This window comes from Lepidochelys kempii, chromosome 6 (genome assembly GCF_965140265.1).
Source record: "Lepidochelys kempii isolate rLepKem1 chromosome 6, rLepKem1.hap2, whole genome shotgun sequence".
Taxonomy (NCBI): domain Eukaryota; kingdom Metazoa; phylum Chordata; order Testudines; family Cheloniidae; genus Lepidochelys; species Lepidochelys kempii.
Genome location: NC_133261.1, coordinates 100,156,001 through 100,439,607, shown reverse-complemented (window position 1 = coordinate 100,439,607; position 283,607 = coordinate 100,156,001). Strand labels below are relative to the sequence as shown.

At 42.6% G+C, this 283,607-nt stretch overlaps 2 protein-coding genes and 1 long non-coding RNA gene across 10 annotated transcripts; 1 reads left to right on the top strand and 2 right to left on the bottom strand.

Annotated features, from left to right (window-relative positions):
- Positions 1-3,761: 3,761 nt before the first annotated feature.
- On the bottom strand, positions 3,762-81,070 carry SPATA7 (spermatogenesis associated 7). 6 transcript variants are annotated; one of them, XM_073349369.1, is made up of 14 exons: positions 80,933-81,070; positions 80,256-80,399; positions 53,064-53,138; positions 51,416-51,508; positions 47,904-47,951; positions 37,509-37,642; positions 22,589-23,070; positions 19,917-19,983; positions 15,207-15,274; positions 12,687-12,740; positions 7,833-7,870; positions 7,235-7,337; positions 4,810-4,867; positions 3,762-4,332 (listed from the first exon to the last, which is right to left on the bottom strand). In XM_073349369.1, exons 4-14 carry the CDS (start codon positions 51,450-51,452, stop codon positions 3,850-3,852), a joined length of 1,572 nt encoding a protein of 523 aa, XP_073205470.1. In that variant the 5' UTR covers positions 51,453-51,508; positions 53,064-53,138; positions 80,256-80,399; positions 80,933-81,070; the 3' UTR covers positions 3,762-3,849. The 6 variants fall into 6 exon arrangements, with proteins under 6 accessions (XP_073205470.1, XP_073205467.1, XP_073205468.1 ...); XM_073349366.1 differs by lacking the exon at positions 80,256-80,399; XM_073349367.1 differs by lacking the exon at positions 80,256-80,399 and having other exon boundaries at positions 47,904-47,948.
- Positions 81,071-103,381: 22,311 nt separating this feature from the next.
- LOC140913279 (uncharacterized) lies at positions 103,382-106,601 on the bottom strand. Of its 2 annotated transcripts, none has more exons than XR_012159520.1 (2): positions 105,949-106,601; positions 103,382-105,598 (listed from the first exon to the last, which is right to left on the bottom strand). It is a non-coding gene; the product is annotated as an uncharacterized lncRNA (long non-coding RNA). The 2 variants fall into 2 exon arrangements; XR_012159519.1 differs by having other exon boundaries at positions 106,178-106,601.
- A 431-nt stretch (positions 106,602-107,032) lies between these two features.
- On the top strand, positions 107,033-200,916 carry KCNK10 (potassium two pore domain channel subfamily K member 10). Of its 2 annotated transcripts, none has more exons than XM_073349364.1 (7): positions 107,033-107,086; positions 143,144-143,466; positions 163,788-163,905; positions 166,878-167,038; positions 193,243-193,429; positions 196,545-196,687; positions 199,107-200,916. In XM_073349364.1, exons 1-7 carry the CDS (start codon positions 107,035-107,037, stop codon positions 199,728-199,730), a joined length of 1,608 nt encoding a protein of 535 aa, XP_073205465.1. In that variant the 5' UTR covers positions 107,033-107,034; the 3' UTR covers positions 199,731-200,916. The 2 variants fall into 2 exon arrangements, with proteins under 2 accessions (XP_073205465.1, XP_073205466.1); XM_073349365.1 differs by lacking the exon at positions 107,033-107,086 and adding an exon at positions 140,888-140,922.
- Positions 200,917-283,607: the final 82,691 nt, after the last annotated feature.

Sequence of the window (283,607 nt, the reverse complement as noted above, 5' to 3'; positions counted from 1 at the left end):
GCCTGGGGGCAGAGCAGGGGGCGGAGTGGAGCTGGGACTGGGCACGGAGCTGGCCTGGGGGCAGAGCAGGGGGCGGAGTGGAGCTGGGACTGGGCACGGAGCTGGCCTGGGGGCAGAGAAGGGGGCGGAGTGGAGCTGGGACTGGGCACGGAGCTGGCCTGGGGGCAGAGCAGGGGGCGGAGTGGAGCTGGGACTGGGCACGGAGCAGGGGGCGGAGTGGAGCTGGGGCCGGAGCTGGGCTGGGGGCAGAGCAGGGGATGGAGTGGAACTGGGGCTGGGGGCAGAGCCGGGCTTGGGGTGGAGCAGGGCTGGGTGGCACTCCTTCCCCACTCCCATGGGGGCTGGCCTGGGCCCCACTGTGTCTAGGGGTACCTGGTCCTGCTTCAGTGCAAGGGCCTGGACTTCTCAAGGTCTCTTCCAGCCCTGTATTTCTATGAAACAGAGATACAGAATGGGTGCAAATTGTCCAAAGCCACAGAGCTAACTAGCAGCAAATTTGGGAATACAAAATCTCTTGAGGCCCAGATCTGAATTCAGTTCCCTGGGCCATGCTACCATTGTGTGGGTTAGATATTTATTATAAACTACGTTTGGAGTTATTGGGCCTCGTTTTCCCTCACATTAGGACACCTCTTCAGTGCTCCGAGCAGTGCAAAAGGAATAAGTTACATTTACTCTTACTTTCATGCTCCTTTACAGTGCTGGTATCAACAAGAAACAGCACCCCTATAAAGTGCTAGATATAGAGTCTGTTTCTCCACTTGCCCTGTATGGTCATTAGCATCTAGGCAAAGTGCTATCTTTTTGGCTAGGTAGCATTTTACCCCCATTCTGGACAGGTGTAAATGGTGCAAGAACAGTAGAGAATCAGGGTTATTTATTAATGCTGGTGATCATGAACCCAAATAAGTTACTGTCTTATGCAGGACTAATAAGTAGAAACATTTTGTATCATTAGGGAAAGTGTTGACAAGGTGATAATATTTGACAGTAAGCAAAATCTCCAGTTATAACTAACAGCCACTGGTGCAGTAGTTGTAAGTGCAATTTGAAATAAAGGTGAACGCTATTAGGGTCACGTTCTTCTCTGACACAGACCCTTATTGACTGGAAGTGTACTGAGTTTAAGTCAGGACACAGCATTTACAATCTTAATGGTAGAGGTTGTGACTGTCTCATTCCCACCATAATATTTTGGTTTAATGCTACTTCTGGCAAAACTTGAATATTATGCAAGAGAAAACAGATACTGTGGTACTAAGGCAGTACAGAAGAACACAGACAGACCAAAAACCAAGCTTGCACTATTGATAAATCTTATCAATGAGGGGTCCTTTGCTACATTAATTTCTGAAAATTGCAACCACACAAGTAACTGCACCCATTGGAGCTGAAGTTAGCAGGTGTAGCTAGTTCCTTATTCTGCAAAATTGTTTGGGAAAGACAGTTAATCAGAAAATGGAGGGAAGGAAACAGGTAGAGTTGTGTAGATAAGCTCCAACCACCTAACCTTGTTTCTGGAAGAAGGAGATTAAGAGATAAAACCAAGACTTCTGCCAAGAAGGCCAATGGCATTTTGGGATGTATAAGTAGGGGCATAGCGAGCAGATCAAGGGATGTGATCGTTCCCCTCTATTCGACATTGGTGAGGCCTCATCTGGAGTACTGTGTCCAGTTTTGGGCCCCACACTTCAAGAAGGATGTGGATAAATTGGAGAGTCCAGCGAAGGGCAACAAAAATGATTAGGGGACTGGAACACATGAGTTATGAGGAGAGGCTGAGGGAGCTGGGATTGTTTAGCCTGCAGAAGAGAAGAATGAGGGGGGATTTGATAGCTGCTTTCAACTACCTGAAAGGGGGTTCCAAAGAGGATGGCTCTAGACTGTTCTCAATGGTAGCAGATGACAGAACGAGGAGTAATGGTCTCAAGTTGCAGTGGGGGAGGTTTAGATTGGATATTAGGAAAAACTTTTTCACTAAGAGGGTGGTGAAACACTGGAATGCGTTACCTAGGGAGGTGGTAGAATCTCCTTCCTTAGAGGTTTTTAAGGTCAGGCTTGACAAAGCCCTGGCTGGGATGATTTAACTGGGAATTGGTCCTGCTTTGAGCAGGGGGTTGGACTAGATGACCTTCTGGGGTCCCTTCCAACCCTGATATTCTATGATTCTAAGAAAAGAGCACGTACACTGGAACAGGTGGCCTTTTCCAGTTCCTAAAGTTTCTTATAATTAATCATAACCTTTGTTTAGCCTCTTCAGTTGTGCTGTTCCAATACAGCAAAGACAGTTACTTATTTCTCACAGATACTTCAGGATGAGCTGGATCAGGAAGATGAATGGCAGTAATTTAAGGGGAAAAGTAGCAAGATGTGACTTATCCATATGTATTCTCAGGCCCAATCTATTTAGGTAAATGTTGAACCAACTAATTATATACTTAAAAATACTGAAGTGTAAGATAGTTTAGGATACCAGGACGATGTCAAGCAACCCACAGTGCTTCCCTCTGGTATTAACCCCTCTTTTAAAGGTGGTACTGTTAGGCTAGGCTGGAGACACCTTGGTGCAGCTACAGCATGAAGCTTGCTCAGCTACTGTTCAGGCTGTAGCTGTACTATGGATAAACAAAGAACTTCAGTCTCTCAGTTTGCCAGTGCAGTACGTTTCATGTGTATAAATAAAAACCTGCCCTATCTACATGCCTGATGTTTTAGCCAAAAACTCCTGATCATGAACTAAAGCCCAACTCTCGTCAGTTTATTAAAATAAAAATATACGCAGCACTTTAAATCAAGGCTTTCCTCAGTGCAGGAAACTGAGCTGTACATTTTAGTGTTGTGCAGTTTGACAACTGTTGCAAAATCTCCACCCTCCTAAAATATCAACTGAGTCATGAACATCCAGATTAAAACAGTGTACCAACAAAGCCAGCCGACTGCAGCAGTTACCGAAAGATATCCTTTCTTAACCTCCTGCCATCTTGCTGGCTAAGTAAAGACTGCCGGTTGCTATTATGGGAGAAGTCCCACTGCTTTCTACAGCAGGTAAAGACAGGGTAGAAAAAAATCTGGCGTATTAACACAGGAAAGAAGGGAGTGAAAGGAGGAGGGAGCACCTCCTAGCAGCCAGTCACTGGCACAGAGAAATGCTCATGTTTCAGACTGTGACTGTATGTACATAGGTCATTCCTATGTAACTGGATTTGAAGAGGGGTTCATCTCCTCTTGGGTATTTAGGACAACCTTGAACAATGGACTAGGAGTGCCAAGAAATGCAGAAATCCCCTTCAACGTGGATGCAAGAGACTCCATGTTCATGCTGCACATTTCCTGCAGACACTAAACTCTGTGTCTTGTTTTTTGATGCTAATCAATCCTAAATTCTCCCTGCAAAGTGATACTGAAATGTTCAGTTACAGCTTAAGCTGTGATCTTAGCCCTTGGTGGCAAAAGCTTATTGTATCACAACTGTGCTTTAAATGTTTCAGTTATTGCACTCATTTATTATAAAAAACAAAGAATAAATAATATAAATTATTACCTCTCTAATAATCCTAAAAATGTCTCTAATTTTAGTATTTTCAACAGTTATTTCCAAATTAGACACTTAGCTGAAATATATAAAGTCCTTTTTAACCAGTGACATTTGACACACTACAGGTGTATGTTAGTACATGGATCAGTTAAAGCCTGATTAAAAATACTTGTATTCCTGCTGGAGAGGCTATAGCAGTGTCCAAAGAGAAAAGTTAAAGGTAAAATGAATGATTCACTAGCATTTATTTAACAAATGTCAGCTCTCTGCAACAGTCTACTGTCCTGTTCTGCAGCTAGTTCTTGTCTACTACTTTACATAGAGGAAATTTGAAGGGCCTCTGCAAAGTTTTCCTCAAGATCATCAAGTTCCTTATTTGATTCAAAGTCACTGTCACAAGTGGTTGAGTTCAGTGTTGGCTCAAATGTGTGTGAAATACCTGAGGCTTCTTCAGATTGCACTGAAGAGTAAGGATCTGTTCCAACACTCACCACTTCAGTTATATCTTTTGAAAAGATATCCTTGTCATGCATCTGCTTTGACATTTCACTGTGTAAGGAGTGGTTTAGTTTGTCTGTCTCCTTTGATAATAAATCCATGGCTTTTAGGAACTCTTCACTTTTTGTAGTCTTATTTTGTTTCCAGTTTTTGCTGGTAAACTGGAGCTGGTCCAAGGTCTCAAATCTTTCCAGATCAAATGGGTCAATCACTTCCATGCTGCCATTGACTCTCTCAGATTTCTCTGTGCTGCACCCCACGTCGACTTTGAGGACATCCAGGAGGTGGCGCATTTTGTTCTAGAATTTAAGGGAAGAAATAAGGTTCTTAATCACTTATGGCCCACTGCACAGCTGCCTGCAGTCTTAAGACAGGATCTGTAACAGATTTCATAGTCCAAATAGTTGAATGTATTAAGAATTTATTTTCAAATTAGTATGTTCCATATAGTTACATTTTTGAGGAAATACAGGATGCATAAAATCAAGTAACTTAATTATTCTTATAATTACTTTGTAGCAAACAATCAACTTGCTGAAATAACTGTTACCCACTGTGTGAAAGTATGCATGATGTGGGTGATCTAGAAAGGTCACAATTCCCACTTGCACCGCTGACAAAGTACCAGCACACAATCTCTCATTCAAAAGGTGGATCTGTATTGAGGGTTATGATTACATCTGCAGCATTTTTAAAAGTGCACTGTGGAAAGACCTCTCTGAAGTCACATACATGGACTGAGAACATTACACACTGTGTTTGGAAAACGAACATACCTCATCCAAACGGTGCTTATTTTGCTCTATGTGACGCTCAAACAATCTCTCCAAAGCCCTAAAAATAAATAAATAAGTAAGGCTCAGGCAGATCATTATTTTGAGGAGAGAAAGATACAATGTCCTAAACAAGCGTATATGAGTAAAGGATCCAAGCTCCAGAGTCTTCATGCATTTACTAAGGGGAAATAATCATATTGCCCTCATTATACTTTGTCACAAAGGGGCCAACATTGTGTTTACATGCTAACAGACATTTGCTCAGTGGGCCAAGCCTTGTCATAGGGCTGAATGAGAACACTAACTGATGTACCCCTTGCTCTGTCTTAGCCAGTCTCAGCTCAGGTAGAGTGAGCGGACGCCACAGGCTGAAGCATTCACAATCCCATAACTCCTCGCCATAGTCGCTGCTTGTCAAGGTTCCATCCCCACTCTGCATTCTAGGGTACAGATGTGGGGACCTGCATGAAAGACCCCCTAAGCTTATTCTTACCAGCTTAGGTTAAAAACTTCCCCACGGTACAAACTTTGCCTTGTCCTTGAACAGTATGCTGCCACCACCGAGTGTTTTAAACAAAGAACAGGGAAAGAGACCACTTGGAGACATCTTCCCCCAAAATATCCCCTCAAGCCCTACACCCCCTTTCCTGGTGAAGGCTTGATAATACTCCTCACCAAGTGGTACAGGTGAACACAGACCCAAACCCTTGGATCTTAAGAACAAAAAGGTAAAAGAATCACCTCTGTAAAATCAGAATGGTAAATACCTTACAGGGTAATCAGATTCAAAACATAGAGAATCCCTCTATGCAAAACCTTAAGTTACAAAAAGACACAAAAACAGAAATATACATTCCCTCCAGCACAGCTTATTTTACAGGCCATTAAACAAAAGAAAATCTAAAGATTTCCTAGCTAGATTACTTACTAATTTAACAGGAGTTGTAAGGCTGCATTCCTGATCTGTTCCCGGCAAAAGCATCACACAGACAGCCCAAACTCTTTGTTCCCCCACCTCCAGATTTGAAAGAATCTTGTCCCCCCATTGGCCATTTTGGGTCAGGTGCCTGCGGGGTTACATTAGCTTCTTAACCCTTTACAGGTGAAAGGATTTTGCCTCTGGCCAGGAGGTATTCTATAGCACTGTATACAGAAAGGTGTCAGAGTAACAGCCGTGTTAGTCTGTATTCGCAAAAAGAAAAGGAGTACCTTAGAGACTAACCAATTTATTTGAGCATAAGCTTTCGTGAGCTACAGCTCACTTCATCGGATGCATATTGTGGAAACTGTAGCTCACGAAAGCTTATGCTCAAATAAATTGGTTAGTCTCTAAGGTGCCACAAGTACTCCTTTTCTTTATACAGAAAGGTGGTTACCCTTCCCTTTATATTTATGACACTGCTGATGTGCAGAGGTACAAGCATAATCCTATACTCCCAGCAGACCCCCTGTCCCAGGCCTGGGGAGGGGGAAGAGACAAAACACAGCTTCTGCAGCTCGCTATGGCAAGGGAGAGAAGATCCCTGAGGCCCCCTGTCATGGCCTGTGGGGAAGGTGCAGAGAGAACCTCTGGTCCCTTCTTCAGAGACTGGGGAGAAGAAACTGTGAGGAGAGAGTCAGGAAGGAGATGCTGCTAGGGCATCCCTGTCAGGGCCAGGATTGGTATGGGCTGTGCCCCTCTGCTCCACTTGATTTGGAGTCGGGGAACGAGAAAGTGGAGTAGAAGGGTAGAGAATGTGCATGAAGGAAAGAGTGGGGGGTATGAGGAAACAGATTGAGAACAGAAAGAAAAAAGAATTAGTGAGAGTGAGGGAAAGAAAGGAGAGACTGGAAACAGGGAAAGAGAAAGAGAACGGGCTGGTTGTTGGGGATGAGAAATGAGAGACAGAGGAAGAGAATTCAGTGCACAGACAGAATTTAACAGTAAGGGAGAATAAACATTGGAACAACTTTCCAAGGGACATGGTGGATTCTCAATCATTTGAGGTCTATAAGATTGGAGATCTTTCTAGAAAATACGTTATAATTGAAACAGAAATTATGGGCTTGATGCAGAAATTACTGGGTGAGGTTCCTTGCTTTGTGTTATATAGGAGGTCAGCCTAGATTATTACAATGGTCCCCTCTGGCCTTAAAATCTATGCATCTCTGATAGGAGAAGAGTGACAAGAGATGAAAGAGGAGAGGAAGAAAGAGAGCAGACTATGAAGATGTGCCAAGATCTACAACAGAAGTAAAAGTAAAGGAGAGAGAATGAGAGCAAAGGGAAGTTATGTTTTTAGAACTGTATTTAATAGGAGGTTAAATGCCAAAATCTTATTATAAAAATGTCACCAGGGTCAGAGATACTGCACTCCACACTGCTTACAGAATCCAGTCTGTTTTGAGCCCAGTCCCTACAAACCCTAAAACAAAGATATCTAACCTGTTGGAAAATAATCCAAGCTTCAGAATTTCATCTGTTACATCTTCAATGAAACTCAAATACCGAAGCTCTTCTTCTCTGCACAGAGAACAGAAAATCCAGTCTGAATGTTTAAAAGTAGAGACATCTGTCACACAACAGAGCAAGAAGCTCTACCTGCTAAGGGAAATTACTTAGCAAATACCATGGAGAAAATGGAAACCCTTATAGCTCTTGGGACCAATTTAGCTTCTTGTCTTACAGAAGAGGCTGATGGGACACAGTTACTTAGGCCCCATGTTTAGGGTGAATAAAAATAGGCTCTGTATAAAGTACAATGATATCTGCAGAAATGTTGCCAAGGTTCCTCCCCCACCCTGAACTCTAGGGTACAGATGTGGAGACCCGCATGAAAACCTCTTAAGCTTACTTTTACCAGCTTAGGTTAAAACTTCCCCAAGGTACACATTAATTTTATCCTTTGTCCCTGGATCTCCACTGCCACCACCAAACTCTAACTGGGTTTACTGGGAAACATAGTTTGGACACATCTTTCCCCCCCAAATCCTCCCAACCCTTGCACCCCACTTTCTGGGGAAGGTTTGGTAAAAATCCTCACCAATTTGCATAGGGGACCACAGACCCAAACCCTTGGATCTGAGAACAATGAAAAAGCATTCAGTTTTCTTACAAGAAGACTTTTAATAGAAGTAAAGAAATCACCCCTGTAAAATCAGGATGGTAGAGATCTTACAGGGTAATTAGATTCAAAACATAGAGAATCCCTCTAGGCAAAACCTTAAGTTACAAAAAGGACACACAGACAGGGATAGTCATTCTATTCAGCACAGTTCTTTTCTCAGCCATTTAAAGAAATCATAATCTAACACATACCTAGCTAGATTACTTACTAAAGTTCTAAGACTCCATTCCTGGTCTATCCCCAGCAAAAGCAGCATATAGACAGACACAGACCCTTTGTTTCTCTCCCTCCTCCCAGCTTTTGAAAGTATCTTGTCTCCTCATTGGTCATTTTGGTCAGGTGCCAGCGAGGTTATCTTTAGCTTCTTAACCCTTTACAGGTGAGAGGATTTTTCCTCTGGCCAGGAGGGATTTTAAAGGGGTTTACCCTTCCCTTTATATTTATGACAATTGTCAAGCTTTATGTTAACTTCCTGCTCTTGTATAAACTAGTCCAGAGCTCCTGAGGTGGGCAGTCCTGCAGGAGGGGTGACAGATCACAACCTGCTTTGTGCTGTGAGATCTGGAAAGGGCCAACACTGCTCAAGAAATGGGTAGTGCTAGCCAGGTAGGGGGCGAAGACATGATGCAGCGCAATGCTCTGATTCAGCAGCTTTCACAGGGGTTTCTAGGGAACTTCAGTTGCTACTCTGTGGTGGGAGGGCAGTGTTTACACTGAAAACCTCCCTTACTTCAGGATAACATTTCCCTGTTCTGCAAAGGCATTGCTGGTGCAGGGAGAGGTAATGTATACACCTCGGAGCCAACTTCACTCATTCTGATCCTTTCTTTTTAAATTTCAATGGAAACAGCTCTTTAGCAAGGCAAAAACATTCCTCTGCAGTGTCTGCAACCCAAATGTTGCAGCATTCAGCTAGTGCAGGAGAATCAGAGAATGAAACTCACTAGCACCTAGCACAACAGGTCCTGCTCCATGACCAGGGCTCCTAGTCACTATGGTAATACAAGGAATAATAATAACAGTCAATTTTAATTGTAGAGTCAGAGAGATACAGAAAGAAAAACAACACCCTGAGTAGAAAGTTCATCAGATTAACATATTTTCAGTGCTAACAGGCAAAGATTTTACTAGTAACGATGCTAAGGAATTTTTTACACAAGAGTTTTAGCCTGTAATTACTCCAGGAAGAACATGGGAACGCTAAACTGTTCAAACAGCTAAGCATTAAAAGTATTCCTCAGTGGCACGTGCAAGCAGCTGTCATTAAGAAATATGTAAGAGAATTAATCAGGCATCAGCATAAAAATATATTGATGTAATGTGTTGTAAAATTTCCTTTCAAGTAAACAAATAATATAGCTAAAATGAGTTGCTTGGATTATGGGAGTTCAACATCACAACTGCTTGAAGAGTGTTGAGGTGTTGTGGACCTCTTTGGCTAAAATTCCTTAGAGCCAGTGGTGATGCCAATCACTATGGCTGGGAGAGCCTCCAAAAGTTTGGAATTCTGTTGAGACATCCTAATAATAATGACAAGAACAAGAACACAGTAATATGTTCCCCTTCTATAGCATCTTCCAAGGATTCCCAAGTGCTTTTCAGTCAAGTCCTCTTCAAGATAGGGAAGCATTATCATTCCTTTTATAGATGGGGAAACTAAGATATAGAGAAATTATGTGACTTGCAAGTCAATGTAACAGCTGGGAATATAATTCCAATCTCTGACTCCAGGGTCTCACCAGGTTTCTGGCCAGAAATACTAGGAGAATGGTTTCCCTCATGATCAGTTCTGTTCCTGCATACACACTGGAAATAACAACAATCAACCAACTTATCCATATGTTTCAGAACTTCAAAAAAGGTTGGGTTCTAAAAAGGAGTGAAGGATTGGCGCAGGAGTTCTGACTTTATCTGGACGGGGCTGTCCATCCCTACAAGTACAAGACCAGGAAGGAGATCTGGATTCTATTCCTGGCTTTAGCCCCTTCTGAACCCAGTTGCCACATCTATGAAATGGGGATAACTATCTAGTTCACCAGGGGATTGTAATGCTCAGTTCACTGATGTCTGCAAAACACTTTATGATATTCAGATGGAAGGGTCTATGAAAGTGCAAAATACTACTAATGCCTCTCTGAATATCCTATTTCTTCAAAGTGCTTTCCTCTTCATTCCTATTGCATGTAAAAGGGGATCTTTGTTTTCAGAAGTTTCTCTGTTCCTGCTACTTGTTCTCCACCTGATGCCTGTTTGCAACATTACACTTCGGTTGCTCTGGAAATGTTTGTTATATATGTATGTTGTCAATACAAAGAAAAGACCATGGTATCAAGGGGGGAACTAGTAGCAGGAGCTCTACAGAAACAAAGGTCCCGTCTTCATAGAAATATTCCGAGTAATAAACAAGAATAGCAGAATCTAGTCACTTTTTCCCAAAAAAGTTGTAGCTAGTTTTCCTGATTTTTAGAGCTGTGGGGGATACTTCACATGCTGTCAAATGGATTTCTTTATTTGTAGCCATGTCAGATCCAGATCAGACTCTGATGTGATAGTTTATTACAGTGCCTCATTTATTGTTTTAACATAGGAACATAAGAATATCAATACTGGGTCAGACCAATGATCCATCTAGCCCAGCATACTACCTTCTAACAGTTACCAGTGCCAGATGCTTCAGAGTAAATGAAACAGAATATGGCAATTATCGAGCAATCCATTCCCTGTTGTCCAGTTCCAGCTTCTTGCAGTCAGCGGGTTAGGGTCACCTAGAGCATGGGTTAGTATCCCATACCACCTTGGCTCATAGCTATTGAAAGACCTACCCTCCATGAATTTACCTAATTCTTTTTTGAACCCAGTTATGCTTTCGGCCTTCACAACATCCCCTGGCAACGAGTTTCACAGGTTGACTGCACTGTGTGAAGAAATACTTTCTTATGTCAGTTTTAAACCTGCTTCCTATTAATTTCATTGGGTGACCCCTGGTTCTTGTTTTATGTGAAGGGGGTAAATAACATTTCCTTATTCACTTTCTCTACACTACTCATGACTTTATAGCCCTCTATCATATCCCCCTGAATCGTCTCTTTTCTAAGATGAACAATCCCATTCTTTTTAATCTCTCCTCATATGGAAGCTGTTCCATACCCCTAATCATTTTTGTTGCCCTTCTTTTTACCTTTTCCAATTCTAAATTATCTTTTTTGAGATGAGACGACCAGAACTACATGCAGTGTTCAAAGTGTGGGTTTACCATGGATTTATATAGTGGAATTATGATATTTTCTGTCTTGTCTCTGTCCCTTTCCTAATGGTTCCTAACATTCTGTTAACTTTTTTGACTATAGCTGCACAGCTGAGCAGATGAATTCAGAAAACTATCCATGATTACTGCAAGGTCTCTTTTCTGACTAGAAACAGCTAATTTAGACCCCAATATTTTGTATGTACAATTAGAATTATGTTTTCCAATGTGCATTACTTTGCACTTAACATTGATTTCATTTGCCATTTTGACACCCAGTCATCCAGTTTTGTGAGATCCCTTTGTAACTCTTCACAGTCAGCTTTGGTCTTAACTACCTTGAGTAATTCTGTATCATTTGCAAATTTTGCCACTTAACTGGTTACCCCCTTTCCACATCATTTATGAACATGCTGAACAGCACTGATCCCAGTACAAATCTCTGGAGGACCCCGCTATTTATCTCCTTCCATTGTAAAATCTGACAATTTATTCCTGGCCTTTGTTTCCAATCTTTTAACCAGTTACTGATCCATGAAAGGATCTTCCATCTTATCCCATGTCTGCTTACTTTAAGAGCCTTTGACGTGGGACCTGTCAAAGGCTTTCTGAATGTCTAAGTATGCTGTATCAACTGGATCACCCTTGTCCACATGCTTGCTCAAAGAATTCTAATAGACTGTTGTGGCATGATTTCCTTTTGACTCTTCCCCAATAGATCATGTTCATCTATATTTCTCATAATTCTGTTCTTTACTATAGTTTCAACTAATTTGCTTGGTATTGAAGTTAGGCTTCCTGGCCCGTACTTGTTAGGATCATCTTTGGAGCCTTTTAAAAAAATCAGCATTACATTAGCTATCCTCCAGTCATCTGGTACAATGACTGATTCAAGCAATAGGCTATATACCACTGTCAGTAGTTCAGCAATTTCTTATTGGAGTTCCTTCAGAACTCTGGGTTAATACCATCTAGCCTTGATGACTTATTACTGTTTAATTTATCAATATGTTCCAAAACACCCTCTACTGACACCTTAGTCTAGAACAGTTCCTCAGATCTGTCACTTAAGAGAATGGCTCAGGTGTGGAAATCTCCCTCATATCCTCTGCAGTGAAGACAGATGCAAAGAATTCATTTAGCTTCTTTGCAATGGTTTTATCTTCCCTGAGTGATCCTTCAGCATCCTGATCATCTAGTGGCCCCACTGATTGTTTGGCAGGCTTGCTGCTCCTGATGTACTTAAACATTTTTTTGCTGTTAGTTTTTGTGTCTTTTACTATTTGCTCTTCAAATTCTTTTTTGGCCTGCCTAATTATACTTCCATATTTGTCTTGCTAGAGTTTATGCTCCTTTCTATTTTCCTCAGTAGGATTTGACTTCCAATTTTAAAAGGATGCCTTTCTGCCTCTAGATGCCTTTTAGTGAAACTTAAATTTATATTTGTAAAAACTTAAAAGGAACTTTAAATTTGTTTCCATTTTACTGTTTCACCCAGTAAAAGAGAGAAGAAAACATATACTTACTCAGCCTGGATTTTTCTCATTGCTGAGGATTCCATAGAATACATGGATGTCATGCTAATCAGAAAAATAGATATTAAAAAAAATAGCATTAGGCAATTTCCTAGAAACCTCCAATTCCCTGCATTTCACTCTCTTTCTGTAGCAACCCACAATCATGAGATGCCCTCACCCCAAAGCGTCTGCCAAAGAACACCGAACCCCTGTGGTAATAATTCGGTTAGCTATACCAGTGAGAGTTATGGGAATGTCACTAACATCCTTTATCCATTTCATCTCTATAGAAAACAATCCCCTGCTCCAGGGGCAAACTCCACTTCTTAACTTCAAGGCAGATGAGAGCTTCCTTCAGGAGTATTATTATTCCATCAAAACTCTAATACTGGGACAGTCAGAACACTTACTCCAAAGATGGAAGGTATCGTTGAGGTATCCCTCAGACTGAAAAGAAAGTCCCAATGTTATACGTGAGCCTGGGTCTCCATCATGGCAGTACAGCATTCTATAATCCATTTAATGCTTCTAATAGAACATTTAATATGGTGCATGTAATTCTTACTCATGCAAATAATCACACTGCACTCACATATCATCTTGGCACAGAAAGGAGACTATTATTTAATTTCTTGTCATACAAACATCTCCATGACTTCTTCTATACCACTATATATGGAGCTGAGCAACTAATTGATTTTTTGGTTTGACAGATACAGAAAAACCCGAACAAACTTTTGTTTTGGGTCAAACTAAACATTTAATTCGACCCAAAACAACATTCTTCCATTGTTTTGTTTCATTAAGTTTTCAGGTGTTTTCTACCCTTTAAAAAAAATCTCTAACAAATATAGCTAAATTTCTAAACCAATTTGCAAATAGTTTATTCACTGATAAATGCATTTTCAGTCAAACAAAACTATGTGCCCCCCCGCCCAAAATTCAGGCAGCCCTAGCCCCATATGCTTGGAACCCTGTCCCAGAGACTGCCCACCAATCCACCACTCTTGCCTCTTTTAAATCTCTTCTAGAGACACATACACTTCTACCAAGAAGTGAGATACCTATCATATTAAATTATAGTCTCGAAGTTCATCAAGAAGTGTACACAAATGAACGGAGTCTCTGCATCTTATTTATGTGACTCTACCTAACCCTACCCCATGCCCTCTTGTTTGCATATCCCTCATAACTTATCTTGTGTCTAAATTCTAGACTGCAAACATTTGGGAGCCCAGAGCTTATCTATCTGTTCTATGAGGTTCCTAATGCATCTGTATACAGGTGGTGTAAACATAATGATAATTTGAGGTGGCTCAAAAGATCAGTTCCATCTTAATGCCCTCTTTCTGAACTTGAAAACTAGATCGATTTCTGTTTTGTCTTTCAGGTAGAAACTGTTAGACAAGAACCAGAAAGGCCATTTAGCACTGTAAAATTTACAATATTTCCTAGATTTCCAGTGGAAAATATTTCAGAAGTAGAGCTTTGATTGACTCACTGATTTATAGTTTGCCTATCACTGGCTCTTACGTTACAGAAAACATCACACACTAAATCTATTTTATCCTGATGTTTTACCTATATCTATATCTGCGATATCTGCTATAGCAATATAGCGTGAACTGAATATAAAACACACTTGTGCTTTGTCTTCAGATGAGACTTAGTATTTATTTTTAGCCTCTGTGGCAGACAACAGGTGGATTACCAGGAATAGTTAGCGATGGGCTCAGCTGGCAGTGTGGATGTTTAGTGTAGACGGTGGGGTAGGCCGTGGTAACAGGACACATAAAAGCACTGCAGTCTCATAGGAGGCAGTCTGCTATCTTGGGCATAGTTAGCATTACAACGTAGCTGAAGCACAGGTGGGAGGGATTGTAAAAAGGGAGGAGAAAAGGTAGTCATGAACAAAAAAGTGAAAGCCTGGGTACCATCATCAGTCTAACTTAATATCACCAGTTACTGCTACATGGAGGTAAGAACCTATTCAGTATATGGCCTTGCTTCATGGGTAATTTAGATTATTAGATATTGGGGATCTTTTTTCCCTTGAAAGGTATTTATTCATGCATGACTATGGCAATGCATCAATTACACCATCACCACCAACCTAACAAAATAAATAGCTTGTAAATTCTGATCTTAGTTCTAGTGTGTCTAAGGAGTTATTAGCTGTGTTGACTCTGTCATACTCACTCCTGGCTAATGGAAACTCTTGCTCAAATAAGCACAGGAAATTTGGATGCAAGAACACAGTGATCTACATATTAAGAGATGCTACAGTATATAAAGTTTTCTTCACTTATTTCACATGTATCTCACTTTATTGGCTTCATGTTGGAATTTTATCAAAAGGAAAATGTGAATATTGCTTCCTGATCTATGCACAAAGTCATTAATCTCCAAAAACTTGCTATAAAACAGGGCTCACGGACAGAAATGGCAATGATGGCCAATGAGCCTAATAACTAGTGTAAGGCAAGCAATAAAGAATGTTTGAAATATTTCCTTCTGCAGATCAGGCACCTTGGCAAGGAGTACTGAAAAGCATCCATCCTTCTCTCAGACTCATCTGGAGCAGACGTGACTTCAGCCTACAAACACAGAGATAACATCTTTATTATTGGTGCAACACTACATAGCAAAACAAGGATCAGAACACGGTTAGTCAGTAGCATGGGGGGACAGGAGGTTTGTGCCAAGCACATAGTCATTAGGAAATTCCAGCTTATAAGACCAGGGGGAGAATTTTGTTAAAATTTTATCATCTGCATATGATTCAGCTAATCTATTAACATTAGTTTTAAAACTAAGTTCTTAATAATCTTTTGCTATAATATTATAAGCATACAGCATCTTTTATTCAAGGATCTCAGAGTACTTACAAATGTTAATAAAACCTCACAACACCTTTCTGAGGTCAATATTAACAGTACATTAAGGCACCTGGAGGTTAATGGCATAATTTGAACATAGGCTAAACACCTAAATCTCCAGCTGAATCCAAGGGAGCTGTGGGTACTCACCTCCTCTGAAAATCAGGCCAAAATGACTTACCTAACTACACAAGATGTGTCACTGGTAGAGGTGGGAGTAAAATCTAGCCCTGCTGAGTTCCATTGCACTAGCCATCAGACCATCCCCCCTCACTTCAGGCACTCACACAAACAGAGAGATGGTAAAGTTGTCTGCTGCCTGCATTTTAAACGACAACACTCAGAAAAGGCCATTAATGCTCCATTACTGACTGTCACTCTTTCAACAGCAAAAAAAAGAAAAAAAAAGAAAAAAGCCTGATGTGACAGATGTTGCCATATGAATACATAGTACTCAGCTGGACTGGAGGGGAGCTACCTAATTATTAAAGCTTTGTCTGAACCAATTTCTACCCAGTTCAGATGCAGCCACTCTGTCATTTTCAGGGAAGGTATAAAGCAGCAAATATCCCCCAAGCATAAACAGAACTATGTGCTTCATTCATAATCTGAGATGTTAAGGGTCCAATCCTTTGACCCTTAGTCAGAAGTCCCTACTCATGTGAGTAGTTCTATTAACGTTGACAGGATTATTGGTTTAAGGAATAAGTGTCTGTGTACAAGCTATAAAATGAGGTCCAAAATTTGGAAGCTATTTGAAGAACAGTTACCAAATAGTTCCAGGTTATACTCTTCAAGACAAAAATGAGCAGAAAGGGAAAATGTTAAGACAAAATATCTTCAGAGCTGAAGCCACTTATCATCACAAATCAATAGTGCGCATTCAAAAATTACTAAAAATGCTCCTCTGATAGACATTTCTGTGCTATTGCAATTACTGTCAGAAGCTACATATTTTATCTGAAAAATATTAGCTGAGGGACAGAATCTGCCTCCCTTGATCATGCTGAGCAGTACCTTACTCTTCAAAGTCCTACTGAAATCAATGGCACTACTTGTAGAGTAAGGTATTATTCAATATGAGTAAGGGCAGCAGAGCCTGACAAAGAGATTTGTTAGTATAAAAGACAAAACTAAGCACCAACTAATCACTATCATTGTAAAATCTCCTATGACTGTCAAGAGTATATTTAATAGTGTGGTGCAGAGGTTCTCAAACTTCATCGCACCGCAACCCCCTTCTGACAACAAAAATTACTGCAGGACCCCAGAAGGGGGACTGAGGCCTGAGCACATCCCAGCCCTGCTGCCCTGGGTGGGGGGTGGAGGGGCCAAAGCCGAAACCCAGCCCCAGGCTTCCTGCTGCCCAACAGTACCTGCTGGACATGGCCCAAGCACTCCCGCACTTCCACATTTAACCATGCAGCAGCCAAGCAGTCAGGTGCAGCGCTGCCAGGTTCAGGTGCAGAAGATTGCCATGGTTCTGGGACAGCAGATCTGGCCAGAGAGGCAGCTGCAGTGGGACCACCACCGACAGGTCCGGCAGCGTGCCGAACCAGTGCTGGTGATGCCATGCCGGGGCTATTAGGATTACCTTCACCCTGTCCTGTTTGATCATCATGAGGACTAACGGCACTGATGGGAAGGAGTACATCAGGGCCCCCGACCATGGGGGTAAAAAGTCGTCTGACAGGGAGCCTCTGTCGATCCCTCAAATCAAGCAGAACACATGGCATTTCCTGTTCTGACGAGAAGCAAACAAGTCCACTTGGGCAGTTTCCCTCCTTTGGAAGATCATGCTGACCACCTCCAGATGAAGTGACCACTCATGGTGAGACAAGAAGTGTCTGCTGAGGCGATCTGCTAATACATTCCAGGTCCCCAGGAGGTGCACAACCACAAAATGAATGGCATGCTGCACACAGAAGTCCCAGAGCCATAGGGCTTCCTGGCAAAGGGCTGTCGACCTGGCTCCACTTTGTTTGTTGATATAAAAATTTCACGGTGGTGTTGTCTGTCAGGACTTGTACCACTCTGCCTTTCAAGTGGGACTGGAAAATCTGGCAGGCCAAATGAACCGCTCTGAGCTCCCTGACATTTATGTGGAGAGAGCGATCGTCCCGCAACCAGCAGCCTTGTGTGCTGAGCTCGCTCAAGTGGGCTTCCCAGCCCAGGTCCAAGGCATTGGAAACCAAGGTCAGCAACTAGGACAGGGCCGCGAAGGAACCCCCTCCAACACCGATTCGGTGTCCAATCATTATTCCAGTGACAACCGAATGTGGTTTGGCACCCTGACTACCAGGTCTAGATCATGCCTTTTGGGAGTGTAGACTGACACCAGCCATGCTTGCAGCGCAGGAGATGGAGCCAGCATGGTAGACCATGTAAGTAAAAGCTGCCATGTGGCCTAACAACCTCAGGCAGGTGTGGGTGGTGATGAGTGGGTGGACCCTTATATGGGAGTTCAAGTCTGACATAGCTTAGAAATGGGCCTCCAGAAGAAATACTCTGGCCTGTGTGGGGTCAAGGACCACCCCTATGAATTCTATCCGTTGCAGTGGTACAAGGATCAATTTATTTTCATTTACTAATAGGCCCAGGTCATGACAGGTAGAACGCACCAGATCGAGACTCCTCTGCACTTGACCCCGTAATCTGCCCTTGATGAGACAATCGTCGATATAAGGATAGATCTGGACCCCTCAACGTCTCAGGTAAGCGGCTACTGGAGCCAGGCATTTTGTGAATACCCGTGTAGCCGACAAGGGGCCAAAGGGCAGCATCATAAAACAGAGGAACCGTCTGAGTCACTGGAAGATGGAAATATGAAAATAAGCATCTTTCAAGTTGAGTGTGGCATACCAGTCTCCCGAATCCAGGGAGGGAATGATGGAGGCCAGGGAGACCATGCAGAACTTCAACTTTCTGAGATATTTGTTCAGTTGCCGCAGGTCCAGAATGTGTCTTATGCCCCCTTTTGCTTTCAGGATTAAAAAAATAGCAGGAATAAAACCCTTTCCCCCTCATTTCCTGAGGGACCTCTTCCATTGCCCCCAACTGCAGGTGGTTGTCAACCTCCTGAGGGAGGAGTTGCTCATGAGAAGTGTTTGCCAGAGGGCTTTGGCAATCTTTAGGACCCCATCGTGCACCAGAAGCGTGACATGTGCAGGGGTTGATGCGGAGAGCACATTAAACAAGGTGTCCGATTGTGCCACCATCTCCTCCACCTCTAGGCCTAAGTTCGTGGCCATCCTTCGGAGCAGAGATTGGTGCTCCTTAAAATCATCCGGTGGGCTAGCATGAGAGGCTAAAGGGAAAAATCTCCTACAAGTGTGCACGTGAGCGCACACACACCTAGAATGGAATCAACATGAGTAAGCACTCGAAGAAGAAGATGGGGTACAGATCTATCTGATTCAAACAACTGGTATCAATAAAGTCCATACTAAGAGATGGCTCTCAAGATTCCATTTTGGACTACAGCAGGAATTATTTTTATTTCTGAAGTACCAGAAGCTTCTTTACTACATATTCAGGAAGTGAGTGGTTTCTCACAAGTTCTTTTTACTTCCCTAACCGAACAGCATATAAAGGCTCCCTCTTAATATTCAGGTTCATGTGTCTGTCCAGCTCTCAAACATACATTCAAGCACGAGTGCTAAAAATCCTTACAGAATCCATCTCCAAACAAATTCTCCTGTGCATGATTCTTAAGTCATTTTTTTCAAGAAAATAATTGATTTTTTATTCTTTCCCCCAAAAGATTCCCCATAAGCCCGAAGTCCACACTATTGTTTAATGGGCTGCTACATTCCAGCTTAGAAACAATGCCATTTTTGAGCTATAGTATTTAAAATAAAAGTCACTAAAGATCTGGCTCTGGTTTTCAAATCCCACTCCAAAAGTTCTAGGACTGTATTCCATGTGTACAAAAATTCCATACATTATGTTGTGGACCTATGAGCTATCTATCTGCCTACCTACAATACCGCACCAACTTCAAGTGTACAGTCTCATGTTTAATGATACTGGGCCAAGTGTCTGCATTCGTATCTGTATCTCAATTTCATGTGTGTATATTTACGTGTGCTTACCTGTAAATGTCACATACTACACATAGGTTTTAAAAAAACTAGTTTTTCAGAATCTATTTCAATTTTCCATATTCTTTCTTATCATTCCAGCTCATTCCTTTGGAACTAGTAGCTTGACAACCACCAAATTAATCTGTCACCCATCTAGAATATGAAATTTAATTCAGTTTTACACTGTAGTGGCAAAGATAAAATATGGGTTCTCTGCATGGTAGAGCATATAACCAAAACACCTCAGTGATTGATAGAGATATTGTTTGTATTACCTGTGTTATGATCTTCTGCAGTATGGTAGCATCTTTTCTCTCAGGTTCTCTGGCGTCAGATTGAAAACTACGAAGTTTAAAAAAAATATTAGACAGATCTCTCAGAATATACATGCCTCATAGTCGAAACAGCTGTTTTCTATATGGATGGACAGAGATTTTCAAAGCCACCTACAAGATCTAGACACCTGATTCCCATCAATTTTAAAGGGTATTGGGCATTCAAAGCCTTTAGACATCTTTGAAAATCTTTGCTATAGCTTTGACTCTCATAATGAAACTAAGAGTCAATTTTCAATGATGGCAATATTTAAGGTAATAAAGTCATATCCAGATCATCCAAATTAATCTGCTGACTGCATAGCAAAATATTCAGAATAACTGTCTGGGATTGGGAGTGGAGACTACCCAAAAAATTAATATAAAATGCAATGGGGCCATTATGTAACCTACACACAGCAAGTCAATAGTACAAATATGAAACGTGGTAAATTACTACAACTGCAGTCTTCTAAATTCCAAAATATATGGAATAAAATAAACAAAGACCAATCACCTCCAAGTATAGGGTAGAGTACAGGAGATGCTTGCACTGCTACTGCCTGTGTTTTTAATAAAACGAGGGTTTGAGCGTCCAGTTTGGCCAATATACCACCCTTTGTGAGCATGAAATTAACTTAAATATGTCACATAAACTTCAACTGCTAAGGAAAAAAGAATTAAAAGTAGAAAGTAACTGACATTCTCAAAAAGGTTTATGAAAGACTTGTGGTAAGAAGCATAAATCAAATGATATTGGGAATCCTGATCTTTGTTTAAATGATCAGACTCAATCAGCAGTGGTTCATGTATTAGAGCAAAAGATATTTGATTCCAAATGTCTTAATAGAACTATTTAAAACAGCCAAACTTTATCTTTTCCATCTGCAGCAAAAAGGCATATTGAAGAAAGGGGCACAGGTATTTATTTTAAATATACATTAAAATGCCTATTCTCCTCTAGGTATCAATGGAAATTTCATCTAAGTGATCTATCTATCTGTCTATAAAAAAGGACAATCTTTCCCGAATTTTAATGTCTAAAGGTGTTTTAGCATTTTATCTGTGGTGAGTATATTTGCCATTAGACCATATTACTTTAGTCACAAACTATATCAAAAGGAAGAGATGACATTAACAGAGGTAAAGGAAGGAGGAAAAGCTCACAGAGTTTCTTGCAAATGTTTTGTTCAATCATTTCATTACATCCACCAGGCAAGCCCTGGTTCCAGATCTGGAACCCTACTTGAATAACCTAGGAAGCTGACAGAGGCTGAGCTCTTCCTACCTCAATATTCCCAAGATTTTGGAAAACAATTCTCCTACTTTAGCAAAAAGAAAAGGAGTACTTGTGGCACCTTAGAGACTAACCAATTTATTGGTTAGTCTCTAAGGTGCCACAAGTACTCCTTTTCTTTTTGCGAATACAGACTAACACGGCTGTTCCTCTGTCTCCTACTTTAGAGTCAAGTGCTTTCAGGGGTGCTGCACTTGCCACTTGCAATCCAATAGTATGGATTTCAGTCCTGATGCTACGGGGTGCTGAGCCGCCTGAGCTCCCATTGACTTCAGTGGGAATGGAGCCCATTCAGCATCTTGCATATTGGCCCCACAGTGGTGATACTCTATCCACTGTTTCCTCAAAACATGCACATGCACAGTATCTCTCTCATTTACAGGTGCACGGAGACTATGCTGATGGACATGGTAAAAACCCTAGGCAGGATAGATAGCTCAGACAAGAGAAAGGAGCATTAGGGATGTAGGCCCTGAGGTGACTAAGGTCCCTAAGACTATAAGAAACATACTTTAGAAGGAAAAATCTAACAACAAAAATTCAGCCTATGTGAACATTTTATACAAAATAAAATTGCCTTCTCCTGCATTAACATGTCCACTGCTCCAAGCAGCAGCACGGTGCAAGAAAAAGCAAGTTTATCTTGTATAAAATGTTCACACAAACTGTATCTTAAAATGTTTCAACTAAAAATAGAATCACATATCTTAAAAAAGAAAAAAAAAGAGGCATTAAGAGATGTATTTATTCAAGGGGAAAAAGGCATTCTGGCTGAGATTTCAAAAAGGGATGGAGAGTCAATTAGGGAGGCACCACAGTACTCTCTATATAGACTGCAGGAGCTGCAGAAGGGAAGGCTCATGTGTAAAACTGTCAGAGAACACAGAAAGAAAGCCAGTGTAAAAAACAGCAAGAGCAGGGAGGAGAACAGATACATGAGGAATGAGTCTCCACTTTCTTGTACCTTGTGTTGGTATTGACATCAGTGCAAAGTGCATGTAGAATACTACCATTTGGATCTGGTAGCATTTGAAATCCAGAATGCATAGCTGTAAATAGTGACACAAATTAAAAGGGAGTAGAGAATCATGTCCACAGTCTATGATACAGACTGGAACAGGTCTTTGGAGGGTTCTTTAACACAAGCGACCAAATTCTGCTCTAATTTACACTAGCGATAGATCTGAAAGAGTTGTAGTGATTTCAATTAAATTATGCTGGATTTGCACCTGTATAGATGGGAGAAGACTTCAATGCAGTATGTAGCTTTATGAAGATCCTGACATGATTAACACTTAAATAACACTATTTTAAAATTATATTTTAGTCTCTGTACCTGCTCAAATCAGTTTGTGTTTCTGCTTCCACCTGCTGTTTGGGGGGGTCCTTCCTTTTTATTTTAGGAGGAGTGTAATATCTGTACTGTGACAGGAAGGATTTAGCATCTGATTTTAAGGTGCGTGGAGTGAATGGTTGATGGCTGTCAGTAAAGTGGTCAGAGTGCCTATCTAGGAGATCCCCGCTGTACACTTTGGATTCAGTATCCTGATGCTTGTGAGAAGGACTGATGTTCACAACGCTTTCAGCAGAAGAACTGTATGAAACTCCATAGTATTTTCTTTGTGGACTTGAAGCACTGACACTTGAATTAGAGATTGAGGCATTAGATGTTTTCCGAGTATCTTTTCTAGTACATTTTGCAGGGTTGGGAAGATCCAGGCCTTGCCTGTCCGAAGACAATAATGATCTAGACAAATACTTCTGTGCATTTTGTGCGTGAGGAGATAGCTGGTCATTGGCTTCTGCTTCAAGTGAACTCTAGAAAAACACAAATGATAATGTTCTGTGAAATGATTGCCTAACTGGTTTATTTTCAAGAGATTACATGGAGCACATCTAAAGTATGAGGCACATGAAGAGTGTCAAAGAGCAACCATTTATCTCAGAAAATCAGTGTGAACAACTGGTTTGACCCAAAATAAAGGAAATAGTTAAATATGAAATAATTATAAATTACGAAATTTAACAAAATTTAACAAATTACACTTATTATTAATACAGTAAAATGTCTGTACACTTCTACTCTGAAAAGTGTCAAGGTAAAAACTGGTTTCAGAGTAACAGCCGTGTTAGTCTGTATTCGCAAAAGGAAAAGGAGTACTTGTGGCACCTTAGAGACTAACCAATTTATTTGAGCATGAGCTTTCGTGAGCTACAGCTCACTTCATCGGATGCATACCATGGAAACTGCAGCAGACTTTATATACACACAGAGATCATGAAACAATACCTCCTCCCACCCCACTGTCCTGCTGGTAATAGCTTATCTAAAGTGATCATCAAGTTGGGCCATTTCCAGCACAAATCCAGGTTTTCTCACCCTCCACCCCCCCCCACACACAAACTCACTCTCCTGCTGGTAATAGCCCATCCAAAGTGACAACTCTCTACACAATGTGCATGATAATCAAGGTGGGCCATTTCCTGCACAAATCCAGGTTCTCTCACCCCCTCACCCCCCTCCAAAAACCACACACACAAACTCACTATCCTGCTGGTAATAGCTCATCCAAAGTGACCACTCTCCCTACAATGTGCATGATAATCTCACCCCCCTCCAAAAAACACACACACAAACTCACTATCCTGCTGGTAATAGCTCATCCAAAGTGACCACTCTCTGCTGGTAATAGCTCATCCAAAGTGACCACTCTCCCAGGGAGAGTGGTCACTTTGGATGAGCTATTACCAGCAGGATAGTGAGTTTGTGTGTGTGGTTTTTGGAGGGGGGTGAGGGGGTGAGAGAACCTGGATTTGTGCAGGAAATGGCCCACCTTGATTATCATGCACATTGTGTAGAGAGTTGTCACTTTGGATGGGCTATTACCAGCAGGAGAATGAGTTTGTGTGTGGGGGGGTGGAGGGTGAGAAAACCTGGATCTGTGCTGGAAATGGCCCAACTTGATGATCACTTTAGATAAGCTATTACCAGCAGGACAGTGGGGTGGGAGGAGGTTTTGTTTCATGATCTCTGTGTGTATATAAAGTCTGCTGCAGTTTCCACGGTATGCATCCGATGAAGTGAGCTGTAGCTCACGAAAGCTCATGCTCAAATAAATTGGTTAGTCTCTAAGGTGCCACAAGTACTCCTTTTCTTTTTGCAAGGTAAAAACTGCACATCCTTATTCAATAGTTAGGCTCCCTGTGGGCTTTAGAGACAAAAGTATAGTAATCTTTGCTACCATTAGCACTGCAGAACCAACACAGACAGGTAGGGAATAGTGAGTTGGATTCTACTCTTTCTTGTGCATAACCAACAGAACTGTCTACAGAATTTCAATCATTTACACCAGTACAAAAAGCCACTGAAGACAATGATGTTGTACAGGTGTAACTGAAGGCCTGGACTGATTTGCAGAAAGCCTTCACTGCCGAGGATGATGCATAAGAAAGAAAACCCCTAGCTCTCAGATCCCAGGTAACTCTCAGATCCCAGGTTGAAGTTTGCCAGTAAGAAAGAACATCTGTCTCTGCAGGTCAGGCTGTGGTTTTATCCAAGCTGGAGGTGTTTTCTATAAAGATTTTGCATTTCAATAAAGTTAAATGTGTTAGCAAGAAGCACCAATGGTGGCATTTTAATCGCCTCCAAACCGTGAAGGATTTTAAAGCTCAAAGGTTGTAGGCTGGATACTAAAAATTAAATGTGATGCCTACAATCAGAACATCCATCCAAATGCTGAGGTGCCATATTACATATAGCCTTTGTATAGACTAGAAACTGAACTAGAGATGTCCAACCTTTTCAGTCTGAGGGCCAACCATATTTCAAAAAGGTCTAAGGACCACAATCAATGCTTTGGCACAGCTTCTCTGACCTATTCAGCTCCCTCTGTGCTGGACAGAAAGAGAAAGATGAGTAGAAACTACCCACAATTCCCCTGCATGGTATTTCCACACCAAGGGGTATCCTCTCGCAGGTATGTTGCTGGCATAGCCTGCTTCTATATCCCTCTCCTCACTGTTCATTGCTGGATTCCTACTATCCTCAGATGGTGCAATATCCCCAAGGTGACCATTAGCAAGTGGTGCAACTTAGAGCCATTTGGGAGCTGCTCTAACTTGGGCTGGGGCACAGAATTAAGGAGCCATAATTGGTTGCTGGTTCTCAGCTTCTCCATTTTATCCCCTCTCCTGGGCTGTCTTAGGTGGCTGCCCGGGTGAGAGGAGCCATTTTTTGATAGACGCTGCTGTAGGCTCTGGCAGAACCAGTCTTGCTCCTGTCCTGCTCTCCATTGGCCTTCCTTGGCCCAGCAGGGAAAAGGGAAAGGGAGCAACCGGAGCTACTCTCTTTTGTCTCCATGTTATGCAACAGGCAGCCAGCTGGGGCAGCTCATAAGCAGCTGCAGCAGGGAAGGAACAGAAGCTGTTCAGCGCACTCCTAGATTACATTTGATTTGCTCTGGGGCTCCAAGGGAAGCAGTGGGAGGCAGTTGGGGAGATAATATCTCTGTGGCATCCCCTAAAGCAGTGGTTCTGAAAGCTGGTCCACCGCTTGTTCAGGGAAAGCCCCTGGCGGGCCGGGCCGGTTTGTTTACCTGCTGCGTCCGCACGTTCAGCCGATCATGGTTCCCACTGCCTCCAGGCCAATAGGGGCTGCAGGAAGCGGCGGCCAGCACATCCCTCGGCCCGTGCCGCTTCCCACAGCCCCCATTGGCCTGGAGCAGTGAACCGCGGCCAGTGGGAGCGGCGAACCTGCGGACGCGGCAGCTAAACAAACTGGCCCGGCCCACCAGGGGCTTTCCCTGAATAAACAGCAGACTGGCTTTGAGACCCACTGGCCTAAAGTGATGGGGTTGATTCAAACAATTCAGCTTAAAAATATATTTCAATTCACAACCAAATACAAGTTTTCTTCCTTATATAGTCGCCTTCACAGGTCACAATTTAAGGCCTTGCAGGCCACTAGCTGAACTCTGGTGTACTAGACACAAACTCAGGATGACGAATGGTGCTGGGTAAAATGAGATGTAACAGTGCAGAGATGGGTAAACTCTTTCTGTTGCACTGGGATGAGACTAAATACATTGTTTACCAACCTGCTCCACCAAAGGGCAGGCAGTAAAAATTTGAGTTTCAGGTTGGACTAGAAGGATAGAAAAACTGCTAGTGACTCTGCTAACTGGCAAGAGTTATTTCTAACACTTTATTAACTCCAAGGCCAAGCTCCAGCTAGGAAACTGACTCAGAAGCTTACAGACAACCACCACTTGCCAAAAACTTAAATATAGAACAATCTGAAATCGGTTAAGTATAAACTATGTGAGGGAGGAGGGCACAACACATAATATATGTATTAAAACTGCTCACTAGGATAGCCTTGAGAGAGAAACATCTCATTTGCATGTAGGCCCACGGGAAAAGCCACAAGGATACGGTGTTAGTCTAGCACATCTCCTTATCATACTGTATAAACAATATAATGCAGCACTCAATCTAAAAGAGCAACTTAGAAAACCTGCCAGTTCAGTTCAGTTTAAACTGATGAGGCTTCTTAAAATGAGGGATTCATTGTTTGTTACACTCAATGGGCCTGCCTGCCTAGCATTCATATAATCAAATGTAAAATGTAAATACATGTAAATACAGAAAAGGGGTTTCTGAAGAGCAGAATTTAATTCATTAGGCTAATTAGTTACCAGATTTCTTGTGAACTTGAAGTTTAGGTTCAGACAAGCGGAAGTAGAAACCTTTCATATGATATATATTCAACATATGAATTAGGAATAGGTAGATCAGAAGACACTGGTATATGACTAAAGATGAGGAAGCATGTACAGTACTTTACAAGCGATAAAAGAAGGGAGCCAAGGCAGTTGATTTTATGAATAAAATACACTCAGGAATGTGTATGAGTTTAAAATTATCTTAAACATCTAGCTCCTTATACAGATTAATTAAAAAATAATATGCAATTCAGTCCATCAGCAGGCTTTCATACAAATGATTACAGATTATCATGTGACAAAGCCTTGATTCTAAGCAATGTCCTACTCACAAATGCCACATGATTAAGGCCACATTTTAGTCACGGGCATTTTTTGTAAAAGTCATGGACAGGTCACAGGCAATAAACAAAAATTCACGGCCGTGACCTGTCTTGTACTATATACCCCTGACTAAATCTTAGGGGGGCCTCCCGAGGGTGTTCGGGAGGGGGGGCGGTCCGAGGGATGCCGCAGGTGCTCTGGGGGGAGCAGCCCAGGACCCCTGCTTGTGCTCAGCGGTGAGGGTTGCGGGGCTGGCAGTCTCCCTACTTGGCTCCGCGTGGCTCCCCAGATGCGGCAACACATCCCCCCTCAGCTTCTAGGCAGAGGTACGCCCAGGCAGCTCTGAGCACTGCCTCCGACCCATGCTCCAGCTCTGCAGCTCCCAAAGCCCTAACTATTTCTAAAAGTTCCCAACAGTACATTTTCTGCTCTCTTATGTGCACCTAAGCAATGATGGTTTTTCTGAGTTCCAGGAAATGTGCCTTTTTGCTGTATAAATGATGTTGCACTGTCTCCTAATAACTGTGCTATTAACCCCTGTGTCACCAATAGCCCATTTTTGCACTCTCAGGACACCATGGTGTTTTAAACTAAAATTTCAGGTGACAAACATGCTTTTTGTGGTAATAGCTTTAAAACAAACAAAGAAAACCTCTCTCTAGAAAGACCATCAAAAATAAATCACAGTACACATTGCTCACATATAACATGATATTTCCCTTTGCCTTCATTACACTTTTCTCCAAAATTAATACAAATGTTACTTTTCTAGTGAGAACAACCATTTGAGATATGTTTATATGATAATAACGAGAGCAAACAGCTTATATATTTACAGTTAGTAGGGACGCAATGCACCCTTCTTTGTGGTGTTTCACATGAACCAACTTAATTGTGCTGTAGTAGTAAAATTAAGCGCTGAACTGGTAACTTGCAGTAACAATGCCAAACAAATGCCTGTGTTAGCAACCAGTATAATAAGGTTTACTACATGATTGTTTGGATATAACATAATTGCAGCTATAATTTGGTGTTACGGAAAACAGATAAGACTGCAATGTTTCAGAATCCACCTATATGAATGTTTTGGAGAGCAAATTCCAAACCCTCTAGTATTTACATAAACAACAACAACTTTGTTTTTGTTGTGCAGTGTATATTTGGTGCTCTTATTTTTTAAAATAGCTTAAGCAGTTGCAGCATAAATCAAACTTTAGAAGCACTTGGTACATATGACAACTTAATCAAATCTAAGATAAAACAGAGTAATGACTTTTTGTTGTTAAGGGTGATGGGTCAATTATTGTGCTGACTCTGTCTCATGAAAATACATTGGACCCAATCCTGAGATCCTCTGAGCTGAGTGAAAGGGGTGTCAACTAGTGCAAAATTAGGCCCTGCTATTTGCATGCACTTTACTCCTATGTGTACAACAAACTGATTCTGATGTTTAACAATTCTTTTTGTATAAGCAAACTAATTTATAGATTTATATCTGTATGTGTATATATATTCATTTATATTACCATGTCATGAATCTACTTAACATTAAAGATTTATTTAACCGTGATAATATGGCTAATTTTCCACGATACTACAAATATTCAGTGTGAGACTACATGAGAGATTTTACTCTATGCATCAAACAAAACTAAAAAATTTTAAATAAATAATGGAAACCCCATTGTTTAGGACATGTAAAACTAGACTGAATATGGTACTGGAAAATATACTGTAAGGGACAATCCTGAGCTGAGTTCTCTTTCACTTCTATTTTCTATGAGCCGACTGTGTGTGAATGACAAATTTACAACTCCTATGTTCGTACAAACACAACCTTACTAAGGCTACTTCTACGATACATACCCACCTTAGTTTTAATATAGCTAGCTCACAATAGCACTGACGTGGCAGTGCGGGCTTCAGCATGGACTGCACAAAAACAATGCACCTAGATGAGGTCATGCAGGCCTGCGCATCCTCACTGCTATTTTTAGTAATCAAGCTAGATTACACCTAGTACAGGTTCATCTACATGAGCTACAAATCACACCTGTAGCTGCAGTGAAGACGTAGCCCGAGACAGGTAGTTTTCACAGAAGTTAAAAAATGCTTCCAGAAAATATGTGAATAACTACTACCAATAATAATCATCAGGTACTGAATTAGCTGAATGTCTGTAGTCACAATTTTGTGACAAGTGCATTAGTTACAGAGCAAGGCCCTGACCCTGCTGCGAGCTCCGTACCAGTAGACCCCTGAACCTACACTGAAGCCATGGAAGCAAGCGTCTGTCCATCAGAACAGAACAAATTGCAGATCAAGGCCTCAGCTTGCTAAGTGATGGGCAAAAGATGCACACAATAAACCGGGGAGAAAAGGATTTGCCTCTAAATTATTTTTATTTTCAAAAGGAAAGTGTTATTGCTTAACCAAAAACCCACCTTGATGTCACAGATGCCTCCTAAAATCGGGCTAGTTCATTGAAAAGATTTGCTTTTATACAAAGGTGTAAATTCATCCCCGAATGAAGCCAGCAGAAGTGCACCAAGGATGAATTTGTCTCAGGGAATTAATTTTTGCTGTAGTTGAGGGTCTAGAATAGGACAGCACATCTTCTAATGGGCAGAAAACAAGCTTCATGATTTATATCTTTGTAGGTAATCATCACAAAATTTAATATTTTTACAAGCTAAGTAAAGGATGAAATTATAAGATATATTCTCATGTTTGCTATAGAGAGCAGTTCACAGTTTAATATTCATTCATTCAGCTGACTAAAAAATATTTGCAATACTCGTGACAGCAACAAGAGCCTTGCAGACTTTAGAGAGTTTCCTTTAATGAGATTATTTAGGCACTTTGAAAGCTATACTATCAAAATGTAGAAGCTGCGATTTTGTATCATTTTGAACTTCTAGTTCTTTTAGCTTGAGACAACCTGAATTGTAATAGCTACTTACAGATGCCTATGACAGGCAGGGGTGCTGGAACAATTTGTATAGTAGGGGTGCTGAGAGCCATTGAACCAAACTGTAAACCCTGTATATAATGGAAATCACTTAAAGGCAGAGGGTGCGGCAGCATCCCTAGTTCCAGCACCTATGACGGCAGGTCTGACTTGTGCTTGACATATCTGAAGAGTAGCTTGCTTGAAAAGAGCAGAAAATAAAATCTCGTCTGGTAAATATTAGTATTTTACATAATCTGTGCTCCCATCACCCCTTGTACATACTATCAGTCCATCTAATTACACTCTGATATTTACTTAATGAATGAATAAAATGAGGGAGCAAATTCACACTAACCTGTTTCTGTCATTCAGGGGTGGTCAGACTAGAGCCTTAGGGATCTAATTTGTTTACAAGCCAATATTTTAACATTCATGATTTTTCTCATTTTACAAAATACCCTGCAGTGTTGGTATTCATATGTACGGTAATATTTTTGACAGTAATCTGTTATGCAATATTCAGATTGTATAGTGTGATATATTCCTGTCTTCAACAAGTAGACATAGGTTAAATTTGTTAACTAGAGATATAACTAAATGTATATGTGAAAATGTTTGAATTTGGACTTCGAGCATAAAAAAATTGTGGTTGACACCATGCAGCCATGAAGGAATTTTCCATTTGTATTTAAGTGTTCGCAATGTAAATATGGGATTTTATTTTAATACTTTAAAAGGTATTTTTGGTTTCCTTAGGAGTTCATTTATTTAATACAGAAAATACTAATTTGAGTATAATATATCTTGAGAATGTTAATAGCAATATAACAATAAATATTTAGGACAAGACATCGGACTAGGCAATTATAGCTATAAATGCATGCACAGTGCATCTGAAATTAACAATATAGATAAAAACTTAATACCATTTCCTAATACGTATTTCATATGCACAAACAGCTTTCCATCTGGTCATAGCTGTCATTTTACAACTAGATTTTCTGAAATTCAGCAAAGCACATACTACACATTAAGAGCTACCAGCCAGTTTTGTGCCATCTCTCTCTTGAAAAAAACCCTGCAACAATAATTGAAAATGGGAAATGTGTTGGACCTGATTCTTTCCTCATTTACATGGCTTTTACACACCAGTGTAATTTCACTGACTTCAATATATTTTCATCCTCTAATAACTTAAGTGGTTGAAGGGATTTATTCTCCAGAAGAAAGAACCCCAGGAATGAAGCTGGCATCCAGGTTTGGCTTTTGGCATGGCTGATATCTTGAAAATTTCCTCATCTCAGAACTTGTGAGTCAGAAGCACCCACTAGCAGGGTTGTCTGAGGATCAGCTAAGAAATACCTAGCCTTGCTTGAATCACAGATTTGTCTCATGGTAGGATCAGCCCAGCTACGCATCCTTTATAAAATGAGCTCCAGTTTGATGCCTGTGGGTTTTTTAGATGAGGGCTTACAAACCAAAGTCTGTTCTGCCTTGGCATCAAAGATGCCATGGCACTTGTCACAAGGGCAAGGATTTCTACTGGGGTAAAACCTCCCCACCCTTGCTCCCTGTGTTGTGTACTACGCTACTGTGCTATCTTCCTGGTTGCTGCTATCTACCCTGGGGATGGTTGCATTTCAGTTGTGCTCTGCGTAGATGGATCCTACAGTACTTTGGGAGCCTTTTGGAGAAAGGCACTATATAAGTTGTTATGAACGTCATCTGCAGGTGAAATTGAAAGTAGTCAGCACTCCTGATAGCTTTGGCTGACTTTTAAATGGAGAAACTGATAAGATTTATAGAAAACCACAAACTAAACCCGCATGAAAAATGCTATTCCTCTGGGATTTCTCTCTGCTGGAATGGTATTTGGATTCTAATCCACGGCTGCTTTAGAAAAGAAAAGTCACAGGCTTAGGTGTTAATATAACCTTCAGATCCTGGGAGTGGATTTGTCAAACTCAAAAACTGCTATTGAATAACCCTGATTGTACAAAACAAGCCACAAAGCTTCCTGTGTGTTTGACTCTCTGCGTAACTACCGTGCAACAACAGTGTGGCTCTAGAAACCTTAGAAATGCTGAAATATGCAGTCTAACACTACATTTTATTGAACAGAGGGAAACCTTTACACCACCTAGGTGAAGAAACGCAATGTTACTTTTAGAAACATTAAATTCCATGAAAATTAATAAACCTCTCTGTCCTCCCCTTCCTGTGTCCATATACCCTTTTCTGTTGCAGGAAAGCCAATTAAAGTATTTAAAGTAGCTACACTTAAAAAGAAGTAAATGTGCCTCACACATTGCTCAGAATGGATGGACAAGGGGGAAGAATTAAGATTGTGTGGACAACCACAAATCTTTCAAATCCTAACATTTAAGTGCTTGACTTTTCAACTTAACTTTCATTCACTTAACGAAGTTTTTTTGCATGAACACATACAATTTTAAGTTGAGTACCTCTTTCTACCTAGGTACTTATATTGTGCTCATCACCATAGTGTCTGAGTACTTTTCACTCATATGTGCCAGCAATCATTAATGTGTTGCTATGGGGACTGGAGAAGGGGAAATGTTAAGAAATGTACTTGTATAATATTTATAAATACGAGGGACTTTTAAAAGGAAACATTTAATTTATCATTGTATTAGGCTCAATCCTGAGCTGTGCTGAGTATGAGGAGAAGTAAAGGTGGCGCTACTCCATATTTATGCTTCCCCTGATCCTTGGCTAACCATGAGACAAAACAGCCCCCAGCGTAATTCAGAGCAGCAAAAAGGGTGCTCTAAGTTGTGCTGACTACAGCAGGCTCCATAGGACATCTCTGCCCCATGAAAAATCAGGCAGAACCCTATGTATTCCAGTCCACACCCTATGCCGAGTTACCACACTTATCTCCCCTTTTAAGTGTAGGGAAATGATTGTAGCATTTCAGACACCTGCGTGTGCCAGCACTTGGTAAATGGGGTCTTAGTATGTAATACTGTGATGAGGCATTTTTATCATCGTGAGCTAAATGCTTCCTTTTTAAGCGCACTCACTCTTGTAAAAAATAAGATATGAAATCTGCATGAAGTAACTTCAGAAGTAACAGTTCTGAAATATATTAGTGTAGTAGCATTCGAGAAACAAAACAGAATATAGTATTACTGTTATAACTGAAGCAATTACAACTAAAGAACTTACTGTATTAATGAATTTAAGTCCTACGCTTGGTTAATTTTTAGTTAAAGTTACACAAAAACAACCCAGCAGTGGGCCATTCTGGTGCAACAAATACTGTATGCATTCACTAACCTGGTTACTCAGTGTATATAACAGGACATGCTGAATAGATCATTTGAGGTATTGCAAGGTGCTTATCAAGTACAGTAATATTCCACTCTTGCTATGCATCTTTTTAGCACCCGGTGGTGTTCCACATTGTTTGCACCAGTATTTCTTACATTTTGATATTTAAATTGATTACCATCATGCCCCATAAGCATCTTGTGACTCAATATTCAAGATTTTGCAGTGGTACTAAAAGCAGAAAATTTAAGATCAGCAGTTTCCCCAGGAATTGGGGACAGCACCAACAGCAGTGCAATTATATTGCCTGGTGATAATTCTGTGTCCTATCATATCTTTTAATAGGCATGTGTAGAAGTTGTCTTATGGTTACTAGTTACTTATGTATTCTTATGGCTAAAGAAATACAATTTGAGAAGTTAAGTGACCCTCAGGATGCATTAGGAGCGATCCAATAGAGCAACAGGAATAAAACTCTCTAGGTACGTCAATAAACGTAGTAAAATCAATATACTTTCTGGTAAAAGAAACAATATTTAAATATTGCTTTGGTTTTGGTACTGTTGTGGAAAACGAGTCACACCATCTGTTTGGTTCAAACAGTCTGAGGTCCTTTTTATTTGAATACAAGCATGCAGGGAGAGGGAGACAGAGATGGTCACACGCAGGTGCCCCCCTGGTCTCTCTCTACCCTGCCCCTATAATACCAATCTTATATAGTTTTTTATCATTCAAGTCAAATGATACATTTCCTTAATTTTTATCACTCAAGCATTGTTAATAAAGCCTTATAAGGAGCCAAAGTAAACAGTATCATAATTAGCACTGTGCTAACGCACTTCGTTATTACCAAGATCTGCGGTTTGCTTGTGGCAGCGTTTTCCCTAGGGGCTTTTGCTTTTTGCGTTAACGCTCTTGCCTATGCTGCATATAGTGCATAGATCTTGTCACAGAGTGGGATGGGATCAGGCCCACAATACCTTCCCCCACAGTACAGAGATATGAAAGCCCAATTACTACCACTGCTTGCTTTCTAGCAGGAACCCCTCCTGCAGAAACATATTCACTTCTTACTAATGCACTAGTGCTTCGATTCACATGTTGATGAAAAATATTTTGTAAATCTTTAAGCAAGATTTTCCCTATTATGATCTAATGTCTATCATCAGGTCCACGGCTCAGCTGAAAAGCTGTTAATAGCTGTATTTTTTGTTTTGAATCATGCAGAGAAGGAATTCATGGGAATCTCCTAGTGCCAAGTTTTATCTTTTGGGACATCTGCTTCCTGTCTATGTGGAGATTAAAAGATCTGTAGAAAAGGGCCCCAAATAGGTGACATTAAGTATTATCCAATGTTACCTAAACAGGCAAGTCTGCCATGACCACTTCTAAAATATATTATGATTGCCTATTCATATCTGGAAATCTTCACTCAAACATGCAGTTGGTTGACTCACACACAAATGCTTGCAAGACTGAGATGTTCTTGTTGACAAGAACATTGATGAAGAGGTACCTACAAGTAATTAGTAGTACTAAGTGACACTTACTACTTGAGAGAGCTCTTCTTTGGGGGAGAGGTTAAAACACAGACAAGGAATTACAATGCTCTGACATTGCTATGTCAAAGCACACACTTAAGACACTTTAAAAAATATGTAAACTCAGATCCTGTATTTGATGGAGTGTATAGACCACACAAAGATGTCAAAGGTGCCAGAGAGGCATGGGAGGCAGGGCTAGCCGCGCTCTTCTGGCCTTGTCAATCACATATGATAGGCAGGAGGCCTTTAAAAGGGAGGAAACTGCAGTCAGCAAGGGTGGGAAGGAGCGGGACTGCCAAGCAGGAGACTGCTGGCATGATCCCAGGAGCCACAGGGAGAACTTCCATCCAGGAGATCTTTATCCCAACCCTATGGGGTGTGCAGTGAACTCCCAGGGAGAGATTTAAGGAGACCCACAAGGAGTAGGGGCCCCTTGTAAGAAGTTAGGAACTAGGAGCCAACCAGTGCAAGTAACTGGTGACACTCAGAGGATGGTGTTCAGCTGTCTGAGTGGTTGTGCAGGGGTGCCACTCCTGGGTGCTGAAGAACTGGTCTCAGCTCCAGTCTATGCAGGCCTGGTGCAGGCCAATTCAGGGGTGGGGTGAGATGAGACCCAAGGGTGATCCAGGGGAGGGGCTATGGATCTGCATTTATGCTGCTCCATTGACCTCAATGCTCTGTTAGGGTTGCCAGGCGTCCGGTTTTCAACCAGAATGTCTGGTCAAAAAGGGACCCTGGTGGGGCCACTAAAACTCCGGCTGGCCATAATGGCTGGCTCCGCATGACTCCCAGAAGCGGCTGCCATGTCCCGCCAGCTCCTAGGTGCAGGGGTGGCCAGGGGCGCTCCATACGCTGCCAATGGGAATCGCAGCTAATGGGAGCTGCAGGGGTGGCGCCTGCAGACGGGCGCAGTGCATAGAGCCCCCTGGCTGCCCCTGTGCCTAGGCAGAGGGACATGGCGGCCACTTCCAGGAGCAGCCTGAGGTAAGTGCCGCCTGGAGCCTGCACCCCAAACCCCCTCCCGTGCCCCAATCCCCTGCCCCAGCCCTGAGCCCCCTCCCATGCTCAAAGTCCCTCCTGGAGCCTGCACACCCTCCCACACCTCAACCTCCCTCCCACACTCTGAACCCCTTGGTCCCAGCCCAGAGCCCCCTCTTTCACCCCAAACCCCTCATATCTGGCCCCACCCCAGAGCCCACACCCCCAGATGGAACCCTCGGCCCTGCCCCCCATCCACCTGCCCCAGCCCTGAGCCCCCTCCCGCACCCAAACTGCCTCCTGGAGCCCACACCCTACACTCCCTCCACACCCTAACCCCCTTCCCCAGCCCTCAGCTCCCTCCCACACTTTGAATCCCTTAGCTTCAGCCCAGACCCCCTTTCCTGCACCCTAAACCCCTCATAACTGGTCCCATTGCAGAGCCCATACCCACAGCCAGAGCCCTCAGTCCCCCCCATCCCCCCACCCCAGCCTGGAGCCCCCTCCCACACCCTGAACCCCTCATTTTTGGCCTAACCCCAGAGCCCGCACCCCCAACCCAGAGCCCGTACCGCCTCCCAAACCTCAACCTCCTGCCCCAACCTGGCATCCCCTCCCGCACCCTGAACCCCTCATTCTGGCTCTACCCCAGAGCCTGCACCCCAGCCCAGAGCCTGAACCCCCCCCACACCTCAACGCCCTGCCCCAGCCCAGTGAAAATGAGCAAGGGAGTGAGGGTGGGGGAAAGCGAGTGACTGAGGGAGGGGGGATGGAGTGAGTGAGGGCAGAGCCTCTGAGAAGGGGCGGGGCCTCTGAGAAGGGCGGGGCAAGGATGTTTGGTTTTCTGCAATCAGAAAATTGGCAACCCTATGCTCTGTACAACCGACAAAGAGAGGCTAGAGTTGTTATTCCATCCCACAGACTGGAATGGCAGCTAGGGAGGGTGCTGTACAATAGCCCTCTGGCCTCGGCGTGTGTGTGAATTTCAACTCTTCAACCTCTGCCTTCAAGGTTTACCCTGAGAAAAAAGGCATTAGGGGTGAGGCAGAAGGCCTATTAGGAAAATGCAAGAAAATGATAGCTCAAGAGAAAGCTTGGGGCTAAGGCTTATCTTCATTTTCTTAGAAACAGAGGAAAAACCCAAGTAGTAATAAAAGGGAACAGGGGAGGTTTGGGTTGAACGTGTGTTGAGAGCAGCATGGGGACTCTGCTTATTTACACTAACGTTTAAATATAAAGGGTCAAATCCTGAGGTCTTTACTCAGTTTTTATTCAGTCTGAACTTCTTTGGACTCCTGACCAAGGGGTGAGCATGGCGTGAATAAAAACAGAATAAGGACTTGAAGTCTTGGCCCATAATATCTAACTGTTAAATCTTGGTAATTTGTATGTACAAAGGGAAATATCTACAATTTGAAACAAAGTTAAAATATCTACCTTTACAAAAGTGGATGACAGTAGCCTCCTGCTTCCTCTGGAGCTGGCCCGTGAGGCATTTTTTGCTGCGCTCATCTCCTTCTCACACCTGGCAATTTCCTTCTTGAGTTTCTCTCTCCGTTGCTGGTCTGCAACTTAGGAAAGAAAGAACCAAATAAAATTAGTGAGATTTTAAAGGAATGTTACTGAGTCCTTCTCTCTAAATGCATTACCTTGTGTGGGCTTTCATTCAGTCAGAAAAGTAAAATGTTGTCATGTGTTCCAGTTTGAACATACTGTAAGCATGAAAAATAACTCCTATTGTCAAAACAGAATATTAAAACTTATGTTGCTTTCTTTAGGGTTAGAAATTTTGAGTTCTAAAACTACAAAAAATACAGTGGAATTGGAAGACCAAGTTCAGCGACATGAAATTCTACTCAAAAATCCATAGCACTGTTCCCATCCATACAGCACTAAGAACCCTTCCAATTCTGATCCTGCTGAACAACAGTATTTCAACAGTATTGAAATTTTTGGTGAAAAACAACATCATTTGTAAATGTTAAATCTTGCTAGATTTATATGTACAAAGGGAATTGCGGGACTCAAAAAATTTGGGGTCAAACTCTGGAAAAAAGTAGAAAGGTCCCCAAAATGGGCATACAGATAATACTGCAAGAGCAGCAAATTACATGTCAGGAGCATGAATAGTCTAGGTAGGGTCTGTGTGGATGGGCCATTGCTGGATCAGGAGGGAAGAATCAGATAAGCTACTGAACCTTGGCCCAAATGCTTCTCGAGAGCAGAAGATTGGCAAAGCGTCTATGCCATCAAGATTTGGGGGAGGGAAGGGAAGGAGCCATGGCCTGCTGCAATATGGCCCTTTGCTCTTAATGTTACAAAGCTATTCATGTGTATTCTAGCTGCATAGTGGGGTGTCATAAACTCTGAAAGTTAATGTGATTTACAGAGCTGCATGCCTCAGTGGAGGCAGCCTGAACCAAAAACACCAGCACATTCATTTCCAAATGTCAATAAAGAGGCCCTACAGAAGATACAGGTACTTGTAAAATGCCAGTGCAAAGGGACTGCAAAGCCACCCACCAAGGAATACCCCCTGTGTAGAAGGAATCTAGAGGGCAGTAGGCTGCTGAATGCAAGTCGGGGTAGCCCTGAGGCAACCTCCCAATGGCCCCAGACTAAGGGAGACAAAAAGTAACATAGATCCACCTTCCGCCCAACCTCTTGGGTCCTGCACCAAGCAAAGTGAGCATCAGGTCTGGAAGCTCCATTCTTTGAAGTATGGGTTTACTCAGACAACAAGCGAATCTGTGTAAGGGGCTTGCTCCCATAAGGCACCGAGCACTCATAACTCCCATTGCAACCAACTGGAGCTGAAGACGCTCACCACCACCACACAGGATCAGACCCCAAGACATGAGCCGATGGTGCAGCTATGACTATGTTAATTACAGCAAGAGACAGATAGGCATTTGGAAGGAAGCGTAGTACTATGGGGGAGAAACTTTATCAGTTAATTGGACAAACTAAGATAAGCTTCCTCACTTCCTTCTGCCCTAGAAATAGTACAGGCCAAATTAGTCCCTGATGTAACCTCAACTAATTTCAATGGGATTATACCAGGGATGAATTTGTCTCTGTGTCCTTGTTGCTGTGCCATGGACTAAATGCCCATCACTACCAGCAGAATAATTCAAACAAAAGGAGATGCATCTTTTAACAGATTTAGTAGGAATGTCTGTTAGATGAACTATAAATAGCCTTAACTGTACAGAGAATCCCCAACTAAAGATCAAAATTGATCCAAAATGTCAACATGTCAAATGTCTAAATCTGCTTGTTTACAAGTAAAAAAAAAAAATCGTTTCATCCACTCTTTAAAAAAACAGCGAGTAATATCCAAGTATAAAATGCATCCTGCAGTTTTAAATTGCAAGATCTCCAAAGCTTAATGGAATCTAGAGATCAATGAGTCTCATCAGTGACTCTGCTCACAATCATTGTCAGGCTTAGTAATGAGATAATGCATTATATTATAAGCATATTATTATATTATATTATATTCTACGCAGTCCGTGAGCCTGTTCTGTTAATTCTGCAGGCAATAAAAAGTGGTGTATGTATGGCTGCAAGCGTTTTTAAAGGCTGTATTGTATACTATTCCGGCCCCGTCACACACACACACACACACCTTTTTAAAAGGATACTGAGCTATGAAATTCTTACTAATCCAATTTAGAAACTACACTACTGACTAGGCAAATGCCTATTACACAAAGTTCAGAGGATACCAAACAAATTTCCCCTCATTATAATTTTATTTTTCTGCAGTGGTTGCTCCCTTTACAGGCGTGACTCTATTTCCATAAACCCAGCACTTCAGCAATATTTCTAGAAACCTGCCTGGAGCTACAAAACATAGCTTGGCTGACTGAAATGAAGATGATAAAACTTTGAAGTCATTCAAAAATCTATCAGACATGTCACACGTCTAAGGAGTTTGGCAGTCCAGTGCTTATAACCACAGTACGAGTTTGCTTAATATGAGTGGTTGTCCTTCGCTCTGAATTTCAGATCTCTACAGTCACCATATATCACAACTAGATACAATTTGCAATATTAATTCCTGAATTGATTTGTTTTTTAATGTAAATAAACTATTTTAGACATTGAAACATTAGTTGAACAAATAAAAAAATATCTTATTGAGCTTAGCCAAGGGTAAGTGCATGTCCCAGAGCATAATTTAACACTGACTAATGCTGTACTTCCCCATATGAACCAACTATTTATTTGCCAACTCAATTCTGGGCATTATTTTCCCATATGAATTCCTCCAGACCAAGAGCATGCAAAGAAGTCACATCATGTTTCTTTCAAAGTGGAGCTGCCACCCTCAGTTTGGATGTGCTGGAAGTGGCCATGATTTGTAATATTCAGCACATCATAGGGTGAAGCTAGTTCTGTAAACAAGTGCTGTCTTTCGTAACACCCTTCTCCTTTGCATAGCTCAGTCTTAGTTAATGAAAGTCCCAATCACACCACAACTTAGCCATCGAGGGTGAAATCCTGGCCTCACTATCATTTTAAATGAGCCATGATTTCACACTTGGAGCATTCACTGTTTATTAAAAGGACAGACAATATGAGGTTATGGTTTTCATAATTTTAGGACACGATTCTGCCACCCTTCCTCAATGTTAAGTAGCACCTTACTCTGAGAACAGCCCATTCAATCAATGGCACTACTTGCGGAATAAGAGAGTACTCAACAAGAGTAAAGGTGACACATGATATTTGTTTAGGAACAGATTCTTCCAGCCTTACTCATGTTGAGTGGAACGTTACTCAGAATAGACTCATTTAAATCAAAGGGACTACTCAAGAAGCAAGGTACTACTTAGCATGAATGCAGATGGCAGAATCTGGCTACAAGTAAAAGTTAGAAGTTAAACACCTGCACAACTGAGGGTAAACAGACTAAGAATCACAGCTGTATTAGTTTCAGAGTACCAGCATTGTTACTCTGTATCCACAAAAAGAAAAGGAGGACTTGTGGCACCCTTAGAGACTAACAAATTTATTTGAGCATAAGCTTTCGTGAGCTACAGCTCACTTCATCGGATGCATTCAGTGGAAAATACAGTGGGGAGATTTATATACCTAGAGAACACCCATTGTTTCATGTTCTCTGTGTATATAAATCTCCCCACTGTATTTTCCACAGTATGCATCTGACAAAGTGAGCTGTAGCTCATGAAAGCTTATGCTCAAATAAATTTGTTAGTCTCTAAGGTGCCACAAGTACTCCTTTTCTTTTAGTTGTATTAGTGTAGTCCAACAAAATTTAGCCCCAATTATCCAGTGTAATGTGGCTATTTTGTGCTCCTCAGAAATCCCAGTGCTGCCCTGAAACTAGCTTCCTTACTTGCCATTGAAGGATCCTAAAATTAAACAGAATTGCCATACTGACTCCGAACACCACCCACTCTCCCAGATGTTCATGTAGGGAATATCCCCAGAGAAAAGAGGGTGTGTCATCCCCTTGTCCACCAGATCCTCAGCTGCTGGAATGTCCACACGGGGCTGTTGGCTACTGGTATAGATTAGGACAGTTTCAAATTGCTCTAATTTATGCTGAGGGACTGGACTCGCACTCTCACCTCAAAATTTGCACTAAGTGCTCCCTGGCCAGTGTATCACCAGCATTTTGTAGTACTTCATATACAATAATGCAGTGATCAATTTCACTTTAATAAATACAATCAGGAAAATGAATACCTGATTTAGTAAATGTAAAAGGAAAGGTACACTCAGTAAGAGCAATATATTTCTATGTGACCAAATCCTGGGGTTCATACTCAGCTCTTACTTGGAACTAGTTTATTGCTAGGTCTTTTTGCTAGGCATAGTCATATTTACAGTTGCTGTGCACCCCACTACATGCTCTATGGGCTACACAGCTCCAATGACCATAGCCCCACCACTTCTTAAAAACCCTCTCTGTGGCAGAAGGAGTCCACACAAAGCACAGTTCTGTGGAATGTAAGGGCACAGATCCTCCGTGCATGTTTTCCACATCTGGCTCCACCAACCCACATGGGAAGCATAACTGCAACATCTCCCCTTGGTTATTTGGCTTTTCACTCCTGCAAAGGGCAAAATGCATCCCTCCCACACCCACCCCAAAATAACCAGGTCATCGTATAAGTTTCCTGATTTGCAACTGTTTTACAGAATAATAAATAAGTTTAGCATTGTATCCTGTTTTGAAAAAAAAGGACGCAGTTTTCTTTCCATCTTTTTATAAATACTGTTTGCCAGTAAAGTAATTGACCCCTTAAGATGAAAGGCTAATATCAGCTGTTTTTGAGCATTCGTTAGATTTTCTTGTAAGAATGAAGATGTAGGCCCTGAATCATCCTGTGACTTACAGAGTGGACATTTGTTAACTACAGACTTACTGGTAACAGTCTTGTGTATACTTTACACCTCTGCATTTACCAATCCAGTTTCTTATGGATCAGAGTCAGTAATACAAACTTGCTTTGGACTTTTTGGTGCTGCATATGACAGAAAGTGCATTGATCATGCAAAGCGTGGTAGAAAACAAAGAGGTGTTGACTGAATTTATGCCTACATAACACACCCATTCACACTTTTAAAATAAGGTTTTCTCTTTAAAACCATTTCCATTTCCATGTCTTTCCATCTTAATCTCCCACCGAGTGTCCAGCAGTATAATATCCACACAATACACTGCACCCACAAGTAATTGCAAAATTGTGGGAGAAAAAATAAGAGGCCAAGACTCAGCTGAAAATCTGACCTTTATATGTAAAATGTTGTTTTCTTCAATGTAGTTTGTGACAATCTTTATTGGGCATTATGTATAAAGTTTAAAAGAGAAGAGTCACAAAAATTATTCAAGGACTGGAAAAAGTGTCTTACAGCGAGAGACTTAAAGAGCTTGATCTGTTTACCTTGTCAAAAAGAAGACAGACAAGTGACTTGTTTGTGTATATGTACCCTCACAAGGAGAAAATAATAGGTGCTAAAATGATTTTAACCTAGTTGGAGAAAGACATAACAGGAGCCAATGGCCAGAAGTTAATGACGGTCAAATTCAAACTAGAAATAAGGCATACAGTTTTAAAAGTGAGGGTGATTAACCATTTGGCCAAAAAATCAAGGTATGAGGTGGAGTCCCCATCTCCTGAGGTCTTCAAATCAAGACTGGATGCTTTTCTAGAAGATGTGCTTAGTCAAAAAGAAGTTATTGGGCTCAATACAGGGATGACTGGGTGAAATTCTTGGCTATGGTAATGTAGGTCAGACTAGATGCTCTAATGGTCCTTTCTAGCCTTAATCTATGAAAAATGTATTATGTTGCTTTAAATAAATTTCTTCCTCAGAGGTACTGCCTTTTATGGAGAACAAAAATATGTATCTACTGCAGAAGCATTTCAAATTGCTAATTCAAAATGCAGGGACACAGAGATATTTACACAATTGGTTTTCATATTTATAAGCAAGAAATTCAGATGACAAATACACGGGACTATATTTTCAAAAAGATATGTCTGATTTCTGTGCACTATTATCATGTGTGTGCAAACATGCACAGTTTATATGCATAATTCAAGTGTATCTTTTAGGAAAAGATACATATATTATAGTTGGAGCAAACAACACCAGTGATAATTAAGATTGCCTGAGTGTTTCTGTTTAAAGGCCGTATTTCAGTTACTTTTAATCTTTACCTTTCGGTCTGAAATTTTCTGAGTCTGACCTCAGTTGAAGGATTATTTTTTAGGAAAGTTTGAGAAAAATGGTTCTGCCATGTTTGAGTACAATAATAGTAAAAAATATACACAGCTCTTAATGGCTCTAATGAGCCCTCAGGGAGTGACAGAACTTGGAAACTTGGCAGTTGTAGTAAATAAGTTAACCACCCCCCCATTCTCACTGTTCTGTTGGCACTATCTGTGTATGTAAGAAAACCCCATGTCATTAAAAAATGCACGTGTGTCTGGAATGAGGTAGGGCTCCCTTATTGCATAGATTCTTAGAAAGTATGCATGAAAATGAGGCAGGACTCATGGGGATGGTGGAAGGGCCAGTGCAGGGAAGATTGTGCAAACTTCCTGCACAGCAGCAAAACATAGACAAGTTTGATTTTCCTAGTTTACACAGAGATTTTATGTTTTTCACAACACAAAGATTATCAGTGATAATGCACAAAATGTACGTGTTCACATGTGGAGGTAATGCTGGAAAAAATCAGGCCTAAAAATATAAAAATCCTGATAAGTTCCTAGGTCCAGGCAAGGAAAAGTATCAGTTAGACTGCATCATTATTAGGTTTTTTTCTCCTAAAAATGAGTATGTTTAATCACTTCTAAAAAATGTAACTGCAGGTTCATACTTGATATTCATCCACTATGTGTGCTGGATTTCTGGTGGGCAATTTCTCAGAATGCATATTTTTCCTAGCAGGAGATCTACACTCTCAATCACTAGGTTCAGGCTGCACTGTCAGTGTATTCTGTGGAAAAACCTCTAAACATATGGGTTGCAAAAGTTGTTGTTATTGGAATCCAGGCATGTGTAGCAGCACCTGTCTTATCTGGCAGGGTTTTTGTCAAGTTTTCTGGCACAAACGCTACAATAATGAGATTTCTAATAGGCACTGGTATCGACATGCTTAGGGTAATTCTGCACACAGAAGTCTCATATTTCAAGAAGTTTCACATTTAACAACTATTTTAAGTCAATAGAATTGATCTAATACACATGTGCATGCTTGCTGCTGGCTCAGTTGCATGGCAGCTTGCCTGCTTTGCTGCCAGCTAGGATAGTGGGAAAAGAACTATGGAAACTAAATACACTTTAAGGGCAGACATATGCACTTGTTTGGAGGAAGTGCCAGCTCCACTACCATGTTAGTGCTTAAGAACCAATGACTGAGCCATGGCAACAGCCCAAAGGGAACTATTCACCTGCTATTTTAGCAGAGCAAGAAGCACAATTTGCGGGGGGGAATTTTCAGCATGATGTGCAGGTGTTCCGCTTTGCAACTCTCATTAATGTTAATAGAAGCCATGCTGATAAATCTCAGCACTTCGTACTGAAAATTTGCACTCAGTTGAGAAGCAATGAGGGGAGAAGAGGACTTCAAAGCAGAACGGTGAGAAAATTCAGCATCTGAAAAAGTAATTGAGAAACTTTACAAAAGCTCAATAAAGTGTCTGTAAATCCCAGATTATGGCACCACAAGTAAAAATATTTTCACAGTTAAGAAGTAAAAAGTAGTAAGATATGGAATATAAAAGGAAAAAATAGTAAATTAATATGTTCCAACATATGACAAAAAACTAACTATTCCATGTCCTATGGCTCACATGGAAAGGACAATTGATATGAGATTATTTTAAAATGATCTTTTTCATATTTTCTTTTTCAATACCCTTCTAGCAATCTCAGTGCTTGTGCTGTTGATTGCTATGACACAGCCACCTATTTGATATGGGATGGGAAGAAAAGTTCCAGTCCAGTTTGAAAATAAGGTGAAAGAGCAATGTAGTGAGGATTTAGTGTACTGTTTTTACCAAGCAGATGGGCAAATACACTAACTGAAGCAAAGGTGTAAAGTTTCCATCACACACTGGTAGGAGATTAATTCCAATTCTGTAACCATGACAAAGTTACACAGTCTGAGAATGGTCTGAGTAAACTGAACAGAAATGGAAATATACTGTACCTAGGCAAGTTCCATTTGAAATATGGGATACACCTACTAGTGCCATTACAATTATCTGTTAAGATTAAGGCTCTGTCCCTGTTTTCAACATGAACTCATATAAACCAGAAACATTTACTATGGCATGAACCGTGTCATATAGGTTCAAAGCTCAGGAGTATTTTGTTTGTGAAAATAGAAGGCTCTGAAATAAATGGGCAGAAAGTTCAGAAAGGCCTGAGCACTGAGCAGGTGTTGGAGAATCATCTTTATCCAGGGGGGAATCCAAATAAAGGCCTAACCGAGGCAGCAAGAGAAGTCACAGAAGTGAACTTTTTTTTTTTTCAAAAACAAAACCAAACCAAACCACCCAAGCACTTTAATCCTCCCTCCTACACCAAGCCGAAGTAGCCATGCTTGGTACAGAGAAGCTATTGATACAGCTGGGGCACCAGGAACAATTCTACATCCTAAGCTGTGATCTGCAGGATAGCGGATATGAAGCTGCTCTTGCAGTCTAGAGGCTGTAATAATCCCTTGTGATACTGTTCCAGCCTGTGCTGCACCCTCTGAAGACAGCAGATGATGAATCCACAGATTGTCATGGACCTTTTGGCCCTGATTTGCTCCTTGCCTAACATCCCTAAAACCCATTCCACAGGGACATGTAACAGCCCCCAGGGAAACCGAGCATTGCTGCCCAAAGGGTGTGTGAACCATGAATCTTGTCTCCTCACAACACACTGATTTGGCTGTGTCTCGGACTAAGTACAGAGAAGGAGGGTCTAGATTCTGTACTGAGTAGAAAACACATTCCATGGCCTCCTTCCATCCAAAACGACTACTTTAATAAGTCACTTATCATCATCATCTTATCTTTTGTTACTAATTACAATACAAGCATGGAAACAGCTACACAAATTATTCGCATGTATTTTGACAAGAATACAACGGAGAAATATGTTTGTTAATTTAACAAGCAGCTGAGGTTTTAGCCTCTTTGACTGATACACTTCTCTGAGCAGTCAGTAAGCTGATGTCTTGGAAGTCACTGAATTTCAGCTTTCACTGTTGTCACAATAACTTTCTCCTTTCTCTTATCACAAACAGTATTTGATATAGAGATATAACTGACAATAGTAATAACTGCAGCTCAGTCTGGGTTGATAGTGACCTATGTTGTTACCACCTGATGGCTGTATGATTGTTTTTGTGAAACGAGTTGATTGGTCTCAGTCCAGTTCCTGGCGGGTGTTGACTTCCCCAAAACACCTCTGGAACTGGCACTAATGGGCACTCTTGTTAAAAGTCTTCATAGAGAGTCTTAGTGCATATGGAGACAAATTTTCCCTCCCACCCCACATGTGGTGCCATAAGGTCAGAGATGTAACAGATTGGAAGGGAGGTGGGAGGGAGAATATTGCACTGCTCCTGCTTCTGCTGCATCCACCATGGGGAAGAAGACGACTTTAAACTTCAAGGTTGGCAATAACTTGCTAGATGCATTTCACTAGGGCTAAATTCATTACAGACTGCCACAAAAAGGGGAATGAGGCGTGTTATAGAGTCATGAAGATATGTATACCTTATTGAGTAACTGAGACCTTTTATTGTTATCCTTCTGCTTCCTCTCTCATTCCCTCCCTTTTCTGTTTATGAGCCTCACTTATATTGTGAGGAATTTAGATTGTGTGCCCTTCTGGGTGGGGACTGGGACTTTTCTTGTATTTGTGAGGCCCCTACTTCAAATTTGAATGTTGTCTCATTAATAGCTAGGGCCCCATGTCCGTCATGGAGGTTGCAGAAGTCACGAATCCCTGGGGTGACCAGAGCAGCTGTTGCTCGGGTGGACCCTGGGGTGGCCAGCTGGAGCAACTGTGGTCAGCGGCACCTGGCAGCTGGTGCTGCTGGCCCAATGTGCCTCCCCAACCTGCGCCCTCCACCAGTGGCCCCCCTCATAAGATTTAGTCAGGGGTATTTATAGTATAAGTCATAGACAGGTCATGGGACATGAATTTTTGTTTATTGTCCACGACCTGTCCATGACTTTTACTAAAAATACCCATGATTAAATCGTTGCCTTAACAGCAAATAACACTCTAACTTTATAAAACTTTTTAAAGAATTAACATCTCATAGCAAATACTTACATTTGATGCTGGTTAACCTGCTTTTTGGCACTGAACAGTCTACGGCTGCTGAAAACAATAAAAAAAAATAAAAGTGAGTTATGCAAGATCCTATTCTTAATATTTGCTATGGTTAGAAGAATATATTACCAAAATATCACTAAAGGAAGACTTGTTTAATTAAAGGCTAACAGTTTCTATTTTTCATTGTGGTATCTGCTTATGGTGTATTCAGACCACTGGTTTGTTTTAATGGATTCAATTAAATGTCAAAGAAAAATTCTTGATGCTGAATTTTACAGGAAATATGCATTTTAATGAACATTCCCTATAAATACAGACTGTACTATTCACTTGCAGCTATGGAAAAGGAAGTGTAATTAAAGTATGTTACTTCCTGTAACTACATCTCCAAAGATATTGCTCCCCAGTGTAATATACTCAATAAAAACATGTTTATTCTGACCTTGAGTTTTAATGGATGACAAAGCCTGAATATTCCTGTCTTTAAAGCATGCCCTAAAAATATGTGCAGTGATGCTAGGGTGACCAGATAGCAAGTGTGAAAAATTGGGACGGCGGTGGGGGGTAATAGGCACCTATATAAGACAAAGCCCCAAATATTGGGAGTGTCCCTATAAAATCGGGATATCTGGTCACCCTAAGTGATGCATGGATGAGGAGCAACACAGGAATTATGACATTGGAATATGCTAATTATTTATCCAGTACCCTGTCTCTGAGAATGGCTGGAAGAAGGTAGAAAAATATAATGCATCTAGTGTTGTGATAATATATCCCGAGAGAGAGGAATTTCTTCCTGAGCTTAACTAGGTCCTGATCCTATAACCATATGTGTGTTTAACTTTAAGCATGTGAGTAATCCCATTGATTTCAATAGAACTACTCAGGTGCTTAAAGTTAAGTATGAGTAAGGCTACAATTTAGTCATGGGTATTTTTAGTAAAAGTCATGGACAGGTCACGGGCAATAAACAAAAAAGCATGGCCCCATGATCTGTCCATGACTTTTATTAAAAATACCTGGGACTAAACCTTACCTGCAGGGAGGGGGGCACTCCTGAGGACTGCTGTTCCCCCCCAGGGTGGGGCAGCATGGGGCCCCACTGCTGCTGCTGGGGGGCGTGGCCCAGGGCCCCCTGTTGCTGGAGGGGGGGACAGCTCGAGGCCCTGCTGCTGCTTGTGGGGGGGCCAGCCTGGGGCCCTGCCGACACTGCTGCTGGTCCCGGACCACTGCTCCAGGGCAGCACCGGGCACCAGGTGCCCGGGGCTGCCAGAGCAGCAGCCAATGAGGCTGGTCTCAGGGCTTCTTCAGCTATTGGGATGGCCCTGTAGTCAGCTGCACCAACGCTGCATTACTATTTGCAGGATTGGGACCAGTTTATGCCATGAAGCATGGGAGTAGGCTGTGAAATTTAAAACAAACACACACAAAAATCTACTTTTTTTTTAGTACTATGCACACAAAATATTTAATAAATTCCCAATGACCCTTGGGTCACTGCCCTAGATTCAGCACATTATATTCTATTATGTGACTTTTTAAAAAGGTAGGCAGAGCTTTGCAACCTAATTTTTTTCACTTGATTCTTTAATGAAAGGTTGACTGTAAACACTGCATAAGGACAGCATCACAAGTTTCTAAACTTCAGTAATATTCAATCTTTGGGCATAGTTTTGCCATAATTAAACAAAATGTACTCCATTTTGCACTAAATTTATACAAAAAAGGGAATTAGCTGTTCTATATAATTTAAATGGAAATGGTATTGCTTCAGAAGGTTGTAGTGGCTGGTATGAAATCTGAATTGAGGTTTGGTGCAAAAAATTTCCAAATACAATACAAGACAGAGATACTTCGGAGTTAATCTCTCCAAACTGGAATAAGAGATTAAAATGAAAAGGTTGTGCAAGTTAAGGAAATCTGTGGAACAGCTTGCATAATGTCTGAGAACGGCAACTCCTCAGATCATAACTGGAGCAGGTTGCTTGTGAAATTCAAACTTAAAAACCATTTGGTCAGAAATATGCATTTCAGTTAATACGGAAGTTAGAATGGTGCAACTACTGTTTCATCCTATTGCCATATATTATTGTGAGAGCCAGAACTCACAGTAGCAGATGAGAAGCAGATAGAAACTTTACATAATATCACATACTGTGATCATATGGATGGTGAGAATGAGTGCATATTAAAGCAATGTGACTGATGATAGTATATTTCTGTCAAATATGAATCAGGAGAGGAGTGTGTATTCGGAAGCATGCTGCAGCTGCAAAAATGAATGCCTTGGCAGAGATCCAAAGAAAAGCAAAAGCTATAGCTAAACAACATCAACTCGTAGACTGACAATATATTGGCACAGACAAGCCAAAGAGTCAGTACTCTTCCTCCCACCACATTTTTAGAAAAATAAAATTATAAATAAAGCACACACTGGAGCCTCTGATTCACCTTGCTGTGCTTCCTCTGTGCCTAATAAAGATAGTTATTGGCATTATCTTCTTCATATTCTGAGTCTGAGTTTTAGTGATTATTAATAACCGAAGATTAGCAGAATCACTAGCCTGATTTCCTTTGATCATCATCCCACAACAAGCAAAAATGGATGAGGCAAGAAAGAGGATAAAGTGTTGGATTCTTAGTTCATAAGGAGCCAATATAAAACTGCACTATTATGAAGAGGCAGTGGTTGACTAGCTTTCCATTATAAGCTCAATTTTATCACAGCTACTCACCCAACCTTATCTTCACCCAAACTAAAACAATCTCCCTGATTCTTCTCATGAGTGCTCATTCCTCTGCCAGAGAAGAATTAAGCTGTGAGTGAGTGGAACCTTTACTCTGAAGTTCCAGACTTCCTAACATTTGCTTTGTGAAAACAGTACTCTAAAGGTTGAATTTACTTCTCTGTAAAGAACAATGTACATTATTATTGCTGTATGAATAACAAAGATTAATAATAGATTATATTAATTTACCAACATTTGGGGAAAATTTTCAAAGTGCTAAAACACTCACATCTCCCTTCCACTGACTGCAATGAGAACCCTTAGTGCTTAGCACCTTTGAAAATCAGGCCTTTTGGGGGGTTTATTTTGTTCGTTTTTAAAAGATGAAATGCTCTACATTTATTCTGATGTAACTAATCTATGTTTACTGCCACAACTCTATCCTAATTAAGATTTTCTTTTTTTTGGTCTAAGCATATTACTTAGCATCAGCGACAAAACAGAGTGAAATGAAGAGAAATCAAAGTAGTAACTTTCTATCACCATCCGAATGAATAAGAAAACAACATGTTAATGTGAGAAAAACAACCACACACAAAGTTACTGGATGACTTTTCATATTTATTATTAGTCGGAAGCAACCAACTGACATCAGTAAGGAACAGAACCAGCAAAAACAAAACTTTCCACAACCCAATTCTTGTTACAGGTCTATTCTAATGCAAAGTGAAGGAAGGAGCTAAAACTGGGTGTAGAAGTTTCATGTTTGGACATTTTTACCTTTGGCTGAAAGGATTTTGTTATAATGAACAGCCATGTGATCCCTGATCAGGTACTGGTTATTTAGTCTCCGGGAGGAGTCAATGCAAAAAGCTATAAAATTAAACACATTTGAATGTTATAAAAAGTAGTGCAAAGATCAATAGTTATTAATTAATTACAGTTCAAACCCAAACACAGTTCCAAACAAGAGCTGCAAAGATGGCAGACGGTGTTACATAATGGAGGCCACAAGAACCAGCGCATGGGCCTGCCCTTGCTTTTGGCCTCCCAACGTCACAGGTGACATGCCCTAAGGGGACACTTGTCTTTCCTAACAACTTCAGAATCATGGTACTTTTGGGAAAGGATACCGAGGCTTTAACTCACTCCTTCATTCTAAGATGTCATCTCTCCCTGATACCTTTTCTCCTTTCCCTGCAGTGTTGGTTTGCACTACAGCCCCAGATCCAGTGGCTAAGCACTCTCATTCCATCTTCTACATGATCATACTGCATCTCTAAACAAACCAAACTGAAATTTGGTGGTCACCAAAGTGTGCTAATGCTCCCTTCCCTCTCTTTAAAACTGAATAGTGTATGTCTGACAGCCTCAAATCCAGGTGTTCCAACCATGAATCCCATGCACTTTGTCTCTCCCACATTAATGGGCTGGTTTGGTAGCATTTTCATAGTTAAAATGCTGAATTGATAAAGTCCTAGTTTTCCATTACTTCCACCGCATCCATCCAACCCCAAACTTTTAAAAACTTCTATTCCAAACCAGTAACAGAATATATGTTTACATTTCATCAGTATAAATAAATACATTTAAAAACAATATTCAGTTAGTTGTCCCTCCTCTCCATTTACCTTCCAGTCCCCAAGGTCTGCAGGAAAATGTTACCCACATTGTTAGAAGTTTTAGAGATATTACCAACTGTTACATGGGAAACAGAGATTCCTAAACTCAGGATATTGTGGGTGAGGGCCTGATGCTGTGAAATGTTGACTTTATTGGGAGTTCAGCACACTCAGCACCTTACATGATCAGATTTGTCCCACAGAGTCCTAAAGCATTTTCGATCATTTATTTTTATTTAAACAGAATGTTTTATTTAAACATTCATGTTTAAGATACCTTAGGACACAAAAATTTTAGATTGGACAGAGTTCAAGAAGTTCCTATAAACATAGGCACTGTTTTAGCAGGGCATTTAAGCACATGCTTAAGTGGTCTACAGAATAAAGGGCACTACTCATAATCTTAAAGTTATTATACATATGCTTAAGTGCTTTGCTCAATGGGAGCCATAGCTTCTTCATCACCTGAATGGAAACAAACTCAGTATCATATTAGAATACATATTATTCGTTCTATCTGAGCCATTAGCTCATAAGAAATAACACTTAAAGGTGGTATTTTTACCTTTTTAGCTGTAATTTTATGTATTCTAGCCAGAAAAAGCACCAGGACACATAAAACCCACTTGTGAAAAGACCAAATGTCCTTTCAGTAAAGCACATTTGTATATTACTATTATTAAAACCTCAGTAAAAGTTTAAGTCAAAGGTTTTAATGAAATAACTTTTTTTTAAAATCAGAAAATAAACAAGTCCATACAAGGCAACCATGACAACCCTTTTATCAACTCATACATATTACTTACCATTACTCTGAGTACTTAAATGTCCTTTAAATGGGCTTGCTGGACCATATCTGGGAATGGCTGGATATTCGCTCACTTAAACAAAAATGTCAAGCAATTAGAAGGAAATACATATTTTGACAAACAGGATAAAGCAAAACATGTTTCTTTACAGCTGCAATGGTCTGTTTAAATCAGTTATTATGAGAAATTTGAATCTGTGGCAGCCAAACAGATTACTGGAAGGGTGGACTTTATTTAATATTACAATGTGAACATCATTATAGTTCAATGAGCTTCCCATATTAACTAAATACCAAAGTATGATTGTAGAGAGACAGCGTGGGTGAGGTAAAATCTTTTATTGGACCAACTTCGGTTGGTGAGAGAGAGACAAGCTTTCGAGATTACACAGAGCTCTTCTTCAGGTCTGAGAAAGATACTCAGAGTGTCACAGCTAAATACAAGGTGGCAGAGATTGTTTAGCATAGGGAATGGTCCCTTCAAAGGAATGTTCCCTTGAAATATGTTAACTACTTATGCTAAACAATCTGTGCCACCTTGTATTTAGCTGTGACGCTCTGAGGCCTTGTCTACACTGCTATTTTACAGTGCTGCAACTTTCTTGCTCAGGAGTGTGAAAAAACACACCCCTGAGCGCTGCAAGTTTCAGCGCAGTAAAGTGGCAGTGTAGACAGTGCACCAGCCCTGGGAGCTACTCCCCTCATGGGGACGGTTTTTTTACAGTGCTGGGAGAGCTCTCTCCCAACGCTGGAGCTGCAACTACACAGTCACATTAAAGCTGCCGTGGCAGTGCTTTAACGTTGCTAGTGAAGACATACCCTGAGTATGTTTCCCAGACCTGGAGAAGAGTCTGTGTAAGCTCGAAAGCTTGTCTCTCTCACCAACAGAAGCTGGTCCAATAAAAGATATTACCTCACGCACCTTGTCTCTCTAGTATTGTGGGGCCGACATGGCCATAACAACACTGCATACAAAGTATGATTGTGATGTTTTCATAGATACATACAGTTTAAATCAGAAGGAATCATTAGATCACCTAGTCTGATCTCCTGTATATCACAGTCCATTAAATTTCACCCAGTTACCCCTGTATAGGGCCCAATAAAAACTTGTGTTTGGCTAAAGTATAACTTGTTTTAATGTTTTATTGTAAGGACTTTAAATCCATTACAGCAAATGACTGATGTATGTATAATCTTTTCAGATGATAGATGCTGACGTAATTTAGTTTCATGTCCATAATTTACACTGCTAAATTCTGAACACTTTAAGGAAACAATCTGTGCTTTCTCTTCCAATAAGAAATCATTTTGCCAATAAAAGGAGTTTGTTTCAAAGTATGCTGTATAAAAATAACCTGGTATTGCACTGGCTGAGGTCATTAAAGAAAAAACAATCATTCAACTTCCCAGCAGTTTGATGGACTGGCAGAGATTCCATTTGGTATATTTAGATCTAAAACAATCACAGTGCAGCTATTCTATGACAAATGTTGATGCAACTACTCGCTCTCGTACCGGTTGTTTGGAGTAATAGGAGAATAAGCATCATAGAATCAACATATTCTGCTCAGAAAATAAATGTCTTAATATTAAATGCAGCAGCTGTTGATCACTGGTCAATATTTTATCCCGTTGACAGTCAGTATGATTTTCAAAAGTGCTCTGCACACTGAGTGCACTTGAAAATCCCATCTATTGTGTCTTATGTAAATAGGATCTTTAAAATCACCACCTGTGAAACTCCACATTTTTGAAGCAATTTTTAAAAGGAGATATGTGATTGTTATGAGCAATAACATTCTCTGAGCCTTCACTCTATGTGGCTAACCCCAAGAATTTAAAATATAAAACAAAGAAAAAGAAAAAATCCACAAGACTCTTCTAAAACAAGATTTCTTTCTGGAAGTGAAGGTACCATACCTGCTCCACTTACTATTGACTATCATAATTTGCAGCCAATTTCAAGGAACATATGATCATTGTCAAGGGCTGAACTAGCCCATTCTCTCTCACCTGTAGATGTTAAGAGAGCCTGAAATGGTCATGTGAACGATTGCCTTACAACTGATACATGGCACCTCTGTGTGCAAGTAAAAACATATGACAAGGTATATGGTCATAAGCAGATGTATACACACCTCAGGTACTCTGTGAGGTAAGAGGCTGAAAGTAACCAATAAGTGTGGTTATCTCAAACACCTGTACTCTTCGGTCTCCAGTACAACTACACTCCATGAAATACGTTATGCTTTTTACTATATTAATTAAAAAAAATTAAGATATTTGAAAAATTGTGGAGAAAAGAAAGATGTCTTTATCTGGGGATATATAGTATTTTTAAAATTTTATTTTTTTTAATATTGTGGGGTTTTTTTAATTGCCTAATTCAAGGTCCTTCACATTAGGAGTAGGGATGTAACTTTTACTATTCAGGTTAACACCAAAAACTAACCATCCTTTTCTTCATCTGCATCTTTTTTCCATTCTTCATTACTGCTTCTATCCTCTCTTGTTTCCTGGTTGCTCCTCTTTAACTCCCCTCCTATTCTTTGATTGCTTACCCTTCCTTCCCAGTCCAAATCCCTCACTGCTTCCCTTCCCAGCACCTCTGCTCCATGTACAAGCAGAGAAACAAACTGAAACTGCTAAGATAGAGCAACTCTCTGTTATGGCCCCAATCCTGCAAAAACTTACATATCTGCTTAACTTTAACCAGATGAGTAATCTACTTACATGCTTAAAGTTAAGCACTTGGGTGAGTGTTTTCAGAATTGAGGGCTATATTTGTGGCTTCTGGCACATGGAATGTAACAGTACAGAAGGTGGGGGAACATGACAAAATTGGTGTGCATTTGATGATTTCTAAAAACTAGCTATAAACTATAGAATCCTTTTGGCTCTTAAAGGCTGTAGTATTTAAAAGAACTGTTAATACAAATCAAAATAGAAGGGAAAATCTTAAGACATTTTTATGACATTCTTCTTTTTGATGGGTGTAACGATTTCAATGACGGCAAATTAGTAAATTTCTTTCTGTGTAGTTTCATTAAATACCATAGATCCTAAATAGATAGTCAACATCACTGTGAGGAATCTTCTTTTCCTAATGCCCATTTTATAATATAATAGCATTTCCAAACCTGGGATGTCTTAACACTAAGCGAATGCATATTTCCATTATACAAGCTGTTTAACAGGCTTTTTAGTGTATTTCAAATTTAGGCATGTTACACTTTACAGAAACAAAGCACAAATGCTATAGAAATCTTCTGAATATTCCCTAGGAGCCCTGAATAGAGAAAGGAAGGAGCTATCAAGTCCATTAGCCTGAAGCATCTATCCATTTTGTGATGTACCGCAAAAGCTATTACTCTTGAAAGGACAGGATATATCTGTTGCTAATTTTCACATGCAACTAAATAATTTGAGATGCACGTTGTGATCTGGGTTACTACAGATTCACATCCTGAATGTCTACTATACACACAGATTATTTGTTCCCTACGATAAATAAAATGGGCCACATCCACGCTGTTGCAATATCCTATCCGTTCCTCATTTAAAACACCTTTAAAATCTGTCCTTTCTCCTGCACTTAAATCACTATTGCTTGGCCCTACCATAGTCAGTTATCTACTTGACTAATGCAGCTCCTTCTCCCTGGCTTCCCTACCTCTGACTTGCCTCTCCTCCAGTACATATCAAATGCCACTAGTAAAGTCATCTCTCTTGATCAATGATCAGATCAGCTTAACCTGGCTTAAATGAATTCCTCCATTGACTTCTTCTCACCACTCATAGTAGGTTCAAATTTCTCAGCCTCACCAGCGAGGCTCTTTACATTAACACTCCTGCTTTCATCTCTGCTCTTGTATCTTTCTAAACATTACCCCTTGGACTTCAGTGAAGCCTCCTGACCAGTGATGAGCTGCCAAAATCTTAACAACGGGTTCCCTCCTCACCCCATGAGGGGGTCGTTGCCCACTCCTGCCCCCCGGGACTCCTGCCCCATCCAACCCCCAGTGTTCCTTGATGCCCCTCCCGGACCCCTGCCCCATCCACCCCCGTCCCCTGACTGCCCCCAGAACCGGGCAGGAGGGTCTCGTGGGCCACCGTAGTGGGTGCCCACCCCACCCCTAAGAGCCAGAGGGACCTGCCAGCGGATGAGGCGGGGAGTCCCGGCAGTGCTTACCTGGGGCAGCTCCCAGGAAGCATCCGGCAAGTCCCTCTGGCTCCTAGGGGCAGGGGAGTGTAACTGGGGGGAGCAGGGGAAGCGGCTGCTCGCCCCACTGATCACATCAAAAGTGGCGCCTTAGGCACCGACTCCACGGGTGCTCCGGGGCTGGAGCACCCACGGGGAAAATTTGGTGGGTGCAGAGCACCCACCGGCAGCTCCCCACCCCATGCCCGGCCCCAGCTCACCTCACCTCCGCTCCACCTCCTCCCCTGAAAGCACCGCCCCCACCCTCGACTTCCCACAAATCAGCTGTTTTTGGGAGGGCTGAGAAGCAGGCGGCAGCTTCCCGCTCAGGCCGAGGGTGGCAGAGGTGAGCTGGGGCGGGGAGTGGTTCCCGTGCGTGCCACCCCCCCGTCACCTGCTGTGGCGTGGGTGGCCCTCCTTGAGCCCCCCTGCCCCAGCTCACCTCCGCTCTGCCTCCCTGGGCCTGAGTGCAAAGCCGCCGCCTGCTTCTCAGCCTGCCCCGGCTTCCCACGCAGACAGCTGATTCGTGGGAAGCCAGGGTGGGGGTGGGGGTGGAGAAGCAGAGCAGGGCAGTGTGTTCAGGGGAGGAGGCGGAGCGGAGGTTAGGTGAGCTGGGGCAGGGCGCTGCGCGGGGAGCTGCCACCAAATTTTCCCTAAGGCGCTACTTTTGGCCGGTTAAATTTAGAAGCCCTTTTAGAACTGGTTGTCCCTCGCGGAACAATCGGTTCTAAAAGGGCTTCTAAATTTAACAACCGGTTCTAGCGAACCGGTGCAAACCGGCTCCAGCTCACCACTGCTCCTGACTAGTTATCACCTTTGGTTGAGTCTACACTAGTATTTTCCTTCAAATTTTCCACCATTGCACAATCACTGGTGCAGATCCACTGGGGCTAGCCATCTTGGGATCACTACTGTGGACACCTGGTTACTGGCTTTTTAACTATCATGTCACCTAGATCTGCTCTAAGCAAGCATACACAATACAGTGGTTAGAATACTGGCAGATAGTCTATATTAGCACTCCCACCATTATTAGCAGTGGTAATATGATGGAAGGAAATTTAAGGAAAACGCTAGTGTAAATATATTATTTGTAGCCTTCTTTCTCTCATCTGCAACACATCTTCCATGTTGTCCTGATGGCTGGAATAGCTTCCTTTGTCTTGTGTGCCACTCCATTTAAAGGCATCCTTAACACACTCCTTTCACAATGTCCTTCAATGACAATTTATATTTATAGTTTTAGAAAAACAAATATAAATAGTAAATTTGATTATAATTTTTTTAGGAAAATAAAATCCTAAGTATCCAACAACAAATGTGAAAGTAATAAACTAGAAATCTGCTCTAGCAATCTATCCTTCTCTGTTACTTTTGTGTACTGTTCATGATCTAATTTAGACCTCTATCCTGCAAAGCATGGCTATTTGGACTCCGTTGGACTGTTCACATGTAGTTATGCAGGTATGTCGTTGAAGGATTGGGGCCATAGACTATAAACATCAAGAAACAGGGGACTTGTATTTTAGCTGCTTATGAAGTGGTAGGGCACCTGCATAATTCAGGTTTCAGAGTAACAGCCGAGTTAGTCTGTATTCGCAAAAAGAAAAGGAGTACTTGTGGCACCTTAGAGACTAACCAATTTATTAGAGCATAAGCTTTCGTGAGCTACAGCTCACTTCCTCAGATCTGAGGAAGTGAGCTGTAGCTCACGAAAGCTTATGCTCTAATAAATTGGTTAGTCTCTAAGGTGCCACAAGTACTCCTTTTCTTTTTGAATAATTCAGAAATCTGGGCCAGAGAGGAGATCACAGACTCAATAGATTCTCATCCAGAGCTGATCAAATGGAACCTAAGTTCTCCAGCATTTTGTAAGTGATGTATAGCTGAGTCTGATAATAGCAGAAAAAACACACATTTTATAGTCAGATGTCTCGTTATAAGATCATCTCTAATGAGTATTTCAGGTGAGGGAACCCTGGAGAGAACAGTCCAGGCACCATAAGAGTACCCCTTTGTGAATTCTTGTAACTATAATTTTGATCCAATTCAGTAAATTGTACAGCTTGGGTATGATTTTAAAGGTGTTCACAGACGTGATGTTCACACCATCTTCAGCTGGAACTGTGGCTCCTCAGTAGCCCTGAAAATCAGGCACTTTATTTTTCATCATTCATTTACATTACAGCCGTCTGTAAAAGCAGACAATTTTTTCACCAGCAGATGGCACACTGTTTAACTGTAACGTGAAATATTTGGTGTTACTGTATCAGCCTTTTACTATTAATACATGTACATTTGTAAAAAAACAAAACAATGATCTAAATCACCCGTCTACCAGAGGAAAACCCAAAAGACAGAGTGAAGAAGGAGATATCTTGCAGAGTTTCCTCTGAATCTTTCTCCTGAGGAGGAGCAAGGTCTGCCCCCAAGCTGCAGGGATCTCAGAAAATTAGCTGAAGACACAAAACCATCTAATAACAGGCCCTATAGTTCCCTATTCAGGAAGACAACATTATGTCAGTTTACACTCCGTACATATTTCAAGGTTATCTTCACAACCAAAAAGACTAGAAATTAAAATGTAAGGCTTATATTTGGGAGCACAAGGGGCAGATTCTTCAGGAAATTCCCTGGCGACAGAATATACATAAGCTTGACAATAGGGCATGTTTTCTGGGGGACTTGGATAGTCAGGGGGTGAGTAAAGATGACTAGTTCTGGGAAGATGGGAAGGGGAATAAAGGTAATAAGACTTGTACCTATCACTTTGAACAATCTAAATCAGGGATGGGCAAACTTTTTGGCCCAAGGGCCACATCGGGGTTGTGAAACAGTGTGGAGGGCCGGGTAGGGAGGGCTGTGCTTCCCCAAACAGCCTGTGCTTTTCTTTCCGTGTACATATAAATGATTCCATTGTAAACACCTTTGACCACAGATTTAAACTTTTTGCTAACACATATGTAGAACTGAACTGGGAACTGTATAAACCAGTTTTACCTTTATTTAGGAAATTAGTCAGATTTAAATGTGTCATTTCAGAAAACGATTTTTTCCTCCAATAAGTACATGGATATATATATTTGATACCTAATGCAAATAACCGCAGTAGGAAGCCACACATTTATTCAAATTTTAGAGATATTGCATTGTTCACCCTGGGTAATTTACACAAGAGTTTTGTCATATATGCAGCTTCCCAAGGTACAGAATGTAAACAAAATTACATAAGAAACATCAAAAATCAATTAGGTCCTTTAGTACATTGTTAATGCTTGTAATTGCTTCCTTTTGTGAGCCTTGCTTGCTAATGAAGGATACAATGCAGTACAGAAGGGAAAACTGGATGCGAATCATTTACTTTTTTTTTCTCCAGCCAGTGGCAAGGATGGATATCAATCATGATTCTTTTTGTTTGTTTAAAAAATATTTTGTTTAAATGATTTCTCCATTAAAATGTTGGTTTTTTTGTTTACCTGTTGCCAGATCTTACTTTCTTCCCATTTTATAGTCTTAAATTGCTAAGGTGGATATTCCGTGCTTCTTTCTTAATTAGTTTCCTAATTGTTAGCAGAATTTCAGAGTTTACATAAAATTTTTAAGAAGATATATAAAACATTCATCTATACTGAAAAAGACAATTCTGTGTCTCATTAACATCCTTCCAGTGAGATCAACACAAATTCAAATACAAAACTGATAAGGAAGTAGCAGGGCTATTTTTACAACCAACACCACTTTCTGACATACTGAACTTCTGCACATCAAGACAGATGACACACTTTGACTGGGCTATAGTCTTTCTTCAAGGTTTTCAGTTTGAAACCAGTCAGACTTGTATTCCTAAGTCATTTAGTTACCTTTGAAAACCAACTTTTAAAATGCTTAGATATTGGGTTTAGGATGTTAACTTCAGGCTTCTGTTTTGAAAAAGATTTTATGTTTGAGACTGTTTTAAAAATAAAAATACAATAGTGGCCCTGATGCTGCATACACTTTTATGCACATGCTTAACTTTAATCATGAGAAGTTCTATTGAAGATAATGGGTCTATTAATATGAGTAAACCTACATATCTACTTAAATATTTGTGGGATTAAGACCTTAATTATCAATATTTTTCTCATATTAAAATAAGATATCATTCTAGTAGTGACATTTTAAAAACCAAAATAATGATAATTTAGTTCATTATAAATTGTATTAATAAATTAAGGCCAGAAGAGACAATTATGACCATCTAGTCGGACATCCTGTGTAACACAGGCCATAAAATTTCATCAAATGATTCCTGCATCAAACCCAATTTTTTTTTCACTTTGAGCATTTCTTTCAGAAACAGACATCCAAATTTGATTTAAAAACTTAGACTGACAGAGAATTCACTACATTCCAAGGGATGTTGTTTCCATGTAGGGTTGTCAGGTGTCCAGTTTATGACAGGAATGCCCCATTAAAAAAGGATCCTGGCGGCTCTGGTTAGCTCCACTGGCCACTAAAACTTCAGATGGCAGTGCAACGGGGGGGCTAAGGCAGATTCCCTGCCTGCCCTGGCTCCATGCAGCTCTTGGAAGCAGCTGGCATGTCCGACTCCTAAGTGCAGAGGTGGCCACAGGGGCTCCATGTGCTGCCCCGACCCCAAATGCCAGGTCTGCAGCTCCCACTGGTCAGGAACCACGGCCAATGGGAGCTGTGGGGGCAGCGACTGTAGGTGCAGGTAGTGCGCAGAGGCCCCTGGCCCCTCTGCCTAGTAGCCGGAGTTGGGATATGCCACCGCTTCTGGGAGCTGCGTGAAGCCAGGGCAGGCAGGGAGCCTGCCTTAGCCCCGCTGAGCTGCCAGGCTGGGAGCCATCTGAGGTAAATACCGCCCAGCCAGAGCCCACACTCCCTCCTGCACCCCAATCTCCTGCCCCAGCCCTGAGCCCCCATCCACACCCCAAACCCCTCATCCCCAGCCCCACCCTGGAGCCTGAACCCCGACCTGGAGCCCTCACCGCCTCCTGCACCCCAACCTCTTGCCCCAGCCCGGTGAAAGTGAGTGAGTATGGGGGAGAGCGAGCGACAGAGGAAGGGGGGATGGAGTGAGTGGGGAGCGGGGCCTCAGAGAAGGGGTAGGGCAAGGGTGTTCGGTTTTGTGCGATTAGAAAGTTGGCAACCCTATTTCCATGGTTAACTCTACTCTCTGTTTCAGCGGTTTTAAGGCCAGAAGGGACCATGTTAATCATCCTGTCTGATCTCCTGTATAACACAGGTCCGTTAAAAATGTACAATTTATTTCCAGTCTGAATTTATCTAGATTCAGCATCCAGTCATTGGATTTTCTTATGCCTTTGTCTGCTAAAGTAAAGAGCACTTTATTATCAGAATCTTTTCCCTGGGTACACATTTATATACATCATGATAGACTCCCTCTTAACCTTATCTTGCACAAATCAAACAGACTGGGCTTAATCTCTTACTGTAAGGCAGATTCTCCAGGCCGCAAATCATTCTCAAAGCTCTTTTCTGCATTATTTCCAAATAGTGGAACCAGAATGGGACACAGTACGAGACATGATATTCCAGTAATGGTCTCATTAATGCCATATGCACTGGTAAATAACACATCCCTACGTCTATTTGATATCCCCTGTTTACCTATCCAAAGATTTAATATGCTTCCTTAGCCACCACAGTGCACTAGTAAATCATGTACAGATGATAATCTAAAATGATCCCTACATTCTTTCTTGAATGTCTGATTTCCAAAATACAGTACGTCCCCCCCACCCCATGTCTGACCCACATTCTTTGTTCCAAGATGTATATATGACCTTTCATTTGGCTGTATTAAAACACAAATTTGTTCAAGTGAGCCCAGTTTACCATGCAATCCAGATCACTCTGTATAACTTGCCTGTCCCCACAATTATTATTTGCCATTCCACCACTTATTATGCCACCTGAAAACTTTACCAGAAATGATTTTATATTTCCTTCCACAACATGGATAAAGATACTGAATGGCACTAGGCCAAGAACAGATGCTAGTGGGATCCCTCCAGAGACACCCTCGCTGGATGATTCCCATCTACAATTACATTTTGAAATCTAAAGTTGCATTAGCACAGATTATCAAATTATTTTTACGAGCTTCATCATGATTTAAGTCATTTTCTTAAAATTTAGTGATTTAAATCCCCCTTCCTGCCATTGAACCTTCTGACACTTATTCTTTCCTATAACTGCACATTTAGGTCTTTGTTCCTTCGATATGATGGAATTTTTTGAATTGGTTTCTGCAGTGCTCCAAAGTGGTCATTATAGCACAGTGCTTCATGGAATACTTCTGACAAGGAACAGGAGCAGGCATATAGACTTGTATACACTCTCCCCATAGACTGTAGGCTAATCCTAGCCATGTGCTAACTGAATGGCTGATACGGCCCTGTACTTTATGGGAGTGGGAAGGGGAGCAGTGCATCTTTGTTAGTGTTCATCTTGGCAAGTACAGCCACCTTCATTGATTCCCTCCACAACCTTGAAAGATAAATATGGACCCCAGGTCTTCTCCATCCCCCTGATCCATCATCATCTACCAGCTGTTGAAATCCTTTCCTTCTACCTCCTATATGAAAGAGAGATTACAGAATTCTAACAGACCAATCCAACCTCTTCTCAAGTATCTTGCACAGGACCTCACAAACCTAGGGCTGAGCCTTCACATTCCCAATCCCAAGGTCTTCAATAGGACTACTTGAGTGAATAAAGTGGAAAGAATTTGTCCCGGAATCTGTTTTTGAGAAGGAATGCTGAAGGGACAGAGTAACGTGTATCTGACTACTACAATAATTAAGGGTCGGTCAGCATTTCAAACTCAGGCCCTATAATAGGATTTATAAATTGTCCACAAAAATTTGTATTGTCCTGAAACTTAGGCCATGTCTACACTTACAAGTTTACAGTGGCACTCAGTACAGCTGTGCCGCTGTAAGAGCACTCGTGTAGCTGCATATGCTGAGGGGAGAGAGTTCTCCAGTTGACAAAATAAAACCAGCTCAATGAGTTGCAGTAGCTATGTAGGCATGAGACGCTCTCCCACTGACATAGTGCAGTGCACAAGAGCGCTTATGCTAGCGAAATTTATGTCACCAAGAGGGGATGTTTTTTCACACCCCTGAGAGACAAAAGTTTTGCTAACATAAGTGGTAGTGTAGACATGGCCTTAATAAGCAAGATGTAAGCCCAGGAGTTTACCACTTCTACTTATACTAGCATGATGATTTCACTTTATCATTTAGAAAAACATGGGACACATGCATAGAAGAAGTCTGCAAGGTTTTGTGGTCTCCTGAGGGATTATTCAACTCCTACATGCCATTTTGTAATCATTCACTTTAAGAGCCAGCCAGATGCAATGACAGCTTTGAAAAAGCTCCATTTCATTTGAAAATTAGGTACTAGGCTTGTTTGTGGCTGTCCTATGGGAAGCAAAGTGAAAAGAGCCTGCACCTACTTTTGAAGCTACAAAAACTGTTTTTAAAATCAAAGGCAAAATTGAGCACATAGTGGTCTTATCTATGATTTTTTTTGTTTATGCAAACTGAATACAAGCATCCTGGACCAAATTCTGGTCTCAGTGAAGTCAGTGACAAAACGCCCATTGACTTTGATGTGACAAAGATTTGATCATTAATCTGACTTTAATGCAGTTAACTTTATAATTTAATATGAGATGAGCGGTGTTTGCCGGATGAGAGTTCTTGTAATTTCCTAGACTTTTTGAACAAAACATATTCAATACCAAAAAAATTCAATAATATGCATTTAAAATGAAATTCCAATTTTGCTGTGTTTGAATTTTGCATGTAATCAACTACAGTGGATGTAAAACTGGAATGTTATGAAAGTGATGTGCTTCCTACAACAGATATCAGTGTCTGCCATATGTACCATGGTAACGCTATGTAGTCCATTAACTAGACAGGTACTATTAATAGGCATGCTGAATTACATGCAGGAAGCTCTTCTTTACATCTACTACTAATGCCCAACAGTGTGCTAGTTCTCTCAGTGCTCCAAGACAAATAACCTACTAACACATTGCATAAACAATGTAAAATGAACAAACTGAAAGATATTTATGTTTTACAGTTAAAAAAAAATCCCAAACAAAAAGCAAAATAACACTAACTGATTGATTGATTGATTAGAAAGTAATATGATGAATGAAATAACCTTGTGTTAAACCAGAGGTGGGCAAACTATGGCCCGCGGGACCCTCCTGCCTGGCCCCTGAGCTCTGGCCCCCCTCCCACTTGTCCCCCTCCCCCGCAGCCTCAGCTCACTGTGCAGCCGGCGCAAGGCTCTGGGCGGCAGGGCTGTGAGCTCCTGGGCAGCGCAGCTGCAGAGCCCGGCCTGACCCAGTGCTCTGTGCTGCGTGGCGCAGCCGTCTGTTGTGATGCCACTGCGCCGCCAGCCACCGGTGCTCCAGGCAGCACAGCAAGGGGCAGGGAGCAGGAGGCGTTGGACAGAGGACAGGGGAGTTCGGAGGGTGGTCAGGGGCCGGGGGTGTGGATAGGGGTTGAGGCGGTCAGAGGGTGGGGAACATGGGGGTTGAATGGCGGCAGGGATCCTGGTGGAGGGGGACCGTCAGGAATGAGAGGAGAGATTGGATGGGGCGGCAGGGGGCAGTCAGGGTGGGGGTTCCGGGCACGGTCAGGGGACAGGGAGAAGGGGTGGTTGGATGGGGCGGCAGGGGGCAGTTAGGGATGGAGGTTCCAGGGGTGGTCAGGGGACAGAGAGCAGGGGATGTGTGTGGATGGAGCAGGGGTCCCAGGGGGCCATCAGGGAACGGGGGGGTTGGATGGGGCAGGACTCCTGGGGGCGCTGTTAGGGGGTGAGAAGCAGGGGGAGTCTGATAGGGGGTGGGTGCTGGGCCACGCCTGGCTGTTTGGGGAAGCACAGCCTCCCCTAACCAGCCTGCCATACAGTTTCAGAAACCTGATGCGGCCCTCAGGCCAAAAAGTTTGCCCGCCCCTGTGTTAAACTGACTCAAACAAAAGGACACCAAAAGAGTCTTTTTTATATGAAATCAGCAAATCTTGAAAAAATTCATTACAATTTTTTTCCTAATTAAAAGCTTTAGTTCGCTGACTGGGGAAGTTGTAAATTCCTGTAAATTCCTTTGGAATTTTGAAAATCCCCTTCCTGTTTGCTCAATGACGCATGCAGAGGTCTCAGCGCCTTTTTCCAGGTGACCATGCCTGCTCCATGCACCAGGTGATCCCCCGCTTGCAGCAATGCTAAGCTGCTGGACCTCATCAGCATTTGGGGAGAGGAGGCTGTCCAGTCCCAGCTGTGCTCCAGCTGTAGGAATTTTGATACCTACAGACAGATTTCACAATGTATGACAGAAAGGGGCCAAGACCAGGACACGCTGCAGTGCAGGGTCAAAGTGAAGGAGCTCCGGAACGCCTACCACAAGGCGTGGGAGGCAAACTGCCGCTCCAGTGCTGCGCCCATGAGCTGCCGGTTCTACAAAGAGCTGGATGCGATATGTGGTGGCGACCCCACCTCCACTGCAAAGGCCACTGTGGATACTTCGGTGGCTCGCATGCCAGTTGAGAGTGGACCGAGCCAGGAAGAGGAAATCTTGGAAGAGGATGTGGAGGAGGAGGGGGACCCAGAGGCAGAGGATGACTTGGAGGTCAGAGATGCATGCAGCCAGGAGCTCTTCTCTACCCCGGAGGAGGCTAGCCAGTCACAGCTGTCGGAGCTTGGCGAAGCACAAACAGGAGAGGAGGCCCCTGGTAAGTGGCTTTGACTTTGGGAATCGCTGAAGGGAGTTGTTGGGGGCAGGACGGTTGCAGAAAGCAGGCTTGAGTCTGTATGATGCATGTACAACCACATGCCTAGTCTGAGAGGTGGAAGAGGGTGCTGATTGACTCCCTCACTTCATGGGAATCTGCCTCAGAGATCTCCTCAAAACTCTCATGGAGATACTGGGCAATCTGCTGCCACAGGTTCTTTGGCAGAGCTGCCTCGTTTCTTGCCCCATGAAGGGTAACGCTCCCGCACCACTCTGCTGTCACTGAGGGGTGGGGGGCTGGACACCATTGCTGCACAGAGGCAAGCTGCATAAGGGCTAGGGCGGAAGGTGTAGTCTTGGAAAAGACCTTCCCTTGTCCCTGCTCACCCTCAGCAGCGAGATTTCTTCCATAATGAACACAGCCAGTGGAAAATGTGGGGACAGGAATGATTATAAGCCCCCCCCTACAGTGCTGGCTCTCCCCAAGAGCCACATGCCAAGTATACAGTACAGTCCTGGAACACTGATTTCCCCTACCCCTGTGGTTACTCACCATTTTTAGGATCTTGTGGCTCATGTGTGCTTGCCTGGGGTCAGCCAGTTAGTGACAAGTATGTGAATAGCGGCTGTGCTTTAAATCACTGAATCAGTGGTGTGTGTGTTGCAAACAATACTGCTTCTTTAAAATGTTACATTTTGGCTTCACAGATATGACCTTTGGAGTCCAGCCTCCCTCTTTGTTATCGCCGGCTGAACGGCTGCGCAGAATTAGAAAGCGGCCACGAAGAACTAAAGAGGACTTCCTGCGTGATGTCATGATGCACTCTGCAGCCAAAAAACAAGAACTGAAGGAATGGTGGGACAGTGAGAAGAGGGACCGAAAGGAGAATATGGCACGCCAGGACGAAGCCCCAGAGCGGCTCTTAAACATTATGGAGTGCCAAGTGGACACGCTCCAGGCACTACGAGCACTGCAAACCAAGCAGCTCTGCACCTGCCCTCCCCGGCAGCCGCTGTCACAAAACTCTTTCCCATGCACCCCCGCAGAGACCACCAATACACTCTTATCAACCTCCTGGCTCCAGCCTGTACCTGCTTCATTCCACTCCTTCCTCGTCACAGTCCAGCGCTGCAGACTCCCAGTAGCCTCTGCACTCAGCACCCATCCCTCTGCAGTTTAGCCCTGCTGAAGTACAGTACCTGCTGCACTGTACTCCAAAGGACAATGCTGCATATGATACCTGGACATACACAAATCTTTAACTGTCCCTGGACCCCCACTCCTCCTGGGACCCTTCCTTCCCCCATTCCCCACAGTGCTGATGTGTTTTTCTGTTTCTCTCTCTTCTCTGGTTGTTGTTTCTTAATAAGAGAATTGTTTGGTTTGAAAGCAATCTTTATTCCAATAATTTAAAGCAAACAGAGCCCTGCAAAGCAACAGGCAATTTTCTTAAACCTTCACAGTGCATCACATGCACCAATCTCAATCATCTCCTAGTATTACAAGCACTGCACTCCAGAGCATAGCAACAAAATATTAGTGCCGTTCATCTTCAAATTGCTGCCTCAAAGCATCCTTATGACCCCGTGCTGCACCCCTCTAATAGCCCTAGTCTCTGGCTGTTCAAATTCTGCCTCCGGGAGCTGAGCCTCAGCGTTCCAGCCGTGAGTGAAGCTTTCACCCTTCCCTTCACAAAAATATTATGGAGCATACAGCATGCAACTATAAGCATAGGAATATTGTCATCAGCCAGGTCCAGCCTCCCATATAGGCAGCGCTTGTGGGACTTTAAATGGCTACAAGCACACGCAACAGTCATTCTGCACTTGGTCAGCCTTTTGTTGAACCGCTCCTTGCTGCTGTCAAGGTTCCCTGTGTATGGCTTCATAAACCATGGCATTAAGGGGTAGGCAGGATCTCCCAGGATCACAACAGGCATTTCAACTTCCCCTTTGGTGACCTTCTGGTCTGTGAAGAAAGTCCCTGCTTGCAGCTTCCTGAACAGGCCAGTGTTCTGAAAGATGCGTGAGTCATGCACCTTTCCGGACCAGCCTGTGTTAATGTCCGTGAAACGCCCACAGTGATCCACAAGCGCCTGGAGAACCATAGACAAATACCCCTTCCGATTAGTGTACTCGGTGGCTAGGTGGTCTGGTGCCAGAATTGGAATATGTGTGCCATCTATCGCCCCCTCCGCAGTTAGGGCAGCCCATTTGTGCAAAGCCATCCACAATGTCACGCACATTGTCCAGAGTCATGGTCTTTCGGAGCAGGATGTGATTAATGGCCCTGCACTCTTCAGTCAATACACGTTCAACAGTCGACTTTCCAACTCTGAGCTGGTTAGCAACCGATCGGTAGCAGTCTGGAGTAGCCAGCTTTCACAGTGCAATTACCACGCGCTTCTCCAACGACAGGGTAGCTCCCATTCTCATGTCCTTGTGCCGCAGAGCTGGGGCGAGCTCATCACACTGTCCCATAAATGCGGCTTTCCTCATGTGAAAGTTCTGCAGCCACTGCTCATCATCCCAGATATGCATGACGATGTGATCCCACCACTCAGTGCTTGTTTCCCGAGCCCAAAAGTGGCATTCCACTGTGGTCAGCACCTCCATGAATGCCACAAGCAATCTAATGTCACAGCTACTACACATGGCGAGATCAATGTCAAACTCCTCTTGCCTTTGTAGTTTAAGGAATAACTCCACTGCCACTCATGATGTGTTAGAGTGAGCACCATATTGCTCAACAGTGTGGGATGCATTCCTGCAGACCGAAGAGGCAGCGGGCGCAGTACACAAACTGTTGAAAGATGGCGCCAAATGTAGATGGAAGCACAGGGATTGCTGGGATGCGAAGCAATGCATCACGGGGCATTGGGACAGGACCCAGGATGCCTCGGGGCCCCCTCTGCCTTCCTGCAACTCTTAGTGGCAGAAGAGGAAGAGATGCTCTGTGGGATAGCTGCCCAGACTGCACCGCTCTGAATACCGCTGCAAGTGCCGCAAGTGTGAACATGCTATTGCTCAGGCAGCTGAGAGTGTGAACACACAACAGTGGCTTCCTTTCAGTGCTCTCTGAGCGGCGCTGTACCTGCTGGTGCCGTAACTCTACCAATGTAGACATACCCTCAGGAACACAAGCATCAGTAAATCGTAATCATTCTTCTGACTGCTCTACCTCAATGTGTAGGAGCACTAAGGGCTGGTCTACAACGAAAGCTTACATTGGCACAGCTACGTCTCTCATGGATGTGAGAAAGCCATACCTCAGAAACATAGCTATGCTGACCTAACCCCCGACGCAGACAGCGCTAAGTCATCAGGAAGAACCCCTCCCATCACTGTAGCGAGAGTCTATCCTGTAGCATTTTCAGTTTAGGCATAGCCTAATACATTAGCAGCTTCTTTACACTACAGACCCTACAGTGGCACAGCTACGGCACTCAGCTTTGCCACTGTAGCATGTAGTGTAGGCCTGATCTACATTAGAAAATTAGGTCAGCATAACTACGTCACTCAGGAGTGTGAAAAATCCACACCCTTGAGCGACGTAGTTAAGATGATCTAAGTCTCTGTGTAGACAGCACTAGGTCAACGAAAGACATCTTCTGTCAATCCAGCTACTGCTTTTCAAGTCACATCCACACTAGCAAGTTTACAGTGGCACAGCTGTACCAATGCAGCTGTGCTACTGTAAGATCACTCGTGTAGCTGCTGTACGCAGACAGGAGAGAGCTCTCCCGTCGACCTAATTAAACCACCTCCAACGAGTGGCTCCCTCCGACACAGTGCTGTCCACACTGATGCTTCTGTTGGTGTAACTTATGTTGCTCAAAGGGTTTTTATTTTCACATCCCTGAAACATATAAATTATACCGACAAAAGTGCTAGTGTAGTCATAGCCTCAGAGAGATGGATTACCAACACCGACAGAAGAACTCCTCCTGTCAGTGTAGGCAATGTCTATACTGAAGTGCTGAGTGGTGCCGCTGTAGTGTTCTAAGCATAGACAAGCCTGATGATGCCTGCTACAGCAACAGAAAGGTTTTCCCAATCACTTTAATCCACCTCTACCCCCAACCCTCCCCAAGAAGTGGTAGCTAGGTAGACAGAAGATTTCTTCCATCGACCTAGTGGTGTCTGCATCAGGCCTTAGGTTGGCTTAACTATGTTTCCCAGCTGTGTAAATTTTTCACATCCCTGAGCAATGTAGCTAGGTTGACCTAAGTTTTAGGTGTAGACTAGGCCCCATAGTATACACTAGCATGCTAGTGACTGGCACATTACCTGAAGGCCTGACTCAGTGAGGTGCTAAATGTCTGCAATTCAGTAAGAGTAGAGAGTAAAAAGCACTTTACAGGATTCAGTCCTAAATGAGCACTTGCGCTGGTTCTCACTGCATTAACACACCTCCCCTGACTTGAATGTACTCTTAATCCACAGCAGAGTTGAAGCAGCCCAGGCTCACTGCAGTTTAGGAAATGCACATTGTGATAGACCCAGGCCAGTTGGGTTCAGCACAGTCGAGATATACTGGGCACTGGATTAACAGTTTTCTGTTCCCTGACTGACCAGAGCAGGGGCTGGTCCAGGCTAACGAGAACACCTGACTCCAATTAACCTGCAAAGAGTCAGGTGAGGCCATTAAGCTAATGTGACCACCTGACTCTAATTAAGCCCCTCTGATAATATAAAAGGGATCATTCAAGTCAGGCAGAGAGAGAGAGCTAGAGGAGAGGAAGTGTGGTTGAAGGGCTGGTTAATGAAGATACCCTCAAGTCATTGGTAAGGGAAAAGCAGGAGAGCTGTGGGGAAGAATGTAGGGAAATGTAGCAATTCTGGCAGTAAAAGGTTGGCTGCCATCATTAGGGTCCCTGGGTTGGAACCCAGAGAAGAGGGTGGGCCTAGGTTCCCCCCAACCCACCACCACAGAAACACCTCCTGGGAGGGGAAAACAGGCCCCTGTCAGGACAGGAGGCTAAACTGTTTTGGCATGAGGCTGTAGGAGCAACAGAGACTGGGAATTCTCACCAACCTCCATTGCTGGCTTATGATGAAAAGGGCTCAGTAGACTGTATCCCTGGCCCTAGAGAGAGAAGGGCTATGTGGAGGGTTGCAGAGAGCCTCTAAAGCTAGCATAAACCACCTGGAAGCATGGGACCCCCTGGGGACAAGGTTGGAGCTCTGCCACAACAGCTGAATGGGAAATGGGGGGCAATGGTGGATATGGTTTGATAATTTAGGTCCCCAATTCAAAAAGCACTTAAGCGCATGTTTAACTTGGACCGGTCAGTAGTTTATTTTGTTTCCACTAAAAGATATTACCTCACCCACCTTGTCTCCCTAGTAGTGTCTTTGAAATTCAATGAAACTACTCATACTCTAATTTTAGCACAAATTTAGGTGCTTTGCTGCATTGGGATTGGATTACTCACATGATTAAATACACTTGTAAGTGTTTTGCTGAACAGAAGCCTAAGGTAGAGTTGCCCCCAAAATGGAAAACTCTCCTGACTATGTCTAAAGTATGGCTTTATCTTTAAAACATTACTTCTAAGCCTCTGACTGCTTTTTCCCCTTAAACATCACTAATTCATTATTCCACTGCCCTGACTGGCCAATGAACATTTTCAGAAATCAAAATTGCTCCAAAAACTCACAGTCCTAGGATATGATTGTCCTGCTCCAGTTTAAAACCTATTTGTTAGCAAAGTGTTATACAGAGAGATACACAAGCAGCACAAGTGGTCATATTTGAATGTAAATACTCTGAATGCCCTTCCAGCTCATAGTTAGATCAGAGCAGTGTCAGTATCTACACTGATGGAAGGAACTGAAAGGGCTGGTGTTACTTATGAATAAATGAAGTATTTTTGTTTGGTACACTTTGAAGCCCATTCAAATTACAGAAATATAGCAACATCCTTGTGGTAATTAAATGATTTCTGTGTTGCCGTAACAGAGTAATGGCACACTTGTGTGTCATTGATAAGCAATAAGCCTACCATTTTATTTCTGCTCAGAAATGTGCCCAGCAAAGGCCGTGGAAGATAAAGAACCTAATGTAGACTACTAGCTTTAAATTATTTTTATTTGGATGATTATATTCCTTATACGGCCATAAATAACACGAATCTGTGACTAACCTAACCGGCTTCTGGGATCAGTACAGTAAATGTTGGGTTTAATTCTGTACCTGGAATTTTAAAAAGTGAACCATGTTCTTTTCAAATTAATCCTGGGGGGAAAAAGAACCAACTACCCTATATTTCAACCCTATTTTACATTTTTATAGGGCAAGAAGCCATACCCTTGTTTGAACTGTGCCAAGACATTCCATCATATTGTCCTGAAGAATTCCACACCACTAAATAATATAACATAACCTAAGGCAATATCCTAAAGCTTGATCTCTACCCAAAATTCCCATTGACGTGAACAGAAGTCCCATTTGATATATGGAATAAGTGTAAAATTGTATAGAAAATAGAAGGGTCTAATTGTTCCATGCTTGTAACATATCTTAAACTCACACTAGCGGGAGTAACTCATGCAAATACCACTGCACAGATGGAAGACTAAATCTTACAGACTACTAGTCTCAGCTGAAGCTCTGGACAACTAGAACCCCACAGAATCCTTATGGGCCCACAGAAAACTATTTGAGAATCAATCGTAAGAGATGGAGGAGGATTTGGGAAGGAAGTGAGCCTGTAAGTGGATCTTCTTTATACTGAGTGAGTAATCTGCAGGTAAAACATTTTGAGAGTACCTTATAGAGAACGTAATACTAAAAATCTTGGGCACAGATAGTATTTTTCTGCACCAAATTTCATTTTTCTAAGTATTCTTAAAACTCACATTAAAACTGTGGTTTTGATAGCAAAACAATGTCTGCAGAAAAATCATCTTGTCAGTGTCACCATAGATTTGAACTGACACCACTGATATACTGCATGATAATGTAATGTCATCCCTGTTGACTTGAACTTACTTGTATATCACTATGGCACTTCAGCATGGTGCTGAATAGTGTAGTAGCCATGGTTTAGTACTACCCTCATTTTACAATTGTCACAAAAGATGGCTAGGAAATAGCACATGTTGTTGTTTTAGATCTAAAAACATCTTGAGCATTTTAAAAACAGCTAGGGCCTGATCCTGTAAACATAGATGTGTTTAACTTTACTCCTTTTGTTTTGTCCCATATATGCCAATGGGACTATTCTCAGAAGTAAAGTTAACATGTGCGTAAGTGTTTGCAGGATCAGGTCACAAAGGATTAAATCCATGTAAAGAATAATTTTTAAATTTCTAAAGCCTCTTATTTGTAAATTAGAACTTGTCCAAAAACCTCAAAGCCAAGAAAATTGAATCAGAATCCAAGTTATATTTTTATTTCCATCATAAACAATTAATAATACCCTGAGAGTCTGAACACTGAAAACTGTGGTTATTAGTGAGAAACTCAAATCTTTACCATATTAGCACTTTTTAACATTAAAAACACATGTACATTTATTATTATAAAGCAGATCTGCTAAGGCCCTGATCCTGCAAAGACTTATGTGCATACTGAACTTTATGTGCTGATGTAGTCCCTTTGCAGTCAACTTAACTAATCACAGTGCATAAAGTTAAGCGCACACAATGCTTCATTTCATTAGCTGCTTATATGCATTGCAGTCACTAGGGTATCTGTTTTGCAATCTGATCTATGTGGACCTTTGTGCCATTTAAAAAAAATTGGAAAATGTGATTGAAAAGCTAAAAAAATTGACAAAGGGACTCGGGGCAAGTATAGTATTATCTGAAACTACTTTTAACTTCAGTTTTGATACTGAATGGAATTCAAGCTGGCAGACTCCCTTCAACATGCTTCAGCTCCATGAAATCACGTTAGGGTATGGTATGCTGGAGCTCTCTGCCTACGGGGCTGTGCCATGGGATCAGGGTGGAGCAAGGTATACTCGTAGCCTTCTCCCCAGGGGGCTGCCCTCTGGGATTAAGGTGGAGTGGTACATTCTGTGAGCTCTCCTCCAAGGGAGTTGCCCCATGGGATCAGGGCTGAGTGATGCATGCTGACAGCTCTCCCCGTATGGGGCTGCCCCTAGGATTGGATGGACTGATGCATGATGGGAGTTAAGGGAGACAGAGGTACATAGACAAGACTTTCCAAGACACAGAGCAGTCCCACCCACTGTCTGACAGTCTCTGTGCTATTAAAGAGGATGCTAGTCTTGGGAAAGAGAACATCAAACTGAACTGGAGGGCAATAGTCCGTCAGTTGGGACCCTTCTGCAACTGAGGATATCATCTAGCACTGAGTATACCCTTCCAGGGGAGGGGACCCTAGTTATTAGGAAGAGACAAATAATAGTAATGGGGGATTCAATTATTAGAAATATACATAGTTGGGTTTGTGATGACTGGGAGAACCACATGGTGAATTCCCTGCTGGATGTGAAGGTGGCAGATCTCTCAAGACAGCTAGAGAGACTTATGTGCATTGCTGGGGAAAAGCTGGTGACTGTGGTAAATGTAGGTACCAATGACAAAAGGAAAGGAAGGAGACAGATCCTGGAGGCCAAATTTAGGCTGTGAGGTAAGAGATTAAAGTCCAGGACCTCCATATCATTCTCTGAAATGCTTCCAGTTCCACATGCAAGGCCATTCTGACAGGCAGAACTGCAGGTCTCAGCATGTGGATGAGATAATGGTAAAGGGAGGAGCATTTTAGTAACTGGGCAACCTTTTGGTAGGGTGACCAAACATCCCATTTTGGCCAGGAGAGTCCCTTTTTTAAGCCCTATCTCAGCTGTCCCAACTCCTCTCCCCTCCCCCCAAAGGAGGCATTTTGTCCTATTTGCTCTTGCTCACTTGGCAAGAGCAAATAGGACAAATGACCACTTTGGTCAAAAAAGTTGGGTGTGGTGTAGAGGGGGCAAGCGGAGATGGGGTTGGGTAGGGGAAAGCAGAATTCCAGCATGTGGACCCCCTACAGGGTTCCAGCGACTGGGCAACAGCCTGGCACAGGGTGGGGGCAGGGTTCCAGCAACTGGCAACAGCAAGGGTGGGGTCTTGTTTCTTCTTTGAAAGATATGGTCACCCTATCTTTTGGGAAAAGAGGAACCTATACAGGAGGATGGGCTCCACCTAAACCAAAACAGAATCAGACTGCTGGCATGTAAATTTAAAAAGATTGTAAAGAAATTTTTAAACTTAAGGCTGGGGGAAAGCCGACAAGTGTGGAGGACCACATGGTTTGGACAGAGACATCCCTTAGGGAAGGATTTATTTCTGGGGATTCTCTATATCCTAATAAAAAGGAGAGGATAGAAGGTGACAAAGTACAGGTAGGAAAACAGAAAAGAGCATAAACTCTGGCAAGTTAAGTGTAAAAGTATAATTGGGCATGTCATAAATATAAAGGGAAGGGTAAACCCCTTTGAAATCCCTCCTGGCCAGGGGAAAGCTCCTCTCACCTGTAAAGGGTTAAGAAGCTAAAGGTAACCTCGCTGGCACCTGACCAAAATGACCAATGAGGAGACAAGATACTTTCAAAAGCTGGGAGGAGGGAGAGAAACAAAGGGTCCGTGTCTGTCTGTATGCTGCTCTTGCCAGGGACAGAACAGGAATGGAGTCTTAGAACTTTTAGTAAGTAATCTAGCTAGGTATGTGTTAGATTATGATTTCTTTAAATGGCTGAGAAAAGAATTGTGCTGAATAGAATAACTATTTCTGTCTGTGTATCTGTTTTGTAACTTAAGATTTTGCCTAGAGGGGTTCTCTATGTTTTTGAATCTAATTACCCTGTAAGATATCTACCATCCTGATTTTACAGGGGGAATTTCTTTATTTCTATTTACTTCTATTTTTTTATTAAAAGTCTTCTTGTAAAAAACTGAATGCTTTTTCATTGTTCTCAGATCCAAGGGTTTGGGTCTGTGGTCACCTATGCAAATTGGTGAGGCTTTTTATCCAACATTTCCCAGGAAAGGGGGGGTGCAAGTGTTGGGAGGATTGTTCATTGTTCTTAAGATCCAAGGGTCTGGGTCTGTAGTCACGTAGGCAAATTGGTGAGGCTTTTTACCAAACCTTGTCCAGGAAGTGGGGTGCAGGGTTTTGGGAAGTATTTTGGGGGGAAAGACGCATCCAAACAACTCTTCCCCAGTAACCAGTATTAGTTTGGTGGTGGTAGCGGCCAGTCCAAGGACAACGGGGGGGAATATTTTGTACCTTGGGGAAGTTTTGACCTAAGCTGGTAAAGATAAGCTTAGGAGGTTTTTCATGCAGGTCCCCACATCTGTACCCTAGAGTTCAGAGTGGGGGAGGAACCTTGACAGGGCAGGCCAAAAAAAGAGCAACTAGCAAAAGACACAAACTAACAGCAATTTGTTTAAGTACTTCAGATGCAGGAGGCCTGCCAAAAAAAGTCAGTAGCGCCACTGGATGATTGAGGTGCTAAAGGAGCACTCAAGGAAGACAAGGTTGTTGCAGAAAAGCTAAATGAAATCTCTGCATCAGCTTTTATTGCAGAGGACATGAGGGAGATTCCCACACCTGAGTTATTCTTTTTAGGTGACAAATCTGAGGAGCTGTCCCAGACTGATGAATCCATAGAGGAGGTTTTGCAACAAATTGATAAATTAAACAGTAATAAGTCTCCAAGACCAGATGGCATTCACCCAAGAGTTCTGAAGGAACTCAAATATGAAACTGCAGAACTACTAACTGTGATACATAACCTATCATTTAAATCAGATTCTGTACTAAATGACTCGAGGATAGCTAATGTAATGCCAACTTTTTAAAAAAGGTCCAGAGGCGATCTTGGCAATTACAGACTGGGTAAGTCTAACTTCTGAACCAGATAGTGTTTGAAACTGTAGTAAAGAACAGAATTAACAGACACCTAGATGAACATGATTTGTTGGAGAAGAGTCCACACAGCTTTTGTAAAAGGAAGTCATGCTTCACCAACCTAGTAGAATTATTGGGGGTGGGGGGAACAAACATGTGGACAATGGTGATTGAGTAGATATAGTGTACTTGAACTTTGAGAGAGCTTTTGACAAGATCCCTCACCTAAGATTCTTAAGCAAAGTAAGTTGTCATAGGATAAGAGGCAAGGTCCTCTCATGGATCAGTAGCTGGTTAAAAGACAGGAAGTGAAGGGCAGGAATAAACAGTCAGTTTTCAAAATGCACAGACATAAATAGCAGGGAGATCTGTACTGGGACCAGTGCTGTTCAACATTTGTAAATGATCTGGAAAAAGGGGTAGCAGTGAGGTGGCAAAGTTTGCAGGGAATACAAAACTACTCAAGATAGTGAAGTCCAAAGCAGACTGCGAATAGGTACAAAGGAATGACAAAGGGTGCCTGGGCACCAAAACGGCAGATGAAATTCACTGTTGATAAATGCAAAGCAATGCACATTGGAAAACATAATCCCAGCTATACATACAAAAGGATAGGCTAAATTAGCTGCTACCACGCAAGAAAGAGATCTTGGCATCTTATGGATAGTACTCGAAAACATCTGCTGAATGGGCAGTGGCAACCGCCACTTATGAACATTTTCCCTACCACTTGGTAACAGCAACATAGCTGCTACATAAGAGTAACAGTTGTGACATCACATCCAAGGATGGAGATGGGGGGGGGGGCATTTAGAGGCATTGGCGCCAGCGCGCCCCCCCCCAAATAAACAAAACTTCATCTTTCCACTACCCTTCCGATCCTGGACCTTCAGCACAGCTCCAGGGCACACAGTCCCATCCACTTGCCCTGCCTGACAAAGCCTGCATAGAGAAAGCAGATGGGGCTGAGCTCAGGGGCTGGAGTCAACAGGGGGGGTCTGTTCAACAGGGAGCCAGTACTCACAGGGTGCATCTTTCCACTTCCCTCCTGACCCTGGCTCTTCAGTGCAGCTTCAGGGGCACAGCCCTGTCCACTTACCCTGCCTGACAGAGCCTGCGTAGACAGCATGTGTAGGGGACATTTGTCGGGGGGGGGGGGAAGGTGAGTTGGGGTCAGGGGAGCAGAAGAAGCGCAGCTGGAAGGTCTCCTCCTTCCTCAGCATCTGGCTTGCAAGAGGTTGGGGGAGCATCAGGGACCCCCGTGCACTGAGCTATCCCCTCTATCTTGGATGCTGGTGGCAGGGTGTGGGTGTGCTGTTTCGCAGTGGCGGATTGGGGGATCCCCCTCTCCAGGGCACTGATCTATCCCCTTCCCCTCCCATGTCCGGTGTCAGTGTAAGGAGCCAGCCCCTCCCACACCCACAGACTGTGCATGGTGCCCTCCCCAGCCATACATCCCTCATCAGGGTAGAACATGAAGTCCGCGGCAGCCGAGCTCACTCATCCATTTTGTTACTGGGGGCTCCCCTGCCAAACCCAGGGTTCCTCTGCCAGACATGGTGTTCCCCACTCCACCCTCCCCGTGCCCCAAAAAAAGTGGCTGCCCCTCCCCTTCCAAAACATCCTTTACTTTTCATAGGCCTTTGGTCAGATGACACTCCCCATAACAGCAACACATGCTTAGGAGCAACATAAAAAAAGGGCACCAATATGTTGCTACTAATGAGTGTTTAATGTAAACTGAAAATATCATAATGTCACTACATAAATCTGTGGTATGCCAACACCTTGAATACTGCATGCAGTGCTGGTCACCCCCACACAAAAAGATAGATTAGAATAGGAAAAGGTAGAGAGAATGGCAACAAAAATGATTAGGGGTATGGAACAGCTTCATCTGAGGAGAGATTATAAAGACTGGGACTGTTCAGCTTGGACAAGAGGCAACTAAAGAGGAGGATATGATAGAGGTATCATAACAATAAAATTATGAATGGTGTGGAGAAACTGAATAAGGAAATGCTATTATTCCCTTCACAAAACACAAGAACCAGGGGTCACCCAATGAAATTAATAGGCAGCAGTTTTTTTTTTTTTAAAAAAAAGGAAGTAAAGCTTCACACAATGCACAATCAACCTGTGGAACTCATTGCCAGGGGATGGTGTGGAGGCCAAAAGTATAACTGGGTTCAAAAAAGAATAAGGCTATGTCTACACTACTGTGGTAAGTCGACATAAATAACGTAGCTGGAGTTGATGTACCTTAGGTCAAGTTACCGCAGGGTCTACACCGTGGGGGGTCAACAGGAGAAACTCTCCCATCGACTCACCTTACTCTTCTCATCGGGGCAGAGTACAGGGGTCGACTGGACAGTGATCTGCTGTCGATTTGGCAGGTCTTCACGAGACCCCCTAAATCGACCGCTGGTGGGTTGATCTCAGAGAGTGGAGCCGGGCTGTAGTGTAGATGTAGCCTTAGAGACATTCATGGAGCCTGTTAGCCCAGATGATCAAGGACAGAACCCCATGCTCTGGGTGTCCCTAAGCCTGTGGCTGCCAGAGGCTGGGACTGAGCGGCAGGGGAGGGATCACTTGGTGATTGCCCTGTTCTCTTCATTCCCTCTGGGGCACCTGGCCCTGGCCTCTGTCAGAAGCCAGGATGCTGGACTCGATGGATCATTGGTGGATCACAGAGCGGCCGTTCTTATGGGCCACCCCCTGGGATCAGGCTGGAGCCAGGGGTGCTGAGAGCGCGCCCCCCCCCCCCACTGGCCTGCCCCCTGAGATCAGGTGGAGCGATGCATGCTGGGAGCTTCCCCCCCGCCACCCTGTCGGAGCGGGCAGAGCAATGGATGCTGGGAGCGATCGGTCTCCCTCCCCTTCCCCAGCCCGTGACGAAGGTGTTGCTGCAGCCGAGGTCGCCCCCGCGCCCAGCTGGCTTCGCCCTTGGCGAGTCCCTGCAGGCCCGCCCCGTCCCTCCGCCGCGGGGCGCCAGGCCCCGCGCTACCTGGGCTCCTCCTGCTGCCGCTCTCCATCCTCACTCCCATGCTCCTGGCCCGGCCCCAGGCTCCTCTCCCTGAGCCCCGGCCCGGCCCCCGCGCGGCCGGCCCGGCCCGGCCCGGCCCCCTTCTCTCGGCTCGCGAGTAGCGGCGGCCCCTCCCCCCAGCCGGGGCGGGGCCGCTCTGGCCGCATGCGGGGTTGCTATGACCACGGACCCGGTCGCGTCGCCGGGAGTATTACGTCCCGAGGCCCGGCAGCCCCGGGGCGGGGGCGGGGGGTGGCGAAGGGAGAGGAGAGGGGGATGGAGAAGGCAGGGGAGGGGAGATGGAGCAGGGAGAGGAGAGGGCAGGGGAAAGGGGGATGGAGAAGGGAGGGGAGGGGAGAAGAGAGGGCAGGGGGAGGGGGGATGGAGAAGGTGCAGCCGGCCCAGACATGACCATGGAGGGGAGATGGCAGGAAGAGGGAGATGGAGAAGGCAAGGGAGAGGAGATGGAGCAGGGAGAGGAGAGGGCAGGGGGAGGGGGGATGGAGAAGGGAGGGGAGAGGAGAGGGCAGGGGGAGGGGGGATGGAGAAGGGAGGGGAGAGGAGAGGGCAGGGGGAGGGGGGATGGAGAAGGTGCAGGCCGGCCCAGACATGACCATGGAGGGGGCTAGTAGCTGGTACAACACCCTGTTGTCTTCCCCACCAAAGTCCCATCTGGCCCTGTTTGGGGCTGCCTGACCCATCTCTGGGCTGTAGCTAGGAGCCACAATAGGCTGTGGCAGTGGGTAATTTAGTAGCCAGTGGCCCTATCCAAAGGGTGTATAGCTCTGTGTGCACTTGGGGGGAGGGGGAGGGGGAGAGGGCTCTTGGCCCTGGGCTGTGTTGCTTCTTTTCAGAGTCATTCCTAGAGCAATAACATTAACACATGAAGGACCACCTCCCACCATGGTAGTAGAAGTATTATTTAGCATGTTTATTATAGTAGTGACTGAGAACAAACCAAGATGGGGCCCCACTGGGCTAAAACACTGCTGGTAGAAGGTGCCACTTTGATGGTCCTGGGTACTGACATCCAGTAGACACAGCTCAGGTGCAGTGCAGGCAGTGGCAGTGCAGGCTGCACCCACGCTGCTATTCCAGGGAGCCTCAGCCCTTATCAGGAGCATCATCCTCTAGGGCGGGGGTTCTCAAACTGGGGGTCGGGACCCCTCAGGGGGTCACGAGGTTATTACATGAGGGATCACAAGCTGTCAGCCTCCACCCCAAACCCTGCTTTGCCTCCAGCATTCATAATGGTGTTTTAATATATAAACTAGTATTTTTAATTTATAAGGGGGATCACACTCAGAGATTTGCTATGTGAAAGGGGTCACAGTACAATAGTTTGAGAAACACTGCTCCAGGGAACGAATAGGTAACTGAATCTTCAGACTCTGAAGGCCCTGTTCTTGCAGTGTCCAACTACCAGCAAAGCCTGACTTCAATGAGGGATGAGGATGCACAACACTATGCTCTAGTTCAGAGGTCCCCAAACTGTGGGGTGTGTGGAGAAATGTCCAGGGGGCCCTCCACAGGGAAAGGGGGAGGGAGCATCTCCCCAGCTCTGCTCCCGTTCCACCGCCAGCTGTGTCCCCTGCTCCCAGCCCTGTGCCTGACCCTGTCCCCAGCCTCGGCACAGAGCTGCACCTGGCCCGGCTGCTGACCCCCACCCCAGTCCAGCTGTGGCTCCACTCCCGCCAAGGCTGATATCTGCATATGCTATTTAACTTTCAACCCACCCAGAGGAGCGACCAGTTGAGCTAGTTATGAATTTACAGATATGAGCTGTAAACCACTGGTTTACTAGCTAATAATACTGGCAGATGTTTACACATGTGCCAAGGACGTAAGGATCGATTGAAATTCTAGTCCCATAAGTAAGATGTAACCCACAGGGCATTATTCACTAACTGATCCCCCATTTGTAGAGGGTCATGAAGTTACTCTGAAAAAATCAGGACTATTTAGAGTGATTAATGCTATAATAACTGTGAGTTTTGCTTCTTCCCTACCTTCATGTGTTTCATTAAAATCATTCACTTCTGAGCATAAGATGTCAAAGAGACATGGAAGATAAAGGAATATTCATTACAATGTGATCATTTTGTCTGCAAGTAATTCCTTCCCATCATCCAAAAAGATAAATTTGATTATGGGTAAAATATATGGTTTGCTGCCTTTCCTGGCATCCATGGAGAAGTGTTTGAATAAACCTGGAACTTCAAACTTATTACAAAGGAGTAAGTTCAAACTTATTACAAAAACAATGAAATAGTATTTACATGGGCTCTGTTCTTACTCCTAACTCAGACAAAACTCCCATTAACGTATAGGGACATGGAAATTGCCATGCTGGATTGGACCAATGGTCTTATCTAGTCCAATATTCTATCTGACAGTTGCCAGCATTAAATACTAGAGAGGAAGGAAGAGAACTGCAAAATAATTTGCCTTTAGGCAAAGTTTCTTCCTAACCTCCATTGGTTAGTGGTTAGCTTATGCCTTGAAATATTAATATTTATATCCCATTCAACATTTTTAGCTCCTCTATTTTAACACTGGATATTCTTATTAGCTATATAAACAGCCGATCCTTTTTGGAAACTTGATATCTTGTAGCAATGCATTCTCCAGTCTAATTGTGTATTGTGTAAAAAAATTATTTCCTTTGGAAATTATTTTAAATTTGCTGGGAGAAAGTAGAAGAGAAGGGGTACACCTTGGGACCCTTTTGGTCCTGGGATTGTCAGTCAGTCAGTCTGTCTGTCTATCTAGGTTTTCCTAAAGTGCCTCTCATCATGGTATCTAAGCACATGTATGAATCATGATGTTACAAGTACCCTGTTTTTTGCCATGGCCAGATCCTCCCTTGAGGTTTGGGGAAGTTCCTTTATGTGCACAGAGCATCAGTTTTGTTTTACATGTTACGTTTCTTCTGGCTGTGAGAGCAGCAATCCTCTTGGTTCCTCATTACCCACCCTGAACCTACAGGAGCTCTTACACAGTGGAAAAAGTGAAATGAATGCTCAATTACATGTTAAATGGTAAGTGGGATTTTCAAAGGAGCCAAATAGAGTTAAGTGCCCAAATCCCATTGAATTTTAATGGAATTTGGGTGCCTAACTGTGTTAGGCTACTTTGAAAATCCTAGTCTAAACCCTCAAATGATGGAAACAAAGATTGTATTAATATGATTTTATTTCCTGTTATCTAAAATAAAATACTACAGTTATCTTAAGTAAGATATTTACTGCTACAGAACATCAAAATAAATTGTCATAAAACACAACCTTACTTATATGCTTAAGCTAGAACTTGATGCAGATAATACAGAAGATACTTCCTTCTCTTGTGCTTTCTCTCTCTTAACTAGTTTGATATTTTCTGAATGATTCCTTCATCCAGAAAAAACCCCCTAAGTTCCCAGCAGTGTAACTGTCAGACAGTAACCAGGCTAATCAGCCTAGCACAAATGATCCTTCCCTTACACCGTCTCTCTTTCTGAACCTCTCAATTCTCTCCACCACCTAGTGGGTAAAGTCTGAGAATTAAAAAAGCCAACTCTAATTGTGAGCGCCAAAAATTTCAGGAGTATCACAGCTGTTCCCTGATACTAGGCAACCTGTCCCTATCACTTAAAGAATGTAGCTATTTCTATTGTTTTTCTGCTCATCAGCTGCCACGTTACATTAAAGATGCCCTGGGTCTGAAATTCTTGCCCTCCTATGCCAACACACTTCAGAGCTTCCTGCATTTCTCACCAGTTTCACTTGTGCTGAGATGGCCTCATTGCTGCTGTTAAAGTACCTCACACTCCCTTTGCCTCTTGTAAATCTTTTTCCTGTTGGCTTTAAGGGTGGCACATTCTTACCTGCTGGAATATCTCCAGAAGTATAAACAATGGGCTTAAACATATAACAGTGCACAAATGCACCAGGATGTGCCTACATTTATTGACCAAAAACAAGGCTGAAAGAGGGCTGGATCAGTCAGAGTGGCTCATCTAAACAAGAGAAATAGCTCTCTCACTACAAAGGGAGCTGTGATGCAAATGAGTCTGCAATATTTTCCCCTAATTGACAAACAGGAAGCACAGCATTGAATACCCAGGCACCTTTCCCCAGTAGTGGTTTTTTCCACTCTTTTCAGGACACAGTGCAACAGGTCATGGTGCCATATTGCACTGGGAACATGTTGCAAGTTTCATGGTTGCTGGGCTAGCTGCATCTCTGTCCCCTTTATGGTCTTTGTCTGAGCGCACCCCCTCAGGTGGCAGACCTTGTGCCTTTACCTTTCCTGGGGTGGAATTTTGCAATTATTTTATTCATAGACTGGACCCAGGGCTACAACACCCTGTGTATCATGTGGACTTACCCAGCAAGTCTGACTGAGATTGGACACCTGTGGTTCTTCTCTTCAGTAGTCCGTGATCAGTGGTAAATCTGCGATCAAGCAGCCTTCTTAAAACCCAGACATTATTTATTTCCACAGTTGAAACAAAGCCTTTAGAGAAAAATTATTTTAAAACCACAGTCTATGCATGTCTATCTTACCTAAGGGTTATGTCTACACTGCCCACATTACAGCGTGGCTGCGGCAGTCCTGTGACGTGGGTAGTGTAGTCACGCTTTATCGCCAGGGGATAGCTCTCCTCGTGATAAAAAAAAAAACAACCCCGAACGATCAGTGGTAGCTTTATTGCTGGGAGTGTGGCTCTCGGTGATAAAGCGCTGTCTATACTGGCACCTTTCAGTGCTATAACTTTTGTTGCTTGGGGGGGGGTATGTTTTTTCACACCCCTGAATGACTAAAGTTTTGGTCCTGAAAGTGGCAGTGTAGACACAGCCTAAGGCTTACAATCCCCTGATGGTAACGTAGGCAGGCCTAACTTCTCCGGGCGACCCAAGTGGGATGTCATGTATCTCAGTCTGCCTTCCCCCAAAAACTCCTCTCCCTCTTGACAGAGAGACCCTTTTAAAATTGCCAAAAATGTTTTGTTCTTCTGCATTCTGAGTGTTGGCTGTTCTGGAAATAAATCTCATGGGTTTATTTGGGTTTTTATTCTGATTGCTAATCTCTAGGTTTGGCAACAGTGTCCTTTGCCAATCAGGGATCACTCCCACATCAGACTTCCCTGTGTTACCACACTGGATCCATCACTAGTTCCTCAGCAGGCTGATGCGGTCATGGAGCAATCCCTAACTGGTAAACTCAGACCATTAACCTTGCAGTTGACTCTGATACTACTGTCTAGTAAGAAAAACATTCCTCTGATCCGGCAGAGGAAGCAATAGTTTTATAAGTGCATTTAAGCAGTCTGTCCAAATCCTAGGAGTTTGCTGATACCTACTAATGACATTCCATTGTTAGGCAATGGATATCTCTCATGTCGCTGCTCTGAGGGGAAGAGAAGGGACTGGGACTAAAATACTTTATTAGTGTCTTTATTCTTTCTGTAAGGTGATATGACCATCTATTGTGCCGTAGGCAAATGCTTAGTACTAATAATTAATAATCAGGAATATTAATATACATTAAGACTACTATTTTATATGTTAAGTGTGATGCAGTATGATTGAAGATGACCATTTATATCATTGTTGCCCCTACTATTGCACAGTTGCATTCAATTTGATACAAACTGTATCATGTAAGGTGTCAATGGAAAAGTTACAATCCATCAAGTATGATTATCCTGGTTAAAAGTTCACCTACCACAGCTGGATGCACCCATGCAACAGAAGTCAGGGATGCTTTGTGGCCCTACGTTATGGACTTTCATGATCCAATGGAAGAGGGGGAATAGTACTCTTATGAATGTGCTTGTGGGGGATAAGGAAGGGGTTCATTGATTGTGGGGATTTCAGTGCTCAGGAAGGGCTTGATTGCCGGGCAATGTACTTATGAATGATGTGACAACTTTTGAAATGGTGGTGGTGATGGCAGTTGATTCACAGTATGGACTGAGGTAAGGTAGTGATTGAAGTAGATAACTGTAGTGAGAAATATTGTTTACATACTAATTCCTAATTGTCCCTGATCATGTGTTCACCTTTATTTTAAATACACATTGTGATGCGATACAGTGATAGCAATAAATTTTCTTGATGAAATAAGTGTTCTAATGCATGTTTATCAATACAAGTATAATATTCAGTTGTTGCCTGGCAGGCCAGCTGCCATTACCACACCACAACATTAGTAACAGAATCTTAAAGATACAAATAAACAAAATAACCTAACCCCACTCTGCCAGAAAAAAAACCCAAGTGAACAAGTGAAAACAGGTAACCTATGTACAAGATAGAACCCCCTACTGTTCCATGGCCCCTGGCCCCCTGTTCTTTCTCTTCTTTTCCCGTTTGCCACATTTGGTGCCCAGGGAGGTGGGGTGGAGCAATCCACAGGGGCAGGGGTCAATATGGTGGGCTGCATGGGGCAAGGTTGCTCTGCCCAGCTGCTCATTGGGCCCCATTGCATGGATCACGCACCCCTGGAGTTTTCCAAGCTGTTTCTGGACTGCATCATAGGGTACCGTGGAGGGGCACTGGCCGTGACTGATGCAGCAGAAGCTGTTACTCTTGCTGCCATTAGTGATATTAGCCATTCAAACAGTTCTTTCTGCTGAGCTCCCTTAGCTGCCATTCCTGTTCCAGGAACTGCAAAGTACATGCCTGCTCCTGCATTGAAACCCTGCCCTCAAGCTGTGCAGCCAGCCTCAGCCTTTCCTTATGCCTGTGTCTAGCCATAAGTCCCTCTGTCTGGACCTGCTTGTTTGCCCTGTCCAGAAGTTCAGGGAAACGCTTCCTCTTGGAATGGTCCAGGATGGTACATTGGCCCAGGCGTGGAGGTACTGCAGCCAATAGAGGTTAAGGGGCCTGGAGCAGGACAAGACATAGAGGGTTATTGTGTCACATTGCTCAGTGCAGAAGCACAGAAACAATCCTTGTGGAATTTCAAGGATATAAAATGTTACTTTTCCAAACTGAACTTCAATATATTGTGAGAGGGCTGCTTCAGACCACAGAAGCTCACTGGACACAGTCTGGTTAATTGCAGTGAAAGAAGTGCAGAGGCAATGGTAAATTTTAAAAAAATTCAAAGCTGGTTTTTGCTTTCTAAAAATTCCAGAACTACTTGTGTTTGCAGGGAAGGGGGTGGGAAGGAGGAGGAGTTGCTATCAGGGCTGTGCTACAAGAAGCTTTTTCTATCATTTCAGGCCTTTCACATGTTGCAGGACATAACTGTTCCTGTGGTGCCCAATTGGCAAAGGGAGATTTTATTCCAAGCTGCTGGTGGGAAACCTGCAATGTATGCAGCTGAAGTATTCAAATATATCAAGAGACTGAATAGCACATCTGTGAGTGGAGTGGGCTGGTCAGCTACTGAAGTGGCCCTGGAAAATACTTCCTTCCCCGAAATGGGACTATGTATCTGAAGTTCCTGCTCCAGGAAAAGTTTGCAGCTATCAACACTCAGGATTGGGTCAGAATTTGAGGGAATCAACAAGCTGCTACATAAGCATCTATATGGCTTTGCCTGTTTTGGCTGCATGCAAACACACAGAACTCCACAGCCATCCTCCTTATCCCCCAACCTCTCTCCCCACCACATTTCTGGACAAAATTTCAAAGCCCAGTTGAATTTTGCACAAATTATTTTGTCACCTATGGACTACCTTTAACAGAAATGGACTAGATTTGTAATTTGAAAATATTTCCACCTCCCCCCATTGTTCACTGTTTCCAGGCACCTAGATACATTGTTGAGTGGTTACAGAGCGGCATACTTACAGGCATGGCAACATAAGGTTATTATTTTAAAGAAACTGGAATGCCCTATCAAAAAGAATCTGTGCCTTCTCCAATAAAAAGTCACTTTCAAGGCCTGTTTGCAGTTTGCATTTCCCACTCACCATTGTGTTCTCCCTTCTGTCTGTCTGTGTGTGTCTGTGTGTGGGGGGGAAGTGGATCCAAGGCACTGGAGGCATACAGTCTGCCATTAGTGGCTATATGCTGCTAGCTGGGGCTTCTAATAACTTTTGCATTGGTTCATATAACAGCAATCCCACCCATTCCTATATTAATGAAAATTAAAATGGAGCCAGAAATTTACACAGCTCAGGGACAGCTTCTGTCCCTTCCATGTCTGCTGCAGGCTCCGCAGTGGGCTCATCAATCTGCTCCTCTAAATACAACCCCACGATATGCTGCTGCTTCTGCTCCAAACCCTCCTTAGGGACTGGATTCAGCAACAGAGTCACCCAGTCAAACTCACCATAAAATGGGGTTATGGACTGTGGGTATCACAGGCAAGGGGAGGCTGTGCCTCCCCAAACAGCCTAGGGTGACCTTGCCCCCAGGCCAGCATGTCTCCTGCTGGGACTTGAGGCCACTGGGGTGGCTGGTGCTGGGCTATGCTGCCTGTCTGGTACTCCAGGGCTAGCTGCCCCAGTACCAGGACTGGGGGCTGCCCAGAGTCCCAGGGCTGGGGCCGCAGCAACCACGCAGCGCAGCCGTCCAAGCACTGGGGCTGGGGCCATGGCGACCATACTGCCTGGCCGCCCAAGCTCCAGAGCTGGGGATGCAGTGACCGCACCACCTGGCTGCCTGAGCAGGGGGACGGGGGGGGAGGGAAATGTGTGTGGCTATGCTCTCCAGGGGCTAAGGGTGTTGAGGATGCGGTGCACTGGGGCTTGGGCCTCGCCCCTGCCCCTGGCTGTCCAGTGCTGGGGCTGAGAGGCTGAGGTGGGGGTGCTTTGGGCTCCTGTGTGGGGGGGTGCCAGCAGGGGAGAGGCAGGGCCAGGGATTAGCCTCCCCAGGCGGCCAGGTCACCAGCTGCCCATGAATAGGACATTATGTCGGGAACTTGCCCAAGGTGCGGTTCTGGTCCATGGTTTTCCAATACTCTGTCTTGAGCCACTTAATCTGCTCCCTGCACTCACTGGTCTGGTACATTGCAACATTGCCAGGTCCTTTGCTATATGTTGGTATGCAAGGTCATTCTTTTTCCACATCATCTGTCACTAGTTGCCTTTTATTAAATTCCATTGTTTTCTGGCCCCACACCAGAGATTCACCAAAATATGGCTGCGCTCTGTGACCCCGAAGCAGTGCACTTTGCAAAAGGCTGCTTCTGTTGAGTCTCTGTTGCAAACACAGAAGGCTCTCGGACGGTGTGTTTGCTGCTCAGTGTTCAGAAAACGATGGAAGTATTAAACACTGACTCACCAAAGGCTGGCTGCTTCCCTGGAATCAACTGGAGATTCTTGGGATAGAGAGGACAAAGGAAGTGGTCTACTTTTGGGGGACACTCAGGACCCGAGTTGCAGCGGCTGCATGTATGCAGCAAAGCAATAGGGCTCAGGCCCTGGCTCCCAGCTTGACTTGAGCTCAAACTCTCCAAAGACACAGGATATTAGGACCCTAGGTCCAAGCCTGAGTCTGATAGATGTATGTAGACAGAAGCAGGATTTGGACTCAAGCCTGAGTCTGAGACAAGGCTTACACTGCAGTACAGATATACCCTTAAGGTTCTGTTCTCAGTTCCGCCACTGACTTTTGTGAACTTGAGCAAGACATGTGCAGGCAAGTTTTCAAAAATGTTCACTGATCTAACCTATGTCACTTTCAGGTGCCGAAAACTCAGACACCCAAAGTCAGTGCACAATTTGGATATTTTGGCCTTAAGCTCTCTGTGCTTAATTCCTCATCAGAAAAAATGGGAATAATACTTAGCACTTATCTGTAGGCCTTACAATCTACAGATCTCAAAGTATTTTAACAAAGGTGGCTAAGCATTGGGTCAAATCTGTCCCCCATGTAACACCACTGAAGTCAATGGGATAAAAGAAGCTGATTATTAATATTATTATTAACTAATAGTTGTGGATTGTAAAAGGACATAAAGCAGCCTCCCCCACCCCCAGTTTGAAAGTATCTTCTTTCCCCATTGGTCAGGTGCCAACCAGGTTATTTGAGCTTCTTAACCACTTCAAGTAAGGAGGAATTCTAAGCTGTATGGTTATGACAGAAAGCGTGAGAGAGACAGAGAGGCACGCATGCATTTTCTAGGGCTAATAATTTTTATTTAGCTGTTTAACAAGTGTGTCAATCTCTTGGAACAGGAGATTAGCCATGCCTCAGTGTTCCGCTTCATAGTGCGACAGGAAAGTAATTAAGCAAATTAAAAATACAAGTTTAAAAATATCAGTATCTTTATTGACAAATATGATGTACATGTGTAACTCATGATAATTTACATAGTGCCTTTCAGCCAGAGCACTTACATACTTTACATACAGGAATCACTGCAGCCACTTCAGGACCCCATCCTCCACTGGCAGAAAAGAGACACAAGCAATGTTTAAATTCAAACTGAAAGGTGACTCAGACTTGTATGTAAACAGTGGGCTAAATTGAGCCTTATGTGGATTGGGGAAGTTAGATGCACTGCATTTCTCCATCAGAAAAGTATAATCTGGATATAATTGTACCCAGTTCATACATGCTCTTCAGTACATATAGTTCAGAAATTTACTACACCCAACGATACACATTGCAGCATTTCTTCTAGCAGGTTGCAGAATTCTGTGAAAGGCATGTCACCGGCTGGTTCGCGGGCAGTGGCATACCACCTAGTTGTGACAAGCCATAGCTTAACAGCCAGTGTACAGTGTGGTTTTCACTTCACTGACAGTCATGCCATATGTGACAGTTCTGCAATCCCTTTTGCACATTACAGTTCCTAGTCCATTATGTTCTTGCCCACAGAGTGCTTTGAAACAATAAAATAGAGAACATGATCAAAATTGTACTTGTCAACATTACATTTTGGAGCCAGTGTAATCCATGTGATTTATTCATTGCTTTGCTTTGTTTTCTCCAAGTCCAGAGAGTATGTAAAATCCACATGAATTTGCAGTTAGAGCTCTGTACAGAAACTCTGGTGGCAATGCATCTTCTCAAGTACAAGAAAGCAAGTTATTCCTCACTTATAAGACCTTGCAAGGGGGCTGTGAACTTGTAAGGGATACCATTCCTCTGGTATCAGAAGCCTACAGCTGGCTGCTTAGCCATCCACTACACCTGAGCAGAGAGCTGGAACTTAATTAGCTGATCCTTATAGAAGAGAGCAGCAGCAGATGGAGAATTAAGACTGCAACACCCTTCAGAAAGCTGAAGGGCTGTGCTCCCAATGGACTGCTACTGGAGCCACCGCAGAAAGGAAGTGTTCCAGAAACCAAATGGATAGAAGGGAAACTGTGAAATCCTTGATGACCAAGTCTGAGGTAAGAGCCAGGAATTTTGGGTTGCTGAAGGTATCAGTGTGAGGGACAAACTTGGGGAAGGGACTACCCAGCATGCTTTGAGAGAGGAATCTGTGACATTTGATTTGTTAAGAAGAGTTAAAACAGCTAACTCAGCTAGCAACTGCTTCCCTGGATTCTTTGGAGAGAGCACAGACAGAATTATCCAGGGAGTGAAGCAGCTCCTGAAGAGCAAAACCTGGCCCAGTAGGAGGGGGATGCTGTGCAATAGCTCCCAATGCATCACAGAAGCATACTCACCCTTGGAGTCCCCCCTTACGTCTGTGTGTAATGTTGCCAGTATCCTCAGCACCAGTGACTACTGCAGGGCATCTGCTTTTTGCTGGGTCTTCCATGGCTTGGCCCTCCAGCCAAATCAAAGTTCAAACACCTTCCAGGGTATCATGAACAAGTCCAAATGAATCTGAATAATTCTTCTGCCCCCTTGGGTTACTGAAATATTCTGTTTCTAATTAGAGATGCTATCTCAGGGCTCCCTCCAACAGAAGCCTACTCTGTTCCCTTTGGGGTTCTCTTTCTGCCTCTGCAGTCCACCCCTAGATCTTGCTCCCTTCCCAGGGCCTGCAAAAGGATCAGTTCTGTCCACATAGCCTTCTTCAGTCTGCCTTCCCAGAGGGAGGTAACTCCCTGGGTTTTCTTATAAGGGCTAGCTCTGCCTCTTCTGGCCAGGAGGCAACTAGTTAATTAGGTGCACAGCATGACTAATGAGGGTTCTTTTTCTTTGCCCTGCAGGTGACAGGGTGTAGCAGGGCAATGACTTACCAGTGCAGCACCTCCTGCTGGTCACCTGCAAGTTAGCTCTTTTTCAGCTTACAGAGCATCCTCTGTAGGCCAGTGTCTCACCTCCCACTGGCCCCATGTCCCTCCCAGACCCCAGTGCCCTTTACCTTGGGATTCTGCCCCAGTAGTACCCCCACACTCTGGGTCTCCCCTCCCAGGGGAACCCCCACCCCTCTATCCCCACCTTGACTCAGTGGCTACTGCCAGTCACCATCTAGCCCCTGCTCACTGGGGTAGACTGCAGTCTGTAAACCACTCATCAGCAAGGAGGGTTTGGACCTGCTGCCTTTGTCTAACCCTGGGCTGCCCCTCTGCAACCCCAATACCTGCTTTGGGCCTTCAACAAGGCCTGCAGTCTGGGGGTTCTCCAGTCTGGGGCTCCTCTGGCCTTTCCCCAGCCCTGCTCCACTCTAGGTACCCTGCTCAGCTGCCAGGCAACCAGATCCTTCTCTCATCACAGCAAAAGAGAGACTCTGCCTGAGTGCCTGGCTCACAGCCTTTTATAGGACCAGCTGTGGCCTGATTAAGGCATGGCCTCAGCTGTGGTGGCTTCCCCAATCAGCCTAGCCTATTGGCTCCCCAGGGCAGCCCTATCCTAGGGCTGTTTTAACCCCTCCAGGGCCGGAGCAGGTGACCACCCCACTACACAGGGGTTAAACCACATCACAGACCTTTTGGGAAAAGATTATTTTCCTGCTTGCTTTTACAGTCCCAGGCACACAGTGGGCTACATAATTCATGAGTATTATTTTATTATTTCTTAAAAAGTAACTTGTAATTTACACTCATCAGATTGCTTCCAGATTTATCTATTTCAAACAGTAGAATAGGAATAATACAACTTATTTAATTTTGCTTCAAATATACATATCTCAAAGCCATGTCACCATTTGGAGACCTGGCACTGGATGTGTAGAAGATGTGCAGATCTGGAGATCCATGTGATTTAGAATGCAAACCTTTCAAATACTGGAACCATGAATTGTCCTCAGTCTGCATATGGTCCATAGAGCATATATTTTCCACAACAGAGAATGTAGTAAAGTTCTTCAGGGCAAGGACCTCGTGTTTTATATGTTCTGTAAAATCCTTACTATTACTTTTGAATGCTGTAAAAGGAATTATGATGATTAATGCAGAAGCTGCAGTCATCTCCTTAAATGTTCACTGTGATGCTGATGCTTTTCCCTACTATTCAGGAACAAAGTGCTAATGAAAGCCATAATATGCCTGGGTCAAGGGGAGTGATGGTTATACAGGCTTCTCCCCACATTCTATACTGTAATTGCATTAACTGCCATCTGCAAAAATTTGCATAGTCTATTTTCCTGTGGGAAAATGGAGAGGGTGATGGGGCTGGAGGGAGGAGTTCCACTAAGTGGCATGCTCTATCTCAACATCTGAGCAAAGCTTGCAGTAAAATGTTTCGCAAAGTAATGCTGCGTGAACCAACATTAACCTCGGTTGTGAACACTGCCCCTTACCAAGTCACAGAATGCAGCTGGAGCCCAGCAGCGAGTGGTAGCACTGTTTTCTGCTAGAGTTAGTGGGAGCATGGAAGGAGAGAATCATGTGCTGAGTTCCTGCATGTAGTTGGCTGAGACCTGTGGCTATGTGGGTTTGGGTACCTGGGGTTCCCTGGCCCTATGTTGCAGTTCTTGGCCCTGTCTCCTGCCAGTGCCACACCTCTGCTAGTTCTGTGGATCAGGAGGAAAATCCACAAACTCCATGATTCTTACAGAGCCCCAGAGTCTTAATAATAGTTTGTTCCCAGCTGTGAATTTTTTTGTGCAGGAGAAGACCATATAGGCCTATAACTCAGATGTAGGCTGTTCAGTTCTTTTGCTGGAATTAGGGTCTAATAGTTCAATTCAACTATGCGACTCTCACTGGGTCATCTGAAAAGTGTGTAATTTTATGCACGGCAGGGGCTTTTTGCACCTTAACCACCAAACATGTGATAGGCATGTGTTAAAAAATGTCTAGATCTACATGCTTGCTGTATTTGGGAGGAAAGAGGGACTTGTGCCAGAAAGGGCATTTCAACCTAAATTGCATAAACAGCCTTGAGTACTATCATCTAAAATCACAAATCTAGAGATATTTTCACAAGATACCACTGACACTGAAAGCCGTAACCTAGTCCCTGATCCCCTTCAGTGCCATGACTTGGAAACTATGATGCCCTCACATCACCCACATTGGAAGAGACTGGACATAAATTATTAATGTAAAGAAATGTCAGAATGGATTATGGCATCCGACTCTTAACGATGCAGCATTAGCAAGATTTGATGGCTTTTATCTATATCCAGGTCATGATGAAGCTCACGTTCCCCCATAGTTTGACCATTTGGAGCTTGATTCTACTTTCACTAACACAGATGTAATTCCAGTGACTTCAGTGAAATTACTCTGGATCCTCACCAGTGTGAGGTCAGAATCCAAACTATAATATTTATACATTAGAAGTATTTGTTATGAACCTGTCCAATGTGTTTAGATGGGATTGTGATGCTGACAGACCAGCTCAGATGAGAGCAATAGGCCAGTTCATTTTTGTGTGAAGATAAAAAAAATGTTGTGTACTAATTCACTTGAGCGTTAATTTAGTTCAAAGGAAATGTGAATGATATTGTCTTCACTTATCTGTAACTTGTTGATTGCTATGGGATTACATTATGTATACCCTGTAATTAGATAACCCTAGACCAAAGTGTGTGTTAGTGCTAAAATGAGAAGATGTTTGATGAGACTGCATGAAAACTAATGAAATGTTACTTGTATTGTTTTCACTTATCTATCCCTATTATAATGTAATGGCAGGCAACTGCATTATGTATATCACTGAACTAAATTACTTGTGAATGCAAAGGAAGCAGAATGCTAACTTCAAGACAAGGATCATTGTGTTCAACAATGGAAATTCAAAGATTCAATCTGCATTCCTCACTCACAGCCAACAAAGGAAGGCCCATGTGGGTACAGAAACTGTCAGCTTGCTCTCTGTGTAAAAGAGCTATAAATATGTATTCAAAAAAAGATCCAGTATTTCTGTACTATTTGGACACTCACAGGGAAGTGGGTATCTCTGTCTTGCATCTGGCCCAAAGTTATTTTGGGTAACCCTGAGAGATTTACGGAAAACCAGTAGATTACTACATCTCTGCTATCATTTTGGACTTACAAACTTAGACTCACCTGTTAATGTATTTTACCTGCTTTAACCTCTCAATAACTCTACCTTCTTTTTATGAGCTAACAAATCTTTAGTTAGTTTACTAGAGAAGTTGGCTGCCAGCATTTTCTTTGGTATGAGATTGATCTTATCCATTGACCTAGGGTAAGCAACTGATCCTTTGGGGTTTGGGGTAATCTAATGTGATGTGATATTTGGTATAGAGACCAGTATCACAAAGTCCAGTTTGTCTGGGTTGCAAGGTAGGCTGGAGAGTCTAAGGGGACTGTTTGTGACTCCATGGTAAGACTAATATCATGTTCCAGGAGTGCACATTTGTTACTGGCTTGGTGAAATCTAATGATAGAATATACCACGAGTTTGGGGTGTCTGCCCTGTTTTCTGACAGTCTCACCTGAGCTTGGCACTCACAGTTGTGAGCCACTTCAGGCAGCATGACAGGTATATTTAATGTTGTTAACCTGCACTGGTATTGCCAATCTGAACCATGTTGATGAACGTGAAAATGATCTGAAGTCTAGCCCAGGATCAGTGCATAGTTCCAAATACCCTTAAATACTATGCAACGTTTTGTATTACGAGAACAGAAATATACTTGGGGCCACATTCTCTAGCCTCCTATGCTCCCTTTGCCCTGGTCATCTGGGGGAGGTGGAGCTATCTGCCACTCCTTACACAGGGCTATGCCTAAAGGTACAATCTATGTATTTCTCTAGAACACTAACTTTACAGAGTTTAATCTTTGAAGGACATTTTCACTTTGTTGATCTTAAATATTTTTGACATATGTCTAGCACTTATTTTGTAGACATGATGATACGCCTGACAGATATTTTTGTTTTATGATCCACAGGGTATCAGGGCTTATTCTTAATTATATGCATGGTCCTGAGAACTGAAAAATAAAGACAAAGAAAGCAGTACTGTAAGAGAATGTGGTGTGATTGCTCCTAATCCTGGCTAGAAATTGTTTCCTTCTGCTAAATAGATTGATATTCACTCAGAATACACGGTGTATGGTTATTTTGTGAAAGATTTAATGAAGAATGCAATAGGCAAAAGATTAAAAATTAATCTTATGTCTGTTTGTTGCACAATGAAAATACATGCAAACCTCTGAGCGTTACACTGGGAAATGAAGAATTGTTTCTTTAAACAGTAATTTAAATAGAGAGGAAGAAAGTTTACATGTTTGCTGTTGCTGAGCAATTGTTTCATAGGGAAACAATCATGGAAGCAGCTCTGACTTCTTAGTTCCTCCCATCAACATCCTCATTTCAAAATTGCAAGAATACTTGATGAGAACTGTGAACCCCCCACTGATGTCAATATTTCTGTGCATAGAGAGATGGCAGGATAAGTCTTTAGAAATACACCAAAAACGTCTGTGGCATCCAAAGTTTCTTTGTTTTTAACTGATGATCAATGTGTGGAATTTCACAGATGTATTTCTGGAGATCTGAATTATCTTCCATAACTGATTATCGGCACATGTTGGCATCCTTATCACTAACTGGAGTGGCCTGTATTGCTGATAAGGTTACTTCAGCATGCAGCATAATGGTGCGTTAGTTCCCTATACCTGACTGTCTTGTGGCAGAGTAGATTAGCTAAATTAGGGAATATCACCCGCAGCAAACTTCTTTTCTTCACTAATTGACAACTCACCTGCAGCAGAAAACACTGTACCTATACGACAAAAAGTTGGTATTAGGTTATAAGCAACTTTATTTTTAATATCTAACCTTTGTTTTACTATAAATTGAGTGTATTTATTAAAGAGAGACTTTTTCACTTTCCTCAAGAAATAAGGAAAAAAATAAATCAAACAAACAATATGCAGAGATATACTGTGACCTTTTAAATGCAATCTGTCAATTTTTTCTCTTTGCTTCTCTCATTGAGAAGCACCAGACTAGAGGAATTTTTTTTTCTCCAAGATCTGGATACGCTAAAGGCTTACACACTTCAATAGTTTGTGTGGGCTGGGCTCACAGCACACATCAGGGGCTCCTTGCGCTTTCCATTCCTACATAGACTTCCTGTGTGCACCTTTGCCAACCCCATCTCTTTCAGGGATTCCCTGCAACCCCCTTCCTTCCCCTCATGCCAAGGGATATGTTTGTCCTGTGGTAACAACTGGGGCCTAGAAGGCCTACCTCACTTTTGAGCTGTTGTATTGATATCTAGGGCCAAAAGAGTTAAAGGTGTTTAAATTTTCACAGTACAATATTAAATCAGTGATACAAAGGTTCAGTGTTTTTTACAGAGACCTGGGTTCCTTGGCGAACAGCCAGCAGCATTCATTCTTAAATTGGAAGTTTATTGATCAAATACAAGAAATCAAAACAACCACTTACACTGAAACTGAGTAATTATGCAAAGCAATCTTAATTAAAATCTATTAAAGTCTCTTGCCTTTAGGAGGCAAAATATCAGTCTTTTATTTTCATGAACAACCTTTCTTTGATGAAAAGGAAAGGGTTAATTTTACTCTCAGTCCTGTTATGTGAGGTATAATCACTTCTGTTTTTAACAGGCACAAGGTGGAGGAGAGACAGGACAGTACAGGTGGGAAGAAATATGGCTTTGGTGGTAACCTTGGAACACTGGATGGCAGGTCAGTCACAACCTGTTGCTTGGACCCAGGCTCACATTCCAGTCAGGGATATTGTTTGGTTGGGCCCTTACTCCTCAGACAGGGTCGAGCTGAATGGGCTGTTTCATCTCGCTGTGGTAATGCATGCAGTGCAGTTGATTTTTGGACCCATTGAAAAGCTGAGGGAGTGAGAGATAGGATAGGGGAAAAAATAGTGGGGCAGAAAACAAAAAGATCCAAATCTTATTGCAGTGCTGCCAGTTAGCTATCCCCACTGATGGACTGAGGCCTGGATGTCATGATGATATGATGACTTTCAGACTCACAGGTGAAAATAAAGTTCCTTGATCAAGAACAAGGCCTCCTGGCCTTTCTCTTGGGAAGAAAATTCTTCAGATACACAAATGGAGACACCATCACTTCAGTGGAGACTTTAGCAGTGGACATGTGTGATCCTGCTTTGTTTCTTCTTTCCATCTGATCTGCTCCTAAGTACAACTGTACTACCACGCGGTACCAGGATGGGTATGTTCTCAGCACAGTCCTTGAGTTATAAGAGCAAAGCCCTTTTGTTTAGATGAATGCGTTCTTCACATGTAACAGTCTGAGTTGGATTTTCTTATCTTTTTTCCCATCAACATTTGATACAGATGACTAAATCAGTTTACAAACTTCCATACACTTTCCCACAGTTAGGCTCACAGCTGAATTAGGCCTTCTAGGCCCCAATTATCACAATGTTACCCCCTTCTTCTCCATGCTAGGGGCACTATGTGTCCCCCATTACCTCCTCTGCCATATGCCAGGTGTTTTGTCCCCTCTGCCTCCCTCTTCCCACAACTTGATTGTCAATTATCCCCCCTTGCCCATGCCAGTGGTTCTCTGTGTCCTCCATTCCTCCTTTCCTCTTACTATGGTCTTCCATTCTTGCCCCCATTTTCCTTTTCCTCCCATGCTAGGGATTTTGTCCCCCATTTCCCTTGTGACTAATCCCGTCTTAGCCTACCCATGTCTAGAGGGTCACACGCTTCACTGTGTCTCTAAGTTGAGCTCACTGAACACAGTGGTTCCTTGCATCCCTCCATTTCTGCACCACATCCCTCCCATTCCCTTCCATCCCCCTTTATTTCAGGTATATGTGTAAATACACAAATAGTTAAGTTTGTAGAATTTGTAATTTGTTAAATGATTTCTATCTCTCTGGGAGGTAAATCATTCTAGGTGTCAACATTTTAAACTCCATTGGGATGACGGGCAGAGTTGAGATGAGGGTGTTATGGCAGAAGAGTTAATAGCTGTCACCAACTGGTTCTTTAATCTATAGACAATTGCAATCCTTGTTAAAAGCTGGATCTGCTAACCAGATGCAAGGAGCTCTGTGTGTACCTGCTTTGCTTAAGGATTGGCCAGTCATGAGGCATGAATATGCTTTTAACTGTCCAGGGTCCTGAAATACATCAAACAGGTTTTCTTTATTTGACACATACTCTTCCATGACTCTGTTTGGCTTTTCTTTTCACATCACAGAAATCCTTAAGTATCACTAGAATTTGAACCCCAAAATTCTGGAATTTTAGCCATCTATTACCATGGCACTACACATTGAACTGGCAAGAAATCTTTTGGAGGAAAATGACACAAAGAAACGGAATAGTGCTATGTTATAAACAGAAAGGGAAGGGTAACCACCTTTCTGTATACAGTGCTATAAAATCCCTCCTGGCCTGTGAATCAGATGTAATTCCACTGAAATCAAGTTACACTAAGGTAAAACAGGTGTAAGTGGAATCAGAATCAGGGCAATATCTTAGCTGCATAGTTTGTAGCAGGGAGACCCTTGTACAGTACAGAAACTTTCCTGAAAGAGCTTAATTGTTTACAGCAATCTAATTAGTCGAATTAATAATAATACTATTGCGTATTCAGTGCCTGATATATGCCGAGTGCATTACAGACAGATTAAAAGACATGCAATGAGATTCTCACCCCTGCCTGAGCCCCATGTCTGCCAGGTAAAGGGGCTGGAGTGGTGTAAAGGGGCTCTAAAAGCCCTGGATCTGGCCAAGGGAGACCCTTTCTAGCGCTGAAGCTGAGGGTGAAGAAGACAACTACAGGCTGACTTTCAGGGACACCCTTATAAGTCCTGGCATAGTGGGTGTGTGTCTGGGGTGAGGCATTTTAGGGGTCGGAAGGGGATGGAGTTGTAGTGCGTGGCGTTGTAGAGATTATCTGTGGTACTGCTGCCCCTATGCAGCGGGGCAAGGCTGCCACAGGCAGTGTTCTAGGGTTTGTTATGCCATGAGCTTCTCCAGCTCCTAGAGCACCCTGCAGCTGGGAAGGTGCTATAGTGGAGCCACTTTAGCTCCCACTTCCCCTGGCCTGAGTCCTGTGCTGGGAATTTCAGCCAGGGTCTCTACCCTAAGCAATTTACATCTAGGGGCTCCATCCTGTAAACACATGCTACCAAGTAGCATCAATAATTTCAGTGGGATTACTCACAGGAATAAGCATTAACTTCTGAACGTAATGCTTGCTGGATCAATCCCTAAATGAATTAATTACGCAACATAACACATAGCCGGTAAAAAGATGGGTACTGCAGGGAGATGAATAAGAATAAAGATGTGAGATTACTCTTTACTGCACTATACATAGTGGGTTTGATTCTCAGTTACTCTGATGTCCCTTTACACCATTGTAGCAGCATGAAAGGGCCTTTGAGTGAGTATAAATGGACCTCCTAGACTACCCTGAACGGAGAGGGCTACTCAGCCAATTTAGAACTGGTGTAAGGGCTTTACACCAGACCTGCTCCAAATCCTCAGCATAGTGGGGTGGATCAGTGGCATATCACAAGTGTGGACAGAGTGCACTTCAGTGTGCTTATTCTCTGGCCAGAGTGTAAATTAGAAGTCCTGCAGCAGCTCTAATTCACACAAGGCCCCTGCATGGCCCCAGAATATGGAGAGAGCAAAAGTGTCTTAAAGCTGCCCTTGCCCCCAACTGCATCCTTGTAACTGAGAATCTGGTCTCTGATGTTGACTCCCATATTCATTTTGTTTTGGTTAAGTTGGGGTGTGTGTGTGTGTGAGAGATCTGAGGTGGAATTTGAAGAATGGGTAATGTGAGGTCATGCCAGTTATGTGGGGAGTACAGAGTAAATTCTTTTTTTAAATATTTTTTTCCTCTGTAGCAATGTCGCTTGTCTCCTTTCCCTTTTTTCTATTTCAGGTTTTTAGTTTTTAATCATTTCATTTTTGGATTTTCACAACATTAAACAGCTCAGAAGGACATCAGCAGGAGGTCTAGATGGATTACAGCTTTTCTATGACCAGAGAGAGCAACTACAGCAAATGTGAGACGTGGAACAATCTTCTCAATCAGAGATGAAAGATTTCAGAAGACAATTTTATATTTAGTATACATATTTGAAAAATAGGCAGATCATCTAATAGCAGTAGCATGATGTCTCAGAGACTGATATGTATTTTAAATCTAATCATATCTGGTTTTCTCAATGCATCAAAGAAATGGCAGCATTTTATATAGAAATCACCTGTTATTTCCTGCATCAATACACCTTTCATTATTATTCTTCCCAAATTCACCTTTTAGGATCTAAGTATGAATAAACAATATTTATTCACCTGCACCACTGAAAATTCCATATGTTACATCACAGCAGTGTCTAAATCACTCATGCCATATTGCTAATGAATAATAAAAGGGCACTTAACATTTTTTCCTCCTGTTAATAACATTCTAAAAGCAAACCTTGTTGCCTTTTGTCTTGGGATGGTAATGCCAACCCTGTAAGGCATTGAGTGTCAACTCCCACTGACTCTAATGGAAGTTAAGGGCCCTCAGCACCTCTTCCTATTGAGCCTTAAATGAAAATACAGTTTTAAACCCAACCAACTTGTGAGCTACTGCTATGGGGCCCAATCCTGCATACTCTTATGCAAGTAGAAAGATGGATCCTGCACTACTTGGAATTTTTTAAAGACAATGTAGGCAGTAAGCCGTACTAAGACTGCTGCATTTATCAGAGGTGCAACAGCTTGAGGCACTATGCTTCAAGACACAAGCTTGCTCTTTCCTTAGAAATCCATATCACTAAAAGGTGAAAGGTCTCATATTTGCAAATGATGACTGTTAAGTTCCTATGCAACAGCTGCATAGGCTGTGAGAGGAGATTTCATTGTGCTAAATTCATCCATGGTGTAACCCCCATTAATTTTAGTGAAGTTAAATCCAGGTATTTATTTGGTCCATGAAGTAGAAATCACAGTTCTGAGGCACTGAAATAATTGAGCAAGATTTGTCTGCTCACAACATAATAACTAATTGCAAAGAAGTTATATGACATCATGTGGTTCAGTATCTGATTGTCTTTTTAAACAAACCTTATTGATTTGCCACAAGCCTCTTAAACCATATGGCTGATAGCAAGACAAATGTTTATATAGAGTTTGCAGATGCTGTTTGGGAAGTGCATTTACAACAGTGAAAGGCAGGAGACAGGAATGTGGTAATATAAAATTAGAATTTTTAAGATACTGTAAGTCAAACAAATATATAGGCACTTCCCTGAGGTCAGTTTTACTAAAACATGACTATGAACATATGAAAATCCCTCTTCATAAGATAACACTGACAATCAGGGTCCAGATGTCTCAGGAGTTTGGTAATGGAGTACATGAAATGTTTACCCCAGGCTACAGATTTAAATCCAGCCCTGGCTGGCAGCAATTGAAAGCTGTTGGCTTTCCAGTAGCCTCTGTAAAATGAGTTTGGTGATCTCAGTCCAGTTCTCAGAAGACAGATGTCCACAGCACAGAATCCACCACAGCAACTGCTGGCAGTCATAGCAGAAAGGTGAAGTAGTAAAGGGGCTATGGAGACTGAGATAACTAAAGGTGGTACTTCTAGTTCACAGGTGTGGGGGTGAAGCTTGCTGGGTTGCTATCCATGCTGTAACTGTTCTGTGGGAGAAATAAAGGCTTTAATCTCCAGGGGTGTCAAGATGGCATCTTTCATGAGTGCTAGGGAGTAAAAGGTAACAGCACACAAGTTCATTTAAAACTCTTGCATGGCATCAATAGTCCTTTAGTGATGTGTGGACACTGGGTTTGGAATTCTTCTCAACAGCTTGCCTAAGCAAAGACATACCTGAATCATCAAAGGTTTCTTATTCATGATCAAAGTCATTGTAAAGCAATTGTACAGCACAGATGTAAAACCTAATCTGAGTTTTGTTTCCATTCAGTTTGCTGAAGTAATGTCAACATGAATCCCAAAGCCTCTTCAGAATGCAGCGGGATTCGCTTTCCCATGAAATACTTCCTGCTTCTGGTGTCATCACTACACTCATGTTAAATTCAAATCTGGCTCATTATCATTCCCTCCATGTCTTCCCTCACAGCAACCTCCTCTTCTCCTGTTCAACACACCACAAACTGCAGGGGAGTTGAGATTAGGGAAAAGGAAGGAAGTCAACGGCCTAACTCCTTGAAAACTTGCTGCGCTACTTTAAACTAGTTTCTTAAAACTAAGTCTCATGTTAGGGACTCCCCCCCAAACAAACAAAATGCACTTAAAGAGGTGCCACACTATTGGTTTTCCTTTCTTCTTGTTCAGCGCTGGACAAAGATTGGGGTATTTACAAATGTTTCTGAAATTAATTTAAAAAAACAAAATTCAGGTTCTGTTACTAGCCAGAACCACAGTTTGTAGGAGGAGAAAGTTGGGCCGCCACACTGGTTTTCTACAACAGGGATTTCATGTTACCACTTACCCAGGTTTAATCCCGGGGCACAGTAGCCAGGGCAGCTTCAGCAGGGCAGCCGCAGAGGGGATCGTTCAACAACAGAGATGGGGCAAAATGAACAATTTCCAGCTTGGCTCAGGTTTGAATTGGGAACCTCTCTCCTGACAATGGAGGGCATAGGTGCAGGAAAGAAGGATGCAGGAACTAGGGGTGCTGCCCGATCCCCTGGCTTGAAGTGGTTTCCATCATCAGGGTTTAGAGTTTACAGTTTGGTTCAATAGCTCTCAGTACCCCCACTATACAAATTGTTCCTGCAGCCCTGATGGAGGGAGTGGGGGTTCTGATCCAGGCCCTGACAGAGTCAGGCTCCTAATGATTGAAATCTACCATGCAGATCTAGATTGCTGACACCCAGGCCCTGGACGTTTGAAGGCTTCAGGAAGCCAGCTGGTCCCCTCCCTATTCACCCCCATTTCTTTTCAGAGCCTGACTGTTCCCTGCCAACAAAGGGTTGGTCTCCACTGTCAAAGAAAGGGGACAGCGCAGGGTTAACCTCGCGCATTTGGGGACTCCGGTCGTTTTCAACCCCTCTGTGGGAGAGTCAGCACCAGCAGGAGAGTGAATTTGTGTCGGGGGGTGGAGGGTGAGAAAACCTGGATTTGTGCTGGAAATGGCCCACCTGTTGATCACTTTAGATAAGCTATTACCAGCAGGACAGTGGGGTGGGAGGAGGTATTGTTTCATGATTTCTGTGTGTATATAAAGTCTGCTGCAGTTTCCACGGTAAACATCTGATGAAGTGAGCTGTAGCTCACGAAAGCTCATGCTCAAATAAATTGGTTAGTCTCTAAGGTGCCACAAGTCCTCCTTTTCTTTTAACACGAATATTGTGACTTTAGCTCAAGATCCAGCCGCTCCTTCCTGGAGTGGAGTGGGGCCCATCTATCTTTGGCTGGATGTCAAAGGCTTGTTACCTGGAGCAGGGAGAGAGGAGGAAGGATGCAGAATTAGCACGCGAACAGCAGGTGTCTAGTAACTGCGAAGGAAAATGCAGCCCAAGAGTCCCCGGGGCCCCTCAGGGCGCCGAAGGGCAAAGGAACATCGAGTTCTGCTCCCCTCCCCCTCCCGCAGGGCTCCCCAAGAGCCAGCTGAACCCCACCGCCTGGCTCGGATGTGCCCGGTGCCAGCGCTTTGTAGGTATCTTAAAAGGGGGGCGGACGGAGAGGGGAAGGCTCCTGGATGGAGTGCGCCCTGTCTTGTTGCCCCGGCTGTGCGGCTCCCACCGAGCACACAGGGCTGGAGGATGCACGATCAAGCATCCCACCCGTCTGCGGCAAGGACTCCCAGCGCTGCCCTGCGAGTAGCTCGTCAAGCGTGTCTCCGGCTGCAAACTCCAGCGAACAACCCACGGCAGCCGCCGCCTCCTCCAGGGAAAGACTCCAGTAAGTATCCGCCGAGAGCCCTCCCGCAGCCCCCGGCGACCGGCGCTCCTGGGCTCTCCTCACAAAGGGAGTCGGTCTCTCTTTGCCTTGCTGGCTCCCGTTCGCACTCACCGAGCCGCTGCCCGGCGCCGGGGCAGAGACGGGGCTCCCCGGGCTTCCCACCAAAGCCGTAGAGCTCGCCTCCTCCTCCTCCTCCTCCTCCTCCTGGCTGCCTCGCCTTGGCCACACGGCGAGCCGCGGCTGGCGGCATTGACAGGGGATGGTCTCCCCCACCCTCCCGCGGGCCACGCGGCTGCGGCGTCCAACCTCAGCCGGATGCCTGCTGTGTTTGCTGCTGGTGCCTGGCGCAGAGCTGGGCTGGTTCTTGGCGGTGCTGAGGTTGGAGGGAGTGGGGGCGGGGTGTGTGTGTGTGTGTGTGTGTGTGTGTGCGCGCGCGCTTCCTTCTCGCCAGCCGCAGTAGCTAGGAGGGAACACGGCTGGCTGTTTTCCCTTGGCACCCTCAGGTCTGCGTCTCGCTAGCCTGTGATACACTCACGTGTGCACCAGTCAAATGTGTACTGCTGCAGTGGGCAGCCCACCGCCACTGCCGGAACAGCTGCAAATGGACTGGGCGAGCCCGCTGCTGACGGACCCCGCGCGGGAGCGAACAGCACCTCGCCTCTGACGCCCCATCTCAGTGCAGCCCCTGTGTTTCCTCTTTCAATCAGACCCTCTCTCACTTTACTTCCCCCCTCCCCGGGCGGGGTGCTCCCCTCCCCCGCTTTACTCTCCAATCCTCAAGCCTCCATTCCCTCTTTCCACCTTCCCTCTTGTATTTGTATGTTTCTTTGCTTGGCAACCACCGGCTTCCCTCAGTCAAACGGCGCAGACTGCCCATCATTTGAAATTAATTTGTTTGACTGCAGCACCGAGGCAGGAAGGTTGGGAAATTTATTTAATTCCTTTCCCTCCCTGTGCAAAAGGAAGCGATGAAATTTCCAATCGAGACTCCAAGGAAACAGGTGAACTGGGATCCTCAAGGTTGGTGCTCCTGACTTTATTATTCGTGCTGGTATTATGATTCCTCCTGCGTGGCGATGGGAGGAAAGTGTTTGGCTCGGAATTGGAGTAGATGCTTCTTTACAGCCTGCTCCCCATGTGCACGGCTCAGTCTGTCTCATTTAGTCTTACCGGTGGCTTGAAGCTCGGAAATGTTACTAGGATCTGCGGGAAGGAGAGGCGAGACAAACCGTTTTTCCCCGATTTGACCTCTCCCCCCTCTGTCGCTCCCCTCAGTATTTTAGTATTTCAATTGCAAACTTGTCTGGGATGGCTGGGTTCACCGCACTGGTGCATTGTTTGTTTTATTTTATGCCTGGTTCCTTTGTTGTTTCTGGTGGTCATTGCACATGGGTGGTGTAGGGGTGGACACAGAGGTGACTGTCTGGCTCGGGTGTCCTCGGCGGTAAATGTCTCTTGGCAGGCAGCTGGGGGTAAAAGGCTACTGCAATATGTCCTACAGAGTGGGCAGCAGGAAAGGCATGTTAAATAATGGAGCCCAAAGGGACCTTTCTACGCCTGACTCCATCCTATTAACAATCGATCAGCAGGAGCTGGTAGATTGATTAACTCTACACTTAGTTTTTCAACGTGTTGGTGTGGTGGGTGGAGGGGAATATGTCTACGCCAGTGCGGTGGTTTGCTGTAAAACGATCCAAGTTGTGTGTGTGTGTGTTTCTTTTAAATACTTGCAGCGCCCGAGGCGGTTAGTTACGATCTATTGGCTAAGTAACTGAAAGGGTCCTGATGATTAACATACTGACGTGCAATCTCTCTATAAACGATCAGTAGAGGATCTGAACAAGTTGAAGTCATATGTCCAGGTTTGCAGTCAGCAGCTGTTTAATAGCGCCCAGAGGAACTATGAAAGAAAGGATGGCATAGACTTGGATTATTGGTCTTTCTTCTGCGGGTCTGGTTTTGATTCTCTGCTACCCCACCCTGTTTAGCTACAAAATGGGACATTTAAAACATTTCTCCTAGTTCAGACTGACCAAAATGAGATCAATATCCTCAGGTTGAAAAGTGAGGTAGTGTCTGAATAACAGAACATTAAGCTTTAGTTTAAGCACTGCTACCTGCTTAATATGGTGAAAGCTGAAATAGACACATAAAAACCCACCCTGTGGTTCACAACAGGAATGTGAGCATCAGTATCTCTTAAAATATTTTATCTCAATAATAGTCGGTGTTTATAAGGCATCAGGTGTTCTGAAAAGCAGAATTCAGCAGTGTAAGCACTTGTAGAATGAGTGTAACAGCATCTTTGCTTATTGTTTATTTGCTGCTGTCTCTTTTTTTGAATTTTATCTTACTGGAAATTGCACCGAAAATTTGAAAAAAAAAACAACAAAAAAATCACACATGGAATTGTGGAATGGTGCTATTATGACGGCACCCTGTATACAGCTCCATTATCTGGCAGTCAGCAATGGGGGTGTGGGTCCCTCCAACAAGTGGTTGGTCACAACTCACCACGTGCATTCAAACCCCAGTGAAAACCAGCCAGCACAGATGGTGTGTTTCTTCCCTCCTGAGTTGAACCCTAGTAAGGACTGCAGGACTGGGCCTATTATTTCCCACAACTGTACAGACATCAGTCAGGCATCAAGGATGCTGATGTATAACAAGGAAGTAAGCAAAAAGAGGCATGTTAATTTACAGTTTTATGACAACCACAGGAAACAGATAAATGTTAGCCCTGTGAGGGATAAAATTAGTAGGGAAAAACATCTCGGGTCCAATCCTGTAACCTTTACATGAGTACTCCCATAACATGCACTCTGTTGAATAGTCCCATCGAAGAACTAATCATGTGAATAAGGGACGCAGGTCTGAGTCCATAGGGTTCAATTTTGTAAAGAAGATAAAATAAAAACTGCCTGCACAAAAGCTCTATGTGCCCTAACAATTAATTAGACTTACAGTCACAGATGCTGTATGCAGTGTTGTTGTAGCTGTGTCGGTCCCAGGATATTCGAGAGACAAGGTGGGGGAGGTGATATCTTTCATTGGACCAGCTTCTGTTGGTCAGAGAGAGACACGCTTTCGAGCCACACAGAGTTCTTCGGGTCTGGGAAAGGTACTCAGAGTGTCACCGCTAAATACAAGATCAAACAGATGTGCTAAACTACGAGACTAGACTATCTGCTTGAACTTGTATTTAGCTGGGATACTGAGTACCTTTCCCAGACCTGAAGAAGAGCTTTGTGTAAACTCAAAAGCTTGTCTCTCTCACCAACAGAAGTTGGCCCAATAAAAGATATCACCACACCCACCCAGTCACAGATAGATGCTGTCCATTTGGTCATCTGCATCCATATATATGCCAAAGGATGGCAAGTTTTTGAATACCATAATGTTTGTGGAGTTAAAGATAGCACTTTTTAGGGTATGTGCTTCCCAGCTTGGGTAGACAGACATGACTTCGCTTGAGCTAAGACACTAAAAATAGCAGTATGGCTGTGGCAGCATGGGCAGTAATTCTGGCTAACTACGGGTACATACTCAGGTGGCTAGCTTGAGATGTCCCCGCAGCCACAATGCTATTTTTATCACTCTAGCTCCATCAGAGCTAGCACGTCTGTCTACTCACACTGGGAAGCACATTCCCAGATGTAGTGTAGACATACTTTAAAGATCCACATGTCTGTCAGTAAGAAGGCTGTGAAAGGGATTAAGAGATCTTAACTATTAAAACAGGTGATTGGTGTTCAGTCAGTACATAGCTTCATATATCTATCTGCATTTAAATGCATGTCAGTTCAATATATCTTGTTCTGGTTGTCAGGCACATAACCCATAGGGACCGCAGTTTGTCTAGCATGAATTTAGCCAGAATATTGTACTCACTTGGGGCTAGATCCACAAAGCGATGTAGGCATCACAACACCTAACTTGTAGGTGCCCGCTGCTCAGTGAAATCCTCAGCCTTGAGCTGGGTGCCCAGGCTCCCGTACGATGCATGAAGCAGGTTAGATGTTGAGAATGGGATTTCCCAAAGCCAGGAGCCTAAGTTAGCCCATGGAGATGGCAAGGAGAGTAGTTCAGGCACCTATCTCCACTCAGCATTCACAGCTTTGAACCCTGTCCTGGAGTTAAGTGCCAAAGCCAGGTCTATCCTTTCTCATTAGAAATCAGAGAGTGAGCACCCATTACAGCCAACAGCCCAGTGGCCAGGTAGTTCACCTGGGATATGACAGCTTTGCTTTCAAATCCCCGCTCAGCTTCATTTGGAGCAGGGGTTTGAACTTGAGTCTCCCACATTCCAGGTGAGTGCCCAATCTCTTGCTAGCTCAATGAATATTTAATTAGTAATCTGAAGTGGAACCATTTCAATAGGAGAGACTGAGAGACCCACCTCAGAATACTTAATAGTGAGGGGGCTGGGCAATCACATTAGAGATGGGGACACCGGTTTCAAGACTCTGCTCCAATCAGGCGGGGGGGACAGACGGACGTGAAATAGATCTCCAACATCCCAGGTGAATACATGACCTCTAGGCTATTATTCCTGATTTGTTTTCCCACTGTCATCTTTTGTGTGAGGCCTGATGCAGTTGGCATGCTCAGAGAACACCTACCGGATTGGGTCCCACAGATGTGGTCAGCGGGTGGAGTGTGTGTGTGGGGTAATGTCTAGACTGAGATTCCCACCAGGGTTTAGTTGTGAGACCAGGCGCCAAGCAACTTGGCAGCATCAGGATTTAAGCAGTTTCACACATGCCTACCTACAGAAACTGACGCACCGTGGGAATTTAGGCACCCACAGCATTAGGTGGCAGCTAAGAAGGGATTCTGAGGATCTCAGTGGTACCTAAATGTTGAATTTAGGTGCCAAAAGTGGCAGTTAGGCACATAAGTACCTTTATAGATTTATAATATCTGAAGTACACCCATTTATATTTCTTTGCTAGCAAGCCAGCAATTGGAAGATGTAACATGCTGTAATGCAAGTGATGAGCATTATATTTAGAAACATACAGTTATTCCCAAGATAATTTTGTAACAAATGATCCCAGATGATGTTTTCCAGAAATGACATATATCTTCCAAAGGCCAAAGATCTTGTAATGGAGGACTGCATGAATCAGGGGATTGGTGAGGATGCTAGTTTGAATCCACGTCAAGATATTAATCACTTAAATAAATTAGTGCTCAGATACCACAGCACTGGTTGCACTGTAAATATTTAGATAGGTAAATAAATTACCATCTAATGGCTTTTTTGGGGGCTTATATGAAATTGGTGTTCTCAATCCACACAACAAACACCCCCGGCCACAAACCAATGTACCATGAAAAGACTTTCTGAAAGGGTATACAGTGTATACAGGTGGAAAGTGATAGAAGAGAAAGCAGGTGTTTAGCAGACAGCAAATGGGCGGCTGTTCAGTTTCCAGTCGTAACGCCAAGGAAGGAATGGATCATGGAAACTAAATCAGACATTTGCTCCTCCAGGTGATACCTCCAGGGGAGGGTTGCCACATAATAGTAGTACGGTGAGGGATATTTGTGCTGTCCCTGCCCAGGCTGCACCTGTTCCGTGGATAAACAGAGTATAAGCTGTTGTTCTGGTGCTCCTCTCCCCCTCTGGATCCCTCATTCTGACCCTGTGACCTTCACACCTCTGCCTGGTTTTTCACACGTTGGCCTCTGTAATCACTTAAGTTCTGGGAATGGCCCTTTTATTGCTTTGAGGAACTCCGTCAACCATTCCAGGATTTAAATAGGCTGGCCCTTTTAGTGAGCCTTGAAATTCACATTAATGAACATATCAGATACCTACATGAACACTATTTGCTGGGGAAGAGTCAACATGGCTTTTGTAAAGGGAAATCTTAGAATTCTTTGAGGGGGTCAACAAACGTGGACAAGAGTGATCCAGTGAATATAGTGTACTTGGACTTTCAGAAAGCCTTTGACAGGTCCTTCACCAAATGTTCTTAAGCAAAGCAAGCAGTCATGGAATAAGAGGGAAGGTCTTCTCATGGATCAGTAACTGGTTAAAAGAAAGTAAGCAAAGGGTAGGAATAAATTATTAGAATTTACAATGGGGAGAAGTAAATAGTGGAGTCCTCCAGGGGTCTGTACTGGGACCAGTGCTGTTCAACATATTCATAAATCATCTGGAAAAAGGGGTAAACACTGAGGTGGCAAACTTGGCAGATGATACAAAACTACTCAAGGTAGTTAAGTCCCAGTCAGACTGCGAAGAGCTACAAAAGGATCTCTCAGAACTGGGTGACTAGGCAACAAAATGGCCGATGAAATTCAGTGTTGATAAATGCAAAGTAATGCACACTGGAAAACATAATCCCAACGATGCTTACAAAATGATGGGGTTTAAATTAGCTGTTACCACTCAAGAAAGATCTTGAAGTCATTGTGGATAGTTCACTGAAAACATCTGCTCAACATGCAGCAGCAGTCAAAAAAGCTAACAGACTGTTAGGAACCATTAGAAAATAGATAGATAATACAACACTAAATATAATAATACTGTTGTATTAATAGGCAGCAGGTTTAAAACAAAACACACAATGCACAATCAACCTGTGGAACTTCTTGTGAGGGGATGTTGTGGAGGCCAAAAGTATGACAGGGTTCCAAAAAGAATCAGATAAATTAATGGAGGATAGATCCGTCAATGGTGATTAACAAAGATGGTCAGGGACCCAACCCCATGCCCAGGGTTTCCTTAAATCTTGGACTACCAGATGCTGGGATTGGACAACAGGGGATGGATCACTCGATAATTGCCCTGTTCTGTTCATTTCCTCTGAAGCATCTGGCCAGTGGCAGAAGACAGGATACTGGGCTAGATGGACCATTGGTCTGACCCATTATGGGTGTTCTTACTATAAAATTAGGAAACATAAATCATGCGAAGAATGAATAAAAACAGGTAGGCACTGCAGGATCTGGCCCTTAATGTGAGTGAGAATTTGGCCACTGACTTCAGCAGAAACTTGGCTCTTCTCACTATTTGGCTTCACATATTTTTTAAAAAATCCCTTATCTTGGATTTGTAAAGCATCTGTTACCTATTACTGATAGTGGCAAGTCAGGTGATTGGTCTCACACCACACACATGTAAATGTCTTAGACCATCAAGTTGTACGTCTAGCTAGCTTTTGCAGATACTTATCCTTATAATTGTGATTCTCATCCTCCCTCCTCCATTCATCCTGTTTGTTACATGTACTTGTTGTACTTTGTTTAAATTAGATTGTAAACTCCAATTTAAACAAGGGACTGTTATTTTCATATACATTTTTATAAAGAGCAACACAACAGATCTCTGATCCCATTGGGTACTACCTTGACAAAATTATTATTAATAATTAACAGACACTGAAAGGTAATATTTGGTCTGTTTAAAACAACAGATTCTATTGGAATAACTGAAAAAATATTTCCATAGGAACATTTGTATTGATTTTAGGTCTGGTAAAAGATAGTTTTGTTAACCAAATATAAACTGGCACCAAATTTGACTTGACAGTGCCCCTTTCAGGTATTGATTTTAATGCTCCAAAGTAATTTTCCTCTGAGCACAGAGGATCCCTCCTTTTCCTCACCTTCTAAGGGGAATGTCCTTCAGACTGAAGGGGGCTGGATGTGACTCCTTCCAAAACCCACCAAACACATCCCTGAATTGCTGATGCCTGATGCAAGGTGCTCTGTCCCCTCCAGGGGAAGAATGTGTTTCCTTTGTGATGCTCCTTGTAGTCAGAAGGCCAAGCTCAATCTTCACGTTGGAACTGGTAGCACATAGTGCAGTCATAAGACTGCCCAGCTTCCTTTTCACAAATGAAATATAGTAAAACTATAATATACATTCAAATGACTGGGATTGTAAAAGCCCTTTGAAACTCAGGTTATATGTGCAGTTCCAAAGCAACTTTTTGACACTCTGGATCCACTGAAGCTATAGTGTAACTTCTTGGGTTCTCTCACAAAGGCAATTTTTGTGTAAGAGTAATTCATGTATTTGGGAGACTACAACTCAGTAATAAATCAAGAAGCTGAGAGAGTTCTGTAGAGATTAGAGCAGTGACTGGGAGCAAGGACTCCTTGATTCTGCCAGTGACTTACTGCGGGACTTCCAGTTAGTCACATAAGCCCAGATCCACAGAGGTATTCAGGCAGCTAAGTCCCAGTTTTGGCTCCACTGTGTCCATAAAACTCCTGCTGGACCTTGTAGGCACCTCAACTCACTTTGCACCTAAGTTTTCAGGGTAAAGTTTCCTTGGGTGCCTAAATTCCTGCCTCTGGGCATGCACACTGCTGCCTCACTTTAGGCGGCCAGACACCTATCTCCTACCTAAGTCTCAGAGCGATTAATAAACTGGGTGAAGATAGGCATTCCTCCACCTAAATAGTGTGCAGGGTCTAATCAGGTAGGTGTGTTCAGGGGCTGCCTGCTGGATCATTCAAAATCTGGCCGGAGGAGGAAGTGGCGCCCGTTTATAACTTTTAGCTCAGTGGTGAGAACACTCCCCTGGGATTTGGGAGACCCACATACAATTGCTCCCCTGCCAGATGGGGAGAAAGGTGGGGGACCCCTGTTCAAATCCTTTCAGATATGTTCTCTAACCACTGAGCTATGGGATATTCAGATGTGGGGATCTCTGTCTCTCCTGTTGGAGCCGTTCCACTTTGTATTACATAATGAAAGTGATTGGAACAGAGGGACTGGACCATTGGGCAAGAGAGAAAATGACTGAAGTATAGGGTTGGGGCACCCACCAGGGAGGAGGGAGCCCGTGGCTCAAGTCTCCTTACTCCAATTACTCTATCATTATTGAACCTGGGTCTACCACATCCCAGGTGAATTCTCTAGCCACTGGGCTAAAAGTTATAAGGTGGGTACCTCCTCCTCCAGGGTTTTGTGTGGAGCAAGACAGACACCTAAGCCACCTGAACTCAGGCACCAGGTTCCCATTTGTAGATGGCTAAGCAGAGATTCTAGACAGATAGTTAGATATAATAAGCGCATGGCCGCTTACGGCTTCCCTATTGTTACTGTGCTATATATCCTGGCCATTCCGAATATCATGGTGCTAGTAGGGCTAGAGCTCTTATGGGTTCAGGGTACAATCCGGACCAGTAAGGGATTGTGTCTCTTCTTGCCCTGCAACCCAGGGTGCCTTACAATACTTTGCTGCTGGAGCACCCAGGCTGGGACACTCACAACCAGCCTACAAGCATACAGGTCACACCCTGAAGTGTCTGTGTGCTAGGCCGCCCTGGTTCAGCAGCCTGTCTGCAGCCCCACAGCAGCTTCCACCAGCCTGGGTTACAACCAGCAAGGTGACCCCAACACACTCACAGTCTCAAATTTCCCCCAAATCAAGTGCTCTCCAATGTCTCTAGCCTTCTCTGGACTGGCTTGTTTGTTCTACTGAAGACATAAAAGCACATCACAATTTATTAACTTACCCTTCCATTTAAACACAGCACTGAGCTGGTTTATAGTAAAAATAAAAAGTTTATTCACAATAGGATGTAAGTTATGTGACGCTAGGTGAAAGGAATAAAGTGAAAACACAGATTTAATAGGTCTAAAAGTTAATCTAGCGAAGTGCAGGCTTTGTTCAAGATGGTTTCTCACCTATGTTCAGTTTCCAGAAACTTCAGCCCCTTTGTCTGAAGGACCCATCTTTCTCAGCCCACAAGAGCTCTGTTCTCCTGTGTCTGTCTAGTGATAGATGCCAAAGATGGCTTCTGTCTTTGCTTATATCTTCCAAAGTTCAATGACTTTGTTTCAAGAGGCACGATGACCTCAAGCTGTTTTTTCTCCTTCTTGTGGGCTTCTCATCCCATATATGTAAATGAGGCCTCCATTGTTTCGATTCCACCCTGCTTAATTTACACAGGGAACATGTAAGTAGCTGCCTTCTCTCCTCTGTCTGGGAGGGAACCTGTTTCTTCCTGTTTGGCAACAAACTTTAAAGCATAATATCATTAAGTATTCATATTTCCTCATATATTGTTAATACATACATTTTGCAGTGATATTAATTATCAATGTGTCATTAGTTTCCAGAAAAGACCTCAGTCAATACACTTTTCTGATACAGTAATATTGTATACCATTGATTCAATTGCTTATCACTTGAGGTTCAGTCCCTCTCCCTTTATAGACCAGTAAACCTTTGCAATGGATTCTTTTGAGGGTTACCCCTCAAAGCAAAGTTTATCCAAGCTGTGAGGAAGGCAACATGGAGTCTGGTGGAGAAGGAAGCACCGTGCTTTTTCTTCCTCCACTTGTTAGCTTAATAGCTTTGTTTACCTAATATGTAAAAAAAATGGACCTTCATTGACTTTGCCTGAAGACCAAGCTGGTCAGGGAATCAAATACACATTCCTTTGTTTAGGGCAGACCTGTTTACCAACTCCCCACAACATACCTGGTTTAAACACTCTTTAGTGATAATTTCAGCATATATCCATAATTCTTACCACGTAACATGTACATACATCACACAAGAATAATATTGATCAGTGAGTTATTAGTTTTTAAATTATACCTCACAAGGCATATTGCAATAGTGTGTGAACACAGGAGTGCTTAGAGTCACAGACTCAGATCCGCCTGCTCTAGAAATTCATGATCCTAGAGCCTGAGCTAAGGGAGAATTGCTGTTAGCATCACAGAACTGAACCCATGACACCAAGTTGAACAGTTTTGGATCTAACCAGAAGAGGGCAGTGGCACATATATAGTTTAGTATTTGCATTACAAATATTTGCCTTCCCTCCCCGCCCCTAATTTATTTGTGGTGATTGTAATCACAGCAGATAACCCGACACTATATTATACCTGATCAATGTGGATTGCAGAATTCCTGGAAGATGTGCATTTTATGGAGGGAGCTGAAGGAGGAGAGAGTTACACAGGGAGGAGGCTATTGCAAATACAGAGGACTTTGTGAGCAAAGGTGCAAAAGCAGTAGTGAGGAGAGAAGATGAAAGGAGCAGTAAAGTGATGGGATTAGAAGCTATTTAGGAAGCAAATGAGGGAGAATGAGGAAGGGACAGCAGTGATACATGTGGAGGCAAGATTACATAGGGTCTTACAGATGAGGAGCTTGAGTGTGATGTGGTAACAGACAGGAAGCCAAAAAAGGAGTTGAAAGAGAGGCTGATGAGATTGGATCAGCAGGAGAGGAAGATAACAGTATGAGCAACTTTTAGGATAGGGCTGGAGGAAGAAGTAATGGGCTGACCAGAGAGGAGAAGATGACAGTAATGAAGTAGAGAGGTGACCAAGGCTTGGTCAGGGTCCATTTTCACAATGGGGATAGTGAGGAAAGGATTAATGGTATTAAAAGGAAAAATAGGACTTAGTCATAGACTAGATACTAGGGAAAAGGGGGAAATAGGAATCAAAAGTGACACTGGGGCTCTGAGCCTAGGAGACATGGAGAACAGTTGGATTGTCCATAGTTATATAGTGAGTTAATCAGGGATTCCAGTTAAATGAAGAATATTATCATTATTTTTGCCACATGTAAATGAGAGTAATCCATTAATTGGCATTTGGACTGAAAGTCCCCCAGACAATGTTACAAATCCACACAGTGCCATCCCTGAGTGCTGAAGTTAGCTCCTTTGGGACTCTGCTGAAGATGAAAGATATGTGAAATCACATGCAGAGAGGCAGCTCTTGATTCACTGTGAATCTGAGGAAGTTTATGTGTGTTTATTTTAGCCAGTGTGTGGGATGTACTATACTGATGAAGTGTCCAGCTGTGCTAGCTTCAAGCAGAAATATGCAAATACATGACAATATTACTTTAGGGCTCAGTCCAGCTCCTGATCAAATCAATGGTGTGTTACCATTTTCTTCAATGGAAGCAATTTGCATACCATCAAAGTTGCACAGATTACAAACTGTGCCCTCAAATGCTTTAAATAATAAAGAGTTGCCTGAAGTAAATGACAGAAAATAGAGGTTCACAGCATTATATGTGAATAAAGTACTGAATTGTAAGACCAATAACTGAGAGAGAGAAATTAAGAGGGTTAGTGAGAAAGAGAGAGATACATTACAGAGTTCAGTTTAATAGGACCTTTAAACCTTTATTTTGTAAAAATCTCAATGAAATGGCAAAAAACAAAACAGACTATACACATTGGGTAGTATTTGAATTTTTCATGGTGGTTTGATGAAAAAAATGTATTGATACACAGTGAACAATAAGAGATTTAAAATCACAACTTTTGGCAACTGTTTCACTGGATTGTCTCATTGTTCTTTGTATCTCTTTTGCAAGAGATTTTAACATGTTTGTCTATGACCTGGCCTTTGTCTACTTTTTTACTCCTCACTGCTAGTATTTGTCTAGTGCACATGTTATAACCTATTATCCACACTGGAAAATGTGTGCCAAGGCCAAGCCGCTGAATTTGACAACAAATCTGCTGTGGTGCGAATGCCATCACTCACTCCCAGGAAGCAAAACAAACTAAGCGAGATCAGCCCTTGATAAATGCTACTGTACCTACGGGACAGTTCCATAAGTTAGGAAAGTGGTGGCGATTAATTGCACGGTTACACAATAACAGAATACCATTTATTGAAATATTTTTGGATGTTTTCCACATTTTCAAATATATTGATTTTAATTATAACACAGAATACAAAGTCTACAGTGCTCCCTTCATATTTATTTTTTATTACAAATATTTGCATTGTAAAAAAACCCAGAAGAAATAATATTTTTCAATTCACCTCTTACAAGTATTGTAGTGCAATCTCTTTATCTTGAAAGTTGAACTTATAAATATAGAATTAGGTACAAAAAATAACGGCACTCAAAAATAAAACAATGTAAAACTTTAGAGCCTACTAGTCCACTCAGTTCTATTTCTTGCTCAGCCAATCACTCAGACGAACAAGTTTGTTTAGATTTGCAGGAGATAATGCTACCCGCTTCTTGTTCACAATATCACCTGAAAGTGTGAACAGATATTCGCATAGCACACTGTTGTAGCCAGTGTCACAAGATATTTACATGCCAGGTGCACTAAAGATTCATATGTCCCTTCATGCTTCAACCACCATTCCAGAGGACATGCTTCCATGCTAATAATGGATTCTGCTTGATAATCCAAAGCAGTGTGGACACGTTCATTTTCATCATCTGAGTCAGATGCCACCAGCAGAAGGTTGATTTTCTTTTTTTGTGGTTTGGGTTCTGTAGTTTCTGCATTGGAGTGTTGCTCTTTTAAGACTTCCACTCCTCGTCCCTCTCAGATTTTTGGAAGGCACTTCAGATGCTAAAACCTTGGGTTGAGTGCTGTATCTATCTTTAGAAATCACACATTGGTATCTTTGTGTTTTGTCAAATCTGCAGTGAAAGTGTTCTTAAAAGGAATATGTCCAGAGTCATCATCCGAGACTACTATAACATGAAATATATGGCAGAATGTGGGTAAAACTGAGCCAGAGACATACAATTCTCCCCCAGGGAGTTCCTTCACAAATTAAACAAGCATCATCAGCATGGAAGCATGTCCTCTGGAATGGCGGCCGAAGCATGAAGGGGCATACAAATATTTAGCATATCTAGCACGTAAATACCTTGCAATGCTGGCTACAAAAGTCCCATGCGAACGCCTGTTATCACTTTCTGGTGACATTGTAAATAAGAAGTGGGCAGCATTATCTCCCATAAATGTAAACAAACTTGTTTGTCTTAGCAATTGGCTGAACAAGAAGTAGGACTGAGTGGGCTTATAGGCGCTAAAGTTTTACATTGTTTTGTTTTTGAGAGCAGTTATGTAACAAAAAAAAAATCTACATTTGTAAGTTGCACTTTCACAATAAAGAGATTGCTCTACAGTACTTGTATGAGGTGAATTGAAAAATACTATTTCTTTTATAATTTTTACAGTGCAAATATTTGTAATAAAAATAATAATATAAAGTTAGCACTGTTACACTTTGTGTTCTGTGTTGTAACTGAAATCAATATATTTGAAAATGTAGAAAAACAATCAAAAATATTTAATAAATTTCAATTGGTATTCTATTGTTTAACAGTGCAATTAAAACTGTGATTAATCATGATTAATTTTTTTAATCATGATTAATTTTTTTAGTTAATTGCTTGAGTTAACTGCGATTAATCAATAGCCCTAGTTCAAATCTTACTGCTTTTAACTGATGTTAAATTAATTTACTAACTTAGTTATTCATGAACATCGTGACAGCAACCTCAGCAGTGTTAAGGCAGAAAAACTTCCCAAATGCCTGGAATGCAAGCTGGTCAGATGTGCTGATCTGTTGCAATAACGGATATCAAAGAATACAAGGTCACTGTCAAAGTCTCGCATAAGAGTGCAAGTTTGATGAAGCTGGGCTACCTATTGCTTTTGGGTAGCTGTTGGAGATGGAAGTGAAAGCCTTCTAGAGAGTTGGGGTGTGTTACTGACATCCTCGTCGCCATATGATGATGGAAAGGAATGCACAAATCTTTCCCCTTACTTTATTTCCATTTCTTTGAGGTTTTGGGTGGATGGGGAGTGTCCTGCCACAAGCTTAACTGCCACTAATAAATATAATTTTTGTCTGCTAATTTTATAGAGATAGTTCTGAGCCTCAAATTTCAGATCCATATCTGATATTGGCCAGTTTGGGGCTTTTTGTATCTCTGGTTTTGGTTTAGCCCTTTCTAGAGATAATGGCCAGCCTCAAAGTTTGGATTGGGATTCAAACTTTCTTAATGTTTAGGCGTGTTTAGATGAGGAGTTTTGGTCTGGGTATATTGCTTATGTTTTAAGAGAAGATTTGAAAAGAGATGGAGACCTAAAGAGGAGAGAGACAGAGACACTGCTCCAAGTGGTAAGAGCTACAAAGGAAAGAGACTTTTGCTAACATTGTCCAAAAGGTGTGAGGGGACAGGGCCTGATGTTAGGTAGCAGAGGATGTGGAAAGAAGAATATAGATAGTGGCTGAAGTGAGTCCATGGAGACTTTGAGAAACAAGGTAGGTACAGAGACAGAACTGGTGCTAGTAACTAAAGCCTTCCCTTTTCAGTTAAGCTATGCTCCATATTCAGGATCTCAGAGCACAAACCTGTAACAAATAAGCAACTAAGCTAATGCATATTTGGAAACACTGCAGTATCTGTATGGTGGCTACTAGTTCCCCAGATTTCATATATTATTGAATTTTTGATGCCATGCATGTCAGTGCATGACTGAAAGCAGAGGCCTAAAGGATAAGGAATGGGATGTAAATGTCTCCCTGTAATCAACAGCATTTTGTCTAGGTAGGCTGTAGTTTAAAAATAATTGTAAATATTTTTATGGGACTGTTTCAAAATGTCTGAATTTAATGAAGCAAAATATCATCTTAGGCAATGTTCATATTCCTCCTGGGAGAGAAATATGTAGATATTGTCTTCTGCTTATTCCTCATACTGCCCTGAAATGTATGCGGGGTGAATGATCTTTCAATTCCTACATGGTTATGTCTGCCTGAGAGCCACTAGACTGTTGGTGACCAGCTGCAAGTTGTTTTGTGTTTGCTGAAGGCAATGGACAATGTAATCAACAAAAAAGTAACAAGAATTATCCTCCTGAAAAACATCCTACTGAGAAGCAATTTGGCTTATATTAGCAACACTATACCAGAGGCTCAGTTTAATGTTTTTAAACATCAGGTTTTGAATACCTAGACTTGCTGGTTCCGCATGTTCATATCCCAGCAGGACTGACTCAGCCCTTCTTCTTTTTGAGGAAGATAAATTGAGTACCATGCAGTTTGCTGCATGGGGTTCTTTGGAACAAGACCTTAAAACAGATATTCTGTCTGCTCTGTGAAGACTCTAAAGAGCCATGGCATCTATCGTAAAAGTAGGGGGTTTACCTGGTGTCCTTGGGCTGTATTTTCCCTCTCTCTACCACTGTTGCATGGTATGCTTATGCTGGCAGGGCTTGGAAACAGCTAGTGTAAACTCCTCTGAAGCCAATCTCTTGTTCTGCAGGATCTCAGTATTCATTTAAGAGAAAAAGTAAGGCTTCTTCACAACCATAAAGAAAACCTAAAAAATGTGAGCTGAATGTAACCAAAGGAAGGAAGAATCTGCAGAGAGCCTGGGACAATAGCTTGGAGAGGTGCAAATTGCCGTATTCATTTCAGTGATGATAATTTAAACATTGACGTTGTTAGCTATTTCATTCCTCTTGTAAGAAAGGAAATGGAGAGTTACAGATCTGCACAATTTACTGAGAGTAAATTCTGGTGTCGCAAGTGAGTGGAGTTTGGTAGATACCACCACTTGTCGCACCCACCTCCCCTGAGGTCAGCAAGTAGCCAAGCCCACGAAACCTAGTAGAGCCAATGGACATATTTGAACCCCACTAAGGGGGAACCAAGCTCAAAGAGCCCAGTAGAGCCAAGCAGCACATGATCATGTTTTGAACATCTGAAAAATCTACTGTGAGTGGAGTCTCATTATGGCTCTTCGCATGGGTGAAGCTTGTTTCCTGGGCAGAGCATGGAAGGGTGTTGTTCTCCCCCCCCTCCCGCCCCGCCAATCCTGAGCACTGGTGCCGATGGCTGCATTTTAGTGATACTGTCTAGTGACCAGACTGTGAAATGCTTTGGGATGAAAGGTGTCATACAGAGGTAAGATTTTATTATAGTTTATATTAAGATGGTATTTCCAAGCTATGGGCCAAATTAGGAGGTGAGACTAAGCAAGTTTAAGTAAATCTAGAGGTAATCTTGGTTTGCGTCACTTACACCTTTTTCCAGTGCCCTTCACAGTGTAATGGTGCTGGCAGTCCCTGACCAACCCTTGCAGCCCAGTGTGACACTCTCTAGTGGAACAGAAATAAGTTTCAGGTTAACAGCTCAGGACAAGGGGACGCCAGCACGTTGAGTAAATGCCATATCCCTTTAATAAACTTCAGGCCAGGAAGCATTAGCACCATCAAGTCATACTACAGGAACCATTTCAATTGTTTCATTAGGCCCCAGGTTCAGGGCTTCCAAACTCACATTCTGCACCCAAGTCTCTTCATCACATTAGGCTTGTCTCCAAGTGCTTTGAGGAGCAAATGTCCCTACTAGATCTATAACTTACCAGCCTTCTACTTCTCTCTCATTCTGCTTCCCGTTCCTGTTTACAGCTCAGTCCCTAGGGTGGAGTGGGGCCTTAATGACTAGCTGCAGGCTGTAAACTCTAGCCTCCCTATTATATGGGAACCTGGGGTTCAGAGAGCTAGAAGCCCACAGTTTCAAAACTGGTATCTCTTTGGGTGCTGCAATGTCTGAGTGCCCAACATTAGATACCATGGGCCTGGCTTTCAGAAATGCTGGGCATCCACAACTTCAGCTGAAGTCAATGGGAGCTATAGATTCTCAGCACCTCTCTAAAACAGATCCTAGGCATCCAAAACTGTGGAACTCTTCCCCCCCCCTCGCAAAATTTGATATACCTAAAATTAGAGGCTACTTTTGAAAATTTGGTCTTAAGTGATTTGTCTAAGGTCACAAGGCAAGTATATAGGAGAAAGAGTTGGTAAAACAACCTAGTTCTCAATATTAGAACTGACTGGAAGATAACAAGAGAGACAAGGTGGGTGAAGTAATATCTTTTATTGGACCAACTGCTATGGGTGAGAGAGACACGCTTTGGATCCTGAAAGCTTGTCTCTCGCACCAGCAGAAGTTGGTGCAATAGAAGTTATTACCTCACCTACCTGGTTTCTCTAGTCTCCTGTGACCGACGTGACTACAACTACACAATTCCATTTCACAGCAACTTTTGAGGGAGGTCTCAAAATTTGGTTTCATTCTACATTGGAACAAAGCCTTGTCAAATGTAAGTCCCTGCTCTGCCTGATTCAGAGCAGAGTTCTTCAGCTCAGATCACTCTCAGTCAGGTAAAGCAGACTCTGGAACCTGGGGCTCTCATATCCCAGCCTAATGCCCTAACTGCCAGGATACAGTGTTTGAGAGAAAAAGTCAGACTCTCACACTCTGGGGATTGTGGGAGGTTCTGAGCATAAGGTTGTTGCAATAGCTATTTCTCTCTTAGTTGTTTTACTTTGATTGTTTTACTTGTAAGTTTCCTTGTTTTAGGATGTCAGGTAGTTGGAGTCCAAACCTGGCAACACCACCTTGTGGCAGGAGTCAGCAGCCATCTTGCCCAGTGGTGAGAGTCAGTGGCTGGGGGTAGGGGAATCCAGTCCCTCCCTGCTCCACCAGGTTCTAACCTAGGGTCCTGTGAGTAGTAGTCAACTGTGCAGCCAGGGGCCTTAGGCCTGCTCCCTGGGCCACTTCCTACCTTGGCTTCAGTTCCATCTCTGGCCTGGATCTGGATTTACCCCGGAGTTCTCTCTGATCTCACTCCAGAGGGTTTTCCTCTATCAGTTGCGGCCCATCATTCCTGGTCTCTGTGGGTGAAGGGCTTATGGCTTCTCTATAGGATCTCTATATAGGATATATAGGCTTCTCTATAGGATCTTGCAGTACACAACTGATCCCTTGCCCTGTCCATCATTGTAGACTGAGCTGAGATGTTCCCTTTTGAGTTCAGCCTCCACTGTGAGCACGCCCAGCAGATGAGGCTGGGTGGGGCCTTCTGGGCCCAGAGCTGCTCATTAACCCTTAGTTCACCAGTGTGTGGCTCATGCAGCCTATCACATTATTTCCCCTCCCTCTTTTCCTGGGGAGCGAGGGGGGTTCACCATGAGATCTGCTTCAGATGGGTTCATCACTCTGACCTGTAGACATGAGGTCTGGTGTGCTCCTGCTGTCTCCTGCTCTATGGAAGACATGTTCCTGAGCATAGGTGAGGTTATTGACTGTATGAATATATAATCTGCTTCTCTAATGAAGAGATCTATCATTTTTTCCTAGTATAGGACCAGTTTGCAAATTGCTTGGTTCAGGAGGGGCTCTGGGTCAAGGAGTCTTGTTGCAGTTTCCCTTTGATTACTACTGCCACTGAAGTAATTTTTTCCAGTGTCCTCCTCCTTCATTTACAATGCCACCCTGGTGTTTGCTCTTTCCCACTATAGGAAGGTAGTTTCTGCTGCTAGGTTGATCCTGCTGGGCAATAAAAGCCCAGATGGGAGGCACATCATGCCATTCTGACTCCAGGTTTATGTGGTTTTAAATAGTCCTGAGCAGCCCTTGAACCTGGCTCTAAAGCACTGTATTGATGTGAAGGATTGCCACCAGAAACACTATGAAATGTGTGGTAAGCTGGCCCACCTCAGAGGTTCTTGCCTGCTGACTCTGGGAGCCCTAGCACAAATACAGGAAATTGGGATAGAAGAGAGGGGGCTGCGACATCACTGGCCCAGCAGGAGACAGAGCCTATGCCTGGACCACTGGGATTTGCATTCCCCCTTGCCCTAGATGATCTTCTGTTGTTCAGGGTATAGGATCCCCAGAGCAGCCCTCCACTGTGAGCTCAGTTTCTGTACTTGGACAGAAGTGGGTCCTGGACTCTGGAGAGCACTTCTTCGTCAAGCAAGCGGAGTCAGATTCTGGAGATGGGGGTGAGGAGTAGGCTGGTGAGGCAGATTCACCTGGGACTGTTATTAAAAGAGACTACGGAAGGCCCTGAGCTGCTGGCTGTGACTGACAATGGAGCTATGTAGGGCCCTAGGGAACATGACTGTGCCTGTGGCTGCCAGTGGTGCCGTCTCTCCCAGGCATGGTGAGCTCTCTGTCCTCAGAGCCTGCCAGCCTGGGGCTAGCCTGCCCCAATGTGATCAGTGTACCAGCCACGACGGCTGAGCCCGTCTCCCTTGTGCGGAATGGGGATACTGCAGCGAAAGCCCAATGTTCTTCTCAGGCTCCACTAGCTTGGGATGATGAAGGGGATGACAATGACCTTTCTGACTCCTTGCAGTTCTCTATCTCAGCCAGCCAGCTGGACAGGATGGGTGGTTAATGTGCTGGAGATCAGTGATTTTTTTTCGGATAGTACGAAAGAAAAGTAGGGAGTTACAGACAAGGCCTACATCTCTGATTTACAGTGCTTTGTCCATGCGACTGCCCTTAGTTTGAGGAATGCCTTGTTTGATTATACGAAAAGTTGCCAACTCAAGAAGCTGCTGTTCAAAGTTAGGAAACCTGTATGGACTGTTCAGAGCATGTAGACTTCCCCATGGCTTGCATATCTGTGGGTGCACCCACTTTCCCTTATTTCTCTCCGCTCTCTGGCTTTCTCCTTCTAGCTTTCACAGTGCTGCTCAATCTTGGCACATTGCATATTAATAGGTGCTGGGATGGTTATAAAAGGGCATGTGATGGGCTATGCACCCAACACAAGTAATAAAAGCATTAACTGGAGAACTCAGTTAAGGCAGCTGTGTGAGCCAGTCCCAATGAAAGATGAAGCTCAGCTGGTGTGGAGCAGGGTGGTTAATATAAAGAGAGGAAGCCCAGTGGAGGAGAGTTGTAGGAGGAAAGGAATGGAATGGAACTTTACTGTTCCTTTCTTGGTACTAGAGAGTGAAGAGACTGGTAGAGTTAAGGAGGAAGCTTGGGGAAGAGTTGGTCCAGAGATCCTCTCCTAAGCAGAAGTCTGGCAGGAGGCCAGGAGAGACATGGAACAGTCTCTCATGGTGAGCCCTGATAAAAAGGCAGGATCTGGACTTCTAGGGAGAGAGTCCCAGGATGCATTCAGCTGAGGAACTGAGCAGGGGAAATGTAAGAGGGATGAAAGGTCAAGACTCAGGGGGGCAGAAGTTGGCTTAAGTTTTGTACTTTTGTTTTGGGATTCTGTTGGGGGATTCAGGGTACAGCCCTGTGAGTCATGGCCCTGGAAGAACAGTGAATCTAAGGAGGCTGTGGGAGAGAAGGCCTGAAAAAAGGCTACAGTAGGAAGAAGTCTAAGGAAATATCAGCAAGGAGTCTGATAGAGCAGACCTTGGTTTCTGGATTGGATCTGAGGGTAGAGGGTGAACCTGGGTTTGGCTAATAACCACTGGGAAGGTGGAGTGAAGCCTCTGACATAAGGGGATAAAGACTATTTAAAGCCTTGAAAGAAGGATGTAAGGACTATGGAGCCAAGAGATGGGGCCAACAACCACATGTAAAGACACTGGATTTTCAGTTTGACTTTGTTACCCTGAAAGGGGTGGAACTAAAATGGGACCTGGCTGGAGGACTAAGTCTTGTGGACTAAAATCTGCAAACATTAGCAAGCTTTGGGGGTTTATAGTGAAATTTGAACCCATGTGAATTTTATCTAGTTTGAGCTTCAGCCACCTAAATATTATGCAGTTTTAGAATATATAAAATAGTAGTTAGGATAGGAAGCATATCAAGTAGAGCTGGTGGGAACTTTGTCAAGCAACTTAAGTTGCATCGAAATATGCTTTTTTTGTCAAAACCAAAATGTTTCACCAAGAGAGATGTGATGTGAAAAAACCATCTTTATTCACCATAAAAAAAAACTTATGTAAACAAAACCAAGTTTTGTGGAAACAAAAGATGAACAATTTTGACTGTTAAGAAATTGACTTTCAGACAACCAAATCCAGAGGTTCTGTCTCAGTTTCTATAGGCCTTAAAATGCACAATACCAGTAGCCTGAGGACCAGCTCTCTGTTACCCACTGGCTGTGCGAGCTTGGGTATGTTACTTTGCTTTGGTCTCCCCATTTGTAAAATTGAGCTATAATGTGTTTTGAGAGGTATGGCTGAAAGGCGCGCTATACATGTTAAATATTTGTATTGCAGTAATGGATTCAGGTTTGGAGCCCCCTTGTACTGGGCTCTGTGCAAACAGGAGAAGAGTGGGTCCATGTTCTGAAGCGCTTACAGTCCATGAGGTTATTAATTACCTCTCAATTAACATTGTGCTTAATTAAAAATAATCACCTAGTTATTTCTCAAGATGTCAAACTGACTTGGGATTTGGTTTGTTGACTCAAATAAGTGTTTTTGTGTGATTAATGGCAGTAGGATTTTTGGCCCCAGAAACTTTTAAAACACTGAAGCTTTTGTTTTCTTGCTTGGAAAGACCCCAGTCAGCTGGTTGCTTGAATTGCTATTCTTGTGTTCCTGAAAGAATTGTGATTTTTTTTTTTTAAATAGCAGCATCATTGGAAGGCACAGTTAACTACCAAAAATGTTGTTCAAATGTTTCTCTCTAATTATGTTTCTATGAGTAAAATTAAATCAGACTGCATCTATTCCTTTTAAATCTCTGCAGGGAAACAAGGCATAGGATTTTTAAATTGAAATAATAGAATTCCACAGAAAAGTATTTTTAATACCTTGACAAAAACCTGTCAAAAGAAACAAGGGAACTGGATGGCTCAGTGAACTAGTAATAACTTAAAGAGAGCTTTTAATCTGTCATTTGTTAAAATCATCACTACCAGGTTAACAGTTAATAGAACTGAGCAAATAACTTGTCCAACAAATTTAGCTGCTTTTTGTAATTGCATGATATCTGCAAGCAGATTATGATTTCTTTGACACTTTTTGAGTTACCACTTAGTTGTGGTTGGTTAGATAAGTCACATGGTATGGTTTTCTTTCCTTGATTGGTGACAGTATAAGCGCTACCAGTATGAGATGTAATGGAACTTTTGACATTTGCTTTCTGTGAAAATGTGTGCCATTAAGGTAAACTCCTTGAATGTGTACAGAAAGTGAACACAATAAGTGTGTGTGTGTAATGTGAGAGAAGCAAATTCCTCCGAAAAGCTGAAAGATTGCTCTTTGTGCAGTATTCACCCAACTCTCATAGTGAGTACCAGAAAGTCATTAGCATGTGAAGGCAGTCTGCAGTCTACATCCATGTTCACTACTATAGTTTGAGTGCTGACCTATGTATTGATGGGCCATTACCTAGTCAGTGGACAGGTGTCTACATCACAAAAAAGGATTATATTTGGAGAGCCTCAGAAAAGAAGCTAGGGATTGAATTATCCATACTGAACTTCACTCTTATCTGTACTGTTCCCTTCCAGTCTAGTACAGGACAGATGTCGGTTACAATGCTTAATGAGCTACGATGATGAGAGCGATGTAAGAACCGATATAGTATAGGAATAAAACCCTGAAGTCTTAAATTCTTGGTGGTAATCAGATATGTATTCAGTGTGTGACAGCATTAAAGGATGTTTCCACAGTGCACTCCACTAGTTGGGGAAATCCTCGGGTATAACTCCTAGTGAGCACACTTATTCCATGGGAAGGACTACCCTAAAATGAATAGGCAGTGCCATTTTCATAGAACACAAGATTCATCCTTAGCCTGATGACTTCCCTCACCACCAGCTTTGCAGGACTCCCTTCTGATAGTTGGGCAGCTGTCTCAAATGCTTTGTCTCAGACCATTGCGCTCAGTTGACTTCTACTGTACTCCCGTTTTTGACTTCCTTTGTTTTCTTTTAGTGTCTTAACTATAGCTTTCTAATAAAGAAGCGAGGAAACAGCACTTCAAACAGTGGTGTTTTTAATTTTCTCATTACAACTGCATTCCAAATCAATTAAGCATTGGGTTATTCCAAGAGCTATTAATTATAGCGTGTCAATTATAAACAATTAAGTGGAATCATGTAGATTGGCTGGAAATTACTGAGAATCATATTGTTAGCTGCCGATATATCCCAAAAATTGCAGAATTGTTTGTATATGACGCTTTTCCCCCAAAGCTGCTGGCAGGGATGAGAAATTAGTCTTCATTTCCATGTGGAATACACTGCTAATATTTCTCTCTCCCAAAGCACAGTCTGTAAACACCTACAAAAAACCACCGTTGGGCTGGAACCTTTGGGGGTAATCAACATACTACTTCGTTTTTAACACACTCAGTCTCTTTGTTTTAAGGTTAGATCACCATTTATACCTCTCCTACCCATCTCTCTCTTTTGGCCCTTAGTTGAATTTGTTGCCACTGAGAACTGCCTTTGCAGCAGATTGCTGAGATGTTGCTGATGTCAGCAGCACTAAGACTGCATTAGAGAATCCATGTTAGTTAAAATGATGTTAGACTTCACCAGAGTGATGCTGCTGCAGTGTAAAGCCATTTGCTCTGAGGCACTATGTGCATTCTCCCAGCAAGTGATGTCTTCAGCTTTGCTTTAATTGAAAGCAAATATAATAGTAACACTTTACTCTTCTATAGCACCTTCCAGCAAACTACTTTACAAACACTAGGGTGTGAAATTCACCCTGCTGTGGCAGTCTAGCACCAGATCCTCTGCCGTGCTTAAGCCCTGCAGTTGATGCTGCTAGAGGTGCAGCCCCAGAGAGCATAGGGTGTCCATGCATAGGCCAACATGGAGAGTGGGCAGTTATATGGATCCAGTGCCCACAGAGGGGCTGTGGTTGCTATTCTGACTCAAGCTGGAACAACAGTCATGGGGATGCTGGGCTGCATTCCCAGACATTGTCTCAGCCAGATGGGAGGATTTTGTCTCCCATGTCTTCATCGCAACCTGAATTCCACCCATTAGTTATTTAGTATTTGTGGTAGTGCCCACAAGATGCTAAGGTGTTGTACAAACACAAAGGAAGGAACAATCCCTGTCTCCCAAAATTTACCCTCAAAGAGCCAGATTTTCAGAAAAGCTCAGGATCAGATTTTTCAAGTGCTCAGCACCCACGATTAGGGTCAGATTTTCAGTAGAGCTCAGCACTCAATGTGTGAAAATCTGGTCACTTAGTTTGTTGCTAAATTGATGCTGACCACTTCTGGCCCTATAAGACACAGCAGACAGATGGAGACCAGAGGAAAGTGGAACAAGTAGGTAAGGTGGCCAGACAGTGATTAGCCGTGCAATAATAATGCAAAGTTCTCATGGCACAATAGATTTTTCTTTTTTGCTATCTATTTGTATAGACACTCCTAAATCACATTACACCTGTAACAACCTCCTGCTTCTGTAATGTGTGCTTTCTGCTTCTGTTAAATCCTCACTGCCTTTTCTACTTCACACACATGGATGAGAAACACATGTGGCTAATAGGTTAATGCACTGATTGCTTCATTGTTTCCTTCATTGCATACCCCCGTCCTAACTCTTCCCCACGTGCACAGTTGTTATTGTTCCCTAAGCAGGTAGTTTAGTTGAAATCACTTCAGACTTTGTTGTGTGTGCTTTTTTTCCCTTTGGGATGTGGAAGCAAATGGTACAAACCTGTTTCCCTCAGGAACTTCTATTGGGCGACTAGCCCAAGCTTCACAGGTGGAAGATCAAAGCATTCTCCACTGTTGGGCTGCTCACCTTTCAGTCCTTTCACACTGTTTAATATCCAAAAGATTTTCCTATTTAAATTTTTCAATGCAGTGAGTGGGCTGTTGAGAAGGAAAACCACTTCTGAAGGAACAAACCTGTCTGTTTTCTGCACTTAGAATAGTCCGATCAGTTAAAATTAAATGTGGCCCTTTCCTGGGAGCACCCCGAACCTCAATGTTGGGAGCTCTTTATTCCTCCCTCCTCAAAGGTTGGATGACCCTTAGGACCGGTGGACCCTGAGTTCTTAGTGCTGGGGCAGAGCAGGCCAACTTGGCTCAGCTGGCTCACAGTCCATGTGGGTACAGCAGAATCTTGGGGTTCAGCATCTGTTGTTCATCTGGGACTCTAGCTCAGTCTCAGGCCCAGGAGAGACAATGGTCACCTCCCCTTCTGATGCTGGCAGCACTGCTAAAGCTGCTTCTCCCCTGTCTCCCTACAGCCAGCTCAGGCTCTGTTCTCGTGTCCCAGCCATTTGTAGACTCTCAGGTTGCCTGGCAGGAATGCCGGTCCGGACCCAGGTCTGCAGTGTGTTGAGGGATGTGTTGGAATTGCAGGCTATTGAAGAAATTGTGTGTGTGTGTGTGTGTGTGTGTATGGGGGGAGGGGGTGGTGGTGGTTCCTGGTCATGCTTACAGGTTGGAAAGCTATGTAGAAAAGTGTCCAAATCAGTCAGTATGTGACAAGCAGCTGAAAGCAGAGTGGGCTGAGTTGTGCTTCTCTGCCTTAGGGAACAGCCTGTTTTCTCTCTCTGTGTGTTGGGTTCTTTTGTGTCATCATTCTGAATTCTCAGAAGGAACATAGTGTCACATTACAACCTTCCAGCAGGAGTGTTTGTTTTATGCTGTGAACATAAGTGGGTCTGCCTCTCCCCAGGCCATCTGCATCCCTCTAGCACAGGCCAGGCAGGTAGTCTCAGTTTGTGTTCCAGTCTCATCCTCAGGACTGGTTTTGCTGGTGCTGCTCCTTGGAACTTTCCTAATTGGCAAGGTGCTATGTAAACTTTGCAAAAGATTGTGTTTTTTAATTGCTTCAGGAGGGATGTACCAAGTGCATAGGGCAGTGCTGCAGAAGAGCTGTCTGAGTAGGCTTGATGGAACTAGATTTTTCCCCCCTAATTTTTATTTTTTTATCTTTATTTTTAAGATGAACTACTTATGTTTCCGTTTGCTGCAAATGAATCAGAGGCTAGGCTGGGGACTAGGGTTCGGGTGACCAGGCGTCCAGTTTTGGACCAGAACACCGGTTCAAAAAGGGATCCTGGCGGCTCCGCTCAGCACCGCATGTCCAGCTCCTAGCCTTAGGGGCTGCCGGGGGGGGTGTGTCCGTGTGCTGCCCCACCAGCAGCTCCTATGGGGGTGGGAGGATCAGGGCAGGGAGGAACTAGCCTGACTCATGAGTGCTCAGTGGGTGGCTGAGGGGTCGCGTGGCACTCACCTCTCCTGCTGCTGTCCGGCCCTTTTCTCCTCGCATGGCTGGGCTTGAGCTGCGGCGCATGCCCAGCAGCGAACCGCGATCTGTCTGTCGCCCCATTGCCAGCACCCAGGAGCTCGAGGTATATGTAGCCCCGTCTCTGAGTGCTGGAAATGGAGCTGCACCCCCACCCCCTTAACTCCATTGCTCCCTGTCACACTCCCCTGCACCCCCATCCCCCCATCATTGCATCCCTCCCCATCCCAACCCCCCCACACCCTCATTCCCCTCACTGCATCCCTCCCCCATCCCATCCCAGCCCTGTACTCCTTACAACACTCTCCCACCCATCCCCTCCACCTCCCAGACCAGCCACTTCCATGTCCTTCACCCCCCACAGCCCTGCACCCCATTCACCTCCATACACTGCTGCACTCCCAATATGTCCCTATACACCCTGTGCCCCGCACATCCTCATACACCTGTAGCCTTCTGCCTCCCTCTGCATTCCCATTCACCCCACATACACCTCCACACTCTTCTCTCCTTCACTGCCCCCTCTCAGCCCCACCCTGCTCTTGTCCTTGGCCTCTTTCTCTCCCCATCCTCTCTCCTCCACCCTCCAGCCCCCCTGCCACCATCCTTTCCCCGCCAACCCACTCTCCTTCATTCCTGGCTGGGTGATTTAGGCAACCCCTGGAAAAGTGTATGAAAAAATGTCTCTGCATAGGCAAGTGTGTGCATACATGCATTGTATGTGTGTAAGAGACTGTGTCTTTGTGTAGGGAGGTGTGTGTATTGCCGCATGTGTGTATACCTGTGTGAATAAAATTTGCAGCCTAACTCTTTGACTTTTATTCCTTTTGCTGGCTTGTGCTCAAAAAATTGATGACATAAAATATGTGTATTCATTTCATAACAAGATTTTAAAAGAGAAGGGAACTCTAAAAGAAATGTATTATTTTTTAAAAAGTGAATGTTGTTGACTAGTAATTGCAGAAGAGCTAATGTATCATACATTTCACCTCACCTTTGTCTAGTTACATTATAAACTCTTTGTTGCAGACTCTCTTATGTGTATGTCCAGCACCTACCACCGTGGAGCCCTGATCTTACTTGGGGTCTCTAGGCACTAAACAACAATTGTAATAGTAAATAATGTGGAAGTAATGTGTTAGTGCATGATAGATGTGTACACATGAATACACGTGTGTATCTGCATGTAGCTGTGGGAGTCAGTTTCTACAGATTTATTTATATAGGTATTTGGACAGGTGTGCATTTCTGTGGTTGTGCTCTATGGATTTGTATTTGGGCTTCAGAAGTGGGCCTTTAATAGACCCATTGCAGCTATGACAATGTGTGGTCCTAATTCTGCACATAAAATTAAATAATTTTAGTGAACAAAAAACATGGAGCTGGTTACGAAAAATGGGATGAGGGGAGGGAAAGAATCATGAAAATCTTTGTGAAATTTCATTTTTTTAAAAAAAAAATTAACCTTTTTGACTATTTTGCTGCCAGCTCTAGTGTCCTGTAACAAATAAAACCTGGACTTAAGATAATACATCTGTCAAAACAATAAATATGCCTGTTTGGGCCTTGCAGGGAAAATAAGCACATGAGAGAGGGTGGGGGACAGCAAGCTACCGGGGGCAGGGGGAAATGGAGTGAGTGGGGGTGGGGCCTCAGGAAGGGCAGGGAAGTGGGCAGGGCCTCAGGGAAGGGGCGGGGCAGTAGGTTGGGCAAGGGTGTTTGGTTTTCTGGAATTAGAAAGTTGGAAACCCTAACTAGGGTTTGGGTTAGGGCAGCACTGACGGCAGAGCTGCAGAGGGCTCCCTGCACAGCTGAAGGGCCCATGACCCCAGGGTGAAAGGTGCAGGGGGAAGCTGTGGTCCTGGCAGGGCAGAGCAGAGAGATCCCATCGGGACTGCATGGAGGAAGTGGAGAAGGAGACCATAGCAGTGGGGGAGGCCACCCTGCTGCTGAATGACTTCATCCCTTGTCAGGAGTCATTCAGCAGTGGGGTGGCCGACCCTGAGCCTGGGGTCTCATCCTCCTCCTTGTGGCCCTGGCCAGGGGTTCTGCTCTGCCCCCTCTGCTCCCAGGACCACAGTCTTCCTTGCAGCAGCAGGGATCTGGATAAAGCTGCAGAGGGAGCTCTGCACTGCTGCAGGGCTGGTGATGCGTAATCCCTGCAGGCACAAGGCAGGAGACTGCAAGCCCTTTGTCTGATACCGATTGATATTCTCATGCAATTACTTGCCTCCAGGAGCTGGGGATTTAAGAAAAATACCAATAGGAGACTCGTGCTAAAATTGTGCGAGTTGGCAACAATGAAGATGGAAAAACTTTTTTTTAGGTCATCTAGCTCTTCTCTAAGGGGTCAGTGCAGGATTGTTTCCTACTGTACATTCTTACAGGATATTAATCCCTGAACTGTTTTTCTAGGCCCCAATCCTGACAACTCTACAACTGACTTTAGTGGAAGCAGGGTCAGACGTCTAAGGAGCAAAGTTCTTACTTGGCACATAGAACAAACTCTCCAGATCCAAGCATTCAAGTCATTAACTACTTCTTAATCCTTAGCCACAAATAAATGATTAAAGCAATATATCCAGAATACCTAGGTAAAAAGCTCTTAAGTCAATGTCCACAACACAGTGTGCATCCTTTTAGTAACAATAATATTTTACATTTCACCCTTTTGCCCTGCCTTAACCTGCTTGCCCATCAGTGGCAGGGGTTTTGCTAGGTTAACTCTTATCGAGTGTTGTTAGAAGTCTCATGTGTAAGCCTCTCTGTTCTAATGCAAAGCATGGCTATTCTGTTCATGCAAGTGCAGAAGGATTTCCAAGGCTTGGCTCTCATTGCATGGCTCTTTCAGAGGTTAATGGCAGTGCAGAAGCAGACATTTAATGCAGCTGGTAACATTAGTGTCTTCTGATCAAACAAACAGGATCTTGCTTTCCCCACTGGCATCCTCTTGCTGGGAAAAGACCTGTGTCAAAACACACACTTTCCTTTGAGGGCTGCATATTTGCCAGTATAGTGTGTGTGTGGATTCATCATTGCTTTCAATGAGGCAGATTAATTCACCCTCAATATGATTTAACAAACATTGCCCTGGGAAAAGTCCATTCTGATAGTGGTTTATTTTGAAATACAATAGGGGATTAACAGAACTGGGATTTTGTTTTTGCATTTTCTAATACCCTGTTCTTCTGCAATACGTTTGTCTTATAATAAAATAATAGTATTGCAGAGCCACTTGTAATGCCTGTGAAATGAATTCATTTATTCCTATGTAGTCAACCAAACATATAAGTAGAGCTGGTAGCAACACCTATGTTGAGGTTCCTTGACATTCCAAGACCATATTTTCAGTTGCTTATAACTTTGTCAGCCTTAAATTGTTGAGGCTGAAATTTTCCATAGGGGGTAGCTGCCTTATGCTGAACTTTTTTGGGAAGTGTCTCCTGAAATGGGTGAGCCCTATCTGAGAATGAGGTGAGGGGAAAAATACATATTTTCTATTTTTAAAAAGAAGAAACAATCCATGGCCCCAGCATTCTTACAGTGGTTTCAGTGAGAAGCTTTGAAGCAGGGACTTGGAATTTGTCAAGATGAGTTGCCCTGGTGTCAGGGATATGCTCTGTGAACATTCACCCAAATTTGATCAAGTTATAAGTTTCTGAAAAATTGCAGTTCACACATGCTCCATCCCTCCATAAGTCCTGTTTGCTGACTGGACTGCACCACCCTTGCAGTGTCACTCCAGTCCAGGGCTGCAGGGGCTGAGTAGGACATTCTTTATAATTGCTCCTCGTGACTGCAAGGGGCCACTGTGATGTCGGGCACCAGAACTGAGATAATGGACCAACTTCTGTTGGTGAGAGAGACAAGCTTTCGAGCCACACAGAGCTCTTCTTCAGATCCTTCAAGCTCTGTGTGGCTCGAAGGCTTGTCTCTCTCACTAAATAAGCAAGGTCTCCCATCACCCTCACAGAGCTTGGGAGACAGACCAGTCCTTGCTTGCAGACAGCCCCCCAACCTGAAGCAAATACTCACCAGCAACCACACACCCACACAACAAAAACACTAATCCAGGAACCTATCCTTGCAACAAAGCCCATTGCCAACTGTGTCCACATATCTAATCAGGGGACACCATCATAGGGCCTAATCACATCAGCCACACTATCAGAGGCTCGTTCACCTGTACGTCTACCAATGTGATATATGCCATCATGTGCCAGCAATGCCCCTCTGCCATGTACATTGGCCAAACTGGACAGTCTCTATGTAAAAGAATAAATGGACACAAATCAGATGTCAAGAATTATAACATTCAAAAACCAGTCGGAGAACACTTCAATCTCTCTGGTCACACGATTACAGACCTAAAAGTGGCAATTCTTCCATAAAAAAGCTTCAAAAACAGACTCCAATGAGAGACTGCTGAATTGGAATTAATTTGCAAATGGGACACCATTAACTTAGGCTTGAATAAAGACTGGGAGTGGATGTGTCATTATACAAAGTAAAACTATTTTCCCATGTTTATTTCCCCCCCTACTGTTCCACACATATTCTTGCTGGAAATGGCCCACCTTGATTATCACTACAAAAGCTTTTTTTTCCCCTCTCCTGCTGGTAATAGCTTACCTTACCTGATCACTCTCATTACAGTGTGTATGGTAACACCCATTGTTTCATGTTCTCTGTGTATATAAATCTCCCCACTGTATTTTCCACTTGCATGCATCCGATGAAGTGAGCTGTAGCCCACGAAAGCTTATGCTCAAATAAATTGGTTAGTCTCTAAGGTGCAACAAGTACTCCTTTTCTTTTTGCGGATACAGATTAATATGGCTGCTACTCTGAAGGCTGAGATAACGTATCTCTTGTACGCTCAATGCTCCCCCTTCTGGCATCCAGAGAACTAAGGTCTATGGGACCTGTGCGATGGATATAAAAATGCTGAGTACTCTGAAAAAATCAGGCTTCTCACATGGGGAACTTGAAATTAGTTGACATTTTTGGCCTTACTTTCTGTGCCTCTGTTCCCCAAGAGTAAATGGGAATAAAGCCACAGCACCCCACAGTAGCATTGTGAAGATAAATTCTTTGATGTTTATATAGGACTAAGATACTACGATCAGAGCATCATAGAAAAAAACCCATGGGGAAATTAATAATTCTGTATCCAGAGCAGGGTTTGGATGATGTGCTGAAAGTAGTACATGGGACCAAACACTGAATGATGAAGATAAAGAGAACTATTGAATGGCTACCCATTCAATGAGCACCATTTATCCTATACACTGAACAATCCTATGGAAAAAACAGTACGTGCTTATGTAATCAAAGACTGTATCGTAATACATATGCAGAGGCAACCTTAAGTCTGGCACTTCCTAACTTTTGAGTGCTTGACTTTGCAACCTTAATGTTCTTTTAGCATAGTTGTAGTTGATGTAATGTTTAATTACAATGCACTGATTTTTATATCTGTTAAATGGATTCATGTAGATCAGAGGTCCCCAAACTGTGGGGTGTTCCCCGCTCAGGGGGCATGGAGGAACTTTCAGGGGGGCATGGCTGGGCCCGGACTAGCTCCCATGATGGACGGGGAGGGAACGCCACCCAGCCCTGCTCTGCCACCAGCTCTGCTCCAGCCGCGCCCAGCTCTGCTCCTAGCTGCGGCCCTGGCTCCTGGCCCTGTGCCCATCTCCACTCCCAGCCCGGTCCCAACCCCCAGCCTCGGGCCCCGGCCAGGGCTCCACTCCCAGCCCTGCCCCCAGACTTGAATCCCAAAAGCAGCCTTGGCCCCAGCCTTGCCCGCAGCTGTGCCCCCAGCCTTGGCTCCCTTACCCCTATCCATTGCCTCCCTCCTGGAGGGCGTGGACCAGGGTTAGGGGGGAGTGTGACTCTGAAAAGTTTGGGGACCACTGGTTTAGATCATCAATCAATGAGATATCAAATAGTTCAACTGAGATGGTTTTATTAAGTCATATTGTTCTAACTAAAGATCGCTTAACACAAATACAGAAAGTGGGAGGTCAAGATTGCTCTAACTTACTCTGCCAGGGATGCAAGTTGCAGTGGTCACTGTTCCAGATTGGTTATTTCATGTTTTATTTTTGGTTTTTATACTCTACATTTACTTCTTTCTAGAATGTGCAGTTAGCTATACACCTAGCATCATCCAATCACCATCAAATGTCATCCTTGCAGGCAACAGTCTAGACCAGTGGTTCCCAGACTTGTTCCACCACTTGTGCAGGGAAAGCCCCTGGAGGGCCGGGCCGGTTTGTTTACCTGCTGCGTCTGCAGGTTCGGCCGATCGCGGCTCCCACTGGCTGTGGTTCACTGCTCCAGGCCAATGGGAGCTGCTGGAAGCGGCGCAGGCCGAGGGACGCACTGGCCACCGCTTCCAGCAGCTCCCATTGGCCTGGAGCAGCGAACCGAGGCCACTGGGAGCCGCCATCGGCTGACCCTGCGGATGCAGCAGATAAACAAACCGGCCCAGCCCGCCAGGGGCTTTCCCTGCACAAGCAGCAGAACAAGTTTGGGAACCACTGGACTAGAGTCTAGCCAGCATTGGGTCCACTATTCCCTAATACACTCCAAGTTTCCAACCTTTAAAATGTCATAACAGCTGTGGCCTATTCAATAACCACACTATATTGTGTGGCTAGCTGCGTAACACCTTTTTATCAATTTTCATTTTGCCCTTTGCAGTTGGAACACCCTGTACATCTTCAAGATTTATTCCTTTCTTGTGGTTTTTATAGTCGAGCCAATCACAAGCACAAAAAGAACCTTAAACTGCTGTAAAAATCAGTTATGCCATAGATCCCCTTCCATTTCTTTTAGGCCGGGGTACGTGCTGCATAAGTTTAATATGCTCAAAGCCAAATATATCTCTTGTTTCCCTTGACACAACCATGAGGGATGCTGGGAGCTCTCCATCTGGCAACATTCCTTTCCAATGATCTGTGTAAACCTCATGGCCAGTTTCTGTTATTAAAGATCCCATGTCACCTTTTTGGATGAATGAGGGTGAAAATCTTAATTTCCCAGTTAAATTCCAGTTTGGGTAATTGTGTGGTAATTGTAAATGGAATTTGCTGTTTCAAGTGGGTATGGAATTCTTCACTTTCCTAAACTGTTTTGTAGTGCTGCTGTGTATTGTTAAACTACCTCTCCATTTAATTCCAGAGGTGATTGTATTTTAGTAAAACTCAGCATTTTTACAGCCCTTTATATACTGAAAGTACCATGTCGGCACTAATTCCCATAACATCCTTGTGACGTAGAAAGAGTAATCATTATTATTCCCATTTTACAGATGGGAAACTGAGACTGAAAGGTGAAATGACTTGCCTCAAAATATAGGGAGGTTGCAGTAGAGCTGGGATTAGAATTCAGGCCTTTGACTCCCCACATTATGTTCATGCCAACAAATCCTTGGGATGTGGGGGAAAGTAGAGAGAGGATTACTGACAGAAAAGCTACTTTCCTTCTGATTCCTGGGTGCAAGCTGGTTTCATGTGCTAGTTCAGTATTAAATTTACATGTGAAGAGAACTACATTCAGTAGGTTTCTGTAGTATGTTGGTCATTCTGCAGGTGGAGGATCCATCCCCAAAGTAATGCTTAAGAAAGTACCTGTTTTAGGAAAAAATTTGATTTTTAGTAGACAGCAATTTCTTTAAATTATTCTGTACCCACAAATTGTTCTTCTCCTGGGAGAGAATTGTAACCCATTGTCTAGTTAATGGTGTAATCACGCTGGTATGTTCAAATTGTATGTAGTCAGCCACTTCACAATACTGCTTCCCCATAGATGCAGTAAACATCGAAGTGTAGTTCTCAATTTGAAGACGCTAAGGTACTTGGAGGGTAAAGGCAGCCTTGGTTTAGCACCAGAGACTATATTTTTGTCATCTAGTTTCATTTCATTTGCGACTTAAACCAGTGGTTCTCAACCAGGGGTACGCAGAGGTCTTCCAGGGTGTACAATACAGCAGTTCATCTAGATATTTGTCTAGTTTTCCAGCAGGCTACATAAAAATCACTAGCAAAGTTACGAACTCAAATTTCATACAGACAATGACTTGTTTATACTGTTCTATGTACTATACACTGAAATGTAAGTACAACCTTTATATTCCATTTGATTTATTTTATAATTGTATGGTAAAAATGAGTCAGCAATTTTTCAGTAATAGTGTACTGGGACACTTTTTGTATTTTTATGCCTGATTTTATAAGCAAGTATTTTTTAAGTGAGGTGAAACTTGGGGTACGCAAGACAAATCGGACTCCTTAAAGGGTACATCAGTCTGGAAAGGTTGAGAGCCCCTGAAAAACCAATGAGGTCTCAAAGTGATTATGGAGTAATGATAGTAGCCCCATAGTTAAGGTTGCAGCAGAGGTTCTGTTTAAAATGAATCTAGTACCCTCTCCTAAACCGATATGATATGCTATGTGTATAGTCAGATCAGCTTGAAAAGTAGCATGACAGTTCAAAGGCCTAGGTAGCCCTATTCTGAGGGCTTAAGCAGGATTTAAGTGACACATAGGCCTTGTGCTGACTCTCTGCATGATGGTGAATTTCACCCTTCATGAACAGTAAATGTCTGGCACTGAACACTGGATGAAGCATGTTTCATGCTAAAATCTTTAAAGCTCCCAGGATTCACGAACACTCTCACAAAAACCCAGTGGCTTTCTGAGTACTTATGAATCATACGGTCCCACAAATCATAGTAAATCAAACTCAGCCTTTTGATTTGTCAAGATGTTTGAAAAGAAATGTTTCACTAATCTACCAGGTCTAGTTCTAACCACTTCTGGTCACTAATGACTCCATAATAATAATTATTAATAAAAAATTAATAATAATTTATAATTAATTATGTAAGAATAGGATGCTAATTCCAGTGTTCTGACAAAACTCCATTTTGTGTGATTTACATTCTGCCAACTTAAAATACCTGTTGGTGTTCTAACTGGATAAACACTTCTCCACTTCTTTCCTAAATTGTTGCATCAGCTGGTGTGTCCTTAGAAGTAGTGGGTGAAATGATCTCTGTGAATAGTTTGTATAAATATGTGAAATGCTGAGGGATCCTTTGAGGGAAGGTGTCCCTTCATTTTGAGATTATCATTACAATGTAACAAGGTTCTTCTGTGTATCTTGGACATAATATTTTACAAAATTATATGTGCAGATACATAAAGATCCCGGCCATGCTTTCAATTAGAGATTTTATTTTTTAATGAGGCTTGGAAGGATTAGATTTTTATTGGTAAATGTTGATAAAGGTCGATTGCACCATACATACAAAAACTGATGAAAATATATTTCCAATGATGAAAATCAGAATTTTACAGATAGGCAAAGTTTAAAAAAAATGCAGTTTGAGAACTTATTAACATTTGATTTTAGGATATTAACTCTGTATATTTTGACATATGATGTTGATAACTTGTGCTTTAAAGGACTTTTTGAATGTCAGAGTCTATTGTCATTAAGTAACTATTTCCTGCAACTGTGAAAATGTTTTTGGATGTTTTTCTACATTTTCAAATATACTGATTTCAATTATAACACAGAATACAAAGTGTAGAATGCTCACTTTATATTATTTTTTTATTACAAATATTTGCACTGTAAGAAAGATAAATAAAAGAAATAGTATTTTTCAATTCACCTCATACAAGTCCACTCCGTCCTACTTCTCACTCAGCCAATCGCTAACACAAACAAGTTTGTTTACATTTACGGGAGATAATGCTGCCCACTTCTTATTTACGTCGCCAGAAAATGAGAACAGGCGTTTGCATGGGACATTTGTAGCTGGCATTGCAAGGTAATTACATGCCAGATATGCTAAACATTTGTATGCCTCTTCATGCTTCGACTTGTAGGCTTTAAAGTTTTACATTGCTTTTGTTTCTGAGTGCAGTTATGTAAAGAAAAATCTACATTTGTAAGTTGCATTTTCACGATAAAGAGACTGCACTACAGTACTTGTATGAGGTGAATTCAAAAATACTATTATCTTTCTTACAGTGCAAATATTTGTAATAAAAATAATATAAAGTGAGCACTGTACATTTTGTATTCTGTGTTGTAATTGAAATCAATATATTTGAAAATGTAGAAAAACACCAAAAATATTTATAATTAATTTAAATTGGTATTCTACTGTTCAACAGTGTGATTAAAACTGTGATTAATCACAACTATTTTTTAAATCTTGCAATTAATTGTGATTATTTTTTAATTGTTTGACAGCCCTAATATATATTAAAAATCAATTTCTACCAAACCTATTTTTAACATCCTTTGTTTTGCATTTCAGTGGCTGTTCCCTCAGCCATGCCAGCTTCTGAGCCCAAGACTAACGGGCACCATCCAGCTCCACGACTCTCTGTTTCTTCCCGGACCACTGTGGTCGCCACCATGGAAACCACCTCCCAGGGCTTGCAGACAGTCATGAAGTGGAAAACGGTGGTGGCCATTTTTGTTGTGGTTGTAGCTTACCTGGTAACTGGAGGTCTTGTCTTCCGTGCCCTGGAGCAGCCTTTCGAAAGCAGCCAGAAAAATACGATAGCCTCAGAGAAGGCGGATTTCCTTCGGGAGCATATTTGTGTGACCCCACTGGAGCTGGAGACTCTGATTCAGGTGAGACATGTGAGGAAGACAGCAACTCACGGTGAAGGAGGAAACTTTTTTTTTTTTGAGCCTCTTCCTGGAAGTTCTGAGAAATGAGCTTAATATTTCATTGCTAAGTCCAGACCACAGGGTGACTGGAGGGCTCAGGGGGATTGGCAATGAGGTGGGGCGCATTCCAGCTTGTAGTCTCTGGTTTGAATCCAACCCAAATGGGTAGTGACAGAAGTTATCACCTGAGAGCTGTTTGGTGGCCTGTGTGAAATGAATTGGTCTCATTCCAGGTTCCACTCAAGAAGTGTTGGTATTGCCAACATTCACCATCCCAACTGGCAGCCTCAACAGAGGGCTCAAAGACCAAATGGGTATAAGGACTTGATAATCCTCTTTAGCTGGTGCCTCCCAGTCAAGATATTGTGAAAAGGTCTGCATTGCTGCTGGCTGTGCGGTACATGTTCCTGTTTGCAGTGCTTCTAATCTGGCAGCTTTCACCAATGCTGAATTCACATTAAAGCATCATTTATTTGTTGTTAGGCCTGTGCACACTAACGTAAGAACATTTACGGCTTGACTGATAAAGCTGGGGTTCATTAATAAGATGACTATTCATTTAATAAATGAGTCATAAATAAATCATACACCAAAAGTCCAGAATTCTTGTAGTGAAAATCTGTTTTGATGAGGAAGATTAGAATTTCACTTCAGAAGAGTGACAACACTTGCTTTATTCTACAGTAGTGTCGAGGGGGCCATGTTCTGTGCTGGTGTAGATCATCTGAAGTCAGTGAGGATACACTGGGGTTGAATTTGGCCTGATGTGTTTGGAATTTCAGTCTGAGAATGTTCTATCCCTATTTACTGGGAGCAGCTCAAATTGCAGCACTGAAGCTCAATATTGAGGTACATGAGTGAGCTTTATTGATGAGGTCTGCAGTGCATAAGTATTCACACGCCAAAGCATAGCTCCCAACATTTCAAGTGGCTAACGTGGGACACAGCGCCATTTATGTCTGGCCCCTCTCCCCCTCCATAGCTAGAGACAGAGGTGTGTATGGGCCAAATTTGGTTGGCATTGTAATCTAGCACACTTTGTTGCAGTACCACTCAAATTTGGCCTGTGAGCCCCTCCATCTGCATCTATCGAGGGGTATGTCCTGAGTGGTGCTGCAATCCTGTGTGCCAGGTCACAATGCCACTTGGTTTTGGGGCCCTCTCAAACAGGGAGCCTGGAGACTCCAACCTCCCATCCCAAGTGCCCCCGAATGCAGAAATAGTCACTTCAACTGAGGTAGAGGGTTTTGGCATTCAAAGTGGGATAGTCCTGAAAAACCTGGGACTGTTGGGAGGTCTGCTCAAGTCCTGTCCTAACCTTCATTAGGCTCAGCGCAAAACCTGTGATGGATTTTGTGGCAGACAGCCTCTTTTTAGTTTCAAAGAAATTTAGGTCAGAAGGGACTATTATGATCATCTAGTCTGACCTCCTGCACAACATAGGCCACAGAATTTCACCCACCACTCCTGCAAAAAACCTCACACCTATATCTGTGCTATTGAAGTCCTCAAATCGTAGTTGTTCAGTGTTCTGACCTGGAGTCTGGAGAGGATGGCCCTAAAACATTGTAGGTGGATGTTCAGATCTATTCTCAAATGCAGTGCAAAATGTTTGCAAGCAAACTTGAAACTATTTTATACTCACCTGGAATGGAGTTTTGTGATGGATCCAGAACTGAAGCAAGAGGCTTGCTTAGGTTCACAAAACCTTTGCATGAAGCTGAACCCAATTCCTCCTGCCTGGTCAAACTGTTGAGAATCTCACAACTCTATAGTTCACAAGAGGAAACTATATATATTTTAAAAGTGTATAAATTTTGACATCTGGCAATTGCTTATCTTATATCTTGCTCTCGCAGAATTATGTTATACCCAACTGAGAAAAATGTAGCAACGTATATATTTTATACCATGAGATTAATTTAAGGCCTATATACATGTTTCTGATGGACCTGACCATCAAATTGCAGATCTGAATTTGCATCTGCATCTCCCCAAAGCACAGTGTGTTCAGTTCTGGTGTTTTTCTTTATAAGAACATATGTACAGGCAGGAGTTCAGGATGAAGGTGGAACCTGGACTTGTATCTGAACTTTTCCAAGTTGAAAGCTTCTGATCTGGGATTTTTGCTCTGATCCATTTCTAATACACATCATGTGAGGGCTACTGAGGTCAACATTTCCTGCTATTCTTGAGGTGCAATACATAATGGAGCAGTTCTAGGAATGAATATTAAAGCAAGAAATTTGTGTGCTGTATGTGTGAAAGTCAATGATGAAAGATATGCAAAGTTCTTGTTTTTCTAACAAACACTTTTTCCTGCCTATTAGAAATTCTATCTCAACAGGATGCTAAAGACTGCTGCCTATAGAGTGCAACACCAGGATATTTCTTAATGTCATGTAGTCTGAACCAGGTTTCAGTTCTCAAGTGTACACAATATTTTGTCCTTTCTTTTACCTTAAAAGGTGGTGGCATTAATCTCATATACAGGCAGGTTGTGTCACTGCAAGTCAGATATTCTGAACAAACCTTATCTCTCATAAATTCAGTTTGTCCTCAGGCATTTCACTGGCTAACTGGGAATCATTTCTAAATAGTAAATTAAACAGGTTTAGCAGAGTGACATACTGAATAGCTTAAGGCCAGCTAGTGTAAAATATTAAAATGTATTTTCTCAATAAAGAAGCATTCTATTTGATTCTTATGAATGACTGGGAATAGGTAAGCATGGCTCACAGCTGTGGTGAAATATGATGATACATTATAAAGCTGCACTTGTAACTGAGCTGAGTGTAAGAACACAAAACAGTGTTTCAGATTATTGTCAAGGGGTTAACATTTTTGCTTTCTACCTTTTATGTTGATTTTAAAAAGTGATATCTTCCCTTGCTGGAACAATGGATTACTGCAGTGCATCAAGTGTTGGCCTGCCTGTAAGACCATGAGTTCAGAATAATGGAACTGATGGGGTAACCTCCTTGGGTCTTGGCGGTGTTACATGTCTTCATCTCAAAGCTACACTTAGGGGTGATGTTTATTATTAATTCAATTAGACTAATTTTCATTGTGTAGATGAATGCATAGATCATACTCCCTAGAGTTATAATGAGGACTCAGCTCTGAGCTACTGGAGTACATTCTCATGGAACAGATCCAAAAGGGGAATGAAAGGGAGACTTTAACCATAGGCCAGGGTCTGTGCTCTTTCAAGCTGGAGTAGCCTTTGTTAGAAGGGGGAAGTAAGGAGAGGCTGTAGAGAGGAGATGAAGCCTGTGATGAGTTTGCAAGGTCAAACCTCTGACGTGAGCCCTAGGTCCTATGTCCCCTGGAAGGGTCTTGCCTTGGGAGGCAAAGCACAGAAGGAAAACACATGGCAGCTGCGTAGATCTAGGAGAACCTCGGTGTGGCTGAAAGGTGCTCTCCACACTGATCCCCTCTTCTGCATTCCAAAAACATTTGTATTGTGGCACAAACACTACTTGTTTTATTGAGAGAGACCAGAGATGATCCCAGGCTGTGAAGTTCAGATGTGCAGGTGCTCAGATACGACTGATAAATGCAGTATAAATGTCTAGATGGGGGGAATCCAGATCCAAATAGCCTCAATAGCCTGGTCAGATATAGGGCTTTTGTTTCACCTGTTATAGAGACAGGGCCTGTCCATGAAATTCAGGGAAAGACGTGAACTTCTCAAAGTTTGTGTTTGCCAATGGCATTCAGTTCAGGCCTATCTCAAATACTGATGCCTGCTGCGGTACAGGGTACAGAACAGTTTCTCCTAGCAATAACTACATTGTCTCACTGCACAGCTGGTGTTATCCCAGTTTGCCTGAAGTGAAAGTTTGTAGTTTTGTCAGCACACAACTGCTTCTTAATATGAATATACTGCAGTGAAAATAACTCATTAATTAGTGCTTCATGCAATCTATGACCTGGCTTCAATGATATTATAAACTATTGTAAATATAGAGGAGTGAGGAATGGACAAAATCAGCTATTGCACTACTTTTTAATTGCAGCCCCTTCGGATGTGGGTACTTTCATTAGACTGATCTGAAATTGAATTTTGAGAGGAAAAAAGAAAGAAAAAGGTCTAATGTAGTAAAAAGAAAACAGACCTGACTGCCTCTGTTGAGTTTAGCTCTCTGATTCCCATTTGGATAAAGTGATATAAGATTCAACAAAAGATTAGACAATTATTTTAATAAAAATAAGATCTGCAATTACACTTGCTAGGGTAAAATCACCAGGATTACTAATCCTCATGGTTCAGGGCCTAAAATAATCAGTACCCTCTCTTTATAGTGTTGCACAATGTGAGAGCATTATGAGGAGGTTCCATCTGCTTCTGAAGTAGTAGGCATTACCCTTTGCTGGAGACAGAGTAGAAGACTAGATAGACGATAGGTGTGTTTTGGCATGGTAATTCCTTTGGGCATGGTTACCAAGGCTGGGCTCCATAAACTAATTTAGGTGTTGCAATGGCAGCATCATGGTCCCTAACTTTTAGGTGCCTAGAAAATCGCAGTAATACATCACTGTAATCCACAAGGTCTGAGTTAGGCTTCTAGGCTCCCTGTACAATGAATGGAGAGAGGCAACTAAGAGTGTGACCCACAAAAGCCACCATGCTAGGCTGGGAGCAGCCTAAGCCAGCCATTGGGAAATGCCCACTAGAGGGGTGTGTGCTAAGCCCTGCTCCTCTCTCAGAGATAGATGTCTAGCTGCAGGGAGGCACCTAGCCCTTTTAGCAATCCATGGACAGGACCCTGCCACCTGGAGCTTAGGCGGCAGATAGGCATCTAGATGCCTAGAGGGAAGCAACCATGTGCTTCCTCAAAGGCTGAATCATAGGTGCCTAGGCAACTTTTACCTTGAAAACTTAGGAGCCGAGTGAGTTTAAGCACCTACAGGGCTCAGCAGGAGTATTGTGGATTGCACTGGAGTCAAAACTGGGATTTAGGTGCCTAAACCCGAGACTTAGGCAGCTAAGACTGGGGTTTAGGTGCCTAAGTGCCTTTGTGGATCTGGGCCAAAGTCCACAGTCGGTTTTCACTCATTCGTCACCCAGTAAGATCCTCAGAATTTGATCCCATATAAGTAGGTGTGATGGTGGGTGACTACCTTAAGAGGTTGCCTGGATTTTTGATGGGTTGCTTTCTTCTCCGTGCTCCCTCAGAGTTTAATTGAGAAGCATTGGTCATCATAGCCCAAATACACAGATCTGGGAACCAGGTCTTATTATAAGGGCCATTACTGACTAGGAAGGTAACAGGAAATAGTATGAGAACAGAGAGTAGGTAAGGAGGGAGGCTAGTCAGTAGTTACTGTCTGGGGCTCAACTATTTGCACTGCTGGGGTGTGCATTGAGTTTTTTTCCCCTAAAGAGCAGAATTAGTAAAGAAACTTTAAATGCTGTGGTCCAGATCCATAAAAGTCCTTAGGTGTTGCAATGCCTAAATTTTAGGCACCTAGAAAATCACAGGAACAACACTGCGATCCAGAAAGCCTGGCTAGGCTCCCTATATAACGAATGGAGAGGGATAGGCGCCATAGAATACAATCCACAAAAGCCAGCATCACAGGCAGGGAGCCACCTAAGCTAGTCCATGGGAGATTCTGACAACAGTAGGGGTATTATACCCCCACCCCTCTCAAAGAGATAGGCACTTATCTCTGCTTGGCAATCCATGAATGGGAGCCCATCTCCTGGAGTCAGGTGGCTTAGCTTCCTAACCAGTTTCTTGCAGGAATGAATTAGACACCTGCCTCACTCAACGCAAAACAGACAGTGAAGGAGGATGTGGTGGTGACTGGAGCAGGGAACTGGGCCCTGGGTCACCCACCTCTCTGGTGGATGTCCAACTGAACACTAAACTATACACTCATTTTCTCTCTTTCATTATCTAGCCACCGTGAAATAGCTTCAACAGGAGAGATTAGAGGAGTCCTGTGTCAGAATATCCCACAGCTCAGTGGTTTGCACATGTGCCTCAGAGGAGAGAGAGCCCAATTCAAATCCTTTCTACCCTGTTAACAGAGAGGCAGAAATTGTACCTGGACCTTCCCCCATTGCAGGTGTAGTTCCTAACCCCTGGGTTATAAGTGCGGCTGTTTCCATATTTTGAATGGTCCCTGATTCAGTAGGCAGCCTTTGAACCCACCTACCAGATCAGGCCTCACACACAAGTTAGGTGGCTGAATGCTGATCTTCCCTGGTTTGTGAATTGCTCTGGGGCTTAGGCAGGAGATAGGCACTGAGACACTGAGAGGGAGGCAGTGGTGGGCGTGCCTGGAGACTGAAATCAAGGCACCAAGGGAACTTTTACTCTGAAAATTTAGGAACCGACAGGATTCGGCAGGAGTTTTGTGGATTGCAGCAGAGTCAAAACTGGGTCTTAGGTGCCTAAACCCGAGACTAAGTCTGGGATGTAGGCCCTGAAATATCTTTATAGATCTGGGCCTACCTGCCTGACAGGAGCACTGTTATTAGCCAACCTGTGCTGGCCCTTTGACAATAGACCAAAGAGAAATTGGATGACTTGAATGAGATGGAAGAAAAAAGCCCTAAACAGAGCAGAAAGAGGGACTTTTGAACAAAATACTGAAGGAGGTGTGAAAAGACTGGCCATATAGTATAGAAAAGCAATTGTAAACTTCTGAGAGTTGACTCTCTTGTGCATCCTGTATATGGAAACTATTTTCTGTACATGTCCTCATCTCCTTTCTGTTCCTATTCTTCACTTCTTAGATTATAAACTTTAGGAGAGACAAAAAGAAAGCTATTAGATTTCTCCAAATCACATGTGATCCATTTCCTATAAGAGTAAGGGGACAACATTCAGATAGATTTCTAATATTAGATTCTAAGTAGTGCTTGGGTTGTGAATTCTTGTGGGGAGGTCTGGTGCTAAAACACAGGATAAGAAGGCAAGAGATTTAAATTTAATTCCTGTTTCTATCACTGATATACTCTGTTTCCTTGGGAAAAGTCAAACATTTTGTCCTGCAGTCTCCCCATCTGTAAAATGTGTATAATAACACCCGGTTCAGTTCATAAATATTTGTCAAAAAAACCCACTTTGAAATTCCCAAATAGAAGATGCTGTAGAAGTGCAGAGTACTAGCAGCCAGAGTCAGCTCATGTTTGGAGGGCCTAACTAACCAGGAATGTCAGCTTTCATTCTAAAAGAAAATAACTTTCTAAAACTTTTTTCCTTGTGAAGAGTCTTGAAAATGTAGCAAGTGCAAACTGGTGACTGAGACAGAGAACTTGGAACTGATTGTTCCTGAAGATCAGACTCCTCACGCTTGAAGTTTGGGCTGGCCTTCAAGTGCTCTTCACTTCTGATAATCAAGCCACTTACAGTATCTGGATGTCTAAAATATGGCCTTGGGGCCCAACCTTGGCATACATTTTTGAATATCTTGGAATTTGGCTCCAACTTCTCTGTGCCTCAGTTTCCACGTATCTAAAATGGGGATAATAATTGTCTGTTTCTCGGGGGGATTATAGTAATTTAGTAGTTAATGTTGTAAAAGACTATACAAATCCTAAACTCACCCAGCTGTTCACAAAATGTTTCAATGGTTGGTGACCTTACAGGTCCCAGAACAGCAGCTTATTTGGGCAACTGTCCATTGCAAAGCTTTTCTAAATTTTGGCAACACCTGGGTTCTACTCCTGCAGCAGGAGGATAGGGGGATGGAACCTGAAGATTGTGTGCTTGCTCCCTTAATTGAAACGAGCCATCTACATTTGGGATGTATGCTGAAGGATCCTCATATTAACTCTCTGGGCTAGTTAGCTAGCACTAGAAGTGCTACAGTGGTGCAACTGCCCTGCTGCAGTGCAGCCAGTGAAGACGCTCCATGCCAATGGGAGGGAGCTTTCCCATCGGCATAATAAAACCACCTCTGTGAGAGGTGGTAGCTATGTTGGTGGGAGAAGCTCTCTTGCTGACATAACACTGTTCACTCCGGCGCTGAAGTCTGTGTAACTTACGTCGCGCATGGGGGTGGCTTATTCACACCCCTGAGTGATATCCATTATACTCACATAAGTGGTAGAGTGTACAAGCCCTAAGACTCTGCATGTGTGGGAGGGCTGGCTCTAGGGGGATGCTTACTCAGAGGCATTCTGGAGGGGGCAGGATGATAACATGACTGTATGACAGGCTACGGTGTGATTCCTGAGGTGAATATGTGCTCACCCAGTTTGCTGTCGATTTCATTAGCTCAGCTGGCTGGTGGTTCCTTCAGGATCCTTCTGAGGTCTGCAAAAAATGGAGAGGGATGGGCTCTAAAAGCAGCAACTTTTGTGCTTTCAGAGACATGGTTACACTGATCATTTATAAAATCTGAGGTTGTTATGTTCATCCACATTAGAGTCCAGTGGGTTGTGACCATGGAAGGGGTAAAAGTCAGGGTTTTTCTTTAACTCAAGGATGGGTGGGACAGGAGTCAGTATTATTTTCTTAGTGAGAGGGGAGTTTGGAGGCAAAGGGCCTGATTCAAAGTTCAAAGGGCCTGAAGCTAGTACAAAGACTCCCATTGACTTCAACAGGAATTTTGCTTGATTAAACACTGCATTATTTGGCTCTCATCTCTCACACTGACTTCAGTGGGAGGTTGGCCCAAGTCAGAACTGAATAAAAACTAAGTGAGTATCCCGTGTTTGTTCCGAAGTGGTCTCTTAATTAGTGTTATGTTTCTTTTCAATATTTAACAATTCAGTTAAGTCAATTTGGCTTTTTTCCCCACTTGTGCAATCCTCAGAGGTATAGTTAGGAATAATGAACCACATTCATCCCAAGTGGAATTCCACTACTGCCAGGGTATGTGTATGGTTCAGTCACTAAGACAGAGGGGCATGAGTAGCTCCAATGAAGACTATCCAGCAAGTGAAGAAATATATTTGAAATCAAATACCATTTTTTGAGACCTAAATCTGAATAGTCACACAGCACCCAGCACAGTAGGGTCCCGGTCCATGACTAGGGCTCCTAGGCACTATAGTAATACTAATACTCCCACTAATTTAGTTATCCTTACTGTGTCTAGGAAACATCCATGTAATTGATGAATAGCTCAACCCTGCATTCCTGGCACAGGCAAGGGCACATTTGTCTGTATTAGAACTGTGGGATCAGGCCGTTATAGTGATGATTTTCTAACAGGGCCCTTCCTTCAAAATAGGTGTGAAGAACTGGGGATCAATTAGAAATAGTGCAGGCAGGACTTTCCATAAATAAAGAGTGGGGACAAAGGGAGGGGAGTCTAAGGTTGAAGATAAAAGTGAAAGCTCATAAAATGCGCTTATTGCCACACTGATGGTGCTGATTCCATGCTGTTTTAAAATAAATTCATATAGTGAAATATGTAGCTGGAATGAAAGTCAAGTTGGAGGTCAGCAAAGGAGAGTCTGTAGTCCGTAGAGTCCCTCCGGTACTTGGGTGAAAACCTGATCAATAACCAACTTTCACTGATGTCAATTTAGCCAGGATGTCACCCCTGGGCTTTTCCTCTGCCTAAGCATTGCAGTTTCTTGGTTGGGCATGATACCCAGAGAGTGCCACCCAGCATGCCGGACTCAATAACCTTCAAGGAGAAGTCTGATTATGAATGGGGCCTTAGCCTGTCATTCTGTTTCAGCTTCACTTGGCTGCTCCCCAGGGGTTGCATGCTGGGAATTCATGAGACAGATTTATGAATCTTGATATACCCAATAGAGATGATGGAGAAGCTGATTGTGGCAGAAAAAAATGATCTGCAAAAATACAGAATTTATTTGGAAAAACTTGGGCTAATTAATTCCCACTCATATAAGACAATCAGGAAATGACAATATTAATATTTGCACTTACATGGCACCTTTCAACTAAGAATCACAAAGCACTTTACATGCACTGGACAAAATTACTGAGCTCTCTGGCTGTTCTGCGTGAGTGAAGACCCATTGATTTGGCCGATTGGTTACTATTTTTAGTACAATGGGCCTGATTCTTACATACACTATGCCCCCTTATACTCTGCCAGTGTAAAGGGCCCTTAAAGCGGCTGTACATTTAATTTATGTTCACTTTAAGTTCCCTTTACATGGCTAGAGCAGTATAAAAGGTCTATAATGTAAATAAGAATCAGGCCTTATGCATGACAGGGTTTTTTTTTTTTACTCTTTGCCCTAAATTTCTGTTTTGTACATTGTTAAACAGCTGCCACTTGCAACAAGGGTGGCAGCACTTCCCTGATGGGTCACATCATTCATAGCAGGATGACTCAGGCATCATCTTCATCTCCAGCACTGCTCCATTTCTCTTGACCTCCCTCATTGTTATGATGCAAGGTTATGCTCCTAACTTATAAAAATGACACTATGTAGCTCTTGTATTGCACTTTTCAAGAGGAAAATGACTTGCCTAAGGTCCCTGGCAGAGCCAGGTATAGAAGCCAGCTCTCTTGAGACTTAGTCCAGTGCTCTAGCCCTAAGTCACCCTACCTAGGATAAAAGAAAAGGAGTACTTGTGGCACCTTAGAGACTAACCAATTTATTTGAGCATGAGCTTTCGTGAGGAATTTTTTCTTATTTGTTTAGAAAAAACCCAAGCAACCATAAATACAGTAAATTTAAAATGTGTTTTTGTATTTCATAGAGAGAATTATGATTGTATGTAAGGCAGATAGACTTTTTTCCTAATCGATCAGCTCATCTATAGAGGCATTTTAAAGAAGTAGCTACCGTAGTTAGTATAAATCTAACACTTCATTCATTTTAAATTGTCAATCGACACGTTTAGGCTCAAAATTAGACAAAGGTTTATCACTATCAGAGGAGTGAAGTTCTGGAACAGCCTTCCAAGGGGAGCAGTGTGGGGCAAAAAACTTAACTGGCTTCAAGACTGAGCTTGATAAGTTTATGGAGGGGATGGTATGAAGGGACTGCCTACAACGGCAACTGCCAGTAGCAAAAATCCCCAATGACTGGAGACAATGCACGAGATGGGGAGGGCTCTGTGTTACCACAGAGAATTCTTTCCTGGGTATCTGCCTGGTGGGTCTTGCCCACGGTGCTCGGGGTCTAACTGGTCACCATATTTGGGGTCAGGAAGGAATTTTCTCCAGGGTCAGATTGGCATAGACCCCTTCTATGCAGCACCTTCTTCTGTGGCATGGGGCCTGGCATAGACATAGTGGCATAGACCACCTTCTTCTGCAGCATGGGGCCTGGGTCACTTGCAGATATAAACTAGTGTAAATGGTGAATTCTCTGTAATTTGAAATCTTGAAACTGTGATTTGAGGACTTCAGTAACTCAGCCACAGGTTAAGTGTCTATTTCAGGAATGGGTGGGTGAGGTTCTGCGGCCTGCATTGTTCAGGAGGTCAGACTAGATGACCATGATGGCCCTTTCTGACTTTAAAATCTATGAGTAATCTATGCTGGGATTCTTGTTCTATTTAAGTGTATTTTTGTATTGGGCTAAAGTTTCACAAGACAATTATATTGTCTATATTATCTATTATTTATTTAATGAAATAACATTGCAAAATTCCATTGCTTTGTTCGGAGACTCCGAGCATCAAATGACTTGGGATGTATGACATGGTTTACAATTTAGCAAGACTCTTCTGATGCTAATGTCTGAGGCTTAATCCCACTGTATATTTGGTCCTTGTCAGGTTGATATGATTCTCTTGCTCCCTAATAAAACAGTCAATGTCACATCCTAGCAGAAGCTATGAGGCATGAGGTTATCTCTGCTGTATAAGACAAAGCATAGAGTCATCATTAGGTCCCTAGACATCACTCTTACTATTATTTAGATGCATTTTTTATTTGACCCATGAAAAGCAATCATTGAATTGAAGTTGATATAAAATGTTTTCAGGCAAAAATTAGAGAGCATGGTAATTAACGTGGCCACAGTTTCAGAAGCTGAACTGACAATTAAGGATGTGGAATCCAAAGAAAGAATTTATATAGGAAATGTAGGAATGCAAAAGGAAAGCATTGTAGACTAAGTTGAAATGGTGTATTAATCTTCTACATATCATTTGTTTATGTAGTGTCCAAAGTGTCTTGGATGCTTTATGGGCAGAGACCAGGTCCTCATCCCTAAGAACTTAGCATTTAAATAGAAACATAATAGGACAAGAGAATACAAAAATAAAGGGAGCTGGCAGGTAAACAAAGGATAAGGGTTACAATTATAAGGTCATGAGTTAGCTTTGATGATTCTACGCACATCCTGTTTCTTGTTATTTTGTTGGGTTGGTTAAGGTAGAGCTGGCAAAGAAACAGATTGTCTAAAACAATTGTTGGGAACTTAATGAGTCCTCAGAACATTATTGTAGGACTGGGAATAAAGGTGAATCTACAGCAAGCATCTCTTAATCACTGAAGGGGAAAATAACAAGGAGAGGAAGAGTCTAAAGAAGAGTTATTATCTTCTTAATAAGAAGTCATTATAATAGAGAAACAAATGCAGCAGGAACATCCTTTTGTCTGCTTGATGATAGGAATCCATTTGGAGGAGAATGATGGTGAGGAAAGCAGTGATTATAAAGTTAAACACAATCCTTGGAAGGGATTTAATAGAACTGGAAAGGAAGAAAAAAAGTGGAAGAGGTTGGTTTTTTTACTCTCTTTTTTTTTGCCAAATTTTTGCCCTTGGATAAATTTGTTCTGCTTCCACTGAATAACCCTCCAAAAGCTCAAGAGGGTTTGTGTGTTGTATTTGTCCTCTGTTGGCAAGGAAAACATTTTTTCTTGGCTTTGGACTCTTTTGAAGACGCAAAAGGAGCTAGAATACTAGTTGAGCCAAACCCAGAATCAGTCCTCTTGACATCCCATTCTACTTATCCCTCGCCCTGCCCTCAAGTCAGCAGTTCATAGCACCACCTCCCAGCTGTCCTGCTGCTTTTTTTTGCATTAGACTTTTTTTTAAATTTTTTTGATTAGACTCAAATTGATTGCCAATTAAATGGAGGTGGTTAACATATTTATAAAGGCTAGTATGCACAAACATGTGTACATATGTTTGTAGCCTGGATCAAATATATGCAGAGTGTCCACACAAGACTTGATAAATATAAGTTCTTTGATTGAATTGGCAATTGAGGGGCAAATGGCCTAGTGTAGACATATGCTGCCAGAGGATGGTTGTCTGGGTTAAACTAACTATGGTCAAGAAGCAAATGATGTTAGTGGAAAGATGGAACACACCAAAGAACTATCCAAAGGTCAGACTAGATGATCACGGTGGCCCCTTCTGACCTTACAGTCTATGAGTAATCTATGCAGGGATTCTTGTTCTATTAAGTGTAGACAAGTGCATCATCCTTAGTTGAGGGAGTTGACCCTCTGCTTGTTGACAGTTCATAATTTCAGGGTTTGCTCAGACTCTGCTGCTGATTTCCCATATGGTAAGAGGGGCCAGAAGCACCTTTCTCCATTTCTGAATATTCAGGAGGTTACATCCATTATCTCAGGTGCTGACTTACCTTGTGACCGTCAGGCTCAACTACTGTAACTGTGCTTCAGAATGACAACAACTCCGAAAGAGCTCCTGCTGCTTTAAAATGTGGCTGTGCACCTGCTAAACAATATCAGGTGTTGTTAACATGTTACCTACACTGGTTCCCCATTGGATATCAATTCCAATTATAGTCTGACCCTGATCTTCAAATCAATGCCTCAAACTCAGGCTACCTATCATCTGCCTTGTCTTGTGTGACCATGAACTTCTGTAATAGGTCATGCTTTTCAGGGACAATGGAATTGTCAACGACAGGGTTAAAACTTGTGAGAGCAGTAGACTGGTCCATGGCTTTGGAATTCCTTTCCACTGGAGATTATAATGATGACCACAAAGCTCACAGCTGTTAGGACAAATGTCAACTCTGTCCTGGCTCTGTCACAGACTTCTCTGTGCCACGATTCCCAGCTTGCAAAATGGGGATAATAAAACATCCCTCCTTCACAATGGTATTGGGAGGGTCAATTCATTAATGTCAGTGAGGCACAGCAATACTCTAGTGATGAGTGTCATAGAAACGCCTATAAATAAATCTCCCCCCGAGAGCTTTCCTGCATAATAATAACAGGAAAAGAAAACCAAATATCAATAATGATTAGACTGCATAGTTGGTCAAGGTAATTCTGTAAGGCACTCCTGGAACAGTGATGAACAGGGTATAAATAGAGGGCATTACCTCTGACGTAGGTGAGGATATCAAATGCAGGTGGAGAGATTACTGTGCCAATCTGTATGCCTCATCAGAGCCACTTACAATACAGGATGATAGAAAAGTGAGTATGCAGCCTGCGAGGGGACGTGGTATGTGCTATTATGGAAATGAAACCAGGGAAAGAACTAGGATATTTAATGTACCAGCAGAACTGCTAAAACTGGTTGATGACTGTGGTATTGATCTCATGTGGAAAAAATTGCAATGATGTATGGATGACTAGAAATTGGCCAGACAATTGGATGAAGGGAATCTTTCTGCCCTTATCAAAGAACAGGGATATAACAGAGTACCGTATCTTCAGCCCATCTCCTTGATATCATACATGAGTAAAGTATTGCTCTACATAATTCAGGGTGGCATGAAGTGAATTATAGAAGCAGATCTACCACCATCAGCAGCTGGTTTCAGAGAGGAACAAAACACACATGATTAAATCATGACTATCTGTGTCAGGCGCTATGACTCCTGAATCCAGGCCCAGGGGGTGGCCAACCAGCCTTCCCCTCTGCTTTACCCCACAGCAAGTCCAGATGAGGGAACTGTAGCTAATACCTCACCCCCAGAGGCTACACCTGTTGACTCAGCAGGGTCAGGTGACTAGCAGCAGACTGCTGATTGGTTACCACCATGCACAAAGCTTCCTGTTCTTGTCCCACCATTTGTCTGAGAAACTACTTGTTGGGCATGCTGCTGACTAGATCCCTGAGACCAAATTCCCGTCTTCTTGCCTGGTTCCTGCTCTTTGCTCCTGTTACCACAGCTTTATCCTAGTTGCTGCCTCCTGGCCTTGTTTCTGCTTTTTGCTCCTGTACTGCTCCTTGTTCTTGGTTCCTGCTTCCTAATCCTAATTCTAGTGACTGACTCCAGTTTGACTTTTGGCGTTACTTCTGTCTCTGATTGTGGCTTAATCCTTGGCGTATCTACTGACTTTGACCCTGGCACTGACCCCTGGCTTGGCTTCTCACTCTGGCTTTGACCTTTGATGTGACTTTTGACAGTGACCCTGACTACGCTCCTGTCTCTGACCACTATGTCAGAGCAGCCTATTACTGGCAATGACAATCTGTCATATCACTGAAAAATGTAGAGAGTATAATTGCCCCATTAATTATGTTTCATTGACTACTTCAAATCATCTGATACCCTCAGACATGACCGTCTCTAGGGGATACTAGCAGATGTGGCGATTCTAAACGTTGAATAGAACGCATCACAATTCCCTACTGTCAACAAGAGAGCACAGTGTGAACAGCAGCAGGTGACAGTGAGTGGGCCAGGTGAGGGACAAGGCTGTGCTTTGTGCCTAGGTCTTTTCAACATGTATGCAGAATTTATCATGTGACAAGCCTTGGAAGGTTTTTATAAAGTGCATGGAGCTGGGGTTTCCTTTGGTGGACACCTCTTAACTGACCTCAGATTGCTGAGGATGTGATACTCTTTGCTACAACCACTGATGCAATGCAGTGAATGTTGGAGTCTGTAAAAACAGTTAGTGAGGATATGGACTATTCCTGAACGTGGCAAAACAAAATGCATGTATATTGATACAATCAATAATAACAGGATGAAAGTAGACATCACAATCAATGGTCAAACTGTAGAGGAGGTATATGAATGTATTTATCTGGGATCATACACATCCAACCAAAGAAGCTGCTCCAAAGAAATCAGAAGAAGACTAGGGATGGCTTGCCCAGTCATGGCCTCCCTTACGGAAGTATGGAAAAACTGCGGTAGTTGGAAACGTATGCAGGTTCGACTGGTGAAAAGCTTCTTCTTTTTCCATAGTGACTTAGGGATGTGAATTCTGGGAAACTAATGCTGCTGAGAAGAGGAAACATGAAGCCTTTGAGATGTGGTGCTGGGGAGCTCTTGCGTATCTCCTGGATGAACACTTAGATTAGAAATATTATTGGAGAGAAGTGGACTCTGCTCTTGGAAATCAACAGACACAAACTTATATACTTTGGTCACATGATCAGGCATAGAGATGGAAATAACTTTCTCAAAGTTGTCATGGAAGGAATAGTGATGGATCATCGTAGTAGGGGATGACCAGCGAGGAGATGGATAGGAGGTGTGCAGCATATCAGTGGGAGGTCAGCTGTTAAGTGTCAAAGTTAGTGATGGATCAAAAAGACTTTTGAAAATTATTCTATGAGGTCACCAGGATTTAGACATAAATAAATGGACTTTACTTATTCTTTTACAGGTGAGGAAACTGAAGTATAGATAGGTTAAATTGGTATCCCAAGCCAAAAACTGCACCCAGTTCTCTTAATGGCCAGCCCTGTGCTCTAAACACTTGACAGTGATTCCTATCTAATATCCATCACCACTCTTAAAATGCATAGGCCATGTGAGAAAAAGCAATTTCAGTTACCCTTCCAGCCAGTGTATTCCCCTATAATTGTAATATAAGCCAGGTTGTTAAATGAGGTCACCCCATCACCACCACATCAGTTGTGCCCTTGAACAGCTTTTTGCTGTTGTATGTGTCTGAACTTCTGTAAAGACACAGCTGTGCTAAATATCTTAGTCCTGAAATGCCTTAGTCCTTGTCTTGAAATGTCTCTTCTGATTTTGGAGAAGTGGTTTGTACTGGTGCCTTATGGGCTAGGAGTAAAAAGCATAATGCTACAGGAACATGGAGCCAAGATTAGAGCTCTGAATAAATGGTGAATGTTTTTCTGTAAAATTATGTCTGAATATTTTCAGCTTTGTTGCAGGCATTTTCCTCCCCCTCTAATTTGGCTTCTGAGCAAAGGTTTTGATCACATGGAATATTTGCAATGAAAAAAATGAACATTGAAAATTTGAACTTCTAAGCCACCTACCACTCTGAATTTTCAAATGAAAAGCAACGTACCACTTAGAAGCCACCTATTAAGGGTTTTTTTTTTATATAGCGCTTTTATCCAAAGGGCTTTACAATAGTTAGCTAACAGTACAAACATCATTTGGAAAGATCATTAAGTGGTCCACCGAGACCCTCAGCAATTTTCAAGTGGTCCGCGAAAAAAAAGAACCACTGGCTTAGATTAACCTACTATAAAGTAAGTGCACAACTGATTGGAAAACCGTACTCAGAGAGTAGTTACCAATGGTTTACAACTGAGCTGAAGGGCATATCAAGTGAGGTCCTGCAAAGATCTCTCCTGAGGCCATTTCTATTCTGTTCAATATCTTCATAAATTATTGGGTAAGGCATAGAGAAAACACTAATAAAGTTTGTAGATCAACTTCTAAGCCACCTACCACTTACCATTTTCAAATGAAAAGCCACTGAAGATTGATATATGTTTTTGCCAAGATGGAACCTTTTTTCAAGTCTATAAGAAATGCTTTGGGGGGGAGGGATAGCTCAGTGGTTTGAGCATTGGCCTGCTAAACCCAGGGTTGTGAGTTCAATCATTGAGGGGGCCATTTAGGGATCTGGGGCAAAAATTGGGGATTGGTCCTGCTTTGAGCAGGGGTTGGACTAGATGACCTCCTGAGGTCCCTTCCAACCGTGATATTCTATGATTCTATTAAGAGAAACCCTTTTACTGTGTGAGTACTTAAATGGCTTGGATTCTGGGTACTTTAGAGACCCACTCTTACTTACAGCAATTGAGATCCGTGGAGGCATTTGAGCTAGAATCCCTAGTTTAAATGGGAAGAGGTTGCTGACAGAGCCTTCTTAGTGAGGGCTTTTGACTCTGGAGCTTTCTTCCCTCTACTCCAGAGGAGCCAGAGTCTGCAGATCTTCACAGCATGTTGCAAAGCCTGTCTATGCTTTCACTGAGGGGATGGGGAGAGAGTTCTCAGTCCTGCTGGACTGGGTGGGCTGGGAGAGCTTTATCATTGAAAGTACCCCTGTTTTGAACCCTGTGTGTCCCTTATATATAGAATGTTATGTTTCATGCACCAAGAGCATGGATAATTGCTTGTTTAGAAATCAAAATAGGTCAATCAGGTTTTAAAGATGGAAACAAATGCAGTTCTGAGATATGATGGATGGAGGTATGCACTCATGTGAAGGGTTGAAGACTAAGCCTATGGGGCTGTCCTGCACCATGGCTTCCAGACGGGCATTGCAGACAAAATATCAAGTATATAGGTGTGGCTGACAGTGTTAAAAGCAGCAGATAGGTGAAGGAAGATGAAGCTAGAGTACAGCAGCAGAAAGGTCATGGGCATGGTGGACACAAACCATGGAATGACGAGCTGGTTGATGGCAGTGGGCAGTGTTGAAAGCGGGGTGGCTAGAAAGTGGCGATTCAGATGGGGACAGATGAAAGAAGGGGCAATGTTTAGTGAAGATAAAGGCCAAATGATCAGTTGGTGGGAATGTTGATCTTGAATTGAAGGAGGCTGAACAAGGAGGTGAGGTGGGAAGCCAACAAGCCAGACAGGTTGTCAACATGGAAGTTGAAGTCACCAAAAATAAAATATCAGAGATTATATTTAGAGGGAGATGCAAATCAAAGGGGAAAGAGATTGGAGGGAGTCATGGTTAGAGTAGATAACAGCAACATGGAGTGGGAAAGGAGAATAAAGTCTAATGGGGCTCCAATGAGAACAAGTGGGAAGAGATAAGAGGGAGGGGTTGAAAGTGGCAGGAGGGGGAGAGGAAAAGCTTGACCCCCTCACTGTGAATTGTTTGGGGATGATTCATGGTAGCGAGTGTTTGAGAGGCAGAGATCAAGGTTGTGAAAGTCCAGATCATGACAGAGTGGGGGGATCTAGGTTACTGAGTGTCCCAGGCAATGGAGAGCATGAGAGATGTAGGAGTTGTGGATAGTGGCGATCTCTTCAGAGATGGAACAAATGTTCCAGAAAGAGAGTAGGGGAGACTGCCAAGGGAGGTGCCAGTAGAGCAGAGGTGGGGTCAGAGACAGGTACAGAAGGGGCAGGGAGGGAAGGAAGGTTGCAGTTGTGTGGTGTCACTGGATTTGTTAAAAACAAGAAGTACTGGAGTTATAGATTAAACGTATCAGTCCAGGTATTTCCTTGCTACATGGGAAGACTTCACACCTCAGTAACCCCCAGACGCTAAATGCCTTCTAGAGTTGTGACTATCCCCTCAGGGTACATGAAGTCACATAACTGTACTGATATATAAATATGCAGAGAATACAGTAATCTGAAGGGGGTTTCTGTGTTAACCTCCGCTGCAGTTGTAATCCAAGTCCTACCGCCAGGCCACCTGCAGACTTTTTATTGGCATGGCATGGAGAACGATCCAATGACCATACATGAAAAGCTCCATACTGCTAGTGTTTATATGCAACACTGCCATCTACAGTATGGGATCAGACCTGCTCAGCTGTGTCATGGCTACTGATGAAGGCTAATTGAGTTTTATAGCAGATGGCAGGCACCTGTGCTATTAAGACAGGAGGATCAATCACCACGAGTGCTGTGAAATCCCAAGGGTTCATGGTGTGCATTATAGTGGCAATTGGGAAGTCCTAGGTGGTCACAGATTTGTTTCAATATATTTTTATTAAGGAGTCCTTTTTGTTTGTTTCAGATTAGGTATTCTGCATTTTATTTGGTATCTGATATATTAATAACTTAATGTAATTTATTTAATTGCCTGATAATTAAAACCCTTGACTGACTAGATTTAGTTGACTCAATGAGCATTGTTTCTATTTACTACCCCCACTGTCACATTTAGCATCCACCTCATCCCTGTCCACCATTAGAGAGCCTTTTCCTCTGCAGCTTCTGCCTCTGGAACAGCATTTCTGCATCTCTCTACTGTACCAATTCTCCATTTGATTTCAAGCCTCATTGTATCTTTCCTCACTTGTCTGTGCCTCTTCACTTTTCTTCCCCTTTCATATTTATTATTGAACTCTGTAGAATACTTTGGGGACACAATTTGTATGGAGGATGCTACTGTACTTAGAGCATCAATTACAGAATTCAGATCCAAGCTTCCCCACTGGTGTGTGGAGCTGGGGTTCCTGTCTTTAACTGTACCCTATCTGAGAAGGCACTTTGCGGGCTGACTTGTTATCTCTTTCCTTGCAGCATGCCATTGATGCAGATAACGCAGGAGTCAGTCCCATAGGAAACTCTTCTAACAACAGCAGTCACTGGGATCTTGGAAGTGCCTTTTTCTTTGCTGGAACAGTCATCACAACCATAGGTATATTTATATTTTAAGGGAGATGGTGACATTGAGAAGTGGAGAGCAAAATAAGATTTATTAAATCTCAGAGAGACAGGCAAAGCAGCAGAACTGCACTCTTGGGTTTCAGGGTAACAGCCGTGTTAGTCTGTATTCGCAAAAAGAAAAGGAGTACTTGTGGCACCTTAGAGACTAACCAATTTATTTGAGTTATGCTCAAATAAATTGGTTAGTCTCTAAGGTGCCACAAGTACTCCTTTTCTTTTTGCACTCTTGGGGGCACTTTCACTGTATCATTGTGTAGTGTATCTGACACTGAGCTGTGGGGTGCATATCCGGAACTACTTATATAATGAGAATCCAAGAAAGCAAGACTGAACCAGAAATCAAGTACTGCAGAAATGTTCACAGTTCTGTAACCCTGTTACTACTAGTACAGGTGGCTGCCTACTTGGCCGTGGCTACGCAAGCCAACCCTGTCTCTGAAGGTCAAGCACAAGTGCCAGATGCTTCACGTGAAGCTGCAAGAAACTCTGCAGTGGTCACTAATGGAATAACTTTCCCATAAGGGTAATTTCTTTCTAACCACACTAGTCTATGGTCGGCGTATGCCCTGAAGCATGAGGGTTTATATCCCTCATTAATTTTTCAAATCCTAGCTATTTTAACCGGGGCTATACTCAGTGTCCATATAAATATCTAATCCTTCTTAAAATCCTACTAAGCTTTTGGCCTCAATGATACCTGGTGGCAATGAGTTCCACAAGTTAATTATGTATCATGGAAAAAATAACTTTCTTTTACCAGATTTTAAATTGTTGTCTTTAAATATCACTGAATGTCTTCTTATTCCTGAATTATGTGAAAGGCTAAATAGGAATGCCAAATTTACCTTTTCTATGCCACTAATATTTGTATTAATCTGTCAGGTTCCCTCTTACTTGTATCCTCCTAAATAGCCCCGATTTTTTCAATCTCTCTATTTATGAATGAAATCTTTACCCCCTAATGACTTTTGTCACCTCTCTCTGTATTACTTCTTCTGAGGACACTCAGTTGATGATCTTTGCCTTTACCAGTAGCTTATATTTCTGTGGAAAGTCAATAACTGAGGTGTTACTCATATGGATTCATTTTTATATGAAAAAATGTTTGGGAACTTCATAAATGGCATATTACATTTCATAGCCCTGATTTAGAAAAGCATTTAAACATATATTTAGGCTCTGTTGACTTCAGTAGGATTTAAGTACATGCTTAAAGTCAAGCATGTACTTAAGTGATCTTTCTAAACAGGGATACTTTCCTGAATCAGGCCCTGTTGATTGCATCAATTAGGGCCTTGGTTACGAAAATCAGCACTAGGATTTACCAGTTAGAATGTTGAATCTAATCTGATTTTTCCTTTATATTTTTAAATAATCCATTTGTAGGTGTGTGCTAATTTTCGGAGTAGTCAAGCAACAAACCACTATAATGAAAGGGTTTTAATGGAGATCCTAAAATAATCTTAACTGTAATGGTGCAGGTGTTACAGTTATAATTCTTGTTTCCTCTCTTTAATGGTAACCATGCTTCCCAAACAGAGACACAATGGACACTGAAGTCATAGAGCACTATATAGAGGCACATGGAGAATGGGGAGAAAGGGGATGTCTGTGCAAACTGCAGTGGCTGTAGGTGTTTCACTTGTTTGCACAGAGGCATTATCGCTCTTCCTCCCCTAGGGGAAATGCACTCACTCTCAGCCTTGGCTACACTTTTAGAAATGTCACAGCGTGTTCTCCTCCTCTGCACACCCAAGGCTCCTGGCACCTTCCACCTGCTAAGGGGACAAGACCTTCCCTATGCTTTCCTGGCAGTCCTCTCTAGAAAGTCCAATACTTCTGCCAGGACTAGCCTTCCACTGCCCCCTTGCACTCTATCTGTAGTAAGATTGTGGGAACCTTTGGGCAAGGGGCTCCCTGCATTTTACAGCAGTTGATAAGAGAGTTGCTCTCTGTAGAAAACAATATCCAGAAGGACTCCTACACTGAAAATAAAAACCTTATGTCTATGCAAGGATCTCAGAAATTTGGATGGAGTTCTGAGGTTTGGAACCAGAACTGAAGTCCAAACCAAACTTGCCCAAAGGTGTTCAGACTGAACAGAGAACAGGTAATGATGTGTTAATTAGTGTTCGTGCTCTGTTGAGGCAGCTCTGTGAGTTACCTTAACAATGGCCAACATGAAGACATATAGAAGTCTTTATTACCACGTTAACAATGCTATTTAAATGTAAATAATCTCCAGAGGGAATTCTTAAAGAGCTGCTTGTGAAAGTCCATTAAAATTCAAATAAAACTTAAGGTTTTTTATTATTAAATTGAAAAGAAGAGTGAATAGAATAATAGAATATCAGGGTTGGAAGGGATCTCAGGAGGTTATCTAGTCCAACCCCCTGCTCAAAGCAGGACTCCAATAAAAGGAGTCCTTGAAGCCTCATGTTAGCACAGCAGTAAGGACTGGAAATGGCAATTCGTATAATCTGTGATAAAGAGTCTATGTAATTCAGAGCTGAAAACTGGGAATGACAATATTCAGGTGAGTCATCCTCCCATCAGGAAGCAATTGATAGAGTTCAAATGCAGCAGCAGCATGGAAGAGATAGGCTAGGGCTCTAATCTAAAGGTTTCCTGTAGCGTATTGTGCAGCTGCCATGCTGAGTAAAAGTAGCCCAGTTACTCAAACAGCTTTAATTAGGAAGATGAGCCCAGAGATAAATAGTAGTAACTGAGGGTTACATGTGAATAACTAACGATGGTTTCCAGTGGGCACCACTAAAAAGGCTGGACTGACTTCTGTTCAACGGGCATAATGTGGTGGAGAGCATGTAAGGAACCTTCCTATTCTTGCTCAGAAACCATCTGCAGTCAGGGTGTGGTGTATAGGTACCTGCACAAGAGGCCATGTCTGAATTGTGAAGTTATGATGATAATTTTTCTCTCCAGGGTATGGGAACATCGCCCCAAGCACTGAAGGAGGCAAAATTTTCTGCATTTTGTATGCCATCTTTGGGATTCCACTCTTTGGCTTCTTGCTGGCTGGAATTGGAGATCAACTAGGAACCATCTTTGGGAAAAGTATCACAAGAGTGGAGAAAGTTTTCCGAGTAAGATCATGGTTAAAAGTCTTTGCTGGTGTGGCCTACCTTGTTTAATCTCAAATACTATTAATGTTACTCAGGATCTTAGAAAGTTTTGCATGTTGGGCACAAATATCTTTAATTGCATAGCTTGTTTGTGTGATCTACGTTTCCTGCATCGAAAATGAAGAAAAAGTGAGACAGATTCTGTGGGACCAGGTATACAGAGTAACTCTCAGTTGCATCAGTACTGAAAACAGAAAGATTTGGAAAGCCTGATTTCTGGGGTGAACTATATAGAACTCAGGGAGAGAGATAGCTGAAAGGTATCTATATAGAGAATAACAGACATATGGGGCCAGATCCACAGTTGGTGTAAATTAGCATAGCTCCACTGACTGTGATGGAGCCAGCTGAGGATCTGGTCCATAGTTCTCCCCTTCTCTATGGCTTTTATCACATTTGGATACTACTTACACATTTAATACCAATTCCTAATTATACAAAATGTTCTGAAGTTGAATGGCCCTAGTGCAATGACCCCCAACTTACTGTCCCTGGTGTGATCCATTCTGTTGAATTATATCCCCCATGGAAGTACATCAGACACTTCCCCTGGGAGTGGTATCACAGCACTGGCTAATGCTGCTTTGCTAACATAGTGGTTTCACTTCAAGGATTCCCCTTTTAGATGCAGGACTTCCAGGAATGATGTGACCATATTGTAGTTCCCTGGTATGTGGCATAACTGGAGGTAAGTCCTGTCTGGGGGATGTGGTAGGTGAGGGGTTGTCCAGGCTGACTATTTTAATAAGCCTCCATCTCTAAAACATTCCCACAGATACAAGGCAAAATACTTGTAGCCGATTTTGGAACTAAAGTAATTGAGCATTAGACTGGAGTATAAGTAATTTCTCTGATTAAACTACCTGTGAAATGTCCCAGTCCACACCTTAGTAATATCTTTTGGCCTCCATTTTCAAAAATGACTAGTGATTTTGGATGACTCAATTTTTACATGCCTGACTAGAGACAGCTAGAAAAGGCCTGATTTTCAGAAACGGCTAGGCATCCACTTCCTGAAAATCTGATCCCTCGTAGATGTCTCAAGTTGGGAACCCAAAAATCAAGGGACCCAAAATTGCTAGTCACTTTAGAAAATGTAGGCCCCTTTGGTCATATTTTCTGTTGCATCCAATTTACTTCAAATCACTCCTGGGAGCATTCCAGTGTGGTTCTTCCAGGGAGAAAGCTTACCAGTGGGTAAGTTATCGATTTGGGAATCCTGAAACCTTGGCTTTATTCCCAGATCTGCCATAGACTTGCAGGGTGACCTTGGATAGACTCCTTAAACTCTCAGCTTCTCTCTCTGTAAATATGATGATAATTATATGTACCTATCTTTTAGAATTACTTCAAGATCTAAAGCTGAATGGAATTGCCACTACTGCCTTTGGAGTATTATTCTCCCACCCCACCATAGTACCTTTTCCTTTTCTTGGCTGGATGCCTTTGCTCCTTGTTTCTCTCTCTCTCCAAACCATTCCCCCTGTCTTGGTATTTGCACCTTTCCAAAATCTTGTATTGCAGAGCTGCACAGATTTAATCCTTTTACTTTTTCCTCAAATTCATCATTTCAACTGATTAAACATTTTTGTTGCTTTTGTTCTGAAGTTCTTCAGATTTGTCCCTGTGTGGCACTGAGGTGGGACAGCTGAGTACAGTATTCTAAGTGGAGTTCTAGGGTTCCCAAACATCCCAATAACATCTCAACAGACTAATCTGAGGAGTCACCTGACATCAAAACTGACATTTCATGTTTCCAGGCATTTTGAAGCTGTAGCCAAAAGGGTGGGCAGAATAGAGATGAGGGACAATTTAGCTCAACCTAGAAACGCTAAAGATATTTTTTACTTCCTTAATGGCAAAGTAAATGCTTAACTAACTTAGGGCTTGTATTCCTCCCAGTACACCCCTTGAGTAAATGGGCTGTGCACTGCAGAGCTCTGTTGGTGATGTGATCCTCTGAGCACTGTAGCTGTTACTGCAGTCTAGGGCTACAGTAGCCCTCTGCTCCTTCTGTTCACCATCCCCTGCAAAGAGAAAGGATGGTGGAGCTGTTTATTCATGGATGTATTGACTCTGCCCCTCAGTGCTCCCTCAGCATCCCCCAGGCATCAGTGTGCTAGGATCCCCCACTACAATTATGCTCCAATGCGTGTGAGTGTGCATGGTTTCCCTGAATCCTGCTTCCACGCCCTGTGCAGTGGAACTGCACTGGTTCACCTGGATGTGGGTTGTTTCGTGGCTGTGTAGAGAGCTGGGGAGGGTGACAGGATTTACCTGCACTGCAGAGTTCTTATCATCCAATTCCTTCTCTTAACAATCCTGTTGCTCATTGCAACAGCATTACCATGAACAGCTGTCCCACACCATGCGGTAGGCAGCTCACCTCTGACATCCCAGAGCATATCTGGAAAGGCAAAAGGATGCTTTCTTCCTGAGGAGTCACACTAGCACAGTTGGTTGTCTGACAAGATCTGGGCATCCTCACAAAATCTCATTTAGATCTCGGCATAGATTAGAACCTGAGAACACCACATTTCCCTTGCACACTAAACAGCCCATGTGCGTTGCACTCAGAGTCATTTCAAGAACAGTTCACACTCGGGGCGGAGGGAAGAAGAGAGCTGCTCTTATGGAATGTGCGCTACGCCTGCGTTATTGACAGTGCGTTTCGGATGCGTGCCACTGTTCAGCTGGTACTCCAAAAGCAATTCTGGCACTACGTCTGAACGTATAAATAGCCACCAAAACAGCCATTAATTTGCTTGCAACGTATACATTTGTTGATTCCTATTTAAGAGCCTTAATTATCCTTTAACAGCACATTCAGTTCGGGTTTGACAGGGAAGTCACTGAGGGTTAAATAAATACTAAGGGCTAAATTTTCCTCTACTGTGTGGGTGCACTAGTGAGCAGGGGGCCATAGGGAGCCTCTTCTCCCCTGTACAGGCAGAAGGGCAGGATTTCTCCTTAGTGCTGGAGAGCACTAGGTGGTAGAACCTGGCTGCTGGGCCATTCGCTGCAGCCTCAGGAGGTGTGGTCTGCTGGAAAAGGGCTGTGTTCACACCTACCACTCAGCTGGTGTGTATGCTGTGGTCACTAGCATTCTTACGCAGGGTCACCTGCTGCTGGTTCAAACCAGTATAAAAATGCACCCTGTGTAATCACCCCAGAGGCCTATCTGAGGGAATCATGGATAAATACGATTTCTAGTAATGAAGGTAATAATAATCACTTTGATCTGACAGTGCTTTCTAGGCACTTCAGAAACTAACTTTACGTCAAGGTGGCATAAAGCCATAAGCTTAATAACAACACTTCTACATTCGTAAAGCATTCTGTGCACAGCCCAAGGTTGCTTCTGTGATAAACATCAGTGATTTAAGAATCCTTAGCATTAAAAGCAAACCATTTTCTTTTAGTCTGTTCCTATACACACATAGAGACTGTGAGCTACTAAAAGTAGAAGGAAATGTATTTCACAGTCCCTCTGCTACCGAATGTACCCCCCACCATTATCATAAAGTTAATTTAGGGCAAACTAGACAGCTGTCTAATTCAGATCGTTAAAGACAGTTTAGAATCCAAGTTGAAAGAAGATCCAATGAGTATATTGGAGTAAACTTACTCTCAGTCTTAAAGTTCAGTAAAAGACCATTAACATCTATGAGCTGTGTTATGCCTCTAAGATAGTGGTTTCTCAATCTTTTTTAATTTGCGGACCCCTAAAATTTTTGAATAGAGATGTGGACCCCTTTGGAAATCTATTGTCTGTGTAGTTGAATTCTGTTCAGTCAGTGTTCAGTCTAAGTCTTTCATGGATCCTTTAGACACAGTCTCCAGACTCCCAGGCATCCACAGAATCGCAAACCACAGGTAGAGAACCACTGCTCTAAAGCATAGCACAGCGTTGGGAATGGTGCAGAGGTCCACTGCCCCAGTTTGAACTCTGGGATGTATTATGTGTAGGCAAGCTGTCCCTGGTTGAAATGGAGGGACTTAACAGATCTAATACATCTGTTATCTGTCCTTCAGGGTTTCAACTTTGATATGCCCTTTTGATCTTCCCTTATGAAGTCTGACATAGATACATGAGGTCTGGCCTTAAAGTTCTTTGAAAGTAGCATTCACTATTATTCTCTAAACAATAGTAGGTTTAACACAGGGTTGCTCAAACATCTTGTCTGCACTTCCATTGAACTTTGGAATAACCCCGTGAAAAGTAGCTCCTAGTAGACAAATAAGAAAAAATCATACTAAAAAGCTGATTAACTCCTTTCTTCTACTGTTTTCTAAACAGATAGCATTTATTTCACGTTCTGTGAACTTCTTTCTTCTGTGTCTTCCTGGATACATCAGATCTGTTCTCCTTGCTCCACTCTCCCTACCCCCACTGCCTCATCTGCCCTGTCAGTAGAGATCTGTGGCCACTTTGAACTCATTTCCTATAGTATATCTCTTTTGTACTCTCGAGAGTAGAAAATGAGGTAAAAGTGATTGCTGGAACAGACACTAGTACAGGAAGGCAGCTACTGCAGGGTGAAGCAGTTTAAAATCACTTATTTCCCCCCTTTTAGTACCTTCCTTCTTTCCTCCACATTTGCCGTTTTACCTGTCGACTTGCTCCTTTTCATTCTCTCATTTGTTTCCTTCTCTTCCTGTTCTCTCTGTAACTCCCACTTGAAACTTGTAATATTATTTGAGAATCATATCCCAGTGGAATTCTTAAGCAAAGATTCATTTCAAATGAGACCTGCAACTTCCTCAGCACTATTGAGTATTGTAGCCAGGCTTGGGGGAAGTGGTGGTTACCTTTGAAGTATCCTGGTTGTCTCTTCTCTAGTAGTGTAATGTCAGGATCCAGAGACCCTGCTTGTTTCCCATCTAGCAGGAATTACTCACTGCTTAGACCTCTGTCAGATCCAAACTTGCATCCATTTTTTTTCTCTTTGAGGAGCTGAACCACACACATACACAGATGGGAATATTCTCAAACACAGAAGTCAAATCCAGGTCAGAATTTAGCCCTGACAATGGTGTTACTGTGGATTTACACCGATGAGATCAGAAAGTGACCCATAGTTAATTAAATATAAAGTGGGGAAATCTCACTTTTAATCTATACTGAAACATTCACTAGGAATCACCTAAATGCATCCTGGAATGTCTGAAGCTGGATGCCCTTTCCTCCAGTTTATTTTTCAAAGTAGTAGAAGCTGTACCCTATGCTTGACACTCCCAGTCCAGGATGGACTGAATTAGTGTTTAAATAAGTGAGAAGCTTAACATGTCTACTTCCCAAGTAGATCCTGAAATATAGAATAAATCAACATTTACCTGTGTCTGTATGAAGTTCTATTACATGTATGTTTTGGGCCAGTATCAATGTATATTAAACCACATACTCAAAAATCCTCAAAGGATCAAATACTTTTGCAATCTTGTTTTGAGAACAGTGTTACTCACTGAACTTTCCTGTGAGTAAAAGTCACATCATCTATGTGAATTCAAGAACTGCAACAGCAGGGTGAATCAGAACAATGATCCATCTCTCTAATCCAGTATCCTGTCCCTGATGTTGGCTGATGGGCAGATGTGTCTAGGAAGGTATAAAGCCCAGCATAATGCACTGAATGTGCAATATTATTCCATGAGTGTATAAGATTAATCAATTGAGACTTCGGTCTCCTAAATTGTTAGTCTGGTACTTTCCACCAACATTTATTTCAGCAAAAGAAAATCATTGACAAAAGTTGGATCAGCCACTGTTGAAAAGAACCAGTTAAATCATAGCATTTAATCTCAACATTTTCATTTCTGAAAACTAGTCATATTAGCAGGATCAGAAAGAGATACCATCTATTTAATCCAGCAAAGTAGCGAGTGCTGTGATAGTTTTAATTTGAATTCCTTCCCACTGGTGAGAGTGACATTTCTTTTCCTGATTAACTTGTTAAGTCAATTGTAGAAACCTTTGAGGTAGACATGATGTAAACCATAGTCTCTGGGAAGAAAATACTTCTGGCAGACACAAGGTTACCTTGCTATTAAAAACCAAAAAGATGATGTAACCCTTGGAGAGAATCATTACATAAAGCCTTGAGGTAAACTGACATGAAACACTTTTAATTTTGATTCTATGATTCTGTCTGGATCCATAGCAGCAATTGGGGATTTGCTTCTTTGAGGTTATTTCTTTTTTTGCTTCCCATATAGCAGAGTATCTTGCTTAGAAAGAGTAAACTGTGAGGAGAGAGCTTGTATGGACAGAAGGTAGTTTGTTAGTGATCAGATTTATAAGACCACACTAGCACCAAGTGCAAGTGGTTTTGAACACAGTTTCACCAGACTGTCTGGTCATGCGTTAACTGTCTACCAGTTTAAAGATCTGGCCTAGAACATCTACAGTACAATTCCATGAGCAAGGTCAGATGCATTAAACAGAAATAGGCCTAAGAAAGTTATGTGAAATTCATTCAAACTAAAGATGGTCCTGAACCCAACCTCAAATCTGAACACCCCTGAACCCTGGGGTGATTGAAAACCAAACCTAGATACAGATCCAAGTTTTGCAAATGGTCCCTTGTCTTGAAAATTGGCTAAATCAAAACCCTGGATCCAAACATTCCCCAAAAATCTAAGAATTCAAAATCCAAATGGGATCGAAAATTCAGAGGTTCAGATCTGAGGTTCAAAGTCTGGGCCATCTCAGATTTTTATATATGATTGCCATGATGCATGACAAACTTCCTCTATTTAAACCTTTCTTATTCCTTCCCCAGGCATGGATGCAGAGGGGCTCCTCTGAATTATTAGCACTAGTTAGTCTAGTTCAGTAATAGACAAATTGTGTGAAATTTCTAAAAGTAGTATTTAGTGACTGGGCTGGATTGGTTACTGACTCTATCAGTTAATACACCCATCCCATACTCATCACCTTAGTGGCTGAGCTTCTGATAGCCAAAGCCAGGCAGTTTTCCAGATAAATCCAGCAGGACTGAAGTAAAGTTCCAGTAGTTTCTTGAAAGGTAAATTTCATTGCAGAAGCAGAATATGACACATCACCTTTTGTCCCCTGAAATGTTCTGCATTTCCATGAAGAAGGCTCTGTGACTTTTTGATTTTACAGTTCCCACTGGATGACTTCATTTCTTGAAAGTAGTTACCTTATTCTAACTCCTTGGCTGGCATGTGCACAGGGCAAAAGTTTATTCTTTGATCTACACTATAGATCTTATTTTGCCCTTGATCCCAAGACAAAACTTCCACTGACTCCAACTCAGGTTTAACAGAAAGTGTAGATCAGAGAGATCTGTATTGAAGATAGGAGATCTGCAGTGAGGTGGTAAAAGAGCTGTTCCTTCATATGGTTTGTAGTTGGACAGACACTCAAATACCAACAAAAATGGTCCATTGCTAATATGTTAACCTGCATCATTCTGCAAAGGTGAGACCTAATAATGCAGTTTGTCACATAAAATAATAATAATAATACCTAGCTTTTATCTAGTGCTTTTAGCAGTAGATCTCAAAGTGTTTTACCAGTGAAATCAGGACCATTGTCCTCATTGTACAGATAGAGAAACTGAGGCACAGAGAGGAAGTGACTTGCCCAAGGTCACCCAGCAGGCTAGTGGACAATCCAGGAACAGAGCTTGGGTGTCCTAAGTCCCAGTTTAATGCTCAGCCCATTAGGCAACATTGATTCTCAGAAAGAAACAGCTTGAGCTCTATCAACCTTTAAAACAGTTCCCAATCTATTTACTGGGACATATTCTGATCTCAGTTATGCTGTTGTAAATCTGGAATAACACTTTTGGAAATCAGCCACCAATTTAGGTGCTTCAGGATGGATTTAGGGGTAAAATTTTCAAAAAGTGCCTAAGTGAGTTAGGAGGCTAAATCCCATAACTTTTCAGTGGGACAGAGGGTAGCATTTTCAAAAGTGCCCATGGGCCAGATTTTTAAAGGTATTTAGGTGCCTAAAAATGCAGATAGAAAATCCCCAGAAATCTATCTGTATCTTTAGACACCAAAATAAGTTTTAAAAATCTGGCTGTAGGAGCCTAACTTTCGACATTCATTTTTGAAAATCAAAGCCAAAGTGACTTGCTCAAGGATACACTGTCAATCAGTGGAAAACACAAGAATAGATCCCAGAAGTCCTAACTCTAAGTCCCCTACCTTGGAGGTGGTGAGCTTGGTGGTAGTTGAAAGGTCAGTCCAATAGCTGGTAGAAAGAGAACAGTGGCACTCAGATGGGGGAGAATGTCTGTTCTGCAGAGCTCTTGTCAGCATCAAGCAGAGAGAAGCACCACAGTTATACTCTGCCTTATACTCTAGGCAACATGCTCTTCTAAATGCAACACGCAGACACTGTTTAATCATTCAAAACTCTTCTGCCTTCTCCTCAGTTTTCTAAAACAGCCCTGATTGTCAGAAATAATTAGCTGACTACCCTCAACCCTTTTCAAAAATCTCTCACCTGTTATGCACCCCCACCTTTTCCCCAAACCTGTTATCAACTCCACGTACATTCTGCTTCAGTTCATCAATAATTTATCCATTATATAGGAAATAATTAATCACCATGGACTTTATACATCCTTCACTCTTCTTTATCTCATCCCACACCTGGCTCCCTGGTGCGCCCTTACTAACAAAACTTTCACAACAATCTCATTACAGCTTTTCTAATTGCTTTTCTGGTGGCAAGCTCACTACAAAGCCATGGTCACCTGGACACATTAAAGAAGTTTCAATGTTACCCTTTGTCCAGCTATGGCAGGAGTGGGACAGCTGGCTTTTCTAATGGAGAATCCAGAGTAGATGGCAGGCAGGGACATTCGGTTGATGCTCTCTGGCTGAAATACCTTCCAGGCTGTGTCAGGTGCTATGTTCCATGTTGGTGTTTTAATGATGGTGGTGGAAGGATAGATACAGGTTTTATTCCTGCTTTTGAACATTACGTCCTTTGTTGCTCCTTGTGAAATGGTGGTTAGGGCAGGACACTGGCAACCTGGATTCCTGTGAGCCAATTAATCCGCTTGTGTAAGATGGTGCAACTTCACTGCATTCAGTGATATTGCATCCACTTACACTAGGGCTGAATGTGGCTCCTGGATTCTATTTCTGGTTCTGCCACTGACTCATGACATGCCCTTGGACAAGTCACTTAACCTTTTTGCCTCACTTTCCTCCATTTGTGAAGTGGGGATAATAAAATGCACCTTATCTACCTAGTTATCAAGAAAATTAATTAATAGTTGTAAAGTCATGTTGATATGTTTGGATCCCAAACCCAGTGACTCCTGGGTGCTGATTCTGGAATTTAATCTTCACAAATTTACTATTGAATGAGGTAGATGGGGTTTAAAGCTTATTTGTTTTTGGAGAAATTAACTTTAGCATGATGTGTCCTTCACAGCTTTGTCTTTAGCCAAGCACATCAGTTGCTTACTTGAAGCTAGTGAGTTTATTGTCTACTGCTTGATGCAGCTGTCTGTGGTCCACACTATTAGAAAGTTTTCCTCTTCCAGTTAATCTTTGGCATCATTATTTAATCCAATAGGTCAGTGAACAGTTGTAAATTGAAATGTATATCAAGGATTAATATTAATACCAATGGTTAAACACAGATCATACCAGCTCCTAAAGATTCTTTGACACTGCTGTCTTTATCAACAATATCTGGTGAGCCACTGGGGCACCAGAAAGGCAGCAGTAACCTGTGGCAACGTCAAAGACAGCCCTTGAAGAGAATCCATCTCTATCTCTACGGAGAGCCCAGGAGGTGGTGAGCTTGGTGGTAGTGGAAAGGTCAGTCCAATAGCTGGTAGAAAGAGAACACAGTGGGACTCAGAAGGGAGAGAATGTCTGTTCTGCAGAGCTCTTGTCAGCATCAAGCAGAGAGAAGCACCACAGTTATTGTTTCACTTTTGGAAGCACATCATTCCTTTCCTGTACTGGGAAAAAAGTGTAAAAAGAAAAGGAAAATTCTTGTTGCACAAGACATCATAGTTTCCCACCTGTGCTAGAGGGAATTCTGAGTCTAATCTCCCTTTGTCTTATACCTCTCTATGCCATGTGGAAGAGAGGTTGATCACCACTGCCTTCCATCTTTGCTGGTCTCCGTTGCAGTCTGAACTTCTTCCCATGTCATTTTGGTAGCTTTCAATTCTGCTTCTATTAAATGTTTCCATGTTATCCTGGGTCTACCTTGTCGCCTCTTGCCCTGGGGATTCTAGTTCAACAACTTTCTTGTTATGCTATTTGGGTCTTTCCTCCATGTATGTCCGAGCCATCTCCATTTTAATTTCCTGTCCTGTCGGTTTCTGTTTGTCTTCCTCCAGAATTCTTCATTCAGGATTTTTTTCAGGCTATATGATACTCAGGATTTGTCAAAGGTAGCTATTTATGGATACTTGGAAATTTATTAAGACCTTATTAGCTAAACTCCAAGTTTCAACACTATATAGTGACTTTACAATGGTGTTAAATATTAGAGCCAGATCAATAACCGACCCTCAGTATTCACTGAATTCTACTTGCCTACCTAATGCTCTATGGTATTCCTATACCACCTATCCCCATAAAATATAAGCATTGAACAAGGTGATTGGGAACTGCAAAGCATTATCTAGCATGGATATCAGAGTGAATTATGTTCTTTGCTTCTCCAGCCTGTAGGACGCCCTTCTCATCTTTATTTTGTTGAATTTTTTCTTCAGAACATAAAATTACTAAAGGTGCATATCTCCAATAACTCTCCTCACCAGAGTCACATTGTCATCATTTAACTTCTATGCCTCTGGTATTTTATGACTCTTAAAAATAGAATCCCCGCAAATATGAATGAGGAATCCATGATTAATACAAAAGGTTTTCGTTTATCACAGGTCCTATTCTCCCCTGGATTACAGTAAACTATAATAAATATTTTTCTCATTTGGGAAGCTGTCCGCATTGCATTGCCTCCTGCTTGTGAATATACTGTAGCAGTCCAAGCCTAAAAATCCCTTGTAATAAATATTCCCCATACTCCTGTTACCCTTAGGTCTTTCCCTAATTTATTTTAGCTTTTCATAGAATGCCTGACACTGTAATATCTAAGTACCTTTTGGATGTGTACTCAGAAATAAATAAATAATTAGCAACGAGTTTACCAAGCGCCGGTTGGTTACAAAGACGCCAGCTAAATCAAGGATCCCATAGACAGGAATTTGGATTCAAGTGTAGAATAAGTTTCTCTGCATTTAACAGGTTCTAGGAAGGAATGTTTTACAAACAGGTGTAGCTGATCTTACCCCTTCCCCTCTCCTGCCCCCCAGTGCAATGCTCTAAAATGAGGTTTGAAGGCCAGAGAAGCAATAGCGGCTAGGGAATGAAATTCTCAGGCAGTGGGTTTCTTCCGCTGACACTTTTATCGGCTCAGGCACATCAAGCTTTAGCCGTAGGTATATGACTCTGTCCTCTTCTCACCTGGTATTCCCACTACATGCCTCTTTTCATGAATGTAGATCCCTGCCTAAATGCTGAGGCCCAGTGCTGTTCACCTCCAGTTTCAACCCAGAGTGATACATGGCATGATTCAAATCCTAGAGTGTACAAGACTGGAGTGCTCAGCAACCTACGCGACACCCTGGATTTGCCATGCACAAATGAATAGGAATCAGCAGTGGTGATAAATCACAGGTCCAGACAGAGCCTGAACATGAAGCTCCCATTAAAAAAGGGAACGAAATGGTCACTGACTCCAGAGGAAGAAGGACAAGAAGAAGATGTGGACAAACTGGAGAAAGTCCAGAAAGGAGCAACAAAAATGATTAAAGATCTAGAAAACATGACCTATGAGGGAAGATTGAAAAAATTGGGTTTGTTTAGTCTGGAGAAGAGAAGACTGAGAGGGGACATGATAACTGTTTTCAAGTACATAAAAGGTTGTTACAAGGAGGAGGGAGAAAAATTGTTCTTCTTAACCTCTGAGGATAGAACAAGAAGCAATGGGCTTAAATCGCAGCACGGGCGGTTTAGGTTGGACATTAGGAAAAGCTTCCTAACTGTCAGAGTGGTTAAGCACTGGAATAAATTGCTTAGGGAGGTTGTGGAATCTCCGTCATTGGAGATTTTTAAGAGCAGGTTGGACAAACACCTGTCAGGGATGTCCTAGATAATACTTAGTCCTGCCTTGAGTACAGGGGACTCGACTAGATGACCTCTCAAAGTCCCTTCCAGTTCTATGATTCTACGATTATCAGCCTCAGGGGATCTGGGGTGAAGAGGCTGCTGCCTGGTACCATGTCTCAGGTTTGGCAAATGAATACAGAGGCCTGAAATCATTGAGACCCCTTGTTCTGGGGGTAAGTAATTGTTCAGACTAACACATGGGCCTTTACCTGCATGACTCCCTGATAAATGTAACTGTTAATCACAAAGCTTTAAATCTCAGCAGACTGCACTGAAAAGGAGCTCAAAGCAATTATCCCTGCTGTGGAAGTAGGAGACAAACAGGATTTGGAAGCATGATTAACAGTTTACAGAACTGCTGGGGTTTCTTTGCTATTCTTTGTGAAGTTTGAAAAAGGAGGTGCTGGAATGGAAACTCCAGGGTAGTGGGAAAGAACTCACATGAACTTTCCAAATGGTCATCAGAGACTGAAAGTTTAACTGTCTCCAGAGCCATACCAATGATCATTCTTCCTTTTTTATTGCCCTCCGTTTGGTCATATTACCGTGGCAACGTGTTTGAATTTCAAACAGTATGGTGCTGAAATGCCATAGCTATGTTCCACGATGTATATCCAGATCACTGTTACATTTGAAAACATCATTTATATCCTGGGGAAAATCTTGTTCTGTGTCAAGATAATTTAGGCTGTCAGGTTGGGGCACATGATCAGAAACCACCCACGAAGGAGGTAAAACAAGAGAGGATGCAAATGTAACAGAAAAAGAAAAGTGATCAGTGAAAATACAATAACCTGCTGCCCCCTAAATTAAGGCACAGAACCATCCTACTAGCGAGGTATCACACTGCAAAAACACCCACCACAACCCCTGATTGGCAGCCTTCGCAGCAGTGCCATAAACTGAAGTTGCACTCGAGAGATGATTCTCTAAAGTTAGGTAGAAGTATTTTGGCATGACTATAGATGGGAAACACGATGTGATGCTGCCTGTGGTGTGTCTGTTCTGTGGATAGGAACTTCAGTCTCCATGGTTGTCAACTCAAAATCTTTAACCAATGCTAAATAATTTCTGTATACACTCTCCACATACTCCACCCACACACCAAATAAAAACCACTTTAAGAGTGGAGCCTGTAACATGAGTAGGACCTTGGAGAGCAGTCATTTGACATCTTATCAATAACAACTAGTGTTTTGCACAAACCAAACCATAAATCTGAGAATCAAGAACTTTGAAAAGTTTGGAACTGGATTCAGATTTGAACGTTGTGGTGTGGATCCATCTCTAGTACATCCATAGTAAGAATGCAACAATGGAATTTTTTTAGTATTGAAAAGTAGGAGAAATCCACAGCAAATACAGATATAAATGCCAAAGATTTCAGCATCAAATTCCCAGAGGATACTGGAGAATGTTGGACACTGATTCCAATGTAACCAGCTAAAGAATCAAAGAGTGCAGGTCAAAGAAAAGTGAAGAGGAAAATATACAGCAGCCCCACCAGTTTCTGCACAAACACAATCTATATCAAGAAGTCTAGACTAGAGCACAACTTCTTTTTGAGGTCCAAAGATTGCTGTTTAACCTTTGGAAATCTAGTCCAACCAAGTCTCAGCTGTCCTGTCAGAGCTTAGGTCTGCTGCTGTTTTCACTGCTTTGTTGGCTGTCACTAGGGAATTGTGCAGCAAAACAAAAGCTCCTGAAAATACAATCTGAAGAAACCTGAATGACTTGTTTCAGCTGGTAGTAAAAGCCCTATTACAGCTAACAAAAAAGAGGTAGAACTTTTCCAGCCCTTACACAGGAGAAATTTCCAGAGCCATGTGCAATATTCTGTTTCTTGCTAAGATTTTGGAAATGGCCATGTTCATGCAGTGGCAAAAAAGGGATCTTTCATTGATGTGGCAGTGCTGTCCGGATCTCTCTGGGTTGGCTCAGCTTGTTGCAATGCATTTCTACATTAGAACCAGCACAACCACCCATAGCTATACAAATTGTTCTATAACCTATTCATTTTCTTTACGATATCAGAATGTACCTTCTCTAAATTTAATCTGGGATCTAGATGAAGGCTTAGAAACCACTCTAATCAAAACTGGTGATACCAAAAGTGGGAGAATAATATTATGGTCTCTGTTCTGACATCTGCATGCTGTCTCTCCTAGCATTTCAAGGCTGAAAAGGCAGAGGATCTTCCTGCTGGGGATACTCTGGTGTAAAGGGTATTCTGTGGTAGGGCAGCCCTACGCCACACCTCACAGTGCCATGTTTAGGGGACGTGCAGGGGGCTGGCTGGCAGAAGGAGGGGTATTCCAGAAGGAGAAGGCATGAGTAATGCATTCCAGCTGTTGCGTCAGCCTTGAGGTTGCTTAAGTTTGTGCCATGAACCAGCCCCTTGCCTGCCCCAGATTCTGGACAGTGCAAAGGTGAAATAAAGGCACCTTTGCCCTGACCGCTCACTGTTCCTGTGCCACACTCAGCTCAGCTAGAACAGAGATTGGGGGCCATTATTATTCCTCAGATAATGCACTAGGCCTGTATGGCAGTTTACCAGCACTGTGTCGGAGAAGGTGCTGATTGCACACGCTGTTTCGGACTGACATAATCAAACAACTGAAGGATTAAAGTGCAGGTTTACTGGAAAAAGTAGCTGTGAAGAAACGGCACCTTCTTACTCAGATCTACCCACCACAGTGTGTTCAGAATATCTGCTGACTTGAGTAACAAATATGAATTTCTATGGCTTTTTACTCCTGTTCTCCCTGCTGCACTAACACAGCTGAGAAAGCATGAGCTGGATGCTACCCCTGCTTGTGCATCATTAGGAGAATTGTTTATTAAGTTCCTATCATTCCCAATGTGCGAACTCATTGAATGCAGTGGCATTGTGTAAGTGTCATTTAAGCCCTACTGAGTGTTGCAATGCCTAAGACCCCTTTGTGGCTGTGGGCCCCTGAGGTTAAGGGTTAGATCCACAAATGTACTTAGACATCTTGCCAACTAGTGGAATCTACAGCCCCAAGTTAAGTGCTCAAGCTCCCTGTGTAATGCGCAGAGAGGGTTAGGCTCCTAAGAATGGCATTCACAAAAGCCAGCATGCTGAGCAAGGAACTGCCTAAATTAGACAATAGGAAATGCCAAACAGGAAATTCCTTGCAGGGAGCTAGGCACCTAACTCTTGGCGAAAGGATGTGCCTCCTTGCACTCGGAATTCACAGCTGTGAACCCTCTCCTGGTGTTCGATACCTAATGCAGATCAGTCTTTTCTCACAAAAAAGGAGGACACCCCAAACCCCGCACAGCCTAAAGGCCAGTGGTTAGAGTGCTCACCCAGGGTGTAGGACACCCAGCTTCAGATTCCCACTCTGCTTGATTTAGAGCAGTGACTTGAACCCAGAAGTCACCCTCACTTCCCAGGTGAATGCCCTAACTACAGGGCTACAGGGTATTCTCTGTCTCTCCTGTTGAAAATGTTCCACTTTGTCTGAAATACTTAAATTTGCATTGGAGCAGGGAGAGGGAGGCTGTCCCAAGGAAATGGGAGGCAGCCTGAAAAGGACATGAAGTGGGTAAAGTGGACAAAGGGAGCTGTCCAGAAGGATGAATATATTCACAGGGGGAATGATCCTAATTCCAAAGTACCCTGGAGACAGCAGGATAGTAAGCTGCTTGCAGTAACATGCTATTCAGGACAAATCAATGTGAAATCACACACCTAGGGAAGGAAGATAAACAGCATAGTTAAAAATTTGCAGAACATCTACCTGGAAATTGGAAAAGAAACCGCCAATCTAAGATTGGTATGTGGTAGTAGTTACATTGTATGAACTCAGATTTATGTAAAACTAGAGACTGCATTACAAAGTCTTGGAATAGTGGTATCATTCCGTATACTTTAAAGTGTCATCTTCTCTAAAAAGTGACTGTAAAAATGGTACCATTTGGTCCTCTGTTGATTGTCTCTTGGTGATTTCTGGATCATATCTGTTCAGTTTGCAAAGGAAAATGAGTTCCTTCTAAGTGCCAGCCTTGCAACCTCAGCCTGGAGACTGAAAACCCACTTGGGTCCTTTCATCATCAAAAATAATGTTGTAGTAATAGTTGCTCTCTAGGACCTAGGAGGAAAAACTAGTAAAAAGATATTTCAGTCCCTGAAGTGGGCAGACAAGACGCCGAATATATCGGCAGGCTCTGATCAGTTGAATGAGAACATGCCATTTTTTACATATTCCCTTTCCTCTCAACTTTAAGGCCATTGAAAATCAAGAGAGAAATACAGAGAAGGGCAATGCTGCAAAGGCTGGTGGAGATGGTACATAAGGAGTGAAGTCCCCTTAGTGAGAATGCCCTGTCTCCAGCCTTCTTGAGATTATACGAGGGTAGCAGTAGGTTGTTAATTTGGGTGTCTCAACTGCAGTGATATCACATGGGGAGAAAGGTGATCTCTAACATAACCAGCACTCAACCCATTTAAAGTAAAAATCAATATTTTTATTTGCTCATAGAAATTGATGCAGAAGCCAGTGCAGGTATCGATGTAATGTGATCCCAGCAAGAGAATCCTTTAAGAACTTGCATCCTAGAAATATCTCCTGTCCTCTCTCATCATTTTCTTCCTTCAATCTCTCTCAGATTAGTTTGTTTTGAATTCAAGTTGCAATCTTTCTCATTATCAGACACTAATTTATTATTTGAGTGTCTCACAAACACTTAACCTGCTTCCTCAAAGTTTGGAGGATTTATTGGGAAAGCAACAAAGAAAATATTATTCCTCTTGAAAGTGCTCTCAGTTTATTTAAAACTGAAAGTAAAGGGATCTCCTTTTGTAGTTGGACTCCTCTGATAGTTTCACTACCACACCGTGCTGGGAAATGAAATACCATGCTGGGAAATAAAACTATGTGCCTCCTGCTGTTAGGGTCTAGCTTGCAAACACTGTTTATGGGGAAAAGTTCTTCTACTTGTTAGAATCCTTTGTGCACATCATTTCAGTTAAGAAAACCATTGAAGACCTTGAGAGCAGCTTGCATAGGGGTATCAGTTCACATATTACAGGAACCTAGGATTTGTCATCAGATCATTATTGGTCTGTCAGATCTGTTACCCTGCAATACCTGATGTTTCCTGGGGAAAAATTCCTATAATGCATCTGGGCACTTGTGCAATGCTGTGCATGAGGAGGGACTGGGCGAAATGCCTTCTTGATCCTGTGGTGATTAGCAGACACCCTCAGTGTGTGATGTAATTCCCATCATTGGTCTGTAAATGAATACTCTTTTTTTGGTGCAGGCTTTCATTAAGCACTTACTGTTCTTGCTTTCACTGCGTTCAGTGACGTCATGCATGTGATGTTACTTCTTTAATTCTCGTGATTCTGCCACATTGGTGTCTCCGTCTCCCCATCCTATTCTGAGGGTTCAAGAAATGTGTGCAGTGGTTCGAATGGTCACTACAGTCTTTTGTTGGTGTTTCCACCCATGATGGGAAGCTATTCCAAGAGCCAGAACAACTGTTTACACAGTATGCAGTTGAGTTGCATTAAGCTGCATTCCATGTTTCACAAGTTGCTACACTACAGTATGTCACACGCAAAGTAACAGGCATAAAAACAACTGTGTATGTTTGAATGCTTGGTAACCCATTCTTGAACAGATACCTTTCCTAGCCTTCTGTAACAAGGCCCAAACACTGGGAATAGTAAAAAAGCCCTCACTCTCTTCTGGCTTTATTAACAACACAATATAATGTTTAACACAAGCCTTCTCCCCAAGGGAGGGTTTCTCCCCACAGGACTGCTCAGCCCCTACCCTAGATCAGTTTTTGAGAGAGCCACTCCCCTCATGTTATACCTAGCTCTTACAGCACTTTTCTTCACGACCCCCCTTTTGAAGATGGGGAGGCTGAAGCACAGAGAAATGAAGAATCATAGAATCATAGAATATCAGGGTTGGAAGGGACCCCAGAAGGTCATCTAGTCCAACCCCCTGCTCGAAGAGACATGTCCATGGTCACTCTGCAGGCCAGAGATAGAGCCAAGACTAGAAACCAGGCCTCCTGAATTGAAGTTTAAGTTCTCGCACCACTATGCCACACTAAGGTAATAAGCCAGCCGCGTTAGTGAGTCAGTAGGAGCTGCTTAACCTTTACCCAGCAGGTTCAATACCTGTTAACAGGACCAGGTGTTTCAGGAAACCATTGCTAGTCTGGTACATAGTTCTTATAAATTAAGAACCTACCTGACCTTTCACTCAAAAGTTGCAACAAACCTAAATTGAAATTAGATGTCACTGTTTTGCACCTTCTCACACCTCCTGGTGCTGGTTGGGACTGGATGCAGAAGTGTTGAAGAGCATGAAAACAATTGTTCCCAGGGAACTTCTATGCTGTGTAGAGCTGAGTGAATTTTTTTAGGACAAAACATTTATTTGCCAAAAAAATTTGAAGTTTTGGGTCCACAAACTATTCATGAATTTGCCAAATAGTTTCAGTCAATATTTTTTTTGGGGTGTCTAGATTTAAAAGAGAACTTAGGTACCACTCACAAAACTGAAGAGGGGGTGGTGCTCCCCTTACATAATAGCCCAGTGATTGGAGGACACACCCAGGTTCAGCTACCCATGCTGTCTGAGTTAGGATAGGAACTTGAATGTGTTTGTCTCCTCTGTTGTAGGTGAGGGACCTAACCACTGGGCTATATGGCATTCTTGAGTGTGTCAGTCTCTCTCTGGCCCAATGAATACTTAAACGCACAGAGTGGAATGTCAACTGGAGAGATGGAGGCTCTCCCACCGCCCCGCAATGGTCTATAGCCCTGTGGTTAGGGCACGCACCTACACTCAGGAAATGCAAGTTCAGATCCATACACCAAATCTGGCAAAGTGGGGGCTGAAATCCAGATCTCACACATGAAAGGTGAGTTCTTTTAGCTAGAGGATGGGGGCGGCACCACCCCTTCACAGTTTTTTTGCATAGCCTTTCCAAATTTTCTTGACTTTTAATAAAAAAGTGGTGAGACATGCCCAAAATTGAAACAAAATGTTTCGTTTGACCTGAAACAAATGTTTGTATCAATTCAATCTGTAACATTTTTTTTTCGGTTTAGCCAGCAAACAGAAAAAATCAGGTCTTTGCACAGCTCTCCCCCGAGTGTAAGCAGGAGTTTCTGTAGAACTTCAGTGGATCTCTCTTCTTGTGAGATTTCCCACTCAATTTTGCAGATTCTGTAAGTTAAAAAAAAAAATCTGAACTTTTGGGTATTTGTACGACCCTAACCTGAAGTCTGAACCTTATGAGGCTTTTCCATCACTAATGTGTATTTGTCTTGTTTTTTTTAGCAATAATCCAACATGATGTACAATGCTGTAGTGGTTTAGACTGTGACTCACCTAACTGTAGCTTGATGTAAAAGCTGTGGTCCATTAGCCCCAAGAATCAGAACAGCACAGACCGCAGTGGAGTTCCTTGTAGGAAAATGACAATGCCAAGAAGGTTACTCGTGAGAAGAATGCAAATTATCAGTCATTTTGAGTTACTGCACTTTTGTAGCATTCCAAATGCTCAGTGAATTTGATACCATAATTTTTCATTGACTGTTAATGCTTATTCTGTTACGAGTTTCTTTAGAGGGTCAAAACAATTGCCACACCAAGCAAGGAACAAAATAAATCACGCATATAATTATTGGTAGAGATGGGCTGAAGATGAAAAATTTCAATCTAGATCCACATTTTGCAAACTCCAGCATTTGGGAGTGTTACATCATTGGTGCATTATAAAGATGGTGGCCATTTGCAAAATACAAATCCATATTCTGATTTCTAAATACCCACAAAGTTCAAAGAAGTTTGGTTCAGCCCTATAACTAATTCCTATATAAAATATAATGCTCATAGTTCTCTTAATGGCAGTGTAATAACCGGCACTCAACACTGGAGTGCCTCTTGTTGGATTGATATGGAACTGCAGCTCTGTCTCTGCCTCAGTTTCCCCAGCTGGGCTCTCAGTAAGTTCAATGAGACTTACATACAGTAACTATGCACCTTCAGGGGTCTAATCTATTTAAACAAGCTTTCTCCTTCTGCCACAGGTCCCCAGGCTTCTCCACTGCCTGGAGCTCGGCAGTCTCTCCCCTGCTGACTCAGGGTATCTCCTAGGCCTCCCTGCCTGGAGAACTTTGTACTTTGTCTCCTCTGGAGTTTTTTCCTCTCTGTGTTCTGGGGGCTGTTCCTCACCCTGAGAGCCTTTGCTTACCAGAGAGACTCCAGCAGGAGTAGCTTCCTACCCAGCTCTCCTGAGGTGCTCACTCCCCAGGAGCTTCCTCTCTCTTTTCTGGCTCCTGCCTGAGCACTTGTAACTCTTTATTAGGCCCATATGTTCCTTAACTAATAACTACCACCCAGTTAGCCATCCACAGGTGGATCTGGGGTGGCTTATTCTCCTCAGCAGAGCCTGTCACAGGGAGGTGGGGTGCCTGACAGCTCAGAGGGCCAGCCACCATGACCTGTCTTTCTCCTCCTGAGCTGACGTGTACTCAAAGGCAGGCTCAACAAAAACTAACTCTTGATCATGTCCTGCAGCCAAGGGGGTACTTCCTGCCTTGCTGCCACAAGGAAGTCTACAAGACCCCTGGTAATCTTTGTATTCTTGTCATTGAAGTACAAAGAGCCCAAGAGTGGTGTTCCCCAGAGTCCTGTGTAGCTCAAGTGGTGAGCCAAATCCCTGATAGTCTTTGGCATGTCATAGTTCAGAACAACCTGTACTCCCTTAGAAGTCAAGCGGTCTGGCAATAATCAGAGGTCATCAATAGCACCGGGCTTTCATGGTTGGTAAGCCAGTATAAAGCTGTCTCGCGGTCTCTTCTAGAGTAGCTGCCCAGAATACACCCACACACATACCCTTCAGAGTTATGGGACTCCTTCATCCAGACTAGCGCCTTGTTAGCGTGTCAAATTACAGCTGACTGCAACAATCTTTTTTCCCCACAGTCTTCAGTAAAGGAACAATGAGAGCCCGTTTCTGATCCTCCTGTGGCCACATGTGTGTGTGATGTTATCAGTTGAAGAAGCACCTTTATGCCCCTCCCCTTGTGGGATCATCTTTTCTTTAGACTGAATTTCTGTTTAGCCTGACTCTAGTAATGGCTTTGTATTGCTGTTCCCAGGCCTCTGGGCGGGGAGATGACCCCTGTCTCTTCCCTCTTTATTTCAGATTCCTCTTGGTTGCATGGTTTTACAGCACTAATGTGGTGGCTTTTTCCTTCAGTGGGCCGAAGCCCCACCTCAAGTACCCAATCCTATGCAATGTGTACATTCACCATGAATAGTGCCCCCTCATGCCTGGAGGCAGCATTGCAGAAATCCAAGCTAAGTCACATACAAGTTCAAATGCCTTCTGGGGTAACAAAAGGTTAAACTGAAAGTCCATGACAAATGCTCAGACTAATAATCCTCCTGCCTCTCTCAGGCTCCCCTGAAGTCCTCTTCTTTCTGGACCCATGCAGAGCTTCTCCTATGTTAGTTCTCCCCAGCAGGATTCCCTTACTGCCTCCCTTCCCCTGGGATTCTGGCAGGGACTGCCTACAAGGAGCAGGAGGATCCATATCTCAGGCATCACCCATCGGAGCCTGCCCTGCTCCCTCTGGGTCTCTTCTATTTGCTGTTCCCCTTCCAGAATGCCAGCCTCAGGACTGTCTTCCTGGATGCCTGCCCCGTGTTCCAGGGGCTCACCATAGGAATTATCTCTACTCTGATGGCTCAGCTGTCTGGCCACAGCCAGCCCCAAACTGCTGGACCCTCCTCTGCAGTCTCTCCCCTCAGAGTGAATTCCCAGCTTTGTTTAAGTTGTCCTTCCTGACTTCCTGTAGGGGGCGGGAACTAATTATCAGTAAGCTGCTGTATTACCATTAGCTGGGGGCAAGGCTGAGCCCGGCCAGCCAGCCAGTGACAGTCAGACTGAAGGATCAAGTTCTGGTCTATTTTGGTGGTTTTCAAGATTTGGTCTGCTGAGCATTTTCTGGTGGCCCAGAGCGAGCTGGGTGGTCACATGGTGCTGGCTCTCCCTTGTTGCTTTCATTTGCTACACTGCATTAAAAGACAGGAAAAATATATTCAGTTCTTTCCAGTGTAAACTGTTGCTGAAGTTGTCAAAGGGGTGCTGTGCAATCATGAATGGAAAAAGAGGTTACCCATGCAGTTGCCAAAGGGACAGGACATGGGTCTACACGACTGTGAATAAGTAGGGAGGTATCCATGTGTGACTGTTGGTGCCTGGCGGGGCGCCACATTGAGATTGCTCAATCAGGGCAAACTGCAAAGAATGGGGCAGACAATCCTCCAAACTGGTGGTTATTCTAATAATTAGATTCACCATGCCAGCCACAAAACAGCTTACTGGTTACCCACAAGCCAAAAGCACAGCTCCCTTAAAGCAATCCAGCCTTGGGCAAATATGAGGATTACTGAAAATCTTGTTCATCATAACGTTCTACCAATCCCAAGGGATCAGACACATTACCTGCCAGGTCAATGAATATTTCAGATCTCACCCAAATACACGCATGCTTACAACCAATTCTATTAACTAAACTAAAAAATTATTAAAAAGAAAAGAGAGAGAGTATTGTGGTTAATAGGTCATTATACATACAAGTATGAGTAAAGTTCTTAGGTCAGTTTCATAGTAGAGATGGTGAGCTGCTGAACTGCAAAAAGTTCTTTCCAGAATCAGTTCACCAAATAGGCAGTCCATATACAGAGTTTGTTCAAATTATTTCATGAGAGTTAGCAGGGTAATCCAGACTGGAGCTGGAGACCTCAGTCTTGCGACTCAAGCTTTCCCTGACCAAGCTTAAGCAGATCTGAGATAACAGGATCAGGGCCCTGGAGTTCTTTTATAGATCTCTGGCAGGCTATAAATAGCCTTTTGACAGCAGGTATTCCTTGGGTGAAGCATTATGGCTTTGAAATAACGCCTCCTATTTCCTATGTATACACAGGTAACTAGTTGCATTTATCAGCATAAGGTAATTATCCATTAAGCAGTTCGTAGACAGTTTAGTACAAACTTCAAAGAGAAATATATACAATGGTATTACACTCAACATTCATCTAAATGTTAATATCCCCTTAATCTCTGAATCAATAGAATCTCTATTAATCTCTGAATCAATATAATATATTAACAGACAAGAAATCGTCTGGTTACATTGTTAACCTCTAACAAGATAAAGGTAAACACAGACAAATACTATCACTATCTTCTTCTAATTCTAAGGAATGGCCTTAATTACCATTTATATACTTTTCTAATATGTCTTTAAAGGTTGAATTTGCATCATTTAGCTTGCTAGTTGCATAACCCATTCTGGCTCTGTGTCACACCATGAGACATACTCTGAAAAAAAATTGAGCCTGCCGGTCTACTTGTATACTGTATTCCACATATTATTGTCCAGCAAATAATGTAACGGGGGTATGGGGGGAGGGGATTTGCTTTTGTGCTATTTTTACTAGCTCTAAAAATGATGGGCCTGATTCATCACTGTCCTTGTATAAACATTTATGCTAATGCATAGTGAGTATACAATACTACTATTCCGGTCTGGTGGCATTTTACCCTTGCTTTGCCCTGGTGTAAATGGTGGAGCAGGGTAGTAGTGAATCAGGCCGGATGGCTCTCATCCAGTTGTGTGGTGCACATCATCTTTATATGAACGAATGGTCATTTTTCATTTCTCTTAAAAACCTTTGGGTGTGTTTATTGACCATGAAATTGAGGGACTTATAATGCTGGCTTGAACAAGCAGATGTCCCAAGTGTTTCCTGGTACTGATCTATAACTCCCCGCATCTTCCAGTTTTGGTCCTATCATAAGCAGAGACTGCATTGTCACTCACTTTGAAATGCATGCTGATGTGGACATATGGAGACTAGGGAGAGAAGCACCATACTTAAGTTTACTTTACTAATATTACATAGCTGTTCTAAAGCACTTTTTAGCCAAGGATCTCCAAGTAGTTTACAAACATTGCACAAGCCTCAGAACCTTCAGTGTGAGGGAGGGAAGTGTTGTTATTCCCTTTTTATATCTGGGGAAACTAAGGCACAGATCATTTAAGTGACTTGCCCAACTTGCAGTCACCAAGCTGGAAAATAAACCTTAAAGTCTTTTGCGTGGAGCAAGTTTGAATCAAAGTCTTCCAGGTTGAAAGGCTAGTGCTCAAATCCATTGCACCAGTTAACTTTCAGATGTTCCCCTTCTAGCCCATGCTATATCAGCTATACATCATACAAAACACTACAAAGTGGAATCCTGCAATTCTGGGTTTATCTCAGTGAGAAATAATTCCTGACGAAGTTATGTCAGATTTTAATGTTTTCAGAAAGCTCCTCAAAGCAAAATAATTCCTCAAAGGAAAAAAATAGAGAGTAAGTTTGAATACTCTTGCACTGTTTATCTGCCTGGTGCTTGAGTAATGATTTTTTTTCAGGTTTTGCATTGGATTAGTCATGTTCACTGTAATCTTTTTCTGTTAGCTCTCTGAAAACAGACAAAACATAAACACAAGTGTTCAGAAAAATAACTGAGGGGAAGAATAGCATATAATATCTATTTTAAAATGGCATTTATGAGACATAATGTATTTAGGCTACTACCTGGGTGTTGTCTGCTGTGTCTTATATTCAGGCAACCTTTCACAATTCAACTTTGCAGGCTCCAACTTTGCTGACTCCTTCCGAGAAGTGCAATAGTGCTGTGCCCTGGCTGGTTAGACTGGTAACTGTCCAGTTCAGTCCATAGCCTCTAGGGATATTATAAAGACAGTTTCTGAAACCTTATTTCCTTTCTAGATGATCTAATTTGAAATGAGATCTCAGTTCTGGGTTAAGGCACATAGTTTGGAGAACTAATTTGAAAACATGTAATATACAACTTGACCTCCACATTCCCTCTCCAGGATAAACACATGAAATTTAAGTTGGAGTTTAAAATAATCTACAATAGACCAGTAGTTCCCAGATTTCTCGGGCTATTGTACCAAATTCTGAGTTCATTTATAGCATGGTAAATTTGGAACAATTGCATTGAAGTCAACAGAGTTAACTGTTGAGATAACTGAAATCAGACTCTTGACCCAGTGACCTCAACTTTATCAACCAGGGTTGAAAAAATTAATATTACATCACTGATTAGTATTTAATTCACAGCTGCTAGAGTGTTCTTTCTCTCCCTGCTTCAAGGCTCAACAGAATAGTTTTACGCCAGTGCCCATGCAGTGTTGCCAGCTCTCACAATGTATCTAGTGATTTATTTGGAGCCACATCTCTTGGAGTCAGGGGATTACATGAGAATTCCAGCCTTCATTAAAAAAAATAGTGAGCTTCTAGTCCTTGTGGTTGTTGTGAAAATCTAGAAAATGTGACCTGAGTGCACCCTAAAGGCTCAGAAATCAAATTAAAAGACCCCCCTCAGAGTATTATTATTTAAAAATTTTGTGATTGTTTTAAGCCAATTTTATGATTTTTTTACACCTGACTCATGATTTCTGATTGCTTGGGCTTGACAATACTGGTATTGTGTGTGTGTGTGTGTATGTACTCCCCATTAATTTTTCTGAACCTGCAATGGATCCTGAGCTACTCCAAGTCACAATCTGATTTGCTCTGGGATGTGGAGCCCTCCAAGCTTCATGTAGGTTAGCACACATGCCACTGACTGGGAAATAGGCAGCAGCATTGCACTGGAGCCAAGCACCGAGGGTAGATGTTGTGGAGAGGTTCAGCCTAAAATAGCTCAGAAAAGGCAGAAGTACCAGCACCTGCAGCAGCAACAGTGCTTCGGGACCAGGCACAACAAGGATTGTTTTTAGGAGCTTGCTTACACGACCACTCCTGCAATATATGTTAAAATCAAGAACAGGGGGAAAACGTCCATAATCTATCAAAAATGTGTTGTCTCTTGTTGTTTCCCTTTTCTAGAAAAAACAAGTGAGTCAGACAAAGATCCGGGTGATCTCCACTATCCTCTTCATCCTGGCAGGGTGCATTGTCTTTGTGACCATCCCTGCAGTCATTTTCAAACAGATTGAAGGATGGACAGCTTTGGAGTCCATTTACTTTGTGGTCATCACTCTGACCACAGTTGGCTTTGGGGATTTTGTAGCAGGTAAGTAATCTGAGCATTGAAATGTCACCCTCAGTCTAGTGGCACTGGGTAGAAGTGCCTCGGCTCTGACACATTTTTTCTAAGGTGCACAGCAGGCTTTTAAAAACACGTTGAATTCCACTGAAAATGATTCTGAATGTCTTCATTTGTGTCACTGTGCAACTGACAAATAACAACATAGCAGTACAAGCTAATTTAAAATCCAGGTGCCTAGCCATCTGACGAGCACAAGCTCTGAGCAGTGTAAGCAAAGTGAGTATCTTCCTCTTGGAACCTCTTACTGTCCTTTATCATGCTATGAATTATGCATGAATGAAATTAATTTCCTACTGAATTCAAGACATCTGAATTGTATTAGTGCCTTTTGCATCACACTGATAAAGGCCTTAATAGCTAAGGGGATGCACTGCTGAGACTTTCCCATTGGATGGCCATGTGGGAGCATCTGTGAGCTGTGCTGTCCAGTACAGCTGATAGCTGCTGTAACAGGAGCATAGCTTCCACTGCTTGAGCTGTAGCTTTCTAGGAGGCAGCTTGCAGGATTTTACTCTCTAATCTTGACAGAAATTTTGACACTGCAGCCATCCCATTAAGGAAAACTAATATTAGAAGTGAAATGGGGCTAAGGGAATGTGCATTTGAGTGTCATGTGGATATGGTGTACTTTCTGGGATGAGTACAGTCCTAAACAGGTACCATAAATATTCAGCCCTGTCAATTACCAGTAAAGGGGCTGTCCTGGGATTGGTGGTCACAGCAGCTTTGCTGAGGAAAGGGTGGTTAGAAACCGAGAGGCATCTGTTCTCCCATTAGTATGTGAATTCCATTCCCATTAATGTTTACTGGCTTTAAAAATGTGTTGAGATGAGGATGGATCCCTATGTTGCAAAGAGATGTACTATGCAATTGTCCTGTTATTTCCCATTACACCAATGAAATCTGAGTGAGTTAAAACAATTCAAATTCAACCAGTTGGTGACCAGTTTGCTTGCTAAAAGTTGTTCTTTTATAAACAGTCCCCTCACCCTCCCTTTCTTATTTTGGTAGGGAAGACATGAGTTATCTGTGCAGATGGGCCTGAATCAAACCCCAGATCTGAATACACCTGAACTATGGGAAAATTCAGATCCAGATCTGAATTTTTTGACTTTGGTCCATCTTTAACTATTTGAATGTGAAGAATAATGGATAGAGGAATCCACTGATGGTTGGGTTTTTGTGGTATCATAAGAAATTTGGGTGTTTCACAATATTTTTCCTGGGTCTGTGGAACTTTCCCTTCCTCACTGTTTTTTTTTAAAGAAATTTAATTCTAAAATATTAGCTCTTTAAATCTAAAAAAAAAAAATAAAAAAATTGTCTGACAGCTAAGATGGCCTGAAGAATAAAATCCATAATTTTTCAGCAGCCCACGGCTGGTGTTCTACTAGAGCCAAATGGAATGTAACCCAAAAGCCTCAAGGATGATCTCATGATAGGAGTGCTGGAGCAGGAGGCAGGAGATTTGCGGTTTATTTTGGTTCTGCCACAGATTTCCTGTGAGACTGTGAGGAAGACTCTTTAATCGCTCCCTTTCTCAGTTTCCTCATCTGTAAAATGGGGTAAAGATACACTCCTATGAGGTAAAGTAATAACAAGGGAACTGCACTGATTTATGCCATCTGAGAATTTGGTCCAGTGTCTCTGTAAACTGGAAAAAGGGTTTGCTGTTGCTGAACATAGTGGAAAATCTGATAGGCTGGGAAAAGTAGTGTGCCACTCCATTCATTGCCCAGCTATTTAGTCTGACAGACCACAGCGATCCACTTGATAGAAAGCTTCCACTGGGACATGTATGACCAGAATGGCCTCATTGAACTATAGCAATGACAGCCCCCACCTCCCTCTGGTTCACAGTTCACATGGTGGAGGACTGGAAAGGCAAAGTGATTCAGAGTGTGTATGAAGAGAGATTAGAATCAAAACAATATTTGGGTCCCTGCCAGCACCTGAATGCCTGGGCTTTCAAAGGAGTATTCAATCACTGTGAGTACACTCATGCTCAGGCTGGGTAAAACTCATTGTAAGGGCTCATTAGAATGTATCAGATTGCAAACAGCCTGTAAAAGCTCAGGGGAAAAACATTCAATTGTAGCATGGGTTGTTAGTGGGGAAAAAATCCTGTGTTCTGTCTATGGCTATAAACATATAGATGTATAACACTGGAGTGCGTCTTCCTTAAATAAATTGAAATATGCTAATTATTGGCCAAAATGTAAAACAGGAAAATTAGATTCTGTATCTGGATTCAGAGGAACAGCCGTGTTAGTCTGTATTCGCAAAAAGAAAAGGAGTACTTGTGGCACCTTAGAGACTAACCAATTTATTTGAGCATGAGCTTTCGTGAGCTACAGCTCACTTCATCAGATGTTATCTGGATTGAAACTGTTGAAGATAAAACAGAAAATATAACAAGTGAAGAGCCCAAATCCAAACTCTGGATCTAGATGGCCCTGAATAGTCAGAAGGGTCCCTCTTTCTAGACTGGATCAGGTCAAATCTGCAGATCAAAACAGGCCCCAGCTTTATGGAAGTTGAGCTCCGGATTCAAATATGATGTTTCAGGTTGGGCTCATGTGTAGAATTTAGTGAAATTTGCTTCAGATCAAAATATTTTCCATAATGTATATTCTACAGGGAGTGCTTTTACTAGTCTATCACTGTTTTAAATATAGTGTGTGGTATATCAGAAAACGATATTCTCTACCTGTATTAGGCTTAGTCTTTGAAAAGTTGTTTGTGCCCTTAAACAAGCATTAAAACTGGGGATCCAGTACCTTCCTCCACAATATTATTCAATGTAAAGAAAAAACTCACAGAATATTCTGACCAGCCACACAGCAGCAGAATATTAAACCATTTTAGGAAGGGTCTCAGTTTAGGAAGGGATTTGGAGATTCCAGCTGTTTCTCAGACCAGAGAAACCTGTAGTCATTTTGTAGGACAGAAGGAAGCTGCTAATGAGAACCAGGAAATACTTTCATGAGTTTCCATGAATTGTAGAAGGCCTGGTGTTAAATATTTTTGCCATCTCATGGTTCCTACACATGAACAGAACCATGTATGCTTATTTCAGGGGGAAATACTGATATCCATTATCGGGAGTGGTACAAGCCCTTAGTCTGGTTTTGGATCCTCGTCGGCCTTGCCTACTTTGCTGCTGTCCTGAGTATGATTGGAGACTGGCTAAGAGTTCTATCCAAGAAGACAAAAGAAGAGGTATGACTGCTAGTTGATCAATCATTTATCACTTTATAAGAGAATTTTAAATGCCCGATCACTGCTAGCCAGGGAGGGAGGGTCCCTCATTTGAACCAATGCAAAATAATCCCTTTTATTTACCCTGTTGGCTGCTTCTTTTCAAGCCTCTTCCTTTTTTGTATTCTAGCGTGTGACTTAACGACTCTGATCTCTTGATCCCTTAATGAGAGAGGGAGAAAAAAAGGAATTGACTGAATCAGACTCTATGTCGTTAGCATTATAGCCCTATAGAGATCGCATGATATTAGAATTTATAGCACTATCATTATGGGAAAAGAGAAGAGACCCTCCACCACAAAATTAGAAATTGGCCGCAAAATCAGGATCCAGAATTTAATTTCCTCTCACTGGCAAAGGACTGGGGATTCATAGATTTTTTTTTTTAGGCGTGATCATTATGATTGTCTAGTCTGGCCTCCTGTATAACACAGGCCAACATACTATTTCACCCAGTAATTCCTACATTAAGCCCAAAACTTCTGTTTGAGGTATAGCATATCTTTTATATTTGACCCCAGGATTTGGTTCAGCACATTATAAAGCAAGAGTCAAACTTTAATCTGGAGTGGATTTTGAACTGTCCTTCTCCCAAATTCAGGGATAGTGGTTCAGAGTCCGGGTTTGGGTTCAGGCCCATCTCTGCTAAAAACAAAGTAGCAATGTCAGAAAGATACTTTAAAAAAATGGAGGAAACTTTAGCCACTTTTGGCAAGAGCAGTTGGTGTCCTAGTACCACTTGCCCTTGGTTAATTTCAACCAAATCACTGTCTTCCACAGTTCATGGGGAAGGGAAAACAATATACTAGTGACTCACTAATAATCAGGGTGGAAATTGAGGGTAGCTGCCTTGGTTCCAGCATTATGCTGTTAAGCATAATGTGATTAATTTCACCCCTTCTACACCCCAACAAATTCTACTTTGGCAGATTAGTTAGAGAATGCATAACCAACAAGTTGTTTGCCAAATTAGAACTGCTGTTCATTATCAAGAGTTATTTGTGAAGTCAGCTGAGTTACCTGAGGCCAAATGTGTCTCTGGTGCATCTCCAAGGATGTATCCAAAGTGAGATGCATCATGGAAGAATTTGGTTTGTGTTGGTGGGCTGATCAGATGTGATATCAGCTGAAATCTATTCTACTCTTTTCAAGTGGGACCTTGGAAAAGGCCTGGATGGGCTGCAACATCAACTATTAATTTTTCTCTCTCTTTTTTCTGTGTCAGAAGAAATATTTGTACAACACAGTACCTATGTGAGCTCCCTATTCCTAAGTCATTATTCTGCATTCATGTACCTGTAGCTAGAAACATAACATAACAATAAATCACTTAGGGACATTTGAATGGAACTGTATGGCTCCTTGAAGCACACACAGAGAATTTCCCAAGTGTTTTCCATCCTCATGCTTTGGGAAACAAACTGATCAGCTGCTGGCATTTGGAAGAAATTCCAACACTTTGGTATATAGTATTTGGGCAGTTCAAGTGAATTATGGAGATTTTTACACTTCCCATTAAAGACTGAAGCATTTGGTAATTTCTGAGACAGGATACCAGACTAAATGGACCATAAGTCTCTTGCAGTATTTAAAATAATTGAATAAGAATATAGATTTTACCTAAATTAATTACTGCAGGGTTCAATACAGAACCTTCAGTGGGATTGCACAGGTGTAATTGTGATCACAGTTTGGGAAATAGGTCTATATATATAATTATGTTTATTACTTCTCAGTTATTAAAGACCTCAAAGCCTCATTTGGAAAAATGCTTGGTTGCTGATGGTTCTTTGAGTTGCCTGTCTACCTGATGAGTGCACAGAGATTACCAATCAGTGGCTTTATTGTTTCCCTAATGAAGAAAGGATTGGTAAGAGTGTGAGAGTATCCTTCTAACATTCAAGCTGGACATAAAATGTCAACTGGTGGTAGCCAAATGAAAGAAGATAAACAACTTATCTATGTGGGATACAAGTTGTTAGCCAGTCTAGACTAAGGGCTTGTCTACACTGGCACTTTACAGCGCTGCAACTTTCTCGCTCAGGGGTGTGAAAAAACACCCCCCTGAGCGCAGCAAGTTTCAGGGCTGTAAAGCGCCAGCGTAGACTGTGCACCAGCCCTGGGAGCTACGGCCCTCGTGGATGCGGCAGTGCTTTAGTGTTGCCAGTGTAGACTAGCCCATAGTATGATTAAAGCTGAGCCTGTTGCTACCACTGCCAACTTTTGGGGAAGTTTGGAGCAGGCTCTGGCTCCAGATGTAGACTTTTCAGCTCTGACCAATCTCTAATTCTATGACATACAGTAAGAATGTGTGTTGTTATTCTATAGTGAGAATTTCTCTCTTTCCTTAGCATGTTTTTGTTTGTTTGTTTTTCGGAAGGTTGGTGAAATAAAAGCCCACGCGGCCGAATGGAAAGCTAACGTGACTGCTGAGTTCAGGGAAACCCGGAGGCGGCTCAGCGTGGAGATCCATGACAAGCTTCAGAGGGCAGCCACCATTCGGAGCATGGAACGTAGGCGCCTAGGGCTGGACCAGAGGGCCCACTCACTGGATATGCTCTCTCCAGAGAAACGCTCTGTCTTCGCTGCCTTGGAGACGGGACGCTTCAAGGCCTCATCTCAGGAAAGCATCAACAACAGACCTAACAACCTGCGCCTTAAAGGGACAGAACAGCTCAACAAGCATGGGCAGGGGTCATCTGAGGACAACATCATCAACAAATTTGGCTCCTCGTCCAAGCTGACCAAAAGGAAAAACAAAGACCTGAAAAAGTGCATTCCCGAGGATGTGCGGAAAATTTATGAGACCTTCCGACACCTCTCCTTGGATGAAGAGAAGAAGGAAGAGGAGAATGAGAAGATGTGTAACTCAGAGAACTCTTCTAGCACAGCTATCCTGACCAATTGTATTCAGCAACACTTGGACCTGGAAAATGGAACCATCCCCACCGAAACCAAAGAAAGGGAACATGAAAACAAAACTTTACTTGAAGACAGAAATTAAATGTAAAAGATGCTTGACTTTAATTAACTTATGTTAGTGTTTTTATATACATACATATATATATTGAGACACGTGCCTTACACAGACTCCTTATTCAGTCTGAATTACATAGCATCGAAGAATATTTCACTGTGCCATAATGACTGAAGCTTGCTCTGCCAAAATGAATCAGAAACACAGCACTGGAGAATGGCAACAGAAAGCAGCACATGGAGAACTTCAGCCTGTGTACAATTACAGTGGCAAAATGCAAAGGGAGAAACTTACCATGGCAATACAACTGGAGTGCTACCACCATGGCATAATGTTTGCAAAGGACAGCTATGTTAGAAGAACCCGTGGGAGGGTGAAGAAAGAACTGTGTGTCTTTTAAATTGATCATGGCTTCACTGAGCCGCCCACTGGCGATTGAAAGAGGAGAAATGATTGGGATGAACTAGCAACTTTCAATCAGGCTGAGGTTACATTTTGGCACGTGATCCAAGCTAGATTTTTTTTTTCATTTTAAAAATCAGATGCATTATCTTTCTAAACTCCAAAAGCATGTCCCTGGACTTGGAAGCCAGTTGGACATTGGTTGTGAAATCAAGGCAAACATATTGAAGGATGTAATTGCTTTTTTCATTTTAAAAAAAATACAAAAATATGAAAAAAAAATTTCCTTTCCCTCAGAGGAAATATCTGATATAAACTCGCAAATAATGAATAAAAAGCAAGTTCAAACACTACATGGTTTAAAAGGGGGGGGGAGATATATACAATGTTTTGCTTGACGCATCAAATAGTGGGCCAATTTTTTAAAATTTTTCTTGTTCACACTTTATATCACTGAAGGAAGTTCAGTTTTAATTCTGTAATACTACAAAGACTGAAAGAAAGCTATAGTCTTTGCATGATGTCAGCAACTGGCTGTTTTCTGTAGCTGAATTGGAATTTTAAAGAATAGACTTAAGAGCATTTACAATACTAAAATGAGGACCAGAGCAACCTTAGAATCTCAGGGCTGTATGTCCCTTTTGGTGGGTTAGGGTTTAGACAGGAGCTGGTCATACCCTCCAAAAACAAACAAAAAAACAACAACAACAAAAACTCAAACAAAACAAAACGAAAAAAGAAAATAACCAACAAAAAACTAAAAAACAGAAGATGATAAAATACGATGGAAATATTTTAAGTGCTTACAGCTTTAAGTGCCATTAACACCATCTTACTTTGTAACTTTTAAAATAAGTATTTTGATTAATTTATTTTGAGTTCTTTCCCTTTCAGTTTATTTTCTTTGTTCGATATTCACTTTCTCAAGTCACTTTTCTCAATAGACTCTGAACACAACTCTGTGTGTTTTGAGACAAACAATGAAACACAACCAAACTGTGAGAGTTTTGTATCTGTTGCTGTGACTGGATGTGCGAATATGAGAAGCACAAATGGCCCCAGACTTCAAAGTGAACATTAAGAGAAAAGACTGTGAAATAATTCTTGGGAATTGCAAACAACACTAAGGCCTGGTGCATTCAGTGTGTATGTGAGGCACTGCTTGCCATTACAAATGAGAGGTTTTTGCATGCTGGAAATGAGACATACATAATTGCACAACTTATCTTTCCCAAACCCCCCCTCTTCGCAAAATCCTCAAATTGCCCTTCATGCAAAGTATTCTAATTCTAACAGCATTCCTTGTAGGCTGCCAAAGTAAATGTGGTGTTAGGCTCCAGACACATTTTGAGTCTTGCTGGCTATTCATACAACCAAGCACTTCCCAGTCATGCAGGCAAAGATTTTCAAAAGTGCGTGCCAATAACTGTCTGCACAAAAATGCAAACATAATTTTTGTTTGCATTTTCTGAGATATCACATGCAAATAGACACTCAAACATTTGACTGGTCATTTGCATACACAGTTACCATGGCTGTGAATACATACATGGTAATTGCACATGAAAATGATTAGTGTGCATATTAGCATATGCAGTTATTTGTGCACAATTTGCAACACTGAGCTAAAAGTCACTGCTGCAGGAGGCAAAAGGAACTCTGAGTATGTCCTTTCCCTACAGATTCACAGCACCTGAAAAATTGTGTTCTAACTCAATTTGGTTATGAAAACCAGCTGTCCTAGAATTAAGGATGAAACATCACTGGTTGAGAAACTGCAGTAATTTCAGACTGGTTTAGCCCAATAAGATCAAGTAAAAATTGGATTTTGCTTAGTCCCCGATGAATCTGTTAAGATACAGGCCTAGATTCTGGCTTGTGTGGAGGAGCCTTGCTCTGTAGCCTTTCTCTGAAGCCGGAGGCCTCAGGAAGCACTGTGGCTGCTTCAGCTGGAATTCCTCCTGGAGGCTCCAATGGTGCACATATCAGAGCAGCATCTTTGCCACCCTTTGAATGGGTGCAGTGTGCACTCCCTTCCCTGACAGATCAGTGCTGAGGAGATAGGGCCATGGCCATGCTCAAATCCCAGACCTCCTCGCTACAGGGAGCAGGGTCTAGCCAAGGAATGCAAATGCTTTTGCCCTCCTCCCACTCTTGTGGACACATGTGGGAGCTGAACTGAATGTGGGCCATAATCAGGATTCTGACATTCACAATGCCACTTGCAAACAAATCCCTTGTTATCTCATTCTGAAATAAGTCGTATCATATTGTGTTAGCTATGTAGGTCCCAAATAGCTGAATCACACAGGACTCTGTATCTGGACTACTAATGTTTATGTTTTTCAGATCTGGGGTTTTATGGAGTTAGGAACTAGCTGCAAAAGTCAGATCTGGGTTTGGATTCCAGCCAGACAAGGTTAAGGGACGTTCAGATCTGGATCCTTGTCTAATTGAAGTGCTGTCTGAAAAGTCTATATTGCACTTCATTTGTTCACTTTGCTGGAACTGAAGGAGGATTCCGAAAGCATAGAGTACAGATGTAGCAATTCATCTTGCTTAGCAAGTGTAAAAAGACAGTAACATCCCCAGTCTGATCTCTCCCCTAAACCACATAGTACGAGCTGTAGAAAAGCTTCCTGCATAGCTTCCCTGCAAATAAGAAATAAGAGTTAGTCCTACAAAGTGCATTTACACTGTGCAGGGTCAGGGAAAGTCAATGTCAGATCAGCCATTCTTTCGAGTACTGCCCTCCTCTTTTCCATGTGTTCAGGCAAACCGACAGTTTGGAGAAAGTCTGGAATGTACCTCAGCATAAACGCTTTAAATGAATGGAGGCAGTGTTTATTGGCCAAATTCAGACCTGGCATAAGCAGGCACAGCACTATTAAAAGAGAAGACTGGAGGGTCTAAGATGTATATTGCCTCTTTGATTCCACGAGCCTTTGTGTTTACTGTTCACGTTCTAACAGTGTCCATGTCTCCCCTCAGTTGCTGCGTAGCCAAGCTATACATAATTCCCCAACTGACATTTCATTAGGGACTGTCTTGGACATCTACTGGTTTTGAATGTTTTTGATCCAGGGACAAAGGGTGATCCAAGCTAAACTCCCAGTGAGATACTAAGCAGAACGCTGGATGACCTTTCACATGAAAGACATCGCCTCAAAAAATAGAGAACTCCATTCCCCACCCCTGTATTTGTGAAACTTGCTGAGAAAGCTGCCAGTCTTGTCTCTTAATAGGGATCCTCTCATCTGGTTGCTTTCATGGTCAGGCATTGCACATTAAATAGTTTAATGTGGATTATTTGGATGATATGGTAGAGAGGGTGGCAGTGACTACACAGAAAGCCAGACTGACATTTCTAATCAGCTAATCTGATGTCATAAAGTCCTAATTCACCTCTTCTTTTTTAAAGCACATCCCCTGTATGCAGCAGTTTGGGAAACTCTCTCAGTTGAAGCCTTGACTAGAAGCATGGCTAAAATCCCTGTTCTCTTGTTTTCATAACTATATAAAAGCTTTTAATGTCATTTCGGTGGAGTTGTTGCACTATTCTTGAATGTTTTAATGAAATATGGGCTGAACCAAACCCAAACCCATACCTTCAGGTTGCTGGTTCCCAGTAGCTTTCCCAGGTTTGGAAGAGCAAAAGAGTGATTTAAATCCACTTTGCTCCTTGCTGTTATACTGAGCACACCATGGCTAGACATGAGAATCTGGCCTTAAACTACTAAGGAAATTGATTGTTTTTAGCCACAGCCCCCAAATCCAGGAAGCCGAACCAATTGCATATTTCCCTACGTATTCTAGCCCGCTCTGCTCCAGTTTAAATTCACTCTTGTGCAGGAGGGTTCTGATGTTTCCCCCTGGAGATCCTTCTGAGACACTAATCATTGTTAGTATATTACAAGCACCTGGATTGCCAGGTGGCTCCATTCTATTCCATCCCTGGCAGTATTTGCATGAGCATCTGGCTGTTTCGAGAAAGGATTTTAACTTCATCCATGTGAGATTCTCCATGGGGTTAATTCACACTTTCACAGATTATATGGGTTATTAGAAATAATACCTATAAATAAATGGTCATGATGATTTACGTTCATTTAATCCCATCTTGGGTGTTAGGGTGACATTATAAATCACTTGATCTTGTGCTGTCTGGGTTTATGATGTCTCCAGAAACTCTTGGTGGAGTTATGTGCTTGTTAAATCAGTGCAGCCCCTCCCTTGTTTTATAGGAGTATTGCTAAGTCAGGAGGAATCTTGCTCATGTCCATTTCTTACCCAACACCATCAATAAAATGTGGGCTGGAGCTGGAGCTTTCTGGGAGCAGCAGGGTCTTCCCTAAACCAGTGGATGTAAAGGAAATGAAAAGTAGGGCTGTGTATTTGGGTTGTGACAAACCTTTCTCTGAATTTGTGTTTTTGTATACATTGTTTATGTGCTTTTTTGCTTCCAGGGCCCATTGATGGCACCAAAATAACATGAGATCTGCTTCCCAGGCTTTTTCCATCATCCAGGAAGAAAAATACCATGTAAAGACCAGAGTTTGCATTATTTAGCATATTATCCTGGAGAAACAATAGTGCCTCAGTGATGTACTTTCCAGGAACACGCATGCCAGGATGTCACTTGGAGACTGGTTAATTCTCAGGATTTTGGGAGAGTCACTAGAGGTCTGTTGTGGCTTTGGACCTGCTATTTTTAAAACTCACCTGTGAGGTGCCATGCACACTTAATGGTATGGCATATCAGTAATAAATACAGCTCTGTAAGTGGGTCCTGAGGCAATAAAATACCCAGAGCAAAAAGGAAACACACATAGAAATCAACAGAGCTACCTGAAATGCAAAGATATTCCCTTAGTCCACAGCATGCAACTAAATAAAGAGGGAAAAGATCTTAGGCCCAGATCCTCATAGGTATTTAGGCGCCTAACTTCCATTGATTTCAATAGGAGTTAGGCACCTACATACCTTTGAGGATCTGAGCCTTAGTATCTTTCTACTCTCTTGTTCTCACTGTATTTCAATGATATGATACAACCACATAATCATGCTGGCAAATATTGCATCATATTATGGAAATCAGGTATTATCAAGGTGCCAGTGCTAATGTCAAGCTGGAATAATGTTAAAGGAGTAGAGACATAGTATAGCTGAGCTGGATCACGCTGGATCAAATAAGTCACATTAATCACAGGTCCCATTCACACTGCTTGTGGGCACTCGCGAACAACGTGTCTTTTAAACGGTTGTAAATAAAACCCTGTGTGCACACACTTCGTACTAAAACATCTATGCAGCTTTTGTACGAAACTTAAATGGTGGTGGCCCTTACCGAATGTAGTTTCACTTTAAATTTCTGTACTGTCCCATGGCAGTATGCAGGTCACATATCGGCCTAGTGTTCTCAGTCTGAAATATAGATGCTTCTTATTTAGCAGAAAAAGGACATCATTCTAGCAGGTGCCTGACTAGACAACTGGGCTTTGGCTTTCCACTTGGAGCTCCTGAAGGGTAAATCACTAGTAGGTTACCATCAATTTGTGGGTATGTGAGAAAGAATATTTTTGTCTCCAGAATCTATTCTGCCCATACACATTTCCTCCTCATAAGAGCTGTGTGCTTGAAGAGAAAAGCTTAATGGTGTCTCACTTGATATGCAAACCAAATGTACCAGCCTTCAGTCTATCCCTTAGCTATTTCACAGATCCCAGAGAAACAAAGTATATTATCAGCTATTATTAGAAATGGGCAGGGTTGGCTCTCCTAGATTGGAACTGCCTCACAGTTTGAGTGGGTTCAGATCCAGTGTCCCAATTTGGACTTTGTGATTGATCTGGGCTCAAATTGCAAAATTCAGATTCAGATGTAGGTTTGGACTGAATTTTGCCAATATTCCAAAGGCGTTTCAGTCTGATGTTCTGGATTGGTGGACTGAGCCAAGAAGGTCTGATTTGGAGTTCTGAGATCTGGATTTGATAGTGACTTCCTTAGATTTTTGGGGGGTATCTGCATGTGGGATTTGGATCCACTTTGTCTCTTTCTGGCCCATTTCAGATTATAGTAATAATTAATAATTAAATACACTTGCAGAGATAGTCTACCTGTTTGCTTTTTCTCTCTCTTTCTGTAAGATTTCATGGTGCTTAGAAAGGCATTTTCAAAAAAGGGAGGAGTTCATAAATGTCATTAGCCAGGGTACCAAGCGGAATGTGCTTGTACCGTCTCAATAAGTTTTGCTGCTATTGTTTTTATTTTATGATGTAATGTTTTTCAATGATGGAAAAAAATTGCAACAAAGACCTTCTGGAGGCTACAAACACTTTTCCTGTTGTTCTTTCTTTCTCACTTGTTCAAACTAGATCCTGGAAAAGACAAAGGTGCTGCGGTTAGGGCACTGATCTTCCTTTTGCATACAGCTATGGAAATCAATGTGTAACTGAAATTATCAGCATCACCCACTTTGCATTTTCATGTATGCTCCAGTTATATTTACTCTTTGTTTGTCAGAGTAATGCATATAGCGGTAGTAATGGGAGAGTATGATATGAAGAAGGAGGAATAGCGCAAACCTCCTCACATGATGGAAACACACTAGGTCAGTGCTTTGTAGGGGAACCCCTAAAATAACAAGATTATGGATGGTTCTACATGTGACATGTATGGGAGCAATCAATAGGTAAAGGAGCCAAAGATCAGAAATTTTTAGGGATTAGTGATATGCTTTCCAGGAAAGTATGTACCAGGATATCACGTGGGGACTGGCTAAGTCCCAGAATTTGGGGAGAGCCACCTGTATTGTATTAGTTTAGATGGAATAACTGTGCCAAAGGTGTTAACATAACCCAGTCACTGTCCAACATTCAACAGTGTTAAACAAGGTCTGGGGTTAGATATACAGAGACATCAGCCTGCTTAATACCATCACAAACACATTAGAAAATTCAGGCCATAGGCTTGAATTTTATTATTTGAAACACAAAAAGAAAAGAACACTGAAATTGAAATTGATTGTTTATTCAAAATAAACAATCAAAAGCTATCAAACTCCTTTTGGAGACAGTGAATACTGGTTAAAGTCTGTTATTCAGTCAAGCAATCCTTCTTAGTCGGGGAGAAAGGGTTAGTTTTATTTGATCAATTCTGCATTGACAGTGATAGTCACTTTCCTGCCTTAGAATAAACAGATAGACACTGAAAGAAAAGAAGAGATAGGACAGTAAAGGACAGTAAAGGGAAATGCAGCTTTTGTTGATGTTCTCAGGGATATAGTGCAGCTGGTCAGTCACGGATGGATGTATTGGGCTGGCAGGTTGGCCACAACATCTGTTGCTTTAGACCCAGGTTCACCTCCCTAGTCAGAGATATCATCTGGTTGGTCTGATCAAGTCCCTTTCCTTCATCGGGCCTTCTCAGGCTGAGTAGAGCTGGATGGACTGTTTCGTCTCACCATGCTGGTGCCATGCAGTATACTTGATTTCAGGATCAGGTGAAAAGCTTAGAGAAAGAGAGACATAGGCCAGGAGGAAGATAAGGGGAAGAAAGGAGCACACAAGGGAGGGGGAAGGCAGAGCAGCATCTCACATCTCAGACTGGGATCCTGGGTGATGCAGGGATGATGGTCAAAGATCTGTCTTCAAAGTGTTGTGTCATGGCAACAATTGTTCCACTGCAGCTGTGGTGATGGTAAAAGTTCTTGTTGTGTTCTCCCCCAAAGTCTCTTTTTAAGGACCACAAATAGGCAATGGGTGGAATCGTCCATCCTCTCATTATTTTGTCCACCAAATAGGCCTAATTTCAGACAATTTTGGTTCCTTGATTTCCGCTCTTCTGCTCCTCTTGTTTACCAGGCATAATCTTAATAGGCCCTTTCTGTTTAAATTAGTTCAGTCTTTCTGTCTCCTTCTCACATCTTTTCTTAAACAGTTTTATATGACAGATCATTGTGATAATTCATAACCTTTATCCACTTTTCACTAGCTGAGCTTACAATTAGGATAAATTTGTAGGTCCAGTTATCACAACAGGTCATTATGGCCGATAAGAGGGAAAGTTGCTCCCTCCTGGGAGGCAGAGTAAAGGTTAGGACTTGCAGTGAATCCTGATTTGCTTCTTTGCCTCCTGCTGGGTGTTGCCTCATTTTCCCCAGCCTGCCTGTGATCCGTTTTCCCTTGCTGCTACATTCTGCCTCCTTTGGGCTGAGAAGCAGAAGCAGAGGCTAGTTGTTCCTGGCATGCAGTCCAGCCCCTTTCATGCAGGCAGGGTGTGTGAGGCATTTCCTGGCGCTCGCAGAGGGTTGGGATCTGGGAAGAGTTGGTGGAGTCATTTTTCCTGGAAAATGGAGAAACTAAGAACAGCGAAGCGTGGTAACATTGAGACACCTCTATACCCTTTTGGGACCTCAGTGCAGGGTGCTCACAACACAATGTTCTCTAAAGCAGGACTAGCTCGGCATGGTTTGATGTTTTATACAATGTCTGCTGTCCTTGAAACAAACAGTTACAATGTGGCAAACCAATGGAAATTCCATTGGAAAAAAATGAATAATAGAACTGGGATACCAAAATGGAGCACAACATGAAGGAGGAGCCCACACAGACTTCATTGCCTGACCAGGTAGGTGCCAACGCGTGGTCCAAAAAGAACTTAAATATTTCCTCAGATTTCATGTCATTTCCACAGAGGCTTCTGTAGCTTTTCCCCTCCCATATGGGCTCCCTGTCTTATTTTCCTGTCCTTTTGGCACCCCAGATCTGAGTCCTCATATTCTCCTGCTTCCTTGATGTTGTTCTTTCCTTTGGTGATATTCCCAAATCTCCTTTGGAAAAACATAATGTCCTTGTTGAACTGAATCTTAACTTGGCTAAGACAGACATGTGGGACTGGGCTGTTGCACTCCTCTTAATGGACCTGTATTCTCGGCTATCATTTCCTTTCAGCCACTGTGTAGCCTCCAGGAAGAATGAATAAAGGATATTGGGGTTTTGCTGAGTCCCAGAACACCTGGGGCCTAATCTTTGTCTGGTGTAAAGTTCTGTAGCTCCATTGATTTAATTGGCACTAAGGAAGATGAGGATCTGGTCTGCAATATCTATTCTGTTAAATTGAGTGGCAATTTGCAAAACACATTAATTGCTATGGATCTAAATCCTGCAATCATTTTTCCTATGGGAGTTTCACACGAATCAGAACTACAGAATTTGCCCCAGAAAAAGAACAGTGTCAAATGGGCCAATTGTTTGTTTCTACCTTTACCTATGAATTAGAATGTTTCTGTATAACTCTTGGTGGGAGGTGGGGTTGTTCAGTTCTGGCTCTATGACTAAAATATGAAAAGATGAGAATCCTAGGGCTGTTGCATCTACATGGGAATTTTTAAAGCCCACTGAAAAGTGACTATGATGGGGTGGCCCGCTGCTGGAGGCCTTGTCGCTCTGCCTCACCCTGCCTCAGAAAAAAGCAGAGGAGAAATCCTCCAGGCAGCTTAGAGTGGCTGCCGGGAGTAGCCAATCAGAGGGGCTGCTGGAGAGACCAATCAGGGGCCAGAAGGACCACATAAAAGGAAGCAGCAGAGGTAGAGTAGTCATTTGCTGCCTAGAGATTGAAGATGGAGGACCAGGTGCCTGGAAGACCAGCAGGACTGTGGATCGCTCTCTACAGGCCATGGAAAGGCTGCTGAGTATAGGGTGCTTGTGGGCTGGAAGAGCAGCAGGACCATGGACAGGTCAGAGCAGGCAGGCTGAAGGCCAGGGGACTGAGCCCAGAACCTAGCCAGGCTAGATGATGGTACTGTGATGGGTCCTGCTGGTTTGGTTGAAGACTGAGCCCAGAGAGGGCTGCTGAAAGGATCCAACTGAGGATGCCAAGATGGGCCCCTGTTGCGCTGTTAAAAAAGGCAGTGCCTCTGGGGAGGAAGCCTTGGTGCTATGGCCCCATACCATGGCAGTGAGGAAGAACTAGAGAATGTAGAGAACTGCGGGGGGAGGGTGCAGTGTTTGTGACCTGACCAGAAAGGAGGTGCCTGTGAGAGGTGGGTGCTGAGCCTGTTAACGGTGACTTTAAAAAACAATTAACAGCCCTCGCACCTCCCAATCCGGATCACCTGCCACAATTTCAGGGTTAACTGCACCTCTAACTCCTCCACAGTTTGTACAAGAAACACCCGTTTAGAACTCAGGCCTCTGTCCATCAGTCAGAGGACTCTGCCCTTAGGTATCTCCCTCCAGAATGGGGATTTAGGCTGCAATTCCTCCTGCCCTTCATTGCTCTTCACTTAGCTCAGCTCAGCTCCTGCAGGGTCGTGCAGTTCTCCCTCTCCCTCCCTAGACAGGGTTTGCCAGTGGCAGTCCAGCCTTTACAAAGCAAAGTGCATGTATTTTTAGGACAAAAAAGCATTAGAGAACATGCAACAATAAAAGGTTTTGCACACATGCTAAGGCTTATGAAGTCACCCATCTTCTAAAGGGGGAATCTGGTCCATTTCATAGTCCTTCAAAACCTTGCAGCAGCTTGTTTGGTTACAACCTCATGTCAGCTGTTGGCTCAAAATGAGGGATTATCTGCCATTACAGGTTTGGCATTCTACCACATGTTCTTTCTTCATCTCCTGGGCCTCTTGAACCTGGTCGGAACCTGAATATATGCAATTCACCCAGTTGGTGGCGCTTCTCTGGAGTTGTTTACCTGTCCCAGGATCTGCACTAATTACCCCCTATTGGTTTTAGTTCCTGGAGGAAGCTCAGTACTACTCCCCCACAGAGCCAGCATATAATACCTGGCTCAGAGATACGGATAACACTTATAAAGCTGCTACAGTAGTGTCAAAGATATCGCATCTGTTCATAATATCTGTCACATCACTCTAGTACTGACACATCTGCATACTTCACCCCCAATGTACATGTAGAGTTCTGTCTGCTCATCTGAGTCAAAAAATAAGTTTTAACTACTTACTTCTGATATCCCTGCAGAGCCAACCCAGCTAGAAAGAAGTGAGTCAGATTCCATTCTTTCTTGGGCATCCCCAAAAGATTTGATTACTAAGTTTTAATCAGCTCCACCTGTGCAAATCCACTGGCTTCACGGAAGGCATAATTTGGCCTAGTGACGATGTGGGAGAAAGAAAACATTTAGCTTGACTCAGAGTCCAAGCTGAGCTTGCAAAGACTGGTAGTTAGAAAAAAGATCTTGTAAACTGAGCACACTTCGTATACAGTCACTGAGAGACAACAAAATAGGGAGGAGCCCAGCTCTGTCATTTTTTACAGTGTCATGTTTCAGAGTGGAGATGGGTTCTGAGATATTATCGTGGGAGAGGTGCGAATTCCTGAAATCACAACACTGCCAAAATGCAGGCAGAGATCTGAAACAATCTAAGTGAACTCCCACCCTCCACCTTTTGGTGTGAATGCATCAGCACACTTTGAAGGACTTCAGTGTATGCCACTCACTCACTCAATAGCATGCACATTTCATTAAATGTGAATTCAAGTATTTTCCACAGACACGACACTTACAATGAGCAAAATCTGCAGAAGGAAGTAGTGCTATCAAACCAAAAGGGAAGTCCTGTCATTTACTCATCACGTTGACACAGTATCATTTGGGGGAGATGGATGCTGAGTTGGAGCCAATTACACTGTTTTACTTCCCTCCCCCCTTTTTTATTGTGTGTGAGGCTACATTTGATAAACTAAATGTGGTTTGTCAAGCTAAGGAAAATACTGTAGGCTGCTCTCATCAAAGTCCCTCCCCCCAAATTACTGCTGCACAGTTGTAAAGCTGCCTTTGGTTAATGGTTTGAGGGAGAGCTTTCATTCACTGCTTGATGGAGAGCACAGAGTCAAAGGAAAGGAAAAGTGATTGGCTACTTGAAATCTAGGTTTATCTTCATAATCAGCTGGCTTTAGGAGGGTTTTAGGCACCATTGACTAGATTCTTCGCAGCCTAGACTTTTTATTTTATTTTTTTTAACATGCTGCTATTTCACTTTTCACTGCTTAGCTGGGGATTTAAAGAAGGGATTGGTTTGTTTCTGCATATCAGAACTTATTTTTCTGACTTAATGGGTCTGTTTTGATTTACCAAAAAGGTTTTATTTCCCCCCTCTAAACATGACTCCCTTTCCACAAACCAGTCTCTAAAAACTTGTCCACTTCAGCCTTCAAATGCTATATGAAATACCCAGACCTCACTCTGCTTATCTCTTATTTAGGGAAACAGGCATAGTCAGTTCTCAAACAATCAGCTGTCTTGGAAACACCCTACTGTGCTTCCTATTTATGTACACCTGCTTCCAATTAGCACCCTGGCACACTGCATACCTGCAATGATTGATTGGCGATCCCTCGATTTGAGGATGAACTTAACCATGGATTTACATATGGGTCCTGAGATGACACAGGAGTCCGATCCTGGAACTGCAAATCTGCCCGCAGTCGGTACATACATTTCGTGGCAGGCCAGCTGCCTGCTGGGAGAAAGTTTTCTTTTTCCATCCTTCTCTCTCTCTCTCTTTTCAGCTTTGAGAGCAAGGCACTTCTCCTTGAAGCAGGCCACTGCCTGATGGAGGATATGGTGCCATTGGGGTCGGTTGGTTGCTTGTTCTTCCCAGCTTGTGATGTCCACATCAGTTTTCTTAAGATATGCTTTCAGTGTGTCTTTGTAGTGTTTCCTCTGACCACCATGGGTGAGTAGAGGACTTGTTTTGGGGGCGAGAGTCTGGCATCCGCGCACAATGTCCAGCCCAGGGAAATTTGTGCATGAGGATCATTGCTTCCATGCTGGTGACGTTGGCTTCAGCAAGGATGCTGGCGGTAGTGCAGTTGTCTTGCCACTTGATGCAAAGGATCTTGTGGAGGCATCATTGGTGGTACCTCTTCAGACTCTTGAAGTGCTGTCAATAGGTCACCCAGGTTTCGCATCCATAGAGGAGTGTAGGAACAACAATTGTCTTATAGAGCTGGATCTCTGTGTCCTGCCGTAGGTCATGGTCTGTGAAAACGCATCAGAACACTGGCTTGTTTGGGTGAGGAGAGCAGTAAAGGCAAAGAAAAACAGGGTGCTGTAGATAAATGGATGTTGGTCAAGTTTAAGGTGTTGAGTCCACTCTTTAAGAAATGCACAACTCAAAAGTTTGCTAGTTCTTTCCCCAGAACTAGCTATCTTTGTACTCATGGTCCCATCTCCATAGTTTCCAAGCACGGCCTTATTATTTTGAAATAGAAATAATCCCTGCTTTAGCTGTGGCACAGAAAGCCTTCCCAAAAGATTGAACAGTCCATGTAGTGTTATGAGACATTTGCACTGAGAGCCAAAAAGCTGGAACAATAAGAAGGTCAGGGGTATGCCTTCTGGTTCTTAATAGTTTCTGAAGAAACCTTGTGCTGTGTGTGCAGAGATTTTGGGCAGTGAGAATTCAGTAATGGAATCTTTTATTTTCTGCTCAGGCCAGTCTTTCATACTGACTTGCCCCAGGTCCTTACTGACCTGTTCATAGCACAGAATCTAAGGAGTTGAACTAATAACATGCTTGGTATTGTGTGGTGTCTAGAAGAGACTTTGATTGTTTTCACAGCTATTCTGGATTCTGAAACTAAGCTTGGCAGCTAGACAGATCCTGCATGGATTCTGAAAGAGATTTTGGATCCAAGCATGCTAATTAGAAGTGGGTGAAACTCAAGACTTGGAGTTCAGGTTCCCTTCCAAAAAGCATTGGAAAGTATGTAGTCAAACTATCAGATTCTTAGGACTGCAAAACTGAGCTGAAAATCTTGCATAAAGAGCCTCTCTTTGGATTTCTGGCCTTTCCTGCTTCAGCCCTGGCAATACCACAGAATCAATCTTTCCCTCATTATTTCAGCATTTCCACTATTGATCTTGCAGGAACTTGGTAGTGCAGAAGCAGCAAAAATTAAAGGTAACTGGACAATTTCCCTCTGCCCCCAATTTAATAATAGGTTCAATTTGGCTCAGTTCCAATTTGAGGCAAAGAAAAAGGTAGAATCTTATTTGGTCTGAGTCATTTGACCTATTCCAACTGACACCATCTGCACCCTGGCTTCAGTAACATTACAATCAAAATGTGACCTGAATGTAGAAGCTTCCTTTTCAAATGTAGTACTAAAATACCTCAATGTCTCTAGTCCAGGTAGAGATTTGAATGTGTTGCTAGGAAGAAGCAAAACATGAAATACTTGGGTGTTCAGAGACTACAGGGAAGGAGATTATATATGAAACTAGGTAGATGTGTTACCATCACAGTTTGGCAGATCTCATTTCTGGACATCTGAAGTCCATTTGGAATAACAGCTCACTGTGGTATTGAGGGTTCCAATGACCAAAATCTCACTAGGTCATTTAAATGAAGGAGGTAGTTCCATTATGCCTTGAGAGGTACAGAGATCAATTTAGCAGAGAAGAATGCTTAACAACAACTCAATTTCTTCCTTCAAGGAAGTAAAAATGAAAGTGGAGTGGGGCAAGGAGTAGATATAATTGGCTTGAACTTTAAGAAAGTTTTTTTGGTACAAAATTGTGTAAGGTTAGCAAGACACTATTGGTGAGGAAATACTGTCTGGATAATCAGATGGCTGAGTAAGAGGCTGTAGTGCTATCACCAAAGACTGATATAAGAAAAGGAGGACTTGTGGCACCTTAGAGACTAACAAATTTATTTGAGCATAAATTTTCGTGAGCTACAGCTTACTTCATTGGATGCATTCAGTGGAAAATACAGTGGGGAGATTTATATACACAGATAACATGCAACAATGGGTGTTACCATACACACTGTAACGAGAGTGATCAGGTAAGGTGAGCTATTACCAGCAGGAGAGCGGGGATGGAGGGGAACCTTTTGTAGTGATCAAGGTGGGCCATTTCCAGCAGTTGACAAGAACCTCTGAGGAACAGTGGGGGAGGGGGGAAATAAACATGGGGAAATAGTTTTACTTTGTGTAATGACCCATCCACTCCCAGTCTTTATTCAAGCCTAAGTTAACTGTATCCAGTTTGCAAATTAATTCCAATTCAGCAGTCTCTCGTTGGAGTCTGTTTTTGAAGTTTTTTTTGTTGAAGAATTGCCACTTTTAGGTCTGTAATCGAGTGACCAAAGAGATTGAAGTGTTCTCCGACGGGTTTTTGAATGTTATAATTCTTGATGTCTGATTTATGTCCATTTATTCTTTTACATAGAGACTGTCCAATTTGGCCAATGTACATGGCAGAGGGGCATTGCTGGCACATGATGGCATATATCACATTGGTAGATGTGCAGGTGAACGAGACTCTGATAGTGTGGCTGATGTGATTAGGCCCTATGATGGTGTCCCCTGAATAGATACGTGGACACAGATATCCTGGCAACGGGCTTTGTTGCAAGGATAGGTTCCTGGGTTAGTGGTTCTGTTGTGTGGTTGCTAGTGAGTATTTGCTTCAAGTTGGGGGGCTGTCTGTAGTAGGCAAGGACTGGCCTGTCTCCCAAGATTTGTGAGAGTGATGGGTCGTCCTTCAGGATAGGTTGTAGATCCTTGATGATGCGTTGGAGAGGTTTTAGTTGGGGGCTGAAGGTGATGGCTAGTGGCGTTCTGTTATTTGGGCCTGTCCTGTAGTAGGTAACTTCTGGGTACTCTTCTGGCTCTGTCGATCTGTTTCTTCACTTCAGCAGGTTGGTATTGTAGTTGTAAGAACGCTTGATAGAGATCTTGTAGGTGTTTGTCTCTGTCTGAGGGGTTGGAGCAAATGCGGTTGTATCGTAGAGCTTGGCTGTAGACAATGGATCATGTGGTGTGGTCTGGATGAAAGCTGGAGGCATGTAGGTAGGAATAGCTGTCAGTAGGTTTCCAGGGTGGTGTTTATGTGACCATCGCTTATTAGCACCATAGTGTCCAGGAAGTGGATCTCTTGTCTGGACTGGTCCAGGCTAAGGTTGATGGTGGGATGGAAATTGTTGAAATCATGGTGGAATTCCTCAAGGGCTTCTTTTCCATGGGTCCAGATGATGAAGCCTAGCCACTATGGATGTAGAAGCCCTCTACACCAACATTCCACACAAAGATGGACTACAAGCTGTCAGGAACAGTATTCCCCGATAATGTCACGGCAAACCTGGTGGCTGAACTTTGTGACTTTGTCCTCACCCATAACTATTTCACATTTGGGGAGAATGTATACCTTCAAATCAGCGGCACTGCTATGGGTACCTGCATGGCCCTACACTATGCCAACATTTTTATGGCTGACTTAGAACAACGCTTCCTCAGCTCTCGTTCCCTAATGCCCCTAGTCTACTTGCGCTACATTGATGACATCTTCATCATCTGGACCATGTTTGGTCTCTTTCATGTTATACATCAAGGTCATAGGGCAATTGTGAACTATGCTTTCACAAATTTGCTTGAAAAGAGAATTGTTGGGGGGAAATGCAGGCAAATAACAAAACAAGTTAACTGGACATTTGGCAGTGATTGTCTTTGTACTGTGGCTATGGTTTAGCACTTGGAAGGAATTAGCTTGATGCCAAAGCTAATGTATATATTTCAGTAATGGAATTTTTGGTAGTACAGTTCTATAGCTGTGTGGTCGTCATTTCCCGGATGCTAGACTTGAGTCCCCAGGGGGGCTGATTTGCAGAAGTACTGAGCAATTACAGTTGCAACTGAAGTCAATTGGAGCTGTGCTGTGAACATATAAAGTGCTATACAATGGTACATACTCTGAAAAATCAGGACCTGGGTGTCTCAAATTGGGTGCCCAAAATTGTTTAAAACTTTTAACCTTAATCTCTCTGGGCCTTGGTTCTATCTATTTCTATCTGTAACCACCTCCTCATCTCACAGGAGTGTTGCGGAGATACATTCATTAATGTTTGTGAAACACTCAGAGAGCACCATAGAAAAACCCAGGAGAATTAATAATTCTGTCTTCAGAGCAGAGAGAGAACAAAGTGCAGTAAATAAGGCCTGGGGCAACTCATTGAACAGTGAGGATAAAACAAAATATTGAATTGCTGTGCTGAATGAGGCAGAGAGTCTATGGAAGAAACAGTATGTGATCTTGTAATTTAAAAGCTGTGTCATAATCCATGTGCACAAGGGGACTGAATTAATGTTCCACAGGCAATCTTAATAATGAGATTTTCTAACTTTTCAGCTAGCTTTGCAACCTTAATGTTTTTTATTCCAGTTTTCTTGCTTGTAACATCCTAGGTTTTAAAAAAAGAACACGAAAAAACAAATTTTATCATGTGGCATCATATTGACACCAGCATGGATGGAACTTTAGACCCACCACACAGACCACTACCACTTGAACTAGAGAAGTAAATCATAATAATTGTCATCCCTGATCTAGGCCAGCACTAGAGGTGGATGAGGTAGTTTGCCAGGGGATTCCATAGACATTTGCTGCCAGCAGAGGAAAGGTAAGACTCAGATCTTAAGTTCAACTCCTTGCTGTGGAGTGGAGTATGCGCTAGTGAGCTATAGAGGGCACTCCCCCTGAAGTGCCCTCTGGCAGCCTGGGATGGAGCAGAAGTTATACTCCTGCTTCAGTTTCCCCTACTGGGCTTTCAATAAGTTCAGTGAGGCTTACATACAGTAAACTATGCCCCTTTAGGAGTCTAGTTTATTTAATCAACTGCCAAACGTGGTATCTTACCAAAACTTCCCCTTCTCCTGTAAGTCCCAAGGCTTCTCCACTGCCTGGAGCTCTGCAGTCTCCCCCCCGCTGACTCAGGGTATCTCCCAGGCATCCCTGCCTGATAAGCTTTGTACTTTCTCTCTTCCGGAGCTTTCTGTCTGTGTTTTGGGGCTTTTCCTCTCTGATCAACAGAGAGACACCACTGGGCTTGGCTTCCTACCCCTTCTCCTGAGGAGCTCTCTCTGTTCTTGGACCCCCTGACTGAAGCCTCATAACCCTTTGTTAGGCCCAGGTGCTCCTTCCTAATTCACAACTGCCCAGCTACTTATCCAATTAATTGTTCAGAGGTGGATCTGGGCTGGCTCATTCTCCTTAGTGGAGCCTATCACAGGGTGGGAAGTAGGGTGCCTGACCCCTCAAAGGGCCAGTTGCTGTGACATGGGTATAGGCTATTCTGCCCATTTCCCCTGTTCTTGCCTACTGGGCCCCAGACTCCACTCTTTAGGCTTCTCATCCCAGTCTCCTTTGCATATGCAGTCCCAGTATTCCTCTCTGGGCTCACTGACAGAGTCCCACACTCCCCATCTCTCCCCCTACCCCACACTAGTTCCATTCTTCATGAAGAGCCAGTTCCTTCCCTCCTACCACAACTCCTTGTCCCCAGTCTCCTTACCCAATCAGTCCCAGTTCCCCCTCCCAGATCCTTTTCTGATCCATCTCTCCCCTTCTCCCCTGTTGACTTCCAGTCCTAGTCTCCCTCCTCAGGCTCCTCATGGTTCCATCTTAATCTCCCCTCCCTCCCTTTCCATGGCTGCTTGCACCATTCTGCCACATCCCTGGCTCCTAGTCACAGCCTCCCAACCCAACCAGTCCCAGGCTTCTCTCCCTCCACTCCAGTCAATCTCACCAGACTTTCCCATTCTACTCTTTCCTCCCCTTGCTCCATGTTTTGTCCCCTCTGCATTGAATTGGGTGGCTTTCTCCTGCGTACTACCTGGGTGCCAGCAGAGGGTGGGGGAAGGGGTTGTCTCTGAGGGCACAGAAGAGAGGCTCTCCGCTCTCACTTTTGGTGCCCTGGCACAGAGCAGCCATTCCAAGGAAAGTCTGGCTTTGCCCCTGTAGCCCTGGGCTGGAGCATGCTCAGTGAAGGGTGGAATCTTCAAAGATTTTAGCTACTAAAATTTAAGAAGTCTTTCTGGAGCACTTGCAAACTCCATTTTTTTCAAGGCTCATATCTTGGCCAAAGTTGGACAGATTTTCACAGGAGTGGAAACAGGTACATCCCTGACAATGCAAGCTACCTCCCTGCCAAATTCCAAGTCCCTGCTCCAAAGCTTGCAGATTCTACAGCTATTCAAAAAAAAGGTTACCAGAATTTTCTAACCTGCACAAAACAACTTTATTTTCCCCTAGTCTTGTTCTTGGAAATGGCTGAGTCATTTTTGGCTGAAATTTTCCAGAATCATTCAGCCTGAGGCAGACATTCGGCATGTGAAATTTCAGCCCTAACATTAAAGTTTGGCAAAGTTATAAGCAACTGAAAATAGGGTGTTATAATGGGAAGTGTCAAGCAACCTTAAAGTTAGACCTCACCACCAGCCCCACCATCTGAGGATCTCTAAGTGATGTACAAACTTTAATCAAACCTCACACAACCACCAGAGAGGGTGGTATTCATACTTTGCATATGGGTAAACTGAAGCAAAGAGAAGTTACGTGAGTAGTTCTTCCCTGCAATGGACCCGCCCCCAGGCATAGCACCACATTTCCCATCCCCAACCCATAGGCCTCTGCCTTTGCAGCCTGTGCCTACAGCCATCCTTGCATCTTGTTTGTTTCCCTTTCCAATCTCCTAAACTAAATTTTAAAACATAAGCAATAAAATACAGCTTTCCCCCTTCTCTCCAACATTAGCCTCACAATCTAAGAATGGAATCCCAGGAATTCTATAAATCAAAGTTTAAGGCCAGAAGGGATCACTAGACTGCCTAATCTGAATGCCTGTATATCACAGGGCACCAGCACCCTCACACTAAATCCAGCAACTGAAGTTAGACCAAAGTATTACAGCCCTGAGAAGACTAAGCCATAGTTAGAACAGGAGGGACTGAGGTGCACCAATGCCAGAGGCCTCTGCTAATGGCAGGGAAAGGATTAAATGAGAGACACCCAGATAATCCTGGCAAGAGACCTGCACCCATATGTTGCAGAGGATGGCAGTGACCTTGCCGTTTTTTTTGTCTTTCTGACCTGGGGTGAAATTCCTTCATGACCCCATGTATGGTGATCAGTTAGATCCCTGAGTGTATAAACTGGGTTGACTGCAAGATTAGGGAGCAAGTCCCTTAGCTCAGGCTGACTGAACTGCTGCAGCCTACCCATTGTGGAAAGGAAATGTTGCAGCTGCAGTGTTTCAGTCATTCCTCCTAACTCCATTGCACAGTGCAGGACCTCAATGAGCATTGGGAGATAGGTGCTGCTGGAGTCTCAGAATGCCTTCGTCAATAGGGTAAATTGAGAGCACCACAGAACAAGACCAGCTATGTTGGACTGGAGTGTTACTCCTTAGTGTTTTGCATGGATAATAGGAGAAGTCAATAAAGAGCTCCCAATTTTTGGTAGTTTCATAGCTCTTAATCTGTAGTCATGTGTGACAGGCTGTGAGGACATATGGTCTCTCTAAGTAAGGGCAGGTTTAGTCAGTATCTGGACAGGGCATTTCTCTGGGAAACCCAGGGTGCTTCAGGGAGTTGTGTTAGCAATTCAATACGTTGATACTTTCTTCCGAGTCAGTCTGAATAAATACCCCAGCACTGTGTTAGGTGGGGAACTGTGTTTCTGGAGGTGCCACATTTCAGATGACATGTCCTTAAAGACTGCAAGACCATTCTGATTATACTAAGGGGCATGCACCAGTTTCCTTCATACGTTTCCTACCACAACAGAGACATGCATTTTCCGAAACATTGTCAGTAGGCGTAGGATGTCTTCAGTGCATCCTTAAGGAACAGAAGCTCCAGAATATCATTCACCTAGTTTTTCCTCTTAAAAGTCATAATATGTCCCTGAATTTAATTTTATCCTACTGTAATATGCAGAGTGATCACCATAAACAGTCTGTAGAAGAGATGAGCTAAGCATGGATGAGATGTACTGACTTTTCTTTGGCATGGCACTTAGCCGGTAACATCACATCTCTTTGCTTATATGTACAAGCACACCTGTGATCGGTGAATTCTTATTCTCCAGGTGTCTAAACAGTGTTTCAATTGTTGAAGATGTAATTGGCACCAAAGTCCAACTTGACTAGATTCAAGTGACAAGTAAATAAAGTATATGAAAAGCTAATTAAAAGCCAGGCAGCAGACCATCAAAATGGTTTGTGTGAGTTCTTGTTTTCTAATGGGGGACTTCAAATGATTGTTGTGGCTTTTGGTTGTTGCAGAGGAAGAAAATCTATAACATTCCTGTATTGCCATAACTTATTCACACAACTATGGGTCGAACTTTGTTGCATACATTCAGCGGTCTTTTGCTACCAGAGCTGAAAAGATCAGTCTCTTGTGCTGGCAATTCACCAAGTTCTAACTCCCACACTAGGGACACCAGGCAGAAAGCATCTGGAAAGCAAGGAATTTTAGTGCACTGCGTCACCAATCCATCTGTAAGGGCTAAGTCTGGCAAACTCAGCTCAAGAAAACTGCTACGCTCTACCACTTGAAAAGATGCAGCATAGTGAGAATGTGTCCCCTAAAGAAGACAGAGCTTTTAGGGACAGGCTGTGAATATGCAGTCTGTTAGGGTGAGGGCTAGCCTGCCCCTTCATTTTGCAGGTGGGGGTAGAAGTGAAGCATGTTCATATTAAAGACCACTGACCCCTCATGTAAAACTGAATGAAATACTGTTCTATTCATCATAAATTACATAGATTAACTTTTTATTGGTTTTAATTATACTGTATTGTAAATTACACGTGCACTACCTGGAGCTTTATAAATGCAAGGCCAGAAGCCCCATAGATCCACATTTCAGATCTAAGCCAAAGCTCACTGGAGTCAATGGGAGACTTTTTCCATTGACATCAGTGGCCTTTGGATCAGGCCCCAAAGGCGAGTCGGACATTCCATACATGGATCTCCACCCAGCCATGTAGGAAGGGTACGTCAACCCACCCACAAGACTATCCCCCCGTCCTTAGAGATTGCTTTCTCATGGGCCCTTGCATCTGAGCATGGGGCAGGGCAGAATCATTTTTCAAAGTTTTCCACAAGCTATCAGCAGCTGCATGAGGCTTTTACATTACTCAGTGAACAACTGTTGGAAAATCTGACTCTTTATTTTTGAAGTGCCAGTTGAGCTCTGCTTTGTCTGGATGGAACAATTACCCAGCAAAAATCCTCCCCCTTCTTTCTTCTGCTTCAGGGGCTCCATTGACTTAAGTTCTTAGTGACTGGCCCTTTGTCTAACAAGGGCCAACAGAATAGCTGGAGTAGCTGAGTGGTTAGCAGTAGAGCTCTTGAAATGTGATTTCCGCCCCCCACCCCCAAGCCTGAGCCTGTAACAGAAGTTCTCAGTCTCCTCTCATCAGAGAGAAAAACATATTGTTTCTATTTAATAGAGTTTTTGCAAACACCATGAAATGATGAGGGGAAAAATACACAATGCAGAGTGAAAATCCTCTCTGCTACACCCTTACGATGACACAACCTGGTGGCGGTGAAGCTTAGGGTATGTCTACACTATGAGCAAGGAGCTGCGAGTCCCTGCTCATGTAGACGCGCTCTCATTTAGCTAGCATGCTAAAATAGCAGTGTAGCATGGGCAATGGCATGTGGCAGCATGGGCTAGCAGCCCCGTGTATGTACCCATGGAGTTCAGGGGGGTTGTACTCAGCATGGGTAGCCTGTGCCACTGCTTGCTGTTGGCCATGCTATTGCAGCTATGCTACCATTTTCAGCATGCTGGCTTGAAGAGAGCTAGTATGAGTTGTGACGGGTTGGACCCCCCATTCTGGGATGCCACCTGATGTCCTGGGATTTCACTGAGCCTCCCCTGCTCAACCAGCCTGGGTTCCCTCTCCCTGCTTTGCTGAATTAGGCTCTCTGGCCTCTTGCAGCACACACACACAGGTAGGGCCACACACCACTGCAGACACAGACTGAAATCAGCTCTGTGTGAGAGGACGAAACCCAGCACTCACGTGCCCACCCCTTTTTGGGAGATAAACTCAAAATAATACTGTCTTGTGCTATATAGAAAAATCTGCACAGCGCAAGCTCATAAAAATCTACCCTCTTCCTCAATGTGAAGAGACATGTGCACAGTTCTTGCCCCCAAGTTAGGAATTGCATAAACTGGGTTTTATTATAAACAAGAAATAAGTTTAACTACCAAAGGTGGATTTTAAGTGAATATAAGAGATAACAGACAGAACAAAGCAGATTACTAAGCAAACGAAACCAAACACGCAAACTAAGCTAGTTTCACTAAAGAAATTGGTTACAAATAGTATTTCTGACCCTAGATATTGTTGCAGGCAGATTACAGAAAGCCATGAAAGGCAGCTGCACTGGTCTCCCTCTCGAGACAGCAGGTATTACTCACAAGCTAGACGCCCTTCCAGCTTGGGTTCAACCCTTCTCCCCCCAGTTCATTTCTTGCTTCCAGGTCTTTTTTCAGTGTCTCTTAGGGTGGGGAGGCAGAGGAGAACCTTGATGATGTCACTCTCCTGTCTTATATAGCTCTCGTTTAAGGCGGGAACCCTTTGTCTTCTAGTGGAAAACCACTGGCATTCCAAAAGGGGCAGGGGGGTATCCAGTACCAGGTGACTTGGACCCATGTCTCTGCATGGCGGTGGCAGTCATTGCTTCTAGGTTGTCTCCAGCATCCCCAGGAAGACTAAGTTCTTTCACAGTCCATTGTCTCTGCTAATGACCTATTAGCCCTGTCTGGCTTTTCCATTGTTGTACCTGAAGGGTTGGTTGGGGGTAACACCCAAAGTAACACATTTCAAATACAGATACATAGTTAATATTTCTAACTTCAGATACAGAAATGATACAGGCATACAGATTGGATAATCACATTCAGTAAATCATAAACTTTCCGATGATACCTTACAAGACCCATCTTGCATAAAGTATGCCTCAGTTATGTCATATTCAGATCATAAGCATATTTTCATAAAGAATATGGAGTGAAACATCACATGAGAATATCTATGTGAGCTGAGAATAGCACCCTTCGCTCATAGTGAAGATGTAGCCTTAGAAGCTGCAGGAAGTGGTATTGCTCTTCCATCTGACTTGCTAGTGGCCTACCATGGTGCAAGGAAGAGCTGTGACACTGGAAGGGATGGGTGAGTCAGTTGGTGGAGTTGTTCCCTCCAAGTCCATGCTGATTAGTTGCCGCAGCTCAGCGCTAGTGCTGTTGGGTTAGGGGATGTGGTCTGTTTTGCATAGTCTGGCATTCATTCTGTTGCTGCTACTCCCTGCCCCTACATGGATTCATAGAATATCAGGGTTGGAAGAGACCTCAGGAGGTCATCCAGTCCAACCCCCTGCTTAAAGCAGGACCAATTAAATCCCAACTAAATCATCCCAGCCAGGGCTTTGTCAAGCCGGGCCTTAAAAACCTAATTTCACAGGTATTTTTTCCTTGTGAAGTGGGTGACTTAAGAATCCTCTCCCTGTTTGTTGTACTGTGCTTTTGATAATGCTCAAAGCTCCCTAGAGTGGTTCAGTGCTAGCTGGAGGATGTCTAGACTTTAGCCTCCAAGTTATTTTTCTTTTTTACTTCTTGGGTTTCTTTTTGTCAGTAACCATGAGCCTCATTTTTGCTCCTGGATGCATATGTATTGGACAAAAAGAAATAAACTGCTCACTCTTCCTTAGGTCATTCGTTCCTGCCTGAACAGCTCTCTGCTTGTCCTTCTCCTTTTTACTGTAGATAGGTATTTAGTTCCCACTGCACTTGTATTTTATAAACATACTGGTTGCTCAGTGGGCCTTCCTGCTGGTGTTTTTATTTTGCATGGAAATAAGCCCATGTTGAGGCCCTGGAGCGGGAAGACCCTTGATACTGGAGACGAGGTTTTCCAATGCCAGTCCTGGGTCTGAATCTGTTACATTGTGGCCTCTGTCTCTGCAATGAACAGCAGAAAAATCCTGGGTACAAACACACATGAATATTGGGGTGTTTGAAACCCAGAGCTAGATCTGAAATGTATTGCTTGGACCCATTGGTTCATGCTATTTTGCATTTTCCCCTGTGCATTTCTACTCTCTCTAGATACAGCCAAAGTTTAATTTCCAATGTTTCTTCACTCATGCCTCCTTCTGTCTGCACTGATTTTTATCAACTTTAGAAATTGCAGTTCTGCTCTGAAAAGTGACTATAAAAAATCATAACAGGATTCCAAATTCAGTATCTTATTGACTAGCAAATGGCATTATGTTAAACTAAGCACTACTCTTCAAGCTCTGAAACCTCACATGGGATCTGAAGGTCAAGCTGAGCTCTCTCTTTCATCACTGTAATCATGTCTCACTTGCACCTGTGCAACTCCACTCTCTTCCAGTTATGTCCTCAGTGACATTTATGCAGCCCCCTGGCCCTGATTGGAGTTCTACAAATGATAACTGACTGCAATTTAGTAAAGAATTGCACTGTTCCCTATTGGTTAGGACTTGTCTATGCAGTCTGCTAGCATGTGGCAAGCTGGGGTGTAAATTTATAGTACGCTAGCCTACCACACACTTGCAGATCATGTAGACATGCCCTTGGCTGTGTTGGGTCAACAGCGCTAACAGGAGTAAAAAGCAGTGGAGACTTATTTTTATCACTAAAATTTCTGTGACCCTGAATACACACCACAAAGCAGCTATGTTGAATAAGAAGGTGCCACTTTTATGCAGTTTGTCAAAGGAGAACCACAATTTAAAGCTGATTGTGCTTACTGCTCCTGAGATCAAGTAATCAATTAAATCCCTTTTTTAGGTGCAAAATCTTCACTTTAAATTGCTGAGGATAGAATACTTAACCTTGTGGATCATGCCTGTGAAACTCCAAGGAAAAAACAATTCAGGTATCTCTCTGTATCTCTTCAAGGTTCAATACAAGTATAACTGCATAATGGTGTAAAGTGTGAAGAGCACTGTTAGAACACAGCTAAAACCCAGACTGGCTTTTGAAGAGATTTACTTGTGTATCAGATGCAAAATTGATCATGGCATAGAAGGCTTGACTGAAAGAGTCTGATTTATGGTTCAGTCATATGTACTGTATGGAACTCCTATTACATTTAATTTCAAATCCAGGAAATTGTTTAGGTATAATATAAATTTGAGGCTATAACAGCCATCTCTTAAAATACAAGAGGGAAAACAAAAGACAAATCGTTTTGGATTTTACTGCTTCAAAATGGCATGTGTTTAAAACAAGGTTCTTGCAAAACCATGCGAAGAGGAGAAATTAAAAGGGTATGGTGAAGTGGAGGGGAATTCACCCCTTCTGTTTCAACTGAATTATTCTGATTTAGTGTAATAGTAAATTCCAAAGAAATGGAAGCCACGCTTCCAAAACCCTCCTTATTTTCTGTATCCTCATGTAGAAGCTAATAATTGAGCATGAAAGGGTCTGGCTGCATTCATCAAAGGACTGTAATTCTGGCATAAATGTAGGTATACTTCCACAGCAAACAGGTCGTTTGGAACTTGAGGAAAGTGTTTGTACACACCCCCTTCAAAATATGAAACAGACCAACAAAAAAATCCCAAACAAAACCTATACGTTAAAAGAACATTAAGGTTGCAAAGTTAAGCACTCAAAAGTTAGCAAATGCTGGAATTAAGGTTGCCTGTGCAACCTTAATTTGCTCCCCTTGGGTGTATGTATTATGAGACAGCCTTTAATTACATACTCACATCCTATTTTTTTCCCCCCCACAGGATCCTGTCCCATTCATAGTATGGATGGTGTTCACTGAATGTGCAGCCATGTGATGTTTTTCTGTTTATTTGCATTATTCAACATGTGGTTCCAAGCCTTATTTACCATCCAAACTGTTCTCTGAAGACAGAATTATTAATTTCCTCATCAGTTTCTCTGTAGCATTCATTATTAGAGTATCTAAGCATTTCTCAAACATTAATTCATCTTTGCCACATCCCTGTGAAGTAAACTTGTATTTCCTCACTTTACACAGAGGGAATGGAGGCCAAAATTGTGAAGTGTGCACTAATTTTGGGCGCCCAATCTGAGACCCTGATTTTTCACAGTACTTAGTATTTAAATGTTTATATGATCACAGCAGAATCCCCATTGACTTCAATTGTAGCAGTGAGCACCAACATGTCTGCAAATCAGACCCCAGTGTCTCAAGCAGAGTAGCTTGAAAATCAAGAACTCACAATTAGTGACTATCTTGGAAAAGTTTGGTTTAAGTGACTGGACTAGTATCACATAAGAATTCTGTGGCAGAGGTGGGGTATAGAATCCTGTTCTCTAGGGTGATCTTAGCTATCCTAGCCACAAGATCATACTTTCTTTTTGTGCCACGCCCTACCTTATTTACCACATACCTTCCAAATTCTGCAACAAAGGAGGCTGGTCCTAGACACAACATCCTCCTTAACTACACAACCCTGATTAATTTCCAAAGCACCATTTATGCTGTGCACTGATTGATGCAGGGGTCAAAAGTAGTATATGATCATGCAATTAAAGATTGGCTCAAACAATGCATATGCACAAGGAGACCAAATTAAGGTTGCATAGGCAACCTTAAATACTGGCATTTCCTAACTTTTGAAGGCTTGAATTTTCAACCTTAACATTCTTATAAGGTAATTTTTAAGCTTATAATTTCCTAGATTTAAAAAAACAAATGCAAAAAACCCCATAAATTCTATTGCATTTACCATTAGCTTGTGTCATCACCAGGGTTCAGACTTTTATATCCACAGTTCAAGTGGTAGAGATCTGTGCTATCTGGTAGGAGTAGGTGTCATAAATATAAAGGGAAGGGTAAACCCCTTTAAAATCCCTATTGGCCAGAGGAAAAATCCTCTCACCTGTAAAGGGTTAAGAAGCTAAAGGTAACCTTGTTGGCCCCTCACCAAAATGACCAATGAGGAGACAAGATACTTTCAAAAGTTGGGAGGAGGGAGAGAAACAAAGGGCCTGGGTCTGTCTGTATGCTGCTTTTGCCAGGAACAGAACAGGAATGGAGTCTTAGAACTTTAATAAGTAATCTAGCTAGGTATGTGTTAGATTATGATTTCTTTAAATGGCTGAGAAAAGAACTGTGCTGAATAGAATAACTATTCCTGTCTGTGTGTCTTTTTTGTAACTTAAGGTTTTGCCTAGAGGGATTCTCTATGTTTTGAATCTAATTACCCTGTAAGGTATCTACCATCCTGATTTTACAGAGGTGATTTCTTTACTTCTATTAAAAGTCTTCTTGTAAGAAAACTGAATGCTTTTTCATTGTTCTAAGATCCAAGGGTTTGGGTCTGTGGTCACCTATGCAAATTGGTGAAGATTTTTACCAAACCTTCCTCAGGAAGTGGGGTGCAAGGGTTGGGAGGATTTTGGGGGGAAAGATGTGTCCAAACTGTTTCCCAGTAAACCCAGTTAAAGTTTGGTGGTGGCAGTGGAAATTCCAGGGGCAAAAGGTAAAATTAATTTGTACCTTGGGGAAGTTTAAACCTAAGCTGGTAAAAGTAAGCTTAGGAGGTTTTCATGCAGGTCCCCACATCTGTACTCTAGAGTTCAGAGTGGGGAAGGAACCTGGACAGTAGGCTATTATACTCTGTGTGAACCAGCCACTAGAGAGGGATGACATACTTTGCCAGTGGCATTCACAGCTATTTGCTGACCAGCTATTTGTTGAGACTTGAGAAATTTGGGTTCAGTTCTGGTTCTATAGGGGACTATGGTCTTGTGGTCAGCCTGTCCCTGTCTTCCTACTTCCTATCCCCACCTTCTCTTTGAACCCCTGTCTCCTCTGCTCTGCTCCTCGTCTTCCTTGCCTTCCAGTCAGGCAGTTATGCCCTTCTTGCTATCCAGGGCCGAAGCACTGGAAGCATTAAGAGTACAGGAGACCATATCCCTGCTTTCAGTTCTGGTGCCTAGTCTCAGAGTGGCTTGTGACAACTGGGAGGAGCAATTGCAGGGCAAGTCCTTCTCAGTCCCATAGCCCTAGGCTGAAGCATGCTCTGTGGGAATGGTGCAGCCCAGTCAGCCAGTGGGAGCTGTGTGCAGATGCAATTTTTGGAGAATTTAGCTGCTCAACTCAAACAAGCCTCTGCTGAGCATTTGTGAACTGTGGTTTTTCAGAGGCTTATGACTGGGCAAAACTGGGCCAAATGTCCACAAGGAAGGCACATAACAAATCCCTGACTGAAAGGGAGAGGCTAGGGGTCAGCCACAGTCTGCATGGGGCAGGCTCCCCAATTCCCTAATAATCCCCTCCACTCCTGTTCCATACTTCTCTCACCCACACCCAACAATCCTCCAGGTTCCTTCCCAGCAATTACTTCCCTGTTCCTCAGCTTCTCTGTTACCCTTGACTCCCTCAAGCTTTTGCACAGCTTCTGAAGGGTGCAGGAAATACATTTCTTCTATTGCAGTTTAAATGAATTATTACTCAAAGTTCTGTATTAATATGCCTAGTAAGGAATCTATTTGTCAAAAACACTTCCTGAATCTTCTTTTGTTGTCTGTATTGTTGGACATACTTGCTGACAGATATTTTGAAATAAATTACCAAAATAATTGAAACTTGCATGATTATATTGTGGTGTTTTGACAAAATACGCAGAATTTAAAAATAGCGTGTGCTTAATTTTTTTGTGGAGAATTCCCCCAGAAGTAACCAGGTATTCTCTCTGCAATTACCCATTTGGATAAAAACTGGGCATATTTGCAAGGCACAGGGATTGAAGCGTCTACTGCTGATACCCATGTCGTATCTGGGTTTGGACATAGGTCTCTAATCTCCTGGGCTGCCAATCCAGCATCTTTCACCAACGCTGAACTGAAACAAAAAGATGTGAGGTGGCCAATGGAACTGCAAGTTTGTTTGCACGTGGAGTTCTGTCAGGAGTCAGCGCTGTCCAGGAGAAGGAACTAAATACAGGAAATGGGTGGGGAAGAGGCAAACTCTTTATTTTATAACAGGATTTGAATTTTTAAAAAAATCATTGGAAAGAGCCCACAAGATTTTTCTTTTTTCTGGAGTTCCAAAGCCCCTGTTACTCTTTAAATTAGAGGTGAAATATCCATCTTGCTGAACTTAAAACTAGGAGAAGTAGGGGGAAAAACATAGTTAAAGATCATGGGACAAATATTTCAAAATGAAAAATTAAATATTGATTTTTTTAATCAATTAAAGTTCCCCCCCTTAAGCTAGCAGGAAAACTGTCCAGGGAAAACAAACCAATCAGACAGACCCTTTTCTGTCCTGAATGACTTTCTACTTGAAACATAATTTTTTCTGTTCATGAAGCAAAGATGGACCATGAAATAAGTCCTTAAACTAATAAAAGGCCAGATTCTACACTCAGTCATGTAAATCCAGAGTGATTCCATTAACTGTTATGCAGCCGTGTAAGTAAACTTAGTAAATTTAGAATGCAGCCTAAGGCCTGGACAGAATCCTGGAGTGAATTAGGGAGATCTTCTCCCGTTGTGGATCTTTGTTAATGATCAGAACAATGCTGCCTAGATCCAGTGTCACCAGTAAGCTATTACCATTGCATATTAGGGCAATGAAATAGTCTAGTTAAACTAGTTACATATGCAAGCAAGGAAAAGGGTAAATTAATTTGCTTCAGTGAGCTTTCAGCAGAAAGAGAAAGGGATGATAGGTGCCCTGCCTGGGGCATGCCAGAAGATCCCATGCGTGACATCTTCTGAATTATTAATTACTATTTCTCTCTCTCCCTCTCCTCTGTTTGGGCCTCACTTGTAGCAGTCACTCTAGCCCACTGTGGTTAATCACACTAGCCCTCTGAGAACAGTTATGCTAGCCCACGCCTTAGGGAAGTGGGAAGGTAGTGCAGTTTCCAGGCACATTCATTCTTTGGCCTCTCTGCTGTGATTGCCAAGGGCAGTGGAAGATGGCCTGAGATCAGTAATTCATTTTACATAGGTTAATCAAAGTCCTTTGCCATCTTTATCCCTATTGGGTAATCAATCAAAGCCAAATGTAGCCTAGTGACTTCGAGGTGAATGACTCTTTATCCCACCACCAGTCCCCTGAGCCTTCCGGTTCCCCTTCCTCTTTGAGGTTTCTTAATTTATTTTTATTGAGCATCAGTTTTAGAAAAGGCAGTTGGTGTTCATCCTAAGGGACCATCTGTCACAATAAATGTCATGGCAGTTACTGATGATCTATCAGGGGACCCTCCATCTCTAGATTGCTGTGGCTGGGGTAGTCAGTAGCAAGAGCAAATAATATGAACTCTTAGATACAAGCATAGGTTTTTTGTCATACTATACAGAAACGATTGTCTGTCTTCTCAGGAATCCTGCCTTGCTCTATTCCTGGGAGATGGTGGGGGAAACAAATCCACAATGCACCTAGTCAATTATTTAATGCTGTATGGGGAGGGGAGACTATTCCTCTCTGCCTCCTGTGGTGATCAGCTGATGCTCTGGAGCATGAGACCCCCTTACTCTTAAGAAATGCAAGCAGCTTTTTCTAGCTCAGATGTCCCAAAGGAGGGGCAAAGACATGCAATGGTTTCTGAACAAGGGTCACTAGCTCTTTAAGGTGAGGATTCTCAGGTAGATGCCTGAGTAATTTCTGCTTAATTTGCAGTTGCATTGGTAATTTGAAGGACCTTGTGAAAACAATATGGCCTCCTAATGGTTTGGGGGGGGGTTTGTTTACATATTATAAATTTCAGCCTTCACTGTGCAGTAAGCACGTAGCTAACAGATGGCAGAAAGCCACAGTGTGAGCAGAAGGTCCTTTTTGGGACTGCTCCCAAACACAGCTCCTGGGCCACTCCTTAGTTTTGCTTGTCTGCCTGGGTAAGAGTAGCTCTGGCTGCTATCCCAGCACCATGGCTACACGCAGCAGCTGTGGTGGCCCAAGCACAACCATGTCTTTCCTCTGCCGGCTGCCCCTCTCTTTCCCAAATGGAGCAGTAGCTCCTAGCCCTGTTAGTTGGCAGCTACCTCTCAGTGATTTGCTCAGGAAAATTTCTTCTTTACACTGTGGTCTCAGGCAGGATATTACCTCTTCTTCCAGTCCCCAGAAAGGAAGTGCTTTCATGCTGGGAAGAGCGCTGCCAGTGTTGGGACTGACGAAAACAAAACAAAAACATTGCAACAAAGAAACACAACCTGTGAAGTCTGTACTTGTGTTCAGAGCTTGCAATGGACTTCAGTAATCAAACAATAGCCCTATTCTTCCTCCCTGCTTTCTCTTTCTTTTAATATAGCTGTTCCATTACCCTGTTATCAGAGAGGAATCTACATTCCAATTGGTCAAGGTGGCATCAGGACATGCACTTTATTTGTAAGTTATTGATATTGTTTTATATAGCTTATTAGTAATAATTTTCTTTAAAAGATGCCATTGGAAGCTCCTTATTTCCTCAGTCTTTTCTTTATTGCCCATATTATTCACATAGTTTGCGGCCAGAAGGGACCACCAGATCATCATATTCTCAGACAGGGGAGAGATTAGATTCCTTTTCTGGCTTCTGAAGCCATGCCAGGGCTCTGCATTACTCATTTAATGACTTCTAAAGATTTAACACTCTGACCCAATTTATTCCATCTTAAGGAGAGGGAGGAAACAGCCTGTGACATCTTTGCTCCACAGAGTGAGGTAAGTATGATAGCAGCAGGACCTGATGGAGCCCTTTGGGTTCCCTGGCCAGAAGCCAGATCACCATCAGAAGATAACAGGGAGAAGAGAGTGGGCCTGACTTGCCAGAACCATCCCCACCCCATTGCCTTACCAACAAGAGGGATACTGCTCTTTGGTTTTGTCTTTAGTAGGAAAAAAAGGGGGGTTCCTGACTCAAGTTAACATAACGTAAAAGTCTAGTGTGTTGACCTGAATTTGATGGGTTAGTTGTTATGGCTTGCCACTGATCACATCCAACCGGAAGATTTATAGGTTCTTATCCAATTCAGACTACAGAGTTCAAGAACTCAGAGAGCTCTATATCAGGAGAAGATTCTCAGGGTGCTTGGCAAGAACATGTACACTGAGGACAATACCAAATTGATAAAACCATTATTGAAATTAACATAAAAATAAGAAATGCAATGAAACTTATAACTACAAAACAATAAAAGAATTCCAGAACTCCTGGTGGTATCATTTCTATTATAACCTAGCATACTCACACCCTTTCTTGAGGACGCGGTAATAGGAGGTGAAGGACTAGCCTCACTCCTGGCATGGCTGATTACACGATGGTGCTGGCTTCCCCAATGCTTAGGAATGTTGAGTAGTTATACTATACTGCACAAGCTGAGTTAATAGCATGATAGAAGATAGAATAGATAGATAGAGCTTAGAACTTAGAAGAGCTGAACTTAGCAGAACTGAACTGAACTTACAAGGTATTTTATAGGATCCTGGCCTATGTAATTCAGGCCCAACCTACTATACCCAAATCTTATTTCCGTACCCTAAGAAATTTATGGGTACCCTTCTCCTATAGGTTAGTGGATTATGACACTTACTTTCTAAATATATTAATAAGGATTATCTCATTTCAAAACTGCCAACCTAGGCTCTCTTAATGACCTCAAGTTGTGGTATACCCTGCGGTTACCAACCAGTTGTAGAAGCCGGATAAACCTGTGATGTGATGTGGATAGTTCCCCCCTTTGGTTCTCCAAAGTTCAGGTACCATTCTTATCTGTGCCAAAGGTTGCCAACTTTTATGCTGACATATTTATAACTGATTATATTTTTTGCTATATAGCAGATTTTACCAGATTTTACAGGCTGGTAGGCTTCTAGCATTTCAGCAAAACTTATTATTAGGAAACACATGCCTCAACACATCCTAAATTCCAAGGAATTAATACTAATAAAATATAAGAATAAAATGGATTAATTTCAGAAAAAGAAACATTAATTGATACTGCTGGCTGGATTAGTAAAATATAATAGCTAGCAAAATAATCCTGTGGGCTACAAGTGTCCCCTTGTCCAAGGCAGTTTGTAGTTTTCACATGAGTTAGCAGGCTGAAGTAAATCTTAGGCTTCCTCATATTCTTTATGTCAATCTGCTAACACATGAAAACTGTCTGGTCTTCATTAGGATTTTACTTCATGCTAATTAATTCTATTTAAGAATGCAGTTCTTTTCCTAGTCAAGACGCACCATTTGGAAGTGCAGTGTCCCAAGCAGAGCAGAATATAAACGCTATTTTCCTCATGGGCTTCTTGTTTGTTTTTTCTGTCTGTGGATGAAATATTGTGACGTCAGGGGTATCTGAATGAATGAAGCATGATGGCATTGTCTTAAAAAAATCTAACAATTTGTGTAGTGCCCATCTCCCCTGAAAGCAATTCTTAAGAACACTTGTCTCACTTTCCATTCTCCTGGCCTATCTTTAAGCACCCTCACCTACTGTCAAGCTATCAGGCAAGGGGAAAGCCATAGCAGTATCCTTCAGTGGCAGGTTACCATTGATAGGCTTTGAAGAAAGGGGCATTGAGGTGACATTTGAATGAAGAGAGGGTGATTGTCTGGGTACACAATAAAAATTCTTACTGCCCGAGGCAGAGTAATCCAGCCCACACAGATCTTTATTGTGCTGAAGCTATGACAGTTAAGTTTATGAAATATACAAACCTGTGATGTGATGTGGATAGTTCCCCCCTTTGGTTCTCCAAAGTTCAGGTACCATATACAAATTCTGAAGAGCAAAGCACGACTATATGTTGTACATGGCAGCACACTCATGCTGCTCCAGTGCCTGAGGCAGCTGCCATGTACAACATGTACCAGTCTGGTGGTTGACTTGCTCCCATGCTTTCATAGCACACCATATCCATCATTATAATGTGTTTTAGGATATTGATCAGGGAAGATGAGTTGTCTTTTGCCAGAAGCATGATTTAAAAAAATAATTAGGAAGACAAATTTGATCTTTTGCTAATCATTGTAAGATCCAATTTTAATAAAATGTTTGTATGTGGATAAACTAAAGTTTAGATAGAAGGCAGAGTGATTTCATCCAGAAGGGAATGTTTACCAAGGCCAGGAATTATTCGCTGGGGGGAAGGGATAGCTCAGTGGTTTGAGCATTGGCCTGCTAAACCCAGGGTTGTGAGTTCAATCCTTGAGGGGGCCATTTAGGGATTTGGGGCAAAAATTGGGGAGTGGTCCTGCTTTGAGCAGGGGGTTGGACTGATGACCCCCTGAAGTCCTTTCCAACCCTCATATTCTATGAATAAATATCAGTTGCTCTAATATGGAGATTATGTGCAGGGCACTGCATTGAACTATGGAAAGCAATGTAGTTGCTAGGGTTTGAGAATTTACAGTCTGAGGGCATATATGTGGGATCAAGTGTAATTAACCTAAAAAAAAAAAAGAAACAGCCTTTTACACAGGGAAGGTTGTGTGAAAAGAGACTAAAGACTGGGAGTGGTTGGGTCATTACAAAACTTAAACCTAATTTCCCCCTACTGTTACTCACACCTTCTTGTCAGCTGTCTGAAATGGGCCACTCTCATTACCACTTCAAAAGTTATTTTTCCTCCCTTGGTATCCTGCTGTCAATTGAATTGTCTCGTTAGACTGACCTCACACTTGGTACGGCAACTCACATCTTTTCATATATTTATACCTGCTCCTGTATTTTCCACTCCGTGGATCTGATGAAGTGGGTTCTCGCCCACAAAAGCTTATGCCCAAATAAATTTGTTAGTCTCTAAGGTGCCACAAAGGCTCCTAGTTGTTTTTGCCTTCCTTCTTTGTAACAGGAACCCCCCATCCACTATTCCCCTAGGTCCCTCAGCAAACAGATACAGATTTGTCCCCAGCATGAACTAATGTATGTGCTATGGCCTCTTTGCACGGGTCTGTCAGTGTAACAAGGCTGTGAGGTTGATCTGGGAATTCCCCTTTTGTTACAGGAGTCTGATGTGGCACAGACCTGGTGTGGTTCCTGCTCACAGCCTCCATGGTAGTGGGCATGGTGGGAGGAAAGGGGGATTGCTGGAGCAGCCCCTTGTGGCCACAGGCAGTCAGGCGCAAATTAGAGCAGCCTTCACAACCCTGTTTAATTGTGTTTTATTGACTCTCCTCAGGCTATAAGCATTGCTCCCACTAGTGTAAGTGAGTCACTTTGAGTTTCCTTGTAAAGCTTCCTGGGGAAAGCTAACACCTCCATTAGTGTGGGTGTACGGGGAGACTTTGGAAAACCAGTAAAGTGCCTGAAACCACTATGGCTTATTGCTAAAAGCAGTCAAGTCAGCAGGCTGTAAATTGGCCATTCAACACTATCAGTTTGACCAAGGCAGGAGTGGGGGGGGGGAGTTTTGGGTGCCACAGAAAGGGCAGTTTGACCCCACGTCCTTCCTGATAAGAACTGTGTTGAAGTGGCTGATACATGCATTTTCGAAGAGCAGGATGTGCCCCAGGAATGTCTATTGGGGCCTGCAAACTCTGGAAAAACCCACACCTGGCTCATCGATAATCAGAAGGAACCTCTTGCTTGACTATTGAAACTGTTTACTTAACAAGTTTTCTTCAAGGGACATGTCACTCTATTACTAATGTATAAATAAGGGGGAAAAGTTTGAGGTAGTTGGACTCTTTTTGGACTCTTCCTCTGGATACATCTTGCAGTCCCCACTTGCAGACTGAAGATTTGGCCACCGGAAGCCTGCCACTGTGCCACTCGAGAGCCACACTCAGCTTTGGTAATTATCAAGGGTTGGGGGTGTTTTACTAACTTTTTGCGGACATGTGTTAGTGCTTGAGACTAAGTAAAGTTTAGCTTTAAGTGAAGGCACTCTTGTGTTATCTTGTTTGTGCCAGCCATCTATCGATCGGATGACAGTGTCTCCCCTGATTTATTTCCTGACACCACCTCGCACAGAGTAAAAGTTACCAAGAGCGTTGGATTGAAAGAACCCTGGGTAACATGGGAAGACTATGATGCCTCACAGGGAGACATTGTGTGTTCTGTTTCAGAGTAGCAGCCGTGTTAGTCTGTATTCGCAAAAAGAAAAGGAGTACTAGTGGCACCTTAGAGACTAACCAATTTATTTGAGCATAAGCTTTCATGAGCTACAGCTCACTTCATTGGATGCATTCAGTAGAAAATACTGTGGGAAGATTTATATACACAGAGAACATGAAACAATGGGTGTTACCATACACACTGTAAGGAGAGTGATCACTTAAGATGAGCTAATACCAGCAGGAGAGCTGGCGGGGGGGGGCGTGGGAGGGGAGCAGAAGAAAACCTTTTGTAGTGATAATCAAGGTGGGCCATTTCCAGACCTTGATTATCACTACAAAAGGTTTTCTCCCCCCCGCCCTGCTCTCCTGCTGGTATTAGCTCATCTTAAGTGATCACTCTCCTTACAGTGTGTATGGTAACATCCATTGTTTCATATTCTCTGTGTATAGAAATCTCCCCACTGTGTTTTCCACTGAATGCATCTGATGAAGTGAGCTGTAGCTCACGAAAGCTTATGCTCAAATAAATTTGTTAGTCTCTAAGGTGCCACAAGTCCTCCTTTTCTTATTGTGTGTTCTAAAATCTAATACTCTCCTGGGATGTCCATGTCTTTGAGCTTGATGACTGTGCCCCAGTGAGGGATGTCTTGCCCAGAGGCAAGTGGCTGGAGTCCTTATGATAGTGACATTATGAAAGACAGCACAGAAACCCCAAAGATTTATAATCTAAATAGACAAGATGGGCAAAGGGTGAGAGGCACTGCGAGGGGAAGTGATTTGCCCAAAGTCACACAGCAGGTCAGTGGCAGAGTTGGAAATAGAACCAGCTGTCCTGCCTCCCAATCTGGTGCCCTATCTTCCTTCCCTTTCTGTAGGTCTGATGTCCTTTCTCCCCTATCAGACATGGCATAGGAGATCAGAACTGGTCACATGAGCTATATTGTAGGCTTTTCATCTGAATGGTTTTGAGAGAGCCTCACACTTGCTGGAATCAGCTCTGGGCCTGAGTAAGAATGCAGAGCTGGACCCAATAAAATCACTACTGAAGAGAAAGGGAAAACTAAGATGAAAGGAAAAAAGGGATGTAGGGTGGGAAAATGAAGAACCAGCGTTTCTCATATATTATACGCGTAGTTAAAATTAAAAGAGCAGATTTTTGCCCTCTGTTAAGTGTATGCAAGTCCCACTAATGTCACTGGGAGCTGTGTGTGTGAGTCCAGGATCAGGCCCCTGCAGCACTAGTGCATTCTGACCAAATGGTATGGTCAGCATTTTCTCCATTCTTGACTGTTCTAGCCAAATTCCTGATGTGACATGTGTCAGAGGGATAATGGAACACACTCTCCCTTTGTTTTCATCAAGGTATTTCAAAAGGGTGATTGGTTTCTATATTTAGCTCTATTTAGTGTACATTGCATCTTTTATAATGACCCTAGAGCAGGACACTTCCTGGGGATTAATTGTGTGGGGTTAATGATCCTTTACAAGTTCCTATGAGCTGGTCATTAATCCCCGGAAATGTACTGTGGTTGGATTATATTAAGTTTTATTAAATCTAATGTGTCTTTGGGAATCTTAATTCAAAGGGGATGACTATGGAACATGAACCCTGGGATCCAAGGCCAGCTGAAACTGCAATTTCCTCCTAGTTTTATATTTGAATATGTTGAGACAATAACACCTATTTCTGGTGCACTCTCCCAGGCACTAGAAATCCCTTCTCAAAACCCCCAAGCCATAGCCTGGCAGTAAGGCTGCCCCCGTACACTCTGGGGAGAAGCTGGAGAAAATATTGGAATTTTGTATCATGAACTTGTTGCAGCAAAACTGAAACACTTCAAAGAATTGTTTGTGCATTTTGTTGGACTTTGACTTTTTGCAAGTAGGTGAAATGTAAATGAGTGATATGTTAACATGCTCATTTTAAAAAGGCTTTTGTATTTGTTGCCAACTTCGGGAGAAAGATGATATATAGTTTAATGGTCCTAAATCCTGGGCTTTAGAGAATGCTACAGGGTTAAAGGGAGCAAACATGTCACAACTGGGGCATGGGGTCAGACCTAGTGGTCAGAGCAGGAGTAAATTAGGCTGAGTTGGGTACTAGAAGGCCAGATGGCTAACCAAGAGTCTGGCATCAGGACCTAGGCAGGGCAGGTTATGGGAGATCAACTTCTGAGACAGGCCGGAGGGTAAGCCAGGAAGCAGCCAAGGACAGAAGCTGAAGTCAGGGATCTCTGCCTGCCGGCCTCCACTTCAGAACTTGCATGGGAATCTGTTGCTGCTCACGCAGCTCCCTCTCTTGGCTTCCCAGCTTAAATACTGGTGCCAGACAATCAGCGGGCTGTGAGAAGCTGCCACTCAGGTCCTGCTGGGTGGTATTTCCTGCTGAGCCCAGCCTCAAAGGTCCTCCTGTGGGAGCCTAGCCTAAGCCTCCTGTGGTAAAATGGAGGCGTCAATGGCTCAGGTGCCAGGTTCTAGCCCTATAAGGATGTTAGTGGAGGAAACTCTAATAAATGGCACGGTGGATGCATGAGTAGAGTTTGAGTTGGTTTCTGTGGTTTAAAGAGGCAGCAGCAGAGCTCACCTTACTACAGCCTTATGCTCTGACCATTAGGCTATAATGCCAACCTGGCATTCAGCCTCTTATGAGACAGGGAAAATGGCTGCTGAAATGGAGTGGAGAACATCCATGACCCTGTCATAAAGGCAAAAAGAGGGACTGTGCTTTTGTTCCGCCATCTGTGGAGTGATTCTTGGACAGTATTGTTAGGATATAGATATTCAGGCCTGTCTGTAAAGGCCTATACTCTAAGAATTTAGGTGTATTCTTATCACTTAGCTAGTTATAGAGGTATAAAAAGAATCAAAATCACTGTCTGCTGGTGTAAGGTCCTTCTATTACTATGACAGTCTGAGGCCCTGTGCTTAGGCTAAGATCTTTGGCTAAGCAGCAGAGGCAGCCATAAGCTGGGAAGCGAATAGTCAGATCCTCACATTCCAAACTAGTCACATTGAAAGAAGGTGCTATTGGGCTGTTAGGAATACAATCCTGTCCTGATAAAGCCTATCACCTCCAGAGAAAGGGAAGTGCCTAGAAAATGTAAAAGGAAACTTAGTTTGATAGCACCCTGCCTGGCAAGAACTCATTTATCAATAGCTGGGACGTGAAATCCTCATTTCTTTCTTGTTCTATTACTGTAGTCCCATTTCCCTATTGTTTGTTTGTATAATCTCTTTCTGGTTCTGTGATTGTTTCTGTCTGCTGTATAATTAATTTTGCTGGGTGTAAACTAATTAAGGTGGTGGGATATAATTGGTTACATAATCATGTTACAATGTTAGGATTGGTTAGTTAAATTTCAGTAAAATGGTTGGTTAAGGTATAGCTAAGCAGAATTCAAGTTTTACTATATAGTCTGCAGTCAATCAGGAAGTGTGTGTGTGTGTGGGGGGGGCGGGAGAATGGGAACATGGAATGGGGGTGGGGAAATTAGAATCGTGTTTCGCTAAAGGGGGAAATGGGAACAGGGCCACAGGTAAGGCCCTGTGGTGTCAGAGCTGGGAATGGGGACACTAAGGAAGGAAACTGGAATCATGCTTGCTGGAAGTTCACCCCAGTAAACAATGAATTGTTTGCACCTTTGGACTTCGGGTATTGTTGCTCTCTGGTCATGCGAGAAGGACCAGGGAAGTAAGTGGGTGAAGGAATAAGCCCCCTAACAGGGTCCTCAAGGAATCAATTCTGAAGCACTTAGAGGAGAGGAAAGTGATCAGGAACAGTCAGCATGGATTCACCAAGGGCAAGTCATGCTTGACTAATCTAATTGCCTTCTATGACGAGATAACTGGCTCTGTGGATGAAGGGAAAGCAGTGGACGTGTTGTTCCTTGACTTTTGACACTGTCTCCCACAGTATTCTTGCCAGCAAGTTAAAGAAGTATGGGCTGGATGAATGGACTATAAGGTGGATAGAAAGCTGGCTAGATTGTCGGGCTCAACGGGTAGTGATCAATGGCTCCATGTCTAGCTGGCAGCCGGTATCAAGTGGAGTGCCCCAAGGGTCGGTCCTGGCGCCAGTTTTGTTCAATATCTTCATAAATGATCTGGAGGATGGTGTGGATTGCACCCTCAGCAAGTTTGCAGATGACACTAAACAGGGAGGAGAGGTAGATATGCTGGAGGGTAGGGATAGGATAGAGAGGGACCTAGACAAATTGGAGGATTGGGCCAAAAGAAATCTGATGAGGTTCAATAAGGACAAGTGCAGAGTCCTGCACTTAGGACGGAAGAATCCAATGCACCGCTAGAGACTAGGGACCGAATGGCTCGGCAGCAGTTCTGCAGAAAAGGACCTAGGGGTGACAGTGGACGAGAAGCTGGATATGAGTCAACAGTGTGCCCTTGTTGCCAAGAAGGCCAATGGCATTTTGGGATGTATAAGTAGGGGTATTGCCAGCAGATCGAGGGACGTGATCGTCCCCCTCTATTCGACGCTGGTGAGGCCTCATCTGGAGTACTGTGTCCAGTTTTGGGCCCCACACTACAAGCAGGATGTAGAAAAATTGGAAAGAGTCCAGTGGAGGGCAACAGAAATGATTAGGGGACTGAAACACATGAGTTATGAGGAGAGGCTGAGGGAACTGGGGATGTTTAGTCTACGGAAGAGAAGAATGAGGCGGGATTTGATAGCTGCTTTCAACTACCTAAAAGGGGGTTCCAAAGAGGATGAATCTAGACTGTTCTCAGTGGTAGCAGATGACAGAACAAGGAGTAATGGTCTCAAATTGCAGTGGGGGAGATTTAGGTTGGATATTAGGAAAAACTTTTTCACTAGGAGGGTGGTGAAACACTGGAATGCGTTATCTAGGGAGGTGGTGGAATCTCCTTCCTTAGAAGTTTTTAAGGTCAGGCTTGACAAAGCCCTGGCTGGAATGATTTAATTGGGGATTGGTCCTGCTTTGAGCAGGGGGTTGGACTAGATGACCTCCTGAGGTTCCTTCCAACCCTGATATTCTATGATTCTAAGTATCTGTATAGCTGAGATCCTTTAGAGTAAAAGGTGCTATGTAATGTTAGAGAGGGAGAAACAAATATCCTGAACTGGCTTTTTCGGCTTCTTCCAAGGAACTCAGTGGACTGTATGACTCTGTACTCTGACAACACCTTTTATCTGTGTTACTCCTCTGCAGACTCATGTGAGATAGACATTATACCCCTTTTACAGATGAGTAAATTGATGTAGAGATTTTAAGTGACTTGTTCAAGGCTATGTAGTAAGTAGAGCTGGTTGGAAAATGTGGGTTTTTTGTTAGTTTTTGATGAAAACAACAAAAACATTTAAATTTTTTAGTGAAAAATTGAAAATATAAATTTAATCAGAAACCTCTCCTGAGTGCCCTGCCCCAAAAAAGGAGTTAGAAATGTTGGTGTGGTGCTTCATGGGAGCTGTAGTTTGGGTGCTTCCTGCCTTCGTTCTCCTCTCTGGCTCACTAGCCAACTACTGTACCCATGATTCATGGTTCCCACCTCTTGCTGAGCTGCCATGTTGCATTATGGGAGTCCCGTGACTGCAGTGGATCATTGGAGATAAAGTCCAGTTGAGGAGCCCAGCTCATAGAGGAGACATGAGGCACCGGAACTACAACTCCCATAAGGACTTTAGTGGCATTCCAAATCAAAATCTTTCATATTTTCAGATGACACTTTTTGGGTTTTTGGTGTTCTGTTTTTAGTTGAAATGTTGAGTTGAAATTTTCTGGTGAAAGCAGACACTATTCAGAAAAACATTCCGTTTGTGAAAAACCCAATTTTCCTTCTAAAAACAGTTTGGATGGAAAATTTTCAACCAGACCCAATAGTACTGACTGACAAAATCAGAAATAGAATCCAAGCATCTTGACTCTCACTTTCATACCGGAGACACAAGACTATCCTTTCTCAAGAGTATAGAATTTAGTAGTTAGGTCGGTAGTAGGTAGGGTGTGTGTCTGTGTGTGTGTGTACACATACATATTTGATTCCCATGCCAATTTCAGCATAGATGCTTTTCTGAACTGGATTCTGATTTAACTGAGCTCAAAAACAGGTAATCAGTAATTTTCAATCTGGAGTTCTAGATGAGGAGAAGGAAGATCTCACTGCAAATGAAAGATATATATATATACATGGAAATAAAAGCCTGGGGGGGAAGGGAATCATACCTAGTAAATATTAAAGATAAATGTCTGTATAATATTATCGAACATCTGCTGGCATTCAAGAGTCACTTTTTAATGGTACTGTACTTTGTAATGTGAAGGAAGGTTATGATGCCTCTTGTCTGACTTTCTGTCAGCAGCAGATGAAAAATGAAGTTTCTGAACCATAGTTGCCATTGATTTTTGTGCACTGTGTGACATTTTTTTACCAGCCTGTTTCAGTTCTAGGACAAGCAGCTAATTTTATTAATACAAATATATGTCAAAAGCAAGTTTGAATAAACCAGATTATAGCTATGCAAATTTCTGATTTCATAGCTCCTTTTGACTTGATCTGCTTTCTATGAAAATAATTCAAAAGTCCAGTAAAAGAAGGAAGTGATAGCCTATGATAATATTTAGTTCTCTTAATGTTTCTCAGTCTCAATTCCTCTTCTTTACTTTTGCTACTATTCTTTCACTATTGTTCTTTTAAAAATGATGTCATTTCTCTGTGATGCTTTAATGGAGTGTCATGCTAGTACAGATGGACTAACTGATAATGAACGCCCTGATGTTAGGAGGACAATAAAGCTTGGATCATTTCTAGATTCTCTCTCTGAGGTAAAGACTCCACGTTTATAATCAATAGCTTTTTATGAAAGCAGCCACAGTAGTTATTCCTCCTGATTTCTTTTCATAGGTACACCAGGTGAAATACTATAGAAAGAGATAAAAGAGAAGAGGTTTTTTTAAAGATAGTAATTTTTGATGTTTGTTGCTATGTGACAGCTTCCCTTTGCTGCAGTCATTGTTTCCAAGTTACTCACTGGTTTCTTCAAATCAACACAATCTGCTGGGTGAGGGAGGAAACATATGGCATTGATGGCAGGAAACATAGGAGAAGGATGGTTACACTTAGAAATGAACTCAAGCCACAACATTTGTAGCCCACTATGGATTTCAAACACACTCAGCTGTTGGAAGTGGCTGGATCTAGACCTTTGGTTCAGTCCCCTTTCTAGTTGCATGTTAACTTTTCAACAAACGCATCTTGAATATTACTCCTAGGTGCCATCTTTCCTAGCTTGCACAAATGTCCTCATTCTGACACTGTGAAGATGTTGCTATTGAGCTGGCCAAAGCACTTATTTGTTAGACTGCAGAGTGTGACTCTCCACTAGAGCTGTGTGAATAACAGAGTTTTTGGTTTATTGGCAATTCAGAACCATTGAAATAAAAACAGTTTTGGGTTGAGTGAAATGTTTCCTTCAATCCAAAATAAAATGGAAGGAAATTTTGAAACAATCATTTTAAACTGAAAAATCAAATGTTTCAAAAATGTAATGAAGCACTGACGTGTCAAAGCCTTTTTTTCCAAAAACAATTCAGTGAAATTGACATGAATTTGCAAAAATGTTTCATTGTTGTCAAATCTGCATTTTTTGCCAAAAAAAGTTTTGGACAATTTTTTTTTGCCTAGTTCCCTTCTCCACTGCATTGCCTCATGTGAAATTGCTTACACGTAATCAAAGTGAATGCAGAATGTTGCCCAGGCTGTGATGGAGAATTCTGATTTAGTAATAGTTTAAATTAATTTTACACTGATATAAACATTTGACTTATGGGACGAGAAAATGGAGAATCAGAGAGCACATTCAGAGACTTGCTAATATGCTTAATTTTTTTTAAGCAATGTGCTGACCCCAAGGGTTCTTCCCCTTTGCGCATAGAGAAATGGATCCAAGTTATAAAAGCATCATAAATGTACACAATATTACTATTAATAATAGCTTTAAAAGTCAGGTTGTCTTGCTTTTGAGCATTTCATTCTGTGGCAATTAGAAGCAAAAAACAGAGGTAAGGATTCTTTAGTATGAACAAACAGCAGCAAAAGAGAATAAAAATATTTGGGTCACACTTTACATTAAGGATCCATCAATAGTTTGCTTATTGCCGTGACTTATAAACATCTATGTTTTCTACTGCTGGCCTTAGAACAAACTCTAAAACATACTGCTTATGCCAGTAGCATGATAACATCCATTAATCCTTTATTAACTCTTTATAAGGGGACCCTTAATATAAAATCTGACAAGACTTGTACATGAAAAATAATTGGTAGTGACAACAAAAGTTAGAGCATAACTGTAGCCTATGTTAGAAACATTGCCAAAAAAAATCTCTTGGTCACAAAATAAATACCCAGGTGAAATTTGTATTAAAATACAACTATTTTCTAGATACCAAAAAATGAGATACAGAAAGAAACCAAACTCACTGGAATCTCACAACTGATGTTCTGTTGGTCAAAGGGTACATGAGAAGTGAATTTACTATGGTAGATGTGAATACACAATCCCATACAAAGGGCTCAGTTCTGCCCTTGCTGGCTGTGAATTGGTATCCCTCGTCTTATCAGCACTCTACCATAGATTTCTTTAAGTCTGTGTGCATAGGTGGAAGAGGTGTCCAATTTCTGTCATTCTAGGATGATCCTTTTTGACTATCAGATCAAAGACTGCATCTGATTTCTTGATGTTGATTGGGTGTGCTAGCTCATTCATTACACTCCACACACTGAAGCTGGGTGAGGGTAGCTTGCCAGATGTACATGAAAGTTATCTGAAGTCAGTGGTACATATGCATGTGCTTAAGCACATTGCTGAATAGGGACAGACTTATAATTTAGCATGTGCTTAAATATTTTGCTGACTAGAGCCCTTCAGTAATTCTGTGACTCTTGCCAACTATACAGAGTCTAAGAGGGCTGGCCCTCTCTTGCATATGCTTCCACCATTACTATGTTTGATACCACCAACCTTGGATAAGCACACTAGAGTATCTGTGAGTGGATGGTGCCTTTTGAATGAAAACCACAGCATGATAAGTATTTCTGAAAGTGGAACAGCTGTTTCCATGAGATTATTTTTCAAAGTAGACACCTTAAGAAACCATTTTGATTCCTGTGTTGACAATAAATCAGAGGATTTAATTATTGCAACCCTCCCTAACTCATATGCAAAGTCTTCCATCAGCATCCAGGAGGAATCTAATATGCTTCTCTCTGAACATCTTATAGAAATGGAGCCCTACAAATTGTGAGCTGGAATAACTCTGTGATTAAACTCCTGATTAAATGGCATTTAATTGGTCAGAATTCATATTCTGAAGTCCTTTGGCAATGCCATTGCATTGCAATAATGCCCCAGGAAAATTAAAACAGCAAAAAGGTGTCTTATTACAGTAAATCATAGCTCCCTCTGGATCCTGTGAATGAGTTAAGACACTATTCTGTTTGCAGATGTATTTATTAGCAGTTTACTTTCAACATATGTACAGTTCTTCACTGACACTTTTTCAGCCAGCTGTTTAATTATATATTCTCCACATGTCACCAAATATGACATCCTCTGTCACTGAAAATGTTAATGGATATCATAGGACTGATACATCTGTTTGAATTGGCATTAATGTAACAAAAATCTCATACCATGCTAGTAACTTCCTTTTCACAATTGCTTACTGTTGTCGGAGTAAACAAACTGTGCTAATATGAGAGTTGTTAAAATAACACTAAATCTCATTGTGTCATAAAAATTGCATGTCAGAAAAATCATAGTGCTGATGGCAGATGCTATGTAGAAATAATTCATGTTTGGCTTTCTGCGCTTTGCGGGATTACATTGGCTTCAGAATGGAACTCTCCATGGTACTGAAAACTCAAAACTTAATTCAATTTTATAGCCGTTTCTCTAGGGGGAGAACAAACAGAATGAACCAAAATTATCCCTCGTATAACCAGTTTGGACCAGATTTATTTTTGGCATAATGAATTATATTTATATTTTTGTGTTACAAACAAAACCTAAGCCATCAAGATGCAAACCATGCAGACTGCATAATAATTAATTACTAATAGCACCATAAATATATATGGTGCTTAGTAATACAGATGAAGATGGTTTCCCTGCCTCAAAGAGTTTAAAATATAAAGTCTCAATGCTGAAAGAAACTATAAGTGGGCTCTATGCTTTCTACTACAAGTACTTCTGTTGACACCAGTGGGAGTAATAGGCATTATGCCTGGTAGTAATTGACAAGAACAAACAGAAGGGGTGGGGAAGGAAAAGACAGGACAAGTAGGAGATCAGTGTAAGCATGCGGTCATACTGGAGGTTAATGTATCTTTGTGGTAACAGATCATATTTCTAAATGACTTTAGACTATAGCTTATAAGTGAGGAATGAGTGGGTCTGAGAGGGAATTTAAATAGGGAGAAGGAGGAGTTAGGGTGAAGGTGGTTTTAGGCATAGGGCATAGCATAACAAAGGCTGGAAACTAGCATGAGAGAAGAAGATAGAGATGTACTGATGATCAGCTTAGGCTGAGAAAAGCCGGCAGAGTGGACGAATGTGGGGATGGATCCCGGAGACTGAATTTGTTTTGGCAGAGAATAGGGAGCTAATGAAAGGATTTTAGGATAGGCTGAACATGGCCATTAGGGTCGGGAGCAGTAGATGATTCAACAGCAGAGTTGGGGGTAGATTGGAATAGAATGAGGTGAGTGTCTGGAAGGCCAGAGAGGAGGAGACTGCAGCTGTGATGGCATGAGATGGTTAAGGCCTCAACAGAGGCTTTTGCAGTGTGGATGGATCCCTTATAGTGCTTTAGACTTGTCAGTACCCTTTATATTGCAGGATATGGTCAGAAAACGGGAATTGAGGAAACTGCAACATTTTTAATGTATTTTATTTCCTTTTTTGGTTGAAATTTAGATTTTGCTGCCTAGCTCTAGTTGTGAATGACAATCTGCACTTACAAACTAGTGAAAATATATTTTGCATCCTGAGACATCTGGGATAAGTTTGCGTGTGGACTTGTGTTATCCAAGTGTGCTCTGTTATGTTTTGGATTGTGCTAATCTGATTCTTCATTTGAAGGTAGATTAGTTGTAAACTAATAATGTCAATGTTTTACTGCTTCTTTGGTTTATTTTGATTTAAGATGTGTCATTTACTAATTCATTAACATTTATCATTAGTGGCTCTATAGTAATTAATAGCTGATTAAACTAACACCTCCATAAAAAGCTCATTTTATTTTCTTAATACGATAAATTTTCAAGACAAGTTCAGTCTTACCCACTGTGTGAAAACACATCCATTTACCTATTCTACATGGATGAACTAAAACTAATTCTGACTATAAACTCCTAATTCTTCTTTCTGTCATCTTATCTCTAGCAGGAAATTCGTATTCAGCTCTTTGTTCTAGGCAGTCAACACTGGTAGTTGGGGTGGTGGCTGATAGGTATCAAGGGTCAAAGCTGTCCTGTCCAAGGGCAGTGCTGAAACCAGGGTCTGGGAACAGGCTGTGGGTCAGAACCAGAGTCAGAGTCCAGAGACAAGCCAAATCAGGATCATAGTCAGAGTCTGAAGAAGGTTGAAGCTGGGTTGAAGTCTAAGTGTCTGGGGGTCAGGAGGCAGGTGCAGGGCTGGAGTGGGTCAGGAACAGAGGTGAAGTGAGATCAGAATACAGACAAGGCTGAAGTAGGTCTGGAACAAGGCTGGGGCTGGAACAGGAGTGAGGGAAGGATAGAAGCCTAGGGAGTCTGTAACACTGCGAGGCAGCAGGATGATTCTTAGCTGAGTGTTGCTGTTGTACAGACTAACTTGTGGCTCTGGGGGTGAGAGTGAAATAGCTGTGCCTTGGGTGGGGGGTCATCTGATCCAGGCCCTGCTCACGGATAGGCAGCTGCAGCATACCTGAGGGATGAGTCACGGCAGACTCTGAGGGAGGGGTCGTTGTAGCTGAGTGAGTAGCCCAGGTCTGGGTGCGTTTGCCTCATGATTTGGTTCAGAAGTGTCCTACAGCCTGAAATCTCTACTTGCACCGAGGAAAAAGTATAGCAATGGCAGTGCAAGCCATATTGACCCTACTAATGTTTTTTGAACACTCTTCAGGAGAAGCATCTTTGGTTGGAGACTGAACAATTCTTTCACCTTAGCCCATTCAGTTTTTGGCCTCTCTGGATATGTCTACACTGCAATTAAACACCTGCGGCTGGTCTTTGTTAGCTGACTCAGGCCCACGGGGCTCAGGCTGTGGGGCTGTAAAATTGTGGTGTAGATGTTCGGGCTGGAATCTGGGCCCTGGGACCCACCCCCTCATGGGGTTGCAAAGCTTGGGCCCAAATGTCTACACTGCAATTTTACAGCCCAAGCCCTGCGAGCCTGTGTCAACTGACATGGGCCAGTTGCTTGTGTTTAATTGCAGTGTAGACATACTCTCTGCTTAAACCAACAGCAAGAATTCAAGTAATGGTGATGGTTTTCTGAGATGAAGGCTTATATGCTAGTTAATGGATGGAGACCAGCATCTTATTTTGTATAGAGTGAATAGCTATTAGGTGGTGTTGATGTTTGGTCATTACTGACCTCAGTGGATTAGAACTAACATGCCGGAAGTGAAAGGTTCTGTATCCCATTATATGGGCCATCCAGTCCCCTACCAAAAGTAGATATATCAACTCTTCTCGGCAACTAAATATTCTCTCCCACAATGGAACTTTTAAAAATATATGAAGATTGCTTGCTTTCTTATTTCCTGGTATATCTACATTCATCTATTAGTTAAATAACACTAAATGCTCCAAATCCCGAGACACATCTTCTCCAAAATTTTTCTTAGTGTCCAGGATGATGTGGACATGTAAACTGGAGCAGATTAGGGGCCTCCTGCAGGTTGCTGAGACTAGAACCAGGAAGTCCTGCTGAAAATGTTTTTAGAAAAACCCACTTTTGGGAATTAAGGCTGCGTTTTTTTTGAAGGAACCTAAAGGACTGGGGTGTCTAACATGCACTGAATTTCAAAAAGATTTGGGTGCCTAGCTCCCTGTCCATAACACATTTGATTTTGGTGTAACTTTTTTCAGTGAAACTTGTGTGGACAAGAGGATGCAAAGAATCTTGTTCAGGGTTCTACACACTATTCATGTGACTGTCAAAATAAGAAAAAGGAGTAAATCCTGAGTGTAAACATGTTGCATGAGTCAACTGTTATGGAACTCCATACACTAAACAGCCAATTTAGTGAAGGGTTAAACTGTGTGCCTACATATTAAAATCACAAATGCACTGTTGCCAAATATGTCTGATTTGCAAAATTCATTCCACTTCATTCTAGCTGTTCTGTTCCCACCCTACCCAGTCATTGCTCTCAGAAATCTCTTTGGGGTTTGCAACAATGACAGTGCTATGACTTCAGGGATAAACCTCCTCACAATCAGGCTTATTTTTAATTGGTGTTTCCTTTTTTAAAATACAATCTTTGTGGGAAGAATCAGCCTGGCAGTGTTAAAATGGTGAATACAACATGAGAGCTTGTTAGACACTGGCTAGTTAGATGGCATATTTAAGGCCTTTTCTAACCCTACAAATACAATACTTTTCGAAACCAGTTCCTCCTTCACTTACAGGGGCAGACCTGAATTTAGGTCTTCAGGATTCTGTGTGTTCTCAGCTACAGTTGATGGCATGTGTGAAATGCTCTCCTCTGTCTCCACTTCTGTAAAGGTTCCTTCACTGGTTCAGTGCTCAGTGTGGATTGAAGGGCAGAGCCCTGGGCAGAATGGATGGAGACAATGGTAGCAACACTTCATGGAATACTTCATACAAACCTTTCAGTTTTCCTCTTGGAAATCTGAATAGGAGTAAATTGACATTTTCAGGTAGCAATGAGCAACCACAGAGCGGTGGGAGTTTGCAAGAATTCATGTTGCCAAAATTTAATACATTGTGATATTTCATATCAGAGGCAAAACAAAACCAAAAATCCAGTGAGATTTTTCCCTGAGATCACAAATAAAGAAAACTTGTCTGAATCTAAAGGAAGTGGTGTTCACTTAAAGCTGGAAACACAGAGGCCCAGATAACAGAACAAATAATGAAACCATATATCTGCTCCAGTTCCAAACAAAAGTCTTAAAGCAGCACAGAACATTGGTGTTTACACAAGATGCATCTGGATCTAGTTAGCAAAAGACCCACAGGAAAGTCAATGTGAACCTATTGATTTTATGAATGAATTGTGCAGGGTATTTCAAATGGACCTTAAACACAAATAGCCTGTGACAGACATGTTCATTTGCTTATGAATATCCCAGTGACCAAAATGGAAGGACAAACAGCAGTTAGATGATTCTTCTTGAAACTGACTTTTTATTAGGACTCTTTCTTCATTAAATCTTTGCTTGGTGTGGGTGGGTGAGTGGTGGGAAAAACATTACTTTGCATAAGTTATATTTACATGCATTTGACTCTTCTTTTATTCTTCCTATGCATCTCTTCTACTTTAGCTCTCATTCCCCCCACATTTAAAGCAATCTGACTCCAATTTCACAGCAAAATAGTTGGTACTGAAGAAACATTTGCCTTGCAGATATTTGAGAATGGCTTATTCATAATAGTGAATGGGTATATGAGAAGGGTCTGTAGGGGGACTAAGAATAAAATACCTACTGTTCCAAATGAACTGCATGCCAGCTAGAAATACCCCAGTGTGATAGGTAGAGCTGAGCGAATAATTTGCATTGACTAATTTGACAAATCTCAGCCTTTTCTGTTTATGAATTATCTGCAAACAGATTGCAAAACTGGGGCATAGCACAGAGCTTGTGGATCTGTGATACCTCACACTTTGTGGAATGGAGGGCCATGATGGAAGAGGAACTGGATGGTTCTGCTATACAGAATGTGGCAAGATCCTGCCAGATTGTATGCAGGGTGCTTTTGTGGGTTGGGTCTCACAAAACTCTCTTATGAGAGAGAGAGAGAGAGAGAGAGAGAGAGAGAGAGAGAGAGAGAGAACATAAAAAATCCCTTCACTCAGCATGGAAATGCAACAATTTCTGGGTGGAATGCTGCAGCAGTTTAACAGTGCACAGTAATACTCTACAATAGCAGACAGGAAGTGGGGAAGAATACTTCAGCTAATTAACTGTAAGGGGAATTTTAGGTAGGAACAATGCAAATAACAGAGTTGGAATTTGCTCAAGGTACTGGGTTTAACGTGTCTCTCTCTCTCTCTCTGTATGCACTATGCGATCTTTAATGCCAAATGACCTAGAGCCTTGGTTTTATGTCCAATCCAAAAGACCCTATCCTAACGCCAGGATAGGACATTACTTGAATACTGATTCAGATGAAAAACTGCTGACTTGTGAATCACTATTTCCTGCAGTGTGTAGGTGTTCTCTGGATATCTAGCAAATGCTGACCTATCCTGACCCTTCTCAGCATGGGAGTTCTGACAGAATCACAGCCCATGGTGATATGGCTGTGGGCCAGACAAACAAATGACAGCATTTTACAGTACTGATCCAAAACACGTTTGTAAATTGTAGTATTTGGCTATTACTGCAGTGTTGTTTTTTTTTTAAGTAAAGAGCATTTCTGATAGGGTCATGCATCTTGCTTTATGAAACCTATGTACCTCATACCCTTTTTAACTGATAAAATTGAAACAAAGGGTTGCATTTATTCCTAGACTAATTGCCTACAGTGGCATTGCCCAAGGCATGAATTTAGCTCCAAAGACTTGATTCTGTAGCTGTAAAGCTGAATATCGTAAGGATCAAGTGACTGATAGAAGGCAAACACCAGCTTTTTTGGTCCATTGCTGAAAACTAATGGCATTAAAATAAGTAAACATTGTTGCCATGGTGACAGTGTTTATTATAAAATCTATTAGGCAAAGCTGAGATCTTATTGTTTTTTAAAACCTCTACAATGAAAGAGTCGACTGGTGTCAGTGCAAACATTCATGGGGCAAATGCAAGGAAGGTTTAAAGGATGATGAGGTGGTTGCTGCTCATAACCAGTGTCCTGGTAACAGACTAAAAAAAGGTTTTTATTTTGGCAACTTCTTCACAATAAAGGTTTAATCTTTAAAACTGAATGCTGAGCAATAGCTCATCTGATGTTGGAACCTTTATGAATGTTACTTAGCTCAGTATCTGAGACTCTCCTTCTGTAATAACCTGTCACATTGCATTAGGTCAGCATCATGTCTCTGGTGGAAATTATCATCCAACTCGATTGTCTGGGCTCCATGCTATAGAATTCATTTTCTTGGCCAAAAATAGCAATTTTATATTAAATAATAAAAATACTTTAAATATTCAACTTGTTCCTAGTCAAATAGAGTAGACAGTCCTGTGCCCCACAGACTATAGCAGAATTTTGTCAAATGTGAACAAAAAGTCAGTTCCAGGTGAACTACTCTTGCTATATTTTAATAGGTCCCAATCCTGCAAACTCCTCCATGTTTACAGTAAGGGTGAAATGCTGGCCCCACAGAAATCAATGGCAAAATTCTCACTGACTGTAGTGGGGTCAGGATTGCACACAAAGAGTTCCGTAAGCATGGAGCATCTTGCAGGAGTGGGAGCCTTAGTTTAGACATCAGTTGCCACTGAAGAGTAAACCTACTGTATCATGACCACCTGCATGGTTAAAAAATCCCACTGACTTCCGTAGGAAACTTGCTTGAGCTAAGGAGTACAGGATAAAACCCAATGGAGGGTTGGGGTGTGTGTGTGTGTGTGTGTGTAAAGTCTCTTGTAAACCTGCAAATCATTTTGTACACATATGACTAGTGTGTATGTATTGTATTTGCCTGAATAGGAAGTGATGGATTACAGATATAGTCAGAGTATTCTGAATGTATCATTTTTGTGCGTGTAAAAATGATTTTTCAGGTTTACAAGAGGCGATTTTCAAGTTCACTAGAGGCTTTTTGGAAAAAAACAATCTATTTTATTTTATATACAGTGACACCATTCTTACCAGTCTATCACAAAATGCGGTATGGATTTTAATTAGCTAAACGTTATTACTTATGTAATAGCAATGATAATAATGTAGGGTCTGATCCAAAGTACACTGAAGTCAGTGGCAAGATGCCCATTGACTTCAATAGGCTTTGAATCAGGTCCTTCAGGAATTGTATACAATACAGTTACCTACAATAAATTACATCGCTTTAGAAAAGCAAAGGGGAAAATACCTTAAATGCTACTATAGGAGAAGGAGAGAAGAGATAAAATGATGTTTCCTCTTTCAGTATATAGCTTAATTTATTTGATTATATATTCAAATTTGTAGTCTTTTGTAGATATTAACTACATTATTGGACTAGAAAATATAATCTGAATGTTTTATTAATGTCTATAGCATTATTTGCAATATACATGAGAATAATATATATATATATATATATATATGGGAGAAGTAAAAATAACTAATTTGGTAGATGGGCAGGAGGAGAGTGATTTTTGCTATGAATGTCTGAATGCATAATTTTCTACTTTTTTCATTTTTTATTTGTGACATGAAATAAAATCAATCACTTTCCTATTCTATCTCCACTTATGCTGCAGTTTAACAATGCACTGTGTTTGCGAAACAAGAGCTGGGGGAAATCTTTACCATGAAAGTAGTTTTTAGATGAAATTTCCATTTTCCTAGCTCACAGCACTTCTGGAGAATGGTAGCAATTTCATGAGGTTGCTAATTTTTTTTATGAATTTTCATGAGGAATGCTCACTCCCTGGCTGTGAGCAAAAACTCACAGCCACTTTTGTTTGGAAAATTCAGCAACGGGTGTAAATCATATAGATCCATTGCTTTTAATGAAGCTATGCTGATTTATAGCAACTGAGGATCGGTTCCTTTTCAAAACTCTTTTGAAAGCCCCCAGAAGCCAGGGGATCTGGAAAAATGAGACTTGCCCTCCTTTCACAAAGGGGGAGAAAAGTGAGGTTTGGGAAAGTGGACACGCCCATAGTCAGAATAAGTCAGTGTTTTGTGTCGTTAAAGCATCAGACATGATGACTCCTGGCTGTAAGTCATATACCTAAACTACTGGACCACAGTGCCACGAAGGAGGTTGTTAACTTTCTGAGCCCTATTTTCTTCATTTATAAAATGGAAGCCATGTTTCTGAAAATATACAATCTTGGATAGGTAAGTAAGTTATCTTCATCTAACAGAATTGGAGACTAATAGGTTCAGGTCAAAACTGAAACATGTGGTTGTCTAAAGTGATTTCTTTGGGAGTTGTAGGTGCTCAGTGCCTCTGGATATCAGGATGGATGCCTAAATATGGATTTGGGTCCCTATAGTTTGAAAACTGTGGCTAAAGAGACAAGCCCGGGGGGCACTGTAGATTGGGTGTGGGACTGGAAGTCAAGAGACCTGGGGCCTATTTTTTGTTCTGCTGCTGACTTGCTGGATAGAGGAATAGAACAGGCAGCAGTACTTGCTGCTGTCTTTCTATTACCCCACTCTAGATGCAAAGGAAATACCAGGAAAGATTAAAAGTATTGATGCCCAATTCACTTTTGGCCTTTATGCTAAGAGTATCCATGAGTGTCAATGCTTCTGTGGTATGGATACCTGTCTTCCAGGATCTGGACTGAGATCCTCTACCCCACCAGACTCATTTCTCACAGGCCACCAAACCTCCAGTAACACTCTTCTGTCACTGCTAATCTGAGCTGGAACTGAACCAACAATCTGGAAGGGAAAGGCCATAGTGGACTTTTTCATTCTATTGTACAATCCAATTTCTTATACCACTTATCACTGTAATATCTGAGTGTAATACCAACCCCCTGAGCCATCCAGTTCCCAGGTGATATATATTGAAAAAATATCATTTAAAGATAAATTTCTGTATTCTTTTTTGGTGTTAAGCCTGCTACTATAAGGTTACCATCCAATGACATTATATCATTGAGATCTGAAACGCTAGCCTGTGAATCTCCATTGCAATGTGTTAACAGGGTATCTGATTTCCTGTCTGTTTCACGGCTGCTCTATAATTATTCAGTTCATAACACAGTAAATTAAGTGTGCAGATTTTAGTATGGTGGCACAGAGAAGGCTAAAATGTTAAACCAGCTGAGACTTAGTCTACATAAAATCAGGCACATCACTGATGGCAAACATGGAACTGGCTTTGCAGTGTGCTGCAGCGGCAGGTGGCGTGCTCAGATTCCAACCCAGCATAATTACTTATCTGTACAGAGCCAACACTAATATGTTATGACATGGGGGTCACAGGTGAAATTGAAGACCTTTTTTTCCTAATCTAGGGGAAATTACCTTTCTGATAATATATGGGCACAACCTTCGGCTTCTAACCATCAAGGCGGGAGTCATCCAGAATGGAGAAATTACAAATGAGATGTCAGGGAATTAAATATTAAGGGCTTTGTTTTCATCGTTGTTGAGCACTGACAGCTTCCAGCTGGATTCAATGTTGGGGGCTCAGCATCTCTGGTGATCAGGCTTTTGAAACCTCAAAATTAGAGATGGGCCAAAACAAGAAGCCTGACTACAGATTCCCCGGGAAGCTTGTGGAGAAGGAGTCTGATCCAAAATGAGGCTGAAATCTCAACAATTTGCAAGATTTTCAGTACCCTCAAATCTGAGCCCTGGCCTTGATTTTTGCCTCAAACCTGAACGGCTACTCTCATCTTAAACTGGATTTGGACCCAAACAGTGTCTCCTTGGCCCTTTCCTAATAATAATAATAACAATAACAACCATAACAATGTTTTCTAAAAGAGGTTACTATATGGACAAAATGTATTTGCTGTAACCTTAATAAAATTTCTGCTTCAACTAAGTATAGCATTTCTGTCCTTGATGTCTCTTCCTTTCGTTGTCAAAGTTTGCCTCTAGGTCTTCGATTCTGAAGGATCCTGCTCCTTAAGCTTTTTATGAGATCTACACAATTAGAAGGTGTCTGATCCCTCCACTGTCTACAATTTATTTTGTTGGTAGCAATTAATGCTTGACTGAGCCCCATTTTCTGTTCTATAGGAATATTATACAGTTCTGAATTATCCTTCAGTAATCCTGGAGCTTGGGGAATTTCATTATCATGTACCGTGTTTATATCTGTACTGAGATAGTCCCAGACCATCTGTTAGTATCACTTTTCCTTGATAATGAATCAAAACAATTATAATGATAATAATTATTGCCAATAAAAATAGGGAGGTGGATGGTTCAAAGGATTAGTAATGCCTAGAAACAAAGTCTTTCAGTCTAGGTCACTTGATTCAAATCCAGCATGAGCCAGGAGGGGACAGAAGTCATGCCCTGCAAATTCTCTACATCCCAGATGAAATGAGCTGGGTCAGCTTAATTTGATTGTTGCCATTTATATAGCACTACAGGTGTACGTGTTGCTTTATGGAAAAATGAAAAGAAGGCAGCTAAGGACCTTGCAGTCTAAATTAGATATCACACTGCAAGGGAAGATAAACCAAGCTAGGGGAGGGAGTATGGACAAAGGTTAAACAGTTTGCTGCTGGATTATATATGTATGCATCTTGCCAGTTAATTTTCTTTATTTAAATGTAGGGACATTTTCCAGAGTGCAGGTTTCTTCTCTATTATCTGTATAGAGTCAGAGAAGTACACTGGACTAATCAGTCAAAAATAAGGCAAGGTTCCCGCCCTGTGCAGCTTGCAGTCTAATTCCTACATTATATCCACATTTGAAACACCACCAGAGCACTGAAAAGGAGCTGTCTGTACACTGTCAGAGTAACTCCACTGAAGCCAGGAGATGGCCTGACTGAAGGCAGAACTTTGCCCTTTGTCAGCTTGTTGGTAGGTCAGGAACTGAATGGGCCTTGGGGACTGAACTCCATCTGTCAAGGTTCCTTCCACACTCTGAACTCTAGGGTACAGATGTGGGGACCTGCATGAAAGGCCCCCTAAGCTTATTCTTACCAGCTTAGGCTAAAAGATTCCCCACGGTACAAGCTTTGTTTTGTCCTTGAACAGTATGCTGCCGCCACCACCAAGCGTTTTAAATAAAGAACAGGGAAAGAGACCACTTGGAGATGTCTTTCCCCAAAATATCCCCCCAAGCCCTACACCCCCTTTTGTGGAGAAGGCTTGATAATAATCCTCACCAATTGGTACAGGTGAACACAGACCCAAACCCTTGGATCTTAAGAACAATGAAAAATCAATCAGGTTCTTAAAAAAAGAATTTTAATTAAAGAAAAGGTAAAAGAATCACCTCTGTAAAATCAGAATGGTAAATACCTTACGGGGTAATCAGATTCAAAACATAGAGAATCCCTCTACGCAAAACCTTAAGTTGCAAAAAGACTCAAAAACAGGAATACACATTCATCCAGCACAGCATATTTTACCAGCCATTAAACAAAAGAAAATCTAATGCATTTTCTAGCTAGATTACTTACTAACTTAACAGGAGTTGAAAGGCTTGCATTTCTGATCTGTTCCCGGCAAAAGCATCACACAGACAGACAGAACCCTTTATCCCCCCTCTCCAGATTTGAAAATATCTTCTCCCCTCATTGGTCATTTTGGGTCAGGTGCCAGCGAGGTTACCTTAGCTTCTTAACCCTTTACAGGTGAAAGGGTTTTGTCTCTGGCCAGGAGGGATTTTATAGCACTGTATACAGAAAGGTCGTTACCCTTCCCTTTATATTTATGACAACATCCGACTGCTGTAAGTGGTCTCTCCAGATCCAGGCTGAGGTACACTGGGGAGAGGCAGTGTGGGGAAATTCATGACTGATGCCAATGCCGTATGTGTTTATCTTGCTATAGTTGGCTGGGTTGTATGTGCTTTGGCTAGTTTTAAGATTCTGCTCTCCTGTTGGGGATAAATGTGCTATACTGAACTCAACTCCTGATGCACAGTTGCTCTAAAGACTTTTTATGTTATCTGGCCAAATAAAGAGGTCTTAAAGTAGGTGTAAAAGGCTTATAAGAATGACCCTGGTGCAGGGACCTCCCCCAGCTGGTATAGAGATGGCATAAGGACACTATGCTGGCCCCCATCCTCGCCCCTGGCATAGGGGTTGGATTGGGGACACTTCAGCCATGTGCCTGGAGTGTGCACTGCACTACAGTTATTCTTTGTTTCCCAGGAGGAAGATGAGTGTAAGTTAGAGCAGCCCTCAGAGTGCTCTTGTGCCAGAAGTTGGGCAGGCCTCTGCATTGCCCCAGACTATAGGGAGAGCAAAGATGACAAAGTCACTTTGACCCTGTTCCTCCATTCCTCTCTAACTGCAGGAACAGAAGAACTATGAATCAGACCCAGTAAAAGTTATTGTCACTTGCAGCCATATTTTCTTAAACTAAAATGTCACTTAGTACATTTTCATCTGCTGGCAGGCAGTTAACCTTAATAATAAGTCAAGATCCATGACAGAAATTCATGCATCAACAACAAGGCCACAGAGGCCATATATGGCTACAGAAAAAACCTACTGTACAGTAGTTAGTCTCTTAGCACACCTGGGAGGCAGAAGGTACATTGAAGGTCATTAGTAAAACAACTGATGTGCTGACACAATAGAAAAAGCAGCTTGAAGCCAATGCTCCTAAATGTTTCCACGGTATGCATCCGATGAAGTGAGCTGTAGCTCATGAAAGCTCATGCTCAAATAAATTGGTTAGTCTCTAAGGTGCCACAAGTACTCCTTTTCTTTTTGCTCCTAAATGGTTATTAAAATAAGCATTTATATATAGCCTTTTATCTGAGTATCACAAATGACTTTATAAACATTAGTGAATGAATCTGCACAGTATCCTCGTAGGTTAATTGTCTTTAGCCCCATTTTACACACTTTCTTAGGTGGATGGGAAGGTTAAATGGTCTGGCCAAGATAAGAGCATGAGTTCGTGTAACATATATGAGAGTAAAAAGAACGAGGAGTACTTGTGGCATCTTAGAGACTAACAAATTTATTTGAGCATAAGCTTTTGTGGACTAAAGCCCACTTCATCAGATGCATTCAGTGGAAAATAGAGTAGGAGGATATATATACAGAGAACATGAAAAAATGGGGGTTGCCATACCAACTCTAGTGAGAGTAATCGATTAAGGTGGGCTATTACCAGCAGGAGAAAAAAAAACTTTTGTAGTGATAGTCAGGATGGCCCATTTCAAACAGTTGATAAAAAGACGTGAGAAACAGTAGAGGGAAAATTAGCATGGGGAAATAGCTTTTAGTTTGTGTAATGACTCATCCATTTCTAGTCTTTATTCAAGCCTAAGTTAATGTTTGCAAATTAATTCCAGTTCTGCAGTTTCTCGTTGGAGTCTGTTTTTGAAGTATTTTTGTTGAATAATTGTGACTTTTTTAAGTCTGTAATTGAGTGTCCAGAGCAGTTGACGTGTTCTCCGACTGGTTTTTGAATGTTATAGTTCTTCATGTCTGATTTGTCCATTTATTCTTTTGCATAGAGACTGTCCAGTTTGGCCAATGTACATGGCAGAGAGGCATTGCTGACACATGATGGCATATATCACATTGTGTCAGTAATGCCATCGTGTGTCAGCAATGGCCCTCCGGTTTGGCCACTGTACATGGCAGAGGGCCATTGCTGACACATGATGGCATTACTGACACAATGTGATATATGCCATCATGTGTCAGCAATGCTTCTCTGCCATGTACATTGGCCAAACTGGACAGTCTCTATGCAAAAGAATAAATGGACACAAATCAGAAGTCAAGAATTATAACATTCAAAAACCAGTTGGAGAACACGTCAACCTCCCTTGTCTGACAGCTTCTGTGATGAGGAGGATGAAAGTCTCAGGGAAGGAGAACATCCAACTGGAGCAGGGGGAAATGATCCCATAGTTGGGACCCTCCTTCCAGATGATGTTATGGTATCCTCTCTCACTCAGGATACCCCTCCGGAGAAGGGAACTCCAGTTATTAGGAAGAGACGGGTATTAGTAATGGGCGATTCAATCATTAGAAACATAGACAGCTGGGTTTGCGATGATTGGGAGAACTGCCTGGTGACTTGCCTGCCTAGTGCAAAGGTTGCAGATCTCTTGAGGCATCTAGATGGACTTATGTGTAGCGCTGGGGAGGAGCCAGTGGTCGTGGTACAAGTAGGTACCAATGTCATAGGGAATGATAGGAGGGAAGTCCTGGAGGTCAAATGTAGGCTGCTAGGTAAGAGAGTGAAGTCCAGGACCTCCATGATAGCATTCTCTGAAATGCTTCCAGTTCCATGTGCAGGGCCAGTTAGACATGCAGAACTGCAGGGTCTCAGTGTGTGGATGAGACGATGGTGTAGGGAGAAGGGATTTAGATTTATTAGGAACTGGGAAAACTTTTGGGAAAGAGGGAGCCTGTCCAGGAAGGATGGGCTCCACCTAAATCAAAATGGAACCAGATGGCTGGCACTTAAAATTAAAAAGGTCAAAGAGCAGTTTTTAAACAAAGGGTTGGAGGAAAGCCGACAGGTACGGAGAAGGACATGGTTTGGACAGAGACATCCCTTAGGGGAGAGTCTACTAATGGAGATGATCTATGTCCTAGTAAGGAGGAGAGTATGGAAGATGATAAAATACAGGTAGGATCTGATGAGAAACAGTCAAATGAAAAAAGTCTTTCAATTACATCATGTAATGGGAGACAGCTAAAACGTGGCAAGTTTTTAAAGTGCTTATATACAAATCCTAGAAGTCTAAATGTTAAGATGGGTGAACTAGAGTGCCTCATTTTAAATGAGGATATTGATATAATAGGCATCACGGAAACTTGATGGAATGAGGATAATCAGTGGGACACAGTACTACCAGGGTACAAAATATATCAGAAGGACAGAACAGGTTGTGCTGGTGGGGGAGTAGCACTATATTTGAAAGAAAGCATAGAATCGAGTGAAGTAAAAATCTTAAATGAACCAAACAGTACCATAGAATCTCTAGGAATAGTAATTCCGTACTCAAATAATAAGAATTTAGCAGTAGGGATATATTACCAAGCACCTGACCAGGATGGTGATAGTGACTGTGAAATGCTCAGGCAGATTAGAGAGGCTATTAAAATAAAAAACTCAGTAATAATGGGTGTCATAAATATAAAGGGAAGGGTAAACACCTTTAAAATCCCTCCTGGCCAGAGGAAAAATCCTTTCACCTGTAAAGGGTTAAGAAGCTAGGATAACCTCGCTGGCACCTGACCAAAATGACCAATTAGGAGACAAGATACTTTCAAAAGCTGGGGGAAGGGAGAAACAAAGCTCTGTCTGTCTGTCTGTGTGATGCTTTTTGCCGGGGACAGAACAGGAATGGAGTCTTAGAATTTAGTAAGTAATCTAGCTAGATATGCGTTAGATTATGATTTCTTTAAATGGCTGAGAAAATAAGCTGTGCTGAATAGAATGGATATTCCTGACTTTGTGTCTTTTTGTAACTTAAGGTTTTTTATAGAGGGATTCTCTTTGTTTTGAATCTAATTACCCTGTAAGGTATTTACCATCCTGATTTTGCAGAGGTGATTCTTTTTACTGTTTCTTCTATTAAAATTCTTCTTGTAAGAACTGATTGCTTTTTTCATTGTTCTTAAGATCCAACGGTTTGGGTCTGTAGTCACTTATGCAAATTGGTGAGGATTTTTACCAAACCTTCCCCAGGAAGTGGGGTGCAAGGGTTGGGAGGATTTTGGGTGGGGGGGAAGACGTTTCCAAACAACGCTTTCTCAAAAATAAACCCAGTCTGACATTTGGTGGTGGCAGTGGAAGTCCAAGGGCAAAAGGTAAAATAGTTTGTACCTTGGGGAAGTTTTAACCTAAGCTGGTAAAAGTAAGCTTAGGAGGATTTCATGCAGGTCCCCACATCTGTACCCTAGAGTTCAGAGTGGGGAAGGAACCTTGACAATGGGGGATTTCAACTATCCCTCTATTGACTGGGTACATATCACCTCAGGACAGGATGCAGAGATAAAGTTTCTTCACACCTTAAATGACTGCTGCTTGGAGCAGCTAGTCCTGGAACCCACAAGAGGCGAGGCAATTCTTGATTTAGTCATAAGTGGAGAATAGGATCAGGTCCAAGAGGTGAATATAGCGGGCCGCTTGGTAGTAGTGACCATAATATAATTAAATTTAACATCCCTGTGTCAGGGAGAACACCACAGTAGCCCAATGCATTAACATTTAATTTCAGAAAGGGGAACTACACAAAAATGAAGAGGTTAGTTAAACAGAAATTAAGGAATAGGAAACAAAGGATACGAATAAATGGTCCGTTTTCAGAATGGAGAATGGTAAATAGTGGTGTCCCCCAGGGGTCTGTACTGGCCCAGTATAATCATAAATGATCTGGAAAAGGGGTGAACAGTGAGGTGGCAAAATTTGAAGATGATACAAAACTCCTCAAGCTAGTTAAGTCCCAGGCAGACTGCAAAGAGCTATAAAAGGATCTCTCAGAACTGCATGAGTGGGCAACAAAATGGCGATGAAATACAATGTTGATAAATGCAAAGTAATGCACATTGGAAAACATAATTCCAACTATATTTATAAAATGATGGGATCTAAATTAGCTGTTACCACTCAAGAAAGAGAACTTAGAGTCACTGTGGATAGTTCTCTGAAAACATCCACTCAATGTGCAGTGGCAGTCAAAAAAGCTAACAGAATGTTGGGCATCTTTAGGAAAGGGATAGATCATAAGACAGAAAATATCATATTGCCTATATATAAATCCATGGTATGCCCACATCTTGAATACCACATGCAGATGTGGTCACTCCATCTCAAAAGAGATATATTGGAAAAGGTTCAGAAAAGAACAAAAATTTTTAGGGGTATGGAACGGCTGCCATATGAGGAGAGATTAATAGGACTGGGACGTTTCATCTTGGAAAAGAGACAACTAAGGGGGGATATGATAGACGTCTATAAAATCATGACTGGTGTGAAGAAAGTAAATAAGGAAGTGTTATTTACTCCTTCTCATAACACAAGAACTAGGGGTCACCAAATGAAATTAATAGGCAGCAGGTTTAAAACAAACAAAAGGAAGTATTTTTTCGCACAATGCACACTCAACTTGTGGAACTCCTTGCCAGAGGATGTTGTGAAGGCTAAGACTATAACAGGGTTCAAAAAAGAACTAGATAAATTCATGGAGGATAGGTCCTTCAATAGGTATTTGCCAGGATGGGCAGTGGTGTCTCTACCCTCTGTTTGCCACAAGCTGGGAATGGGTGACAAGGAATGGATCACTTGATGATTACCTGTTCTGTTCATTCCCTCTGGGGCACCAGGCATTGGCTACTTTTGGAAGAAAGGATACTGAGCTAGGTAGACCTTTGGTCTGACCCAGTATGGCCATTCTTATGTTCTTAACATCTTCCTGATTTTTGCCATGAATTTTCATTCATTCCTAGCTGGTGACGCATGTGAACTTCTCACAGAGTAGGAAATCCAGCCAGTCCTATTTTGGGGCAGCACATACTTATTAGGGCTGCCTCTGTAGCTAATGAGCCCCCTCTAGCTCCTTAGCATAGATGAATGGCTTCCCTCTGCTGGCCTGTAACTGAAGTTCACATCTCCATATAGACCAGACACCTCCAATGTTCTCCAGAGCTTGCCCTGCTTGAAAGGATTGAAAAACCATAGACAGTAACAAGGTCCATCATATAATCCTCACCTTCCCTCTGGAGAAAAAATGTGGGGATTTATAAATGATTTTAATGGGTTTTGTTTAGCAGCTGGTCTGTGTGACATGGCAGGGCTTCTCTCCAGCCTGACAAGTATACACTGCCACTCCCATCTCCTTTAAGTAGGTTTATTATCCAAACATAGGAAAATAAACATGAGAAGTCCCTCATCCTTTGTCCTAGGGTTTCATGTCCTCGGCTTCCCACGAGTTCCTGGTAATCCTGCTTCTTGCAGCTTCCCAGTCCCTGTCAGCTCCCTTCTCAGCCAGTCCTCATTCAGCCAGTTCTGCTCTCAGCCAGCTCTGTTGTTCTTCTGGAACAGCAGCTCCAGGGTTAGCTTCCTGAGCACCTGGCCCATTGCTCCAGGGGACCACCACAGAAGTTAGCTCCATTCCTCCATGGTTCCTCTCCCCAGCCACAGCCTGAGCTAATCACTCCTCTTCTCACCATCTGACAGGCCTTTATAGCCCTAGGTATAGCCCTGTCCCCTTTAATTGGATCAACTGGATGCACCTGCTGTAACACAAAAGCTGGACCTGCTCTGGTTGCAGGGACCAGCTATCCTGTGACAGTCAGCATCAGGTTTTTGCATTGTTGTTTGTTATTTACATGCACATTTAAAATAAAGTGTACAATTTGCACACACGTTTACACACATATTAAATTTATTAAAGTGGAACTTCATCACAGTAATCCATAAACTGCGTGTTTAGGTACATAACCAGTTTCTCTGAAATGCATAACACAATTCATAAAATGTCATCACCATAATCCAGAATCTGTGTGTTGAGATCCATGAACAGTTTTTAATAAAATGCATAATAAAATTTCATGACAAATAACCTTCTTGAGCTGCCCGAGCCCCATACATTTTGGGATGAGTGTTGCAGTTACAAATACTATGTAATTCCTCCTCAGCCAGGACACCATGCGAAACTAGTCTGTGGGTGCAAAAAGCCTCCCTCATTTCTGTTGTGCATGTGGATTCTGCCCCCGTAATAACAGATGCGCTTTCTGGTTGCAAGCACCATTCCAACAACATCTTAGGTCCACTCCTGGCAAATGGCTCACCTCTGACCTAGCAGACATTGTGTAGTGCACAGCAGACCACAATAAAACAGATGGCATTGACAGCATTGGCATCCACACAGTTCTGAAGGCAGCACCATCTGGATTTCAATCTGCCAAATGTACATACTGAGCATGTAGTTGCACCTTCTTTTGCCAGGTTCTCTAAAATCTGAGTATGGTTTCATAAGTCATGACAACAGAGGGAACAAGAAGTCTCTTACCCCTAGAATAACAGTGGGGACAGTGACTCAATGGATAATAATGTCGTTTGGTGGGAATATTGTCCCTGGTTGTCCTGATCACCGGAAAACACTGGCCTCATGCATCCTGCCAGTACATCCCATGTTGGTGTCCATGAAACTGCTTAGACTGTGGTTGACCAAGGCTTGTATAATAATGCAGTAGTCTCATTTGCAGTTTATGCACTCATGCTCTTTGCAGAGGGCAAACTATGGTCACATGACTCCCATCCATAGCCCCAGTGCAGTTTGGAAACCCTGTTCTCTCAAAGCCAGCAATTATTTCAGGAATGTTTTTATATCCACCAGCTTTGGGTACGTCACAGTGCTCCTTGCTTCACAAACCTTCACCACGGCAGCCCACACAGTTGACTTGCCAACACCAAACAGGTTAACCATGGGCCTGGGGGTAGCCAGCCGATGTTTATAACGACCTGCTTCTGGACCAGCTTCTTCATGTGTTATCCTGATGTGGGATGGTCAGGGAAAGCTGCATACAGAGCTCCAGGAACAACTGCTTCTTAATGTGAAAGTTCTGGACTCACTGCTGGTCATCCCAGGTCTGCATGTAGTCCCACCAGTCTGTGCTCGCGGCTCTGCTCCAGAAGTGCTGGTCTCTATATGGGGCATCTTCAGTTATGGCAACAGGCATGAGCAGATCAGCTGGGTCGTGGCTGCTATATCTGTCACTCCTCCCCTCCAACAGGTGCCCTTAGTAGAGCAAATATCACCACCAAAATGTCCACTAGCATCTCACAGATGCTCTGCCTGATTTGTGAACTAGGAGTGAAAGCACAAGCAGGAGAAGTTCTTCCACTTCTCCTGAATCCATGGTGCTGGCTGCGGTTGCAGGGAGCATGCAGACTCAAAAATGGCTCAGCTGGATGTGATGGTGGGCTAAGAGCAGTTCTAGTCAAGTGCCCTGGGATGGACAGACAAGTTCTCCCACAATACACCATAGTCCAAGCCCCAGAATGGTTACAGCTAGCAAGGATGCTAAGAACTCTGGGATCAGCCCTGAGAAACCACAGCATCTGACTCATATCTGACTAGTGCAGCGTGGATTCATCGGCACAGCTCTGAGGCTTCTGTGGCAATACAGTATGGATGCTCAAGCTTGAGCTTGGAAAGAATTGGTCTACAGGTACAGGTACCACAGACCAGGTTTATGATGCAGTGCAGACACACTCAGTGGCTTCCAAAGGCCCTGATTAGTACATCCAGGGTTTCCCATATTATTCATCTGCCCCCTCAACATATGCTATGGGGGGCATGGATGAAAATGAAAGAAAGGAGGGCAGATATTTGTGGATGATATTCCCCCAAACCTGATTACTGGCTACCTGAATGCATCTACTTTCCTCTGATTACCAGATGAGATATGCTTTCTATGTACAATAATCTCTCCTATTTAAATATTGCCAAACAACCCAACCCCAACTCCTCATACAATAAGCAACTGAAATAGCTAGTCAGAATTATTGTGTCCCAGGCCCAGCAACATCAACCCAAAGTAAAGGCCAAAAAATTACATTGTGACTAATGCTGAAGTTGTTATCTATACAAGCCTTCACTTGAGGGTGTGAAAGGACCACAGGAAATGCCCATGATGGGGGAAAAAAAAGTTTGATCTAATAAGTCGGACAACCTTTTGTCCTTTGAAAATTGAACTTTCAGGGGAAAACATACATCAGCTTGTCTCTTTATAGTCAGATTTCTCATTTCCCTTTAATTAATTGCTGGGAATGCAAGGGAAACGATTTGCTTCTGCTTTTGACTTTCACTCAAAGCCCTGATTCACTTTGAGGTGTGTTTTTCTTTTTATATTTATTTGTTGAGGAAACTTTCAAAACAGTATTAAAGTAAGAGCGAAAAGTATCTTTTCTGATAAAATGCTGCAATTTCTCCCAAATGTATACTTTTTTAAATTCAAGTTTAAAGGGATTTTTTTGTTCACATAGGCACAAGACTTACAAATGGATCATTTTATAGAGAGAGGAATTTGCTTGGTCAGTAGTTTTCTTTCTCCTCTGTGCTGTTATTGAAGGTTTTGTACTTTATCAGTTTACCTGCTACAGTCCTGTGCTGCTATTCCTCAGCACAGCTCTTTGAAACCCTGTAAGCCTGATTCTCCCCTCACTTATAGTAGTTCTACACCCAGGTGGTTCCATTAATTTCAGTTAAATTACTCCTCATTTATACAGGTTTCAGTGGGGAATCTGGCCCTGGAATTGCAGTCTCAGGTTAGAGATATGATATGGTTAGCTCCGAATGATTAACAACAGGGCTGTGTCTCGCTGATAGTCTCCACTTTCTGTTTGATCCTGCAATGAAGTCAGAATCCTGAACAGCATTCTGACATCTGTAGAGCATAAATAATTAACAATATTTAGTACTGACTTCAGTATGGGAGGAGCGAAGCCCATTTTTCCATGTAAACAATTTTGACAAATGCAGCAAATGAGGGAAGAGAAATTGAGACTTGCACTTGAATCACTCTTTGCTCTTTCGTCTGGGAAGATTAGGGGGAACGGGGATGGCTTTAACCTTTCTTGCCAGGCCTGCAAATTCCTGTACTATCACTGTCCCCACATCCTGCCCCTATTTCAGACTCTGTCCCACCCCTTCTATTCCTCCCCTGCCCTCTGAGAAGGTAACTGACTCCTATTCCCTGAGCACGTCCAGGATGAACCACACACCCTTAGATTTTGTGAATAAAACTGGGCAAACCTATGTCCATGAAAATTAGAAATGTCTTTGGAGGATATTTTCAAAAGTTCCTAAGAGATTTAGGAGCATGTGTTAATGGGACTTATGTTCCGAACATCTCTTCTAGGCTTTTGGAATTACCACTTTCTGTTTCTGAGGACCCATACCTCTACCACTGGTGGTTTATAGAAAACAGTGCTAACTGGGGGAGAGGGCAGCCCTCTGAGCTGGTGCAACTGACAGCAGGCTGGGTGAGTGCATTGGAACTCATAGACCATCCCCAGCTCCCTCAGACCATAGTGTTGCCATGCTGCCTCCCAGTGAGTGCCCTCCTTGAGCCAGCCCTTCCCCATTCAGAGGGATCATTTCTACTAGAGAATTAGGTCATGTTAGTAAATGATCTTAAGATGCTGTGATAACTAAAATGTTATTAAGCATGACTTGATGGTCAGTGTAGATGGGGACAAGTTGTGTTTAACGGTATGTCAGATAGTTAATTAGGCTTTTTATACTGTTGTACATGAGCTGAGAAAGTTCTCTGATTAGTAGATTTTATTCATCTCAATAAATACATAAAAAGAATTTCAAAAGGAAGTTTTTATTTGTTTTTAAACTGAAAATGAAAGCTCCACCTGGTTGAACGTCACAAGAAGCTGTAAGAAGAAAAGGAGTACTAGTGGCACCTTAGAGACTAACCAATTTATTTGAGCATAAGCTTTCGTGAACTTCATCCGATGAAGTGAGCTGTAGCTCACGAAAGCTTATGCTCAAATAAATTGGTTAGTCTCTAAGGTGCCACTAGTACTCCTTTTCTTTTTGCGAACATAGACTAACACGGCTGCTACTCTGAAACAAGAAGCTGTGGCATTTTTTAAAGCTGTTTCAGGCAGCTGGAAGACAGAAAATAACCCAAAGCGGTCTGGAGGCGAGATGTACTATTAAACCAATTTTAGGTACCAGACAGCACAAGCCTTTCTGAGATTCTTGTTGGAGGGGAAGCTTGTTTTAGTTATGAAGTGCCCAGGGTAAAAGAGAAAACAGCAGTACCTTCACTCAGAATAGGAAGTGGATTTCCAAGGAAGAGAAGTAGTCCAAATTAGTCACTATTAGCTAGAGGGAAAAGCATAAATCTCTTCTTGGAAGAAAATGAAACAAACAACATATAGAAGTGTTGGAAGTGTCTGGGATGTCACTGGAGTACTGGAGGTAAAATGAAAATAGATTAATAGTTTCATTATCAAGAGCTGGGTTTGTGAGGAGGGGAATAGAAGTCACACTGTTTTTTGAAATTTCTTTGATTTGCAGATTTTTTTTTCTATTTGTATACTTACTGTTTCATTTATACACTTGGCGCAAAATTATGCAGTCCTTCATTGAACAAAATCCCAATTTATATCAATAGAGTTGTGCGGATATGTTATGTGGTGTATATACACCTTTATAATCAGCTGTGTTTTCTGTGCTTATGAGAGTTTTGTTCTGCTGAAGGCAGCTGCCATTTTGTACAAAGTTCAGTGGTAGCCTGTAACACAAGAGACATGCACTCTGTGCTCTTTCATGGAGAGCTTACTTTGATCCTTCTTGTTGCTTTCCTTAATCTGAAGTAATTCATTTCAGACTGCAAACACATTTTATTCCTTTGTGTTTGGAAACATGAAATAACTGAAGACAGAATATGCCTAGTGGGAATTTTTGCCTGAATCAGGACTGCAGAATAGGCCCCTCATTCAGTAGGCTTCCTATCTATTTAATAAAATCAGTCCATAGTGCTTAAAGGCTGTTTGTTACCTTTGGAAAGCTGGACCCAATGTAACTGCAGGGCTAAAAGGCTTTTCTCAACAAATTTTAAACATAAATTCACATAAAAGTAACATTTAACCTTTTGTCTCCTTCCCGTGAGTCTACATAAAACATTTAGAATACATGGGCTATAAAATTCTCCCTTCTACAGATGTTCTTGAATATTGAATGAAACCTTCATTTGATTCATGGCCAACAATCATATCAGGGAGACCATCTCATATACATTTTGGATGCCTGGCTTCTGTAGCTGTGCTACCCATCTTTCCATGTCTGTGCATGACATTTCCTGCCCTTTCATTCATTGTGAATTGGCTTTCTCTTTAATCTTAGGGTACCAATGCATTTCATTGGATTTCAAAGTAATTTGGCGATATACCAAGTGTTAAAGGGCATCTTACAGTCTTTTATTTTAATGCAGTCTGCCTGAAAAATATGAAATAAACTGGTTCATGAGGGAATGTGTATACATATACTATCTAACAGTATCTTCCAAGCCATTATAGTGAAGGGGTTGATGGTAAACTACATCAATTCTATTCGCTCCTCCTCAATTGCTTTAATAGCAATTCATAATAAGCATCTTTTGATTTTGATGGTGGTGAGTAATAGCATGTGGGTTTCAATGTCTATTTTTTATTGATTATTGTTGGCTAGGGAGTGTGGTGACATTGGTGGAGGTATAGATTCTTATATTGTATTATTTAATATGGGCAAGGGTTCATAGAGCTATGGATAGGTTCTCTTATCATTTTTTGTATCAAACTAAGTAAATTGAAAGGCAGTTCGATCTACTAGATCTCGTGTTGGGCTGGGAGCCCAGAACTCCCAATTATTTATCTAATGTTTACAGAGTGCACGCTATCTGAGCTCAGACAACATTATTTAAATGCATGATTCACCTTGTGGCCTTGAATAACTCACTTAACCCCTCAGTGTCCAAGTTTCCACCCTGCAATATGGAGACAATAACTAGGGCTGGCTGGAAACCAGCAATCCCATTTCACAGGGTTTTGAAATTTGTTTTCCTTTTGCAGGGAGAACAAGAGAGTCTCCGACCCACTGTGATTAGGGCCCTGGCCTGGGAGAGACCTGGGTTCAAGTTCCTGCTCCAAGTCAGGCAGGATCTCCCACATCCCGAGCCCCACTGCCCTAGCAACTGAGCTATAGAGAACAGGAATCTCCCTCCCTCTCAGGCACACCTAAGAAACCTTCCTGACAAAGCTTATATTGGGTGACAAGAGAATTACCCCATTCATAGAATCATAGAATCAGAGAATATCAGGGTTGGAAGGGACCCCAGAAGGTCATCTAGTCCAACCCCCTGCTCGAAGCAGGACCAATTCCCAGTTAAATCATCCCAGCCAGGGCTTTGTCAAGCCTGACCTTAAAAACCTCTAAGGAAGGAGATTCTACCACCTCCCTAGGTAACGCATTCCAGTGCTTCACCACCCTCCTAGTGAAAAAGTTTTTCCTAATATCCAACCTAAACCTCCCCCACTGCAACTTGAGACCATTACTCCTCGTTCTGTCATCTGCTACCATTGAGAACAGTCTAGAGCCATCCTCTTTGGAACCCCCTTTCAGGTAGTTGAAAGCAGCTATCAAATCCCCCCTCATTCTTCTCTTCTGCAGGCTAAACAATCCCAGCTCCCTCAGCCTCTCCTCATAACTCATGTGTTCCAGTCCCCTAATCATTTTTGTTGCCCTTCGCTGGACTCTCTCCATTCTGTTCTTTTCCTGATGCATCTGGCACCAGCCACTGTCAGAAGACAGGTTACTGGGCTAAATGGACCATGGTCTGACTCAGTATGGCCGTACTTATGTTTTTAATTGTCATCGATACGGATATATTTCCACAATACATTTTGGTTTTAATTAAATAGGATTTTTCAGCTGGAGAAGAGTATTGCTGAAAATATTTTAACCAGCTCTAACAATAATACTAATCTACCTGCCTCACAGAGATGTTGAGAAGCACACCAAAGATGCAAACCGCTAGGTAAAAACTAGGTGGTATTATTGCTTTCTGTTGATGGGAATATTAAAATTAATTAACTCCAGAGGTAAATTTTGACCAAGTCTTTGCCTTTAGCAAGTCAATCATCACCAAAACAAAACTTAGTGCATGTATTGTTTCATGCAGTTCCAAAATCGAGGCCACACTGTGTGAAGTTCTGTACAAACACATAATAGGTATGTCTATACTGCACACTTCTTATGGCAGCAGGTAGAGTACATCTATGGGTAGCCTCCCTAGCATGGGTATAAATAGCAGTGTAGGCACTACTGAAAGGCATTCTTGAACCCTGTGGGAATGTGCCTGGGTATATATTCCCCACAGCTTTCTACATGCCCAAGCAGTGTCTCCCCTGTCTATGTCCTATTTTTAGCAGTGTAGTATCCCACTGCATCCCCTTCTGGAACCTTTTCACACCACAGGAAATGTTCTGGCAGTGGGAAAGGCTCTAGTGGAGGAGGCAGTGGGGAAAGTCTGTGACTGAAGCTTCTCTCTTCACAATATTCTGATAAATATTTGTTGCTATGAGAACTGTCTTCAAACTTCAGTTCCACACCAGGCATGTTGCTAGGGTAGCTTCACCCTCAGCTTGGCTTGTAATTCTATGCTGTCCTGTTAATGCTGTCTTCAGCCTCCACTTTTGAACGAAAAGCATCTCCGTCCTCTCATATATTTGTAAGAATAATGTTAAAAATATTAAATTCCTAATATAGATATATAGGAATATTCAATATACATATAATATTGCACTGATTAAAATTAAATATAACATTCATGATGCATTCCTGCACAACACACTTTCCCATTAATGGGATTGCCTCAAATTAACCTCATAAATAACTAGTACTACATTTGCTGAAGTCCTTGAGCCATATTCAGACCTGGCGTAAGCAGTTGCAGTTTCATGGAAATGTATAGACTTACATCTGTGTCTACTAAGTCTGAATCTGGCCCTTTGGTTTTGGTACAGCTTTGTAGCCCAACTCAGTTTCACTGGTGGTGGGGGATCAGATGTTACCCAGACATGTATATACAAAAGCTAAACTATGTTAAAGTGGATTTCAGTGTATCCATTCTGACAGGAATGAAAAACTACAGGCAGGCTGAGAAGCAGAAGGAAATATTTTATAGCTGATATGGTTCAACCCTTGGGTGTTTTATGATTGTTCTGTGAATGAAATCTATCACAGTGATAGTGTTGTCTCCAGGGAAACCTTCAGAATGAATGCTATTACCTGGAAACTGAATGAAGATCGATTATCTTCCAGCACCTTCACATCCGTAGTATATTTAAATAAGGGCAATCACATGTCATGGAAACATAGTGGGAAATATTTTTTTTCTCCCTAAGTATATGAGCCATATTAATAGACTTGTTTCTGCTGTGTCCTAAAGATTGAACTATTTGAGTAAGGTGCTTCAAATAAAGCCAGGGATGAGCGTTAGCTTTGTTCATATCCGTTTGCTATCTCTGTGCTGCAGAATGATTAATAACTCAAGGAGTGTTCTAAATGGAAAATGGCTCTCAATGATCCAGTGTGCCAACAAAAGCCATCTCAACACAAAGGCCAAAATTATAGGCGGCCCCTACTGCAGAATAAACCAAACAAACCAGGATCACATCAAAGCTTGGTGTGCTTGTGCAATGACAGACTGCATGTGGACTGCATGTGGACTTCCCACAACAATAGGATGGGGTGGAAGTTTCTGTAGGTAGCTAGCTTTCGGAGTGCCTGTCAAAATGATTACTTTAATGGTGCTGGGATTTTATAGTATTATTAATGTTGTTAGGGTTCCTCAAGGCTCAGATAGACCTTTTTTAGTTATTTTAAATCTAAATAAATAGATAAAAATAAAGGCCTAACAAGCTTATTCAGTGGTCCAGACTTATGAAGTCTAGTGAATGTTCATAGAATGTGAGGAAAAATATATTCTAAAACACACATTGGATTAGTCATATTAATTAACCAGTTACCCCTTCTAGATTTCTTTGCTGTCCTTTGGGTCACTATTCCTTAGCTAACACACAAACTGGAGAATTTGTTTAAATTAATAAGTTTTATTGGCTGAAGCAGAATTTAAAGTAAGTAAGAAATTACAGCAAGCAAAATAAATATGTTTAGGTGACAGCATTAATAAATTATGAGAATGAATTCAACATGGGATGTTACAATTAGTCATGAATTAATAAATAAAATTAATTCAAGATCTTATCACAGTCTTATTAAAAGGCAAACTTTATTGTAGTTGTCCAGTATTCTAGGCAGGTGATCTTGGTACCTGTGTTGGATCTTTAAAAACAGATTATTTTCAATGTGCCAATAAATGTATATGCCCATGCAATTATGAGACTGCCCATGGCATTTTAACAGTCTACTTGAAGGTTTTTTGTAGTGGTGTTGTAGCTATTGTGGTTCCAAGATATTAGAGACAATGTAGGTAATGTAATATGTTTTACTGGACCAACTTCTGTTGGAGGATTTAGCTCAGACACTCTAATTTCTTTTCCCAGACCTGAAGAAGAGCTCTGTGTAGCTTGATAGCTTGTACCTTCCACCAACAGAAGTGGATCCAATAAAATATATTGCCTTATCTACCTTGTCTCTTTCATACTCTAAAGTTTGAAATTTAAACAAATTACTTAATTTTCAAGAAGGTCAGTTCAATCTAAAATTACCTTATCCAAGCGGTAGCCCAACTTTGCCACCAAAATACCATATATTAAACCCTAAATATCCTATATGGCAATGATTTAAAATGATTTTTCTCTCTCCGATTTTACCATTTCTCTGAACTCTTATGCCAATTTAATCTAAGGTCCAAATAGTGGTAAAAATCTTTAGTTTACAAGCCAACTGAAAGTTTCTTTCTCATTTTGCTTAGGAAGATGTCAATGCCTCTTGACCACAAAAATCTGTGATATTTCTAGGCTGAACTCTTTAGAACATTCATGGTTGCTCTCAGCTACCTTTTGCTGTAGGTAATCACAGTTTCCTATTACAAACTGTACTTGGCTTAGTTAGCGCAATGAATTTTTCTGTGCTCAACACTCAATTACTTATTGGTTTATCATAATTTCTAGACATCTGAGATTAAATATATTAGTAAAACAGAAGTATGCCTCCTACATTTTAGAGACAAAGTGGGTGAGGTGATATCTTTTATTGAGCCAACTTCTGTTGGTGAAAGAGACATCTGAAGAACAGCTCTGTGTAGCTCAAAAGCGTCTCTCTCTTTCACCAGCAGAAGTTGGTCCAATAAAAGATTTTACCTCACCCATCTTGTTTCTTTAACATCCTGGCACCAACATGGCTACAACACTGCATCCTACATTTTAGTCATCTGTAGGATGTAACTTTGGTGTGTATTATCTGACCGCATGTAGCTTAAAATAACCAAGTCTGCACTAGGGGAAACAAAATACATGTATAAAAGGGTTTTGGATACTTATCAATTAGAACTGGCATATAGGTATGTTCTCCAGATGAGTTTAATTATTTCAGTGGCTCGTTTCTTGAGATATATAGAAGGTGGATCATTCAGGTAGTTCATTCAAGAGATTATACTAGCTATATTCTTGCTTTCTTTCTGGATTTAATTGGAGTCTTCCTAAAGATGACTTCAAAGAAGCAGTTAATAAGATGCCTATCAGTTGTAAGACTTTAAGTGTTAACAAACAGTCCTGCTTTCAGTGTCTTTCATTCAGGTGTTATGGCTTCAGGAACTGACATGCTGAACAAAACAGGATGTTTTATACAGTTTCTGTTGAGTGGTGCAGCCTGGCTTCTCCTCTTGGCACAGTTGGTGTGGTCCAGTCACAAAGTGATCCATGCTCTGTTGTAATACATAAGCCTACAAATTTACCTTAATTGTGAGCTGGACTGTGAGAAAGTTTGTAAAGTGTGGCAATAACCTAAAACAATAATGTTGATGGGAAAAAAGGTGCAAAATAGAGTCAGACAGACTAGGTTAGTCCAAACAAAAAGGCCTCCTGATATAATTCAAGGAATGTGTTATGATGGTGCCCTGTAAACAAGCGGAGTGTGGGACCAGAAATCAATCAACCAAAATTGGTGTGCTAGAAATTAGGCCTAATCGGTGGACGAAATAATGAGGAGATGGGCTATATCCCCAAACCCTCACTTTTGGGTTTCTTAAAAAGAAAATACTTGGGAGGGAAAATTAGCAGAAATGGATGGCCAGAGGGATACTGTGATGCTGGCTGACCGAAAGACAAGAGAAGGGGAAGGAGCAAGCTTCACCAGCATGGCTGTCATCCCCTACCATTTCCTGGAACCCCTGACCATCTTCATAATAATCCTGAGAGATGTCCTGAGCAGACTAGACCAGAGAGAGGGGCCCAGATTATGCCACAACCCCCACCTGCTCTGGCTAAATACTGAACACCACCTAGGATGTAAGACTTTGTCTTGTCCCCCACCCGCAATGTGTTCTTTTCCTTCCCTACCGTATTTCTTCTCTTTCTGATCTCTCCTTTTTCCTTCTATCTAATCAGAGTGTGGCTTAGCTGGTAAGACTGCATATATTGCAACACAGCTGGGGAGCCTGTGACCAGAAAGGCAGCTAAATGTATTGTCCTAAACAGTATGACGCTGACAAGTTTGCCAGATTTTGGAGTGGCTAATAAGATCATGTGCTGTGCCTGTCAGGTCGTGAGAGTCAACGCCGGAGACAGAAATGCATTTTCTGTCTTTGCTGATCTTTTCTCTCCTCATTTGCATGTGTGTGTGTTTGTCTTGTTTTCTAGGAAATGGGGGATTTGACTTTAACAAGAACAGTAACAACGACAACTTCAGTCCATCTCAACTAACTGTTCATCTTTTCCCCAAAAGGACTGTTACTATCTTCAATACCATCTAAAAGGCTGTAAAACAGGGGTTTGCTTTTAAAAACTCTCTCCAGCTAAAGGAGAGAGAACAAGGGATATCGTTAAAATGAAAGCCTTACTTAATACTTTACATTTCAAAGGCTTTAACTGTTTTTTCTTCTTTTCTGTATCTTTATGAAATGGCTAAAAATAATTTTAATGGTGTGTTTTCCATGGTGCTAAGCAGTCAGGTCTCTGTATACCAAACCCTGAATCTGTTTAAAACTGTTTAATGTTGGACAATTTCAGGGTCACTTTAACACATTTGGCTTTTTGGGTCCATATATTCCATCTAAATTAATACACCAACTGCTGGCGAAGATTTGAAACTTCCAACCAGAATACAAGTTGTTTCCCTCATCATTATTCAACGAGAAAACAAGATGTCTCTTTTTGAATTCTAACAACTTTGTCTCTGAAAAATTCCAAAATCATTATGCAAAATATCTTTTGCCACCCCAGCTTGGGCAAAACTTCTTGGTACATATGTTGAGCATCTTCTGGTTTAGCTTCAGTTAGCAACTTACTTCCAAAAGTTGCTTTCCATGGGCTTCTCTTCAGTGTGGTCTTTTGGCTACTTTTACACAGCTTTGTCTTCTTTCCAAACTCACAGTTTCCTTGTCAGCACATTGTCTATGCTGAAGTTAAAATACAGTCCTGTTGTAATCTTTCCATGTTCCTTGACAGGTCTGTACTTGTTTAGTAGTTCATCATACAGAATTTAAAACACAGTATTATCCAAATTATTCCGAATATTTTTTGGGATCAGGCCACCTTATCAGTAATATTTCCTCAAGTTGAAGAGATTTGGTATAGAATGCCTTAAATAGGTTTAATTCTCTATACAGTTTCTCAGATTTTAACCAATATCTGTATATTGCTTTTGCTATACTGCTACAGCATATTATTATTGCATTAAATATAACAACTCAGTCTACTGTATATATCTCATAGTACAAACATCTAAGAATAAAACATACCGTATAAAAGGAAAAAGGTATAAGAGGAAGTTATTTCACAATTTTGAGAATTGCAGGACATAGAGAGAGAAAAAATTAATGACTAGAGATAATGGCACATCAAAAGGTTCAAAACCTGGGCTTCTTTTGTGAAACGTTCCTGATTTTAGCTGAATCTCTTTGGTAAGGACATCTTGCAAGATCAGCTTTCTCTGCAATGTCTTTGCTCATAGTTGCATGTAGTAGGCACAGCTTATTTTAGTTTCATTCCCTCCCACCCAGCCATTTGGCCCTTGATATCATAGCCCCAGATGCTGATTCAGCACCATCAAAATGCAAGATTTATATATTTTGTGTCCTGGAAATTCTACAAGGAAAGCAGTCTTATGGAATTTCTACTGAGTCATATTTTACTCCTTGTCATAAATATAAAGGGAAGGGTAAACCCCTTTGAAATCCCTCCTGGCCAGGGGAAAGCTCCTCTCACCTGTAAAGGGTTAAGAAGCTAAAGGTAACCTCGCTGGCACCTGACCAAAATGACCAATGAGGAGACAAGATACTTTCAAAAGCTGGGAGGAGGGAGAGAAACAAAGGGTCTGTGTCTGTCTGTAGTCGTCTTGGCCGGGGATAGACCAGGAATGGAGTCTTAGAACTTTTAGTAAGTAATCTAGCTAGGTATGTGTTAGATTATGATTTCTTTAAATGGCTGAGAAAAGAATTGTGCTGAATAGAATAACTATTTCTGTCTGTGTATCTTTTTTGTAACTTAAGGTTTTGCCTAGAGGGGTTCTCTATGTTTTTGAATCTAATTACCCTGTAAGATATCTACCATCCTGATTTTACAGGGGGGATTTCTTTATTTCTATTTACTTCTATTTTTTTATTAAGTCTTCTTGTAAAACACTGAATGCTTTTTCATTGTTCTCAGATCCAAGGGTTTGGGTCTGTGATCACCTATGCAAATTGGTGAGGCTTTTTATCCAACATTTCCCAGGAAAGGGGGGGGGTGCAAGTGTTGGGAGGATTGTTCATTGTTCTTAAGATCCAAGGGTCTGGGTCTGTAGTCACCTAGGCAAATTGGTGAGGCTTTTTACCAAACCTTGTCCAGGAAGTGGGGTGCAAGGTTTTGGGAAGGATTTTGGGGGGAAGGATGCGTCCAAACAGCTCTTCCCCAGTAACCAGTATTAGTTTGGTGGTGGTAGCGGCCAGTCCAAGGACAACGGGGGGAATATTTTGTACCTTGGGGAAGTTTTGACCTAAGCTGGTAAAGATAAGCTTAGGAGGTTTTTTCATGCAGGTCCCCACATCTGTACCCTAGAGTTCAGAGTGGGGGAGGAACCTTGACACTCCTATTTGGGGCAGAATAGGAATCAAGCCCAATATTTGTTCCAATGAGTCAACATTAAAAAAGAGCGAAATTTGAGGTAATAAGAGTCAGCCATAGTATACAGTCATGGATCATTAAATTCTCACCGGTTCTGCATGGTATTTCCTGCCCTTCCATTGAACTACCCTGATTTCCTTCCTTTCTGTAAGGGGACTGTTGCCCCCTTACTAACAGTCAGTGGGGGTGTTTTGGTTGGCTATCTCCCAGTACTAAAAGGGGAAGGGTCTATGAGGACCCTGAGACTGGTTTCAGAGTAACAGCCGTGTTAGTCTGTATTCGCAAAAAGAAAAGGAGTACTTGTGGCACCTTAGAGACTAACCAATTTATTTGAGCATAAGCTTTCGTGAGCTACAGCTCACTTCATCGGATGCATACTGTGGAAAGTTTAGAAGATCTTATTATATACACACAAAGCATGAAAAAATACCTCCTCCCACCCCACTCTCCTGCTGGTAATAGCTTATCTAAAGTGACCTCTCTCCTTACAATGTGTATGATCATCAAGGTGGGCCATTTCCAACACAAATCCAGGTTTTCTCACCCCCCCCCCCCAAACTCACTCTCCTGCTGGTAATAGCTTATCCAAAGTGACCACTCTCCTTACATTGTGTATGATAATCAAGGTGGGCCATTTCCAGCACAAATCTAGGGTTTAACAAGAACGTCGGGGGGGGGGGGGGGGGGGAAACAAGGGGAAATAGGCTACCTTGCATAATGACTAAGCCACTCCCAGTCTCTATTCAAGCCTAAGTTAATTGTATCCAATTCGCAAATGAATTCCAATTCAGCAGTTTCTCGCTGGAGTCTGGATTTGAAGTTTTTTTGTTGTAAAATAGCGACTTTCATGTCTGTAATCGCGTGACCAGAGAGATTGAAGTGTTCTCCAACTGGTTTATGAATGTTATAATTCTTGACATCTGATTTATGTCCATTTACTCTTTTACGTAGAGACTGTCCAGTTCCACCAATGTACATGGCAGAGGGGCATTGCTGGCACATGATGGCATATATCACACTGGTGGATGTGCAGGTGAACGAGCCTCTGATAGTGTGGCTGATGTTATTAGGCCCTGTGATGGTGTCCCCTGAATAGATATGTGGGCACAGTTGGCAACGGGCTTTGTTGCAAGGATAGGTTCCTGAGACTGACAGTCCCCTGGAACAATGGGGAGAGGCCAATGCTCCAGGTCAGCCTGAATGACAGGGCGGGCAGGCTAATCAGGAGGCTAGGGAGGTCCCATCCTCCGTGTGAGCTGGAATTGCCTGGGTTAAACAGAGTGGGGCCAAGCTAAGGAGAAAGCAGGGGCCTGAGCTGAGCTGGGCCAGATCCAGAGAGAACAGACCCTGTCCTTGTCCTGGGAGCAGAGCTGCAGCCCCAGAGCCAGAGGCACAGCCCAGAGAGAGCAGACCCTGTCCTGGAAGCAGATCTGTGCCAGATCCAGAGGGACTAGAGAAGTAGACCAGAGAGAGCAGACCCTGTCCTGGGAGCAGAGCTGCAGCCCCAAAGCCAGAGGCACAGCCCAGAGAGAGCAGACTTGCCCTGGGAGGAGAGCTGCAGCAACCAGAGCCAGAGGGGCCAGAAAAGCAGCCCAGGAAGCAGATCAGTGCTGGGAGCAGAGTCACAGAAACAGCCTGCAGAGCAGACCTGTCCTGGGAGCAGAGCTGTAGCAACCAGAGCCAGAGGGGCCAAAGAAGCAGCCCAGGGAGCTGGAGGCAGAGCAGCAGCAGTGCAGAGACAAGAGTGGTGCAGCTGGGGCTGGAGCAGTCCAGAGCTGGGTGTGGTGAGCAGCTGGAGAGACGGAAGGGGACCCTGGGCAGCAGGCCCAGCACAGGGAGACACTTCAGCCAAGAGGCTCTGCAAGCCAGGCTTGGATCGTAACCTCGACAGGGCTGAGGCGATACTGGGAAGAAGGGTCCTGCCACTTAGAGCCTGAGAGCGTGTGGCCACCACCAGAGCAAGTGTCCAGCCCACAGCATCCCTTCAGCACAGCCAGGGCCGGAGAAGAAGGCCTGAGACTTACAAGGAGCAGTCTGTGAACTGCCCTGACGTTCCAGAGACACTGTTTGTGATGTTCCCTGTCACAGAGAGGGCTGATGTGTTTCCTTTAACCTTTCTCATTTTCCCTTATTCTTTTTAAAATTAATTGTTGATTGAATAACTTGCATTTGCTTTAAATTGTATGTAATGGTCAGTGGGTCAGAGAAGTGCCCAGTGCAGAGAGAGCACCCCGGAGTGGGGACACCCTAGCCCCTGTCCTAAGTGATCACAGCAGGGTTGGGGATCGAGCCCCTCAGGAATCCGGGGCCCAGCCTTGTTGGGGTTACGAGGACTCTGCCAGACAGGAGAGTGGAAGGGGAGTCCTCCAGGGCAGGGAGGCCACTGAGTAAAGGAAGTGGGAGCGAGGACTCAGATCCTTTCGCTAGCCCACTTCACCGGGGTAGTGCAGAAGCCAGGAAAGTTCCCCACAAGAGTGGGACTATTCCCCTGCTTACATTTTCTTAAAAACCAACAACATAAAACACCCTTCTTCCTGCAAAATACATGAAATTTCAAGGCTCCAGGACCGTATGTAATGTGACAGATTCAGACCAAAAGAATATAAGAGAGTGCTGGAAGGCAGGTATATCAGCCTTCAGAATGAGCAGGCCTTGTTCCCTGGATAGCCAAACAAAGGCTACTCCAGGCCAATTAAGACGCCTGACACCAATTAACCGGTTAAGGCCTTTAGGCTAATGGAGACAGCTGGAACCAATCAAGGTCCCACTGAAACTGTTTAAAAGCTCTCCTTCCACTGCCCTCGTGGAGGTGAAAGGAGCTGGAGGAGAGGAAGCATTGCTGAACCCTGAGGTAAGGGTAAAGCTAGGAAAAGGGGACCTCAGTGGAAGTGGCCCAGGAAATCAAAACGGTGTCAGTGGTGAAGGGAAAACCACCAACAGCTGCTACTATTAGGGTCCCTGGGCTGGAAACTGGAGTAGAGAGGGTGGGCGTGGCTTCCCCCACTCCCCATACTCTACAGAGATCCCCTAGAGAAGGGAAGCAGGAGGCCAAACTGCACCTACTGAGCTCTATGGAGCAACAAAGACTGCGGGGTATTCCCCCTTCCTATCTCCCATACTGGCGGGTGATGAAAGTAACTCAATAGGCTGTGACTCTTGCTGCTACACTGAGAAACGGAGGTCACATTGGGGCCTTATCAAATTTCTGAGGCCACTGAAACTACCCGCAAGCGTGGGACCCACCAATACAGGCTGAGGACTTTGTCACAGTATGTATAAAAATGACTTGCTGTTTGCACTAATATTTCTGTTGTTTCAAATGGCTTATATTTAAATAATGATCTTGGGCATTGTGCACAGTTGTAATATTATCCTAAAAGCCACTAATGTCTCTATTGGCATGATCTAGGAAGTTGTTGGGGGTTGCTGCTAATTAAAAAAATGATTTCTTCCTCCATATGTAGGATTGGCAGATACTGATACATATATAATTGGGGCTTTGGGTAACATGATCTTAAATTGTTTTTAAATGCATGGACATACTTGTGGATTTTACTTTTGACTTATTTGGTGCAAGTGCTGATGGGAAAAGGAGAAAGAACTTGGTTGTTACTGCCAGTTCATTTTTCTCTCTATGCATCAGCAGCAACATTCTCATTTGGATTGTGGACAGCTCTTTAGGCTGAAAGTGGTCTGACAGGATCTCCCTGGTAGCAATCAGATGAGTGTTCTTGTTTCTTTTGGGGGATTACCTCTTTTGTGTACTAGCAGTACAGGACTTAATACAGCTCTGCTATATTAAATCTTCAATTGTGGTGAAGATGATTGGAAAGGATAACTGGACTGTTTTGGGAATGTCTAAATCTTCCCTCCCAG

Bases quoted from the DNA above. Each gene is read 5' to 3' on its own strand.
- KCNK10 (XM_073349364.1), top strand. From the start codon at position 107,035: ATGAAATTTCCAATCGAGACTCCAAGGAAACAGGTGAACTGGGATCCT. The intron at 107,087-143,143 runs GTTGGTGCTCCT...TTTGCATTTCAG, and splicing joins GGTGAACTGGGATCCTCAAG to TGGCTGTTCCCTCAGCCATG. The intron at 167,039-193,242 runs GTAAGATCATGG...TCCCTTTTCTAG, and splicing joins GAGTGGAGAAAGTTTTCCGA to AAAAAACAAGTGAGTCAGAC.
- SPATA7 (XM_073349366.1), bottom strand. From the start codon at position 80,972: ATGGGAGTGAGGATGGAGAGCGGCAGCAGGAGGAGCCCAG. The intron at 53,139-80,932 runs GTAGCGCGGGGC...TTTTTGTTTAAG, and splicing joins CGGCAGCAGGAGGAGCCCAG to TGAGCGAATATCCAGCCATT. The intron at 12,741-15,206 runs GTGCCTGATCTG...TTTTCTGATTAG, and splicing joins TTTCAGTACTCCTTGCCAAG to CATGACATCCATGTATTCTA.